Below are 284,361 nucleotides of genomic sequence, written 5' to 3' on the forward strand. Positions count from 1 at the left end.
TAATTATTACTCTCAAGTAATTTATGAAAATTATTTATTATAATACATGTTATTACATATATTCTTGATAATACTCTCTGGAAAGATTTCAGGAACTGAAGAATATTCTCATCAAGGAGAATATTCAAGAATATTCTCTGGAAGGACTATTATTAGTAACTTCAGAATAATTCTTATTATTTTCTATAAGGATATTTTCCCCAGTGATTTATGAAAGTAGTTCTTCCAGAGAATATTCTCAAGGATATTATATGTAACTATTATAAATAACAGGAGAATATTCTCATCAAGAACTTATAGTATTCTGAAGTTATTTATAATAGTAGTCCTAGCAGAGAATTTTCTCCTGGATGAGAATATTCTCCGAAAGATTATTCTTTCTCTCACTCTTTTGGTCGCCCACAGACATGGTCGCATCTTACCACCACGCCACTCGAGCGCTGATGCTTACTGACCTGGTTCCTTGCTATCTAAGTCACTTTCTTGGTCACTCACATGCTTGCAAACTGTCTAGGTCACCAACTAGCCTGGTCCCCCATTCTCTACACCACTCTTTTTGTTGCTCACTGACCTTCCTTGCTCTTTAATTAATTTGGTCACTCCCTGACGTTTTTCCTTGCTCTCTAGTTCATATTTTCGGGGACTAATGTGATTGCAAAAGCTCTGGGTTGCTCACTGTAACTGTAAAACCAGTCGAGGCCCAGGCTCTGTCCCTTGAGGGATATAAGCCTTTTACCCCGAGGTGTTGGACCACGCTGGAAGGTTGCTCACTGACCCAGTCCCTTTAGGCCACTCACATGCTTCCGCACTCTCTATGTCACTTCTTTCTTTGCTTACTGACCTACTTCACCAAACTCCAACGCTGTATTACAATTTACTGCCATAAATAAGTTGGGTTGGAAATGATGGCGCTGTCTATCGGTGATAGCTTCAAGTTCGTTAGGGGAAATATCTGTCCTCCCTTGGGTTTGAACCTGGGACAGTGACAGCAACCTTCACGGTGGTAGACGAGCATCTTACCACCACGCCACTCGGGCGCTGACCTGGTCCTTTTGCAAACACTCTCAAGTCACTATTTCTCACACCTGGTTTCTTGCTATCTAAGTCGCTCTATTGGGTCGCTCACATGCTTGCAAACTGTCTAGGTCATCAACTGATCTTGTCCCTCATTCTCTAGGCAGAAGCAGGGCCGTCTTAAGAGCATCATGGGCCCCCGGGCCAAATAATTTTTCTGAGACCCTACGAGGCAAATTCTTGAAGATCTCATTTTTTGGAGGCCTCTTTCCTCTTGAGGCCCCCGGGCCGTGCCCGGGTGGGCCCATGCCTTAAGACGGCACTGGGCAGAAGCGAATTTATGCCGCCTATGGGCTGTAAAACTTTTGTGTGTGTGTGCCTCCTTTCTCCCATTCTATTCATTACGTTGACCGCTCATACCAAACGGATTTCAGGGCATTCTTGGGACGTGGGACCCAAGCTGCCGTATGAAGCACCGCTCTACTAGAGGAGCCAAATTGAAAGGACTAAACAAACTTTGTCGGCCGAAAAAGAACGTGGTCGGGGGGTACCTAAAATAGGTCCCGCGCAGGGTAAGGATTTTTTTTTCTCGAGCCGCCCCTGCTCAATTTCACCGACCCTCGCAATTTTCCGCCTTGGGATAAGACCTCTGTAAATACGCTTCTGCCTGTGAGTGCTAGGGATGAGGTAACACCCCTGGCTGTAGCGCCTTTTAGTTTGTTTGCTTGATAAATTTCATGTTCGATCGACCGCAAAAGAGAGCGATTGGTCAGGTCAGTGAATGACCAAATGAGTGACTTAGAGGATGAGGTCAGTGTGCGAGACCGAAAAAAAGTTACCTAGAAATCAAGGGACGAAATTAGTGAGTGCGCAAAAGAATGACCTAGAAAGCGAGGGACAAAATCAGTGCATGGTCAAAAGAAAGAAAAAGGATGAGGGACCAGGTCAGTGCGCAACCCAAAAAATGACGTAGAGATCGTGAGACTAGGTCAGTGAGCGAGCAAAAAGTGACCAATGCAAACATGTGACAAAAAGAATCACTTGGAGGGAGACACAGGTGTATTCACAGAAGCTGGTGGGGGGGGGGGGGAATAGAGGCGCCATATCCTACGGCGGCAAATCGGAGGAATGAATGGCCAAAAATATATAGTTTATATTTATACAATATAGTTTATATATTCCATATTCATGTTTAATTGACCCTACATATTCGGACAGGGTATCGAGAGAGACAGGGTTGTCCAGTTCAATATGAAGCTATTGAGAGAGAGGCTACCTCAAATGAAAATGCGGAGCTCTCGCAGTAATGGTTTAATACAAATGAAAGAGACAAGGAGAATAAAGACGGCGTCAGACGTCTAAAGTCGGTCCGATGAGGACGGCGATCGCTTCGTTGATCTGGTTCAAGATGGAGTCGGACAGCGCCACCCAACGCGCATTTTCCTCCATGAACTCCTGCAGGTTTTCCTCGACGTTATACTGGAAGTGCCAGATCTCAGCCTCGATCCACGCCTGGTCCGTGTTCAGGGCGTCGTCCACGTACCCCTTGTGGATCCTGGAACACCGGAAGTCCTCGTAGTCCAGGGAGAAGGCCGTTTCCTCGTCCGAGGACGGGGAGGCTTCTTCGGCGACGTCCGTCTCCCCCTCTTCGGATTCGACGGCAGAGCACGCCTTGAGGAAATTGATCAGGTCTGACGTCGAATACCAGGCCAGTCTCTGGACGTCGGACGGCCCCCTCTTGAAGAACCTCTGGACGGCCTCGCACTTACCCTTGGTGTTCACGAAGCCCCCGGGTAGAGAGCGGACCGGAACACCCACGGTCGTGGTGTCGTCCACTACTACGAGCTCGGGCTGTCCACCAGCATGCTTCCTGGTTATCAGCACGAAGATTTTGTGGTTCGGTCCCCACCTGGGCAGGTGCCCCTTTCCCGTCAGTCCCGTCCTTCCGGCCGGGTTCAACGGGAAACCGTCAGACGACATCTTGTACCTGACATTACGGTTGCCCTTCTCGTCCAGCATCCACGACTTCCGGTTGATGAACACCCCCGCCGCGCTTTCTACGGCTTCGTTCCACTCGAAGATCGGTCTGGGATCGTATTTGGCCTCCGCGTACTTCTCCAGCCACAGGTGCAGGTCCTCGTCCACGAACGGCTGCAGGTCGTTGACGAACTTCTCCTTGGGTGCGGTGTACGTCAGCGGGTCGTAGACAATGAACGGCACGTCCCAGCTCACCATGTTGTCCGGAACCGGGAACCTCGGTATCTTGGTGTAGGGGTAAGGTGTCCGACGGGACAGCCTGCAGCTGGCGACGAGTGGTGGCAGCGACGGGGACCGGTACTTGAACGCGTCTAGCTGCTTGTGCGTGTAATTCAGCTCTAACTGCAGTTCGGTGATGTGGCTCAAAAGGTCGTTGATGACGTTCCATTGCACCGACAGGATCTCCCCTATGAATTCGACTTCCTCCATCTCCTTGGCGAGCTCCATCTTCTCGCGGTGCTGCTCGTTGTCCAAGGTGGAGTAGCACTCGTTGCTGAGGCTGGACCAGAAGTGCGGACTTTCCTCCCGCAGGGTGACGTGAGGCTCGAACTCTTTGTACCTGTGCTTCGAGTGCCTGCGATCCCCAAACCTTGCGACGTCCAACAAGTATCTCCAAGTGGAGTTCGCGTAACTCAGGACCGTTATGGGAGCCGGAAGCAGGGTTCCCGTGAAGTCCATCACGACGTTGTACCTCTGGCACTTCCACACGTAGATGGCCTCGTCCTTCAGCTTGTTCTGGCTCTGGCTGAACAGCGCGAACAGGAAAGCCATCAGGACCATCCTCAGCAGCATTAGGTACTGCACGATGATGACGTAGGGCCATATCCCCTGTGTCGGGCACTGCGGTCTCAGGTATGTCCCCGCTCGGCACCTGTCGGGGTCGTAGCGCCTGTCGATGTACCTGACGCACGTCAGGTTGATCCTGCCGAAGTCCTTGTCGTCGAGCTTGAACACGTACATCCACATCTTCTTCAGTATGCTGTGGAAGAGCTTCCTAGACATCGGGAAATCCGGGTAGAGCAGGGCGTGTATCACGATCCCGTTGCTGATCATGAACAGCAGCGCCATCTGCAGGAAGTTGACGAAGTCGACCCCGATCATGCGTTTGAGGCGAATGAGCAGCGGTCCGAGCTCCGAGGACAGCGGCAGGCTTATGAATATTATCCTGTAGTAGAAATACAGGGCCGCCATCGCCAGGTTGATTTTGGACTTGTAGGGCGCGAACATGTCGGAGAACAGGACGCGGCCGCACAGGTGCACGGCCAGGAAACATGAGATGAGCGCTATCTCGACGCACCTGCCGGTGACGGACCGGCTGGGGTTCGACCTCCTCAGGTGGACCACGTTGTGGACGTAGCTGACGAGCATCAGTCCCGTCCACACGCCAACGACGGTGTCGACCGTCCAGTTGCCGCACATCGGCCACACCGTCGCCAAGCTCAGCAGCGACAGGTAGGCCATGTAGAACACCTGGAAGAGCCAGAACTTCGTGATGGGGGCCGTCCACAGGTAATATATCTTCGTGCGCAGGGGCGGGTGAACGCGCGTCATGCGCATCGCTTCGTACATGGCGTTCTCGCCATGCTGCTGCTGCTGTTGTTCCTCTTGCTGGTGAGTGGCGCGGCTTGTCTCGCTGCCGTCGTCTGTGCCGTCGCTGTCTTCGTCGTGCTGACAAGAGGTGACGTCACGGCCCAAGTTGCCTAAGTGCTTGTCGCGGAACCTATCGTAGGGCACGTAGAACTTCACCCAGTAGTACATGGGCAGGACGAAGAAAGCCGACAGCAGGATTTTCAGCCATTTCGGGGGCGAGAGCGCCCTCTTCCTAATCCGGATGTGACCCATGAACATGATGTCGAGCCAGCGTTGGAAGCACTGGTGGGCGAGCAGTGAGCCGTTCTGGGTCTGCCCGACGATGGCCATGAGTGTCTTGAAGCCCCATATCGGGTTCTTTTCCTGCACGATACTGAAGGCCTTGCCGGCGTGGCGCTGGTAGCAAAGGTCCAGGATCCCCCTGGCCATCTCTGAGTATTCCCTGCTCTTACGCTTGATCTCGAGTTGGAGACTTGAGTCGCTCACCGCGTGTTTGAACCTGTTCAGCACCGCGGATATCAGGACGGCGAGGTGTATCGGTTGCTCGGACTGTCGCCAGAGGGCCTTGACGATGTTCATCCTGTAAGACAGCAGGGCCCATATGACCAAGGCTATTATGGCCCTCTGGTCGGCTTCGTACGCCTGGAAAGCGTCCAGCTTCTCGATCTTCCTGTCCAGGATCGACGTGGTGATCAGGAAAGGTACTCCCGTCAGGTTACGGACGAAGTCGGCGATCTTGCCGTCAATGAACCCGACGGTGATGTCGGCGTTATGGTCGAGGATCTGCGCACACACGACGTTGCGGAAGAAGTCCTCGTTGTTGGATTTCTGGAACAGTTCCAATAGGTTCTTGGATGTGACGTACCTGTCGAGGTTGAAGCCCTGGCGTATGAAGAGATCGACGAAGCCCTCCCTGTCGAACTTCGTCAGCTCCCTCGTGAACAGATACTGGTCTATCTGGAACTCGGAGCCGCGTCCCTTTGCGAAGATCTCCTCGCGTGCCACGTTCGGACTGTTCCAGTCCATCGCCAAGTACAGGTCCTTCTTGAATTGGCTCGGCTGCATTTTCTCGGCCTTGCGCTTTTTGAAAATTGCCCTGAGCAGGTGCTCGGGCAGGTCCTCGAGCTTGCACTCGAACCTGTTGTTGCTGAGGACCGTGAGGAACGTGCAGTCGTTGTAGTTGACGAACCTCACGCACTGGAGAAGTTTCTCGTAGAAGTTCGTCAGCGACTGTCGGGTCTTGCGCAGGTTCGGGAAAACTTCCGACGCCTTTTGGAAGATGTGCGGCTTGATGATCTTCTCCGCGTATTCCGCGAAGTTCGAACCTTCGGGCATCCACTCGACCTCCTTGCACATGTCCGCGATGAGATCAGCCAGTCCCCCGCTACCCTTTATTACGACGACCGGACGTCCCTGCTTGAGGTGGTCCAGGACGAAATCGATAGCTTCGTCCTTTCCCTGGATCACGATGGCTATCACGGGCACGTCCGTCATTCTGACCCCCTCGGTCGGGCCTGCCACCAGTCGGTGCTCACCGAAACGGGACATCTGATCGGCAATCTTCCCCAGGAGTCCGTGAACGGCGAATTTCGAGTCCTCTTTGACGATGATGAAATGCGAGTGATTGGCGTTGAGGTCATACTTGTCCTTGGTCGGGTTGTGGCGACCGTTCGCCAGAGGGATCACGTCGTCACTTTGCGTGATGTGATTCGCGTATGTCAGTGAATCGTAGCTGCAGACGCCTATCAGCGCGACTTCGGACCGGGTGGACTTGCGGAGGTTGCTCCCGACGCTGTAGGCGACGTAGATCCGCTCCATGATCTCCGAGTTGTAGGCCTGTCCTATCTCCTTGCTAATACCGACGTTGAGCCCATCCGTGAATATCCAAACGTCCGTCGTGTTGAAGGACTTTACGAGTCCTGCGAGGAACGTGTCCACGGCGGCCCTGTCTTTCCAGGCCATGCTCGGGCTGGGGTCCGAGATCACCATGATTCCTATGCGCGGGTTCTGCAGCTCCCACCACATCTTCATGTACTGCATGAGCTCCCTGCCGCTGCACTTGTTGTTCGTCATCATGAACGGAATCGTTTTCTTGACGCTGCTGGTAGAGAACAGCAACTCGCCGACGACTGGTTGCTCCACGCCGGGGTCGACGCTGAAACACTGGCTGCAGCGCGGGGTTTCTTTGGATTTCTTCATCGCAGAATACCCCACAAGACGAGGTGATAACACTAAATTGGCATTGTTCTCCTTGAGAGATAAGCACTAATTTGTGTTCAAAAATATCCGACGTTGACAATAACGAATGAACTTCTATTAAGAATTAATTGAGACGAAAAGCTCTTTGTAACGGCTATTTCCGTCAGAAAAGGAATAGTGCTGGTAAATGATAAATTCAGCCTTTACTTGGACTTGTTTGATCGGAAACAGTCGACGACACTTGGGAGATACCGCTAGTACGATGATGGATGTATCAAATTGTTCGAAAATATGCCAATAATTCATCAAGTAACCAAATTAAAATGCAATAGGTCTTAGGTATCATTGATGTGAAACTATGCTACAAAGGTCGACAAGTGTAAACTGAATCGGTGAAACCTTGACGGAACATCGTATGAAAATTATGGAAATAGTCATTATTTATCATGTCATCTTTTGCCTGTAAAAAGCCATTAACGTATTTCTCTGTAAATCTTGTCAAATTAATGACACACTTGGCAAGTCTGGCGGCAGCTCCTATGATTTGGCAATGAAATAACGCCAAAAGAAGTGCGAAAATTCCGCGAGAATCGTGGAGATTGTTGTGGAAGATTTCTTTTTCCTATATAGTAAGTTCCGCCAGTGCACAACTATGAGTGTTGTTTTCTTGAAGACGAGATCTCTTGTGTGTGTATATGTATGTTAGAAAAGTCGCTCCCCGTTTTTAGGGTTTCGTCAAAATCTCTGCTTGTAAATACGTGTAAATAGCTTTTCTGTGAAATAAATCTGTATTATCCTATGAACTGCTTCGCGCTTTGCCATCTCGAGTGATTGCGAGAGACATTAGGGGCCGTTCAAGTATTACGTCAGCAAATTTTTTGCCATTTTTGACCCCCCCCCCCTCCTTTGTCAGTGAAACTCTGACCTCCTTGTTAGGGGCCGTTCCAGTATCACGTAAGCAAATTTTTAGCCATTTTTGACTCTTCCCCCCCCCCTTGTCAGCAAAATTTTGTCATCAGCTCTGCCCCTCTGAATCCTAACTCATATTTTCATAAGGGGTGGTTGATGACGTAAGCATTATCCAAACCCTTCCCTCCTTGTCATCAAAAGTCAGCAAATCGGAAACGGTTTGACCACCGTTGAACAATGTTCAGAAAAGCTAAGACGCTCATCAATGAGAATTCCCAAATCGGTCACCCTAGCTGCATCCGGGATAGTGACACCATTCAACTCGTAAGAGAACCGTGGGTTGTTCGATCCAAAATGAGCGACCATGCACTTGTCAACGCTAAACTTCATGCTCCATTGATTTGCTCATCTTCCAATCCTGTTTAAGTTGGGATGGAGCAACTCCCTATCGCTTTGATCACCCGACTAGCCCCATTAGCTTCGTCATCTGAGAATTTGCTAGCAATCCCATGAATACCCTGATCGATTTAATCGATAAAACGTGAGAAAGTATGGGGCTAAGGACACTTCCTTGAGGAACTCCACTTGTGACGCCTGTCCAACCAGAAAATTCCTCGTATAAATTCCTCCATAACTCGTTGTGACCTATCTCTTAACTACGATTCTATCCAACTCAGCAAGTTGCCCCTAATCCCAATCTCGTGTAAACATGTTGGACCCGACGAATGCCGTCTGGAAATCAAGGTAAACAACATCTACATTTTTGCCCTTACCCAAAGCCTTGGTCACGTGATCATAGAAGCAAAGGAGGTTAGTTACACATGCTTTCCAGTTTTATATTTTCTGAATGTTCTTTTCAAGATAAAGGTTACACACATTGATCCACGCGCGTGAACCATCGGATCATTACGGATCACTTGAGTGATGCGTACACAGTTCCAGAGCACTTAAGCTGCCCGGACACACTGAACCCATGCTGATTATTCGACAACACATTATTCCAAACAAGAATATTATTCATCTCGCATATATTTTTCGTTGGAAACGTTTTGTTTTTAATTCATTGCAATTTGAAGTGACGCTTCATTCTCCATGATTGACGTCTTTTCTATGATTTTCCCACGAGTTGGCGACTTCGCTTATTTTTTGCATCATTTTTGGCGACAATTGGGAATGTCCCGTACTTTTCCGTATTTCAAAGCTCAATTTCCCGTTAGCAAGCTTCCAATCCCTTGGGAAGGCACCCTCAACGACACTACTCTTGTAAATCTGTGCGACTGGCCCCAACAATTCATTAGCACATTCTATGATCATGGGATATATACAGTATATCGTCTGGTGCTTTGCTGGCACATACATTTTTTAGGAGATTTAGGACTTCCACTTGAATTTCGTTGAGGATTTTATCATTCTCATGCAATAACAGTACATTTAATATCGTATTCTGTATTAAAAACCGACGCGAAAAAGTCATTGAAAGCACTACACATACGTACATTTCTCTCTACCCTAGACCCTCCTATCGAGAGGAAGGGTCAACTGTCCCCTTACATCCATCATTGACGTATCTAAAAAATGATTTTGGATCAGAGCCCCAATGTTATCTGCCAACCTAGATTCAACTTCCTTTTTACTATCCCTTATGGCCGCCTTTTTTCAGTAAACAATGGCAGGTCACTTCGTCCAGTTTTATATTTTCTGAATGTTCTTTTCAAGATAAAGGTTACACACGCTATCCGCGCGCGTGAATCATCGGATCATTACGGATCACTTGAGTGATGCGTACACAGTTCCAGAGCACTTAAGCTGCCCGGACACACTGCCCAGATCACTTGGATCCGCGAAACATTTAGAGGTCACTAAAGTGGCTCTTTAGGGGACTTATCAGTAGGGAGGTTGTTAGTTCAGGTGCCCCAAACTATCCAAAGGGTTTTCTTGTTTTTGGCGCATTAAGTAAGATCCACATTAAGAATATTTCATAATGGTTGGTTGATGACGTAAGCATCATCCAAATCCCCTTCGTCATCAAAAGTCAGAAAATCGGAAACACTTCCCCCCCCCCCATCGATGCTGAAGTAATACTTTAATGACCCCCTTAACCGCAACAATGTAAAATTGAAATTTTAGAAAAAGCTATTTATACAAATCAAATAATATTCGGCTGTTTGGTTCAACGTACCCCACTCGAAATCATCTGTATTCGCCAGAAAAGTTTCGAAATGAAAATAATAGAATATGGAAATTACAGAATTTTTTGCTTATCGTCACTTTGCAATGAAAACCTCGTACATCAAAAGTTCAAAAATTTACTAGGAGAGCGAAAACCGGATGGGACGTCCCATTGAATAACACACAAAAGGGGTTAATTTTTTCTTATAGAGAGCAGATCGTTGCTGATTTTTTTTTCTCTTCAAAATCTATAATTGGTGAGAGAAGATTAATGGAAGAGGTTTTCATCATAAGGTGACATTATCTTCTTACAAGGAAAGGGTCCCAAGGTGACGTCATTAATTCTGAACAATTGTGTTCTGTTTTATGTGAAACTTAAAAAATTATCCAATAATTAGTTTTTATAAATTCTGTTAGACATTTTTTTAATTCTATTTTTTGGCCTATGATTAACCACTTTACGATCAGAGACGTAATATCGCTTCCAAACACCAGTGGGATAAATTCAAACAATTTCTGTTTTCTTTCCTCTCTCCTCATCATTACGAAGCTTTGTTGCAACCCTATATTTTTTTTCCACTTGGTTTTTTGTATACCATGATGGTGATTTTTTCTCCCATATAATGTATCTTTCTTATAAGAGTGAAAGAGAATAGGGTGAGTGTGAAAAGAAACAAATTTTGTACCTACATTCTTATGTAAACTTATGTATTATACTATTATTTTTTTCTTTTCCTTTTTCTAATGTGCGGTTAGAACAAGGTTATCATATTATCACAGATTCGTCAAATATCGAGCATCCGAATTCCTTGCCAATCGCTTATGAGAGAAGGGCTTAATATATAGTTGGTTTTGGCTTTTTTTTTTAATCCACTTAAAAACTAAGCTAAAAATCAATGCTATTTTTTAACATTTTTCAAAATTCGAGAGAAAATGAACTGTTTCAATTCTTCCCTTATTGATTTCAGCCCAAACAATATTACATGTTTTTTTAGCACTTGATACTTTTTTTTAAAACATTTTTCCTGTTTAACGACAGTATCAAATTCAAGAACAGCATGCTAATAACATGAGATACAAATGTAAACAACCTGTAAAGTATTTCAGTAGAAAAGAAACTTTTGGAACACGAATTCCACATGAAAAATAAAGCGGAAGCTAAAAAATGAGGTATTGAAATGTATGATTCATATTTTTGAAATAAGTTAAAAATTTAATTCATTTCAATAACATTCCTGAAAAATCAGTCAATATGTTTAAATTTTTTCATTTTGAACCATCCAAAGAGGCTTTGCCACACCTTCGGTTAAGCATCACTGCTATAGTGTGCAAAGACAAAGTGAAAATAAAATTTTTTATAGATATCGTCAAAAAGTGCAAGAGGAGTAGCTAATGATAATTTTATGATTTTTACAGCTTCAATAATTACATTCTGCCGTTAATTTTTTTCGTTTTTATATGTTTCTAGATGAGAAGCATGTGCTTAAATTTTTTTATAATTTTTAAAATATTAAAAATTGCGCTTACAATGTTTCGGCGAGAAATCCGGATGATCTCTATTTGACGAATGGCCGAAAAATATAGTAGCCTCGTTCTAACCTAACCGCATGTTAGAGAAAGGTAAAGGAGTTGAAAGGGAAAAAAACAAATGAAACGAAAATTGTATAATATACATAAGTGCCGATAAGATAAGAGACTGTAGTTATACGAACTGGATTTCTCTTTTCCCTCTCACCCAAACAGCTCTCTTTTGCTCTTATGTGTACGTAGTAGAAGGATACATCATGTGTGGGAAAAAGTCACCAATAATTGTATAGAAATAAAAGGAAGGTAGAAAAGAACAACTTCGTGGGGTTACAACAATGCCTTACGGTGTTGAGAAGAGAGGAAAGAAAACAGAGCACTTGTTTGACTTTATTCTAAAGACGTTTGGATGCAAAATTAAGTCCATGATCATAAAGTGGTTAGGGAACGACACCTTTTAACCCTTTCCTCATTAGACGATTGAATTTCTAGAAAAAGTTATTCATCCGAATCGAATTATCTTCGGCAGTTTGATTTGACAAAGGGCACTCTACAGATCTCACTCAAAGTTATTCATATCCGCCAGAAAATTTAAAAACAATTGCTAGAATGTTGGAAATTTTCCAAAATTATGCTTATCTCATTCAACCTGAAACGTTTGAACTTGTATGAAAAGATATTCATCCGAATCGAATTATTTCTGGCAGTTTCATTCGACACCCACCTACATGAATTCAAGGCCGCAGCAAGATGTTGGGTCAACCAGGGCAAGTGCACATTTTGGCACACCCTTGTAATGTTGAAGGAAATTTTGAATGATAGAATTTGCACTTCCTCTGGTTCGGAGCACCACATGCACTTGCCCCCCCCCCCAGTTGCGGCCCTGATTGCAGGAAGGGCACATTTAGTGTTGTGAAATTGTAATTTACTATTTACAATTGCTAATATACAGGATGTCCTTTAAGTGCTAGCACAGCCTTTATTTCATCAACTGTCCATCGTAAAGGCATGATTCCGGTTTAAAAAATGCTCACACAACAGGCATTCAAAAATTACCCTTTAGCAGGTCATAGTGACGAACTCACATCAAGAGGTCCCGAGTTCGCCCCCCACCAGCACCACACTGGTGATCAGCTGAAGTTGGTTTCAATTGGTTCCCAATTTCGAGGTGCAAATGCGAGCTGATCTACCTGTTAAAAAGTCAAAGGTAAAAGTAAAATGGTTTTACCCGCATTTAACACTGTTCTCTCCCAAATATTTTCTGTTTTTCGAATATCTCTGCATTTAGAAATACAGATTTTTTCCCCTAGCATCAAGAGAGACAAGGCAACAACTTTCTAAGTTAGAGCACAGGGTGACCGCATAAAAATTTAGATTGCTTAATTTGATACACACTTACTTTCAAACAGAGCACAACTCAGGTCTATTGCCATCTATGGGCAGTTTAATACCTAGTGAGTTGTGCCGGAGGTGTAAGTGTGTAGCGGGCTCACCCGAGTCAAACAGCCAGAGACGACACAAAAGTGGCCCAGCACCGGGGCTGGCCACAAATAAACAGCAGGTTCATCTGAGCCAACTAACCAAAGACACAGAGAAGCAACGCTGCACTCCGTGGACACATATGTCGCGTGAGCGGCCACAAAGATGTGTAAATAAGTGATACTTGCACATATCATCAATTAATAAAGCATCCAGGCAATTTTGCGTGTCGGGTCTTGGGGGGGGGGTGTGGTTGGGGGCCCTCTTGGCCACTGCTCGGGTTTGTGGGCCCCTACCGGGGAGGGGGCTGCCGCCGCCATCTTTTTGGAAGGAGGAAAACCCTGAAGACCAGGCTTCGTGCTTGAAGCTAGAGTCTTAGACAAGAGGGTCGGGGTGTCGGGAGGGGGCACCCCTGATTCTTCTCAGCACAACCCAACCCACACGGGTAAAAGGCTTATATCCCAGGAGGGACAGAGCCTGGGTCGCGTCTGGTTTGACGGAGGTGTAAGTGTGTGTGTACCTAACAGTCTGAGTGTGCATCTAGTGTTTGATTTTTCAGTGCTGTCATCTATATTTCAGAAGTGCAGTGCAATGATTGATTATTTGTATAGTAAGCCTGTTGCTCTGTGGCGAGACTTTTTAACAGGGAGATCAGCTCACGTTCAGGCCTCAAAGTTGGTAGCCATAGGAAACCAACTTCAGCTGACTGCCAGTGGCGCTCGAATCTGGGACCTCGCGATGTGAGTCTGTCAATGGGACCACTCGCCCACCACAGCGGCTAATTTGTTACACACTGCATTTTCACTCTCAAAACTAGCACAGGGTAAATTTTGAACACCTGTTGAGCATTTTTTAAATTGGAATCCTACCTCTATGACTGGCAATTGATGAGATAAAGGCCATGCTAGGACATCCGTTACACAAATTATAAAAAAACCACACATTTTGGATTTCATGGAGGGGCAGCTTGGAAATGAACCATCACTACAGGGACTCTGTGGTGCCTTGACCTTAACTAAAAGGGGGGTCTACTACATCAGAAAGGTTGGAAAACACTGCTGTACAGTACAAATACACACATTTTCAAAACGAACAAAAAAACGTAGGCATCGTTCTTACAAGAATTATTTAAACTTCTTTTACTGTTAATTGATAAATTATTGCACAAATGTAAAAAAAAAGGGGTAATATTGTAATTCATAAATGTATTATTGTTGTCAAACTGAGATGGATAGTCGAGAGCCTACTGTATATTGCATTTGATTTGTTACTCAAGAGATCAGGTTGATATTTTTTATGCATTTAACCCCTCACGCCTTTATGAATCCCACGAATTTCTTCAGCCATGGTAACAATAATTATAATTCCAGAGATATGGGTATAGACACATTTATTATATAAGTAACAAGAGATTCTTACAAAAAATGAATAGGAAAATTTTAACGAATGCAAAAATCATGGTCATAAATTTTTTTCCTGATATTGATGTCATAAAAAAACAAAATGAGTTGCCGATCAAGAAGACTTTGTCCATTTAAAATTTCCTCTTAGCCATGTTGATACGCTGCTGCTAGTAAATCCAGCCATTGCTATTGGGTGAGAAAACTTTTTATATGTGTTGTATTTTAGCTCATTCACCCACAAAATTTTGTACAGTATAATGCTCCTATGTTATCTTTGTTTCAGTGTGTTTTTTCGGTTGAGGAAAAATAAAGAAATCACATAATGAGGGTTATCTCACCAACGGCAAGAGCACATTAATGCCATACAAAATGCTTAACAAGATAGGGCACATACTGATTAGCATTGGTAGCAGTGAATCAATAGTGAAATGTGACTATTTGGAATGGTCTAAGGAAAGGGTGGACAACTTCTCACTGTTCAAGGGCGAACATAATGGTCAACTGCAGTGTCGCGGGCCACACCAGGGACAACACTTTTGTATATGAGCCGCACCAGTAAAATTACCCAAAAAACTCAGATTTGGGTCCACCATAAATTAATATGGTGAAAAATGGGCAATTTGGTCATTAAAATTTTCACTTTTTATAAACTGATATTGTTTTTTTTTTTATTCCCAGCTAGTGTATAAAGATGCAATGCATCAAAAATTACTGTTTTGTTTGCGAATTAGTCTATTCAATTACATCCAGTTTTGAATTTTACAGAAAAAAATTTTTGTACATTTTTTTGCAATTATTTTTATCCTGATTTGGCAACTGGTGAGGTCACACGGGGTTCAACAGATGCTTAAGGAATTGATTCACGCACTGATAGACTTTGAAAGGAGTTTTATTATTGGGATGAAAAGTGTGCCAAAAGCCAGTTGTGTAGATAATATTAACTATCATGAGTAAGCCAGTGATGGTATCAGGATAAGATATACTAGCTACAAATGAACCAGGCAGACTACCTATAGATGTGGGAAGATGCACACAGGCACCATTACCTGGTACTCTTGTAATAATATACATGTGTACTATTCTTATTACTTGAGTTATTTTCTTGGAATAGCACATCAATATTTTGATTTTAAACGTGGAATGCCACCAACCTGCCATGCTGAAATTTAGAGATGACTGTTTCTCTGTTTTCAACGTAAAAAACTGTCTGGGTGAGGAACTCTCTTGTTCAACGGCACATATGAGACATTTTTTTGCCCTTTGTGTCTGCATAGCATAGTCGATTGTCATCCGCTTCGAAAAAGTTTTGTCACGGTGAGCAGAACACAAAATATCCATTCAGCTACAAAAAGGCAACTTGCCCAATGAGATGTTGGAAAGAAATGGGGGTAAAAATACACATAACAAACTTTAAGAGCAACACTAGTGTATGAAAAGGTAGTGTGATGAGAGCATATCTAATTACTATCGTCACTAGAAGTAATGAATGTTAATCAGGTCTGCTTTGGAAAATAATGGCTTAAATAATGATGAGAAAATAAAATTGAATACACAGTAACTTTACCTAATTGCTGGCCAACCCTGGTCTAACGTTTTATAACTGGTATGCAACATATTGTGTTTCCCATGATGTCGATCCTCGAATTTACATGTGAGAGAGAGAGGTTACATGATCAGCATAACAATGGTCATGAGAAATATTTGGATCAGCAATAGGATAGCATTTGTTAATAGTGGTGTCATTTCATAACGAAATAACAAAAATCACCAGATATTTTCATCAACTGGGGTGAAATGAAATCAACGGTGGTAGAGATTCAGGAACAAAAACAATTTAACAAATTAAAAAAAATCTAATACTGTATATATCAATACTGCATGACATAAGAAACAAAACAAAAGCATGCACATAACAAGTCGGAAACAAGATTCAAGTCTTTCAGACTGTGCCGTTGTAACAAATGCAATGAGTGAGAATTCATTTTAAGTATTAATAGAAAGCCAAATTTTTCAATTAAACTTCACATATACATTTTTCTTGTTAAATACAAAAATTCATTGAAAAAAAATCATGAAGGAATTAAAAAAAATTCCGGCACCTCAGATTATTTGTAACTTTTGGGAGCCTACTATAATCACAGGTTTGTCAGTGCTGCCTTAAGTAATAAATTATCAGTTGAAATAACTTGCATTCAGAACATTATGTTACTAAATTGTTTTGTCGAGAAAATGCCTCAATACTTTCAGACCTAAGTATTCATTTTTTGAAATGTTTTTATGCATTTTTGATACTCAAAAAATTCATTAAAAACATAAATTTCACTTTGTTCAAATGTTGTCAGCCAAGATGATGGGGGGGGGTGGGGGGGTTATATTCATTTTCGCATATAATTTTTCAGAATTTTATTAAATTTTATGAAATCACGTTTTTCTTCCCAGAGGCACTTTTTCTTGGGAAGCCATCTAAAAAAATGCTTAAAAATTCAACATTAACCAGTCACCTGGCCAATTAATTTCTTTTTGTGCTACCTGCAGTGTTCTTTTTTATGAAGATGCGCACATTTCCCCCCCCCCTTTTTTTGGAAGTTTGGGCTATCAGGATAATAAAATAGAAGGGTGCAAGTGGCAGCAGCTGTATTATAAATTATTCCATCATATCCATGTGAGAAAAACCAAAAATTAGCATGAGATTATATGCCGTCACAAGCACCGTCTTTACATATGGCTACGACAGCATCAGGTGACTGGTTAAGTGTCGCCCTCCCCAAAAGTTCATTTATTCACCATATTTCCAACTCAAAACTGATATAATCTATCAAGTCAGAACTTAACTCCTTGACGTAAAAAATAAGTAATAATAATTCCACAGTGAGAAAAGACAACCTACACATTTTACACATTTGTGGCAACAGGGTCTGAAAGGGTTGAGACAAGAGAAATTGTTCAAGTCATACTGAAGACCGTTCTCACACTCACGTCATTGATTAGAAACCCATTTGGATATGGATGATCCCGCTAAACCCTGAGAAAGTATAAAGCATAAGCAATATAACATTGCGAGAACATCCCAGAGCTATCCTTAGAACATATATTGACACCATTTAAATCCTAACTTTTGGGTACATAACAATAACCAGTAAATACATAAAATCGAACAAAAACATGTATCAAAAATAGCTATATCTTTCGGCACTGGTGAGAACATGGAAGACAACTTCTATCAATACGGGACAACAAGAGTATATGCATATAAAACGAAATTTACAATTTGAAAGATAACACACCTTGCAATGATAACATTAAAAAAAACAAGCTTAAAAAATCGGAATGAGCAGAATTTGTACACAACAAAGCAGAGAGTTATTTCTCCATCATGTGATATTCTCTCAGTCGAGCTAAAACTTTTAACATAATGGACGGATTGTTTATTTCACTTGTAAGCAAACAAGCTAACAAAAAAAATTCACGAACAACAATACATCAGGTGGGTTGAATAATGCTGTATAAAAATACTGTCGATTTACATTCATAAGATGCACTCGATCAAACACTCAACGAACGTCATTACGGCGGACCATCTTCTAACTTACGCCAAACAACCTGGAAACAGATGAAAAAAACAATTTTTTCACACCTTCGAAGAAAAATCAGACAAAGTAACCAAATCAGAATCTCCATTCCTTAATGTGAATATGAATCTACAGGGTTCATACAAAATTTTCAAAATGAAAAGTAAGGAGTTTTTAAGGACTTTTTAAGGAGTTTCAAGCAGTTTTTAAGGAGTCATGGCAAACTTTATAACTTACAAGTTTTACAGCAAAAAAGGGGCGGGGCACATATGCAAATTTATTTTTAATTTGCAAACAAACTTTCCCTCTTCTCAAAAATATAGATGTAGAAGTGGTTCAAAAATTACAAGTTTTGATTTGTTACCCAGCATCATAAGAATTCATAAAATAATCAATCCACATACATGCTTTCTATCGTCACCAAAGTGTTCTAAAACCTTCAAGTATTAGTCAAAAATATAACTCATGACAGCATCACATAAATTCTAAAAATTCTAAAAGTGATATTCATTCCCCCTCCTATTATTCAAAATAAAAACCACAGCCGACAAATATTTTTCTTACAAAATTATTTATATTTGCAGCAACTCTAGGCACACACAGAATTCCAGACCATTTAAGCGATCCCTTGAGTGACATGTGACAAAGTTTTAGAGCATTGGTCCTGCCACCAGTGCGGTTCTACATCACTCAAGTTATCCGCGGCACATTCCCAGATTACTTAAGTGATCTGCGGCATAATCACGGATCACTTATATGACGCGCGGCACAGCTCCAGAGCATTTGGATCCGCTAAGTATTTGAAGATCACTAGAGTGGCTCTGTAGGGGACTCAATAGGGAGAATGTTAGTTCAGGTGCCCACAAACTAGTGAAAAGTTTTACTCGTTTTTCGCGTACCGAGTAAGACGCCATTAAGAATATTTCATATTTTTTATAAAGGGTGGTTGATGACGTAAGAATCATCCCCCCCCCCTCCACGTCATCAAGTCAGCAAATCGAAAATCCCACATCCATGCTGACATAATACTTAAATGACCCCTAACATAAAGATACCCGAAAGTTATTTTCTGAAGGTTAAAAAACGTGGGTTCAGCTATAGCGGCTGATCGGCTCGTCCTCCCCCCCCCCCCTCCTGTAAAACCAGACGTGGCTCGGGCTGTCACTTTTAAAAGCCGGGTTTTACTAACAGGTTTTCTATGCCGCGCGCAACGTGAATCACCCAGCGCGACACGCCGTCTATTCCTCAATATGAAAAGCAGTACGACTGTTTTCCGACAGAGCGCAATACGCCTGACGACAGCGCTTTACGTCGGGCGTGATTGGCAGACTGCTTCTGGAGGAGTTAAGTGTCGTGTGCCGCGCGTTTCAGCGATCTTCCCTTTAAACCGGAGCATGCAGCCGATAGAGCAGATGACGCCAGGGTCATATACTATATAGCCGTCCTGAGCCGATGCGCCACGCTTGGAAAACGCAAATGCATAACGTCATTATGTAACTCATTTCTGCCGACACGAAATGATCCAGTTAGGTTCACGCGGCGCAAAAAGCCTACTCCTAGGAAAACCTGGCTTCAGGGATGAACGCTCGTTACGGGATCCCAGGAGAGATAAACCCATTGTCTCTCTCATGGAATCTCTTGTGTGTGGATAGAGCCTGTTCCTCTTTTTTTTTTGCCTTTTTATTTACGGCAACCAATCCGCGAAACAGATTCGCTTTCCCCACTGGACTTCAGTTTTTAGCACTTTAAGGCGTGGCGGCGAAAAGATACGCTTGTCGTCGTCCCTTACTCCAGTGGAACTGAAATTTTTTTCCTCTCTTCTTTTTCAGTAGCGAGTTGTAATGTGAATAAAACACATAAAAAAAACTGCGGAAAGCAGTGACATTTTGCGGTTTCTCGGAATTTTCATGGTGAGATATTGGCTGTAAGCAAATGGGAAGGAGGGATAAAATAGGAATAGTAGGAGAGAATTAAAACACATAAGTAAAAACTTTCTCACCACTGGGCATGGGGGAATTTTCGGCTACTGGTTCAGTGGAGTGATGTCGTTGTACGGACCATCGATTTCCAACGCTGACCAGTTTGCGACATAGGCAGGAAAACACGTCAAAACTAGCGATTCGGTAAAAAATCATATTTTTAGAAGCAAAAGCGTATAATGGTATTAATTTACTAAATACGACAAAATCGTAACGGTTGGCAGGTATGCACAACCATTGGATGTTCCAATCCCATCCCCTGCTTTCACATTTCCTATTACAAGGGGAGAGAGCATTTTTTTCCCCTCCTTTCTTCCTCTTTATATTCCGGGGAAGCTTCCTCTTATTTTTCTAGGCAATGCTATTCATCACCATGGGGAAGGCCTATTCTAAGAAAGATCATCCCTTCAGAGAAAAAAAAGACTTTTTCAGGCGTGGCTGCAAAAAGTAAGGAGTTATAAGGGCCCTTCCAGAGGGAAATGAAAAGTTAGGAGTTTTTAAGGAGTTCGTAAGGATGTGCGAACCCTGATCTAAGTAAATGTACTCACATTACACATTTCTCTGACAAGAGCTTTTTCACCCTCTGCCATTTCTTCAGATTCTACATCACTTTCAGCTGATTTTTCTATCTGCTCATGGACCTGAAGAACCTGCGGAGAAGAAAATCATTGCATTGAACACTTGTGACTTTTAGTGCTTTATAAATTACAATAGACGAGAAAGCAATATACCCATAAAGCGGTGTTTCTCCAAAGTATGCATTGCAACTCTTAGGGATGTCATGGCAAGCTAAAAATACTGATGTGTGCCTATTTGTCATGACTGCCATTTTCTCCATTGAAATATTTGAACTTTTGCAGTTACACAGACTCTTTTCTTTTTTTTGCTTTCATTATTAGGCAATCATATGTAGCTTACCACTTCTTCATGTGCATGATTAAAACTGGTGCACCACAACTTGGTTTATACTGAATGGCGTTCAGACATTAAAGCATAGGTATAAATATCATTCCATTCCCATGGTTCAGCTAACCAATCAAATTAGAGTTTTTTTTGTAACATAGAAGTATCTCTTAGTTACACTCAATTTTTTTTTTGTGGCTTTTCGTGTGTAGGGTTCATGTATCAGGTAGTTAGTTCCCTGGGGTGTTCATGATTCTTGAGCAAGGGACCCCTTTAAAATCATAATTAAAATATAGCTCAAAAGGCAATTTGGGCTGACCATTGGCCACAAGGAAGATGGTGATGACCAGCCTTTGGGAAGTCTATTTTGTGCGTGCAGTGCTTTGAAGTATTTAATTGTGTATGTGATTTTTTTTTTAAATTTTAATTTAAAATAATTCATGATTAAGCCTCATGGCATATTATCATTTTTTCAAAAGGCTCAAGAATCGTGAGCACTGAGGGAACTGGGAAAGCGAATCCTACCCACGAAAAGAAAAAAAAAATGTAACTAAGAGATACTTCTACCTTACAAAAAAAAAATCTCTAACCTGATAAGTTAATTGAGCCATGAGAATGGAATGGAACAGTGACACCTAAGTTTTTGTCTGGGCACCATTCAGTATAAACCAAGTCGTAGCACACCAGCTTTAATCATGTACATGAAAAAGTGGTAAGCAACAGATGATTGCCAAGTAGTAAAAGCAAAAAAGGAAAGAAAACTGTCTATATAACTGCATCTTTCAGTTAGATATTCATTGGAATATAGACTGGGTCACTGTTCGGTTAGAGTGTTTATATGACTGCAAAAGTTCCAATACTACAATGGGGAAAATGGCGATCATGACATAATATCTTGAATATCTGTTTAAAATGTTTAATTATGTTAGATTAATGATCTTTAACACATTTTTAAATACTTAAGATTTGATTAAAAGTTTTACGCGGCACAATGTTAATGTTTCAGTTTTTTAATTCAGTATATATGCTTTTTATTTTAATAAAAATTATTTTAAAAATTTATTAAAAAAATTTTATTTAAATTAATAAATATGTCGTGATCTGGCCTCATGACACATTCAATATTTTGAACTGGTTCTTTTCTGGAATATTCTAGGGAGCCATGGATAAGCAGTGATCAAAGCATTGCATGAATGTGGATAATGTTTTACCCCAAACTTTTCTTAAATTTTTGAATTCAAATATCTCAGTGAATATTGCACTTAGAACTGTGGATTTTCTTTTTTGCCTTGGAAGACAGAGGCCACACAACTTCTTAACTTGGTTTTTGAGCATGGGGTGTCCGTAAAAAAAGTTAATTTTTTAAAATTTTAATACAGTAAAACCCCCTCTTAACAGACACCCCTCAGATGCAGTCATCCCTCTTTTACAGCCAAATTATAATTTCCCCTATATAATATTATTATGCATTTATATCCCTGATTAACGGTTATCCCAGTTTTATGGACAATTTTTTTTGTCTCACTGGTGTCAGCACAAGAAAGGTTTTACTGTATAACTACATTCAACCTGTGTGTAATACCCTGTATTAACTTTATGCAACTAGGGTCACTGATTTGGGAATTCTCATTGATGAGCAGCTTAGGTTTTGTGAACATTTTTTAGCGGTGGTAAAAAAAGCAAACAGAATGCTTGCTTTCATTTTTTAAAAGTCTCTTCGTGTTCTCTTAAAGTCACTCTTCTGAGGCTTAGTTCGTCCTGGATTGGAGTAGAGTATGCTGTAAGGTTTTGGAGACCATACCTACAGAAGGAACATAGACATGGTTGAAGGCATGCAGAGAAGTGCTACGGGTGTTCTTGTTGGCACATAGGGCTCGAGTTATGAAGACAGGCTTCATTTTTTGAAGACATTTACATTGGATGAATGCAGGTGTCAGAGAAATACAATTGAAGTGTTCAAAATTTACAACAGGATGGATAGGATAGACCATGAATTATTGATACACCATCAATCAACTGCTTTTACAGGGGGACATCAGTATCGATTGGTAAGGGACAATTCTAGGTTATGGTGTCGCAGGAAATTTTTCTCTAACAGAGTTGTTAATAAATGGAATAGCTTACTCCCGGAGGTGGTAAATTCTAACACAATTGACATGTTTGAAAAGAAATACAAACATGTTGGGGTAAATCGAGAAGCTATTCATACTTAGAATAAGCCAAACATAAGTATTCTTTATGGGCATTGTATAATATTTCATTTGTTTGTAATTGCATTTTTAATTGGGTTGCTGTATTTTTGAAATATATGACATCCATAGTTATTATGGGCATCTTTTCCTCAACCACCTCTTGGGCATTTTGTGGCCTTATATTTGTATACAACCCCTTGCCATATGAATGACATATATGACATATCTGAGGTCTACATGTTATTTGTACACTTTTTCTAATTGGGAGTATGCCACTAGGATCACTGATCAATTTGCGGTATGTTATACACCATGTATATGTATGTAAAATTTGAGTATCAAAGATAGAAAACTCCTGAAACCAACTTCAGCCAACCACCACTGTGCTGCCAACAGAATTCTAAAATGGATCCTGGATGAAAGAATAGCACAACTCCCACACGACTGTACAGGGTATTCTTCAGCTGCTGTGGTGGTCTAGTGGTCATAGTGATGGACTTGTGTCGCGAGGTCCCGGGTTCGAACCCCACCGTCATCACAGTGGTGGTCAGCTGAAGTTGGTTTTCTGTGGTTCCCAACTTTAAGGCATGAATACGAGCCGATCTCCCCTTTAAAAAGTCTCGCCACAGAGAGTAACAGACCTACAAACAGTACAAATGTAATTCAATCATAACACATCATTCACTTCACTTCTGAAATACAGATGACAGCACTGAAAAATCAAACACAACACTACATGCGCACTCAGACTGTTAGGTACACACACAGCTACACTTCCGGCACAACTCACTAGGTAGTAAATCACCCATAGATGGTGATAGACCTGAGTTGTGCTCGGTATGAATGAAAGAAAGAAAGGGTATTCTTCAAGGCTGGAGTATATGAGATTGCTCACAATTTTATCAAACTAAAAACTATCTAAATAAAAGACACTTCTTATTTTCGAAATGATGACCCTGCGGTCTCTTCCAAAATGCTTAATTTCTGTATCATCAGAATGGCACAGCTGTCAACCTTGAAGAAAAATCATACACAAACAAGTATAAAAGGGATTTTTTTTCCCCTTCAGAAAAATGTAACACTACCCAACCGACGCAGAACAGCAAGTTAAATTCCCAGACATTACTACACTCAAATCAAGATTGTAGTACTTATTGCACACAAAAAATTCCCATCAGGCCCAAAATACAGGAAAGATTTAATGAATACATGCTCAGCCCATGGCCTGAAGGCAAACGTGACTCTCAGAGTCATCTGATGTGGATAAAAAAAAAAAGCCAAACCACTCAAGTAGCCCATGCAAAAGACTATCAGATCACTTATGGTAAGTGGCCCATAGCACTTCTCCGGATAACTTCAGTGGCTCACGGTATATTTGCAGATCATTTCAGCTGTCAATGGCACATAACCAGATCTCTCAAGTGAGCCAAAGCACATTTTCAAATCACTTGAGTGACGCATGACACAACTCTAGTTCGTTGAAGTGGTTTGTGGTACATTTGCAGATTACTGGAGTGTCTGAATGAACGCCAGAACTCTGCTAATGGACTTATCCCATTGCTGAGATTCCTTCCAGCACAGCTTCATGGCAGAGTCCATTATTGGAGTGTCCTATGGTATGCTTCCAGATCACTTCAGTGACAAGTAGCAACTTTATAGACCATTTAAGTGACCCAAAGCATATTTACAGATCACTAATTGCTCGGAGCACATTTCCAGATAACTCAAGTGGTCTGCAACACCTTTCCAAACCAATGAAGTGGCCAGCACTCTCATAAAAGTTGAGCACCCTTGATTTAAAGGGACTTATGGTCATCATGCATGATGTTATAAAGTCTATCTCGCTGATTCAAATGTCAAAAAGCCAAATTGAGGCTCACTGTTTGATGAATTTTATGTTTTTCTTTGCTGAAATAAAACACTTCTTCGTGATTTAGCACAATCTGAATTACAATTCACTTTAAGAATGTCCCATCATTTTGGGAAGGGGGGACATGGGCAACAGACTTTTTTCCCAGGTAAATTATTCTTTGTGAATCACTCTATTAATAATTACAATAATTTTATTCTTTCCTAAATGTAGAAAATTCTTAAATCCCAGACAAAATTCCGGAGATAAAAGAATCTTCCGGGAGATGGAGTAGAAGTTCCATAGATATCCAGAAAATCAGGTAAACTTGGCAGCTATGAAATGGCATATGAACTTAACTATCGAGCATAACATACCTTCATGGCATGGACGACAGCTTCAGGTTTCGGAACTTCGCTGCTTCCCTGGAAATGAAAAGAAAAATCACGTTCCCTCTCAAATGAGCCAAAATAAAACTAATACATTACATTCACAAATTGAAGTTCCACTACTCAAATAGTGTGAATCAGGTTTGTTTACCTGCAAATTTCTGTTTTCTCTCATATGAGGTGGTGACGGCCACATGTTGTGTTTTGCAAACATGCTATGGGTCTTGTCATTCTTTGCCTGGATGGAAATGAAGAAAAAAAAAAATCAGAACACTGAGAGATATTATTCACATTTATAATATTTTACATTCATCAAGATTTTCAAATCTGCAAAAGAAGAAATTGAATCTGACGGCATTGCTAGTCCTAGCAAACATTAATAGCTTTATGTTTCATCAAAAAAATTACACTTTTTAAATAAGTGTGATGGCACCTATAACCTCATTGGAGAGAATCTGATACATGCAGTGAAGCCCCCATCCCCAACCCTTAAATTGCTCTTGCCTATAAATATCATCTATCATCAGAAAGAGATTGAGTAGGCTGCAATAGCCTACTACTAGATTGCTTTCTAATGATTCACAATTCAATGGGGAAAAAAAAGGAATTTTTTCTTATGCATACAGAAAGGCATAATTAAGACTATTTGATAAGCCAAAGGGTTAATGGTCACCCCACATATGCAGCACCCCTTCCCCAATGTTTCATACTATCCATCCATGTTATTTTTCCTCCAATAACACAAGACCATTAGATCCAATGTAACGTCCGAAATCAGCTGTGTTATGATTCTTTTTGCAAAGAAGTGAACAAAATCTGTGTTCTTCGTTTGCTAAAATCATATTTGATCTTGATTCACGGAAAATTCACTGCCAACAATTCATTACCACTCAATTCTCCCTAATAGGAAAATTCAGAGCTGGGAAAATTCATAGCTAAACAATTCGTCACCAGTGAGTGAGAGACAGAGTGATTCAGCAAGTGAATTATTATGTGAGCGAGTGAGTGACCATGTAAGTTGGCGAATGAGCTAGCCAAAAAGAGTTAATGAGTGTGTGAGATTATATGAATGGTCGACTAAGTGAGCAGGTGAATGACCGTATAAGTGACTGAGCAAGTGATACTATGAATAACTGAATGAGTGGCTATATAATCAAGTGATTATATAAGTAATAGTGATTAAGTGGATTGGGCAAATGACCACATAAGTGATCATTTAATTATGATAATTGGATGAGTGAATAAGCAAGCAAGTAATTCTGTTGGTGATTGGCCCCAAAGCAGAATAGGCCGAAACCTATGATGTACGTCACCAAACAATCAATGCTGCTGCAGAACAATCTGGAAAAATTTTAAGAAAAGGGTAGAAAACACTAACAGGACTCCCACTCAAAAAATGAGAAAAAGTAGGAAAACGCAGGACTAAAAAGTAGGATGGGGAAGGGTAACCCCCTTAGACAACATAATCATAGCATAATGGAAAAAAATACCTAAAAAAAATTTTTTTTTTGCAAAAAAAAAAATTAATTTTGAATTAACTTTTTTTCCCTAGCACTATTTCAGTCAAGCCAAAACAAAATGACAAATGGCTTGGTTACAAAACCAATTTTTGGCCAAAACAGTGCACTAGCAACCACAGATAATTCTTTGCTGTCTCTCCTCATATATATTATATTCTTTTTTGGAGTCTTCCAAAGTGAAGAGCTTATCAACTCTCTTCGACAAGGCACAGCAAATTTCGAAGACATAGGTTTTTTAAGAATGATGCACCTTCGAGACTACTTTCAAAAGCACAATGCAAAATGTGTAAATTACAAGATCCGACGTAAATAAGGCAAGGTGAACCAGATAGTTTTACTGCATTGTTCATCATTTTTCAATTTTACTGCTTTGTTCACATTTTACTGTTCAATGCCAGTGTAATCATTTTTGACAAATGAAGCACTTCCATTTCTAGCTCTTTGCTGAGCATTGTAAATATTGTTTATGTCTCTTCATGCCTTAAAAATACAGAAGACAACTGAATGCTATAGGATAGCATCAGAATCACCAAACCTAGAATACGCCTATGTATCCAACTGCTTTGAAATGCAAACTGTTGCTTCACCTATTTGCACCATAATTTTGAATGATGAAAGTTACTGTCCAAGACCATGAAGTAATAAATACAAAATCATTTTTCCATCCAGACAGAAGTTTTTAATGACTACTATAGTTGTTGAACCCTCAAACTAATCAAATGAAAAATTAATCAATCAAATGGTCCACATACACTCCCCTCCCCCCTCCTCCAAATTACCTTAAAAATGATACAATTTCTGCTTTGGCAGAATCATTAATTGCATTCTCCAACATTAGTAGTATTTGGCAATACAGTCGGCCCCCCGTATTCGCGGTTTTTTTTTTTCTTTATTGGAAAATTTTTTTGACAACACTCAGCAATCGTTGTTCACGTGTTTTGTTTACAAAATTTGAGTTGTGTTTGTTTAGGATGGCTCATTCTTCTAAATGCTATTGATAATGCTTTGAAGAGGTAAATAAAAGTGAAAACTTGACAAGAAAAATTGGATATATTGACTATGCTTGGCGAAGTCAATACCTGCTGTGGTCCTCCATTACGGAATAAACGAATCTACGGTGAGATATATCAGGAAAAAGGAATCTGAAATTCATAGCCGTAGCTGCACCCGTGGCAGTCAAAACTTTACAGCGCCTATGAGATCCATGTGTTTTACGTACAGAGAATGTTCTTTTTTTGGGTACAAGACTGACACAAAAATGTATTCCAATTGATTGTAATATTATAACAGAAAAGGGGAAACATTTTATTTTTCCATAAGGAATGGGCTGGTGAAACGTCTATTTCATCAGAATTTTATGCAAGTAAAAGTTGTTTCATCGGTTTAAGAGACAATTCGGATTGCGCAATGTAAAAAGCACTGGCGATCAAGCCTCTACCAATCAGGAGGCAGCTAGAAAATTTCCAAAGACTTTGTAGAAAATTATTGAAGAGAGAGGTTATGCACAACAGCAGGTGTTTAACGCTGACGAAACTACACTATTTTGGAAGAAAATGCAGCGAAGAAGTTAAGCAAGAGAAAAAAAGCGAGCTCTTGATTTTAAGGCAAGTAGAGATAGACTTACTATGTTGTTTTGCGCAAATGCGAATGGGTACATGATAAAGCCCACCATCATTTTCAAATCTTCGAATCCGCGAGCATTAAAGGGCAGGATAAGCCAAAGCTCCCAGTATTTTGGACGAACAATGGATTATGAAAACACTTTTCCTCGATTGGTTTAAACGGTTTTTCGTTCCAGAAGTCAGGTAGTACAGTAACTTGATAGTGAATACATGCTATTATAAAATAACTCAAAGTTCTTTTAATATTGGGTTGACCGAGGAAGAGTTAATGCAATTGACTGGTCCTGAAACTGAAGCAGCACCAGATGAAGAAGATTGAGATAAAGAAGTAGAAGTTCATCACAAGTAACATAGAGGAAGGGAATCGCAAGCTCAAATCAGCAATAGACTATTTTCATAACATAGATCCCTCTATTTTACGTTCTTCACATGTAGAAAAATTGGTAGAGGAAGCCTTGTCAACATACTCCAACATATTTGATGATATGAAGAAGAAGACACGGCAAACATAAAAATCACAACATTCTTTCAGAAAACATCGCCAACAACCGCTGCACCCTCTTTTACTTTCCCTTCTACCTCTGCGTCACCCTGCTCTTTCTCATAGTGTTCAATAAACAAGATATACAATAAAAAAAACCTATGGTTTCTGTTATTCGCAGATTTCCGTATTCGCGGTCACTCCCGGAACGTAATCCCCATGAATACGGGGGGCTGACTGTATATAAATAGTTTCCTGCTCAATTAAAATCAATTACACAAATTTTGTCGATAGGATTTGGTAAAAAAGTAGGAAAAGTAGGACAAAAACTAGAAAGTAGGACAAAACCGAGAAAGTAGGACAAAAGTAGGACATTTTACCAAAAAGTAGGAAAAGTAGGACGAGTGGGAGCCCTGCACTAATATGGGAACTTTCACCAAAGAACACTTCCAGTCAGCAGAGGGCTTGCTGCAGAACAATCCAAAACATTCTGCTTTGGGGTGAGTTACCAACTGAGTGAGCAATTGCATGGGTAAGTGAGTGGTTGAATGACCAAGTGGATGAGTGATTGAGCTTGAGCTAGTCAGTGACCATATGAGTGACCAAGTGAATTGTTGACGACAGAGTGAGTGAATGACTGCATGAGTAACTCACTCACTCACCAACTCTCTGACTAACTTCATCACTTGCTCACTCATTCATTATGTCATTTTGTGTGTGAATTTTCCCAGCAGTGAATTGTTGAATTTTCTGACAGTGAATAGTTGGCAATGAAATTCCTGCACATGCTTGACGTTTAATAAAGGAGATTTTGACACATAAGTGTGTACAAGCAATTAACTATTGCAATTTTTTTTATTATTTTATACCTGATGCATTTTCACTGCAACTGCTTACATTAAAACAAAATAAATAATAAAATTTTTAATTTAGACAAAATGAAAAATTTGTCCAAATACAGAATTCTTTTAAGACGTTAATTTTTTCTAAACTTTCGCTACAACACTTATAAAATATTTGATATAACCTTTGAGTATAATGTCTGTTTTCTGTGGAGAATGATCGGGGTCATTATAATGAACATTGACTGCATAAAGAAAATTTGATATTTCTACTGTTAAGCAAATGAAATATTACGCTGGAAAGAAAGAAATCGCTGACCGAGTCTGAAAGAAAGATTAAAATTAATCTCCCGTTTAAAAATGAAATGTGCAATGGGTCAATAAGTTGAATAAAATTCGACAAAAGACTCACCCCATCTCTAATACTCTGTTTCTCATCCTCCAGATCCTGAATCCTTTGCTCCAAGCTTCTAATATACTGCAAGACTTGAGCTGAAAACACAGAAAACATTCCATTAAATTAATGTGAATTCCAGAATCTATACCATGTCCAGATACAGGTTTTGTGGATGAAAACGATAAGAAAGAAGAGAAAGTCTTTAGAGAAATGCTATAATTTTATTTTTTTTTACATCAGCATTCAAACGTTCCATTGCAACCAGCGGATGAGTACTGTAGAGCCAGACATGGCTCAGGCTCTGTCCCCCCCCCATGGGGGGATATAAACACTTTACCCTGAGAGGTTTGGCCACACTGGAAAGAAAAAGTGATGCCAACAGCACACTGTGTTCCCAGGTGGTCACCTTCCCAAGTACTAACCGTGCCGATGCTGCTTAACTTCGGTGATCGGACGAGAACCAGTGTTTTTAGCATGGTATGGCCATTGCAGATAAGTACTGGAACAAATCCTTCAAAACAGAAACGAAAAACTTATGGAATGAATGGCTTCGAGATGAACAAGAATTCACAAAATTAGGGAACACAGACATAGTGCATTATATATGCCATGATTGCATAGTGGAAGAGAACATTGAATGGAATAATATTTCAGGTGAGTTCATGAAAGACTTATTTATTGGATGTGGCTACACAAAGGAAGGACTAGGGAGATGCCACATCAGATTAGATTTGGTCTAGAACTATACCAAGTACGATTAATCTTGATCGATGGACTAAGAACAAGAAAGTGATGTAGAAAATCGATCAGTTGAATATGAGAATGTTTTATCTTTTTCAAATCAGGATATATTGAATTTCATTTTGCAAGGAATATTTTCCCACAGACATGTGACATTAAAAGTGAAGTGAAACCTTACTACAACGATACTCATTACAACGAAAAATCCCTCTAAAATGATATTTTTCAAATCTTGTTTCCAATTTTTTATAGTCCAATGTTAAACTTCTCTCTATACAATGATATCCTTTACTACGATAAATCAATCTATAACAATAATTTCTTAGGATTTTTAGCGAAACCGCTACAATAATATTTTTTATATTTCACTCGAAATCACCTTCAATATATTTTTTAATTCCTCGCCAGTGTTTGTTATTCTGAGGGGTGTTCAATAAAATTGGTATTTTGCATAATCTACCTTTTGAAAGTGTTAATGAAGTTGCAGGGAAGCTACTTTCCGTGTAGTATACAAGAGTGTTGTGCGGGAAATAACTTTACAGGGTGAAACAACTAACTGAATTTTATTCATCAACTAATAGACATAGAATTTTTCGCTGCAAATGACTATTTATACTGTAAATGCATTTTATGTTGGTACTAACAATGCCAATTCAGAAGAGATGCCAACAAGAGCATGAATTTGGTGGCGACTGATGATAATGCAACCTCTCGATAGAAAGATAATCCCTCAACACAGGGTTTTCCAACAACTTCTCGCGGAACCAGTGATAGTTATAAGGCTTTTTCATGGCACCCTTGATGATAATGAGGCTGTTCTGTGGAAGCTCAAACACATTTTTGAATATTTATCTAAAAAAATGTCTCTGTTGCCGTCTCAACAGCCTCATAGCTCCAGGACAAAATGAAGGAGGGCTTAGGCACCATTGCTTAATGTACATATCTATTGCCATTGCACCAGATCTTATCATGAAAGTCCTTATGCGAATGAGTTCACAATGCTGTGCCCGGGTGGGACTCATGAGTTATGATGGCCTGGGTGTCCCATTAAATACACGTGAATTTGCAATTTAAGAATCTTCATTTCTAGGGGATGAAAAAATTAAAAAAAACCACTTTTACTTTACTTTTTCTAAGCTGTTCAGTCATCCATATGTGGTCACGACACTTACCGTATATTCTCGTGTGTAAGCCAAGTTTTTTTGTGGAAAAATTCGTTCCCCAAGTGGGGGAGGGGGGGGGGGTCGGCTTATACTCGGGTCAGTTTTTGATGAGAAAATATGACAGCAGCAATTAGTAATTTTTGTAGCAGTGTTCGAGAAACCCGCATTATTGGTATGGGATATGTTCAATCCCCACAGAACCAATAATGTCAAAGCCGAGGCAAAGAAATCGAAAACATCATTGGTTGGTGGTGGCGGCTAACGTTGATTGTACAGCCTTTAGATGTCAGCATCAACAAGCCTCTCAAAGACTATTTGAGGAATTTGTGGATCGAATGGATGAGTTCTGATGATAAAGAAACTACAAAAAAAGTGGTGCCTTGAAGAAACTTGATATTGGCCTAGTGTGCCAATGGGTACATGAGGCGTGGAATTCTGTTTACGCTGATCCTTCAAAAAGTGTTGCATCAGCAATGCGATGGACGGAACTGAAGATATCCTCTTTGAAAGTGACAATAGCGATAAAAGCCCAGATGAAGATAAAAACGAAAATGTTGTACCCTCTATGATGATCTGATGGAATACTATGAGCTTGGAGATTCAGAAGAAACGGATTAAAAAGTTTGAATCACTTTCTATTGCAAATTTCCGTAAGCTATTCATTTTGCATGAAAATATAAGAATTTTTTTCTCTGAAATGCAAGGATTTTTTTGGGGTCAGCTTATACACAGGTTTTCAATTTATTGTGGTTTTGGTGGTCCTGAAGTGGGGGGGGGGGGTCGGCTTATATACAAGTATATATGGTATCTTGTTAAAATTCAGAATAAAGAACAGCTTTGCAAGTATTAGTGACAAGAAAGTTTTCCTCTTTGAAAGCTTTCCGTATTAAAGGATTTTTAAGGGTTCCATGGTGTTTGATTATGCGGAGCCCCCAAAAAAGCTGTCACAGAATCCCAGGGTTCTGCAAAACTCCAGTTGGAGACCCATGCCCTACAGCAATATTTTTTTTTGGTATGCAGAGTATCGTTATATTGAAGTTTCACTGTATATGAACAAGGAATTATGCATATTAGTGTATTTTTTTAATATATTTTTTGATGTGATCACAATGGAAACGTTTTTGTAACTATGTTTTGATGTCTCATATTAGTGATACCACCATTTTCGTTGATGATCCATCCGAAAACAATCTGTGAAATCCTAAACCGACGAAAGCCGAGGCAATTATTTCCTTATGAATCAATGTAAATCCAATGAATTCATTCTAGACACTCCAAAATAATACCAAAAACATATTTTATAGAGAATGAATATTATGTTTAATACTAAAAACAATAAGAAATTGGTATAAAATAAATATAAAAGACTAATGTGAAGAAACATTTTTATACCCTTCTGAAGACTTCTTTGCGCATGAAAGACTGCGAGGAGAAGAAGGAGTGAGAGGTGCAGATATTATCATTTGGAAGGGGAATCCCCCTCCTTAGGACCTTAGATATCAAGGTATTATCTGGGGTCACTTCCCTTTTGGTCTTTTGTCACTAGGACCAGCTTTAGAGTCAACAGACCCATGTCTCACAAGAAAGTTGCCCCAAGAGAGGTCCAGAACTTGTCATAGATGGTGACTTATTGTACATGGGGCCGATTTCAGCAATCTTAATGACGTGCTCATATTTCTCAATGAATTCCTTCTTCAACTCTATCATGTTCCTGGCCTTCTTCATCGAAGGGCTGCTGGCTCTGGAAACTTTCTTCGGCCCCATGAAATTGTTTGGCTAGACGTACGGGGTGATGCTCACACAATGAGAAACAATGCCACATTGTGCAGGAGACGAAAATTAGCAGAGAGATCACTTGGGCACGCTGACGAAATGTGGGGCAACCAAAGAAAACGAGACAAAAAATTTATGAAAACCAAAACCAAAGATAACCGAAGTCAACCAAAACCAAGGTGTTACTGTACAAATAATCTGTTTCTATTTTTTGAAAAATCATGTTCTTTCAAGGAATAAAAATAATATATGCATCTCAACTTTCTGACGAAGTCGTGTGAACAAAGTTATTCCAATTTAATCATTGAAAAATATAAATTTCTCAATCAGTAACCTCGCTTAACCTTGTTTTTTCTGACATGCTGGAAATAACCAACTGATTGGAATTGAAAAACTGCTGTCCCTCTTTTGAGCATACTGGAGTTTTTGAGCATACTGGATTATGAGTAGGATAACACTATATTTTTGGTGAATTTTTTTCAATCATGACCTAAGTTTTAGACATTTACTCATTCCTCACAGAAGATTATAAAAGAGCACATGATGGACAGTCACGCTACTTTATTCATAACGATTAGCAAAAAAAAAAATTCAACTAACCGTTAATGACAGATCTATGGCGGTTCATTGCATCATCGAGGCTTTGGGAAATTCTATGAGATGAAAAGATGGAATTTCTCATCGGAGGAGTCAACATGGTCAGTTCTTCATTGTTTGTGGAAGAACTGCTTCCATCACCATCATCTCTTCTCACGCTTAATAGACCTCCACAGGTATTACAGACTCCTCTCAAACGTTCGTCATCCAAGTACAAACAGAGCTCCTATATAGGTCATGAAGAAAAACATTAAAGTCTGCTTTGATCATTACATGATTTTGGGGTCATTTACCATTTTCACGCCATTCAAGTATTACGTCAGCAGATTTTTAGCCATTCTTGATCCCCTTCCGGTCAACAAAATTTTATCAATTCTGTCCCCTACCCTTCAATGCATATTGGGATCAGAGATGTACAAGGGGGGGGGGGGGGGACTGCTATGCACCCCAGACTATCAAAAATTGATTTTGTTTATGCAAAAAATATTTTAAGAAAATACCCTTATATGTCAATAATACCTTTATATTATCAATGCTATTTGAAGGCTAAGAACTCAAACATTTTCTTTAAGAAATTCATTGTGACCCACCCTCTAAGCCATATATGCTAAGCCCATGGTCTGCATGATGTGTCCCACCAACTCAAATCTAATTTTGTAAAAATAAACTAAGCATTTACAGGTAAACATTACATAACATTTGCAGATCGCAATGGCCCATGGCGCAATTCCAGAGTATTTAAGTGGTCTGTAGCAAATTTTCAGATCACTTAAGTAGGCCTGTGGTACATTCACAGATAACTCAAGTGACCTGTAACACATTTATAGATCACTTGATTGATCCACGGCATAGTTCCAGATCGCTTAAGCGGTCCGTGACACATTTAGCGGCCCCCCCTTAAGTGGCATGCACAATTTTAGAGCACTTGAGTGGCCTGCAGTGCAGTTCTACATCACTCAAGTTACCCACGGTACATTACCTGATTACTTAAGTGATCTGTGGCATAATTATGTATCACTTGAGTGATGTGAGGCACAGTTCCAGAGCATTCCAGAGCCCACAACAAATTTCTAGAGCACTTAAGTGGTTTGTAACCCATTTCTAGAACACTTGAGCGGCCCAGACACATTTTCAAATCACTTGAAAGATCCATGGAACATTTAGAGATCACTAATGGGGCTCTATAGAGGACTTATCAATAGGAAGATTATTAGTTCAGATAACCACAAACCAGGGAAAAGTTTTTTTTGGCATAACAAGTAAGATGCCATTAACAATATTTCATATTTTTATAAAGGGTGGTTGATGATGTAAGCATCATTCAACACCCCCTCCCCCGTCATCAAACTCGAAAATCCCTCCCCATAGATGCTGACGTAGTACTTAAATGACCCCTTTGGCAATAAAAGTTGTGACAAAACCCTATAAACGATATACTGTAAAACCTCGATAAGTCGTCACCTCAAGTTATCGAAAAATTATGACGGCTTAAGCGGAGTTAAGTCCGGAGTTGCTTCTTGTGACAGAGCTTGGGTGTCTCGCAGTTTGTCCAGTTTCTATAATGGAGCCCAGGCAAAAATGAGATCTAGCCTGAACAGTCCCGAACGTTCCAAAATGAACTTCCCCAGCGTAATTTCCGTTACTTAAATTTTCTTAAACTGTTTCGTTTGGGTATATAGAATTTTATGGTGACTTTTAAGCATATGGCAATGCTGTTAACGAGCTCTTTTTTAATGGGAGCCATAAAAATAGTCTGCTCCTCTTTCTCAAACTTTTTCATAGTGACGAGTTGACCGAAATTAGCGACGAGTAAATGAGGGTTTAATAACATTGTGGTCTATGAGAGTTGGAAGGGTCTGAAGAAAAATTATGACTTAACGAGATTTTACTGTATATTAAATTTTAATTAGAAGATGAAAACAATAAGCTCTTTCATAACTCTTTTCATTTTCAACATTGGTCATGGATGTCTTGGAGTGTTTTCAAATTGTTCTAGAATCCACTTTGCTTCATGTTTTTATGGTTTTTTTTGGGGGGAACCTAATTCATCAGGAGGGAACCTTGCTACACACAGAGAGGTGTTATTCCTGCTAAGAACCCATCCACTGAAGCATTTGCTATGTGTTATTCAAAGTCAGTCATTGGTTGTGGTACTATTATCTTGTAATATATATCAAAATATGATTGAAAATGTCTAAGATCGAAATATTATAAATCATTTCAAAAATTCAAACTATACAGTTATTTGAAATAACTGTTTTAGAAGTGAAGTACTGAAAACATTTTCCCTCCAACTTTTCAACAAACTCTGAATTGCTTGATTTAACAAATTTTTTCCGAAATTCTGATGAAAATACAGCTCAAACCTCTATTCAAAGAATAAAAATCCTCAATGTAACAAATTATTTTCTACAGGGTGCACCAATATAAATGAGCTTAATTTAAATCATGATTAAAATCACAATTTAAATAATTTGATTTAAATCACAAAATTCAAATTTTGCTTTTTCTTTACATAACTTCAATAATATTGAAGTAAAAGTAACCTGGTATGGTAAGCATGTTCCTGATATGTGGTAACGTTCTTGATTAAAAGAAGTGTAGAAGATCTTAGGGGGGTAAATATAGATTTGAACTGGATTTTGTGGATGAAAAAAATTGAAGAAAAATATAGGGAATTGAACCTAGCCCTTATCTAAACTGCATTATTTTCAATGCATCACATTGTGGCACTAGGGTTTCTCGATTAAAAATCAGGGAGATACTTTTTGTATAAAGATGAATTCTATACCCTAATTGCTGATTCAAAATAATAATAGATGTTGTACCAACATAAATATCATTGGACTTTTGACGTTACGTATTAAAATTTTGAGTTTTCTCGTTTTTTTACAAAAACTCATTAAATCTGTGAACGAATAATAATGTGTAAACTATTACGCAACATTTCATGAAAGTCCGAAACACATCCACCAATTGCACAAGAAACAAACTTGTCAACAGAATTTGTTTTATTTAGTTCATTCAGAATGGCCGTTTGGTTGTATATCAAGTGATTTGAGATGTCTGCACCATATTTGTGATACTGAGTTGCTACCACTCATTCACTTTAACAGGGGACTCATGATCAACAAAAAAAATTTTTATTCCATGAAGTTAATTTGATATCATTGACCTTTCATGTTACGTAAACACAGATTTTTTGTGTTCGTATTTTTTGCTTGTAGTTCATTTGTAATTTATTCATTAATGCTTAATTAAATTTGAGCAATTAAGAGAAAAAAGCAGTTAGGTGATATGGAAATATGCATTCTTAGTGATTATATATAACAAGATTTGTTTTAATTAATAAGCAGTCAGTTAGTTTTAATAAAAAAAATAAAATTTTGATTTGATCATGATTTTTTGATACCCTCCCTGATTTTCTAACTATCCCAATTTTTTTTTCTCATTTGTTGTCACCCAAAACTACAATCCGAGAAGATTTGACTTCCCAGGATTTGAACTCCAGCTCATCTCCAGAAACAAGCAAAGAAAGGAAGAGCAGGACTCTGTTCCTTTTTGAGTGGAGGCGGCAATAAAGCCATTTTAGAGTGTACGTAGGAAAGTTTCAGTGCCCAATAAGTGCACATCAATGCCATAAAACAATGTGCTGTTTTGCATGTTTAGATTTCAGTAAAGAGAATTAGTTATACCATAATAAAGAAGTTATTTCAAGAGAGAGTGTGCTCTATCTTGATGAGCAAAGAATGGTGGGTCATCTGAAGAAAAAGAGTTGTTTGATTAGTTCTTGTAAAATGTCAATTTCGACAGAATTTGATTTTAAAAAAATGTTCGATGTACTAAACAAACTTCTATAAAGCAATTTTTTATGAATCCTGAAACTTTAAAATTCTTTAGTTTATATATAGATATTTTAAATTTTTGTCAGAAATAAGTTGCAATAGCAACCCAGAAGTAAGTATCTTTTAAAATTAGCCGTTTTGAGTGTATTTATGGTGCTGATTAATTTTACAGATTTAACGAAGAAAATGGTAAATTTCTTATGATTCGTTAAATCGGGGTTCGACTGTATATTATATAATTCAGTGGTTCTCAATCTTTGGAAAACTGCGGCACAGTTTATTATTTTTTTTCAGAGGAAGTCCCGGTCATTCACACTACTAATGCAAAATAAATGGGCAAAAATGAAACCGAGATCTACTCACAGCCCACTTTGACTGATGCTTTATTATTAAGAAGGCAAGGTGGTTGAAAAACACTGATATAGATAATACATACATACACTCACATATATATATAAGTAATGATGAAATTGTAATGTTACCTTCAGCTCAAGATTGTCTCTTATCAGTTCCTGCTGCTTGTTTTCCAGTTCTTGGAGCTTATTTTGATAGGCAGACACCTCTTGTCTCATCACACTAGCCGTGTAACGACCGAATCTCTGCCATTCTCGAGCCAGCTTTCTACCTTTCTGGCGGTCGTCGTCAAGGAAACAGCATAAGTCCCTCAGCTCCTGATTGTCATCTTGGAAGCGCTGGTTGACGTCTTTTAAATTCCGAATCTCATGCAGATGGACCTGAAGCATTCGTGTAAAGTGTTCCAATCAAATGAAAAATGCACACAAAGAAATAGCTGGGTTCTATTTAGGTTTTTGCACAAGTAAAATCTGGTAAATACTACTATATGAAGGTTTTAACAACTGGTTGATGAGGATATAAATTTTTTGTGGCATCCCACAGAAGGCCTCGGACATTAAATGTACCTCAATTCTTGAGTCTAAAATAATTAAATGCTGCTCCAATCTTTTGGAACTTTACATTTTTGCCTCAGATATCAACCGTTGTCATAGAATTGGCTCTAAAAGAATCCCCAGTCCCAGACTTTCAATAATTAAATTTAATAAATTCAAAAGTAAAACTGAAGTTCTTAAAAACACATTCAAATTAAAAACATTAGTATTTCAATAGCAGAGGACTTTTCACCTGAGACACGCATGCTTCTTGGGAAATTTGAGAGGGGCTTCCCAAAATTTTGCAACTCAGAATTGAAAGTTACTCTTTTACAACTTTGCCCTAGTTCAATAACATCAAATACATTTGAGATCCCAGCATTGATGACATTATCCCCTTTTTCCGACACCCCTTCCAGTATTATCCCTCCCTCTGACCAACCTCTGTCTTCGACCATTCCCCCTTTTGTCCTCACCTCATGCCCCTCCTTAATTTCCCATTTACCACTCCAGAATTGGAACTGTTAATACAAGAAGCATAATCAATAAAATCTTTTCCTTTGGATCCATCCTGCTGGTTCATAATCCCAATTTCCTAGCGGTTACAGAAACATGGTTGCATAGTATATAATATCAGCTACTCCGAATTTCTGTCACCAAATTTCTCGCTGCCTTTCATAACGATAGAAATACCCGTGGAGGAGGCGTTGCCATTGTTTTTAACAGTTCTATTCCCCCTAATTGAAATTCATCTTGAATCAAATATTCAAATTGTCTGTGCCGAATGGCATCATCCCAGCTGCACTCCCATTGCAATTTTTTCCCTTTACATACCCCTGCCTCGGACCCTCTCTACTTCATCGAACTTGAAATAATTTTGGACTGATTTCATAATTCACACCTTCTAATTATAGCTGGCAATTGGATGAAACAGTACCCAATTGCCCGGGGAGGAGGGGGAGAAGTTGTAAAAATTTTGTATGTTTTTTTTTCTTTCCTTTTTTTTTTTTTTACAAAATAAAGTGTTCCAGACTGCTGTGAAGCTGTGCTGGAAGAGATCTCGGCAACGGGATAGTCCAGTGGTAAAGTTCTGGCGTTCATTCATTCATTCAGCTGGTAATAGGAATTTACCCAGCATAGGCTGACATAATATGCAATCCCTCTTGGGAAACCATTGTAGTAACAATAGAGTTCTTGACATCTTCAAATTTAACCTCGTCCAAACTGTCATGGAACCTACTAGAATACCCAATCCCTCAATCTCTACTTTAGAACTAATAGTGGCTTCCAATAAAATCCTGGTTTCTCATTTTTCTGTTTTTGATGGCTATTCCAAGCACAAAATTCCCTTTTTAGATTTCTTCCTTCATCATAACATCCCTTCCTTTAAACTTGCCAAAAAACTCAATAAGGCCAACTACCGTCTCATGCAAAATAACCTTTGTACTCATTTTCCTGACTTCATCTCCTCTTCCAACGATATTCAATGTCTCTGGAGTAAATTCAAAGCTCCTATCGAAAAATGCAAAGCCACTGTTCCAAATGCTCCTCATCCAAAAGTCTCTTAAACCCTTGGATCAACCACGACATTATTCATCACTATTCATTATTTCACGAAAAGAAAAATTTGGCGTGATGTCTCCAACCTCAAATTCAATGACTATCCTTTGGTCTCAGAAACCAAATCTGTCTCCACTCGTAACCTCAAAGACCTAATTTTTCACCATAAATCCCATTGCTTGTCCAACTCATTGCCTACCTATCTTAAAAGCAAATCCCTCAAGATACTTGAATTTCCTCCACCCCAAATCAGCCAGCACCTTCTTGCTCAAACCTTCCCCCTCGAACCTAACATCTTCCCTTCATATTGCCTCCGAATTTAACCAGGCCTTCTCTTCTGTTTTCTCCTTTGATCTCTCTTCCCCCCCCCCCAATACTTCTTTTCTGATTCACTTCACAACACTCCAGTTCCATCTCTTTCTAAAGCTGGTCTCCTGAATCTTCTAAAAAAATTAAAACCCCACTCTACTGGCCCCAATGGGATCCCAAATCATATCCTGAAATCCTGCACAGATGAAATTTCTATCTCCTCATTATTTTCAACGTCTCACTGAACACATCTAACTTAAACTCTGACTGGAAAATTAATAAGATAATTCCCATCCATAAAACAGGTTCAGTGTCCCACCCTCTTAATTTTAGAGGGTGGGATACTGATTTACCTGTTGCAATCATCTCCTCTTTGAACACATAGTTCCCAAGGAAATCCGCACCCACCTCGATTCAATTAACTTTTTTTCTCTTAACCAACATGGATATAGATCGTCGTTATCTGTATCTATCCACTTAACACTTTTCATACATAACTTAACATACACCATTGATAAAGACCTTCAATCCGATATCATTTTCCTAGATTTTTCTAAAGCATTTGACAGGGTGTCTCATAATAAACTTCTACTAAAACTTTCAAACCTCGGTTCAAATGTTCAACTGCTTAAATGGGTGGAGGCCTTCCTCATTAACCGCAGCCAGTTTGCCTCATTCAAGGGCCAGAACTCACCACTTCTTCATGTCAAGTTTGGCACACCCCAGGGTTCAGTCCTCTTGCCATTACTATTTTTTATTTATATAAATGATCTACCCGACTCCATAAACTGCCATATCAGACTCTTCGCTGATGATTGTTTCATTTACAAATCACAGTGTCCAATTTTTCTGACCAAGAATCTCTCCAACGTGACCTTAACATAATTTCCGAATGGTGCTCAACCTGGGAATTGCAACTCAACCTGGGAATTGCAACTCAACCTCCTCAAAACAGTTTTTATGAAAGTTACCCGTAAAAAAGAATTCCCCACGATTTCCCTTAATCGATAAACAATTCTTTGATCTCCGAGGTTTCCCATTATAAACACCTGGGCGTTATAATATCTTCTGATCTCCGCTGGAATCTTCATGATCATATTTTTAATAAATGTCTCCAAAAATTCTTTTTTCTTCATCGTAACCTGAAATACTCCAACCGTCATGTCCGTTGCCTGTGCTACCAGACATATATCCTCCCTGCTCTCTCCTATGCCTGTGAAGCCTGGGAGTCCCATACCCAAACCAACATAGACAAATTAGAATCTATCCTAAATAAGTCCATTCACTTCATTTTTAACTGTTGGTCTTCATCTGTCTCCATATCAGAGATCAAACGCCAACTAAATATCCAATCGCTTTCCTCTCTTAGACTTATCTCTAGTTTAACTTTCCTTCTTAAAATCCTCCATGGGTTTTTAATATCGACACTTCTAACATTCTAATTAAACCCTCACATTTCTCTGTTAGACTCACCCATTCCCAAAAATTACAGCCCATCTTGGCTTCTTCAAATTGTCACAAATTTAGCTTCTTCCCAAGAAATATTATCGACTGGAACAACCTACCACCAAATATTGTAGATTGTACTACGATTTCCGAATTTTCCTGTTCCATCAATCATAATTTTCATCATACATAACTTTCGCATCCTCTTGTTTTTGGCCTCGATCAAACAATATTGAATAAATAAATTCAGGAAAGAAAATTCAATTGTCTTTATGGGGAATCAAACCCACATCCTCTCACATGCCAGGTGAGAGGGCTACACCTCCACACTATAGAAGCAGCAAACTTCAATCCTTAGAGCTTGTATGCACTGAACAGCACCATAGATGGACAGTCAGACCTAACTCAGCCAACATGTGAGCTGTTGGTCTTCTCATCAGGCATGTGAGAGGAGGTGGGTTTGCTTTCCTGTAGAGGCAGTTGAATTTTTTTCCTGAATTAATCTTCACATCAGGCAGTTCTTAAAACCTTTGTATCAATAGCAGAGAGAGAGAGTGATGTCATCTTCAAATAAATATTATTAGCCTCAATCAATCACAATTCAAAAAGTTAATTCTAATAATTATCTAATAATTATTAATATTAAAAATTTAATTAATGAACTAATAATTATAATTTCACTATGCATACATATATAATCAGGGATGGCTTGAGAAATATTTTTTATCCATGCTGAACCTATTTATGGTGCCCTGACTACGGTTTTTTAGTAAAAAAAAAACTTTTATTCATCTGTCCAACTTGGATTTGGCATCCCACCTAGAGCGCTGCCCAATCTGGCTGCACAAGTAGCACGGACCAAGAGCCGCCCCGGCATATATATACAAATCTTAATCACAAACACATCAAATTACCTGCATCCGCTGATTGAACTCTTTAATCAGATTACCGTGACTCATCATGAGTTTTATGTTTTCCGACTCTGCTTTGCGCAATTTACGCACAAGTTCCTGAGGGCTCAGGCAAAGCAGTTCCTCATCTGCTGGTCTTGTGTTTGGCGGAGGTGGGGATGACGATGCCATAGTGTGTTCTGGGTATTTCCATCATGTTATTGCCACAATTCATTGAATGCACATGATCTAAAAATATATATATAATTATGATAAATCACTTGCTTCAAAAAGAAAAATCTTAAAAATAATTATGAGTAAAATTTGAGGCAAATTGGTCATAAAACCGGTAAAGATAACAGGGCTTGGCAAATCAGGGAAATATTTAGGCGCCAAGCATCCCCCCCCCCCAGACAAAATTGATCCAAAAAATATATATTCTTTGACTTCTATGGGACCCCCCTTTCCCCTACTAGCAGACAGGCTAACATAATTTCAGAAAATTTTGTGATCCTGAGACTTCAATTCAGTTACAAACATAAAAAAAGACAAATTAGGTGGCAATCTCAATTTTTCAGTTGCCATGGTAACGCGGTGTCTGGAATTTGTCCAGCCCTGAAAACATGTGTATATATATATTATTTGCTTGTATTGCTCATTAACACCTGGGAGTATGGAGTCTTGATAGGTCTGAAGCCAATGTTTCAATGTTTTGCATCTGCGTAGAGAAGAACTACTGAAAGCCTTATGGTACAGGCTAGCCAAGTTTTATATCCACATGTAAGCATTCAGTACACTTTTAAGCATTTCACAGTAGCAATACTGACAACAGAATTACTTTTGAAAAAACCATCACAACAAGACCTTCAAATCTTACAAGTTCGGAACACTTTTTGAATTTTCACGCAATCATCATCTGTTTTTCAAGCTATACAAATACAAATATACAAATACAAATACAACGCCACAACAGGCAAAATGCCCAACGAGGTGGCTGATAAAAAGATGCCCATAAAAATATGGATGTCATATGTTTCAAAAATACAGCAACCCCATTAAGATAAGCTAGATTAATTTATATCTGCCTTGAAATCATTTTCCAGATGTACTTTTATTTTTCTTCAAGAAAAGCTTTGGGTCATTTCATATGAAATAAAAGATTAGGCTAAGAAAAAAAAAAAAAAAAAAAAGGACAGCTTAAACATAGGCGGAGATAGACTTGGAAGTCTACAGGGGGAGGGGGGACATGATGACGATTGCTACTACTACTCAACTGTACATGCGCCTCGTACACATTCCTTCAAGGAATTTCTAATGAATTGGTACATGCTCGAATGTGTGTGTACGTTGTTGTGAATGTAACCTAACGCATGCAGTTGTATACAGTCAAACCTCGTTAGTGCGTCACCCGGTTAACACGTCACTCCGCTTACCGGGTCACTTTACGGAAGTCCCAATTGTCCTCGGGTAGGAATTGGCACAGCCATGGCTTACTCTGTTTAACGAGTCACTCCGCTTACTAAGTCATATTTTTGCTCTCCCAAGAGTGACTCATTAACGAGGTTTGACTGTATATGTTGTGAATCTAACGTAAAGTTTGTTTTTGGGTAATGCTTATTATGTGTAGTGCTGCCATCTGCCATCAAGTTTTCTAACTATGGCTGAAGTGTAATGATTGAATAATTGTACGTTGGAGGCCTGCTGCTCTCTGTGGCGCGACTTTTTAACAATTTGCTCTTCAAAGTTGGGAATCACAGAAAACAGACTTCAACTGACCACCACTGCGGCGACGGTAGGGTTTGAACCCAATGATGATTGCTGGGGGCATGATGATGTCAATTCATATATACGCATATACATTAGATCAGTTGGCTTCACCTTTGATGCTGGGTATACTAGTATCTCCTCCTGTGAGCATAAACTTGAATGTTTTTAATGCACATGTTCTTCCAGTGCAAGACTCTTAGCACCTAACAGAACTGTGGTCTGGATATCCTACATAATCACATTCATTAACAGAAATGAGATTACCCATAGGTTTCCACATAAAATCATTCAATTTGTTCCAGGTAAGTCCCAAAATTTGAAGTCGAGTTTCTTGAAACATTAAGAAACACTGCAAAAAATACAAGAACTGGCCAAATGCTGAAATAAACAGCTTCACAATTGAATGAAGGAGAATTTCAAAGCAGATTAAATAATGAATACATACTTTTATCTTGTGCTAATGGTAGGGTTGCCAGACATCTTCCTTTTTTGATGTCATTTCAAGCATCCTCCTACATTTCAGAAAACTTGCCTTTTTATTCTCTTTTTCAGGTTTCGGAATTAGGCCTATTTTTTTTTTTTTTTCTCAAAGAAATTTTTTTTTCACTCTGAAACACTTTTATCTCTTGTTTTTACACACATTTTGACCAATCTCTGTCAAAACTCCCAGAATACAAGAACCCAAGTTGCCTCCAAGCAGGGCAGGTGCTACAGAGATGCCATTCACGCGCTACCTGGGATTTCAGAAAAACATGCATAAAAATTTGGTTCATGCGTCCGGGACGTGTTCCCTCCTAGTTACAAGAAGAAAAAGGAAAAAAACTCAAACTTTCCCCCCCCCTCTTTCTTTCTTTTTCCCTTCTTTCCACAGTTCATAAAGATCACGCGACCTTGAAAAAGTGATTATACTACTTTGTATACTGTACTGTATTGATCCACAAAGCTGGGATGGAAGAGATCTCGGCAACAGGATAAGTCTAGTGGCAAAGTTCTGACGTTCATTGCACCAGAAATTACTGTACTTTTTTTTTTAGCTATTTGCCAGCATTCAATTGGATTTTGAAGGGGCAGAAGCAGGCTCATCATTTGCGGGGGGGGTGCACCATTGCCCCCCCGGCTTTTGAAAATAAACTCAAATGGTATACGGGTCATTCTGTGTCAAGTCAACACAGTGATTTTACTCCCCTTCTCAGATTTTGATGAAACTTGGCACAGAGGTAGCGTACATGTAGATAAAGAAAACTACCCAATTTCATTAAAATATGTCAACCCATTTTGAAAATATGGCGATGTGAAGTTGTCAAAATTCACTAAAAAACACCCCACGGCCATAATTTCAAATTGCTGTAGCAACTCCCCTAATTAAGCTAAAATGATGGGACAGGTGTCATTTTGCAGCATTTTTTATGGGCTTCCCTATGATATACAACATAATATGGGTTTGAGATAAAATGTTTTTTTTTAATTAAAATTAAAATTTTGAATTTATGAAAAAGCGCATCTTCAAAATTTTTCAAAAAATTATATTCAACACTTCACATTGTTGTTAACTAATTCCCTAAGTATGAAAGTGGGACTGTCATGGGTTTACTACTTTATAAAATTTCAAAAATACATATTTCACTAAAAAAATTGACATTTTTGTAAAATTTATAGATTTAAGTGGAAATATACATAACTTACACATAAATAAATCTTTAGTCTTTATTCTTAATATATCTATGTACACATTGAAATTTACTCTTAACACATACATTCAAATGTCACTTGCCAAACCTGATACAAACAGTATATTTTTTAAGATTTACACTGTCTTTTTGAACGCTTCATTTGTTTTTACAGTATCATCCCCAGGAATTTGATATATTCTTCCTGTTGGTGTTACTGGGTTTACTTTACAAAGAACATCATTTACAGATACCCATAGAATATCAGGTTTTGTAGGAATTGAAAAATTGTGGGCTGATTGCAATATTGAACGTGGATTGGATTTGAATGAGGCAAACATTCAAGAACTAATGGAAGAACATGTCAGAGCTGACCACAGATGAACTAATGAATCTTCCTTGCGTGCATCAACACAGGAGCTTATGGCACAATCCTGTTTGAGGAAGACAAAGAAAGAATTTAGGAGAAATCTCCTTTTATCAACGCTCTGAAAAGCCAATGATGTTTTTTCCATTGTGATGAATAAAATTGAATTGAATCCCTTGGTTCAAATGAGATTATAAAAATGTACAAAATGTGAGAGAAGCCGAACAAAATTTTTTAGAAAAGAACCACCTAAATTTAACTGTAGGAGTGTGAGAGATGAATCTATCCAACAACAATGCAATTTCAAATTTACATGATATCCTCAAAAACAAGATATCTCATATAAATAAAAGCATCTCATTGCATTGGTTCCTTTTTTGAAGCCACACAAAAAAAAGGTATCAGTGAGCCCATAAATCATCTTAAACAACTGTCCTCTTCTCTTTCTCTCGTCAATTACTGTAGGTAAATTTGTATAATTACATTATATGGTGTTATTGTATAATACTATTATTGTGTTGTGTTATTTTTGAAATGCTGTTATCATTTTTATGTAAATGAATAATTTTATAACAAATCATCCAAGTTTACATTATTTCTTATGGGGCAAGTTTGATTTGATATAAAAGCATGCGTGTATGTGTTCACCACTTAGGCTCCAAAACCAAAGTTACACTCTACTCTCTATGATTTGTTTGTGATAGATACAATTTTGAATTGAAAATATTGTACTTTGACACAATTCATCAGAAATGACTTGATTAATTTTTTAACAATATGCATTTTATCAAAAACATCCCTCAAATAAAGGCGTTAAGATGAATTTCGAAGAGCAGACAAACATTTTCACAGACTTAAAATTGTAGAAAACTGCACAAAACAAATGCGATTTATCAGATAATTTTCAATTAAGATTGTTACAACATACAGTGCATAGTGACATGTCATTCAAGATTGCAAACAAACGTGACTAACATTAACATCACATTTCCCTACCAATTGTATTATGATGACTTCCCAACTCCAACTACAGCATACAAATCAGAGAAGAGGAGGAAAAAGGAGGGATAACCTAATGGACAGACACTCGTCGCATTACACGGCAACACGCGATCATTCAAAAAATCCAATAACAAAAATAAAAAAAAGGTCAATGTCTACACACACATGGAAACACACACAACACCAACAGGTTGTAGTAAAATCGGGGATTGACAGATAGAAGCAGCCAATAGCGTCTCGAGACAGCCATACTGATCGCTCTATCCTTCTCTACCGAGTTCGCAGGGAAAAAAATCTTCCGCGCGCGCGATTCGTTCTCCAATACCTCCTGTTGTTGATTAAAATTCGACAATGAAGGGGCAGTCAACCCTCGATTTACGAACTCAATTCATTCCCGAAGTCCATTCGTAAACAGAATTTTACGCAAACCGAAATAATTTTTCCCGTAGGAATCAATGTAATACGAATTAATCCGTTCCGTTAAACAACACCTTCTATAGCTAAAGATGGCGCTGCCTAAAGTCGATCTGTCGCAAATTACTCAATTTGCAAGTCAAATGCAAAAACTTTCGCGTCAATCGGTTAATTTGTTCTTTTAAAATAAAAGAAAGAAGTCATGTACATATAAATGTATGAACAAGGAAAAAACACTTTTAATAAGAAAGCGATTTTTTCAGATGGCAGTTTTTGAGTTCATCTACTGCACCGAAAGTTCTGGAAGTTTATAGAAATATTTATTCGACATGTGTTAGTAAAATGAACCTCGAACTTGGATATCTAACTATTCGTTAGTTTCATTAATTTTTAAAGTTTGAAAAAATATATATTAATTTAAAAATATGAATTCAACATTTTTTTTAAATACTTCCCACTGATAAATTGCTTTTCCTATTATAAAAAAAAAAATCAGAGATTCATTTTATACTAACACAATGTTGGGTGAACATTTCTGCAAAATTTCAGAATTTTTCAAAGCTGCATTAAGAAGAGCGGCTTTGGAATTTTTAGAGTAGTAGTTTTATGATGTTTTTTTTATCTTAAGGATGAACTCCAAATTTGGAGTTTGTCAGATTGCAGTTTAAACTGCAATCTGAAAAAATCGAGTTTGAATTGTTTTTCTTTGTATACATTTGCACCATTGAGAAGAAATTTTCTCCTCTAAGGGCGATATTCACCGACATGGTTTAAGCTAAGACGCCTTCATATACGTATTAAGTAGTTCTAGTTTAAGCTATAGCCACAATTTTTTGATGAGAGATCGACACGGATTGGTTAAATTCAGGGTTTTAACCAATCGATGTTGATCTCTTATCCAAAAATTGTAACTACAGGTTTAAACCATGTCGGTGAATACGACCCTAAGATTTACACCAGGCCTGTTTCCAGAAATTTCGTTCGGGGGGGGGGGGCAAAGCAAAGTGATAGAACAATAGATTTGGCCTTCTTTTTCGGTCATTTTCTCATATTTCAGGTGGGGTGGCGAGCCCCATGGCCCCCACAAGGCTCCAGCCCTGGGGCCCGGGAGGATTTTGATCATTTTTTTTTGTTTTTTTCAAGCTATAAATTCATCATAAAGGGGGCCCCGTGAAAGTCTGGTCGGGGGGCCCGTAAAACATCCCAGCCAAGGGGCCCTGCTTCAGGATGTGGGGGCCATGGGGAGCCCCTCGCTTCATCCTTGATTTACACAATAATTAATTCATTCTTTTATTTTAAGAAAACAAATTAATCGATTTACACGAAATTTTTTTGCACTCATTCGCAATCAAATGAAACGTGGTTATTTTTTAAAGCCAATTTTTGAAAAACTGACTCCGGGGACTGCGAGGCAAAAAAAAATGGTGAAAGAATCCGTGAGTGCCACTGAGTGCAGACAAAGCCCCCCCCCCCCAGTGAAAAATATGCGATTTATTACAATTTTTTCCCCAAAATTAAAAAAATAAGACAAAACAAATTTTTTATCACCCACAGTAATAAAAAAAAAATTGTCAATAATTTCATCTGGATACCTACTTTTAGATGAGAGAGAATGAATGTCAAGGCCGTCTAAAGATCAGAGAATTTTTTTTACGACTTATACATATTTTATCACGTTTTATCGGCATTCAAATCTTAACAACGAAAAAGTGCGTTTCAGGGTAAGTGTTTTTTTTGCTGCAAAACGGAATTGTATTTGAAAATTAACGCTTCTTCTCTTTTTTAACATTTTTATCCGAAAAATTGTGACTGAAAAGGTAAATGGAAACATCTTATTATCGGTCGCAACAGGTCTATGTGAAAAAAGAAAAACAAAATTTAATGATTACTAATTTTGAATAATAATAATAAAAGGGGAGTTGATTGGAGAGAGGGAGTGCACATGCAAGCTTTTCCAGGGAGATAATTTAATAACCTGTAAAAAGTACCATATTAAATATATACAGGGTGTCCACAAAGGATTGCAGCGGTTTTCATGATTTTATTGTTGGCAGTAGAGTCTAGAATGTTCAAGGTTCAGGTTAATTCAAGGATAGAGCTGCCAATTTTTGAATTTTATTTCCCCAAGAACCCACTTTTTTTCTCCAGAACACAATATGATCATTTTGTCATTAATATGCTTTTAGAATTGAGTACTAAAACTGATTGTAAAATCAAATAATTGAGTCATATGATCAAATTTAATCACATTTTGAATCGGTGATATATATATATATCACCGGGAATATAATATATATATATATATAATATATATAATATCTTATATCTCAGGGAAATTGCACAGTGCAAGCAAAACTTAGTAGTATCTATGGATAGGTTTTCAGACAAAAGGAATGGTACCTCATTCATGTGAATACCATCTTTGAGATTGAGTGCAAAGATGAGTTTTGCAGTATTATCATGAAAACAGATCATATTTTAAATGCTTGATATTTAAGACAAATACATGCAGTTAAAATTTGCAATCAATGAATATAGACCTTGTTAAGGCAAAAAACCCACAGTATGTAATTCATGTGAATGCACCTGAGTTAAGGTACCAGATTTGTTATGCTACATCATGATCCGAGGCACACGAAAAGGGGCGGGGGATCCTGAAGCCGCCCAAAAATTGCTTCAGTGAAAAACTTGAAATATAGAAAGAAAATAGCATTTAATGCAAAATTAACCAATTTCTGTTAATTTAAATGCTTTTTGAAGGGTGGCAACTCAAAATTTCTTGGAATGAGAATTTTTGTGCTCCTTCCAAAGGTTGATCCAGCATATGTTCCTGATCATGATGGTCCATCAAAATACATATTTAAAAAAAAAAGACATATTCATGCCTCTACGTGTTATGCCTAAGGTCTAAGGATACTCGAGCTCCCCCCCCCCCTCCTCCCTTCAAATAAATTTTCAGAAGGAGCACAGCACCCTCCCCCAATAATTCATTCATATAAAATATAAAACACCCTTTTCCCTGTGTATACTCTTGAGAAGATGGCTGATAATTGGTGTAGGCCTCCCTAATGTGCCTGTGTCTACGACACAGTATACCTCTGTCATATACCAGGGCTTGACAAATCCCCAGCACTAGGTTGTTATGGCGACTAAAACATTTATATTGGCACCTAAAATTTCCTATGTGGCATTAGGAAATTAAAGTTTGAGAACAACAGAAGTGGTTTGAAATTTATGTCAGTCTGTCTACCAACATAAATGAGTTCAAGTCTTACAAGAGTAAAAAAAATTGGACCGTGGTTATTAAAAATAAATATGCTTGGCTCCTAAGAAATTCAGCTGGCGCCCAAGTTTTTTTACAATTTGTCAAGCCCTGCCATATGTAATCATTACTTGCATCATAAAAAACATTTACAAGTTGTCAGATAGCGTGCAGTACCACAATCTTGTTTATTTCTTATCTCTCCAATGATATTCCAGCACACAAAATCAATGGCAAGACCTCTAAACATGACTTTTTTTTAATTCTTACCAAAAACACAACAGAAAAGCGGACAAACAGAATTTAACTTGTAAATACCCACAGTGCACAGTAGAACACACAAATCATGCGTTTCCAATCAGAGTGATCAGTTGATTTACATTCACATTGAAATGCTTAATTTTCTGATGGGTAAGAATGCTCACATATCATAACATCTATATCAAAATCAAAGGATATTAAGAGTGGGTACCATTACTAAACACATCTTCTTAGTCTTTCAAAATGTCTTCATCCTAATCGCAGAACCTGAATAAGAAAAAAAAAATTATCAGACTTAAAAAAACCACATCTTTTGCAATTACGGAGTCGATTAACATGTCCTAATTAGTCAAACTCAGTCATAACTACTAGGGTTGGTCATTTTGAGATAAGGCCATAGCTGGTGGGGGAATGAGGGGGTTCCCCCAGATTCTTCCTCCTACATTACTTACTGATTCTGTGATATACATATGGTAGTTTGTTAACTGAAGAATTTCACTGAAAGGAACAACTATTTTTTTAAAAATAATATTAACTGCATCAATTGGTATTCCGATTATATTAAATGTTATTTGATTATTTAGTTTGAAAATCTTGATTATGTAGTGCATATCGAAATACCAATTTGTGAAAAATCCCTTATCATCAAGGTACTTTCAGCCAGTAACTTAAATTACAGCTCCTGATATCACATACATCTTTCTAAACTTTCACGACATCCAACTGGAATTTTTATATAAGTTCCATTTTATATCTGGTAACCAAATTATGAAAAATTTAAATATATATATTTCCTGCATATGCAAAATTAAAAGTTATTTACTAAAAATATTTATATCCCATCAAATAAGAAATTATCAAGTTCTTAAATTTCTACACATCGTGTCTCATGTATAGTCCCAGATTTCTGTGAATTTCATAAAAATTTGATGTAAACTCTGCTTGTTATAAACAAAAAACATACGATGAAAATTGGAATTTTTAGAGAAAACATCTAATTTCTTTGTGAATATATGTGCTATTCTCACCAAAATGCACACAAGTATTACACAAAGTTGGTACAATATTTTGTGAACGTTACAAATCATTTGCAGTTTTTTATCATACAGGGGTGATCAAAAACCTTTTTTCTTATTTAATATTTTGTCAGTCCTCTAAATACACTCGTGACTAAATTTTCGCTGGAGATTGTAAGTGCAAACAGGGTTTATGTGACTGTTCCCTGTATTTCTCTAGAAATTCAACTTGAAACTCCAAAAAGGACAGACCTTTGGCAATATAATGTACTTAATTTGTATTCAGTGTCTAAACCGAATAATCAAGGTTCTACTTCATATTCATATGAAACAATGCTTTGTTTCAATACCAGAAGCTTTTCAGCAGTATTCATTGTACGTTATCATGTATCAAGATTTGTTTTTCATTTCTTCATTTCATTTTCAGGAATAATGGCATATGTTGTTTCCAGACGACCTGGGCAGAAGCGCAATCTGCCGTACCTTCCCATGGAGCTTGAGATCCAAAGTACAAAGCAGAAGGTAGTTTTCGATTGGTTTAAGGATTCTGAATTTGATGCAGTGTATTCCATGATGAAACATGCTGTGGACGAAGGCCAAACATATCCCCAGTCGGAGATGGAAGAAACCCACTTCAAGGACTACTACCTCTCACACGATGCTTTTGTACTACGAAGTGATGATGGCAAGGATGTTCTTGGATCATTTTATGTGAAGCCAAACTTCCCTGGTAGATCTTCTCACATCTGTAATGCTGGATTTTTAGTCAACGTTAAGTACAGGAAACAAGGCATAGGTGAGTTACTCTTCAAAAAATACCTTCGTGTAGCAAAGGATCTGGGTTACGAAGGAAGTTTTTTCAACCTGGTATATGCATCCAACACTGGGTCACTCAAGATTTGCCGACGGCTTGGTTTCACGGAAGTTGGAATCGTGCCAAATGCTGGAAAATTAAAAGGGATCGGCACTGTTGATGCTGTGCAATTTTATTACGACTTAACTACTTTGAATGAGAGGGGAGAGCCCGCTTGGGGCTGGCCTTCATAAATCATACTTAGCGAGAGAAGTACATATATAAATATACCTACATATTTTTTCAGGCAAAACTTTGCAATATACAATAAAACAACTTTTATACTTTATTTCATGGTTGTCAGTTTTTGTTACTTTACTAGTTATATTTCCATCATGTACCTTAGGCTAACAGCATCATGTTGGCCCCTCAGGCAAAATTATGTTCTACCTGGCTAGAAGTACCTGCATATCAATATTGACATATTTATTCTAGGGAATAATAGTTTCCCCCCCCCCTCCGTACATGGCCCAGGGCCATGTGTTAAGACAGCCTGTGCATGTACCATAAAAATTCATCGTGAGGATACTTGGACTTAAAATTTTATATACTCAAAGGTAGTGTTCTTCAACCACCGATCTGCAGAAACATTTTGCCCAATTCATCTAGCTCAGTGGTTCACCTTTTTTTAGGCCATTTCCCCCTGCCAGGACCATAACTAGAATTTTTGTCATTAGGGTTACCGCTCCCCCCAGTGAAAATTCATAGTTCCATGACCGTTTTTTTCTGTTATGTAAAAACTTCTTTGCTTTATATATTTTATCCTTAAATTTTCCAATCCTGCCCCACTTCCATTTCTTAAAATTCTTGTTAATGAAAAAGTAGTCCTATTCACATTTGTGTGAGGCAACCAAAAAGTTATTCTTAATTAAAACCAGCAGTTCCTAACCACCATGGGGGGGGGGGGGGCATGATAATGTTGATTCATATATACACATTAGATCAGACGACTCTAACTTTGACGCTGCCCCCCCCCCCATATCTCAGAACATGCTAACCACGGGTCCTTGGAGAGACTCCAGGAGCTCTATGAGCCTGGATGAAATAACAATTGCTTTTATATTGCTACATACCGAATATTATATTGTAAAGGGATTTATGGTTTAGATATTTCTTCTTTTTATTGACACAGCGGGTCCGTGCACTTCATTTAATTGGCACAAATTGCCCAAACACGAAACGTTAAGCACTCTTGGTTAAACCACTTCCAAAGAAAACACTGAGGGAAAAATTAAAAGAAAGAAGTCATCAAAAGCAATTGTTTAAAAGTGTAAATTTGAACTGATATAAATATGGTATGGATTTTGCAAAGTTCCAAGTCCTAACAAAAAAAACTCAAATTGCCCCCTTCTGGGGACATGGGCCCCACATTGGGAATCATCGCTCTAGCTGCTACAATAATTTTAGATTTAATACATAAAATACTGCCTCAACATTGCTTTTTATTTGTCTTGGCTGTTGTAAAGTCTACCAATTATTTGTTACATTTCTGCTAGTCAGTGAAATTATTATAAAATTGTTCAACTAACTTATTTTCACCGGTACCCAGATGTGAAAAGGTTGAAGAACACTGCTATAAGGAAAGAAAAATATTTGTTACCACTATAGAGTAGCACACTAGCCCGGATTGTAAGGGGGCGGTGGTTTGATTCCCTGCAGAGGCAGAAGAATTTGCTTACAAAAATTCAACTCTGTAAAAGCCAGTTGTCTAAACCCTTCATAAGTGAAGATAGGCTTGAAGGTCTGGGGGAACATGATGATGTCAATATGTAAGTGTAATAAATCTGGTTATTATGCGATTATTTTGGTAAGTTTGATAAATTTGTGAACTTTTGTCACTCTACATCAGTTATTATGTATAATTCCCCATCTCGTATTGTACGTATATTGGTAAGTATGATAAATCGTCAATGAAATGACTAAATTTTATTGGACAGCGCTTCTCAAAATTTTATTACCCACGGCTCCTTTGTGCTTGTCAAAGTTCATCCGCAGCTCCGCAGAACAGTCTAGTATAGTGGTTCTTAACCAGTGCTCCGTGTGCATCTCGCACGGCTCTGCTGCCGCTCGAGGAAAATGAGTTAGTTAATTTGATGAATAAAAATAAAACCTGCAGGGGGCTTCGCCATAGAAATTATATACAAAATGGGCTCCTCGAGTCAGAATGAGTTCAGAACAGCTTGGTCTCTCTACTAGATATCCTGCATCTACATAACCTCTTCACTTCACATATGTGGACCCACAGGTTTTAAATGGTTTTTATGATTCATTTTCAAGATCTGAGGTACACAAATGTGTACCTAACTCAAATGGTCCTAGTGAAGATATTAACAGAAATTAATAAATCAAATTTTTAAAAAACGAAATTTCTTTTTGAAGGACATTTTGACATTCAATAAACACAAATCAATCAAAAAAAATATCTTTAAGCCTGAGCCACGTTTGGCTCAGGAGTGAAGAGAATAAAAGAACTACTTTTCAAAGCACTGAGAACAAGAACACATCAATATCGCCAGCACGACGCAACACACACTTTGAGAACCACTGTGGTTGGTGGGTAATGTGTATTTGCACATACTGATGAATGTGAATAAAGCCAACTTTACAAGACTTATAAAAATTCAAATTTTCTAACTTCTTCACACTTATTTTGAATTTTTATGGCAAAATAGGTGGAGTATAGGCATCATTGATACGTTTTTAAATTAATCGCCTGCGTTTACACACCCCCATGCTATTTTTTTTCCAAACATTTCTACGTTTTTTGAATTCAAATATCTCAAGGAATATTGCACTTGGAAAAGTGAAATTTTTTTTTTACTTCAGGAGAGACAGGGTAACAACTTTCTCACTAGTTTTCTATTTCAATAACTATACAACCCCTTGCAACATGAACGATGCATCTGAATTCTACACGTCATTTTGATACTTTTTCTAATTGGAAGTATGCTTCTAGGATCAACGGTCTGCCAGTAAAATGCGGAGCGTGCTGGTAGCTATGCACCCGGTAGATTGTGTCACCCGCACGAATCTTTGATGTTGGGGGGGGGGGGACACACAATAAACCCCTTCCCCCCCAGTGCCGTCTTAAGGCATGGGCCGGCCCGGGGGACTCAAGAGAAAAGGGGGCCCTCACAAAAGTGGGATCTGGTTGAGATTTTCGAAAATTTGCCTGGTAGGACCTCAGAAAAATCATTTCACCCGGGGGCCCATGATGCTCTTAAGACGGCCCTGCATATAGGAGGAATCTGTAATTCTGGGATTTCATAAATAATGGATCCACACTGATAATTTGTGCTTAACGATCACGTATACATTTATCGCTAATAACAATCATTTTCATAATGATACGATGGTCATAAAAAAATTACGGTTTCATCATCGAGGTGTATGGATAACTTCTCACTTCATCTCATTAACGGTGATATTTTCTTTCGAAAGTATCGAAATTAGCTTCTGCGGATTGTAGGCATGCATTTTTATTCAGTGTCTGAATAAATGTACCCCCATTGGTATTTGCGGTCTCTCCCCATCATGTCTCTTCACCGCTGAGGAGCTGATTTTCGTATCGGAATAAAATATAAATTGTACGTGTTAAATAAACGTTTTAAAAGTTCCTGAAAGTGAAAAAAAATTGAAAGAAAAATACTGACGAAGCACTTCATTGCTGCGGTTCTCCGTTATTACGGTATCAATGAATCTACAATCACACATTATCAAAAGAAAAAGAACTTGAAATTCTATCGGCCATTGCTGAAGCTACGCCTGCTACCATATCATGTCTCATTTGGAAAGTGCTGCATTTAGATGCCTAAGAAACATAACGTGATTGTGTTATTCACGGATTTTCTGTATTCGTGGTGACCCCCCTCCACTTCCGGAACGTAAACCCCGCGAATACCGAGGGACGACTGAATTAAAAAAAAACCACAGGCGTACGTATATCAGTATATTTTGGGCGGAGGGGGTTAAAGTCAAAGTGGTGTATTAGTCTTGGAATTTTCGAAAATGTTACTCAAGTCCAGAAATGTAATCTAGAAGTGCTAAACTATTGAAAGAAAAAAATGAGCTAAAGTCTCAGCTTCAAAATAGTTCACCTCTAGATTGTGAAATAAAATTTTATTTGGCTCTATGAGGACACAATTCTAGAAAAAATCTTTTCCCCAAAATGAGGATTACCCCCCCCCCCCCTTATAAACAATATTAGTATGAATTAAACTTACAAATAAAGAGTAAGCAAGCTCTATAACGGAATTCAGTAGATTGGCCCCCGTTTCATTCACGTCTGAAGAGACTTGCACGAATAATGTCTGTTTTTAGACCGTTGATACGGTAATCGGAGGGATTTACTGCTTTTCAACTTAAAACTTTTTCTTCAGATTTGGTTTTACTCTCATTTCATCGATAATTTGTTTTTCTTTCTCTCAAATCTAAAACTTTCAACTTCCATTTGAGGATTTCTGAAAAAAAAAATTACGCAAACGGTTTGTTATGACGTTTGAACACTGCATTCATTTTCGCAACTGAGCGAGAGCGAACTGTAGATATTAACGAAGGAAGGTGTGTGTGTGTGTGTGTGTGGGGGGGGGGGAGGAGGAAAAAATTTATGCATTGTGTACGCCACACCTATAATTCCCCACTGTGAGGATATATGCAATTTTTAAAAAATTCATCTCGCACCCGAAAACTCAAACTCTTCCAGTTGAGGAAAATTTTTAACACTAAAATAACATTGGAGGTTCCGAGGCCGAGAGGATCTCTACCCATGAAACCTTTTTTGTTCAAAACATCGGAAACAAGGCCACAACCAGAGGGGTATAGAGGCTCTTTCTTTCAAACAGAACACGGCCCAAGCCAAAGCTGTATTAAGAAAAAATCTCTTTAATACAAGCTTTGGCCCACGCTCTATCGGCTTTAGCCATTGCCCCTGTGATGGGGCGGAACAGTGTCGGAGAAAACTTTATTATACACAATCAAACAGACAGAATCTAATAAACAATAGATTAATAACAAATAGACAATCTCATACACACAAAATATTACAGCAGGAAAAAATGAATAAATACAAAATCACAAAAACGATGCAAACACACCAAAACAATGAAGAACGCAAAAACAAAAACAGAAGAAAAATATAAAAGCAATGCAAAATAAATAAATAAATATATATATAGAGAGAGATTAAATGCTTAAAACATCTAGAATAAATTGATAAAACACAAAGTAAAAAAATAATACAATATACAGGGTGATTCAGAAAAGATGGGAAAAAAACTTTAAGAGGTGACAGTACACACCAATACAAGCAATTGTCATCAAAGAATGCATGGTCTAACATGAAACGCAAACGCGTGTTTCGAAACGGCCGCTCCGCAAACGTTAAAACGGCATTCTTGTTGACATTTATCAGGAGAAAAAGAGCAATATGCATGCAAATGTAACCTGAGAAGAAGAAACCGTATGCAAATCTGCGTCAGAGTGAATAAAAAGCGCGGACACCAGACCTGTGAAGTTATTCCAGCGTGCAACCGTTTTAACAGTTGTAACGTACGGGATAATGACACACTTTAGTGATATTGAAAAAGCAGACATGCAGAGACAGCACGAATGTACGGGTGATTCAGAAAAACTTTAACACGTCGTAGTACACACATCCGTTACAACTGTTAGAACGCGGTTGTGCGCTGGAATAACTTCACAGGTCTGGCGCCTTTTCTTCACTGTGACGCAGATTTGCATACGGTTTGTTCTTCTTCCCCAGGTTATATTTGCATGCATGTGGTTATATTTGCATTCCCGACAAATGTCAACAGGAATGCCGTTTTAACGTTTGCGAAGAGGCCGTTTCGAAACGCGCTAGTCTATTTGCGTTTCATGTTAGACCATGCATTCTTTGATGAGATGACAATTGTTTCTATTGGTGTGTACTATTCTCCTATTAAAGTTTTCCCCATCTTTTTTGAATCACCCTGTATAACCAACAAAAAACAGTAACGTAACAATTGAAAATGAACTGAATCATAGCATAACCATTCCGAAAGATTACCAACGAATAAGGCACCCCCCTAAAATCAGAGAAAATATCGCATACACACCACGTTTTTTGTTGTTGTTTTTCCCATAATAAGCATACACACGAGAATCAGATGTCAGCTGTTAATATTCATATTGAAACACACTCGTGATATCGTTCAATGTGCAATTTCCATTATAAATATAGTTACACGAAATTTTTTTATCTCTCGTCCAATGACATCTGATGACCGCTGCCATCGTTGTTTGGAGGGTGACACCATTGTTCGTACTCGTGATTGGCTATAATTGAGGAAGATTTACAAAAAAAAAAAAAGCAAGGATAGAAATAATTGAATAAAGAAAACGTCAGCTGATATGAAAAAAAAAAAAAAAAAAACGCCGCTGTGATTGCAACGGACGGCACAACCCTCTACTCAACTCAATCTCGTGTTTGATCCAGATAACACGGAGATAAATCTTTACCGATCACTACCATATAAATGAGACCGTTTTGTGACCGAGATCCCAGATTCATTCTTTGTCTGACATTTGGTGTAAAAAAAATTATATACATATATATTAGAAGATGGTGAAGCTGCTGTTATTGTTCGCGGCTCTGAGCTCGCTTTTCGCTGGAGCTCTGCTCTTCCCGAGCATAGAAAATCTTCAGCAGCAAGCAGGAAATGCCAATTTATGGGCGGTTCTCGTGGCTGGTTCCAATACTTGGGACAACTACAGGCACCAGGTAAGACCACTTTCGATAAGAGGTTTTTATATCTTATATCATTCTATTTTATAAATAGAAGCAGACGTATAGGAAGGGGGGTGGGAACACTTAGGAATCAATCCCATGCTCCCCAAAAAAGGGAAGTCAAAAATTAAAGAATGTTTGAAAGTAGTACATAGTATTGGAAGGAAATACTTCGAAATTCGTCTTGATCGATTTTATTTCATTTTAAGGAGCTACTTTTTTTGGAGGCTAGAAGCTCAAAATTGGCTTTGCTTAATTTTGTCTGAAAGAGTGAAAAATTCCCTGTACTTACTCCCTTTGCCCATATACCAGTCCGAGATCTTTCGCAAAGAACGGTCCTGAATATGCCCCTGAGAATCTCTCCCAAAATAATTTACAATCATTTCACATTCAAAAGATTTCGCCATGATTATGGACATGAAGTATTTAAAATGGAAGCGTCAATACACCTTTCGAAATGTCGAGGTTAACATAAGACACCTAAATAAACATTTTTGGTCATGGAATGTGCGGTTGAATCGCAATAGCGGTAGAGGGTGTTTTTAAAGATTGCTGAACAGCACTTCACCAAAAACAAATATATTTTTTTGACGTATTTGCTGCGATATGTTCTATATCAATTATTTGAGGGTAAAGGGGATTGTAATGTCGTAGGCTTCCTCGTGGTGCAATCTGAATAACGCAAAATGTACTACAAGTCATACCTCTTGTCACAGCAACGATCCAGAGAGGGGCGATTACTCCTCTTAAGAGCTTAATAATATGGAAAAAAAATTGCCGTGCCCCGTATTTTACGAAGCAATAAAACGATCCGAGGACGATGTCGCTCTCCGCTAACCATAATTTAAAAAACCTTTGAAAATAAAACGAAACTACACAATAAATCGCCTTTTAACACATTTTTTTTTGGATTGGTGCCTGGCTTGTCATTATTTGGTTCAGCATGATCTTGTAGTTCACGCACAAATAAAAACGAAACTCTGGTTTAAAAAAAAAAAAAATTGGTTTGATTGGAGTTTGGTTTTTATTCGTGCGCGGACCGTCAAGGTTTGCTGGGCCAAACGATGACAAGCGGCATAATGTCTTGTGGCAGATTTTGCGAAACCCAGGTTGCACCATGAGGAAGACTACCACATTACATTACACACCCCCCCCCCCTCGCACCCTCGAGTCGTTGATAGCATATATCGCGGCATACGTCGGAAAATATATTTTCTTTTGGTGAAATGTTGTGCACTCCCCCCACTAAAAACACCCTTAACCGCCTTTGCTATTGCGATTTGACCGCACATTCTATGCTCAAAAATGCTTGGTTAGGTGCCTTTTCCCATGAATTTAGAAACACCCTGCATATTCTATAGAATAAAAATTCATTATTAGTACATTCAGCTCGGAATTTTCGCTTGTTCTTGCTAATGAGGAACATTTTAGGATTCATGTTATAGTATATTTGAGCATTAGAAACTGAAAACTGTTGATATAACCACATAAGCGGATACAGACTTTCGAATGCGGGGGGGGGGGGATAACGATTATCTGCCACTTTCACGTCTAATATAGAAGACAGGTGGAAGCATTCCTCGAAAACGAAATACGCATAACTTTTACGACATAAATACATTAGGATCACTCATTAATGCAGCACACACAAAACCCTTCCCGATACGCGCCAATTCGTTAGAGGTTCCCAAGAGCGTTGCTTACAAGGTACATGTACGGTTTGGTAGCAGTAGTATGCCTGAGAATAGTGCCTGTTTCTCGCATGGGCAAACGGGGCACGTGCTCCGGGCTCCGAAATTGGCTGCTTTCTGTATTATAGGCACAGGCCCATACTCTTCCCTACATACACCTGTGTCTCAAAGAGTAATATGTATAAGATGATGCTGGAGAAACAATTGCTTCGCCGTGTATAATAAAAAAATGGGCCGTTTTAATTTTTTGGGGGTATTTTTTATGTGCCCGCGTCGGGCATATGTTTGACAAAAATGCATGCCCGGTAAGGATTTTTGCATGACCCGGGCATGTCGAGTAATATATGTGTCCAGCCCTTGTACGTACGGTTAGTAATAGTTGTCATGAGGGCTCGATTGCCGCATGGGAAAGGGCACCAAAAATTGATAATATGAATTCACTGACAAACTAAAGATCTCTGACTTTAGTTGAAGATCACCTTCAATTTCTGCCTTGCCACAAAGTCTGGATCTGGTAATAAAATGATGTTATGGGCGGTTCAATTTCGTTGGCCAACAGTAATTTTTTTTTTTCTCAATTAGGCTGACGTGTGCCATGCGTATCAGGTTCTGCACAACCACGGAATACCCGACGAACGCATCATCGTTCTGATGACGGACGATCTGGCCAATAACTCCGAGTAAGTCCATAAAAAAAATTACAGCTTATTATTTATTGAGACCGTCTCAACGAACATTAGTGCAAACGAACTTGTAGTAGGAGAACACACGATCAGTATATGTTTCACTTCTGTTTTCCAGGAATCCGACTCCGGGAATCATTATCAACCATCCCAAGGGAAGCGATGTGTATCATGGAGTACCACATGATTACACACAAGAAGTGAGTCACGTTTGAAATTTAAATTCCCCTCAATTATATACAGACAGAAATTGATTTTATGAGCCATTAAAATACCAATTTCTAATCACAGAATTCTTCATTTATTCTGTATAGAATGTTACACCAGAAAATTTCATGGCCGTCCTGAGAGGTGACGCCAAAGCTATGAAGAACATCGGGAGTGGAAAAGTTCTGAAGAGGTAATGTCAGTCGCGATTTTCTTCCACGTTATGAACAATTTCTCTCAATATCAAAGGTTTTGCATCTTGGCGACAGTTTCGTTCAAAAGCAGAAATTTCAATAACTGTATATGATTTGATCAGAAGCGTATTTACAAGAGACGGGCGACTAAGAGGGGCTATAGCCCACGGCTAAGAGTTCGGAGGGGGCTCATGGTGGTCGAGTGGTAGTAGTGACGGACTCGCATCGCGGGGTGGTGGTCGTTTTGTGATTCCCAACTTCGAGGCGCGAATGCGAGCCGATATCCCCATTAAAAAGTTTCACCACCGACAGCAACAGGCCTACAAATAGTACAAATATTCAATCCTAACACTTCACTTCTGAAATATAGATGGCAGCACTGAAAAATTAGACAACACTAAATATGCACTGTTTGGTACACACACTTACACTTCCGGCTTAACTCACTAGGTAGTAAATTGCCCATGGCGATAGACCTGAGTTGTGCTAGGTTTGAAAAGAAAGAAAAAGAAAGTTCGGAGGGGGGGGGGCGGCAAATTTGAGAAATAACTAGTCAGGAAAATGAAGCAGAACGGGAGAAAGGCAGCAAAACCGTAAGCCTGCCTCTGTCTTCAGAGCAAAGGACGAAGTCAGTAAGTGTAAAAAGGAGTCACCTAGAGTTTGCAAGCATATAAGTGACCAAAATAGAGTGCAAGCATGTGGATAACAATAAGAGTGGGCAAGACAAAAATCGACAAGATCGGCAAGCTACCGAAAGAGTGTTAAAACATGAGTGATCAAATCAGTGAACAAGCATTTGAATGACCGTGAGAGTGACCTAGAAAGATAGAGGGACAAAGTTGGTGAATAACCAAAATAGTGAGCAAGCACATGAGTGACCAAGGCAGTGTGCAAGAATATCAATGACTAAAAGAGTGACCTAAACAGTAAGAACCAATTGAGTAAGTGACCAAAAGAATGATCTAAATAGAGAGTGTGTAAGCATTGGAGTGACCAAAATAGTGGCCTCTAGAAAGCATGCAAGTGAGTGACGAAAACAGTGTGAATAAATGTGGATGGCAGGCTCAGGGTGACAAGTTCAGAGGTGGGACAAATTTGAGGAATGAGTTTTCAAAAAAATTAGCCTGGAAGGGTGGCAAAATTTGCATAGCCCACAGGCAGCAAAACTATAAATGTGTCTCCAAATTTAATACGACGACTGAAAAAAAAGTAAATACATCACCAGTCGAGATACAGTTGACAAAAAATAAGAGGGCTCGAGCTCTGAGCAAGGTCATCTTAAGAGCATCATGGGCCCCTGGGCCAAGTGATTTTTCTAAGGCCCTCTCTGGCGAATTCTAGGAAATTATAAACCGGTTCTCATTTTTGTGAGTCCCTCTTCTCTTGAGGCTCAGGTGGGCTAATGCGTTAAGACGACACTGGCTTCAAGACGTTGGACGGAAGTGTAAAATAAATCACACATGAATAACAGAGTCTGAGAAATTGCTCTTGTAACACACACATATCAGTACATTTTTGTTATTAGTAATGCACTTTTGTTTGTTTGAAATGTTATACAATGAAACATGTCTCCTTTGATTCCTCTTCAGTGGACCAAATGACCACGTCTTTGTGTACTTTGCTGACCATGGAGCACCGGGTTTGATAGCTTTCCCTGAATCCGTAAGTACATGTTGAAATTGTAATTATAAATTTTGAAAAAAAACATGAACACTGATTTCCTAAAAAATATTCTATGCTCAATGCTTTCAGTCTTATTATGTAAAAGTTGAAGGGAGGGGTAATAGTTCTTACGAAAAAAATAACCCAGAAAGTAACAGTATAGTCACGTATCAAAAGGATTGGCGAGGAAGATAAAATCAGCTTGGCTAAACTATTCGATTCACTATCAAAGAGTCAAGACCATGACTAATGAAGAGTTGGACTGTGCCAAAAAGAATAACACATGAAGAGCAAACCATGGGATGTCAGACCATTAAAGAAGATAGAGAAATGCAAAACAAATCATGTCACACAAATTATTTTTGTCGCACCATGGTCATCTTTATGCGCATAAGGGATAGTTACACAGGTTAACAACCAATTTTGAATGGGGAGCAGCCCCTCCATGCTATTCCATTGATGGAATGGAGTCTGTACTACCAAGAAAGATAAAAATTTAATAGGTTGACAGTAATATGCAATTCAATAAATTATACTGTTAGCACACAAATTTCGATACTTTGATTTTTCTCCTTCAAATTGAATTCTAGGTGAATCAATGTTATTTTATTTTTAATATACACTGAAGAGCCAAAAAAACTTTTCCACCTGCCTAATATCGTGTAGGGCCCCGTGAGCACGCAGAAGTGCTGCAACACGACGTGGCATGGACTCGACTAATGTCTGAAGTAGTTCTGGAGGTAATTGACACCATGAATACTGCAGGGCTGTCCATAAATCCGTAGGAGTAATAGGGGGTGGAGATCTCTTCTGAACAGCATGTTGCAAGGCATCCCAGATATGTTCAATAATGTTCATGTTTGGGGATTTACGTATTTACGTGGCCAGCGGGAGTATCTAAAGTCAGAGGAGTGTTCCTGGAGCCACTTTGTAGCAATTCTGGACGTGTGGGGTGTCGCATTGTCCTGCTGAAATTGTCCAAGTCCGTCGGAATGCACAATGGAAATGAATGGGTGCAGGTGATCAGACGGGATGCTTACGTACCTGTCACCTGTCAGAGTCATATCTAGACGTATCAGGGGCCCCATATCACGCCAACTGCACACGCTCCATACCATCACAGAGCCTCCACCAGCTTGAACAGTCCCTTGTTGACATGTAGGGTCCATGGATTCATGAGGTTGTCTCCATACCCGTACACATCCATCAGCTCGAAGCAATTAGAACCGAGACTCGCCAGACCAGGCAACGTGTTTCCAGTGCTCAACAGTCCGATGTCGGTGTTGTCGGGCCCAGGCGAGGCGTAAAGCTTTGTGTCGTGCAGTCATCAAGGGTACACGAGTGGGCCTTCGGCTCCGAAAGCCCATATCGATGATGTTTCGTTGAATGGTTCGCATGCTGACACTTGTTGATGGCCCAGCATTGAAATCTGCAGCAATTTGCGGAAGGGTTGCACGTCTGTCACGGTTAATGATTCTCGTCGGTCGTCGTTGGTCCTGTTCTCGCATGATCTTTTTCCGGCCGCAGCGATGTCGTAGATTTAATTTTTTACCGGATTCCCGATATACTCGTGAAATGGTCGTACGTGAAAATCCAAATTTCATCGCTACCTCGGAGATGATATGTCCCATCCCTCGAGCGACGACTATAACACCACGTTCAAACTCACTTAAATCTCGATAACCTGCCATTGTAGCAGCAGTATCCGATCTAACAAATATGCCAGACACTTGTTGTGTTATGTAGGCGTTGCCGACCGCAGCGCCGTACTCTGATTGGTTCCATATCTCTTTATTTGCATATTGTACTACTTGCATACTATATACGCATGGCTGTACCAGTTTTTTTGGCTCTTCAGTTTATAATGTCACAATAATTTGATCCAAGTTAGGTAATTAATTATGCTTTGTGACAATTTATTAATGATGCTGTTTTTTTTTTCCTGCAGGAACTCACGGCCACACAATTGAACAAAACTATCTTTTACATGCACCAGCATAAAATGTTTAAAAAGGTAAGAAAATTAGATTGTCATTGGTTATCAATGTGTGTTTTTCTTTAACATTATTCAATGTTGTATTGTATTCAGGTACTCATTAATTGAAACAGAAACTAATTTATGTCATTATTTATTTCCATTAGGTAGTTTTTTGCATAATATCAAACAATATTTATGACTCATTCAACCGCATTTTTTTGTACAGGCCTAGAGCCAACCATATTGTATAAATAAATAAATAGTTTAATTTCTACATTCATGGCATTTCAGATGGTGATTTATATTGAAGCATGCGAATCTGGCTCAATGTTTCAACATATTCTGCCAAACAATATAAATGGTGAGTTGAAAACAAGTGTGCTCATAGCTATATAGCTTCTTACTCTAACTTGATTTGTTACAATGCACGAAGCAGTTAACATAAATATTTGCATGAAGATTTCTAAAAATCATTAAATATAGGAGTGTTATATCAGGGTTCAACTGAAAATACACAGGAACTTGTGAAATTTGTTAAATCCTTAGAATTAGCTAAATCAGAGTCCATTATATCAGGGTCAGACTGTGATAGAGATGAAGTATATCCCCCGTCGTAGAACAGAAGCCCTCTCTCATGGGGAAAGAATGACAAGGATCATAAGTACAGTCATCTAAATAATAAATCTTGCCACAGTGATGTGCCAAATTTTTTTTTTTCTGATTTATCATATTTATCTATACTAAATGGTGATTATGTATTATTACTGTTAAATGTGATAAATTTGAAATATACAAAAGAAAGTTATCAAACTTGGCAAAAATGGTTGGTGATTATGCATAACCACAGGATGTGTCACATTTACTGTAACATATACATTAGATCTACCTTGTACTAGTTCAACTTTAAGTTCGGAAATATTGGTATGCTACTTTCAGAATTTAACCAGCACACTGTGCTATATATTACATCAAGTATCTTCAAGCCGTTGCTCGTGAGTACCACTGCACCCAGAGTGCTTGATGCTCACAACCGATTTTGTGCTCGCGAACACTTGATCAACATTCCAATTTCTACCTTGCACAAACTGCTTTCTAGAATTGAAATCATCCTGATTTCATACATTCATGTCGAAATTACCAAAAAGGGTGCTCTTCTTTTGATGATGGATACAGACAGTGCTCACAACTAAAAAAAAGGTTGAAGACCTCTGTATTACATAGTGCAAGAAAGACTCTGGAGCCATAATTATTAATTGAAAATAAAGTTAGGCATTACCCAAGTAAAACTGTATTATACAGTGTACATTAAAATTCATTGCTCTACTATTCCAACTCATGTAAATAGCAGTATTACTTTTCACGAAACATAAAATTTCGCATAAACGGTGAGAACAAAGTTTCAATGTGTTATGTTTCTACCTCCAAAGCAGAATGTTTTGCATTGTTATACAATGAGACCCTCAGCTGACTAAAAATGTTCTGTGGTAAAAATTCTCATAAGTGTTTTCTACACTGTTTTTGATTTTCTCAAAACTCCTCCTGAGACTGTTCTATAGCAGCACTGATTGTTCTCCAACATACATTGCTGTTTTCAGCATTCGGATTTGGGGGTTGAACCTCCTTAATCCTGACATCTCCTGTAGGAGACACAGGGCCCGAGTGGCGCAATGGTAAGATGCTCGTTTTCCACTATGACAGTTACCATCAAGGTCCATGGGTTCGAATCTGGGCATAGAACGTCAGAAGCAAGTTCTTTACCTACTGAGCCTGGGAGGCAACCATCTATGAATGGAACCTTCATTTCCTACCCAACTCCACTGGTTAAAAATTGTTTTTTGTGCTGTAAAGTAGTGTAGGAGACACTAAAGCAAAGGTGGGCAACCTTTTTCCAAGCCATGCCACAACCAAGATTATTTTCGATGTGCATGGCACTCTACGAATTCCAACGTGCAGACCATACATCCCGTTTTTACAGGACATGAGTATTTTTTCAATTCCTGCAAAATGTTGTTTGGTTGTCTTCTTATTTTAATAAAAAATATCTAGTTTCCCACTCTTGAGTTCTGAATTGTTTGTAATTTTGAGTCATAAATTTGATTATTGCAATGCAGATTGCATATACATTTGACGTTTTTTTCTTTGCCGATAGTCAATTTCTCTTCCCACGTGCTCGTATAGGAGGGAATATCTGGTTCTTTGTTTCCCGCCATTTTGGTGTTTCCCCCGCTTCTTCGAAATAATTTCGTGGGTTTTTTGGGTGTTAGTGTGCGTGAACAGTGCATACTCTTCCCAGGGTATTCACAGTATAGTTTTTGTTTTTTCATTTGGACCTAATTGTTTTAGTGTTAGCGAATAGATAGTTAGCTAATACTAATAAGTATAAATTGCATTTTGTATGTTAATACTTTTTAGGGGGGTGTTGTATTCTTTTTATATATTCTGTATATATTTTTTCTTCACGATTAAGTGTTGAGCATTTTATTTTACTTAATTTTTTTCGTACAATCTTTTACCTATATTTTGCATTGTAACATATTTTAGGTTATTTTAATTTCCTGATAACGTTTCTCATTCTCTTTTTTTTTAGTGTTATATCATCTAGTTTTTAGCAATAGTGTGAGTATGCCTTGACCTCAATTAGTACTGTGTAGGGCTTGCGACCGGAGGTTTCTCTGATCTAGGGGGATAGTAGCTGATAGTTTCAAGTGTAAGAGGTGTTTGGATAGGGCAAGGTTGGAACTCAAGGTCGAAGTGTTACAGGGGGAGAGTTAGGGTTTTAGGCCCCCCCCCCGGGTATAACAGAGCCACCTGTAGTCGAGCAACAGCAATCTCCACGAACAACAACATTTTAGAGGGTGAATGGGTGGTCGGGGATAGTGATATGGGTTTAATTATCTGGGATTTTATGGTTAAGAAATTGGGAAAAAGGGGTGTGTAGGGATTTTTGGGGTTTCAAGACCTGTTGTCTTTCTGGAGGAGGGAGAGATTGGCAACATTCAAGATGTTTTTCTTCGACAAAAGCTTCTTGGGCGGGTAATCATCTGGGTGGGAACAAATCAGATAGGAGTGAATATTAGTGAGTCTCTGCCAGAGTACCGGGACTTGCTATTATCCGCTCAAGAGAGGGGGGTGGGGTTTCCGTGGCCATGATTCCAGTACTGTCAAGGAGTAGTAGGGGTTATAGGAGTAGGATCCACTACTTTAACTTGGGCCTGAAGGACATTTGCTCCTTACTTGAAGTCACGTTCCTTGAACTTTTCTCATTCACCAATAAGTGGCTCTATTGGGATGGGATTCATCTGAATAGAAGGGGTCCGGGAGGTTTACGATAGGCTTAGGCTCTTTCTTACACATCTCAGGATACAATACTTTTTAAGAAATAGATCGGATAAAAAAAAGGGGTGGAGTGTTGATATAACGTGCAGAAAAGTGATATTGAAACTATATGGGTTGAGCTTGAAAACAGAAGATGTAATACTTATTATTGTTGGGGTTTGCTACAATCCACAGAATAGGCATCCAAAGTACATCGCTAAACTTCATGATGAAATTTCCTACATGTGTAAGAGGGTTGTCATACTAGGGGATTTCAATTACCCAGGTATCGATTGGGAGAACCTTTCAGCTAGAGATAGACTTTCTTAAGTTGGTGCTCGATAATTTTGTGTATCAGCATGTATCATAGGGGTACTGCTATTTTGGATTCAGTTCTCACTAGTTCCGAGGATCTTGTGTTGAACATGTTTTGGTGGGGGAAAATTTTTCTCTGTAGCTTTTCTCGAGCAAGGCTGATAACAAAAGAATGGTTGTTTGTTGTTGTTTTCTCTTACAAGTTGAATGGTGTCACAATCACAGATGAAACTGGAGTCACCAATTTGGAAATTCTCATTGATGAGCGGCTTAGGTGTTTTGAACATTGTTCAGTGGTGGTAAAAAAAAGCAAGTAGAATGCTCATTTCATTTTCAAAAAGGTCTCTTTGAATTCTCCTAAAGCCATTCTTCTGCTTTTCTGAGGTTTACTTTGTCCTGGACTAGAGTATGCTGCAAGGTTTTGGGAGACCATACCTACAGAGGGACGCAGACTTGGCTGAAGGGGTACAAAGAAGAGCTAAGCGTGTCATTGTTGACACATGGGGCTTGAGTTATGAAGAGAGATTTCAACTTTTTAAGATGTTTACATTGGAAGAATGCAGGTGTTGGGGAGATATGATTGAAGTGTTGGAAATTTTCAATGTGATGGATAAAATGGACCATGAGTTATTAATACACTGTCAATCAACTGATTCTAAATACAAATACGACGCCACAACAGGCAAAATGCCTAACGAGGTGGCTGATAAAAAGATGCCCATATGTCATGTATTTCAAAAATACAGCAACCCAATTAAAAATGCAATTAACACAAATTATAAACAATATATACACATGATAAAATATTATGCAACACCCATAAAGAATACTTATGGTTGTCTTATTCTAAGAATGGATAGCTTCTCAATTTACCCCAACATGTTTATCGTATTTCTTTTTAAACGTGTCAATTCTGTTACAATTTACTACCTCCGGGGGGTAAGCTATTCCATTTATTAACAACCCTATTAGAGAAAAAGATTCCCTGCGACACCATAACCTTATATTGTCACTCACCAATCGATACTGGTGTCCCCTTGTAAAAGCAGTCGATTGGCGGTGTACAAAAAGTTCATGGTCCATCCTATCCATCCTATTGAAAATTTTGAACACTTCGATCATATCTCCTCGGTACCTGCGTTGATCTAATGTAAACATATTCAAAAAATTACGTCTCTCTTCATAACTCAAGCCCTGTGTGCCAATAAGGACACGCGTAGCTCTTCTCTGCACCCCTTCAACCAAGTCTATGTCCCTCTGTAGGTATGGTCTCCAAAACCTTACAGCATACTCCAGTCCAGGACGAACTAAGCCTCGAAAAAGCGGAAGAATGACTTTAGAACGCGAAGAGACCTTTTTGAAAATGAGACCAAGCACTTTATTCGATTTTTTGACCACTGCTGAACAATGTCCAGAAAACCTAAGTCGCTCGTCAATGAAAATTCCCAAATCGGTGACCCTAGTTGCATCCGGGATAGTGACACCATTCAACTCGTAAGAGAACCGTGGGTTGTTCGAACCAAAATGAACGACCATGCACTTATCAACGCTAAACGTCATGTTCCATTCATTTGCCCATGCTGCAATCCTGTTTAAGTTGGTCTCGAGCAACTCTCTATCGCTTTCATTCCCGATTACCCCCATTAGCTTCACATCATCTGCGAATTTGCTAGTAATCCCATCGATACCCTGATCGAGTTTATCGATAAAAAGTGAAAAAAGTATGGGGCCAAGGACACTTCCCTGAGGAACTCCACTTGTGACGTCTGTCCAACCAGAGAATTCCCCGTTCACCATAACTCGTTGCGACCTATCTCTTAACCACGATTCTATCCAATTCAGCAAGTTGCCCCCCCAATTCCAATCTCGCGTAAACGCTTCAAGAGTTTGTCATGTTGGACCTGATCGAATGCCTTCTGGAAATCAAGGTAAACAACGTCTACATTTTTGCTCTTACCCAAAGCCTTAGTCACGTGATCATAGAAGCAAAGGAGGTTAGTTACACACGACTTCCCCTCCCCTTCCTCAACCCATGCTGATTATCTGACAATACATTATTCTCGTCTATCCACTTCACAAACTGCCTTTTGATGACAATTTCCAAAATTTTTGAGAGGGAGCTCGTCAAACTCACTGGACGATAAATTTGACACCGCTTCTCTACTACCCTTCTTAAATATCGGAACAACGTTAGCAAATTTCCAATCTCTTGGGACGATACCCTCAGCAACACTACTCCTGTATATCTGTGCGACTGGCCCCAACAATTCATTAGCACATTCCCTGAGGACCCTGGGATAGATATCATCTGGTCCTGGTGCTTTGCTTGCACATACATTTCTTAGAAGATTTAGGACCTCCACGTCTTCTACTTGAATATCGTTGAGGGTTTTATTACCCCATGCAACACCCGTATATCGAATATCATTATCTCCATTAAAAACTGACGCTAAAAAGTCATTGAAAGCACTACCCCCCCCCCCACATACCTACAATGCTCTCTACCCTAGAGCCTCCTATCGAGAGGGGGCCAACTGTCCCCTTACATCCATTATTGACGTATCGAAAAAATGATTTTGGGTCAGAGCCAATGTTATCTGCCAACCTAGATTCAACTTCCTTTTTACTATCCCTTATCACTTTCTTCAACAGTATTCTTTTATAGTATATTATAGTCCTATCAGTAAACAATGATAAGTCACCTCGCCCACTTTCATACTCTCTGAATGCTCTTTTCTTTTCAAGATAAAGGTTCCGCACACTATCCATGAACCATAGAGGGTGCGATGTACAAACACGCTTTTTTCGAACAAATGGTATGACGTCATGCAAAACAGAGGACAGATTCGTACTAAATTGTTCCCATTGACTTACCACCCCTACTGATTCCAACCGGTCTTTGAAAACTTTCGCTAACCTTCTTCTCAAAACATCAAAGTTAGTTCTCTGAAAACAAGGAACCAGTCTTTTGTCATCAACCTTACCCGAGGAAAAGTTACAGTGAAATCTGACGATACGATGATCACTGGAAGAAAACTCTTCCCCCACCGAAACATGTTCAACTAGATCCTCAGAACTAGTAAGAACTAAATCCAAAATAGCAGTACCCCTAGTGGCTTCTGATACATGCTGATACAAAAAATTTTCAAGCACCAACTTAAGAAAGTCTCTTTCATACTGATTTCCAGATGAAAGGTTCTCCCAATCAATACCTGGGTAATTGAAATCCCCTAGTATGAGAACCCTCTTTCACTTACACATGTAGGAAATTTCATCATGCAATTTGGCGATGTAGTTTTGATCCCTATTCGGTGGATTGTAACAAACCCCAACAATAAGTTTATGACGTCTTTTGTTCTCAAGTTCAACCCATATGGTTTCAATATCACTTCTCTGCACGTTACACTCTCTAGCCTACAAACAGGATTTCACGTATATCAACACTCCACCTCCTTTCCTATCAGATCTATTTCTCAAAAAAGTATCGTATCCTGAGATGTGTAAGAAAGATTTATCCCCATCGTTTGTCCAAGATTCTGTAATGGCTATAAGATCCAAGCCCTCCACAACTATCATAGTTTCTAAAAAATCTTTCTTCTACAAGAAAACATCAGTATCGATTGGTAGGAAACAATGCTAGGTTGTGGTGTCGCAGGGAATTTTTCTCTAATCAGGTTGTTAATAAATGAAATAGCTTACCCCTGGGGGTAGTAAATTCTAACAAAATTAACAAGTTTAAAAAGAAAATTACCACAGTGTGCCATTTGTGGCATTCGTGCAACGGATGATCCACCCTGCACTAGAGGCTCATTTGCATGTGTAAGATTGCACAAGTTGCTTTGGTGATTATTACCTGCATGGCAACTTTTACCTGTAAGGAAAAAAAAAAGGAGATGAACGGAGATCCCTCAAAAGAAGCCCATCTTTTTTTGGAGGAATGGTGGGTTACTCTGACCTTTTCTAACATAATCCTTTGGGCAGTGGAAACTACCATTAGCTCCTTTGACAGCCACCTTGAGCCAACCACCTCTGTTCAACCCAAGTGGGGACTTCCAGAAAGAGGGGATACAAACATAAACTAAACACCATGTAAATGGGTAGTAGTGAAAATCCTTGTTACTGATAACTTCCTGGAATATTTTATTCCCGTTGTAAACGGAGCTTAGGTAGCACTCCAAAAATTCTACAAGGTTAAATGAAATGTTCATAGAGACCTCAAAATCAGTTCTAGATGTTATAAACATTTAGTAAATTATTCATACTCATCTTTCTATGAAAACTAATTTTATGCAGTACTACAGTAAAAAATGAACATGGAAAAACGTAAAATTCAAAGTTTCCTTCAGGACTAAAGAGGTTAGAGACAGCCTATTGAGTACAAGAACATCTCTTAGTTCATGGCACTGGTTCAATCATTTTGGATGTCATAAAATCAAGTCTGGAAAGCTTTAGGACATTCCTATCAGTTATTTCCTGAACCTTCGTTTTGGCGTTCTGCATAAAAAAGGAATTTTATTTTGTTTGCTTATTGTAGAGAGAACAGATACATAGTAAGTTCTTTGTGTAAAACAACCAACCTTCATGTCTGCATTTAATTTATGCCGGGATCAGAATTGTAAATTTTAGCATGAAAAACTGACTCACTCTCTCTTTGCAATCACACAACATGAACACAAACCGCACTTTTCTGTTTTTACTTCAACGACACATATTGTGTGACAAAACAAAATGTGAACCGAATTACTCAAAAAATAAAACAAATTAATTTTTAAGGTTTTGATGCACAGAGAATATTTAACAAACCTTAATTGCACCATTTTTATTCCTTTAGTCTTTGCAACAACAGCTGCAAATGCAGTAGAGTCATCATATGCTTGTTACTTTGATGATGATCGAAGCACTTACCTTGGGGATGTTTACAGTGTGAACTGGTTAGAAGATTCAGACAAGGTAAAATCAATGTTTTTGATAACATGAAAATTTGAACTTTGAGATTTGTTATTCTTTCAGAAAAAAAAAAAACTTGATGGACAACGAGAATGCTAATTTAAAAACTTTAGGTTCAATATTTTGCTCAAGATCATTGACTATTTTTTTAAATTCAGAATTTCTTTAAATGACATAAAAAAAATTGAATGCAAAAAGATTTGACATTGGTCTGTGTGCAAAAAAAGCTGTAAAACTAATTCAATCATCTGATGAACAAAGAAAAAGACCAACAGAATTTGTGTACTAACAATATACTCAATTATGACTTTAATTTTTAGGAGAATCTCGCAAATGAAACTCTATCAAAGCAGTATAAAATAGTGAAGAAGGAAACAACAACAAGCCATGTTAAAGAATATGGTGATCGGGTAAGCAATAGAAATTCATATTTTCATTCACGTTATGAATTGTATATTAAAATGTGTAAAAATGAATTGAAAAATTAAAAAGCTCAAGAAAACTGAAATTTTTCATTATTTGCTCAACTATACTTGTACGTACAAACTTCGTAATATAGTTGTGGACATGTCACTAACACATTAAAATACATAAATTGAAAATTTGAAAGAAAAATTTGAAGCAAAATTATGCTGTTCTGTATTCAACACTGAATCATTCAGACATCTTCAAATAATTAATCAACCACAGAAAATTTAACTTTTAGCAAACAATTCTAAACAACAGTTAAGCTGACTGTTGGTTGTGTTAGAACATATGAGTACCAATTTTGAAAAAACAATATTTCGTAATAATACAAGAAAAGATTATTATGCCACACACACAAAATGGACTTGAAAGGTTGGTCATCCCCATGCTTCTTTGAGGCCAGGGGTCAGGCCGAAACAGCAACTTTTAACTACATTTTTATTAGTAAGGGTATCCTTTCCTCAAAATCACAAGCTTCTAAAAAACTAGCTAATACACGAAACGGCTGCAACAAGAGTGAATTAAAGTGACTGAAATACTTCTCTGTTACAAAAAAGTCCTAATCTTATTGGTTAATCAAACCGTGGAAATGTTACTAATTGCATCATGTCTTAATAAAGGGTACCTTCCAGCATAAGCCAAGTTGCGGCGCAGCAGTATCTATCATGTGTATGAAAAAGTGGAAGCTTCAGCACAGTAAAATCGAGGAAAAAGTTTTTCTCTCCTGTTCAAAATGAGAAATATGTGCCTATGCAATTACAAAAGTTTAAATATCTTAATGGAGAAAATAGTGATGACAACATCATCAGCTGTGATATGAATCTGTTTTTTTCTTTTTTTTTGTATGTCCTGGCACTACCAAATTAACTTACTTTTATAATTAAGCAAAGTCTCTTTCAGTATTTTGTTGATCACTCTATAATCTCAAGATCAAAGATCGAAAATTTCATGAAATAGAAAGTTTTTACTGAATAAAAAGTCTGTTTCACACACCGTTTTTCTTCTTTCAGTCCATTGGTAAAATGCATGTGAGTGAATTCCAAGGAAGAAAAGAAGCGAAGCCCATAGTTCTTCCAAAAGTAGAGGTATATTTTTGTTTTATATAGTTCTCATAATCCTTTGCCTAATATAATCATTTATTTTCTGTATATTCTCTATTATTGTTCTATATTTCATGACTGATTATCATAGCATCCCCCCCACCAACTTTCTGTCAAGAAAATGTATGCGAATGGGTGTAATCTGCCATGTAAATAACTAAAGAAGTATGGTGGATGTAGTTAGATAGCAAAAGAATATTTCACTTATCTCTTTTCCTTTACTTCTAAATGTCAATTAAAATTACACTTTTTGAGACTTTTTGTTGGGATCTATCATCAATTTATACACTGTACAAGGTGGGGGGGGGGGGGGTTGTTGGGGGAAAAAACAGCAAAGGGGTTAATCAAGAGAAGCAGTATTAATCATAAGCAAATTAAAATTGGAATTATTCAATGAAATACATTTTTAAACCATACAGAGTTCTCAAATGAATAGCCAATCAGGTAAAAAAAGAATTCTTTCCGTATCTAATTGTCAGTGGTGTGCCAAAATTCGAAGCTTTTCACTAAACTTTCAAAAAAATGCACCATGCATCTAATAAAAGTCTAATTTAAAACTATATATATATATATTTTTAAATCAAGTAAAACAATTGCACTTTCAGCATCAAGGTGTACGTAACAGGGATGTTTATCTGGAAATTGTACACCAGAAACTCAAGAAGGCAGTTACAGACAGCGAAAAATCCAAACTACAAGCAAAACTAGCTGACATGCTGAAAGTAAATACATATATTTCTGCTAATCACAAAAGCATATTACACGTTTTTCCAATAAAACATGTAAACATTTCTATCTATCTCTCTCTGTCTGAACAGAATACATTAAAAAATATAACAAATGTATTTTCAGAAACGTCACTTCCTCTCTGAGATTGTACACGACATTGTGCACACAGCATTGAAGAATGAGCATCTCCATCCTTCAGAAGTACTGGAAAAACGACATGCGCTGAAAAATTTTGAATGTTATGACAAAGTGAGAGAATACTTCCAACAGAAATGTTTCAGCCTTGCAAGAGTGAGTATAATCTGCCGAAAATTTCTTAAGCTCTCTATAGTGACAATGCAATATAAAACAACCAAAATTAATTTCGAAAAATGTAAACCTAAATCCATTACAGATATTTTTGGCACAGTTAAACAGTTTTATTTCTATTCATAAACTAAAACCAGAGATAAACTGGCATGTTTCAGCGTCAGATATAATGTGAATTTGGGCTCCGACATAATTTTTTTTCAAATAGCATTGATCATCACATATTCCCAAGAGATCTTTACGATCTCTGTCCAGGGAATTTGTTAGTGTGTTAGTAGACATCCATGCCCGAACCGGGATTCGAACCCAGACCTGCACAGTCAGAAGCTAGCTCCCTAACCACTAGACTGCCATGCGGCAATTGAACAATAATGTTTGAAAAACAATACTGTACACTCCCTTATCTTCTTACATAATTTATTTTTGCTCTGGCTATGGGCTACTAGATCAGTGGTTCCCAACCTCTCCCCAAAGATAATGTGATGGATCATTCAAGGATGCACATAAAATTATCAGCAATGACCAGAAAAATGAGAAATTTGGAAAAAGTGCAAGACATTATACATGGAACAAAATACCACCAGGAGGGGATATACAAGCCTTCTACACATTTCCGGGGTTACACACACGCCTTCTGCATAACCCTAAGAGTAAGCAAACCTTATTTGAGCTCAGCAAGTCTCCTGCATATGTCTAGAACAGGGGTCCTTCACCTAATGCGGCCCACGGACCCCTTGTATCAATAAATCAAAAACCAAAATGACCCTTTTTCAAAATATTACTCGGCAAGTAATGTAAAAATGAGTAAATTGTTCTTTCAATCAGGTTCACAACCCCCCCCCCCCCCAAAAAAAAAAATCCTTCCATGGACCCCAGGTAAAGAGCCTCTGTTTCAGAAGTAAAGAGAACCTCCTACATATCTGAAGGAGTATGCATGCCCAAGGTATGAAAAAATAATGATTAAAAAAAAAAAAGTAATCAGATTTTTTTATTTTAATTAACTGATGGCTTATTAATTAAAAAAAATATTGTTAATCATTAAGACTGCATATTTTTTCACCTAATCCCTCAAACTTCATTTAGTATTAGTAAATAAACTAACAAAAAATAGTATACATTTATGAGCAAACTACAAGCAAGAAATATGAACACAAAAAATCTATGCTTATGCAGCATGAAAGGTCATTGAGTCCGAATTCTATGTACAATCAAAGTATCATTCGGCATCAATTAAATGAAAAACATATTCTATGGACAGACAGACAGACATGACCGCTGACCACCCAGAGAGACCATCTTGGGATGGTTTGCACTCTTTCTGAAAGGGATGGATGGTCTCGGAGAGTATTCTATTGACAGGATTGTTTCTTGCCTGACTGACATATGCATTTATTATGATGTGTTTCGGATTTGCTTGATGTGTTGCTTAATAATTTAAACATTCTTATTCTTTCACAGATTTGGTAAAAAAAAACAAACTAGCATTACATTTTTACATTTTTGCAAAAAAAAGTTCTGCAAAAGCATTGCTTTTACATTTTTTGTATTAAATTTCAAGTCTAACAGTATTTATATTGGTACCACATATGCAGTCGAATCCAGTTTTAAAGAATGCAATTATAGCGAAAATCTTGTTTTAACAAACACTTTTCTAATCCCCCAGAGAAGTTTATGTGGGGACATTTTTAAATAACCTGTAATTACTTTACAACGAAATTTGTTATAACGAAGTGATTTCTACGGTCTCTTGTAGTTTCGTTATAACGGGATTCAACTGTATTATTATTTTAAATCATTAATTAGGGCAAAGAATTTAAGGCTTTACACAAAAACTAAATCTGTTTTTTTTTTTATCAGGGGAACCCTACTGCCCCATTGTGATGCATTGCAAAAATTTAGTATGATTATATCTAAGTTTAGCTCCCTGCCTTCCTGCAATATTTTCCATGCAAAAAATCTAGAAATAGGAAAGCTATCTTTCTGTGCTGCATCTAGGGATTAGGTTCAAGTCTACATTTACCAGATCTTCTATATTTCTTTTAATGAAGATCTTTACCAAATTTCAATAACATGCATATAATGCTAGATTACTTTTACTTCAATGTCACTGAAGTTAATACAAAGAAAAAACGAAATGTAATTTTTTTTGATTTAAATCAATGATTTAAAAAAAAAAAAAAAGTGATTTTAATCACAATTTAAATCAAGCTGATTCAAATCAGTGTACCCTGTGCATGCTTTCTACAAATTTATAAGAGTAAGCAAGCTTCTCACATATTTTAAGTGGTAAGCAGGCCTCCCACATATTATGTCACCGACCCGTTTCTGGGACGGATGGACTTGAAGCTTCAAAGGTTGCAAATCTATGCATTAAATCAATTTTTTTAAAAACACTTGTGCATTCGCATAGAATATTCTCAAAGATCCACTAAGAACAAAAAACTTCAAGATTTTCTTATCGCATTGAATTTATGCATGACACTAGCTATACATTTTAGTAAATGTATTCATTATAGTAATGTGATGCATATTTCTTTTTTACACAGAATCATTATGCTCTTGACTTCTTATATGTGCTGGTCAACTTCTGTGAGCATGGCATCAGCGTTGAAACACAAAAACAAGCTATGAATGAAATTTGCTCTTATACACCAGTGGAAGGCATATTTTGAATATAAGAACATATTAACTTTCTTTACTGTGTTTTAGAAAGAAATTTGTGTATCATACTGCCATAAATTTAATAACTCACACATTTTAAAATGCAATATTTTATCTGTGTATCATATCCACAAAAGATGTACAGAAACATATTAAACGATTGTTGGTTTTTTGAAATTAATGTCTCACATGTGTTATTTTCCATCATTATTAGGTATAGTTAAGCACAGCCAATGTTATCCTCTTCACACCCGAGCCAAAATTGACTATCAATAGAACATTTTTTAATTAATTTGTGTTTATTGTATGTCAAAATGCGCTTTAGAAAAAATTAATTAATTTGGGTCGATATCTTTACTAGGACCATTTGAGTTAGGTACCTCAGGTCTTAACTTGGAAAAAGAATCAGTAAAAATCATTAAAAATGAGGTTCATCTGTACCTTGGAGCAGAAGTTATTTATGGGCATACAGTAACACCTAAAAGCTATGCGATAAGTGGGACGAAAATAACAGCTTGATTCTAGGTACAATTTTGAGCATAAATAATGTATTCCACCACATGAGCCAGCATACCATAAAACATGAGGGACACCAGCTTTTTGAATGTTAGGGCCTGGCCAGTTCCTGACATGTCAGGAAAAGTGAGCTTTGGTAAGGATGTCAATATGCAATCAGCCAACTCAATAGATTTTTAGAATGAAGATATTTAAGAATTTTCCGGACTTGGTGACTCAAATTCCCGGCATGCTAGTAGTCTTTCTTGCTTCATGCCAGCTAATGCAGGGGAATACTGTGCATATAAATATTAGTTCATTGGTGGGGGGGGGGATACCTGCAAAAATTACAATAAAAACTATATTTGTCCCATCAACGCATTATGTGAGAGAGAAAAAAAATTATTCCCATATTGATGACTTCATAGAATTCAATTTGCTGGTCATTTTGTTTCGAACTGTCTAGACAAGGCCATGATACCCATGATCTCATATTTCAATGACTTCTTTTTTTAATTTGTTGCCTTTGCCATTCTTATTAACCCCATATAAAATTATATTAATACACCTTTGAAGCATTTAAAGAAAAAAATTTTAACATTCCTGTCCTTTTTAAATAAATTTTATTTTTTGAGGTTCACCATTTGAGCTGCGTTGTTCAAGAGAATAAATCATAACTTTGTTGATTTCAACAGTTACGATTGATTATGAAAGTGCAACTATCACTAAAACGTTAAAAATTAACAAAAAAAAGAGGGAAAAACCACATACCTAATGTCATAACATGGCCATTTTCCCAACTATATGTTCACATCTTGAACAAAGCTGCTGTTTTTTATGAGACGTACTTCGCCGACATCGTGGGCAGATCTCTCTTGAAGATGCCTTCAATAACAGGGTATAGTTTTCTGGAGTGCTTCCTGTATAAAAGGAAAAACCCTTCAGCTGAAGTTGGTATAAATATAGATGCATTTAAACTTTGGTATCTTGAAAAGTTTATGTAAGTATCTGCACAATACTTCTATACATAAACATGAAAATTGAAGCCTTTGCAACTTTTGTAATTGAAGACAGATGGTCCAACTTTTCAAACATGAAACATATATAACTCTGATACCATTAATACATTAGTTCCAAGAGAAATGTTTACAAGGTGCACGTACAGTAGGGTAGAGTGAAAAAAAATGTTTTCTTGAAATTCATAATGCCAAGTCATTATACAGTTTCAAACTGGCTGCCCCTATGGTGGTCAATGGACTCACGTCGCGGAGACCTGGGTTTGAACCCCGCTATTGCCACAATGGTGGTTGGCTGAAATTGGTTTTTTGTGGTTTCCAACTTTTCAGGAGCAAACGCGGGCTGATCTCTTGTTAAAAGTCTTGCCACAGAGAGCAACAGGCCTACAATGATACAATTAATCAATCATTACACCTCAGTCACAATTAGAAAAATTGATGGTAGCACTACACATAACAAGCATTACGTTAGGTTCACAACACGTACATACAAATTCCAACATGTATCATTTTGTTAGAAGTTACGCAGCGGAATATGAATGAGGTGCATGTGTGGTTTAGTAGTAGTAGTTTCAAACTGGCTAGAACTAATTGTCTCCAAATTTCAGACCAAAATATTGTCATCTCGAGGTTCCACATCTCAAGTTAAAATTTATTAAACGGTCTCCTACCCTTTAACGAGGTTAAGGAAGGAAATACCATTAAAAATATTATTTAATCATTGATTTATTTCAAATTTGGTACACATGTTTTTGATTGTATATGCCAACCTGTCATTGCAAAATGTTACATATCTCTAACACTTAGTTTTTTGCAAATTTAAAAAAAATGCATATTTAACACTTTGTGCGCATGATAAAATAGCATGACATTAATGTAATTGAATAAAATTTGATTAAAAATAAAGAAAGCTGTTAAATTTATGCAATGATGAAGTTTGAGATTTTATCGACTCAATTTTATCTAAAATATAATTTTAAATTTTAAAGTAAAAAAATACATATATAATGAGACAAGGAATTCTACCTCTCCTTTTCCCCTTGTGTGGGCGTACACTTTTTCTTTTCCTCCCCACGACCCATCTCTCCCTTCATCCAATCAGGGATAATAAAACTTGTTTGTACCTACCCCCCTCACTCCTACTACCTGTCCCCGATTTCCCATCCTCAGACACACTTCATTATGATGCAGCTGTGATAAGAAGCATATGGGAGCGTTTCTCCATATATAACAACATGTATCAATATATATATATATCTCAACTCATTCAAAAATCTTATAAAAATAAATCTTTAATCCTACTAACCTTCAATAGTAATATCATTACTTACATATGTACATATATATTATTAAAATACAAGTCTTTATGAATGGATCTCAAATATTTTATGAACTGAATAATTTTCTTAATATAATCATTTTTTATTTAATTACATTGATGTCACAAGTCTAAAGCTGTAGTAAATCATATTGTTCTGTCTCGTCAGAACCTAATTCTGCTGCCATGGGACATGCGACTAAAGATTCTGAGTTTAGTGCAGATATTATGAGAAGCATCACCAAATTTGTTACACACAATTAACATGTTTAAAAAGAGAAATACCATAAACATATTGGGATAAATTGAGCAGCTATCCATACTACGAATAAGAACAATAATTTTTTTATGGGTAGTGTATTATAGTTCATCATGTATATTTGTTGTTTGTAATTGCATTTTTAATTGGGTTGCTGTATTATGTTATTCGTATTTGTTATGAGCATCTTTTTTGAGCCCCCTAATTACGCATTTTGACTGTTGTAGCCTTGTATTTGTATTGAGAAGAAAAATGGCATAGTTAGACATGTTGAAATCTTAGTTGCAGTGCAATCAAAAAATATGTGCGCCAAATTTTAAATAAATCAATGGTTAAATAATATTTTTAATGATATTTCCTACTAGATCACAGTTTTCCACCTTGTTAAAAGGTAAGAAAATCTAAAATATTCACTTGAAGAGTGGAATTTCAAGATGGCAATATTTTGGGCTGAAATTTGGAGACAATTAGTTCTAGCCAGTTAGGCACCATTTAATGACTCAGGCAATATGAATTTAATGACTTTTTTTTTTGCTGCCCCACCCCCCCCAAATACAGTTCAGTCGTAGTGTTTCTGGAAATTTATATTAAGGCAGGTCCATACTGAGTTCTGGTCCTGCCAAACCAAACTAAAATCTGTTTGGAAGAATCGCTCCACAGAAATGAGCCAATTTCATTGTGTCTTGAGCAATTGAATTGTGTCTGAGCAATATATTGCATATGTACACAATTTGCTATCAAAATCATCCACACTATGCTAAGCTATTCCTCTGAACCTTTTTTGTTTGGTTTAGCACAGTTTCCCTCTTTACATTGAGTTATCAGAAATTTCAGTTATTTTGAGTATTTGGTACAAATACAAGGCCACAACTGACAAAATGTCCAACAAGGTGGCTGAGAAAAAGATGCCCATAATAAGTATGGATGTCATATATTACTAAAATACAGTAACCCAATTAAAAATGCAATCAAAAAAATTATAAACAATATATATCTAGAGAGATATAGATGGCTTTTTTTCTCAGTCAGGGATATCAAGAAAACATAATATCCGGAAAATAACTGTTTCCTTAATATATATCTACATGATAAAAAATTATACAATGTCTATAATGTATATTTATGGTTGTCTTATTCTAAGTATGGATAGCTTCTCGATTTACCCCAACATGTTTATCGTATCTCTTTTTAAACGTGTCAAAGTTTGTTACGTGTACAAAGTTTGTTATTTATTATTGAAATGCAGTCAAACTTGAATTTCTAAATTACCAGCCAATGAAGCATCTATAGTGTCACATATAACATCCTCATTACATTGCTTGAAAACTTCTGCACAACTATCACCATAAAAAACTCTGGAAACTTGAAATATTTCACATAAATTCCCTGAGGAAGAGTCCTCGTCTGATTGTAAAACCTAAAATGTGCGAATGGAAAAAATTAGCTTTAACAGAATATCTCATTACACGGTAAAGGACTATCAAACTAAATGAGTTTACACACACTTCAGAAATTTGGTTTTCCAATTCATAATAAACTTTCACAAGCCCACAAATGACTAAAATACATGAAAATTACATTATGTAAGATTAAAACAATCTTGAAAAACCGAAAAATAAACTCAAAACATCATAACGTATAAATTTCTAAAGCAGATAACATAAACCTTTATGATGACATGTAAAAATATATGGTTCTATATTAATGATTTCCCCATTTTAATAGTTGTAATTACTCTAACAGGCATTATCATTAAAAATGGATCAGTATCATGGTATTGATCAACTTGCAAACAGTATCCACACTCCGAATATTATGCACATCTAAAAAAATGCCAGCCATGCAGTTTCTTGCAAAGATAATCAATATTATTCTTTAAAACTATGAAAATTGGTTTTACTTCATCTGCATTTTTCCCTTCTAATACATGATGCACGAATGCTATTTTACATTGTTTAACTTCTACACAACATTGATAATAATAGATTTAACTCGATTAAGAGAATATTGAGAAGTAACTCAAATGTACACAATCACAATTTTTTCAAAAATACTAACATACTGACGCCTTTATATCAAAACATGTCTCAAAAGCGAGCTTAATTAAAGCAACTAGTTCAATCACAAGTGTGTGTGTGTGCAAGAACTGTATATATCTGATAAATATAAAATATGAGTTACTTATCAGAATATCTTTTAAATCTTTTTTTAAATTTGAATATATGTTTCAAAGATAATGATGTCAGATTTAATTTAATACAGTATTAAGAGCAGCAGACTTAACGTTTTCATAAGCTTGTAGCACTTACTTAAGTAATTTTTTTTTTGCTGTTTTGTGTTTTTCAAAAACAAACCAGAAAAAAAAAAAATTGAAAAAAGTACGCTAATAACAATAACTGTCATAAAACTACCAAACAACGATCAACTGATATTAAGCAAATACAAGGAAACAGTGATTTCTATGGCAGTTGGACACAACCTTGAAAAAATTTTACCCTCATTTCAAGCTCTCAAATATACTGTATTTTGATGTTTTATCCAACATTGACAATTTTTTAGAGAAATATGGTAGAAGAAAATTAGAAAAGTTTAGTTACAATAACTTGGGTTGTAGACTCTTCAATGCAACATAATTTTCCCAAAGGCACACAATTAGACCTACAACATTTGAAAATTCACTCATGACACCAAAAGCATAACTTAGCATGTCAAATTGTCGAATTTGTAAGAAGGCAGCACTACTTGTACACATAACAATCATTCCTAACAAACTTCAAACCTTAACAATAAAATGAAACAAACTTCGCATAAGGGGTTCACCACATATAATTACAAATATAAATGCAAGGCCTATTTTTCCCTTCTAATACATGATGCACGAATGCTATTGTACATTGTTTAACCTCTACACAACATTGATAATAATAGATTGAACTCGATTAAAAGAATATTGAGAAGTAACTCAAATGTACACAATCACAATATTTTTTCAAAAAACAGGCAAAAAGCCCAACGAGGTGGCTAAGAAAAAGATGCCCATAACAAATATGGATGTCATATAATACTAAAATACAGCAACCCAATTAAAAACTAAAAAAAAAACTATAAACAAAATATATACATGATAAAATATTATACAATGCCCATAAAATGGTTGTCTTATTCTAAGTATGGATGACTCCTTGATTTACCTCAACATGTTTATCGTATTTCTTTTTAAACGTCTCAATTGTGTTAGAATTTACTACCCTCGGGAGTAAGCTATTCCATTTATTAACAACCCTATTGGAGAAAAATTTCCTGAGACACCATAACCTACAATTGTCCCTTATCAAACGATACTGTTGTTCTATTGTAAAAGCAGTTGATTGACATTGAATTAATAAATCATGGTCCATCCTATTAATACCATTGAAAATTTTGAACATTTACACTATATCTATATTATGAAGAGAGATTTATAAAAGTCTCGCTTCATAACTCAAGCCACGTGTGCAACCAAGTCTATGTCCCTCCGTAGGTATGGTAGCCAAAACCTTATAGCATACTCCAGTCCAGGACAAACTAAGCCTTGGAAAAGCTGAAGAATGACTTTAGGAGAAAGAGAAGACACCATTTTGAAAATAAAACAGAGCATTATATCCAATTTATTTTTAACCCCGGTGAACAATGTTCAGAAAACCTAAAATGCTCGTCAATGAGAATTTCTAAATCAGTGACCTCAGTAGCATCTGGAATTGTGACACCATTCAACTCGTAAGAGAAACGAGTGCATCGGCACATGAATAAAGTTAAGTTAGTCTGGAGCAACTCCCTATCGCTTTGATTCCCGACTACCCCCATTAGCTTCACAACGTCTGTGAATTTGCTAACAGCCCCATTGATATCCTGATTGAGTTCATTGATAAACAGTGAAAAAGTATGGCCAAGGACACTTCCTTGAGGAACTCCACTAGTGACGCCTGTCCAATCAAAGAATTTTCTGTTTACCATAACCTGTTGTGACCTATCTCTCAACTACGATTCTATCCAATTCAGCAAGTTGCCCCCAATCCCAATCTTGTGCAAACGCTTCAAGAGTTTGTCATGTTGGACCCGATCGAATGCCTTCTGGAAATCAAGGTAAACAACGTCTACATTTTTGCTCTCACCCAAAGCCTTAGTCACATGATCATAGAAGCAAAGGAGATTAGTTACACATGACTTCCCCTTCCTCAACCCATGCTGATTATCCGACAATACATTATTCTCGTCTTCCACTTCACAAACTGCCTTTTGATGATAATTTCCAAAATTTTTGAGAGGGAGCTCGTCTACTACCCTTCTTAAATATTGGAACAATGTTAGCAAGTTTCCAATCTCTTGGGACGATACCCTCAGCAACACTACTCCTGTACATCTGTGCGACTGGCCCCAACAATTCATTAGCACATTCCCTGAGGACCCTGGGATAGATATCATCTGGTCCTGGTGCTTTGCTTGCACATACATTTCTTAGAAGATTTAGGACCTCCACGTCTTCCACTTGAATATCGTTGAGAGGATTTTATAACTCCAAGCAACACCTGTACATTGAATATTGTATTCTCTATTGAAAACCGACACGAAAAAGTCATTGAAAGCACTACACATACCTACAATGCTCTCTACCCTAGATCCTCCTGTCGAGAGGGAGCCAACTGCTCCTTGACATCCATTATTGTTGTACCTGAAAAATTATTTTGGGCCAGAGCCAATGTTAGCTGCCAACCTAGATTCAACTTCCTTTTTACTATCTCTTATCGCTTTCTTCAATGCTCTTCTTTTATCAGTAAACAATGAGAGATCACCTCGTCCACTTTTGTACTCTCTGAATGCTCTTTTCTTTTCAAGATAAAGGTTATGCATGCTATCAGTGAACCATATGGGGCATCATGTACAAACACCTTTTTTCAAACAAGGGGAATGATGGCATGCAAAAAAAGAGACCAGCTTCGTACTAAATTCTTCCCACTGACTTACCACACCAACTGATTCCAACCGGTCTCTTTGGAAACTTCCGGTAACCTTTCTCTCAAAACATCAAAGTTAGTTTCCGAAAACAAGGTACCAGTCTTTTGCTATCAACCTTACTGGAAATATGTTCAACAAGATCCTTGGAACCAGTGAGAACTGGATCCAAAATAGCACTGTCCCTAGTGGTTTCTGATACATGCTGATACAAAAAATTATCGAGCACCAACTTAAGAAAGTCTCTTTCATATCCCCATTCTATCAATCTATACCCAGGTAATTAAAATCCTCCAGTATGACAACCCACTTACTCTTACACATGTAGGAAATTTCATCATGAAGTTTAGCGATGTACTTTGGATGCCTATTCGGTGGATTGTAGCACACCCAACAATAAATTTATGACGTCTTTTGTTTCCATGCTCAACCCATATAGTTTCAACATCACTTCTCTGCACGCTACACTCTCTAGCCTTCAAACATGATTTCACATATATCAACACTGCACCCCCCTTTCCTATCCGATCTATTTCTTATAAAAGTATCGTATCCTGAGATTTGCAAGAAGATTCATCTCCATGGTTTGCGCAAGATTCTGTAACAGCTATAAGATCCAGGCCCTCCACAGCTATCATAGTTTCTAAAAGATCTTTCTTATTATTCAAGCTCCTGGCATTTATTAGCACACATTTTAATTTGTCCTGTGATTTAGTGTCAATCGAAAAGCCATCCAAGTCAGAGGTGGGTAATTCCCTGTCAATACAGTTATTATTATTAACTAACCCACATTCCCATCTACGTGGTCGGGGAGCAAAAAACCTGACCTAAGCCTATTGTAAACCTCCCAGATCCCCTCCTATTCATATTAATCCCATCCCAACGAAGCCACCCATTGGTAAATGTGGAAAGCTCCAAGAACGTGACCCCAAGTGAGGAGCAAATGTCCTTCAGGCCTATATTGAATTGGTGGATCCTACTCCTATGTCCCCCACTACCCCTTGGCAGCACTGGAATCACTGCCACATATCCCCCCCTAGTGGATAATATTAAGTCCCGGTACTCTGACAGAAACTCACTAATATCCACTCCTATTAGTGAATCTGTTTTAGTGTAAAGGGACTTATCTATTATCCACTCCATATATATACACGGACATTCCAACAATATATACTCATTCGTTAGAAATTTCATAGAGAAATATGACAAGGTTCATGTGCAGTTTAAAAGTAGTAGTCCCAAAGAGCTGGAGTTAGTTTTCATTTTTTGGCTTAAAATGTAATTTTTTGGAAAATTAACCAATTCTTTGGGAATTTCAAATATAAGCACATATTTTAGATAGAGCCAGCTTTGATTCCCATATATAGAAATCAATAACTGATAAGTAAGCAACAACCGTAAAGTTGTCATAAAAATGTTGAAGTTTATTCCAACATTTAGTAATCCTCAAAATTTAAATGTGGGAACATCACAGTAAAATTAAAAACTCAGTTACACACATCAAGTGTGTACATATTACTTGTAAATGTTGCAAAGTCTTGTTGGTGCCAGAAATAAATAAATCACAATTCGTAAATTTCTTCTCTTTTTTCAATAAAGTACTTCTAAGCTGAAGGGCCCAGAGAACAGCTTCAGGACATGCCGCGCTCGATAAGAATTGTTCGAAGATCCAACAATCTTTCCTGAAAACGCCAATATGACCTGAATGTATAAGAACCAATACATATAGAGGGAAATAATAGGTCAAAGGAAAAATCATGAGCTAAAACTCACGTTTCACAACAAAGTATTTCCATATCAAAGAAAATCATAGGCATAAATGAGATTAAATACAGCTTGAAAACCTGATAAAAAAAATTGGATGAAATTGTATGGATTTTCAGGAGTGTGAAAAACATGTTCAAAATTTAAAAAAAAATCTTAGTCATATATGAAAACCATGGATATTTTATGAACATTTATCAAGACACATGTTAGTTTGGGGAAAAGAAAAAAAATATTGAATTTGATTAAACACAAAGATGCACAATGAGATCAGCACACGCATAAAAAGGAAATGCAGATCATCTGTATAAACAGTGCATAATATAACTCCTGAAGGGTTATAAGTGCTGAAAACTGCATATTTCTACAAAAATTTTAAATGTTTTTGCTAATATTGTACTACATTGGCTTCCAAAATTTAAGTACATGATGGTTTATGTAAACATAATGTCACCACTTTAATTATGTCCCTTTAGTCCACAGTCAGTGGAACCCAAACATGTGGTACTTAGGTGTACAGTTCCTTCACGTGGAGTCTTTAATGCTCAGTACTGGTCAATATTGTCGTACCAAGTAACGTTGCAACAATGGATGTAACCATTGTGGAGGTTGCTTGTCGATAGAGTATGGCTACTACAGCAAATATACAGGTTATGGAAACAATTCCAAACAAGTCAACCACTTTTTGGAGAACTTTGCCTGGTTGACCAGGGGCAGCTCTTAGGCTGTGCAACCAATGTGGCTGCACAGTGAGCCGCTCTAGAAGAGAAGCTAAAAAAAGCTTTGTAGATCCACAAAGAGCAGGGGATGCCAAAATATATCTTGCATAGGTAGAGATTTTTTCTTGAGCCACTTTTGTAGTCAATCAAGGGTTTCCATCCCACTCTGATAATCAGTACATTGTTATAATAGCCAAGGGGAATTGACAACCGTGACCTCTACAACTGTTACATCCATGGTTGCAGAGTGACTTGGAAAGTCAATATCTACCAGTACCATGTGCTGAAGGCTGTACATTAAGGGACTGTACACAATAGTACAACAGGTTTGTGTTCCACTAACCGTCCGATCCAGAGGGACACGATTAAAGTGGTGCTATTATGTTATATAAGCCATTGTGTGTGTGTATTTTGTGGTTTGTGTGTCTTCAATGTCTTTCAAAAACATTAAATCTATTTCAGGACAAGAAAAAGTAATACCCATAAGTGAAATACTGAACATCACTGAAAAATCAGACACAACACTATATATGCACTCAGACTGTTAGGTACGTACACTCACACTTGCAGCACAACACACTTGGCAGTAAATTACCCATGGCGATAGACTGGAGTTGTGCTCAGTATAAAAGGAAAGAAAAAGTACTCATAGGCATACACAGGATTTTCTCAGGGGGATGGGGATATGTTTTTCCTGAAAAATAACACTATAATCTCGGCTCAAGGGAGGGGGTTATAACCTAAGGGGTTAGCTGGTACCCCTGTGTACGACAATGGCAGTACTTATTCGTTGCAGTGCAGAACCAATTTTGAATTGCAAGGACAATATTTTCTACATAAGTCTTCCCGGACAATTCATGCATGCACATATACAGGGAAATAGATGGCCAAATTGCAAAGCACCACTGTATTTACTAGACTTCTTGTGTGTGTGGTTATCAGGTTATATTAATTTTTTCCCCACTAAAATTTTATTTTGATTATTTCTTTTTCTCACGTAATATGGGGAAAAACTATGTAAAAGAGTAACTTCAAATTTTTTTGGAAATATATATACATATTATTAATTTATTTTATTACTCACTTTCTTTTTCATTTGAATGGTAGCTATATGCTTCTTCTGCCAGGTGAGGTACGATAGGCGCCAGAGATTTAATTACAGTATCAAGCAGAATGTGAATGGTTGCTTGACATGAACGTCTTGATAGAGAGTATTTGCTTTCACAGTACAACCTGGAGGGAAAAGAAATTTTTTATAATAGTATCCATACTTTTTGGTGTGTTAAAACCATTTTTCATTAATCAAATTGCAACAATGAATGTATTGACTCTATCATTAACTATAGCAAAACTGCTCCAACAGGCATTTGATTGACATGAAAACATTTCTTTTACTTTTACAACAGGAAAGAAGAAAACTATGTACAACATAGTATTTGTCAAATAATGTTTCTATAAACTTGCCTGTCTTTGATCAGCTGACAATAAAATGCTGAAACTTCATTCGTGAAAAAATTTATCAGTTCTCTAACGACATTCTTGAACTGCATCTCATTGTAATCTTCCTGTATCTATGATTTAAATGAAGAATAGTACTTTATGTGAATGTACATATAACATAACATTGATTATCTTTATCATGAGGAATAACTATGTGATAAAAATGAGTGGATATGGTAAAAGAAAAAATCAACTATCTTGAGTTCTAACATATTGGTAACCTGGTGGTATGTTGCTTTAATTAATCAGCCAAATGAGTGTATATTAACAACACAAATTTCTCTATCTCAACATTGCAGTAGTGAACTTATACACTGCTTTCACAGTGGATACTTATACAATCATTATGATGTAATATATCTAAATAAAGTAAAGAGAGTATCTGTATGAGTGTATAACATTTTCTGAAATTTAAAAGCAAAAATTTAACATTATCATAAAAAAAAGTGTGCATGACAGAATTTATTAACCTGAAATTTAACTAAACGATTACATCAAAATGAGATACAGAAAAACTTTGAATTACGAGTATCTGATTTTACAAGTGTTTTGCAAGACAAGCAAAAACTTAACAGGTATAGACTTGATAAAACAGCAATGTTTCACAATACAAACAAAAATGTTGAAAGTTTAAGCTAATTTTGAATCGATAAACTAGAGATTTCTCACAATATGAGTATTTACTTGAGTCCAATGCACGTTAATAGCAGAACACCAGACTCCTAGATGAAGAGGACTAGTCTAAAAGAGGCTTTACGTATTAGCATTGTCTGTCGAGCCTTGCAGGACCATATATGAAAGGCTAATTTTCAAAAGAAATCTTATTCAATACATATTAATAGAAAACTGTCAATAGTTTGGGGCTCCATTGGCTTTATTTGTTAAGATTTCACTTACTACAGGAGTGGTATTCTTAGTAAAAGTCCATGAAAGACTTTCAAAGTCTTTCTCACTCTTAAGTTGTGAATTAATGGAAGCAGGGACTTGAAAGTGAAGCCCTGCTTCTTTTGTATCATTTCAAAAATCCACGTGGCTTCAACACACAAAAAAAACAAATACAATATAAAACAAATAAATCTGTACTTTATCTTTAAAAAGAATCATGGTTGGCATGAGTGAGATGGTCGTGGAAAAAATTATTTAAGTTATTCTTTCTTATGGGAAAGTTTGATTTGATACACAAGTATTTTGGATTAAGAGCACGTTTGTAGAACAAACTGTGCTAGTATACCGAAGTTCCAATGCATTACTTATGGATAGAGTATACATGTCACTGAAGTACTGCTAACTATGTTTTTAAGAGTGGATAAATTTCAAGTACATGGATAAATAAAAGAGTGGGAAAAGAACTAGTTCAAAGAATTTCAATGCATACTTTATGAAAAAAATTTCTGGTCAAATAGAGCATGTATTGATCCAGGGGCTTCATTTCATCGTATTTCAAACCATCTATTTCATAGTTGAACTCGTGCAAACTTCCCAGCAGAAATTTCAGAACATTACGCACCTTCCATTAAGAAAATAGAAAAGGAATAATGAGTGATGCTGAAATGAATTGATCATATGTAAGAAAGCATGTTTGATACCCATAGAGAAAAATTAACAAAAAAAAAAAAAAATTAATTAATAGAACCTTTGGTGTGCCATCATTTTTTTCCAAAATACTAAAGAAACAATAAAGGAATTATGTTCTCGAATTTTATGCAGTAGAAATCAGTGACTACACTTTTCAACATTTCCTTAAACTCATCTAAAAATAAAATCATAACATGATTCCATTAACTTAAGGGGTGTGAAAATGGTCCTGATTTATAAATAGATATCTGTTCATAGATCAGAACCATTTTCCCACTCCCATAATTTCAGGTCAACCAGTTCTTCATTCTGCAATATCTTTGAGCACATAGCAGCAAAGGAAATTCAGTACCCCATCCAGGCTCTATGAATTTATTTCTTTCCTTATCAACGTGACTTTAGAACAACCGGAAGCAGTCATTTTAACTACTACTACACTGTACAAGCACCTCGTAAAGGTTTCTTCTGGGGAATTTCTAACCAATTGGTGTATGTTGGAATGTGTCGTGTATGTGCGTTTATCTTGTATAGCCTGAAAAAGTCCATGATGTCAGAGTTTTTAAAATTGGCTATATCCAACGGCATCTAGCCCGGACAACCAGATAAATTAAACGCTGTTGCCAGAACATCCAGTGTTCAATTATACATATGTGCACAAGTCAATCCTCCAATCGTAGTCATCATTTCCAGATTGGAACCTTGAATTGAATATGAACTTCACTGTCAGAAGCAGCTCTCTTCTCGACATTTCTCTAATTACTCTTACAAGCACTGCATGAAGAATCATCTTGTTCCTGTGAACCCATTTTTACTGTAAATTTACTTCGTCATGTGATAACAAAACAGCTCTCACGTTATTGAAATTTTGTGACTTTTTCCATCTTGTTGAGGCATTTGAACTTTTATAATACAAATTTTCTAAGCTTCTCAGTTGAGTAGTAAAATCAAGTTCTACCCAAAATGACATATTCTATAAATTTTACATTCAAGGGAATATTCTTATTATCAGAGAATATTCTCCTCCCATCTCTAGTTTTAAATTTAGCTTCTTTTTTTCCTCTAACAATAACCAATTGGAATAACCTCCCACTCATTATTATCGAAAGCCTAGTGGTCACTCATGCAACTCACAACGCAGAACAACACTTATACAAATACTGATCCCTGCATTCTCTTGTATAGATTGTTCAAACAAAACAAATTTTAAATTCACGTCAACCAACCGCTTTGACAAGGGTAAACCAGTATTGTTTAGTAAGGGACAATTCCAGATTATGGTGTCGAAATTTTTTCACAAAAAAATGAATATTTTCACATGGATACTTTTTCGACTTTGTTATAAGTGGGGGTCTGACTGTATAAGCTATTTTTGTGGCAATCTTAGAGGAGGAAAAAATATAGACAATATGCAGTAGAATATCATTCACCCTAAGAAATTCAGATATTTATAAATATATAATTTGCGCGTTATATGCAAGAAATTAGAATAAATGAAATTTGCTAGAAATATTTTAGAAATTTTTATTAATAAACTTGATAACATCATCAAAACAAATGCGCACCTTAAGAATGTTCTGGGCACATTCCTCCAGAGTATTAATTTTAACCGGAATGTTTTCATGCGTACATGCATGACCTGCTATCCACCATCGCAGCACATCGATGCCCAAAGCAGGAATCTTCTTCTCCTTGGAAATGAAAGAAAGAAAACTTTATCTTTCTGACATAAATTAGTTAAAATTTTCGTATATAATAATTAATTTTCGTATGTTTACAGTATGAATGAAATGAAATACTTTTTTATTGGTCTTGTGTGCATGTCCTTATTCCAGGAAAAATTTATATTAGCATTAAAAAGAAATGCCCCAAAGAAAATTAAGAAATAGCACATGAATTTAAAATTGACTTATGAAATTTTTATTCCAATTTTGCATTTCCTTAATATTGGTAGCTTAAAACAGTTAATCTCTGAAATCACTCTACTAATCAATATGATATTAAAGTTATAAATTATATTTCATATATAGCGAAAAAGCCTGCTAAAAAATTTTGTCTAAAAAAAGGATAAAGGCTTTGACAATCTGAATTTCAAAAATATGTTACAAAAATTTATTGCATATGTCAGAAACAGTGCGAGTGTGTGTGACCCAATCACTGAAAGAAAGCTACCAGTAACACGTGTAAATTATCTTACACTGATTTCATATTTTGAAGAGCAAAACCTCTTCAAAATGTTTAAAAAATTCAAATTTGATTTGAAAGAATAAACATTTTGTTTGAAAATAGAAACTGGTATTTTTCCCAGTTAGAGATTAAAAAAAAAAAATAATGACAGAAAAAAAGTTTACTTTTATGAATATTTATATAAATTAAATTGCTGATCTGTTAAGATGTTTATGTGGCCAGAATAATTATACAACGCAGTGGAAGTTTTGTTAGAGCTGTTTATCTCAACAGCTTCCCATTATTACCTGTTGTCCTTCAATGATATCAGTTGGTGAGACAACATTTCCTTTAGATTTAGACATCTTTTTGCCATCAGCATCAGTTGTAAAACCATGAAGAAAAAGCTTCCTGAAAAATTACAATTTATGATTTCCATCATTTAATTGGTCTTTTACAATTTTTTTTTAATTTTTAATATCAAAAAAGGAAAAGACTGTTAGATAGTGAAAATAAGTAATGCAGTCGATGCTTGTTATAACATCCCCATGTTATTGTGACAATTTCATTACAATGGTCAGTAGAATGAGTTCCAAATGCTTTCTCATAGTGACTATTATATATATTTTCCTTTCCATATATCGTCCATTTTCGACAGGGCAATGGGGGTCATTATAATGAGCATTTACTGTATATTTTAATTATAAGAAGCTAATCTACACTTAAAACACTCAACCCAGATAAAAAAATTCTGGTTTAAAAATAGATAGCAAGTGAAGATTTTATTTTTTACATCTTTTTTAAAGAAAGAATGAATTGTATAAAATGTATAAAAATCAAAATTTCTGCAATTAGAGAGAGTCTACGAAGCATAACTGGATGAGGATCCTCACTGAAGAAGTTGAGACCCTCCATTCTGTGACTAACAATAAAAATGAGCATGACAAATGATCAGATAACTGTGACAACTCTTGTCCTATCAAAGCATTCTAGATTCATGGATGATAATAATGAGACATCAGTCAACATCCAAAGGGACCAAGCAATAATAATAATAAAAAAACAAACATGAGTACATGCTTTGATCCTTAGTCACTGATCGAAAAATCTTAAATTTGTAGCTATCGAAAATTCTCCTAATTCAGTGTTCATAAACACAATTCAGGTACCTGCTGATGATGGCAGCCACCAGCATTGGGATGACATTAAGAAGAAAATGATAAACAACAGCATGTTGCCTCGAGGAAACTCTTCTTTCAGTTGATGGGGAAACCATGGAAAAATTACCAATTACAGTTGACATTTAAAAAAAAAATCGGGCTATAGAGAATCTGGTTCCTTCAGATTTCCAGCACTGACTTCAAGAGTGCACTTTCAAATTTGTTGTTGGCATGTTCCTTCATTCAGTTGAACCAAAATTCTGCAGAAATATTTTATTTAGTTGAACATTAAAATTTCAGTTTCTTTTCTACTTAGTGTTTGCTTTTATTTCTTTGAAGGACTGTAGGTAGACATTTTCAGTTAAATATTACAGGGTATGGCCTTGAAGTGGCAACAAACTCAAAGGGGCGATATTAGGCATCAAGAGGAACAAAAAATTCCATAGAACATGGTATCCATGTTTAGTCTGTGAAAATTGCAAAAATACTTATGAAGGGTGTGATGTCAAGGGACAAATAAAACAATAATAAGTAGAAAAAACATTTATTTGACAGCATGATTACAACACATATCTTGTGGTGTACAAAATAAAAAGTACAATAAGTACAAAAACCATTTGCTTGACAGCATGATTACAATATAGCCTGTGCAGCACAGTTAAATGCCAGAAAGTAGACAAAGAAAAATGATTACAGGAGTTGTTCAAAGTTGCTGCCGCGAAGGTCATTGCACAGCTGACAGTGATGGAGTAATGATTGTTGGACGTGCTTAAAATTATCGGGTGTGCCGACAGCCTGTTCCTGTAATCTCAACGTCTATTTTTGTAATTTTCACTGACTAAACGTGGTTTGCGATAGCATGCTCTATGGCAATTTCTGTTCCTCTTGATGCCTAATATCCCCCCGCTGAGTTTGTTGCCACTTCAAGGCAATACCCTGTATACAGCAAGTAGACATAAATATCCAAGCAATTCTGCACTCCTCAGGTCAAGAGTTTGTCCAAATTTTTGAATGTTAACTGTACTTTACGCTGGATCTAAATGAAAAGACATTTAAATCAATTGAATGAACAAGCACAGCTCTCCACCACATTCAGCTTCATCACAATGGTCAAGGAAAAAACCCTACGTTCTTTTATGTATCTCAAATATGTTAATAGATTAAGGTACCAAAACAAATCTAAAACTAATTGTTTATTGAAGTCATAAATATATATACACGAGGCACAGTTCAAAATTAAGGACCTATTATGTATAAAAAGTGATTGGCTATACTGATTGGTTTGCACGTGCGTAGTAGTGTAAAACTGGTGTGTTGGGAATGTAATCGCCATATTGCCATCAGTTGATTGTCATCTGCCTTCGAAAGACAGTGTGTTAAAATGAGTAAAAAGTATGAAAATGTAAATAGTAAAAAGTAAGTAAAAATAAAGTAAAATAGTGAAAGTATGAAAAAAGAAAGTGTTAAAATGAGTGCGGCAATAACAAATCCTGCCAGTTGTGAAATTTGATCAGTAATTAGATTTCTAAATGCAAGAGGGAGGGCATAATGCTGATGCAATTCACCGTCAATTGTGTGAAACATAGGGCCTACACCAATGAGTGAAGGAAAAGCGAGGTAATGGTGTCTGTTCAAATGTAAACGATGAGCAGAAATGGCATACTTAGTGTCTGGAATGGCGATATCGTTGAGCGTGTGAAAGTGAAAGAAAATCATCACTTTACGATAAACAATTATTTTCTACCATTTACAGCAGTTTCTAGTAGAATGCTGTTGAGAATCGTGACTATAACTCTAAGCTATAGATCGAAAAGCATGCATGATGGGTATCAAAAAAGCTCACAAAGATCAAAAAATGGCATGTGCTTTTCTCCGCTGTTTTGAACATATTTCTTTCCATGTTTCGTCACTAGTGATGAAACGTGGACTTCATACGTTAAGAGATAAAACAACAATCCATGTAGTAAACCAAAAAGAATTCAAACAAATACGGTCTCAAAGAAAAATCTCATGGAAACTGTATTCAGGAACCAGGAGCGATCTAAAGGCAGTGCGACCGGTGCAATTGCACCATCACACTTCTGTTTTTGAAACTAAAGTAAAACTTACGAAAGTTTGAGGTGCAAAATATGTATTGCTTTATTCCATTGGGATCGTTGTCCCCATAATATGCTTCACGACATCGTTTTGCACCTTGGTAAGGTACTAGATGGAAGAGCGATGATACATCCCACCAAATAGATTTATTAAATAGTGGCAGTTTATTAAAACATGTAATTTTTCCACTATGTTATATATTATTTGGGAATACGAATCATTGTGTGAATTCTAGCTGCCTGTAAGGTAGGCTTATGTATCACGATTTGAGGCACAGTGGAAAACATTTGAAAAACGTATTGGATACTAAACATATTGGAGCACATTTGGATTGGCACACACCGCGAAACAAGAAAAAAAGAACTTCGGGAACTAGAGTGATTTTTATGACCATGTTTTAGGGAAAGAGAGAAATGTGAGATTTTTTTTCCAGGAGCAAATTGAGTGGTCTTTTGTTGCCATTAAAAGGAAATGTAGAAAGAACAGTTGGAAGCTACGATTAGCTGAGCTTTTCATAACCATAGATTGAAATCTTTTTTCAGAATAGTTCGCTCTGTACAAGTGTAGAAGTCGCCCTGCTTTGGGGGGGCAGCTGCAAATCCATTTCGAATAAGAGAAATTTCGGATATGTATCTTCGTATATTTGAAATGCGGTTTTTGAAGCTAATGAAATATAGAATTAAATGCATCCCTTACGGTAAATGCGTTGAATCGGTAAAGCATATCGGTAATGCATAATCACCAATCATCTCGATTAGTGTTTGACAAATTTCGCAACATTTATCACTTTTACTGGTGATTATGCATAATCATCAGTAATCCTTTTAGACTGTGTATGTATAAACGTGCGAGTTGCTTCTTTTCACTTTTAATTTTTTATCGTCATTGATTTTCAGGTCAAACTTCAAGAATTGTGCCTTATCGTTGAAATTAAAGTTAAAAAGAATTTAATTGAAGTTAAAAAGAAAAAAATCTACAGACAGAAAAAACAGCCCCTTCCCAGTGCCGTCTTAAGGCATGGGCCCACTGTCTCAAGAGTAGAGGGGCTTCACGAAAATGATATATATATCTAGTTAAAATTTTCTAGACTTTACTAGGAAGGGCCTCAGAAAAACCACTTGGCCCATGATGCTCTTAAGACGAACCTGCCTCTTTTCCAAGGCCGTGGCATGCTTTCTCTGGGACAGTCTTTTCTTGGGGTCTCCTTGAAATGGTTATGCTTAGAAAAAGGAGGTATTACAAGTGCGCCCCCCCCCATTCGGCTCGGCGCACCGCCCAAGTTGCCTCAGGATAGTTACGGGCCTGCCCAAGCTGAAGGGCCGGGTGCTTTAGCTGGTGTTTGCCTGCCCCTTCCATTTCTCAGTACTGGGTCTGAAAGGGATAATTTCAAATGAAGTTTATGAGTTTTATAAAGAAATATGGAAGAAATTGTACGGAAATATCATTTTAATTTAACCATTTTTATTATCAGCTTAGAGCCCTTACGTGATGCGTGCACTACACGAATTTTACCATAAAATTTAATTAAAATAAGTATGAAGATAGATCCATTGTGATCAGTACTTGCGTAAATGTGTGTGATGTTTTGCTCTTTTTTGTTTTTAAATCTCTTAATTAAATCAAACAAGTTGGGTTTTTATGCTTGTTTACAAGTTAAATAGCAGTATCCCATTCTAGGAAGAAAGCTTTTCCGACTTCTTTGTCCCTTAATATCCAAGAGGTGGCGGGGGCAATGGGGGACTATCACCACACCAAGAGTCTGATAATATGGTAGAATGAATTTGTCCGGTATTTTACATGACAGTAATGACTAGCAAAAATTGCCTCCTCCGACACATAACTCTGGATTCGCGCCTGGGGGGAAGGGGGGCGGGAATGCTGACTACTGTTTTTGCACTGGGCGCCACTAGGTCCAAGCTGGCCCTGTCAGGAACCATAAAGGTGTGCCTTTGATTGATTTTATGGAACCTGGAACAACCATCGCATCACAAGCCCAGTGTGGAAAAACTTTATAAACTGTGCCATGCCATTCAAAACAGACAGGGAATGATGAACTCAGGAATTGTTATCTTTCAAGAAAATGCATGTCCGCTCATGGCTGGAAACAATTCAAAAATTTAAATGGGTGATTTTTTATCATTCCCCCCTATAGTCCCTTCCTCGCACCTAGATGTCTCTTACGACATCTCAGAAACTTGCATCTACACATTTTGAGGAAAGTGAGAAGCTGAAAAATCTCAGTGCAAAACTGGCTAAAATCCCAAGCAGCAGAATTTTATGCAAAAGGTTTGAAGAAGCTTGTTTCACGATATAAGAAGTGTTTGGAATGACATGGTGATTATGAAGAAAAATAAAGTAAACATCTTAACTTTTGAAACCATTAATACATTTGTAATTTTCTTAATTTTTTTATTTTAATTGATTGATCTGCAGATAATTCTATACATAATCAGTCCTTAGTTTTGAACCGCATCTCACATATGCATCCATTCATTCATGTCATACCTGTAAGGAGGTAAATTTCTTGTAGCAATACTGGTTAATAAGGAAGAATGAAACCAGCCCCTTATTTGATCAACACCTTCGATACAAACATCGGCCACTTTGGAATCTGTAATTTACATATTTGATATGAAAAACATAATTATATGAGTGGCAGAAAAAGCTACATAGATTTCAAAAAATTTCAGCAAAGTCATAAGTTTTATGAAGTGTCATGCTGATGATTCCTCTGCAACAATATTTTTCATTTGATAGCAGAAAATCAAAATTTCACTGCAATATATTCTATCTAATGTATGTATTATATTATGCCTATATAGAAGTATGAAGTCTTACTAGGTAGAATATTCCAGCTTATACCACTGTCAAACCATATGTCAAAAATATCATTCCCTTTCACATAGTCACCATCTGGAAGACCAAACTGAAAATAAAATATTTGTGATTTTTTTTCTAATTCAGAGCTTTTTCACATACTGCATTTAAATTTAACTAGTTTTGAATGGCATCACAAACATAAAATATCTTGGAGTGATATAATAATGAATAAATATAAAGATAAATGTTTTTTAATTTTTATCATAATATTCTTGGTTACTGTGCAGAATATTATTCAGATATCATAAGAAATAAATCAATTTTATTATTTTTATTGCACAATACGTGCAGTGCACGCATCATGTATGGGAAAAAATAATTAGAAAGGTTATAAATGTTTACATATTTATCAGACTTTATTTGGAAATTATGCGTTATCATCGTTAAGAGTAATAAATGTAGTAAAATTTAATGATTCTTTATCAAGACGATCGATGATTATGCATTACCACCAGTGTATAATTTTTACACACAGTAACACATAGGAACCAATTACAACCAAAGCCGAACATCATATAAATGTGAAAGTCTACTGAATATCGAACCTTCCCAATAGCGGACACTCCCCATTAGCAGACAAAAGCTTTGGTCCCACGGGTATCCGTTATCGAGAGGTTTTACTGCATCTCCTAAATCATATGGTTTCGGAGCTGTATCGCTAGTTCTTTAACAATATATTGTTCACATTTATTGTCAAGAATCGTAAGTAAAAGAGCCAATTAAAGCTCATATGTTGAGAAAAAAAAACTCGTCAATTAAATAAAGTAATTGTCAATACCTTTTACTAGAACAGCAAGCTATGTTCGTAAAAAGTGATTATAATGGACAATAATCATTTGTTCCGAGAATGAAAATAATACAGTATGTGCAGTGAAGTTTATGTAGATGAATAAATATATAAACTTTCCAATATGCACTAATTGGTTAGAAATTCCTCAGAGGAATGTTTATAAGGTGCATATGCAGTTTAATAGCAGCCATAGCAGCCAATAAAAAGACTAAAAAGAGATCAAGATGCTAATTTAGCAACCAAAAAAGTATAAGTTATCTGAAGCTAAGATTATACAGACAATTGAATATTTCAAAAAGTTTTAATATGAATTCTTTTTTGAAATGAATCAAAACTCCTTAATTGGCACTCTATATATATAAAATTATCTTGTACAGAGAAATCATCCAACAATGGCCACTAACAGGACCAAAAAAATGTGGCTGTTACTGGGAGGTTGCTGTTGTAAAAGGTTTAGTATTTGTGAGGAAAGAAAATTACAAATATCCATAAAATGCCACCCAACATTTATTTTGCATTGCATAGTGGGCATCAATTTTGCCTGAAAAATCTTGCGCACCCATTAGCAATTGCTTGTGAAACCCCGGGGCTGCAGACCGCATTAAGACAATCACAGATGCAGGAAAGGTACCAAATCAGTGGTAAAGGGGAAAAATAATTGCAATATAAAATGTGTTGTTAGTGAAATTCAAACTATGAATATATTACTGTAGATGAAATGATTCTCTGAGAAAACTGTATTTTTTTATGCTTCATCTTCCGGGGAGTTTTCATGATCATTTTTGCTGATGTGATTTACACACCAGGGAAGTGGCAAAACGATTTTTCGCACAAGTGAAAATGTTGTCTTGAGCTGCTCCTGTGATACAGGGAATCCATAAATATTTTTATGGAAGAGTAGATCAACTTTGAACAAGATTTTCGAAGTTTCGTATTTTTTGTGTATTCGCCTTATTCGTTGGTGACTTCTTCACATATTTTTATACGTGTAAGGTTCAAGGAAGAAAAACTCCTTTAAAGCAAATATTGAGGGCTATTTTTCTTATATGATCATCATTCTTCTTTTATTTTCATGCCCAAAAAGTGGCTGTTATTCAGAAATCCTAGTTCAGAGATTAACCTTAATGGGATTCTTTTTGTTCCAAGAAAATGTGGCTATTGTTCAGAAATTACTGTTGTTCGGAGGTGACCATTATAGGAGGTTTCACTGTACTAATTTTTTATTGATATAATTTCTTCAAAAGACTAAATGCTAGTTTGAATCATGATCATCCATAATTTTTGTCACACAGTCATTTTCTGCACACAAGGGCTAACTAGACTGGGACCTAAAGTTTATTACAGAGTTTGAACAGCAGTGATCTGCATATTTTTCTTCTTTCATAAACAGTGATGCCTCTGCTTACAAATTTTTGACCTACGAATGTTTTTTCAGATGTTTTACTGCTTCAATTAAAAAACATTTCAGCTGATATGAATGCAAGCGCTAACATAAACAGCTGCGACATGAGCTAAATTTTAGTGCCAATCAAAATGAATACAATGATTAACCATCACTTCAGCCAGATTAATTTATCTCAACCTCAGAATTGCTTTCCAGATACATCTTTTTTTCCCAGAATTTTGAACCCATTTCATGTAAAATGAATGATTAAGCTAAGAGAAAATACATTAAAAGAAAAGAAAAAAAAAAAACCTTAAATTTGAATGGTAATGTAAGACTCTTGATACCAAAGTGAACAGTCTGAACATTCTAGGAACTTGACTTTTCAATCTACATGTGTGTGTGAGAAAAATGAGCTGACTATATCACATATCCCTTAACCTACTTTTTGTTTCACTACAGCTTACTAACTCGACTGCATAGCATACATAGTGAAATTAAAAAGATGTTCAGTTTTCATCTTCCTTTAAATCCTCTTTCATCCAATAGTAAAATTGTTTATCTTTGTTCAGTAGCCTTTGTACAGTTTCTATTTTTTTACAGTGCTTTTCTTAGTGTTTTATGAAAATTATGTTGAAATTTTAGACAGTTCCAAGACAAAATTAAATGATTTTCAATAGAAACCTACAGAAAATCACATTTCAACTAATGAATCATGGAAAGAATTATCTTTGTTAGACAAGGTATCACTGTATCTGGCCACAGGATTGGTAAGGAGGTGGATGTGTCTGGTTATATTATCGTCATTTCTGTTTTACCTTCATGTCAGGAAAGAATCTGATAAGGACAAATGGGGTTTTATTAAACTCGGGATATATCTGAGCATCCTTTGGTACAGTAGGTGAGTATTGATGATATAACAAAATTAGATTGTTGTACTAGTATTAATGATTAGAAATGTAATTTTTTTTTTTAAGTAATTGAGATTTAACCCTTTTTAAATAACTAAACATTCGTCTAATAGACTACTAACTAAATTAGTTACTGAGTAACACTGATTCAAGTTTAGTTATCTGTAATCCAAGATTAATGAATTGCACTAATTAATGAGAAGGGAATATTAAGAATTTCAACATTCTAATATACCTGGGTCAGAGGTATATGGGTCCAATACACATACTGCAAAAAAAAATCTTAAAAAATATGTATGGGTTCAACAAAGATTGATACTCACTGCTAATAGCATACTAATAGCCAAAAAATAAATGAATAAAATAAAATTAACACATACTTGTTTCTGCAAGTTTCTTGACATGATTTCATTTTCTTCTAATTCAAACCAAAAGTTTGTTCCCTTTGTTTCAATGAGTTGGGAAAAATGATCAATCATTTGTCTGTAAAAAACATTCGCACCAAGTTAGAATAATGTTAAACCATAGACCTAGATATCACACTGGACATTTTCAATTGAAGCATTAAATTTTTGCATTTATCTAATCCTTGTACTAACAGTCATACACCCATAGCACTCTCATGGCAGTGATAATTGTTGAAATAGTCAAGTGAAGCATACACTAATGATATTACACAGACCTAGAAAAATTAACTCTGTCTTGGGTTTACATTCTATTAGTTAAAAAATTTCCAGGGGAATTTTTAACCCTGAAATTCCTAGTGTGCAAAGGGCCCTTTAAGCATTCATTACTGCAGCCAGTTTGAAGATAAAAATTCAGAATCACTTTTGCCTATAAAAGGTGAGGTAATTTTTTTTTCCATTTTATATTTTGAATTTGCTGGTATATGTCCCAGTTAACATCAACAACTCTTTGTTTGTTGCTTAATATATGTGACTGTGATTTCGCTAGTTTGTTAAAATGTTTTGTTTGTATTCTTTTTTTATTTTGCCATGAAGTTTGCTATGCAAATTTTTTTTTGTTACTATAAAGTTTGGATCGCAAATAAGGTGGTAATATATAGTAAAACCTGCCCAAGTTGGATACTTGTTCCATCACAATCTATTCAAGATATAGAGGTACAAAGAAATACTTTAGGGCATCATTAAAAGGCTTTAACTAGTAGAATATGGCAAAAACTAATTACACTTACAAGCATTAACCTTTTCAATAGGTGTTAGAAAATAATTGTGCACAAAATATCTCTTTAATTAACAACAATATCTTACAATTAAGTTTAAATGCAGTAATTAAATATGTAGATTAAATTAATCAGCCCCTGATTAATCTCTAACTGGGAAAAATACCAGTTTCTATTTTCAAACAAAATGTTTATTCTTTCAAATCAAATTTGAATTTTTTAAACATTTTGAAGAGGTTTTGCTCTTCAAAATATGAAATCAGTGTAAGATAATTTACACGTGTTACTGGTAGCTTTCTTTCAGTGATTGGGTCACACACACTCGCACTGTTTCTGACATATGCAATAAATTTTTGTAACATATTTTTGAAATTCAGATTGTCAAAGCCTTTATCCTTTTCTTAGACAAAATTTTTTAGCAGGCTTTTTCGCTATATATGAAATATAATTTATAACTTTAATATCATATTGATTAGTAGAGTGATTTCAGAGATTAACTGTTTTAAGCTACCAATATTAAGGAAATGCAAAATTGGAATAAAAATTTCATAAGTCAATTTTAAATTCATGTGCTATTTCTTAATTTTCTTTGGGGCATTTCTTTTTAATGCTAATATAAATTTTTCCTGGAATAAGGACATGCACACAAGACCAATAAAAAAGTATTTCATTTCATTCATACTGTAAACATACGAAAATTAATTATTATATACGAAAATTTTAACTAATTTATGTCAGAAAGATAAAGTTTTCTTTCTTTCATTTCCAAGGAGAAGAAGATTCCTGCTTTGGGCATCGATGTGCTGCGATGGTGGATAGCAGGTCATGCATGTACGCATGAAAACATTCCGGTTAAAATTAATACTCTGGAGGAATGTGCCCAGAACATTCTTAAGGTGCGCATTTGTTTTGATGATGTTATCAAGTTTATTAATAAAAATTTCTAAAATATTTCTAGCAAATTTCATTTATTCTAATTTCTTGCATATAACGCGCAAATTATATATTTATAAATATCTGAATTTCTTAGGGTGAATGATATTCTACTGCATATTGTCTATATTTTTTCCTCCTCTAAGATTGCCACAAAAATAGCTTATACAGTCAGACCCCCACTTATAACAAAGTCGAAAAAGTATCCATGTGAAAATATTCATTTTTTTGTCACGTATTCAACACTTGAGCAGATAATCACCAGACAATGAGCTGCACCTATCCAAGGTAAGAGCCCAGAGGGTGTCCAATGTCCAAGATATAGAGCAGCGTTTTTCAACCTATGGTCTGCGAATCAGAAGTGGTCTGCGAGGATGGCATAAGTGGTCCACAGGCTGACTTGATAAAATTATTCACAATAATATGTTGTAATTGTTACTAGTAATATCCATATAAAATTATACCTTGGCGCCATATATCGAGGAGAGAATACAGGAAATTGTAATCTTAAATACCAGCTATCACTAAATTTTGAAAAAGATTTGTGATTTATTGCTTCAAATGCAATTTGCTAATTACTGCTAAAATTGCTAAAGGGTGTGGAAATAAAGGGCTGCTACAAATCGCAGTTTTAAAAAATGTACAGTATTCTTAGAAAAAAATATCAAATAATGACCATCTTTCATTCAGAAAAATACAGTAAACATGGATCTCAAATAATAATCCATGAAATACTGGACATCGCCAATTGCCATCAAAAAACATTGCCAGTAGTAGTACAATAGTAGAATCACCAATTGTAATTAAAATTCTTGAAAAAAACATTAAACTTGACATGTGAGATAAATATTTAGAATATTTTGTCATAATTATTGTAATATAATTTATATTATGAAAACACTGGGGAGTGGGGTATTATGGCTTTAGTAATTATTACAAATTCATATAAACATCGTTGAAAAAAATGGGGCAAATGTGTAAAAGAAGTCAGAAAAACAAAAATTACAGGTATGTCCTGTAATACAGGACACAAGTAGCCCGTCAAATTGTTTTAGAAATTTTACTGGTCCTCGTTTTCAGAAAGGTTGAGAAATACTGATATTAATTATTATTATAAATACTGATATTAATTATTATTATAAATACTGATATAAGGCATTATAGCTGGCTCCATTCAAAACGGTCTAATATGAGGTGGTGTCCAAAGTGACAGGTTATACTGTATATATATATATTTGGATTGTAATATTACTTCAATACATTTATTTTTATATTTAATTTTTGAGGCTCAGTATGTCCTATTTAAGGCCTTGAATAAGCAGCACAATTCATAAGATATATTTTATGTATCATATCAATTTTTAATGATTTTTCCAGCTTTCTATATCTGTCTGTAACTAAAAAAAAAAATTATCAGCTAAAAGCTCCTGAAAAAAGAATCTCGCATTTGAGGGGTTTTGTTCTAAGTAAGCATTGCATATCTTTAAGTATAAAATTAAATTTCTTTTAGAATGTAACATGTATTCTACAAACTAATATTTAATAGAAAATAGTAGCTAAATGCTGAAAAGCAATTTTGAATAGTTTAAATGCAATTTAATTTGTATATATTGGAATGTTATACGACAATGTTTGTAGTAGATTTCTTAATTAATATAATTAATTTGCCACATCAGCATAAACGTTACAAGTCTCAAAAGTTGCATTTTTAAAAATGAAAGTGCCATAATGGATAGGTCAAAAAATGTGGTAGTTTACAGAATTCAAAAAATTTGACATACTCACGAAAAATATTTTGAACATTAAAAACATGGAAAATTATCTCAAAACAAAATTAATACTCAAGCTGTAACACTTGCATGAACAAAAAGTTTAAATATAGTGAAACGCCTGTCATAAAATAGAGTGAAATTATGCCACTAGGGGTGAGAATGTGCCCGTCTTAGATTCAGCAAATAAATGCCCCTTAGTGGCTTTTCATTGAAGCCATTAGTCTTCCCAATTAGTAAGAGGTAGTGGTATGTTGGTAAAACTAATAGCTTTAATAGCAAGCCACTTCAGGGCAATTATTTGCTGAACCCCAGGTGGCATAATCTCACCCCATTTTACAGTACATAACAATACTCAAGAGACTGGAGAAACCTATCGTTATAAAAGAGTTATCATTATAGGTGGAATACATTAACACAATGGAAAAAGCATCTAGACCAGAGAGTAATATTGTTAAAGTAGGGGTACCAACCAAATATTTTAGGAGCCAAGTGTGCCTGAACTAGTTAAATTAACACACACAGATTGTTTTAGATACCAATAACAATTTTTTAGTTGATTTGTCAAGCCCTGATATGAATATGCAATTTTTGTTGGAGAGTATCATTATATAGGATTGTCACTATACTATTAAAAAAAGAATTTGTTTTAAAATAAACATTTAAACCCTGTTTTCTGCACAGAAAATAAAGTTTATCCCTTTCTTTCAAGCAGAAATAAGAATGATTGCATAACTCAAACTACAGTAAATAACAATAAAAATACAACTAAAATAAAATCTTCTGTTTCACCAACTTGTTAACAACAGGAGTCTTGGCTTTGCCATGATAGAACACTGGTATAGGCACACCCCAAGCTCGCTGTCTGGATATACACCACTGTGGAGATCGCTCAAGCTGCGACAAAAGCTGATGCTTCAAGATGGTTGGAATAACCTTTACATCATCCAGAGATCTCTGAAAAAATAAATTCAATCACATAAAGGAGAAGAATAAGGACATTATATATGTTATAAGAAAAATAATTTAAAACTTCAAGGCCAAATTGAAAAATATAATTGGTACTTACAATTGCAGTTGGTAGAAAATTCCCTACAAATATTTACTGTAGTATTTTCAAGTTATAGAATATTATTTGAAAGTCTTAATTAAGGGGTCTCGTACCTTTAAACATGATTAAAAACAATGCTCTAGTAAAAATATCATTAAAAATACTAGTTAACCATCGATTTGTTTCAAATTTTTTATGTATATTTTCGATTGTATATGCTATCATAAAATTCACACATTTTTAATACTTATTTTTTAAAAACAGCTTGTGTGCATGATAAATAGCATGACATCAATGTTATTGAATAAAAATCAATCCAAAATAAAGGAAACTGTTCTGTTCTTGAAATGAAGCAAAAGATTGAAATTTCATTCGTTTAATCTTATTTAAAATTAAATTTTAAATTTAAAAAACAAAAAACTTTATATTTATAACTTAATTTCAGAAAAATTGAGTCCATGAAATCTCATTCTTTGCTTCATTTCGTGAAATGCATCCTTTTCTTTAATTTGAATCAATTTTTATTCAATTACATTGATGTCATGCTATTTTATCATGCGTGCAAGCTATTTCTAATGCATCTTTTTGAAAATTTGCAAAAAAGGTATTAGGTATTAGATATGTGTAAATTTTTATGCTGGGATGAGGCAGCATATACAATCAAAAATATGTGTAAAAAATTTGAAATAAATCAATGGTTAATTAATATTTTTAATATTACTACTAGGGCATAGCTTTCACCATGTAAAAAGGTACAATACCCCTTAAATGACATTACTTACAATGGCTGTATCTCTCAATGCTTGAACATTAATGAACCATTGAAGGCTACTGCGTATGATAACTGGTTTATTGCTTCGCCAATCATAAGGGTAGCTGTGCCTGTAATCATGTTGATACGTTATATAATTTTTCATAAGATGAAGGATTTCCTCTGTGCCTGAACCAAGAACATGTTTACCAGCCAGCGATTTTCCAGCTTCATGTGTGTAACAACCGGTTTCATCAACAATGCATGGCTAAAACGAAATGACCAGGGTCAAAATAAATATATAAAAATAATTCATAAAGTTTGTTAACTTTTGTTCATTATCAGAAGATGCAAATACAGTGGGTACCCCTAATTATCTGAGCTAATATGAACCAGGTCTACCTCGGATAACCAAAACACCCTATAATACTGACTTTATCGAATATTGAGGTTAAATAAAATAAAAACATGAATGATGAAAATTCTGTGTTTGCATAAAGATTATTTCAAAATACTACACAATTAATCAAAAATATCAAATAAATACAGTATTAAATTACATTAAATAAAGAATGGGGGAGGGGGGGGTATACTTACAATTAGAAAAATATTTTGAGTATTACAGTATGCAATTTGAAAATGATGCCTTTAAATAACATAAAGCTCTTGCTACAAGCTGAGGTTGTAGTTGAATCAATTTTTTTAGAAACTATGATAGTTGTGGTGGGCCTGGATCTTATATCCATTACATAATATTGGGCAAACGATATGGGGAATCTTTCTTACACATTTCAGTCATGGGTTAAGCTTGAAAACAAAAGACGTCAAACTTATTGTTGGGGTTTGTTACAATCCACTGAATAGGGATCCAAACTACACTGCCAAATTTCATGATGAAATTTCCTACATGTGTAAGCATAAGAAGGTTGGCATATTCTGGGATTTCAATTACCCGGGTATAGATTGGGAGAATCTTTCAGTTAGAGATCAATATGAAAGACTTTCTTAAGTTGGTGCTCGATAATTTTTCATACTGGCATGTATCAGAAGCCACTAGGGGTACTGCTATTTTGGATATGGTTCTCACTAGTTCCGATGATCTTGTTGAACATGTTTCGGTGGGGGACGAGTTTTCTTCCAGTGAATTCAATTAAATTTCTTCCAGTAGTTCAAAACTACTTTTCTTGTTCCAACACTTCCAAAAACAGTTTCTCTTCTACTGTGGCCAAGGAAACTCAAAAGGCTGGACAGTTCAGATAAAAGCTGTTTACAGGCCTGGATTCAGGGGACGGGGGAATAATCACTCCTTCTAAGAGCCCAATAACAAGAGAAAAAATTTGTGTCTCATAAAATACAGCACTATCCAATGATGCTACGCAATAAGTGGCTCCTCCCAACACATTTCCCAGGATCCAGGCCTGGCTGTACCTTCTGGATGCTTTATAGCATAGATTCCAAACCTTTTTTGCCCCATCGCCCCCTTCTTCAGAAATATTTTTCTCCATTGCCCCCAATCTAACCCATAGAATCCTATGTTATACTCGTAGCTTCTACCGCCCCCAGGGGGCATTAACACCCACGTTGGGATCACTGCTTTATAGTCTCACAAAAATTAGTCTTGGTTTAGATTTAAGAAAAAGAACACAGAAATAATGGGGGGGGGGGCAGGGAGAGGGGTTAAAATAAATGGTTTTTCCCCTGTCTTACCCCCCTCCCCAGTTCAAGAATGGTTTTGCTAATAAAGCCTTGTTGTAACAAAATTTTCAAGTTTTATTCGAGCTGTTTTCTGTAATGCTCAGCTGACAAAGATTAAGAAAGAGAAACAATTACTCTTTCAGCAAAAAACTTCCTTTGTTTTGTTTGTAGACTGATCTTGAATGACTGAACAGCAACAGGAAAATAATATGCATTTCTCTCATACTCATACTAACCTTCAAGATCAAAATAATCCTTATTCCTCAGACAATAGTCATTATTCCTGGTATAATGAGCAATTCTATTTTTGACACAAATTAATTTCATGCATGTTGTAATTATCTGACTCTTCATATCTTCCATTCTAGATTTGGTATAATCTCAAAATACCGCACAAACTTTATGACTAATATCCAATACGATTTATGAAAAATGAATGCAAATATGAAAAAAAAGAAACTCACAGAAAGAGGTATGTTATGCTCCTTAGAAGCAGCATAATCTTCTAATCCATGATTCGGAGCCATATGTACCAGTCCAGTACCTTTAGCCATTGTCACATGGTTGCCATGTAAGAACGGTAATTCACTGCTTCCATACAGAGGATGAGTATAGGTAGCTTCTGACAGTACCAAGCCTGAAGATAAATAAGGACTTGTATAAAAATTATTTCTCCAGTTCTTTCTACTTGAAGAGGAAAAAACAATTATTCAGCTGAATGAAAAAAAAATCTTTTTTTTGTCTCTCAAGTATTGATAAACAATAGAACTTCATATGCAATCCTTCCAAATAGAATAGGTGGTTAAATCAGTTTCCAAATGTATTTGCCCTACTACCTCCCTTCCCCAGAAAGAAATATTTCCAAGTGCCAACCTTAAAGCAAACCAATGATTCATTGTGTCTATAGTTCTTACTGCCACTCTGGTTCATTCCACTGTCTTTTTCTCACACATGGGCCTTGCCGCACTTTGGAAAACACTACTATAACACCATATCGCTACCTTCTAATGAAAACCTTGTACATTAATTTTTTTCGAAAATGACTTTTTAACAGTTTTAGATTGAGAATATATTTAACCTCTTATAACTTTTGAAAAAAATAATCAGAAACGATCTGCTCTCTATAGAGAAAAAAAAAAAAAAAAAAAGAGTCCCTTTCGTGTGTTATCTAATGGGACATCCCATCCTCTTTTTTGCTCTTTGGAAAACGGGTCAAAATATAATATACCCCTGATATTGGAAGAAGAGTATGAATTTTCACAATTTGCAAAAATCATTGCCAATAGCAACTGCTGAACTAAAACGATGATTTTCAACATTAAAATATTGATTAAGCTCACTGCGCAAACTATTTACGTAAATGTTGCATTGATACAGCATTATTAGTTTTATACTGCATAGACATACAGATGATGCGAAAAATAATTTGAAAACAAAAATAAAAGTTTTTAGTGCAGAATACTTTACTAATTGCAAATAGTACATATACTTGACTACATATAGACTTCAATAGATGGCAGTATATTTTTGAAAATCTGCACCCCCAAAAATATAGGACCAAGAGCTGCACTGATATTGCATTATTTTTTATGAGGAGTCTTCTAAAGTCCAGACTACAATTCTTTTCCTTGATGTACAGCGAATTACGAGAAGGCATGTAAGTTTTTTAAGAGTGGCACTCCTTTGAGACAACTTCGAGAAGAACAGTGCAAAATATGAAATTACAAAATCCAATGTAAGATAATAAATCCAATTAAATAAGTCAAGCTGAACTGGATGGTTTTACTGCACTGCCCATCCTTTTCTTAAAGGAATTTGATTACGTTTTACTGTTCAATGCCAGCATCATAGTTTTTTTGACTAATGAAACACCTTCATTTCTAGCTCTTTGCAGAGCTTTGTAAACCTTGTTTATGCCTCTGCACATGTCCTAAAAATACAGAAAACAATTGAATGCTATTGGGTAGCATCAGAATCACCCAAGAATAGGCTGATGTATCCAACTGCTTTGTTATGCAAATTGTTGTTTCACCTGTATACAAAATGCACGCCATAACTTTGAATGATGAATGATAGTTACTGTACAATGAATAATAAGTAGTGAATGTAAAATTATTTCTTCCATCCAATCAGAAGTTCTCAATGACTACTCTACTTTTTGTACCTTCAAACTAAGCAAAAGAAAAATTAATAAACCAAATGGTCCATGTGCACCCCCAAATAATCTGAAAAATGATGCAATTTCTACTTTGGCAGAATTATTAATTGCAATCTACTACATTTGTATTATTTGGCAATATATTGACGATTCCCTTTTTATTTAAAAAAAAGTTTCACAAATTTTGTTGACAGGATTTGGTAAGAAAAAGCAAGGCAAAACCTAGCAAGTAGGACATTTTACCAAAAAAAAAGTAGGAAAAGTAAAACATTTTACCAAAAAAGTAAAAAAAAGTAGAACAGGTGGGAGCTCTGCAAATTTCGCAATAGCATGAAAACATATGAAAGTGAAGACAAAAAAGAAAGATATTTGATAGTCACATTAGAGCAGTTATTTATACCATGATGAAGACAGGGGGGAAAACTACAACTGTAGCTTATCTCTAATAGAATGCTCTCGATCCTATGACATGTCTTGGGTGCACAAATTTATATGAATGTATTTATCAAATTGAGTATTAAATATATTTTGTAATTACCATCAAAGTCTGTCAAAACAGTGAGATCTCCATGTAAGTTCTTAAACACATCTGTTAATTCACTAGAGACAATATACAGTTCAGTCTTGTTAGGTGACTCCAGGATAGAATACCTAAATGTATTTTATCAGAAGTAATAATTATAACTTCATATAAAAATGGAGATGACTTGAAAGAAAAGTAAAATTCAAATAAAAAATATAGATTATGCACATTAGTCAATCAAAGGAGGCACAAAGAAATAATAAATACCTCTTGTTTTTAGCGTAGCAAATACCTTGATTAGCTGGAAGTGTCCAAGGTGTTGTGGTCCATATCACTGCATACAAAGGTAGGTTTGATGCTGGAATAAATTATATACATCAAAATCTTGATGAAATCTAGGTAAAAATTACTGTAATATTGAAACCAGCAAAAAAGAAACATTGTTGAATTTGGCGATAATTTCTACATAACTAAGGAAAGAAATGTCAATACAGTTTCAGACAGATGAGTCATGTGATAAAGCTTCTACTGTATGTTCAATTAGACCAGGGGTCTTCACCCTGTGGACCTCAGAGTGGCAGACCATTTTTAAAAAATAGCTACTTTGCATAGAGAAATTAAAAAAAATTTTTTTTTTAGAGCTCTGGCCACCAGACTCTGTACTGCTGTATTTAGAAACTATAGCCACCTGGCAGTCAAGTGGTTAGGGAACTAGCTTCTCACTGTGTAGGTCTGGGTTCGGATCCCGGTTCGGGCATGGATGTCTACTAACCTAATACTAACAAATTCCCTGGACGGATCATGCTGATCCCTTGGAAATACGTGAAGATCACATTAAAAAAAAAAAGAAGAAAGAAACTCTCTCTCTGTGAGATATTTTCCAGATTCAAAAGTGTTGCACATTCGGTACATTAAAAAGGCAGAAATAGCAAATTCAGGGGAGCATGAGTCAAAACAGTTTTTGAAGCCCATGATTTCTTAGGGGCCGAATTCAAGTATTACCATTTTTGATCACCTTCCCCCCCCCCCCCCCGTCAGCAAAATTTTGTCAGCACTGCCCCCTACCTCTTAACACATATTTCTGGGATCAGAAATGTACACAGAATGGGAGGGGGGAAGGATTGGGGGTCGCTTTGGTGATTATTACCTCCATGGCAACTTTTTTTCTCATGGGGGGGGGGGGGAAAGGAGGGACAAACATCCGTCTAAAGAGTCCCATCTTTGTTGCAGAATAATGGCAGGTGACTCCAACCTCCTCTCCCATAATCCTTTGTGTCGCAAAAGCTACTGTAAGCTCCTTTGCCAGCTATCTTGAACCAACCACTTCTGTTCAATCTATGTAACCAGTGACAACTTCTGGAAACAAGAAGGGGAATACCGGCATAAACTAAACGCCATGTAAACAGGGGTTGCAGCGAAAATCCCTATTAACCAGTCAACTGTCCAATTAATTTCTCCGAGCGTTACCCGCAGTGTCCACTTCTTTTTGAAGATGCGCTTGCTTTTTCCCTTTTCTTGGAAGTTTGAAATATTAAAATATTTTTTTATAGCATGTTACGCATATATATTGTTGTAATTGTGTTAATTGCATTTTTAATTGGGTTGCTGTATTTTTGAAACATATGACAACCATATTTTTATGGGCATCTTTTTATCAGCCACCTCGTTGGGCATTTTGCCTGTTGTGGTGTTGTATTTGTATGTTTTTTTATAGCTCGAATGTGTCGAGACATGATATGACACCCAGGGCTCCCACTCAAAAAATGAGAAAAAGTAGGAAAACGCAGGACTAAAAAGTAGGATGAGGGAGGGTAACCCCCTTAGACAACATAATCATAGCATAATGGAAAAAAATACCTAAAAAAATTTTTTTTTAAATAATTTAAAAAAAAAATTTTAATTTCGCATTAACTTTTTTTTCCCCTAGCACTATTTCAGTCAAGCCAAAACTAAATGACAAATGACGGTTACAAAACCAACTTTTGGCCAAAACTGCACTAGCAACCACAGATAATTCTTTGCTCTCTCTCCTCACATATATCACATTCTTTTTTGGAGTCTTCCAAAGTGAGGAGCTTGTCAACTCTCTTCGATAAGGCACAGCAAATTTCGAAGACATAAGTTTTTTAAGAATGATGCACTTTCGAGACCACTTTCGAAAGCACAATGTGTGAATTACAAGATCCAATGTAAATAAGGCAAGGTGAACCAGATAGTTTTACTGCGTTGTTCAGCATTTTTAAATTTTGCTGTTTTGTTTACATTTTATTGTTCAATGCCAGTGTAATCATTTTTGACAAATGAAGCACTTCCATTTCTAGCTCTTTGCTGAGCATTGTAAATATTGGTTATGCCTCGTAAATATTGTTTATACAGAAGACAACTGAAAGATATATATGGTAGCATCAGAATCACCAAACCTAGAATATGCCTATGTATCCAACTGCTTTGAAATGCAAACTGTTGTTTCACCTATTTGCATTGCATGCAAATAGGTGAATTCAATCATGCAATCATTAATTGCATTCTCCAAAATTTGTAATATTTGGCAATATATAAATAGTTTCCTGCTCAATTAAAATCAATTACACAAATTTTGTCGATAGGATTTGGTAAAAAAGTAGGACAAAAACTAGAAAGTAGGACAAAACCGAGAAAGTAAGACAAAAGTAGGACATTTTACCAAAAAGTAGGACGAGTGGGAGCCCTGGACACCCCAAAAGTGGGCAGGGGTGGTAATAATGTTCTGTGACTAAAAGAAATGCTGTTGATGGATTTATGTGGAACCATAGCAGTTGAACCTTTGCTAAAAGATATATGAGTAATAAAACAGATGCATCTTCGTAAGGGAATCGGAAAAAAAAAATCGCAATAATAATCTCAGACCTGGAAATATAATTGTTCAACTCCATCTAGTGATGTGATAATAAAGTAGAAGGATGGCTGTACAGAGATGGCAGCACATGTATGGCAAATTATTTCATCATATCTGTGAAAAAAGCAGAAAAGTCTTCGTGTCGGCAAATGGCGTCGTAGGCAACACCATTACATATATCAGCGACGGCAAATGCGATCTTAACCACTTGACTGGTGAAAAAGACCGAAAAAAGTCTGCGTGTCGGCAAATGCTGTCGTAGGCACCAACATTACGTATGGCAGCGACGGCAAATGCCGTCGTAACCACTTGACTGGTTAAGGGTAACTTCCCGGGATATTTTATTCCACATGTAAACGGGGCTAAAGTGTGCATGGTAGCTCTTAGAGGCGTGGCCTACCCATGTCAGAGGTAAGCTTTCGATATCTTTTACGATAGAAATAATTCTTTATTTGACTATTTTGGGGAACCTGAATGAACGTTGACTGAAGCAAGGAAGCTTTGAGGGTGATAGAAACCTAAAGAACCACTGCTGTATAAATGGCCAGTCTAACTGTTATAGACAATTTAATGGTCCCTGAGGTTTACAAAAACTGAGATACGCTGTCATAATTGAAACTGATTATGCTAATCCCTCTTTATCGAAGCGATTCTGCGAATGAACAGAACCAGAGTTATTTGCAGTTGAAGATCATCAACTTGCTATAGATCACACCACTTTACTGCATACCAACTGCGGTCACATATCGTCATATGACAATTTCCAACCAGTGGAGTTGAGTGGGAAATGAAGGCTATATCTATCAGTGATCACCCAGGTTCGTTAGGTAAAGAACTTTTTTCTGATGTTCTTGGCCCGGATTCAAACCAGTGGACCTTGACGGTAACCTTCATATTGGAAGACAAGAATCTTACTACTGCCACTTGGGCGTCAAAGATGCCCATAGAGCTTCTCTCGGAATAATACAGTAGAATATCTTCATAATCTGATTTTGTTTTTGATAGAGAATTTTTGATCTTATGGAAGTTAATCCTATAACATAGTTCCCAAACTTTTTGTTCCATCGCCCCTTTCTTCAGGAATTCTTTTCACTCATCGTCCCCCCAACTCAAGTGAACTCCACAGAATTCTATGTTATGTCTGTAGCTTCTATCGCTCACTCTGGACCATTCCATCACCCACCAGGGGACAATATTGCCCCACTTTGGAAAACACTGTCCTATAAAAAAATTCCATTCTTTGCCGAAAACTTTGTTATATATGATATTCATAAATATGGCAATTGGTTATAAACAATATTTTTTAACAATATTTAAATATTGCAAGTTAACTGAGATGGAAAAAAAATGTGTCACAACAATGATTCGTAATATCCGATTTCGTTACAAGTGGGGCTCAACTGTATATCATAGATAGTAATGGAAGTCAAACAGATGTTACATTCCCATGGCGACACTATTACTAATTATAGTAACAAATCTTACAAAAAAGCAAAAATACAAAGATGAAAATAGATAAAAGTTGGAATTTTTCCAACTATATTGACCATTAAATACAAGGGGTTGACACTAGAACTGTGCTAAAATAATTAAAAATATTTAAAAACTCATGCGAATAACGAAATACATACTTAATTTAGACTTTATGGCATCAGGACAACAGACAATAGGAAACTTGACGTAGACAGATGGACTGGAACAAAATAAAATTAGTTCTTTACTTCTGATTCGATAAAAAAAATATCATGGATATAATAAGATGAATGATGGACAATTCATAATTCATTTCTTTCATTCCAGAACACACCAGATATGGCATAAACAATTCTGCAATAATTAAAATGTCTGTGATAATCAAAGTATTCAAAATCTTAACACAACATTCATACAGAGAATTGAATGTACAGTAGGACTACAATATCTTATGAGTTGGGTTGGAAAGGTGGGTGATCTTTTTTTCTAAAAAAACTAAACAAAACTGAGGATGAGAAAAATAAGCTTGTAAGGTTAGACAAACATGTTAGTCCTGCTGCTTGCAGGTATCATGGTGCTCACTGAAGCATTTAAGAGTGCTTAATAATAGAAGTCATTTAAAGACCATTTTTCAAAGCACTGCTAACCTATGTAAAGTAATCTTTGGAATGTTGCAAGCTAAAATCAGATTACGGTGTATTTCATCTAACTTTATATTTTTTAATAGTTAAAAAAGCAGGTATTTTTTTCCATGAGAATTATACCAATTATTTGAAATAACTTTTGTGCAAAGAAAATTTTCTTTAGCACACAGCCCAAAATTCTGAGTTAGGTTCAGTCTGCATTAGCTTAGATAATCAGGTTCTGAAGCAGGGTTCTTGTGTTTCAGAATTTTTCAAATGTCAAAACTACAGAATCTTTGTTTTGAACCCACTTAATTCAAGTGTTTGCCAATAAGCTAAAATTTTATGGTAATCTAGTTTACTTATTCTTGTGGGATTATCCCAAAGCCTATAGGCCTACAGTGAAACCTTGCTTAAAAGATTTTCAATATATAACAATAAATCCCTCCACAATGATATTTTTTCAAGTCTTGTCACTGTCAAAACTCTAATGTAAAACTGCAGCCTCTCAATATAACGATAATCCTTTCATGATAGTGTTTCATAACGGAGGTGCGGAAGAACATTTTTAGGGGGGTGCAAGATTGAAAAAAAATTACATATGACTGATTATTCAGAAAATTGGAATGATTATAAAAATTGAATTTTTGAATTCTTAAACAAATATGAATCAAATGGATATTTTGACACCTCATCTTTTGGCTTTCACTTGCAGAAATGTCACATATAATTTTGCTTTCTAAAAGTTTCTCTTTCGATTAGCGATTGTACTTTTTTTCCATTTTAATTGAGGAAAAATACCATTAATACCTAAAATATTTCATGATTTGTTTACAATAAATGTAATACGAGATAAATTAAAAATAACATGATATAGAAACCATGTATGCTATTAGCATGCTGCACTTATATTTGTTACCACAGTGAGCATGATAAACATTTATATATTGTTGTTCTAGCTGGAATCTATAAGTAAAGGGAACTATTCATTGAGTCATTTTTTTGCAAATTTAAAAAAATGTTAAGCAATTAGTTTAGTTTAATTAATTAGATAATTTTAGTTTATTTAATTAATTAGTTTAATTAATTTAAAGAAAAAAGGCCAAAATTAACTGTAGGATGAACTGTAGGTGAGAAAAGAAAATTTAATAACTAAAAGGGTCTATATAGAAATTAATTATTGAAAAAACTAAATTTTCTAAGATAAAAAATATATTATCCAAGGATGGTAAGTCAAATTGCACTGGGGGGAAGGGTGCAGAATGGAAAAGGGTTAAGAACCACAGTTCCACAATATTTTTTCTTGGTCAACAGAGTATAATTATATAAAGGTTTCACTGTACATAAAAATCATCCAAAAACACTCTAAGAGTTGTAGGATGCAATAATGGATAATATATATATATATATATATATATATATAGTTTTTTTCTTATAAAATATACAATTTTAATAAAGCATAGCATAAATACTGAAGGGAAACCTACGGAAGGATTTGACATTCTGATTCAGAATGATTGACCTTCCTAAATTTCTTCAACTGCTTGTATATGTGCTTTGATATAAACCATCTGCTGTACTCTTTTTACAACAGATAAGTGTTTAAAAAAGTTTATTACATCATATATGTAATGTTGATTTTTGTTATTATTAAATTATCTAGATAATCAGTAAGATACTCTTATTGTGCATAACATTGAAATATATCTAGCGATCAAAATACTAAATTATAGAACTAAAATGTCATTTAACTTGGCAATGCTAGCTTGTACATGAAGCTTAAGAAACTCCTGTAGTCAAACTTAGTTATTCTTACTTCTGCACTACGATATGGTATATTTACTAGCATTTATAATGGAATGGTTTTCCAATTGAAGAGAGAGAGCTGTATTTAATTTTAAATATGCAAAACAAATGCTTTGAGTATCAAGTCCTGTTGGCTCTGCTTTGGTTGAAAATACTCTTTAAAACTCTGTGAATTTATACACCCTGAGCTCTAAGAAATTTTTAGATGAAAATAAATGATTTTAATTAGTGTATTAACACAGATGCTGCTCGAGAACTTTCAATATGGAATAAAATTTTGGGTAGATCAGAAAATTTAAAATATCAAAATATATTCTCAGTAATAATTCCGAATATAAAACCCTTTAACATGTTCACTGCTAATGACGCCATGGTGGCGTCATGTACAAAAGTAGTTTTAATCTTGAAAAAAATGCACTCCGTGGACTTGACAAGCAATTTAGGCCCCTGCAGTGAACGTGTTAATCTACATAAAAGTATGTGTTTTTTTATTTAACATATCCATCAGGTTAAAAACTATTTGACAACATTGACAGTAAGTTTTTTACTGTTTTAAATAACTAAGTTTTCATCATGTTATATACCTATTGTGTTCAAAACATTTTCAAAAAGCATTCATTTAGATTTTGGACGGTTTTCGACAGTTTAAAGCTGTTTTTGACACTTGTCAAACACCTGTTATGTCAAAAACCAAACCCTGGTTCATAATAAAGTTTCAATTACCTCAATAGTTTTATGAACTGTCGGAATTAAGAAGTTAAAGTAATCTCGATAATTTAAGGTGAATGGGGCCAAGGCCAACTTATATATATACTATTGAAAAGGTGGATTAAAATAAAAACAATAGAAAATGTGCTAAGACACCAGCTTCACCTGAAAAAAAATAAAACTGTATTGCAAAAAAAAAAAAAAAAATACATAGAGGATGTGAGTGGATACATACATGTATCATATATACACTGCCTAAAATAAATACATTAACTAAAAATTCTGCATACCTTGTGTGTTCTAAATTATACTCCAACTCGGCTTCAGCTAGTGAAGTTCTGGAAGAATTATTTCAAGAATTAGTAAATACAAGCCCTATAAATATGCAACACAAAATATATACTGATATTTTTATTCGAAATCTCATGCTGGTCTCATGTTAACCCTTACAATGTCAATCCCTAGATATCTCGCCAAACTCGATTTTCGGTCATCCCAAAATATCTCAGGTTTTTAAAACGCTTTTATTTCAGTATTGATGAGAGCCTAAATGAAAGTTGTTTTTACAATCAAACATGTCCCCCTCTTTGCAATTGATCAACTGCCAGTGGCAGAGCCAGCTTTTATTCCCAGTTAAATAGCAGAAGGAGAGAGAGAAAGACTGTTTCCCCCCCCCCCTTCTTTCAGCACAGCTAAGAAATATAGGTTTAGTATATATAAATAATACAAAATGTTTCCCCTTCCAAAAAAAAGTATTTCTCTTTCTAGAAAGCCACACACTTCATGGCAGGTGTCTTTGTATAATAGTGAGGGAAATAAAAGCAATGAACAGAGTCAATTTTCTTGTTTTCATGTTGAGGATGGGGAGCAGCATTCATCAGCTTGCAATAGGAATAAAAAATTTTGAAAATAAATGGCGATTGTGCTAGAAAGTTTAGTGATTTCCAATGTGGCAGCTATGATTCTTAGAATCAAAGTTATGTTCACTTTAGTGTGGCGTTTTTACATACAAGTAATATGCGAATAAAGACTTTAAACATGTTTTACGAGAATGCTATTTTTGACATTTTACCTGACTTTGTGACTGGATTTGTAAAAATTGATACATTGCATCCTTACGAAATATTAATGAGATATTTTTCTATTTATTGTTGAGGTTATGAACCAAAATCTAAGGTCTATCACATACATTTTTTGAATTACAGTGTTTTATAGACAAAATGTAGGATGAAATTTCAAAAAATTCACACGTACTTAAACATATTTTGGTGTAACTTATGAACATATCATGCAATCCTTTAAATTTTGGTTCATAACCTGCAACATTACTAGCTAAATGCACTGTGAAAATCACAAAGCATTTCATTAATAAAAGTTTTTGCAATCGTGTTTCGAATATCACATGAATTTTGCCTAAAATTTGACATAAAAATGACTTTTTCATAGAAAATATAATAGATAGACCAAAATTTGTCACTGTTTTCACCATTTCGAGACACTTTCTATCAAAAAAATGTATTTAAAGTTCACTCCAGATCCATTTTAAAGAAAAGTGACAAGAAAGGTAGTCAGATACCTTAAATCTTTTTCTTCTTTTGTTTTTGGTATTTTTCTCAACTTACAGTGAAACTTGAATGATACTCAAAGGAATGGAGAAACGTATTATAAAATATATATTGTACAAGATGGAATATATAGTAACACTACAAAAAGTACATGAGAATTGTGAGTAATACCTTTATGTAGGCGATTATAGTGGCAGAGGATAGGCTATTATTACATATGATTTTTACCATATCACAATTTCTTTATTGTATCATATCAGAAATATTCAGATTTTTTTAATATACATTCTTATCAAACAAAAACAACTTTTTCTGCAAACGATATGAGTGTCCTTCACAAATAATATCACAAAAGCAGAAATATTTATTATTTCCAACTCATTTTAAAAATGAAAATACTAATCAAAGTAAAATGCACACATACCTGTTTGAAGGTGACCAGAACACTGGTTTATAATCTTGAAAAATGAGGTTCTGAAAAATTTTAAATAATCAATGAAAGGAATTAACAGAAATTTTAACCATTAACAAGCAACTTTAGCATTAAATTAATCTTGAATCCAAGCAAATTTGTCAATATTAACATTTTCAAAATATCAATAGTTTAGAAGAAAGTTTATAAAAATTGAGATTCGCAGAAAACTAAAAAATTTTGAAATAGCCACCTTTTCATATAATGAATAAAATAATTGCAGCTGGGCCATGACATACTCTTTGCTGGACGTCATGTAGATATTGTCCCAATCGGCCATTAAACCCCATTTTTTAAATGAGTCTAGTTGAATTTTCTTTGCATTTTCAGCAAATTCATGAGCTAAAAAAAAGTTGCAAGTACATAAGTTATGAAATTTTTATTTTAAACATTTTTAACTACATTCTGATGTATCTACCTTGCTCAGTAACATTTACTTTTTTTACTATTGAAATAAACTAGATTACTAAGCAATATTTGACAATATTTTCAGAGGACATTTTGGCTTGTATGCTGTGTGCAATATCCACTAAAAAGATACCTTTTCTGCACACTTCTGCTTTTCCAAAATTGGTGGAGATGGCATCATCACCTCTAACAACCTTGAGCTCGATTGGTAAACCATGGCAATCCCAACCAGGAATGAAAGTGACCTGAGCTCCATCTAATAGTTTGCTTCGAATAGTGATATCTTTTAAAACCTGTCAAAAGAAGAAAAAAACATATATACAAAACAAGCATCAAATGGGTGGCATATGCTCAATCTCACACACACACACACTATCACATTTTTATCTTTTTTTTAAAACTTAATCTGCCAACGTACTGGTCTAGTTTTTGCCTCTTACATAGCTTGCATAAGTTATACAGTAATACCCTGACTTACACTACCTGAGTAGCACAATTTCGGAATTACACGATTTTCTATGAAAAATTCACATTTCTGAAGTTCAAGCATAATCACTGGAATACTGTTGAGAGATCACTAAAGTGGTAATCAAGTAAAGAATTGTTTTATTAAATCAGAACATTATATGAAATGAAATTACACTAATTTTTGAGAGGATTTGAAAAAAAAAATTATGGAAATTCGGCCGGGATTTAGAAGTAGAATCACAATTCTTGTTTGATATCTGCCATTTTTTAAAAGAAGGTCACAATGTCATACCTGAAGTCCACCCCCAAATTAAAGAATAATCAGTTTAATGTGATGCTCTTTGATGACAATGCATCTGCAAGTTTAAATTAATTCTAAATCATTGCTGATAGTTGCTTTCTTGCCTCCAAACACAAGCAGTTCATTTCTTTTGATGATGGGGGCAAAGCATTATGTTTACTGAAACATTCAAAGCGTTTAATACATGACTTTCATTTGCACAGATTTTAATGGAATGAAGTCTTTTTAATAGACCAGATTGAGGTCAAAATTGAGGTAGAAAAGCTTACAAGGAGAAGGGTCCAAGGTGACATCTTCAAAAAATTTTGAAAAAATTACCACTGATTCTACTCGTATAAATATTAACAAAAATATTTAAAAAAATCTGGTGGTATTATTTATGGGTCACTCAAAAATTTTTTAAATAATTATATTTTGAACATTAATAGAGGCTAAGAATGAATTTAAAATCCCCCAACCCTAGAGTGACGGCATTCAAACAATACATGATCAGGTACAGAACAGGGAAAAAAATAGACATTAATTTCTAAAACAAAGCTGGAGGAAAGAACAGAAAAGAAAGTGAAAACAAGTTTTTATAGATATCACCAATAAGTGTAAGAGGCAATGAGTAGCTGACTGTTGCCATTTTAAATAATTTTCTGCAGCTTTAATAATTGCATTCCAACATTAATTTCTTTGTTTTTATGTGTTTCTAGGCAAGATGAATGTACTTATATTTTTTTCGTAATTTTCTGAGCACGACACCTTGGAGACCCTTTCCTTGTTAGTCACTGTTGTTCGCGTTGATTTGTATGGCACAAGGCACACCAGCTAGTCAGACAAATTTAAACATTGCATCATACAGATAAATGTGAACAAAAATTAATAAGCTTGTATAAAGCTGTTTTGTCGTACCTAACCAGCCTTATGAAGCCCCCATAGAAGAGTACAATAGCATAAGTCATATAAAAAAGAAAAAGACTGGTATTCTTCCTGAAATTTGATCTAAATTAACTAATATTTATGTGTTTCCAGGTTACGAAAAAATAATGGATTTTTTCATTTAAATCAGATTTTTTAAAAATTTAAATTAACTCACTGCTTATTAATTAAAACAAATCTTGTTAATTATTGAGAATGCATATTTCCATATCACCTACCTGCTTTTTTTTTCACCTAATCTTTCAAATTTAATTCAACATCAATGAATAAACTACAAACGAACTGCAAGCAAAAAAATCTGAACACCAAAAATCTGTGTTTATGTAACACGAAAAGTCGTTGAGCCCTAATTTATTTCATAGATTAACTTTTTTTATAGAGAAAAGTGCTTTTATTCATGAGGTCCCCCCCCCCCCTATTAAAGTGAATGCCTGCTGGCAGTATTACACGTATGGTGCAGATATCTCAATTCACTCGATACACAACCAAAGGGCCATTCAGCATCAATTCATTAAAACAAATTCTATTGACAAGATTATTTCTAGATGGATGCATTTATTATAATGTGTTTTTAACTTGCATAATGTTGCTTGACAATTTGTATTCTTTCACAGATTTAAGGAGTTTTGGTGAAAAAAACGAGAAAACTCAAAATTTAATTACAAAAAGTTAAAAAGTCTAAAGCCCACCGATATTTATGTTGGTACAACATCTATTATATTATTTTGAATCGTCAAATAGGGCATAGAGTTCAAGGCTTTATATAAAAAAATAATTCCTGTTTTTCAATCGGGGGAACACTAAACATTTTCAATGCATTACAATATGTAATACATTGAAAAAATGCTTAGTGCAGTTTAGCTAAGTGCTTAGTTCAACTCCCAAATATTTTCTGCAATTTTTTCCATGCACAAAATCTAGAAATAGTGCAGTTTTCTCTCTCTGCACTGTATCTAGAGATTAAGTTCAAGTCTATATTTTTACCCCAAAGATCTTCTATATTTCTTTAAAATCACAACGTTAACACATTAATAACATACACACCATATCAGGTTACTTTTGCTTCAATATCATTGAAGAACAATTTATGCAAAGAAAAAACAAAATTTAAATTCTTGATTTAAATCAATGATTTAAAAAAAAAAATCAAGGGTATTACTGTGTTACCATATTTTCCTACGTATAATCCACAGATTTTTATGTTAAAAAACATAGAAATTTCTTAGTGTAGGTTGTCTAACATTATGTCATATCCAGAGTTCTAGTTTTTTGGAGCAGAAATATTTACAAAATCAAATTTGCAAAAAATAATTTTTTTTCGATTTATAAATGACATACTGATGAGAGTATAGAATTTGACATTTCATTTACAAAAACATATAACTGTCCATTCCATGAAATTTCTTTACTGGTGAATGAAATGCAGATTACAAACAGCTGCGGACAAAATTTTCTCTCTGAGTAACGAAATTCGCATTTGCCAATTATATGCAGGAAATTACCATAGGCCTAGTAAAGAAGAAACACATAATCTAATCCATTTCCAACCATCCAAAAAACATGCATTCGTTAAAATGGAATTTACACATGTACAAATAATGAAAATTTAATGTAAATAAAATAAAAATAATTACCTTGTTCACCGCATGACCAATGTGAACATCTCCATTTGCATAAGGTGGGCCATCGTGCAACACAAATTTGTCACCTTTCTTGTGTTCTAGCTGCCATTTACACAGGGAATCAAATTGTGCTTTCTGAAATAATAAAGACAATGTAATACTAAGAGAAACGTTTTTCCATCAGTTGAATTTCATTTGATTTAAACATCTAAGATATGGCATATTCACATGAATAGGGTACCCTTTGATTTTTTTGTTCTGAAAAAAATGCATTTGCATAATATCACTAATATCAACCAGAACTGATAACACATTTCCTACAATATACGTATTTTGAGTATGACCTGTTTTAACGATGTTATGGTACAGTTGGCCTGAAACTTGAATTCCCAATTTCAAAGATATGTCACAGTAAAAGCCTAAAACAATGTTATCAAGTGAACGTTAGGCCCTGTCATCATGTGGATCTCATCTTTTCTTATTTCTTTCTTTTGATGTTTTCATCCCAGATTAGCACATGAAAAATGAATGTTTATGTGAAATACTTCGGAATAGCTATAGTATAATCCCTTATTCCTTTGCCGATTTCCTTTCCAGCCCGTTGGCGCTTTTCTTCCTGGTTGGTGATGATCGGACCACATTTTGTTTCTTTTCCTACTGGCGATTATTAGTTGAATCTTGTTGTAATGAATACCGTTATAACGAAAATATTGTTTTGACAAATACTTTCCAATCCCCCAGATAAGTTTACACAGGAACAAGGCAAAAACCTAGATTTCCTTTATAACAAAATTTTGTTATAACGAAGTGATTTCTCTGGTCTCTTGGAGTTTGTTATAGCAGGATTCAACTGTATTTCCTTCCTCTTGTGGGTTACTGTCGTTTTTCTAATGTTGTTCGATGTTAAATGGCACCATCCCCCATAGAGGGCACTGGTTACAATACGCTTTTATATTACTTCAGTGTTTGAGTGATTTGAAACAATTGAAACTTTTTAAGTTTTTCCTTGTACAGTATATATATAAGGCCTATACTGTTTTCCACTATGCAGAATGTGGGGAATGTTGCTTTCAATTTTTCTTGTTGGATTATTTGGATATCATTATCTCTCAGGTTGTATCTTTATATACAAATATTAAGAGGGCTACAGCGCCATCTATTGATAACATTTCGAGATATTTTTTTATTTCGTTGTCAGACAAACTCCCATTCCTTCACGTATGTTTAGGTCATCCTGACAAGTGGTTCAGTGTTTCGAAATCAGGACTTTAATTACAATCATCCTGTATTTATACTGTTATATTTTTCCTGATGTTTAGTCTAGAAAGTGATATTTTTACTATCATTGGTTTGCATGTTTTGTATATGCAGGCGATTATTTTTTTTTTCGACACCCATAGCATCAGTTACAGCCTTGGCGACTTGCCGTCAGACGTTTTTGGTGCCGAAAGAAAAAAAATATCCAACTGCTGATTATACTATGGCTGTACATATACACTGAAGAGCCAGAAAAAAACTGGTGAACCTGCCTAATATCGTGTAGGGCCCCCGCGAGCCTGCAGAAGTGCCGCAACACGACGTGGCATGGACTAGACTAATGTCTGAAGTAGTGCTGGAGGTAATTGACACCATGAATCCTGCAGGGCTGTCCATAAATCCGTAGGAGTAAGAGGGGGTGGAGATCTCTTCTGAACAGCACGTTGCAAGGCATCCCAGATATGTTCAATAATGTTCATGCCTGGGAATTTCGGTGGTCAGCAGAAGTGTCTAAAGTCAGAAGAGTGTTCCTGGAGCCACTTTGTAGCAATTCTGGACGTGTGGGGTGTTGCATTGTCCTGCTGAAATTGTCCAAGTCCGTCGGAATGCACAATGGACATGAATGGGTGCACGTGATCAGACAGGATGCTTACGTACCTGTCACCTGTCAGAGTCGTATCTAGACGTATCAGGGGTCCCATATCACGCCAACTGCACACGCCCCATACCATGACAGATCCTCCACCAGCTTGAACAGTCCCCTGTTGACATGTAGGGTCCATGGATTCATGAGGTTGTCTCCATACCCGTACACGTCCATCAGCTCGAAGCAATTGGAACTGAGACTTGTCAGACCAGGCAACGTGTTTCCAGTCCTCAACAGTCCAATGTTGGCCCAGGCGAGGCGTAAAGCTTTGTGTCATGCAGTCATCAAGGGTACATGAGTGGGCTCCGAAAGCCCATATCGATGATGTTTCGTTGAATGGTTCGCACGCTGACACTTGTTGATGGCCCAGTATTGAAATCTGCAACAATTTGCAGAAAGGTTGCACGTCTGTCACGTTTAATGATTCTCGTCAATCGTCGTTGGCCCCGTTCTTGCATGATCTTTTTCCGGGGAACAGCTTTGGTATAAGGGACACGCCAAATTGGCGACTTTTTTTCCGGCGATAAGTTGCCATCGTTGGCGCGTTCTGGTTTGTTGTTGTTCTGCTGGGTTGTCGTTGTTCCAGAATGTTCGTAGAATTCTGCCAGTCGGTGGCGCTGACTGTTGTTTTTCCGTGTTCTTAGCGTCCTAGCGCGTCTTTCAAACGGGTTTTACTGCCATTTTCAAACTGGTTTTCTCTTTTTCTCATTCTATCCTCTCTCTTTTTTTCTTCCAAATGACGTCACTTGATAGCCGCGGCGTTTTGAAAAACCGTTGGGATAGTTCTTCATATTTTCTCTTCCTTCCGTATATATGATGTAGTGTGTGTGTCGGATTAATTGGAATTATTTTGGACATCTTTTCCCTCAGGTTGTACCTTTAATATTTTCCAATATTTATTCTTTTCTACATGCAGGATGCCCGTGCATCCTTTTTATTTTATTTAATTATTTTATACCGTTGATTATTTATAAGAACCCGGATTCTCGGAAAGAGAGTCCGGGTTTTAATTTATAATAAATAGAATATTTTTATTTATACAACATGCAGGACCGTTGATTATTTATAAGAACCCGGATTCTCGGAAAGAGAGTCCGGGTTTTAATTTATAATACATAGAATATTTTTATTTATACAGCAGGACCGTTATTTATTCACAACGGTCCGGGTTTTATTTAAACCCCGATTTCATTTTTTTTTAATCCAGTTTTATTTTTTAAATACTCCACAGCTTATTTTTGTTTATGCCATTTGTTTTTACTGTTTTCTATGCTGGCGACTTTTTTTTTCTGGCGCACGTAGTGTCTGGCGGCTTTTTCTCGGGCCGTCTGACATATTTGGCGCCGGGAAAAAAAAGTCGCCGAAAATCGCCAACCTGTCCCTTATACCAAAGCTGTTCCAAATCCAAATTTCATCGATACCTCGGAGATGCTATATCCCATCTCTTGCGCACCTGACTATAACCCCACGTTCAAACTCACTTAAATCTCGATAACCTGTCATTGTAGCAGCAGTAACCGATCTAACACCTATGCCAGACACTTGTTGTGTTATATAGGCGTTGCCGACCGCAGCGCCGTACTCTGATTGGTTCCCATATCTCTTTATTTGCATACGCATGCCTGTACCAGTTTTTTTGGCTCTTCAGTTTATATACGAAATGCTTCAAACATATTTCCTACAAAAAATTAACAACCACACAAAAAAGTGAATCATTCAGTAATGACACCCACTTCATCTATGAAATATCACTGAGCAATAACAATTTATAAATGCTGGGCTCTCCATTGGATGAAATTAGGAGCCTAAACTGCAACATTATTGTCAATGTATATTTTATAACTTAATTGCAAATTCAAATGTTTATTTACGTATTTAATGTCTGTGTTGAAATAATTTACCTTTTCTATTTCTCGGTCCCTTTGTATCCTCTTCGCTGAACTCACTCTATGAGGGAAATCTGTTTTGGGAAGGAACACCGTGTTTTTGTACGAGATGCTCGAAGCGAAACAACAACACGAATAATACAAGTAACTCGATAAAACTTTGCGGCAATTTGAATTAGCGGTAACATTGCAGAAAGGAAACATGTTTACATCGTGGTGTTGCCATCTGTGTCGTAGTAGTATTGATAAATGGCAAGTAATTCTATAGGGGATGGTCATAGTAGCCAAAAGCCCTGTATAATTAGTATTTTAAGTAATTCTATGCCAAGTAAAAACTTCCAAGACTAATAAAATTTTTCTTGAAAACGTGGCAATTTTTGTATAAATTAAAACCAGGCAAAGTTTCTTCTTCAAAGTTCTAAAGCGGTGTTTGCAATAACTAGTCGAATGGAGTTAAATTTAGATTCAAAATTTACGGATGTTTTTTTTTTCTCTTCAAACTTCTAAGAAAAGTGTTTGTTAAAACGAGATTTTCGCTGCAACGGTATTCGTTAAAACGGGATTTGACTGTAATATTTTCAAAAAAAAAAAAACAAGGGGAAAATAAATACTCTATAGATTTTTTCTTATTACTTTTATATATTCCGTCCGCATAATTCCATAACTACTCCGAAAAGAAGGGGGGAGAACACCACCTCTTTTTCTTTCGCTATTAAACTTTAAATAAAAGCTGACTCCGCCCACTGGTAGTTGATCGACAACTTGGGCAGATGGGAAACATGTTTGACTGTATTGCCGAAATAAGAGGGTTTTAAGGAGCCGAGACATTTCGTGATTGCCGAAATAAAGTGCGTCAATACGAAATATCTCGTTATTGACACTTCAAGGGATAACGATTACGACAAGATATCTCATCCAAACACAAATGGAAGAAATTCAATCCAGCTCTCCCTATTTGTTTACTTATCATCGCGAAGTTTCATTGTAACCCTTTGAACAGAAGTTTTTCTTCCTAAGTATTTCTCCGTCCCCACAACATGTAATATCATTCTGGTTTATATTTATGAGAGCAAGAAAGAAATGTAGGGTGCGAAAGTTAAATCTACTGCACTATAATTTTTTCCCTTTCCATTTTTAATATGCAAACGAGTTTTTTGAGTTTTATCGCGATACCTCAAACACAGATCATTCAAATTTGTTGCCCAGAACCTGTACGTGAAGGGGGTTACATATAATCTGCACCTCTTTTATAAATATTTGCAATTTATATTTGAATACATTATATTCGGTAATATATAAAGATATAAACATATATTTCGGTGAGCTAACGTTAATATAGAATTTTATTTCTTTTGTTTAAGCCAACCATCTGGACAAACGGCTGACAACACTCAAAACTGAATTATAAGTTGAAAACTAAAAAAAAAAATTTTTAAACCGATGATATAAAAATGATTCTTGTTCATTTTGTTCATAACTTTTGATGCACGAAAGTTTAACAATGCTCATAAAGAATATATATATATATTTTTGAAATTAATTTTTCGACTCTCTAGCTGAAATCAATGCTCAGCCAGAATAGAACAATTTTACTTATATATATGGTATTTTAAAAGAATTTATTTTTCGTAAGCAGTTCCAGGGCCTAAGCCTCTTCCCCCCCCCCCCAATTATAAATTAAAAATCTTGCATTTGTGTATTAATAAAAACCAGAGCTGTAGCCAAAGAAATTTTGTTCAGAATGTGACAAGTATTTTTTTTAGAGGGAATAGTACAATGGACTAGCGACTCCAGTATAACGTTGTTAATCGTTTTCTTATACTCAGGATCTTTTTTTTCAAGTATTTTATTTTTTTTACATTTGGGTCACATTAGCACGCTACTGATATGATTCTGTCTGCACGTGAGGAAACTTGGAGAAAAATAGAGCAATGAGAGAGAGGAAAGCAACAATGGGACGTTGGGGAGGGGGGTCAGTACCCAGACTCTGGGTTTTTACTCTTTTTCCATTCAAAATTACTGTGAGGGCTCCAGGCAACACAGTAATTTTTTATTTCAAGTTGTGGCACTGAAAAAAGCTAACCCTCTTTCAAAAAAAAACAAAAAAAAAACACAAAAATTATATTTAAATATTTATACTTAGTTTAGTAGAATATGCCATAGTCAGATGACAATAATATGATTTTCCTTGTCTTCCATCACTTCTTGTGCCCTATCTTTCTGCCACGGTCAACCACAATCAATGGAAGAACCTATCAGAAATTCAGAGCTTATTCTGAATGGAAGGCTAGGCTTGAGTAGTAATCACTAGACTGCCAAGCAATCACAGGACAGATCAAACATAATTTAACTTTCCGAGTTGGTTATACATGTGCATTAGAATGAAAGGAAGAAAAAAGAAAGTCAAAATGTTTTTTTATCTTGGTTCCAAATACGTTGCAGGAATGCCTCAACAGCAGCATGGCCCTCCGGCAAAGTACACTCGTGTCCATAAATTAAGGATAATTCCAGCTCCGGCAAATAAAGGTTCAGAAACAAAACAAACGTTACTTATTCATAAAGCCCATTTATTAAACAAAAGATGAAGAACATAAACGATGGTGTATGTACGATACCATTCATAAAAACTACGATTTTTGCTCCCTGGAGCAATTGTAAAAATATCTCCTTTACAAAAACTTACTATTACATGGTTGGTATGATGGTTAATACATTGTATGTCTCCCATGCGATGAAATACAGTCCGTACAACGCCTAGGCATGCTGAGTATCAAATTATCGATCTGATCTTGGGGAAGATCACTCCACTCAGCAAGCAATGCTCTCCGAAGTTCCGGTACACATGTAGGAGGTGGTTGACGGGCTGCAACTCGTCGGTCAAGCATGCCCCACTCATGCTGTATCGGATTCAAGTCAGGTGAGAATGCTGGCCATTCCATACGGGTTATATCCTCAGATTCAAGGCATTCGTTTACGATATTTGCTCAGTGAGAACGGGCGTTGTCATCCATAAACACAAATTCTGCGCCCATGGCACCCCTACACAAACGTACATGTTGTTCCAGAATGATGTCCCGATAAATTTGGGCTTTCATGGTTCCGGTTTGAACATGCAGATCTGTTCTGGAACCCAGTATAATTCCACCCTAAACGAGCAATGCTGCACCACCGTAACGGTGTCGTTCAATGATGTTGTCTTGGTGGTAACGGGTACCTGGCGTTCTCCATATGAAAGTCCGATGTGAATCAGACTGCAAGCTAAACCTGGACTCGTCGGAAAACATCACACAAGCCCACTGTGACGATGTCCACATTGCATGTTCTCTACTCCAGGCTAATCACTGCCGACAGTGAGTTGCTGTGAGCGAACACATCTGACAGGTCTGCGAGCATATAGACCAATACCTCGCAAACGTCTGTACACAGTTTGCCTTGAAACTGGTACCCGTGGCTGCAGATAGCTGATGAGACAGGTCGGATGCTGTGCTCCGTCTGCTTCTTTTGGCAGTTACTGCCAAATACCGGTCTTCATTCGGCGTTGTAACTCGGGGGGGACCTGTACTGTAACGTCTACTGACATTTCCGTTATCTTGGAGTCGTTGTCAAAGCCTAGAGATGACACTTTGGGCAATTCCAAGTTCCTCGGATACTTCCATCTGAGTACGCCCACATTCCAGGCGGTCGATAATTCTACCACGTAAAAAATCATCCACATCCGTCCTCTGTATCATAACTATTCGCTTATGGCACTGAGCGCCTTACAGAACTCTTGTGAACAATTTCACTTCTTTGCCACCATTCCTTATATACCCCCCTCTTACACTCTCGTCATTGTGACGTACTATCGGCATCATCTGGTGGCTTCCTGAAATTTGCATATCATTCTTGCAGATGTGTGTGATAATTCTACAGGTGAAATTTTTACTTTAGATTTCGATTTCCGTGTGATTCTGAATTACCCTTAATTTATGGACATGAGTGTAAAATACCTGTCTATCTATTTATCGTTACCATGAGATTCCCCTGTGTCATCCCCCAGGCCACGATGACCCATGCATTAAGACAGCTCTGAATGTGTTTAGATTCTGAATTAACAGAGCCCGATATCTGAAAATAAAAACTAGTTGTTTGATTGTTTCATTCAATGCTAAGACAATCATTTTTACTACCTTTTTTAGTGTTTATCAGCATCACCTTTTTCGTTGTACTTTCTAAAAAATTACTGCTTTTGTGTTTTGCATGATTCATGCATTTTCAGTCAAATTCTTACAACAGAAAATATGCAGTGGTACCTTGAGTAATTTAAATTAGGGGCATAAAATTCTTGCTATAATTGCCAGCAAACATTCAATTTAAAATCCACAAGCATATAAGACAAAGCTTATAGGATACATAAATGACAGTTTGGCTACTTTGACTAATTCAGATGTATACTATTATGCTAGTGATTTCTATACAAGTATTAATACTGATGGATGAAATTGATAAAAAGCTGGCTTTGAGTCAATACAAGTTTACGAAATCAATAAAATTTAAAAGTTGAGGCATCACTGTATGTGGAAAGAATGACCATGAAGAGAACTTTCACTATACTGCATTATACACGATTATTCTTTACAGAATTACTGGATTGAGTTTTGGATTTTATTGATGCAAGGATCTATGAGGTCATGCTGCACCATTTTTTTTACAGAACATACATATATCAATAATTTGATTTTTGGAACAAACTATCAAATTGAACATTTTGATGAAGCTCAAAGCAAAAAAAAAGTAATGATTCTTTCATCATATTGAATACTAGTTTTGTTTTTTCTTCCAATAGGTTATTGTATATCATTAGAATTTTGGGCCAAAAGGCAGTATTGTCTTAAAGCATGGGCTCTAGAAGGCCTCACGGTTATCAGATTTGGTACCGATTTTTGAGAGTAAGTATATAAACTGGTAGGCTGGTGATCTTAGCCCAATAGAGGACCTCAAATGTCTCTTGCCCATGGGTCCATGATGCTCTTGAGATAGCCTTGCCAGCTGGTCTCAAAAATGTGTTGAAAAAGTCAGAAGTTGCTCCTGCTACTTCTTAGAAAATAAAAATGTGTGTCTGCAAGGTAATAAACTTATATAATATTGGCATTCAAAGAAATGGAACCAAAAAGAAAGTATATTTTAAATGCACGCATCTATTTTTAATCACATTTTTTTCACCAGCACACGACCCAAAAATTTTTCGCTAATATTGAAATTAACCATACATCAATTGCCAGCCATACAAAAATAGCATATACATTAATAATTAAAAACAGAAAAATAAGCTGTAAAATTTCATACTCGTTCATACACACACAGTGACAATACTACACAAACATAAAACTTCATTTTATACACCCAATAATAATAATGAAGAACATAGAAATTGAGAAGGGGGAAAAAATGCACGAAGATTCACATTATTAAATAATAAAGAAAAAAACAGCGCTTTGTACTTTTTTTCCCATAATGCACCTCAAAGAAAGAGAGATAGGGGGAAAACAAAATCGCCCAGTTTTAACAGCTAATGTTTTTCTCAACAACAACTCGACATTAAAAACTTTTTTCTTCTCATAGTCAACAAATTCAACTTTTCAATATAATATTTTTTCTGGCAGTCAATTACATTAAATTCAAACAATTTACAACTAACAGTGTAGAAACATGCAACATTACACCAACACGTTTTTAAAAAAAAATAACAGTAAATAGTATTTTTTTTCCCCTCATATGAGAATTCATATATTAATGCGATTTATGGCTGGAACTGCTTTGCAAATGGCTTGAAGTACTTGTTTCTTCTTGCTGTTCAATCTAAGAAAACAAAACAAAATGAATGAAAATTAGGTTTCCCTTTTACAAGGCTTCTTATTATAGAAATTTTTAATTACTGGACCACAGGCAAGATTGCAGTACTGTATCTTATGATCAGGTTTTTTTGAGGCAGTAATTTAATGAATTTTTAGATTAAAGGACTGTCATGTGTTTAGCACTAGAATGACGAATGTGGTCAAAGTGACCACAAAGCTACTTTGACATGCAATTACACTCAAGAAGTTAATTTCAGGTTATTGAAATTTCATGAATTTTCTCATCTTCTTGAGACTTTCCCAGAATAAAAATGTTTAAAATTTTTTGTGCTAAGTTGCAAAATGAAGTTCTACCTAAAATGACGGTAGAAGTCATTTTGTACTGATATGATTACAAAAACAATCCTGAAATGGACTGTTTTATTATGTGAACATAAATATAGGAAGAATAAATATTTTATCATATTGTTTGCCAGTTTTTCAGTACATATTCTGCCCCATTCAAAGCTGCAACCATGAAAAAGCTCGTTGATATATTGTCACCTTATAATCAAAACTGTATACATCAATTTTTTTCCGAAAATGACTTTTGACAGTTTTTGATTGAGAACATCAGATCTCACCTATTACAACTTTTGAAAAAAAAAAAAAAATCAGCAATGATCTGCTCTCTATAGAGAAAAGAAATATGAATTCCCTTTTGTGTGTTATTCAATGGAATGCCCCATCCTTTTCTTGCTCTTCCTGTAAAGTGAAAATTTTTTGATGTACAAGGTTTTCGTTATAAGGTGACAATAAGTTGTTCATCAGTATGGTATTTCTATGAACTTTGTTGTTTTTATTGTATTTGTATACACATGCTTGAAGTAAATATGACAGATCCTCGAATTTTTGTGTTATGTAAGTATTGTGTTGTGGTGTACCTGCTCTATGTGGAGAGACTTATTCAAATGGGAGACTTTTTTGATCATGGGGGTGGGGGAAGGTGTTTCATTACTGCAACCTATAGTATACAGCACATATTTGATGAAATATATTATGTCAGTCAATTACTCACATTTCGAGGGGAGAATAAATCCATCCATTTAGTTATAGCTCACAAAGTAAAATACATGAAAACTTGATGTAATTACTCAGTGAAACAAAAAAACATCGTTATAGAGGGATTGTCATTTTATAAAGAGGCAGCAGCTTAATATTAGACTATAGGCATTTCCAAACAAGACTAAAAATATTGTCGCAGAGGGGATTTATCATTATATCAAGTATTGTTATAACGAGGTTTCACTGTACATCAAAAAATGTGATGCATGTCGCAGAACAATCAGTACTGCTACAGAACAATCTGAAGAATTTCAAGAAAAGAAAAAACATTTCTGTATAGAAAATGTTAGATTTTTTGCTGTAGAACATTTTAGTCAACTAAGGGCTCATGGCAAAAGGTTCTATTTTGGCGAAAAATGCTTATAGGTTACCCACAGACACATCATTTTAACTAGTTAAAACTGTTATCACACAGATGTATCAGTGGATATTCAATGTTGCTAACGTTTCAATAAGATGTTTGCTAACTTAGCCAAATGCCCACCTTTTATTATAAAATACTCTCACTCTATATTTTTATAATTGTAAAAACTGTTATAGAGCAAAAAAAAAACAGCAAAGAAAAAAAAATCTATGATAATACATAGAGATACAATAAAATCAATATGATCATACCTGCAATGCAAATTCCCTAACATATCATAAAACATTTTTGGAAATATTAATAGGCACATATTTCATAATAAGAGGCTAGAAGTGACTTTATTAATGTTTAAAGAGTTTCTAAACCAACATTGTGTATGAACATAATAAAACATAGCATGTCACCTTTTCAGTTAGAATTATTTTTTTTTAAATCACAAAGCGAAAGGGGGAAAAAAACTAGAAACAGAACTCACTTCATTCTCACTCTCGCTATCAGAGTCAGATGGCGTCTCCCATCTCTCTGTTGTATTTTGTCTGAGGAAATCGAAGATGCTAAATTGCGTTTGCTGACGATTAGTTTTATACAAAGTCCATGCCACTTGGATCGGAGTATGGCCGGCATAGTTCTTCACACTGACGTTGGCAAGGCATTTAGAAACGAGGATTTTGACTAGCTCCAAATTCATATTCTCCACCGCATAGTGCAAAGCCGTTTTGCCACTTTTCCCTTCCTGCCACAGAAAAAAATAATTTTGGAAATTTCAGAATGACATGTGGCATATAGTGATGAGACATTTTTTCTAAAAAGCAAAAAGAGAGACCCGTGCCAAAAAAACGAGACATAAACTATCAAAATGGCACACTAAGAGCATGTTCAAGACTGAACAAGCATACCTTGTCATTCACATCAGCACCATGATCATACAAGCATTCTAGAACCTTTTTGAAGCCTCCCATTGCAGCCAAATGAATACTCGTTTGACCTGTGACAATGATACATAATAATTAATACAGAAACTGAAAAACTACGGGAAAAGTTGAAAATTTGATATGAATAGAATCCAAATTCAAAGGAATACACACCATCATAGTTCTTCATGTTTATCAGATGAGAGAGGTCATTGTATTCCAAGTACAAGTCATACAAACAATGGCAATCCCGAATCTCTTCAGCGGTCAAAGGCTCTAAGATGGATCGAACACAATCTAAATCTCCGTTTCTAGACGAAATATGGAGCGATGTATTCCCGTGGTGGTCTTGGATGTCCAAAGTAGCTCCGGCAGCAACTAGCCTCCTCACTATATGTGATTTGCCCATTAATGTGCTCAAATGTAGAGGAGTCTAAAAAAATTTAAACATAGTCAAATTTTAAGTATTTTAAAAAACATGTTTATCCTTTCTTAAAAACATGTTTTTCCCCCCTAAACACAAATAAACATGAAAACACAAAAACACATTAAAAACAAATATACTTTAATTTAACTGCCCGATGCCAGGTGCATATGCGGGATCAATTTGGGGGTGGGAGCACAAGGAATCTCTTCCATGAAATTTTGTTACTAGCCTTCATAAAGTATTTAAATTAACAGAAATTGATCGAAATACTACTACATACAATACTATAGCTGCCAACTATGGAGAATAAGAATTAGAGAGGTTTTCCCGCTGATCCAAATTCTTTAATATATATATATTAAAAAATTTGGAAAGTAAACTTTGTTCATAAACATCACATTTTTGCAAAGAGGAATAAATCCCTATAAAAGTTTGCTAAAATTAAGGATAAATTCCCCTATATTTTTTTCCCAAAAAACTCCTTTTATATATATATATATATATAAAAGGAGTTTAAAAAAACCCAAAAAAGTTACCCAAAAAAGTCCTTTTATATATATATATATATATATATAAAAGGAGTTTTTGGGAAAAAAATATAGGGGAATTTATCATTAATTTTGGCAAAATTTTATAGGGATTTATTTCTCTTTGCAAAAATGTGATGTTTATGCAACCGAATACCTCGGGTCACCAATCATCACCAACCAGTAGGTCAAGTTTTTGCTGTACCTTCATTACTATTCCCAAATAAAATCCCACAATGAAAAAAAAATCATCTGGCTTGAAACTGGACATATGGTTAAAGCAGCTACAGGTCATCTCGCTAATTTTGGGTATCAAAAGGCCAAATTGATGCAGGCTGAGTGCGAATTTTGTCTTCCCCCCCCCCTAATTTTTTTTTGTGTGATTTGATGCAGTAGAGGAAATTTACATCGTGCTTGTGACATCATTTTAAGGATTAAAAATGAAAGAAAGCATCTTTTCGATGTAAATTTTTTTGGAATAAGTTTTTTCTTCCAAAAAAGTAGGATTTTTTTTTTTTTTTTTACAATCGTGGTTGAGATTCAGGAGACACAAGAATTTTTTGGGACTATGAGTTACATGTTTTTACCAACTAATCTTCTGGCCCAAAACAATATAATACTGCTTTAAATGTCTTTCTCATTGACGAATCATTTTTCATGTCCATACAGGTTTGTAAAAAAAAGCACCAACTGCTAAGGTAGTTTCGTTCAATATGTTTTGATTTCTTTACATTTTTTTTTACTGTATGTGGTGGAACGAGCCCCCTATGCACTCTCATAGAGTTTCACTAAATGAATGCTTGTGACAATTTGTGCTTCTACGTTTGCTACCACTATTCTGATGTGTTGACTTCTGAACAGGAAAAATGCAGCCAAGTCTTACTTAGCCAGTGTGCTCTAGGTAGAATTACCAGGTGTCATTTTCAGTGTCATTTTAAGTGTTCAGTACTTTTCACAGGTTTTGGAAATTGTTTTTCCTGCTTCTTTCTAGAAGAAAATTTTAAAAATTGCTTTCCGCTAGAAAGAAGCACATCGAAAATAAATAAACACCCCAAAGGAGAGCTTACAGCATTAAGGCTATGAAAGCTTTCAGAAATGCCAAAAAAATATAACAGAAGACAATGTTATGGGCTATGGAACTAACTATATGAGACAAATAAAAAAAAGGGTGAAGGGAATGAATGCTCTAAATGGAATCATATGATTACACTTGTTGTTCCCATAAGAATAACTATCCAAACTCCTTCTTGAAAAAAAATAGATTAGAAATTTTTCTTTCCTGATCAAGGTACAATATAGTGATTTCGTCCTTTAAGAGGCACATTATGTCTGGATATATCATTGGTGAGTTTTAATACTGTGTGTGTTTGGTGTCACGAATGTTCAGCGGGTGCTTCTCTCTAACTTCCAATTTTGGCAGTTAGAAATCAGAAATGTGTGTTGTAGGTCTGCCACAACGAAACAGCAGCAAAATTTGTTTAAAAGGGATAGCCTGCATGTATATAATGATTAAGATTCATTAAACAAAGAATGATAAAAGAAAAACAGCAAAAAACCAATACCTGGCACAAATCATTGCATATATCTAAGAAATCCGGATGAGGTGCATGCCGTATCAATGGGAAGATGACATCCGATCTTGCTTCAATAACAGCAAGATGAAGTATCCTGTCGAAAATGACATAAACAAACATTAACATGTGTTAGCACATAAAATAAAATGAAAATTTTCAAACAACACATAAATATCACATCTTATTTCACAGAGAAAGCTTTCAATATGCAATATAATAAAGTCATACTCATCATATGAAACAAAAAGGTAGCAAGGCAATGTACAGTAGTCTTGATTTTGACGCATAGGACTAAGTTCTGCCGTCCTCCCATTCTAGTCTAATTTTCTTGACTGCGTATTTCTCACATTTGCCGCCCTGAGCTATAGCCAACTTATGCCCCCCCCCCCCCTTGCCTTCTGTTAATCACTTTTTTGGTCATTCAGTATTGGTCTGGTCCCTCACTCTCTAAGTCACTCTTTTGGTGACCCTTATACTCACACACTCTCAGGATAATTCTTTTGGTCATTTGCATGCTAGCACATGCTCTATAGAGGTCGCTCTTTTAATTATTCACCAACCTAGTCTTCTTTTGATCACACTCATGCTCTCATACCCTCTAGGTCAGTTTTTGATTGCTCCTCACTGACCTGCTACCTAGCTCTCTAGGTGGTCACTCATATGCTTGAAAACTCTTTAGATCGCTTACTGACCTGGTCTCTTGCTCTCTAGGTCATTCTTTTGTTCACACATATGCTTGCTAAATCACTTGTTTGGTCTCCTACTGACCTAGTCTTTCACCACTCTACGCAGATGCGGAGTCCGGCCCATATTAACCATTATGCTTAGCACACATGTACTTAGAGCATCACAAAACTAGCAAACTGTATTTATCTGAATTTGGGGGGGGGGGGGGGGAGCACCAACATCACTCAAATGCTTTTGGCTTCCAAATATCTGGCCCTATATGCGGTGTTATGATTTTACCACCTGTGCATAACACAAATTCTGTCACCCTTCTAGCAGGGTTGGCAGGTTTTTGACACATGGCAGTTTTTGACAGTTTAAAATGTCAAATCAAAATCCTCAAATATTGCTTTTCGATATAAAAATTCCCATTGGAAATGCACACGTTAATTGCATGTAATGTTTAAAGTGACTATGTTATACAAAGAATAAATATTTAATATGATTCTAAAACAATTTTCTATTCTTGACAAAATTATTTTGGACAATATATGTTTTATTTTCTTATAAAATTTGAATAAAGCATAACATGAACATTGAAGGCAAAACTGTGGAACGATTTGACATTCTTTGATTCAAGATGATTCTTGACCTTCCAAAATTTCTTCAACTGCTTATATATGTGTGCATTGATATAAACTGTCTGCTGTACTCTTTTTACAACAGATAAGTGTTTAAAAAAGTTTATTACATCATTTATATAATGTTTATTTGTTATTATTAAATTATTCGGATAACCACTGATACTTTAAACGATACTCTTATTGTGCATAACATTGAAATATATCTAGCGATCAAAATACTAAATTGTAGGACTAAAATGTCATTTAATTTGGCAATGCTAGCTTGATATGGTACATTTACTAGCATTTATAATGTAATGGTTTTCCAATTGAAGCTGTATTTAAACGTGCAAAAAAAATGCTTTGGGTATCAAGTCTTGTCATCTCTGCTTTGGTTGAAAATACTCTTTAAAGCTCTGTAAATTTATACACCCTGATCTAAGAAATTTTTAGGTGAAAATAAATGAGTTTAATTAGTGCATTAACAGATGCTGCGTGAGAATTTTTATATGGAATAAAATTTTGGGCAGATCACAAAATTTAAAATATCAAAATAGATATTTTTCCTCAGTAATTACCATTCTGAATGTAAAACCCTTTAACCTAAATAAAAGTAAGTGTTTTGTTACTTAACATATCTTTCAAGTTAACAAAAACTATTTGACAATAAAATTTTGATAGTTTCAATACCGAGTTAGTTTCTGGGGTCAAAAACCTAACCCTGATGCCCTATCATACATATTTTGAATAAGCAGCTCGAATCCACTTAACAAATTGAACACAGGTAACGAGTAGCTTAGATAAATAAACCATAAAATTATATTTTATATGTTCTAGGCTCTTATGTTGAAGAATTCGAAATTGCAAATTATAATTAATATTTTTTTAATTATTGTAATAAATTAATGTTTAAAAATAAAACATTGTATAATATGCAAAAAAGTAAGTTTTTCATCATGTTGTAACCTATTGTGTTCAAAATATTATCAAAAGGCATTCATTTAGGTTTTTTATGGTTTTCGACAGGTTAAACCTGTTTTTGATGCTTGTCATGTCGTTTTTTGACGTCAAAAACCCAACCCTACCTTTTAGCTTTCTTGACCACTCATTCCTCAAATTTGCAGACCGTTTGAACTTGCTGCTCTGTGATACATAGCCCCCCCCCCCCACTTCTCCTCCCCATAAATATGCCTCTGATGCCAATATACTCTATCTTCTAATCAAACCATTCACCAAATTTTATATAGAATAAAAACACTTACGTATCGCCATCCTTATCTTGGCTGTAGATGTCTTGCCACAAGAGCGTTGAATCACTTTTCTGCGCTTCAGCAACCACAGGAGATTTCTTGCCTTTTAAATCATCATCCTTTTTGACGCAGATATCACTTTCAGATGACAGAGGAGAAAAAACATCCGAACCCAAACCGCTGTCGAATACCATACTGTGCTCTTTCCTCAAACTTTTGTGCGCCTCAGATGAAAAGTCGTGCGAATGTTTGCTCGTTGAAATTTTACCAGAGTCTATGTCGCCGGATTTATATCCCATGTCTGTCCCGGAATCGAAACCTATTGAACTGTCTGAGGATTTTCTATCTTCTAAACCTTTGAAACCTCTTTTCTGCTTCAGGTCAAGATCTTGGGAAAACTTCTTGGTAGACTTTGAAAGATCCATTGCTACTGTGATAATTCAACCTTCTTAATGCTGTAATTCGGTCTTTCCTCTGAATAAAAGAAACAAATAAAAAATTAATAATGGAATAATCAGGAAGAAGCTTTATGAAGCTTGAATGTAAATGCATTATACCAGTTTAGCATATTGCGGAGCCTAACGTTCAAGAACATAGATAGCAAAGAGTCAAGGATTATCTGAGAATTGATTTAAAAAGGGAATAAAAGAGCTGAACAACCAAAATTTGACTGAAATGAAAAGTATTTATTTGTTCTTGAAATGTTATTTTCATATTGTATTAGACTAATTTTGTTCTGCAAAATTCGTTAATACAGGGTGTTTATAGTTAAATTTGGTGTGTTCTCTACAGCTTTAACTACCAATCATAAAGCTATTTTATTTGGGATCATTCAAGTATTACCTCAATATCAAAGGGGAGTTTCGGATTTGCTGACAAGGAAGGGGGGGGGGGTGGGGTTTGAAGGTTTCTTATGTCATCAACCACCTTTTTTGAAGATATGAAATATTCTAAGCTGCTGACAAGGGGAGGGTCAGTGTTTTGCTGATGGGGGTGGGGGGTCAAAAATGGCTAAAAAATCTGCTGACTTGAATGGCCCCTTTGGAATATGTATACATCAAAACATTGGAAATATCTGGATCAAGAGACAGGAAAGAAACAGAGCAAAAACATCTCAGTAGCAACAGTTGCCATTAGAGGATGTTTCCCATAAGTGCAATGTTTTTTGCACATGTGACCAAACTACTAAAGCTTCACACCAGGATAATTACCTAACAAGTGGTTAAGGCTGTAACACTTTGATTACACACTCTTTAGGCTTATATTGAAACTTTTAAGAAACAGTAGACCATAATCCAGCATTTTTATAGACTGCCAGACATGGGCGGAGATACGGGAGGGGGGACATTGCCCCCTCAGCATCAAAGGTGGAGTCGACTGATTTAATGTATATAAGAATTGACATCATCATCGTTTGCCCCCCAGCAATAATGACCGTGCCCCCCCCCCCAGACCTCCAAGTCTATCTCCGCCTATGCTGCCAGACTTTTATGTGAGGGGGAGGGGTCATGGCTGAAACACGTGCTAACCTACACACAGAATTTTCACAACACTAGTTGAGAAGGGGTTGGCAATTTAGGAAAATATTTGGGTAGGATGCAGTTTAGGCACAAGCAAAATTTTATAGGCACCAAGCATGCTCTCCCCCCAACAACATTGATTAAAAATAGTGCATTCTTTGACTTTTACGTGCCAAAAAGGGATTATACAATAGCTGTTCCCCTTAGGGACTACTTTAACATAATTTCAGAAAATTTTGTGGTCTTGAGACTGATTCAGTTATCAAACATAAAAAAAATATTAGGTGTCAATTTTTTAAAATCAAAATGCCAATCTGCAATTTGTTCCTGCCTTGCAGTTAAAGGCTGATATCAGTGCACAAAACTTCATTGAAAAGCAGAGATACTAGGGCTGTAACGTGCCTTTTAGAGACCCCTGAAGTCCAGACAAGACCCGGACTCTGTCCCTTGAGGGATATAAGCCATTTACCGTATTGGGTTGGGTCCCGCTGGAGAGATTCTAGAGGCCCCCCCTAAATAAAATGAGAAAAAATTCTGCAATATAAATGTACATTATTTGTGAGGTCCCCTTCTGCTTGGAGTTTTGGTTGCCCCAGCCTAGTTACAGCCCTGATCGATACTTTCTACTAATATGAATAGTTGAAGCATAAAAGTGGTAAAGTACGTGCCAAAAGGAAAAATATTGGGAAAACGAAAAAAAAAAACCCCTGAAGCACTTTTCACATTGACAACATTATTGCATCACTTTAACGTAAAAATTCATTTTTTGACAGCATTTCGATCACTATTCCGACATTGCTTTTACAAGGGGACACCAGTATCGATTGGTAAGGGACAATTCGAGGTTATGGTGTCACATGGAATTTTTCTCTAATAGGGTTGTTAATAAATGGAATAGCTTACCCCCGGAGGTAGTAAATTGTAACACAATTGACACATTTAAAAATAAATACGATAAACATGTTGGGGTAAATCGAGAAGCTATCCATACTTAGAATAAGACAACCATAAATACATTATGGGCATTGTATAGTATTTTATAAATGTGTATATATTGTTTATAATTTTTTGATTGGTTTTTAATTGCTGTATTTTTGACATCCATATTTGTTATGGGCATCTTTTTCTCAGCTACCTTGTCGGGCATTTTGCCTGTTGTGACGCTGTATTTGTATAATACAAAAATTATAAGGCAAGTACCCAAAATAATATTAAATACACAAAACTTCACTGAAATGCTGTCGATACTTTCTACTAATGCTAATAATTATTCTCAGGAATCAATTCGACTAAAAAAAAGGTATATCTTTAATTGTTTATAATCATCAAAATTGTTTCCGAGATACAGCACCAGCCAAGTATTTTCTTTGTTTAAAACTCATTAAGTAACACTTCATTTCAAATAAAAATTCAATTATTAAATAAATCTAGAATAGCTTTTTATAAGAAAATTGTACTTTACATAGTTTGAAACCGATTTAAATGTGAGTAGAGTGAAGAGTTTATAAAAAATTGTTATAATAGATTCAAAAAAGAAAGTGATGAGAGAGAGATGTTAACAACCCTTTAAGGTCAAAACCATTTCACACACATAAAAAACAAAATATGCATTTAAATGTACTTACAAAATCAAGCATCCATTGTTTATTTACTTTTAATGTATTCAGTGAATTTCTAAAATAATTAATTAAAAGCTCTGAATTTATTATGTAAAAGGAATTGAGATCTTTCAGTGGGATCAGCCCGCGAATAAAGACCAGGAAATGTACAAATAACTGAACTGCGGCGTGATAAGAATTGGGAAAAACCCAAAACAATCGCAATCTCTTCTTCTTCTTCTTCTTCTTCAATTATACAGGGCTTTATGCCTTCGGGCCATCCCCTGTTAGAGAAAGAAACTTCCACAAGAGCATAGAATATGTTATAAAAATGTACTAACGAAAGAGCTTTCAACAATCACAGAACACATAGAAATTTCAGCAATTTCCATTCTTCCTTCTTCTTCAGAAGGGTATGAAAAAAAGAAAAAAAAAAAAAACACAAACCAGACGAAACAAACGCAGATGGAGATGTTATATGAGATGGAGAAGAAGTCTTCAGGCTTAGGGGACGATGCTAAGCCGCTTTAAAATGATATGATGACATGGAGTCCCTGGATGAGTGTGTGGTAACAAAAAATGAAACCAAACAACCAAGGTAGAAAAGGACAAAAAACCAAACGAGAGAAAGAAAGAGGGGGAGAGAAAAAAAACAAGAAATAAAAACTCAAGAAAATCGTTGACTAAGGGTAACAAACCTCTCAAAGCAACAGATAATGTTCTCAGGTCTGCCTGAACAGAACTCGGACCAACACCTAACTGGTGGAGAAAGAGAATTAAAAGTTGAGAACCGAACCTGGGAGAACCTAATACAAGAAAACAAAAAGTGAGAGGAAGTTTCAGGAATCTTGCATTGTAGACAGAGAGGGTTAGCCATTTTCTTAATACGATGTAGGTATTCGTTCAAGGGAGCTCTATTGCAAATAAGTTTGTAAAATAAACATTCCAACCTTCTATTCGAAAACAAAGGGGAGAAGTTCTGGCAGCAGTTATAGAAGGAGCTAAACTCAGGAATAGATAAGAAAAGAGCATTGCGAATATTTTCCTTGAAGTGGCGATAGTAAAGAGAACGAATGTCCTCTACATAAAGGCTAGAAGGTAGAAGATCAACAGTAGTAGAAGCTACAGTACGAACATGATTGTCAATAGTTTCATTAATGGCAATGCCCGAATGACTTGGGACCCAGATTAGTGATATGCTGTTAACCAAAGAACTAGTATGAACCAGTTGAGCATACAGTAGGTGAGTCACCGTAGATGAATGAATAGAGAAATTGTCGAGAGCCATGATGACTGATTTGGAATCCGTAAATATGAATATTGAAGAATTAGACGATTGAATGAAGGATCTAAGACCTAAAGTAATAGCAAGGGCCTCCGCAGTGAAAACTGAGGAGTCTTTATTAATGAACCAAGACTTGATAACTTTTGTAACCAAACAGAAAGCTCCACAAACCACTTGAGATGATTTAGACGCATCCGTAGCAATTACATGAGCATTCAGCGGCAGAGACTCAATGTACTCTTGGAATATTGTTTGATAAGGGATGGTAGACTTAGTTTTTTGAAAGTTAAGACCCTCCGATATGAAATAGATATTTGAGGGTATCCACGGCCAAAAAGAATAAATTGGACGCAGCATGGACCTGTGGGAAAAACCAATGGTATTATTGAACTGTGATATTTTCCTAGCCAAAGATGGCGAGAGGCGACAAAAACCCGAATCTATATGGTTAGAGTGACCCTGCGTGGGAGAGGCTGTGGCAGAAATACAAGATAACCCAATCCTGAAGAGAATGGAATCCTGAAAGGAGGGTAGGGCGAGAATGGTTCTGAGTTTATCTATGCGAGTTGACGTAGGGAGGCCTAAGATAGATCTCATCGAGGAGTTATAGATTGTGTTTATCTTGGTGAGAGAAGATTTGGCTGCATTAAACCAGGCCACAGCTCCGTAACCAATGGTACCTCCAATGATGCTCATTAGCACAGGTTTGAGGAACTTGCAAGGAATATTTCTTGATGAGTGAGAGATGGAGCGACAAATGTTTAAATATAGAGTGCCCTTAGAACGCAGAGATGATAATTGTTTTTTCCAGGTGAGAGTACAATCCAGATGAACACCCAGAACTTTCAAGTACGGATCAAACGGAATGGATTCGCCATTAATGTTGAAAGAAGGAAAGTATGGAGGTCGTCTCCGTGAAAAAATAGAAAAACGAGATTTGGATAGAGAGATGCACAATCCACTATTTTCAGCCCATCTGAGAATGTTAGGCAAGGTGTTCATCAATCTGAACTCAGCATACTTCCCATCTAACGCATTCATCTGAAGGAAAATATCATCAGCATACATAAAAAACTTAATGTCAGAATTAATATATGAGGTTATATCTAATGTGAACAGGGTGAAAAGTACTGGGGAGAGGGTAGAACCCTGTAAAAGACCGCAGTTGGGAGCAAAGGCACCAGATATGGAACCCCTCCAATGAATGACATGTTTACGGTTCGAGAGATAATTAAAGAGCCAAGTTAAAAATTTACCATGAAAGCCCAAGCGGGCTAATTTGGCAATGAGCAAATCATGCCTCACAGAATCATAAGCAGCTCTCAAATCTAGAGCAATAATGTAGCTAGTATAGCCCCTTTGGAGGGCATATGAAATAGAGGACACCATATCTCTCATGCAAATCTCAGCACCAGTTTTTGGTCGAAAACCATAAAAATTTTTTGGAAAGAGCTCAAATCGTAATGCAATCCAGGTGATCCTAAAAAGAATGATTCTCTCAAAGATTTTGCTAATAGTGTTTATAAGGGTCAGAGGACGAAAGTTCTTCGGATCAGTAGTTGGTTTTCCTGACTTTGGAATAAAAATAATACGTCCTTCTTTAAAAGACGGCGGCACCAGCGATGAAGACCAAAGGGTATTAAAAGCATTCAGAAATTCAATCCCCTTATTTGGAAGGAGTTTGTACACCTTCAATGGAACACCATCTGGACCAGGGGTAGTTGAACGACCAGAACAAATGGCTCTACGAATTTCCGTGGGAGTGAACGGTGCATCCATCTGAGCCTGGAACTCACGAGGAGGACCATAAAAAGTAACGGTTTGAGATCGGCCAGGTGAAGAGAAGTGGTAAAATTTTAAAAGTTGGATCTGTACGAGAGGCTCGACATAACTATTATTAGCAATCTTGAAAATATGCCGGGAATCATCCCAAGTTTTCGCCACGATATAACGGTGTCTACGCAAGACAGAAAAGAGAACTGAGGGCTGAGTAAAAGGATGAAGTTCTTGAGCCAGAGTCTTCAATCGTAGAATGCGAAGGTGGCGACGAAAAACCGAAGCTAATTTTTTATATTTAATCCAGTTGGCCTGAGAGGGCACACGGCGAAATAAGCGGAAAGCCCGTTTTTTTTCGATAAGAGCAATACGCCCTTCTTTATCCAACTTAAGCCAAGGTTGTTTCTTCCGGTACACAGAGTACCTAGCTGAGTTAACAATGGAAACAACATGATTGTAGATACTGTCGAAATCGTTAGTAGCGGGGATGACAGAGAGACCTGCCATTACTGCTGACCATTTAATGTAACGGAATTCCTGAGATATGAATTGTTTATTCAAAGAGACGGAAATTTTAATTGGCAAATGATCACTATTGAATAAGGATTCACAGGGAGTCCAGATAATATATCTATAAAGACCTGGACTACAGAAACATAAGTCGATATAAGATTGTGAGTCCTTGCTATAAAAGGTGGGGCAAAATGGAGGAACTAGACAAAGGTTATGATTAAGATACCAATTAAATAACATAGTACCTGCAGGAGATACAATATGTCCTCCCCAGTTTGGATGATGACTGTTGGAATCTCCGATTATGATGAAATTCCCAGAGATGTATGAGAAAATATTGTCAATAGCAGCGATATTGAAAACACCTGGAGGACGATAAAAATTTACAACATACATAGAAAAATTATTTAGAAAAACTTGAACAATCATAATTTCAAAAAAGGGGTCCGAAATTTTCCATATCAAAGATGAGGAAAGAGATGAATTTACCGCGGTCACTAAACCACCACCTGGGAGAAGTCGATCATTTCTAAAAATCTGAAAACCAGCAAGAAAAAAATGGTCCTTCGGTTCCAGAAAAGTCTCCTGTAAACATAACATATCATAGTTTAAACAAAAATTTCTGATAAAGGTTGACTTGGACTTGATGCCTCGGACATTCCATTGAAGAACTCTAAAATTCATATTATTCATAGTATTTTTTTTTTTTGGAAAGGATTAACTAGAAAAATATATTGAACTGAAGAGAGGGAAAAAGCATCAAATTCACAGAAAAAAAAAAACAAAAAAAACAACACTTATTTTTGGGAGAGAAAAAGGAAATATCAAGCGAGAAAAACACAATAGGAAAGGGAGGGGAAAAAAAATCAAACGAAGCTCGATTTGATCACAAAAATAAGAATACTGAACTCTTGTCAGCTCTAAATGAGGTAAAGAAAAACCATTATCAAACTCGATAACAGAGAGAAAGGAAAAAAGATCAAAACGAGGAACAAACTTTAAACGAGAGGGGAAAAAAAAGGGGGGGGGAGACAAAAATGAAATTAAGTGAAAAACTAGGTTCCAACATTTGAGGCCAAGTCATTTTTCAGTCTCTTAGCTAATCGTCTTTGTTTAACCCTTTCCGCAGGAGAAGTATAGAATTTATTCGATTCAGGATCTTGAGAAAAGTCACTATCATCATTATGCTCAGGGGGCAAAGGTTGATTGAAGATAGCAGTCGAAGGACCAGAAGTGTCCATATTTACATTCGAATTAAGTGGCGGTATTATATTCACCTTATGTACAGCTAGGTTAACCGAATTGACTATTTCGGGAATAAGCGCTCTAATAGAGTCATTCAGCGATTCCTGAAGACTTATTTTCAGATCTTTAAGTACAATTTCTTTGATGGCAGATACTTCCGCTTGGACCAGGGAACTGATCTCAGCCTTGAGAGCACTGAAGTCAGATGACATGGAAATGCTGGTCCGAGCAGCATATGAAGAGGAATTCATTTTACATCTTTCTCGAGCGATGTTTATTGGAACATGATGTTCGGCTTTATAGTGATATGCTTTTGACTCCAAGACATAAGCAGGGCACTGACGATCAGAGGCAAGATGAGTGGAAGCCTTACAGTTAATGCAGGAGATAGGGTTTTGGCAGGTTTCATGGTTATGATTTTGGCCGCATCGTTTGCAGATCTGAGATGATACTCTACAAAACTTTGAGCGGTGAAAGTAGCTCCAGCAGCGAAGGCATTGATTAGGACGCTCAATAAATTTACGTGGTCGAAATATCAAGAACCATAACTTTATTTCCAGCGGAATGTTCCTACCAAGAATCGTTACCAGAACAGTTTGTAAAGGAATTCTTTCTTTTATAAATCTTCGAATACCGATGACCTGTAACCCCTCCGATTGCAGTTCTTCCGCAATTTCCACTACTGCAATATCACACGGAATATTTAGCAAAAATTTGGAGGTAATCGAATCCTTCAAAAGGACCGATTTAACGGGAATGTTCAAAATCATATCTATTTTTTTTATCTCTTTCGCAGTGTGAATATTTTCCGTAGAGATTAACAGCTCACTTGAGCGTGTGAATCGAATCTCCGAGATGTGTTTAGGAACAGAGATTTTTGAGCAGATATCCTTTTTCAGGCACAAAGGCCTGGATCTGGGAATAATTTCTGCACCCGAAAACTTGAAAGTTAGCAAAATGCGAGGGGACTCACCAAAACCGTCCAAGATGTCTTCATCAGATAATAAAGTATTCCAATTATGACTTGTAGACGAGACTTTGTCTGCACTGCCCGCTGGCTGTGTATCTATTTCAACAGCCATAGCTGCACATTTGAAGGAGTCAAACTAGACCCCGGAAACGGGCAGAGCCCTAACCAAGAGCCTTGATCCTTCACTTCAGGAAATTAAATAAAATTACTCCTACGAATATAATAAATAAAGAAAACTGTACTTAAAGAGGGAAACACTAGTAAAAAATTAAATAAAGGGTAAGGCACAAACGCAGAGCGAGAGGGGCGTAACACCAACCACGCAGCGCGACGGCATTCCTCAATCTCCCTTTTCGAAACAAAGCACTGGCCAATCGCAATCTCCATTAATTCAGTTCCCTTGCGCACAGCGAAGGGTAGAGTTGTTTTCTTCAAACAAAACCGGAATTCGTGGAAAGTCTACGGGCTTCGCTACGCGCGTCATCATGCAGGTGTCCCGTTCGTCGTCTGAAATCGGTGTGTATATTTTCACTTTGAGGGGTGGGGAAGAGTTTCACTTTCAGTTTTTTTGATGAAAAATTTCCGAGAGTGTGACTTTTCTTAAAATTATTTAACCCGTTTTTTCAGTCTTCTTCCCCCTTTGGTGGGTTTTTTTTAAATGCTATTCTGAATGGATTTTCTTTTTTATGTCTCTCATCAAGAGACAAGAGAAGTTTTGTGCTCATGAGAAGTTTGCGCTTCTCGAATGACTCGAATGCGTCTTTGAATGACTCGCTGCTTCGCGGTCGTGTGGGCATCGCCATGGAATCGCATCGCGAGGATACAGGTTCGACCCCCCCCCCTTACGGACACTGTGGCGTTTCATGGTAGTCTGCTGAGTTGGTTTTATGTGGTTTCCCTAAGTTCGATGCGCTAAATGCGAGCCGATTTTCCATTAGAAAATCTCCACAGACAGAGCAATCAAGCTTACAACATTCAAAAAATTCACGCATGACACAAGCAAAAAACAAACAGTCAATCTCTCTGCTTCCGAATTCGAAAGACAGATGCAAGGGAGAATTCCACCGAAACAAACTTTACGTTAGGCTCATAAACATCACATAAACATGATATTTGTCTCCTGTCCTCAAGCATGGCTGCAACCCTGGGGGCCCGGGACGATTCTCATTATTATTATTTTTTTTTCACACCATAAATTAATCATAAAAGGTCCCATGAAAGTCTGGTCTGGGGAGCCCGCAAGAGATCCCAGCCTAGGGCCCTGCTCCAGGATTTGGGGGGGGGCATGCCCTTAGGGACGAAAGTATGGAAGGGCAGAGGAGTCTGGACCACGAAGGGCGCTGGGTTCATTCTTTTTTTCTGTTCAAAATTAGGAGGAGGGGGGGGGGGTTGCTAAAACTGATACTGGCCGCGATGAGATTCTCTGCCCATACTTGGGCACCGTTTTACTAACAACTACTAAACCGCACATTCTTCTCGTTAATATTTTTCTGACGAACTTTTTACGAATTAGTATGTGTCAGAATGTGCCATGTATATGTTGTGAACCTAACGTAAAGTTAGTTTCTGAGTTATTATGTGTTCAAATCGTGCTACTATCTGTCTTCCGAATTTGGAAGCAACAACGTGGTGGTTATTTTGCCTCCCTACTTAGCTGGAAAATGACCAAATTTTTATCTATTTACACACTATCGAAAACCACAGCACAAGATCTCATTGCCATGGAGGCCCCCCCCCGTCCTTATGCACCTGATCCTCCCCCTCCCGGGTGGTCACGGGTAGGCTCACTCATTTAGACGGTTCTGAGCAATGACTCCCCCCCCCCCCTTAACCCGTTGCCCGCTAGTCTCATGACTCCCGCAGGAACGATAACAAGTTTCTATGCAACATACAATTGTGTTTCAGTTAATGAAATAGCCTTTTTTGATATTTAGCTTTGACATTAGCGCCCAAAGAAGTTTCTCGCGGTTGCATACACCTACTGGAAATTAAAAAAATGCAGCACCTTGAACCAGAGACGGATTTAACGGTGGGAGCACCGGGTGCGCCCGGGGCACCGAAAAACCAAAACTCCACACTTTTTTATAATTTAAGGGGCCTCAATATTTTCTTCTGTGCCCGAAGCCTCGACCGACTTTAATCCGCCTCTGTCTTGAACGCATTGTGCTATATGTTTGAAATTTTTACTAGAGATAGCAAATATGCAGATGAGAAAAAATTATCACAAAAATCGAAAAGAAATATGCACTGTTTCATATTTTCAGAAGGCTCATTACATAACAAATGAACCGAAAAAATTGAAAGTCAGTTTTGCATGTGATTCGGATTGTGCTCGGATTTTCTTCAAATTCAATACACGTACAGCTGTCGAGGTATCAAAATACCCAAATTTTCAACGACCTGCTCCACGTATTTGTGGAGTTTACGTGAATTTAAATTCAAAAAGGAAATCAGTGAAAAAAATTTTTTTGTTTTTGTCAACTCTAAATGATTAAATAAAGTTAATTAATGCAGCTTCGCAAATACAAGCAAGTCGTTGAAAATTCGCATATTTTCATATCTTATCGGGACCTGTACATGTACCGAATTTGAAAAAAATCAGAGTCGCTCAACTGACTTGCAATATCTTTGGTCGATTTGTTATAGAATGAGCCCTCTTTAAAACATAAATAAAGCATATTTCCTTTTGATTTTGAGATCATTTCCTCATCTATATGTTTACTATTTCTGGTATTATAGAGTAATAAACTGAATATATGAACACTTGATCACTCTCCAGACACCTCTAAGAAGGTGGGGGGGGGGACATTTTGCAACCACCTTGTACATGCTTGGGACGTGTTCCGAAAAGAAATATAAATATTTCTTGATCGCATCACATGCTGTGTTTTTATATATAACTCTACACGGAACTCCCTCTCTCTCTCTCTTTTACAAGAGCGCACGAAGGGTAGGCTTTTGGAGGGCACACACCGGGTTTCAGGGAGGGGGGGGGGGCAAAAGAAATATTTTCTGGAGAAATATTGAGTTACTAACCTTTAAAAAGCGTTTTAAAATTACAGAAAATGATAAATATAGCACGTCAAGTTATTTTATTTCAGTGTTTTGGTTTTTTTACAAAAGATATTTCTATGCATTTTTGATTTTTTGAGGGGGAAGGCAGGTCCCTCCTATGCTCCCTTCCTGCGTAAACCTCTGGTCTGTCATTACTATTGGTCGTACACTGTTGAAGGACATTTCTAAACCATTGTTAATGCAAATTAAAGTATGATTAATATTCATAAAACAATGTACAGGGCGTTTCATAAATTTGTAAACAGTTTAAAAATTCATGAAAATTGAAGGAATTGGTTTAATTAAATGCAGTTTGTGAAAAACTTCAAAAGTTATTCTCACGAAGGGGGATTTTTTTGTAAAGAAAAAAAAATATATATACATAGTTCAAATTTTTGTCGATAGAGAGGCCAGGTAAACCGGTCCGGCATGAGTGTTATACCTGAACCTCTCTTCTTTGTCTGAAACGTTCGTAAGCTTCAGTCAAGGATTCGTGGCTGAGGTAAAACATAGCCGCTGTGGTGGTCGAGTGGTCATAGTGACGGACTCGCATCACGAGGATCCGGGTTCGAACCCCCACCGTCGCCGTGGTGGTGGTCGGCTGAAGTTGGTTTCCTGTGGTTCCCAACTTCAAGGCGCGACTGCGAGCCGATCTCCCCTTTAAAAAACGTCTCGCCACAGAGAGCAACAGATCTACAAACAGCACAAATGTAATTCAATCATAAAACATCACTCACTTCTCTTCTGAAATATAGATGGCGGCATTGAAAAATCAAACACAACACTACATACGCATTCAGACTGTTAGATACACGCACAGTTCACTAGGTAATAAATCGCCCATAGATGGTGATAGACCTGAGTTGTGCTGGGTTTGAAAGAAAGACAGGTAAAACAACTTCAATAATGGTTCTTTATTCACCAATGTCAGCATCAATCACAAAGAAAATCGTCAGTAACAAGAAAGTTCAGAAATGAGCTGTTACTCACAAACCCTGCATTTTATTGGACTCTGATTTGCATATTTTCCGTTATATTTTGCATCGCCTCTATCGATAAAAATTTGAACTAAAATGTTTTTTCTTTACAAAAAAAAAATCCCCGTCGTGAGAACAACTTCACAAACCACATTTAAATATAACATTTCCTTCATTTTTTTGAATTTTCAAACTATTTATGAATTTATGGGACACCTTCTGCATGTAGACCTATTAATAAAACAAAATCTTTTTGGAAGACGAAAACAAGACCCAAAAAAACTAATCATCGACTCATAAATTTATTTTCCAATTGATAACTGTTCATCGCGTATAAGCGAATCAGATCTAAACTAATGTTTTCAAGAGCAGACGACACTTCCAACCCTCAACAATCTGGCAACAGTGAAAAGTCGTCTGCTTTTTTTTCGGAAGTGATATGAAATGTCTGTGTCTCTGTAATTCGAATTTTTAGAGTAGTGATCGCGATGTGTAAGTGGAAAGTCCCCTGCTACAGTGTAGCGAAGCATAAGTGTGGAATTTTTAGCGAATGGAAACGAGAAACCCATCGAAATTTCGACGTGGATTGTGAAGTCGCCAATATACAAATGACATTTAAAGTTGCTTTGCGATGGTCGAAAAGTTGGACATTTATGCAATGCTCGTCAACCAAGAATCAACATTTCACATCCAGTCTATTCCTAATCTCATTCTCGATGACCGCTGAATAGTCTAGTAGAGATTGCTCTGCAGTACATTGGAACATCCCTCTCACTGTCCATGTTTATCAGTTTATTGCCCTGCGCGATTATCATCTGTTTAACCCTCTTAAAGAAGCTCTGAGAGGAGAATATTTTCAGCTGATGAAGTAAAGGGCGCTGTGAACAATCGAACTTCTTTCCAGGATTAAAGAGCAAAAGAATTTTAATATGTGGAAAAAATCAACATAGATGCATAATTGACAGTTATCATGAAAAGGCTGAGTAAGTTCTTCTTTCTTTGGATACCTTAATTTCTCGAACGCATCATAGAAATTTATACTCACCTTTTAATTTATATGTGTGTGCTCTGACCTCATATTTATTAATGATTTACATAAAATATATGGTTGAAGTTATATATATTCATAGAAGCAATGACCTAGAGCAGTGTTTCTCAAAGTGTGCGTCGAGACCCCTAGGGGCATTGCGGCGAGCTGAAGATATTGATTTGTGTGCCTATTTATGCTTTGAAGTGGTTCTTTTATCAGTGAAACTATTTGATAAACTATTCTGGGGAACACCCATTGATTGGACAAGGGAGCCGCTGGTGACAAAAGTTTGAGAACCATTGCCTAGAGGGAAAAGACATGTATAATTTTTCTTGAGTGTGGTGAGCACAAATGCCCAAATTTATTATAAAAAATAGCCACTTGATACAAAATATGATGTCACCGTACAGTGTCTATATAACACTGTAAGGACTTGTTAGTCCTTCCCGCCCAAAACGTAAGTTAGTGTCGGGAGCCATGATGCCTGCGGACACCGGTCTGGAGATGACTGCATGGACTATGTTTCAATTCTTTCATTCACTATTATTTATTCGATTCTTCAGATTGATTCGATGGTAAGGCAGCCTTTACTTGATGCAGGGCCAGGCATGATGAATGGACATCAGGTCCACCTGATTCCCCAGGTTGCTTTATTTACAACGAAAAAGTGAGAATTATTCATCTCGCAAAGAGCCCTCAGCGCTGAAGTGACAAAAGTCATGGGGTACTTCTTGATATCTTGTGTGGGACCTCCTTTTACCCGGCGAAGTTCAGCAATATTGAGGTATCCCATGACTTTTGGTAGTTCAGTTGTATTTGCAGACTTCTTTCATTCTTTTCTATCTATTATGTTTAAAATGCGTGTAATTGAGCAGAAATCATTTTCAGAACGAGACGGCGTAAATGCAATGTGTGACGTAATTTGATGGTATTATTGTGCTGTATATTGCATAACACGTTATAATATTGTAGAAACTACTTGCGTTTAGCATTAGGAGGGTGCCAAATTTATGCGTGCCTGCCTAGGAAGGCTTCAACACAGAAAGATTCTGCTTAGGGTTTCATCATTTTCGAAGATTCTTTCATCAATACGCGTCGGTTAGTCAGTGGAAGTTACATCGGAAATGCCATTGGACAATTCACGGAAAGTCATGCTTCCAAAATCATTTCACGGTTATGAACTGAGATATTATACTTATTACTCCGATGACCGAGACGAGGAAGATTCCTCATTAGCATAATTATAAGTCTCGCTTCCTTTGAACTGTCGTGAATGAGGAGAAGTTAAAAAAAAAAACCCGCAGTATTATATTAAGGGATAGGATAAAAAGACAAGAAAAACAAAGTAAACCATCCTTAGTTAATTAGAGCTGGATTTCACGCGGTAAACTTTTAAAAGGAAACTTTTTGAGGGAATTTCCTTGCAATATTCATCTTTATTGTATGCTTTTATTTTCTTCTGATCCAAATTTTCCCAGCGGATGATGATCGATGTCTACGCAAATGAATGTGTTTTTAACATCATATACTTCACAAAAAGAAAAAGTAATTTTGTATAATTTGTCTTTTCTCAGAATTGATGTCATATAATTATAAAGCGGAATTTGTTTTTCTTTGATGAATGTTTTACAGTTAACGGGGAAAAAAAGGTAGCTGCGGAAGATGGAGCGTATTCGCTGTTGTTTCTATTGAACAATATAATTACAATTTATCTTTATATACTGTGATTGTCGAAAGGAACTGTTGAATATTGTGGTTTTCAAAGTGTGCGTCATGGTCTGTCTACAATGAGCATCACAGGATATTTGAAACATTTTCTGAGGCCATGATTTCGTATTACGGACTCCAGTTTGAAATGAGACGTAAATCTGTCATGACATCCCGAGGTATTGCAGCACCAGAGATGTGGACACGAGGAAAACATTGGTAGTCCCGTATAGAAGGAAAGGAGGAATATATAAGGAATTCAAGGGTGCATTCCGTGGAGGAGATGCACTACATTTTATTGTGAATTTTACAGAAGGTAAGAGGACTCACGTACCCCAAGGACTAAGTTCCGGCAGCAATGCCCATCATACAATATTTAGAAACTCATTAATGAATTATAGAAATTTGTCTTGGTGGAGGATTATACAATTGAAGTAGGGTAAATTTTAAGCAATCTTAATCAAGTTTGTCATTATTGACTTAAACGGGAAAGTGGGGAGGGTGAGTTTGAACCCCACTACCTTCCTGGAGAAAATCCTGCGTACGCATTACTTGCCACGGTAGTGTACAGTATTTTGATGTGTTCGATATCGTCATTTCTCTGTAGGCGTCATTCCCCTGTGAATAGATTGAGGAGATTGGTAGTAGCAGTTATGACTCACAGTAGTGGTTTCCACTCTTTACATGACTGGTGTCGCAAATTTCGAAATTAAAATACAATTTTTTATCGTTCTATACTTCCAAATTTCAGTGGCTTTCAATGTGCATAAGTATATGCTGTCATCTAGCTTCTGAATAACCACTGCTGAATATTATGTTTAAATGATTGTGATTTTTGAACTTCGTTGGTCCAGTGTCGTCTCATCGCATGGGAACACTCTTAACGCACCGAGTGCACAGGAGTTTTATGATGAGATCTGGTACTAGGGCCTGTCTCGTATAAGCAAACGGGACACGTGCCCAGGGCGTACAAATTCTCAGGACCCCGAAATTGGCTGTGTTTTGTATTACTGGCACGAGATTCTCCTACCTCTGAATCTAAGAACAATTTATATAAGAAGCACCAAAAATTCATGCTTGCCCAGGGCCGGAACTTAGGAGAAACAGGTCCTGCTGGTACTATGATTTGCAAGAGTAAAGATGGGAATACGTTGTCGTGCACTTCAGCAAAGTGGGGTGGCCCTGAAACATAACTTTGCCAGGCGGCTCTTGTTTTCAAGACAGTCCTACATGGGTCTGCTACGTGCTGTGGTACACATTTTTCTAACACATATAAACTGATTCTTCTTCACTTTCTAAAAATTGGGAATTCAAGGGAAAACCAACTTGCGCTCTGCTCTCAATTGTATCGAAACCCGGCTGTGCGTGCGGCATGTGAAGCGATCCCATCTACTTTTAGCCGCACAGAAATCGAGTACGCTACATCTCGAAATTGTCACAAATGGCATTATAAATTTATTTGAATTCACTTCGGGAATATCAATAAGACCGTGTTATGAATATAAAGAAAAGAACTACAAAACAATAACAAAGAAAATAATGCACTACATCATGATGGTTATTTACAACTCCGAAGAACGAAAAAAGAAAATAATTTTTAATGATACCACGTAACTGTACATTCGATGACTTGATAAGCCAGCATAATTTGCATAAACAAAATTTATTTCTGGTATAATACTTAAAATAAAAAACAGATGGAAAATAAAAACAAAATACAATTTTTTGTACATTTTGGAACCAATTTGATAATTTTTTTAAAACACACAAACAAAAAATATACAAACCTTACAACAATTTGAACTTAGACATCTTCAGAAGACCTTTTGAATAACATCTTTCGAAAAGATAATCCTTCTGAGATTATATTGACTTGTTATCTTAACTATCTTGTCTAAGAAAAATGCGTAAGATCCATTACTTATCTTTGGTGATTAGCAAGAAAAATTAGACTCGAGGAAAACCTTAGTCGAACACAAGAATCACCTTCGGCGAAAACAGAAACTTGGTTGAGACTTAAGACTCATCTTAGGCGAAGAACAAAAACAGTGAAAACTGGAGACCTTTCTTGATAAACAGCCGGGAAAATAATGGGGACACGAGACTAATTTGATGGAGAAAAGAAAAATGGGAAGAGATGAAGTACAGAATGTGTCACAGACTTCATAGACTCGAGGATTATCTTTGATGGTGAATAATGAAGAATCAAGTTGAATCTTTGGTGAAGCACATACGGAGACAGTTGGTACTATAAGTACATCTTTGGTGAAAAGAGGAAAAATAGTGGAAACTCAAAAATAACGTTCGGCGAATAATACATAATTAGCAGGACAGCGAACCGATTAAAATTTTTAACTAGTTGTTCAAAATTTTTCATTCCATTAATAGAATTTTAATCGAATATTTTCAAATGAAAATCATTCATGGCAACCTATTGGAATTATTGGTAACTGTATAATGTGAATTGATGCGATAAAAATATATTCTATTCATTTCACGTATCTATCGACTGAATGGATCTAAACAAATATAGATTGAAAAATGAAGGCCGTCCGTTTGAAGCCACAGTAGACTCTCAATAATCCGGCACATACCAGACAAGGGTGTGCATGATTACCGATGTCGCCGGAAGACTCTGGAAGTTAGTTGAAAAATCCCATTGAAATCTCAAATGCATAGCTTTGCACATGTGCAAAGGGTTCTTTGAACGTTCATCACTCAGTCTGAGGATAAAAATTCAGAATCGCATTTGCATGTAAGATGACGCCATATCCTCCGCATTTTATATTTTAAATATTCTGGTAGATGTCCCAATTAATGACAACTTTTTGTTTTTTTTGCAGAGCATGTGTGGCTGTGATTTCGTTAATTTGTTGAAATGTTTTGTTTGCATTTATTTATCATTATTATTTTTTTCATCTTGAAGTATGCAATCCGAATTTTTTTCTTGCTATAGTTTGAATCACAAAGAAAGTAGTTATATAACTGGAAATCAATATTAATTCAATACATTTATTTTATATGCGATTTTTGAGGCTTTGCAAGTCTTCAATAAGCAGAGCTGGTTCTGGACATTTTCAAGTGTAAACGAATGATATTTTAGTGATAAAGAATCGCCCTTCCTTTCAGTTGGCTCCCAAAAAAAATCAGCCCCTTTTAGTTGGCGTCTTCTGCGGCTGCGTAGCTCACAGGATTCAAGATCCGACCTATCAATAAGGTACAATGTATAAGCAGTACAATTCGAAATAGATTCTTTAAAATTATTTTTCCGGCTTCCTATACGTGCCATTAACTATGAAAAAAAATATCTGGAAAAAAAAAGAAGATTTAAGGTTTAAGGGTTAAATAGTATAAACTTCTGTGCACAGACACTCAGTGATATGTTTTCCTCTTCTATTCTCGAAGGAAACCCGCATGAAAACACCGGATCTTGTCCTTTTTTCCTTTTTTTTTAAAAAAAAAATCAGTTATTTTAGATTAGTCACTGATTTCGAAACTGTTTTCGGTTTTAATACCTCTTCTCTTCTTAAAACTGCTCTCAAATGGCAGTGGTGGAGTAGAGCAACTGATGTATGTTCTCGAATATGAAAGTGTTACTTACAGTGGAGACCTTTGGCCTTGTCTTCCAAAACTTCCATAAAACTCAATTTGAAACTGAAACTATCATTAGCTTTCGTTGAATCGACTTGCATTCCCCATGTTTTTGAAGTGGAAAAATTTGATCAAAATATTGATTCAAATATTTTTAAATATGGTAATTTATCCGAAATTTTATGCATAGAAGCATATAAATTAAGACATCTAATCGGTTTAGTCAAATAAATCAAGTTAAATTATAAACTTTTAATTTTTTATCGAATTTATTGGATGGATCGAGTCGATTAACTCAACAAAAATTTTTAACTGCGATTAACAATTGATCGAGTAATTGAACCAGCCCAAATAATTAGTGAAAAGAATTGAGACGTCTTTTTTTTAAAGACAGCAGAAAATAGTCAAAACTAGACTTACATATCTTTGGTGTGAAAGGTTTATGAGACTTAGTAAATCAATACATAACTGTGAATTGATAAACCAGTTATTTTCTTGAAAAAAAATTAATTAACACACCGATGCAGAAATCGATCGAGAGTAAAAAACATGAAGGAAAATCGGTTCGTATATGTCATACTGAAAAAAAAATGCTAGTTGTTTTAGTTTCAAAAGATTGCAAGATCAATAAAGTAGTATACATTTTTTTATGGATAACATGGGAAAAAATGATGATTATGACGAGAAATAGAAGAAAAGCTGGAAACGCCTAACTTTTTATCTTTTGCTCCCAACACAAGATGGAGTTGATGTCTACTTTCGCTTTTCTTTTCTTGTGTATTTCTTATTATTATTATGTCTCTCTCCCTCTCGAAGGGGAGAAATGTGTAATAGTGTATGTAACAACCCTCCAGTGGGAGGTTGTCTTATGTTAGTCCCCTGCGTGTTATTGCGCGCATTATTGAATCACCCTTCTCACAGAATTAAAATTTGTTGAGTTTAAAAACACAGGTGTGTGTTTGAGTTCATGGTAGTGACCATGGCCGTTGGTCCGTCGAGCCGGAGCACCAGTGAACCTATAGATTGATATTTGATTAGTGAATCGAGCATCAGTGAACCTATAGATTGATAGTTGATTAGTGAATTAGCTCAACTTTGGATACTTTGGATACTCAACTTTTCTACTCAAGAAACTGTAAGTAGAATTTCACCAAATTCATATTTCGATTCGCACGATGGCGAATTTAACTGTGTTGAGTCGACGTAAGGGCAACGTCAAGGCCCAAATCACCAGACTTGATAAATTCTTGTCAGATAATGAAAGTGCTAGTGAGGCAGTAATTAAATGCAGAAAAGAAACATTAAACACGACAAAAAACAATTTTGAAGAGTTGAAATTGAAATATTATGAAGTGTTAAAAGATGATGAGTTCGAAGTTCTAAATTTAGAGCTCTGTGAAATTGAAGAAAAATTAGAGGACATTGAAATCCGTTTGAGTTTGTTGAGTTTCGTTCCCAGTAAAATCGAAACTAATACTTCTAAGCAAAACGTAAAACTGCCAGAAATTCCCCTGCCACAATTTAGTGGTAAATATGAAGAGTGGACCTTGTTCAAAAATCAATTCGATTCTCTGATCACCGAAAATATTAACCTTTCCGATGTACAAAAACTGTATTATTTACAAGCTGCCTTGAAAGGTGAAGCTAGACAAGTTCAAAGCATTGAAGACACCTTTGATTCATTATTCTCTGCACTAGAGAAACGGTTTGAAAACAAACGTTTGATTGTTGATACGCATATCAATGCCTTAATTTTAATCCCTAAAATCACCCAAGAGTCGGCTAAAGATTTGAGAGCCTTGCTAGACAACGTTCTAAAACACATGAGAGCATTAAACATTGCAAATCTTAAGACAGATGCTCTGAGTGAAGTAATATTATCCAATTTAATTCTCAGAAAATTGGACAGAGAAACAAGAAAACAATTTGAAATGACCCTAGAATCTACAGAAATTCCTAGTTGGGACAGTTTGATTTCATTTTTGGAAAGCAGATGTCAATTTTTGGAAGGTATCACGCGAACCATTCCCGTCCGTGAGCCTCGCAATTCACCTATAAATAAATCGAGGACCTTTGCTGTAAAATCCTCTAACTACGGGAAATCATGTCCTGTATGCAAATTAGAACACTCCATATATAATTGTTCTGAGTTTCATAAGCTAAGCACAAATGAGAGGCAAAATATAGTGAAAAAGAAACACCTGTGTTTCAATTGTTTAAATGACTCCCATACAGTAAATGAATGTATGTCCAAGGGCTGTAACATCTGTGGTTACAAACATCACACCCTCCTTCACAGAGTTAAAAGAAATGACTTGTTAGAAGACAAAACAAAAAAAGAAGGAAAGTCGCCTCCGCAAGCATCAAACGTACTCCCGCTTGCTGATAAACAATCCGATGAGATGGGGGAAGTCAGTCACACATCGACCCTCATAAACAGCACTCCTCGACAAGTGACGAATAACTACGTTCTTCTGGCTACAGCAGTGGTATACGTGAGGGATTCACGAGGTTGTTTACAACCATGTAGAGCGCTGTTGGATAGTGCATCGCAGTCAAGCTTTGTCACTACCGAATGCGCAAAGAGACTTGGGCTGAAAAGAAATAAAACTTTCGTCTCTGTGTCTGGGTTGAGCGGCTTACCAGTAAACATAAACCAGAAACTGCATGTGGTAATTTCATCTTCAGATGACAAGTTTAGGCGCTCATTGGAGTTGCTAATAGTTCCGAAAGTGATGGGTTTCAGTCCTTCCAGATATATCAACAAATCTGAAGTTTCCCCTCCAGAGAATATACGGCTAGCAGATCCCGACTTTAATGTTCCGAATAGAATCGACATTTTATTGGGTGCCGAAATATTCTTTGAGATTTTATGCGAACATCGGATTACCACATCTAAAATATCGTTGCAAGAAACTGTTTTTGGTTGGATAGTTTGCGGTGCGGTGCAAAACCAAACCGAAAGTAATGTGCGATATTGTCACTTATCAAATGAATTAGAACATTTAGATAACACCTTGAAAAGATTCTGGGACTTAGAATCCGTAAACGAAAACAAGCTTATTGAAAGTACTGAGGCATTTCTTTGTGAAAAGCATTTTTGTGAGACTCATTCCAGAAATGAGGCAGGTAGATATGTAGTGCAACTACCTCTTAAATCAGATCAAACACATTTGGGAGATTCTTTGGCTATGGCTAGTAGAAGATTGAACGCAACGTGCAAACGACTAGACAAGGATGAAGATATGAAAAAGCTTTACGTGTCCTTCATGAAGGAGTATGAGGGTTTGGGACACATGGAAGAACTCACCTCTGTTGCAGTTCATCACAACACCTACTATACTTCACACCTCATGAATGGTGGAACCATTCAACAGGATTTATTCCCAATTATGATAAGATTTCGTCAACATAGATATGCTTTCACCGCCGACATTGTAAAAATGTATAGGCAAATTCTGGTTGAATCCAGCCATTGTTATTTGCAGAGAATCGTGTGGAAAGAAAATCTGAACGATCCTGTTAAGGTGTTTAGATTATTGACTGTCACCTACGGTACAGCTTGCGCTCCGTATTTAGCTACACGTGTGCTGAAACAACTTGCGCTAGACGAACAATCTCGATTTCCTTATGCGTCCAAGATTGCACTCTCGGACTTTTATGTGGATGACATCTTGTCTGGTGCACATGAACTACATGACGCTCTAGAGCTTCAGCGTCAATTGATACAGATGCTCCAAACTTGTGGAATGACACTTCACAAGTGGTGTTCCAATTCGACACTGCTAAACGCAGTCAACCATGGCGAGAATGGATACAGTTTTGATGCCAAGGACAATGTCACTGTGAAAACGTTGGGCTTGGCTTGGAATCCCCAAAAGGACTATTTCACGTTCAAGGTAAGCTCAAACCTATCTTCCGATTACACCAAACGCACCGTTCTCTCGGATATAGCGAGACCGTTTGACCCATTGGGATTGCTAGGGCCTATCATAGTTAAGGCAAAAATATTCATGCAGCGTTTGTGGCTGTTGAAATTGGACTGGAATAATACGCTTCCAAAAAAGGAAGCAACCGAATGGTGCAAGTTTATTACTGCCCTGCATGTTGTTAATGATGTATGCATTGATCGTTATTGCTTATCTGGTGAAGGTCGATCAATTGAAATACATGGATTCGCCGATGCTTCTTCTGAGGCTTATGGCGCAGCAGTTTACGTGCGGTGTCTTTCTGAAAATGTGTACAATGTCAAGCTTTTATGTAGTAAGTCAAAAGTGGCTCCACTCAAGGTGACTACTATACCTCGTTTGGAATTGTGTGCAGCAGTGCTGCTGTCCAAATTGATCAGTAAAGTCGTGGAATCTCTAAGATTAGACCTTAAGAAAATTATTTTGTGGTCAGATTCAAAAATTGTTCTGACATGGATAAACACCTCACCTCATTTGTTGAAAACTTTTGTAGCCAATAGAGTGGCAGTTATTCAGGAAATAACTAGTATGTATAAGTGGTACCACGTTAGATCCGAAGACAATCCAGCAGATCTGGTGTCACGTGGCTTGTCTCCTGACAAATTAATTCACAATGAATTGTGGTGGAGCGGTCCTGATTATTTGAGATCAGAACTTAGTTTTGATTTAGATCCACCTACGTTGGCAGCAGAGGATGAGACATTTGCGAGTGAATTCCAGAAATCCGTTGAACATTCATTGGTAGCAAGTGTTGATGATGTTATAACACCCATAATAACGAAAGCCAGCAGATACACAGCCATCATTAAAATAGTTGCTTACATGCTTAGATTTTGTTCTAATGCCAGATCTAAGACAGATAAAAAATCAGGTCCACTCACTGCCCAAGAACTTGACGTGGCAAGAATAAAAATAATCCAGATAGTCCAAAGGGAATTCAGTGAGGAATTGAGGAACTTGAAGCAAGGGGCTCAAGTCTTCACTAAAAGCAAATTGAAAAATCTCAATCCCTTCATCGATCAGAAAGGATTGCTTCGCGTTGGTGGTCGCATAAATGAAGCAGACATTTCGTACAATAAAAAACACCAGATAATTCTACCAGCCAAACACCGACTAACGAGACTGATTTTCGAATACTATCACCGTAAACACCTGCATGTAGGTTCTCAAACCTTACTGCATCTCGTTCGCCAAACTTTTTGGGTTGTTGGTGCAAGAAACCTTGCAAGAAAAATAGTTCATGAGTGTGTAACATGCTTCCGTGCACAACCGACCACTCTTGAGCAAATAATGGGCAACTTGCCTAAGGAAAGAGTAAACAGAACTTTTCCATTCAACGTTTGTGGAGTAGATTTTTGTGGCCCATTCTACGTAAAATTCAAGGGTCAGAGAAGGGGTCAATTGCATAAAATATATGTTGCTTTATTCGTGTGTTTCGTGACTAAAGCAATCCACCTAGAATTCGTGTCAGATTTGACAGCAGACGCATTTATTGCATGTCTAAAGAGGTTTTTTGCTAGACGTGGAAAATGCTCATCAATATTCAGCGATAATGGCACTAATTTCGTCGGTGCCAACACAGAGTTGAAACGTCTTCATCAGATGGTTGTGAAACCTGATGAATCTGTGGCTAATTTTTTCGCCTTCGAGGAAATCACATGGAATTTCCTACCTCCAAGAGCTCCAAATTTTGGAGGCTTGTGGGAAACTGGTGTCAAGTCCTTCAAGCACCATTTCAAAAGAACTGTTGGGTCTTCCAAACTCACGTTGGAAGAGTTCCAGACTGTTATGACCCAAATTGAAGGAATTTTGAACTCCAGACCAATTACACCTCTATCACCAGACATCAATGACTTTGAGGTCCTAACACCAGCTCACTTTTTGATTGGACGATCGCTTAACACCGTTGTTGAGCCTGACCTGTGCCACCTTGGTGATAACCGACTATCTCGATGGCAGCTCACAACACGATTCGTTCAGACCATCTGGAAACGTTGGCAGATGGACTACCTAAGTTCGCTCCAGCAACGAAATAAGTGGCACTTCTCAAAATCTAATGTGCAACCAGGTGCCATGGTGATTGTCAAGGAGGATAACGTTCCGCCGTGTAACTGGTTACTTGGAAGAATTGAAGAAATCATTCCAGGTCCAGATCACAAGGTTCGCGTTGTGACTGTTCGAACTAAAAATGGACTAATCAAACGATCCATAGCAAAAATTTGTTTGCTCCCGCTTCAAGAGAAATGAAGTGACTTGGTCTTCGTGTAATTTTTTATCTAGTGTTTGTGTTTATCATATTTAATCGGATATATTTTAGTAATTTCATTTGTGTATTTTAGCTGCATAATTTCATTGCATATGATAATGATGTTTTTTTTTAAGCTTTTCAGAATGGATATTAATTTGAATTGACTGTACATATGTTTGTTGCATTTTTGAATCAATTGCAACGCGTGTTTGATTACAGCAGTTATGTGTTTAGATTTGTTTCAGTTCATTTTGATGCCTAAGATAGGATATGCCTACACAAGTAAGATGCATTTATCTTGCAAATGTATTATTACCATTATAGTTATATGCTCATGATTCTTCATAATTATTTTTTCAATATGTATTGTGTACAAGTTTTGATTTCAAGCATTTTTTAATTTCTTTTGTATTATGTTAAATTGATATTGGTTGTAATTAGCATTACAACGCCGGGCGGGATGGAAACGCCTAACTTTTTATCTTTTGCTCCCAACACAAGATGGAGTTGATGTCTACTTTCGCTTTTCTTTTCTTGTGTATTTCTTATTATTATTATGTCTCTCTCCCTCTCGAAGGGGAGAAATGTGTAATAGTGTATGTAACAACCCTCCAGTGGGAGGTTGTCTTATGTTAGTCCCCTGCGTGTTATTGCGCGCATTATTGAATCACCCTTCTCACAGAATTAAAATTTGTTGAGTTTAAAAACACAGGTGTGTGTTTGAGTTCATGGTAGTGACCAAAAGCAATGATGGTAAGTAATATGATGCTAAGTGGAAAATGTTAGCGATGTGAATCATGGTAAAAAAATGGAGAGAAGGAAGAGAATTTATAAATGATTTAATATATACAGAGTAGTAGCCCTGACCAATTATAACTTTGAAATAAATTATAAGAAAATTGAGGGTGTAATGGAAGATTGGCCGATCCTGTGTGTTGGCTGAATGCACAGTGAAGGGTGTACCAAGAGTTTTTTTATGGGGTTTTAAGTTTAGAAATAACTACAGTAAAACCTCGGTAAGTCGTCACCTCATGTTATCGAAAAATTATGACGGCTTAAGCGGAGTGCCGTCAGTTTTAATGTGCGATCTTGTGAAAATCGTATAAATTTAAATTAATGTGACATTTACTAAAGTATGAATCAAAATAACAATATTAATAAAATTTATAGATTGCAAAAGAAAAAATAATTTTTTACCTTTTTTTATCTCTTATTACTTAACTTATTGTGGTGAAATGTATATACTGGTACACTTTGATTTATACTAGTAATTTTTAATTGAGACTAACAGAGCAACTGTTAGAATAGGTAAGTTTTCTTCACAACAGAACTCTCTATTGCACATTAATTTTACATGTACATCAAATTAAAAAAAAACATTTAGTGTTTTAATTCTTCATCAGTAGTTCATGACACAATTACAAAGTAATCTTGAACACTTTTGACTTGGGGGCCCTGGGCAGGGAAAAGTAAACAGAAGACCTCAACTTGGGAAAGAATGTCAAATTTTTTTCAACAGATATTTTGTTTAAATTCGAGGCCTTAAATTAGTAGGGCCCATACAGAGAAATGAGATCTAGCTTGAACAGTCCCTAACGTTTCAAAAACCTTAGTCGGCAAAAATGAACTTCCCCAGCGTAACTATCATTACTTAAACTGTTTGGGTATATAGGATTTTATGGTGACTTTTCCGCATATGACAATGCTGTTAACAAGCTCTTTTTATATATATAATGGGAGTCATAAAAATAGTCTTTTCTCTTTTTCTCTCTGTCAAACTTTTTCATCCTGACGAGTAAACGAGGGTTTAATAACATTGTTATCTATGGATGCTGGAAGGGCCTGAAGAAAAATGACGACTTGACCGGAGTGACGACTTATTAGGGTGACGACTTAAAGGGGGTTTAATGTATAATGTTCAGTAATAGTGATCACGCCATTAGTGATTCCAAAGATAAAGGAGATATAGATCAATAAAAATAGTTAATATTGATCTGGCGCTTTGTCACGGTCAAGGTCATACTGGAATAACTTCTTTGCATATACTTTGCATTGCACAATAATTCGATGCCTTTTGAAGAAAAATCATGATAATACGAAACTGACGTAAAAATATTACATTTCGATGACGTGACTGTGTTTTATGTTCAAAAATCGATACATAAAACAAAACATTGTTACACAATAGCAATTCCTGTATTTACATCCATATCAGGCACTGTTTGCGACATAAACAGGCGAGTGTTTATCCGATTATGATCGCATCGTCTCTATATCAGTCGATTGCGTGTTGTAATAAAAGAAAAAAATTACACCACAATAAATCATTATGACGAAAAGGAAATAAAACACAAAACGCACGCATCGTGTAATGGTATGTATTAATCATTCACTTCGGATAAAAAAGAGATGACTATATCGGAGAGTGTAAAAAAAAAAGAAAATGGCCGATAATAAATAACAGGCTTGGCTCCACTTCAACAGGCGATGAGATTGCGACTCGCGAAACCTCTCGCCCATTCATCAAAAGCTGCCATGGTGAGAGAAAATGAAAAAAAAAAGCTCGCATTTGTTCGTTTCGGTAAAAACCTCTTTTTATTTTGTTTTTAAACGTAATTACGTTCTGGCTTTCGAGTCACGTCCGTTCGTAGAAGAAGAAGAAGAATAACCGGTGGTGCCCTCGCAATTCCTAGATTCCACATACGCAGCAGCAGCTGCAGAGGAATCAGTCATGGTAGTAACGTTGCGTCGTCTCCGATTCCGTAGACGTTTCCACGCAAACAGGGCCACGATAACAAAAACCAAGGCCATGACAGCGACCACCGACCCGATTATGATGAGGGCACTCGACGTCACGCCGTTCGCGAGGGGGTTTTCCGGCTCTGACGTCACAGATGACACCGCTTTCTCGCCGTCGACGTCACGGGCGACGTCTGACAACCCGCTGCTACCGGTGCTATCCACCGCATACAGCAGCAGAAGAGTCGTTCCCGCGGTGGCTATGATGGTGCTGGGCGTGGAAGTACTGCTGGCACTGGTGATGAATGTCTCGGCTGATGTAATGCCGATGGTGGAATGTTCCGCGGAGGTCGTTTCCGCGAAATTCCCGAAGTCGAACCTTTGATGGTGGTTCCACTGTTTCGAGGGTCGAACCGAATGCGTTTCCGACTTGGTAGGCTGCTGTTGGTTGTGGTCATTCCGAGACGATTCCCATCTTGGGTTGCCGGTTATCTGAGAACGGCCGTAATCTCCGACCCTTGCCCTGACGCTGTCAGATTCTCCTTCGACTATGTCATCGTCGGTGACGGGTGGCATGTAAGGCCTGGGTAGAGGTCGATCTTGGTCCTTGAAACGTCGGCCGAAAGCGCCCGTTCTTCCTTCCTGGAGGTCAAGGAAAGGGTTGAGACCCGTGTCTGGATCCGTGAAGTCACTGATGTGGGCAGAGTCCTTGCTGTTCTGTTGAGCTTTGCCCGTGCGACTCTGTTGGCTCGTTCCAACGTTCGGTATCAAAGATATGTTGACTTGACGGGAGCTCAAAAGCCTGCTACTGACGAGTCCGCTCCTCAGGGTGAGTAATAGCAGAATCAGGTTGTGAGTGGGTTTCACTCGCATGATGGGGCCGCTGAAAAGAAAATAAGAAGCGTGAAACAGAGCGTGAATCATAATCTCAGCATAGGAGAATCAACTCTCAAAGAGTTGAAAATCCACAAAACTGTACCTCATGCACATCAATAGGATGCAATAACAACGTGTATACAGTGGATCCCGCTCATAACGGGAAAACACTTTAAACGGGAAATCTCAATGAAAATTAGTAAGAATTGAAACCACGACAAAATACGTCGTTCCAAGTGGGAACGTTATAAGCGGGATCAGCTGTGATTTTGACCCTATTTCGCGTGTTCATCAGCATTAACATCTTGTAAGTCAAAGGTTCGAACGCATGCAGTTTCTACCTGATAATCTCAATCTGTCAACTTGGTCTTCAAGTTTATTTTTCACACGATCAGAAACATACAAATAAACTAAATACAGGGTAATTCATATAGAACCGGCCCCACAAAAGATACCATACGTATAACATGTGTTTGATATATAACTGCCTTAGGATTGTGTACTGTACGTTCGAGTGCCCTTCACTGTGATTAGAGCAGGTGTTGAAAGTGGGTGCTAATTTCTTGAAGGCACGCAGTCACTCGATAGTCCATATTCTCAATGATGTGTTGCCGTGTAGCTTTGGTGATTGTCCTGATCGCAGCAAGGATGTTATTCTTGAAATTTTGCAACGTGTGAGTGAGAGGTTTGCTTGTGTCACTCTGGTACACATCTATCCTTCGGGAACACTTCGATACCTCTCTGAGATATGAAGCAGGGTGTCTTCGGTCCCTCAATGTGTACACTGTTTTTCAGAAAACTCTCCATAAAAAGAAATCGGGGGGGAGGGGGGCTTATGTGCCCTTGAACTTAAACCGCATGTGCTGTCACCTGTTTGCGCCATTCGCAAATTATTCGACTATTCCACTCTACAAAGCTGAGAGATTAATATGTTAAAATATTTAGCGGTTACGTGCATCAATTATGGAATTATTAGCGAATTCGTTAGGCCGGTTCTATAAGAATTACACTGTACATGAACAGTGTTGTCAGTATCTCAAATTTTTCTGATTTCTTGTCCCGAACTTAATTTTTTTTGGGCCAGATTCAATAAGGGCGGGGGGGGTGTCTCACCTGAATTTCTACAACTACCACCAAGATTCACTTTGCACCGCTTCAAATGATTCTATTATCAGATATTATGGTCAGAGGCACAAGCAGAGCTATCAGCTCCTTGTGCAAACAATCATAGCATTTAAGCAATATCATAGCAACAGTGGCACCTGTTGCAGACCGAGGCAAGCGAATTTTGATAAAATGTCCCGACTCAGGTGATTATTTTGGTAGGTGCTGCCATCTAGCCTTTGAGTTAAGATTCCCCAGAGAAAATCGTGTACTGTATTTCAAAGTTCGTAATCTAGCAATATCTTACCTTAATATTTAATACTAAATTTTTCCATTTAAAATTGTCATTATCTCAAGCAATTTATCACAAAATCTAAATTTTGCAACAAATCTCCAAAACCGGAGGTTACTAACGTTCACCTAAGTACGAGTAACCCTTCATGATTACGAGATTGTTGAGTCTGGAACAAACGTGCCACGAAGCCGTGGTGGAAGAGCAGGGCCGTCTTCACGCAAAGCCCCAGGGGCCTCAAGTGTAGAAGGGTGCTTCATAATAACGATATTTGGTTAAAATTTTCTACAGCAAGCACGTAAGTTGGTAGGCACGCATTTCTAGCCCGGTAGGGGCCAAGGAAAAATGACTTCGTCCAGGGGGAGGAATTATGATGCTCTTAAGAGGGCTCTGTGGAAGAGATCTCGCCCACGGTATGAACCTGGTGGCAGAGTTCTGACGCTCATACTCACGGAAATCGAAACAAACGTGAATATTTATACATTTTTTTTGGATTGAACCACCTAGGAAACATTTTAAGCTATACCGAGAATCGGGGCGAACGCAGGACTTACCTTTTTTTCCGGGGGTGGAGGGAGGGGAGTACACTACTACTACTACTACTTAACGATGGCACTTAAATTCCTCTGCGGAATTTCTAACGAATCAGTACATGACAGACCGTGTGTCGGGTGTGGCCCCCTGACATATTTATGTTGTCAGAGTTGCGTTGTTTCGTGTCCTTGCTGGTGTTGCCACCTGTCTTCCATATTTTGAAGTGAAAATTTTTGTTAATGTTTGTTTTTTTTCATCTTATACATTGTATAAGTATGCGTTATGTTGAAATTCTGTCTGTGCTCTCTGCGGAAAGACCTTTTCTCAGAGGGAGGAGTGCACTAGTGAATTGGAAAGTTTGGGCTGGGCAGAGGGAGTATGTTGTTGAGAAATTTTTCAGTTATTAACGTTCAAAAACATTTAAATTAACAGAAATTACAGTGGATCCCCCGTTTATAACGTTGCTCAAAAAAACCGTCACGGGAAAACGGTGTAAGCAGGAAAACACTTTAAATCGGAAATTTTAAAAGGAATTAGAGTAAAAAATAAATCGAAATAAATCGTACTAAGTGGGAACGTTATAAGCGTAAGCGGAATTAATTGTATAGTTAATATAATGGTAATTTCAGCAAATATTTTCAACTTTTTTATCGTCTTGGGGAGGGGGGGGGGGTTGAAGCATGTAACCCCCCCCCCCCATTGTTCCACTTTGCGTACGTCTTTGTCGAGAAGAAGGTGGGAAACCCTCTTTCATTTAAAAATTACGCCAAAACGCAAAAGTACGATTATGATCATTCATTATAGCAAGGTGGTTTTCAAACTTTTTGGGGTTCCCTTGAGCTTCCCAAATTTATTTGCACTTCCTCTTGTTCTATTTCTATCAAGGTAATGCTTAAAAAAACAATAATCACGCAGTAGTTTCGAAAACTCGGAAGTTCTCGCAATTCACAGTTTGGAAAAACCCTCCATTGTGGAACTAAACATATTACGCTGTGTTTAAAAAGTTTCTTTTCATACTAGCTGACACATTTAACTTGCAGCGTCATCTGTCGTTGCTCATTGTTACTACAAGTTCCTTTCCGAATTCATCATGGTAAAAATCGACATTTTTTTCTTCCTGATTGTATTTATTCTCCAGTTGATTCAACCCAAATCCGGGAGGGTGTAGGGGGATGGGGGGGGGGGGTGCTGAGTGTGGGAGGAAAAAAAAAACCAAGGAAGAAAATAGTGCTTCCTCCTGGCGTTTCTCTGCAGAGTTCCCGTTTTTCCAAGGATTCTCACTAAGAATGCTAACGGGAATTTTAACACATTTCCTGGGATTCCAGAAAGAAAACAAGATAGAACTGGATGATGCACAGATATGTCGGAATCTTGAGATCATTCTGCGCCAAATGTATCATTACAGAACCTTCCGATGACAGGCACCCATGCGACCAAAAATTTTGTCCGCTAGGGGGGAATGTCCGCTAATGGGGAAGTACGATATATAGTGGAATCTCGTTTATACAACTTTCACATTTATACGACGTTTGGCTAGAGTCGCAATTGATTCCTATAAATTTCAATATTAAAATGTATATGTTACTGCGGGTGTAAAAAATATACACCGGTAGTTATGCATAATCACCAATCGTCTCGATAAAGAAAGTTTGATCAAATTTGACTACATTTACATTTACCAGCGATTATGCACACTTCCCAAATAAAATTGGAAGTCTGATGGATGTGGAAAAATTTATAATCTTTTTTTTCTCTTCATTTAACCAATTAATTATTTTTACCCGTACATGGTACGTGCTCTACACATATTTTGCAATAAAAATAAAATAAAATAAGTGTGAAGAAGATAAAAACATTTATAACATCACTAGCTATAGTGCCCGGCGCTGCCCGGGTTTTCTTCAATGAGGCTTTTCGGATCACGTGATATCTCCCTCTTTCTTTGAGGGACATACAAACCGTGTCTAACTTAACCAATATGGTGCCTTCCTGCGCGATTCATGAAAAAAAAACTAATTTAGATTTAAAGAAACGTGGAAATTAATATAGAGGGTGTTTCAAAAGAATCATCCAATTAAAAAAAAATCATAACTATTCAGCTTTTAATCCGTTTTGATCGACTAATGTATAGTTAGAAAGATGGAAATCTCGAATTTCCCGCAGTTGTCGACAGGTAGCGCTAATGCTCTTCCTTCGGTCGCCACTTCAGTGTTTGTTAAGATTGTCTTTTCCCACAGTTAGAAACCGATTCGAATGACTTCATTTTCCAGTATGACGGGGCACCAACACACTGGAGCATGGACGTTCGAGAATTTTTGAACAATCGCATTCCTAAACGATGAATCGGCAGTACGGGACCTGACGATTCAGTTAAACATCACTGGCCTCCAAGATCACCGGACCTCATAGTGTGCGATTTCTTCTTGTCGGGCTTTATAAAAGACTACGCTTATGTGCCTCCCCTTCCAGCTACATTAGCCAAACTGAAGATATGCATAACAGAAGCAGTGGATGCAAACATGAAGGGACGAATTTGACTACCGTATAGACATACGCCGTGAATCCCAAGGTGGACATATTGTGCACCTTTAATTTGGTTAGTAAAAACTTTATGATTAGCCATGTAATATAAAATTAATCTTAAATGTCTATGTTGAATATTTTTCGTAATATACGCATTTCAAATCAAGTGATTCTTTTTGAGACGCCCTGTATTTTTTCCCTTTTTTAAGGGATGCTACGTATTTCGATTCCCCCCCCCCCCACAGTGACCCTCAAGTTATTCATCTCTGCCTGTTTCTGCTTCAAAAAATGCTTAATTAAAGCTGTGGAATTTCCTCGATGTACTTTACGGGCTCATAATTAATTTTAAAACATCATATACAAATACAACGCCACAACAGGCAAAATGCCCAACGAGGTTGTTGAGAAAAAGATGCCCATAAAACTATACCATCCTAAATTATATAAATAAAAAGTTGAAATCAATGTTATTGCATGGATGCCCAACTCAACCAAGTAGGTCGTCCCCTAATTACTTCGTATTTAATTTTCTGGGCTTCGTATATCTTTAAGCGAACTCAATATTTCAAAAATCGAGAATTCAATACAATTTTTAAAAGTATTGATGAGGCGGAAAACCCCACTAAATTTCCGCATTTCTACAGTAAAGTCGGCAATTTCAACACTGATTTCTATGGGGATAATCCTTTGCGTGACTCTCAAATTGATGCTGATTCTGACGTCTACTCAAAAAGCCTCATTACTGGGAGGATTGAAAAAGTGGCAAACCATTATAAAGGCGTAAACTATTATACATATATACTGGCAGCATTGAAGAAGTGACAAACCATTGTAAAGGCATATACACGTCTGAAACGCATTGATATGGAACCACCGTAACCAGAGTAAACGTTCCGAAAGTGATTGTTGAGGCTCAAAAACCATTGTTGCCCCCCGAAAGTTTTTCCGCCCATTTCGGACATTTGTCCTGCTCTGACAAGCTTTTAAAGTAGCCTATCGTTCAAGTCAGGTCCTATTTGGTATATATGCAAAATTTGGCGACGACCGATCTAAAATTGTAGATTTGTATAGAGAACATACAGAGACAAACAGAAAATCAATTTTATATGCATAGATTAAATGTAAATATATAAAATGTTGGTTTTCTTCACACGTATCAATAAACAAAGCCAACATTACTATTCGAATTCACTATCTTGGACCATAGTTACGTTCGGTTAATTAAGTAATTAATTGACGATTTATTATATTTACCAGCATGAACTTGGGATTAAACATAATCTTAGTTGTGTGTGAATCTCATAAATTCTTGGTTTATGACCAAAACTTAATAAATTAAAGTTTGTCTGATTTTACTGTCCGCTAACAAGGAGTGAAATATATTTAAGCTCTATTCCAAGGGACCGGGGATCAGAAAAATGTCCGTTAACCGGGAGTGTCCGTTAGGGGAGGTTCTACTTTATGTAGAAGTAAATAAAAAAAGCAATTGTAATGTTAGGTATAGGGTGTCCCATAAATTCGTAAACAGTTTAAAAATTTATAAAAATTGAAGCAGTTGGTAACATATTTGAATGCGGTTTTCAAAAAAGTTATCCTGACGAAGATTGAGGGGGGAGGGGTTTCACCAGCAACTAAAATAATTTAATTCGGATTTTTGTCGACAGAGGGTGTTGTACGAAAGCAAATCATCAGCTATCAAAACTAAACCTTTCTTCAATCTCTTCTGCATCCGAAACGTTCGTGGCCGAGGTAAAACAACTTCACCAATGGAGCTTTATCCCCCAATGTCACAGTCACTATATGAAAACCTTATGTAAGCGCCAGTAACAGGAAAATTCAGAAATGAGCTATTAATCGCACACCCGACATTTTATAAGGCTCTGACTTGCATATTTACAGTGATATGCTTTCGTGCAGCACCCTCTATTGGCACTTGAAACGAAATTCTTTTCTGTACCTAAAAAATCCTACCCCCGCCCCCCTCGTGAGAATAATTTTTCCGCAAACTGCATTCAAACATATCAATATTCCTTCAATTTTTAAAATTATTTACGGATTTATGGTGGGATACTCTTTACAGCGATGTGCACCCTTTGCTACAGTAAATGCACGCATAATAAATCTAGTATTATGCGTAATTACGGTTATTATGCAGAATCACAAACCATTTTGGTAAGCTTTACGAATATTGCGAATTTATGCATAATCCCCAGGCCGTATCAGTGAACATGATGAAACGTCAATGAAATCACTCAAAATTTACCGGAACTGGGAGTAAAATTCAGTTCAGCTAGGACGATGAGTTCGATCGTTGGTTTTCCTATGATGTCACTTTCTACTATTACTACGTAGGTTTAGACAGCTGGTTGATGCGATGATAAATTCAGGAAGGAAGATTCAACCTGCCTTGCGGGGAATCGAGCCCATGTCCTCACTTGCCGGGTAAGCGCCCTAAACCACTGCAGTACAAAGCCAACGAATCCTCTTTCCTTAGATCTCGTGTGCGCTTAACGGGTCCGTACATGGAGAACCAGGCCATGGACCTGTATGAAAGCTCACAATTACTGACAATCACCATCTGGTGGCAGTGTCAGAAATTGTGAGCTTTGGCCCGAGTTATGTCTGGCTGTCAGCCGCTGTCGAGTGTTCAGAGTTACGGACTCGCATCGCGAGAACCCGGGTTCAAACCCCATCACTGCCACTGTGGTGATCAGCTGAAGTTTGTTTTCTGTGGTTCCCAACTTCAAGGCGCGAACACGAGCCGATCTCCCCGTTAAGAAGTCTCGCCACAGAGAGCAACAGGCCTACAACAGTCCAAATATTCAAACATTACACTTCACTCAGAATATGTAGTATACTACTAAACCAGACAAATGCACCTCTCCCATATTCGTCTGCGGAACTTCTATCGAATTGGTACATGTTGGAATGGGTGTGTACGTATAGTGAACCTTCCGTGAAGTTTGTTTCCGTGTAAAGCTTGTTATGTATGGTACTGCCATCTGCAATCATTTTTTTTTAATGGTGTTTTTTCTCAACGCATAGTGAGTGAAGTATAATGAATGGATAATTATACCGTTGTAGGCCTGTTGCTCTCTGCGGAGAGACCGGCTCGCATCTGTGTCTCGAAGTTGGGAACAGCAGAAAATCAACTTGAACAAGGATCCTCGCGATGCGAGTCAGCCACTACGACCACTCGACCACCACAGCGGCAGAATTTGTAATAGTATAGATATGGCACCATTAAAAATTCATACACAACACTGTATATAAGCTTAGACTGTTAGGTACGCGCACACTTTCCGCACAACACAATCGGTAGTAAATTGCCCACGGCGATAGACCAGAGATGTGTTCGGTTTGAAACGAATAAAGAAAAAAAAACAGATCTGTCTGTCAATGCACGACCTCGTTTGGCGCACTTGAGCTCTAAGAAAAGAGGATTCGTTGGGTTTGTAGTCTAGTGGTCTAGGGCGCTCACCCGGCAAGTGAGGCCAAAGCTCACAATTTCTGACACCACCACCTGATGGCGACTTATCCGAAGATGATGTCACTTTCCGCTATTACTACGAAGGTTTCGACATCTGGCTGATGCAAAGATAAATCCGGAAAGAAAATTTAACTGGCCTTCAGTGCACACGAGCTTTAAGGACAGAGGATTCGTTGGCTTTGTAGTCTAATGGTCTAGGGCGCTCACCCGGCAAATGAGAGAACGTGAGTTCGTTTCCCCGCAAGGCCAGTTTAATTTCCTCTCCTGGATTTACCTTTTCATCAACCAGCTGTCGAAACCTTCAAAGCGGTTTTTTTTGTTAATTCCTACATTTAGTTCATGCATTTGCCTTCACTATAGGAAGGTCGTTGCAGATGCAACTCCACATGAATATGGATCACAGCGAATAATTTAGGCTGATAACAGCGTTAAGTATGCAAATGTTTGTCAACAAGAGAGAGGGGGGAGAAAGAACACCTAACACCTTAGGGGCCATTCAAGTATTACGTAAGCAGATTTTCAGCCATTTTTGAGCCCTCCCCCCGTCAGCAAAATTTCGTCAGCAGCTTAGAATATTTCATATCTTCAAAAAGGGGTGGTTGATGACGTAAGCAACCTTCAAACCCCCCCCCCCTCCCCCTTTCGACGGAAAAAATTTTGATATCATAATGATAACAAAAAAATTTTTTCCCCATGTTATGATATTGGTCCGTCCCTTGTAAACAATACCGAATGATAGCATTATGCGTGACTCTAATAAGCGGCGTCAACTGTGTATTACAGAAAAGGGCGAAGAGGTCACAGCGAAAATAAGTGGTGAGAGAAATTATACAGGGCTAGCAAAAAGTCCGTAGAAACTTTAAAAATTCATAAAAACCAGAAAAATAACCGAAATAAAAAACGGTTTGCAGGGTTAGCATCGCTAAGGTCAGGGGAATTTTTTGACAGGGGGGAAATAACTCAACAAAAGCCGATAGGTGGCGCTGCCGTACACAAGTCAAAGAAAAGTGCAAATGCCTCCAAAACGTTTATTAGAGCAGTATGTGTTCCAAATGACCACCACCACCACAGGGGATAACACATTGTAGGCGAGTCACAAATCCACCAACGGCAGATTGCAGCAGGTCCATATACACGGTTTACAACGGTGAACTGGTTGTGGATTAGGAGTATGCAAGTTCTTATAACCGAATATTTCCACCGAAGTCACTCGTACCAGCACCACCTATCGGTGGTTTTTGAGTTATTTTTTTTCCCTGTCAAAAAGTTTCTACGGACTTTTTGCCCACCCTGTAGTAATAACGGAGAGTGACATCATCTTCGGAAAATCAACGTTATGGATCGAACTCATCATCCTAGCTGATCTCAAGTTTACTCCCAGTTCCGGTAAATTTTGAGTGATTTCATTGACGTTTTATCATGTTCACTAATACGCCCTGGGAATTATGCATAATCACCGGTAAATTCGCACTGTCTGTCAAACGTACCAAAATGGTTTGTGATTCTGCATAAAATAACTGGATTTATCACATTTACTGTAACATAGAATACACATCGCCAGCGTTAGAATTGAAAAATAAAAGTCACTGGTCCGTGGAACCAGTGAATACAAGAACCTACTGGCCCGCTGACGTCATGAGTGGTCCGCTAAACTAAATCTGCTCTAAATAATAATTTATTTTCGCATAAATATATACTACGAGTATTATTAATATATTACAAGTATTATTAATAAATTGCAAGGATTATTGATAATTTGCAAGTACTATTAATATATTACACACCTAAATATGCATTGCATGTAATATATTACTTGTATTATTTAGAACGTAGTTTCCCAAACTTTTTGCTTCATCGCCCCCTTCTTCAGAAATTTCTCTTCTCTCACCACCACCAACTCAAGCGAACCCATAGGATTCTATGTTATACTCATAGCTTCTATCGCCCCCCCCCCGGACCATTTCGTCGCCTACCTGGGGGCGATATTGCCCACTTTGGGAATGTGGTCATTCTAAATCACTGATTTAGAATGTGTGCATTATATACGACGACCAAAGGGTGCGAAAAGCAATAAAAAATCATAATTAGAACTAGTCAATCGTTTGGCGTATCGATGATTCTCCCATAGGAGATTCTTTCACGGTCGATGTATAATCGCGAAGGAGGATGGGGGGGGGGGGGCGAAGGTTTTTGCTCCTGGTCCCGCGGACCACCACAATTTTTCCCTCAGTGGTCCGATTGTTTAATCAGTGGTCTTGGACCAGCGGACCGACCACCAAATGATTTCGGACGCTGATCGCTGTAAAGAGTATTCCGTAAATAATTTTAAAATAGAAGGAATATGGGTATGTTTGAATGCCGTTTGCGGGAAAAAAAATTATTCTCACGAAGGGGGGGGGGGATTTTTTTAGGTACAGAAAAAAATTTCGTTTCAAATGCCAATAGAGGGCGATGCACGAAAGCATATCACCGTAAATATGCAAGTCAGAGCCTTATAAAATGTCGGGTGTATGATTAACAGCTCATTTCTGAAGTTTCCTGTTACTGGCGCTTACATAAGGTTTTCATATAGTGATGGTGACATTTTTGGCTGAAGCTCCATTGGTGAAGTTGTTTTACGTCAGCCACGAATTACAGGCTGAAGCTTTTCGAACATTTCGGACGCAGAAGAGATTGAGGAAAGGTTTAATCATAATTTGCTTTCATGCAATGCCCTCAATCGACAAGAAGTTGAACTAAATTCTTTAAGTTTCAGCAGCCTACCCCCCCCCCCCCCCCGTCTTCGTAAGAATAACTTTTTTGCAAACCGCATTCAAATATATTGCCAATTTGTTGCAATTTTTCATGAACTTTTGAACTATCTACGAATTTATGGGACGGAGCGAATCTCATCCGAAAAGCAAATCTCTCAAAAAAAGCTCTTATCAAATACGAATATTTTATTGCCTAAAAGAATGGTAGAGACCTCTTTAATCTAGACACGTGGGATTCCCGTTATAGCGTGTGAAGGGGAATTTCCTTCGTTATATGCAAATGCATTGTATTTATCTTACTTGACGGATTTTCCATTAAAATGGCGGCAGCAGCGACATTATGGGAATACCAATGAATTTTACTCTCTTTTTTTTAAAAATTTTTCTTCCCCCTCCCCTTTCTGTGTTCACCGACGATTTCGATTAAATATCACGTTTTCGGTGAGAAATAAATAATTTTTTGGTGACACTAAAAAAAAAAACTTACCACACCAGTTACTTTTCTCGTGGAAATGTGGGAATCTTTTCACCAATTTTCAAAAGCTCGCCATCATTTCATCAACCTTTTCCATTGTTCTGTCAAACATAAAAAAAAATAATTAATTATTTTATTTATTGATGTTCAGCGCCAACATTATTCATGTTATTCATTTTTTAAGCGCCAGAATTACACGAGCTTAATACGTACGTATCTTACATCTTGGAAATCAAAATTATTTTACTATTAGCCTCGTATCCCAATTAGAGATACGTATTAAAATAGAGCCAATTTCAGGCTAATGGTGATTTTCCCGCCGAATCGAACAATTGGCGGGAAAATTGAACGTCATTCTTAGGGTATTTGTATTAAAAGATTTCTATAATCTAGTATAGATTAGTATTATTATGCATTAACGGATTTGAATGAAAACAAAGATGTGAACTAACCAACCACGATGATATGAGTGGCGTTTATGAATGCAGGGCAGGCTTGACAAATCAAAAAATATATATATTTCTTAGGAGCCAAGCATGGCATTTTACTCAAGGAAAACGGTCCTAAATAATGGTTTCTTTTGCTTTTCCCGTGTTAAAAGATGTAGCGCAGGGGTCTTAAACCTGCGGACCAAATGTGACCCTCCAAGCTTTATTGCTGTGGCCCTGCGATTATTTTAGAAAACAACTAATTTACATAGAAAAACGCTTTGATTCGAAAAAAATATATTCGTTAAAGAGCCGCGGGGCCACTGAAATCTCTACTGTAGTGAGAGAACTACGAGATACTTCTCTGAGAATCAAACAGTAATTCTGTGCATTTGATACATTAAAAGGGCCGTCGTAACAAATTCAGGGGATCCTCATCCAAAACAGTTTCTGAGACCTATGATTTCATATAGACTACATACGTCGAAAGGCCAAATTCAGCATCCAAATGGTACACATAATTGCAGAATTCACAGAAATGCTAAAAAAACACTTTAAATGAAAAAATAATTTTAGAAATTCATAATTGATGAAAATTTACAATCGATGAAAAAATAGTTACGCAATTACTGATAGAAATAATTATCGATTAAGAATTATTTGAAAATAATTTCAGAATTTTACATTGGACTCTCGATAATCCGGCCCTTCTAGTAATCCGGCGTTTTTTGTTTTTTTAGAAGAGTTTCGTTCGAGCCTAGAAGAGGAAAACGTGTCACTGTATGTCTGTGTAAAGAAGTCCATATTATTTAAATGGGATTGACTCCTGTGATTTTGATATTCCGGCGCACTCTGTTCAGATATGTGCCGGATTAGCGGAGTCTACTGTAATTTCAGAATAGTCAAGAGTAATTTTAGAAATTTCAAAAGTAATAATTAGTGAAAATTTAAAATTAATGAAAAAATAATTTCAGAATTATCGGGACAATTTTCAAATTTAATAAAAGAAATAATTGATGAAAAAGAGTTAATTAATTAATAAATGAAGGAAGTTATTTTGAAGTGAGTAAAAAATCAATTTTAATGAAATAAATAAATTCAGAAATGAAATTTGGAGAACCTTGATTAGTAACCGAGAATACCACGGTATGACGGTGGCCCGCGGGCTTCGTGAAAAGTTTATTTTGGCCCACAATGTCTGAAATGTTGAAGACCTCTGATGTAACGTAATAAGAAATTTTTGTGTCTCCCTTAGGCCAGCATTACATCGTAAAAGTTTTAGAAAAGTTTTTCACATAAAACTTGAGATATGCAACTAATACATCTATCGGTTACATTCGAGTGAATTGTAACCAATAAGGCTTATTGGTTGTTGTTTTTCTCAAGTTTTGTAAAAGATCTTTTATCAAACTTTTATAGTGTAATGCCGGAATTGGAATGCAATTTACAAATTTACTCTCTCCAATTTAAAAAAAAAATTTAGGTGCCCAATGGCGATTTTCTAGTCGCCATTGGGCACCTTAAATTGGGCTTTATCAAATGCTTGACTCTTGCACTACACAGTCGTTACTGGACTTTATACTCAAAGCTCGTATCAGCAGTGAGCTCCAACCATGGAGCCAGATAGCGACAAACAAGTTGCTGGTCACAGTTTTTGACACTATATTTTGACGTGCGTGGCCGCGCAGCCCCTGCGAAAATTTACACAAGCACCCATAAAAAAATAAAGGTTGGGAATCGCTACCAAGCCACACATGCACCTCGTCCATATTCCTCTGCGGAACTTCTAACGAATTGGTACGTGTTGTGAACTTAACGAGAAGTATCTGTCTGTATATGCTTTTTTTAGCGCTGCCATCTATGTTTCGAACTATGAGTTAAGTGTAATGATTGAAGATTTGTACAGTTGTAGACATGTTGCTCTCTGTGGCGAGACTTTCTAACGGGGAGATCGGGGTTTCAATTTCGTACGCTATTGTCACTCAAGGGAATGAGATTAAGGTATCATATATATTGAGCGGTCCTTCTGGCCGATATCGAACTATTTTAGGGCACCTGATATTCGCCACGACATGCCACCTGCCCAGCCAACACCATCTATAGCAGAATTCCTCCGTGCGAAGCTTTGACGTCACTGAAGAAGGCTTTCTGCTATAGATGGCGTTGGCCTAGCTGAGTAGTTAGCATAAAAGTTTTGTGCGTGCAGATTTGAAGCATGATTCTTTCAAAATCGTGTCTCTCTAAACTATAGATCCCAGTTATCAGAAGACAAAGATTCACTATCACTACAGTGGCCAACCTTGCCGTAGTCAGTGAACTACGGAGACATCAAATATGATGCTAATAAGACGGACGTCACCCTACGATCGCCGCTCTTCACCCCTCCCCCCTTCACGTATAGGCTTTTGGCAACAAATTCGTACGATCTATATTTGAAGTATAGCTGGTAAATTTAAAAAAAATAACCGGTTTTTCCTTTTTCGCATGTTAGTATTGTCCCGAACTCTCCCGTCCCACACACACATCTGTTAAACTTCCTAATAATTTTTAATTACCTTTTTGCTTCCATTTGAACCAGATGTGGCTGTTTTTAAAAGCCTTATTTTGTTGTTACCAATAAAACCGCAACTGATCTATTTCGATGAAAGTCGCGGGTTCGAACCCCGTTCGATTCTCTTTTACTTTTTTCCTCCTCCCTTCCGTCTTCGTTTTTTGACGATCTCTCTTTCTCTCTCTTTCATTTTATTTTTCTTCATCGTAAGTTTCTTTTAAACAGGGGAGTACTTACAAAACTGACAGAAAGTGTGAACGATACCTTTTATGAGAGTTTATCAGGCAATCTTTGAGATTATTTTGGTGCAAAAAGAATTATTTTCTTTGAGAAACTAAAATTTCCTTAATTCTTTTTTCCCTCTCAAATTCTTTCTCTCTTTTTTCCAGTTACTATTCCGTGGGTGGCGGGCGCTGACAGTTGTATAACTTTGAATTTTAATAGAAACCGCAATACACTGCGAATAATTCGCGCCTGCATAAAGTTCGGAGGATACGAATTTCGTACGTTAAATAAAAACTTATTCATCATATAATCCGCATATGTAACTATCATTCGCCAGCCATGAAATTTTGGGCAATGAAAGAAGTTTTTGGTCATGTTTCTATAGAGAAATATATATATATGTGTTGATTTCTCCACTGGAATATGAATTTTTTTCGTTTAGATATCATTGATAATTATCCTTACATTTTTTTTTCAAATACATTATATCTCTTTCAACCTCTCAGCGCAGAAAACAGCGAGCGGTGATTATAATGTGCATCAAGAAAAAACTTCGGAGCCTTTTTTAACCTATAAATATTCATTAAAGTCAAGAATTTTTTTCCGTATTCTTAAAAAAACTGTTTCATTTATATATACAAAAGATTTTTCAGTTTCACAGTATCAGAGTTGGCTTCCAAAAGCTCATGCAAATTCCTCTAGTACCGTGGCTCCCAAACTGTGCTGCGCCAAGGATTTCTGGGTGCTTCGCGAAGGGATTGGAAAATAAATTATTTTTCCCAAAGGCAAATCTGGTAAAGTTTTTAAAGGAAAATTACTAGTATACCTAAATGCGATAAATTTCTTCTCCAAAAACCAATATGGATTTCTGCCCGAGTCTAACACCGAAAAAGCTCTAATCTCATTCACTAATTTTACTTATAATAGTGTAGACCAGCGGTTCTCAACCTGTTTTGACTCGCGGAGCCCTTTTCAGTAAATAATTTCTATGGCGGAGCCCTGTTTGACTCGAGGAGCCCTTTTTTGTACATAATTTTTATGGCAGAACCTTGTAGGCCTCTCTTATTCACTTATCTATCAAATATACTGATTCATTTTATTTTCCTCGAGTCGCCGCGGAGCCCCTGGGAGTTGCACACGGAGCACTGGTTGAGAACCGCTGGTGTAGACAATAATAAAGAAACGATTGCAATATTTCTTGACATTTCCAAGACCTTTGATACAGTTAACCATGAAATTTTACTAAACTCTATTTTGATGGCATCAGAGGTCATATATAACCTTTTCAAATCGTACTTGGCAAACCGACATCAATATGTAAAAATAAATGGCTTACTAAGCAACAGTATGTCTATTAAACGTGGAGTTTTCCAGGGATCAATCTTGGGCCCACTGCTGTTCCTCATATATATAAATGATTTATGTGAATTAAAAATAAACGGAAAATTGATAAGTTATGAAGATGACACAGTTCTTCTTTACTCAGACAATAAATCTAAATGACCTGCAAAATATGATCAACGAAGACCTCCTGAAAATTCGGAACTGGTATTCGGCCAATGACATGGAAGTCAACGTTGAGAAAACCAGATATATGCTGTTTAAACTGAAAGAAAAATATAATGATACAGAACATAATCTCTCACTAATACATCACAATAACGACTGTCAAATCTCGAGTAACTGAAATTGTACAAACCTAGAAAAAGTTAATTCCATAAAATACCTAGGACTAAATATCGACTCAAATCTAAAATGGAAAACCCACATAGCAAATGTTTAAAAAAAATTGGTTTTCCCTAAACAAATTTTATCACCTAAAATATAAAGTAAATCATAGATTTCTATTGACACTCTATTACGCATGGATCCAATCGCACATAAGTTATGGCCTTGTAGCATATGGAAGAGATTATTTAATTAACATTAGAGTGAAATAACTCGGACCCAAAACAAATTTATAAAAATTCTTTCAAATCAGACTTAAAGCGTTAACTTGACTCATTTAAACATTTTACCAATCGGATACTTATATTTCTGTGAAGTATGTCTGACTGTTTATAGAAATTTTAACTTGTGTGAAAAACGTACAGTGGTTAATCCAAGGAGACCAAACCAGATATTAGTGAATCCCAAACCTCATAAAAACATTCTATGCAAAAGTTTCATTTACTTAGCCCTAAACAATATAATAGTTTACCCCCTAGTAAATCTACAAAGCATTCAAAATGGGTATACTTTTAAAAAATCTTTGAAAAAGTTCGTACTCTCAATATCTGATGTAGAAAATTGCTACTGAACGAGGGAATTGATTTCACTACCTTGTACGCATATGTACCAGGAAAACTATGTATGATTTTTTCCCCCCTTTCTTTCTTTGCATGCCTATATATTTGATTTCTCTTAAAATAAGCTCCTCGATGATTGAAAATATTTATTTATACACCACGATCTGACACTTCTGTTCGCACTAACATGTATTTACGAAATTTGAATTAATCTTTCCTTTTTTTTCTGTTTTCTTCTTGATTCACTCTACCTTAACATTACGTGTTTCATGTTTGTGTATAATTTGTAATTTTTTGGTTTATTTGCTTTTTTTTTGTTTTTTGAATATTGACATGTCACATTGAATAACTTTTTGTAAACGCCAACATGGTCCATGCGATCCTTGATGTTTCGAACACTTGATGATGTGCAATTATGCCATAAATAAATAAATTAATTAATTAGAAAAAAATATTTAAAAAATTACATTTATACTAGGTTGAAAGTTAGGAGTTGTTTTTTATTTATTTTTGTTTTGTTTTGAATCAACGAAAGGAAATGTTTTTAACATGATAAAATACATTGGAACAAACATCAGATGTTTAGTTTTTGAACTATGCATTTAATCGACCAGTGGGAGAAAAATGTCGAGAGTTATTTCTTCCCGGGCTGAGCTCACGCGTTAAGACGGCTCTGCATCATGCCATCATCGAATCACGATGAACTTGTAGGATTTAAATCTGGCAAACCGGATCATAGTTTTATGCATGAAGGCTCCACCATTTTCAGCCGTATAACAGCCTAGTGTAGTTGATTTTTTTTCTGCCAAATTTTGGAGAAAAAAATTATTACCGCATCGTGACTATATTGATGGGTTGCCATAAGTAACGGGGGACATAATTACCACGAAAAAATACGCCAAGTTGACAATGATCCCGCATCATTGGAGTTGCATTGCACCTGTGGAGTTAGAGCCTACTGGCCTTACACAGGTTTGTATATAATAAATAAATAAATAAAATAAAAAAATCATTTGTTATCGACTTTGGCAAGGGCTCACCGGCCCCGTCGCGAATTGGCCAATTTCGGGCTTTGGCAGTAACATATACACAGTGCCGTCTTAACGCACGGAACTACCTCAAGAGAGGAGCGGCCTCACAAAAATGAGGTATAGTTGAAATTTTCGAGGAGCAGCACAACATGTAAATTTGCCTGGTCGGGCCTCAGCAAAATACCTTGGCCCCGGGGGCTCATGGTGCTCTTAAGACGGCCCTGCATACTGGTTCTGCATATTGGTTCAACTTACCTTCACTTTTTGACGGGGTCCTAGCAACCTGAGCGAAATTTCTAAAATCAAATTTGTTGCTGTGATCGGAAACATACTTACAGGGGAAGGGAGGCTATATACCAGGACGGCAAATTTAAGGAATGAGTGGTAAAGAAAATTGGACTAGAATGGGAGAAGGGCAACAAAATTTGTGTAGTCCACAGGCAGTAAAACCACACAACCACTTCTGTCTAGGGGCTAAGCAGCAGCACTCTAGGAGGTGCTGGGCTAAGTTAGTGGGTAGCCAAAAGGGTCATAGAAAGTTCGCAAGCATGTTAGTGACCAAAAGAAAGACCCAGAGAGCAAGGAACGATGTCAGTGAGCGACCAAAAGAGTGACCAGAGTTTGCAAGTATGTGCGTGACTGGGAGAGTTTGAAAACACATGTGTGAGTGACTAATAGAGTTTGCAAGTATGTTAGTGCCTAAGAGAGTTTTCAAGCATGTAAGTGATCAAAACAGTGTGTAAGCATGTGAATGACCAAAAGAGTGACCTAGATAGCAAGGAACCAGGTCGGTGAGGCACTTACAGAATGAGGGACCGGTTCTATGAACGACCAAAATAGTGATCTATTGAGTGTGCAAGAATGTGAGTGATCAAAATTGTGTTCAAGCATGCGAATGATCAAAAGTGTGACTTAGAGAGCGAGGTAAAATTTAGGTGCAAATTTTACATTTTTTTAGTTGAGGGGACATGAATTTTATGCAACTTAATTATTATTTTACTGCGCTGCCACTAACACACCAGAATTTTTTGACACTTCAATTTTTGAATCAGCAGTAGAGTTTTTATTCTTTTTCGAACCTCTTCGTGAAGCACCCCATACACACATCGAGTGCCGTCTTAACGCATGGGTCCACCCAGGCACGGCCCTGGGGGCTTCAAGTGCAAAAGGGGCCTTGTGATATTGAGATTTGATTTTTGAGGAAAATGTATTAAAACTTATAAGCAGTACTTTCAGCGAATTAGGGGCCCCCCAAAATACCACTTTGCCGGGGTGGGGGGTCATAGTGCTATTAAGACGGCCCTGTCTGTCAACTTTCCGGTGGTTTGTTAGCCTGGGGTTTTTCTCAGCGCGTGAGATTTCACTTTTCGCATTCAATATTTTCCACTGGTGATTTTCTTCCATTACATGATATTTGGGACGTAAAATATATAAAACTATATATGCATTTTAACATTTGACTCTCCCTGATGCTACCCAACATGAAATATACAAACACACAAAGCATTCCCCTTTTTTATACTCACTGGAATTAGGGAAAACTAGAAAGAAGACTACTTACCAGTTAGATGGATATTCTCATGGATTCAGAGTCATTCACGTGCACTCGAAACTCCCATCTCGCGACGAGGAGAAGACGCATGCGACCCAAACAACATAGGAGGAATGATTGGATGGTGGCAGAAACAGAGACACATACACACACAGAAGCCAAAAAGCTGTTCCCTTCTTCGCTTGTAATAAGAAAGAATCTCTCTCCTTTCCTTCTTTAAGCAAAAGAAAAAGAAGAGAGCCAGAGAAACTGTCATTGAGCCAATGAGTGTCTGGAGCTTTTTTTCAGGGTGGGGCCGTGACTTCTGACCCGGGACCACATGGTCTCACAGAAGAAGAATCTGTCAGCCAGCAGCCACACCCCAAAAAATTTCTCGGCTATTGTTTGTAAGGGCTGTATTAAGACGGATTCAAGTCGCGTTAATGAGAAAACTGAGAACTCACTTTCTGTGGATTTTGGTCTCGATAAGAAGAACAAGATGAAAAGACCATTAGTTTCATCTTGAAGAAGATGGAGAAGAAGGGAGAGACGTTTCTTCTTCTTCTTTCCATTTCTTCGCAATTAGAAAAGAAACTTACGACAACTGTGTTTCTTTTTCTTTCCCCCCATTCTGGACAACTGTCTGTCAATCGTTGGTGATGTTTGGCGAGGTCTATATTTCACTATCCTTTATGATGGCTTTGACGAGGGTTGGATCGTTGCGGTCCGTTTCCGTTTAGTGTATAATAAACTGTTGTCATAGCTGGAAAAATAACGCCAATATATATACCCCCGTCGCATCAGCTCTATTTACGCTGTGGTGTTTGTTGGTCTTGTTTATCGCATCATCTGTTGAACACCAATGTCACTACATCCTATGAAATGTAATCAAAACTCTCCCCCATCAATACAGTGGATCCCGCTTATAACGTTTTTCAAAAAAGCGTCACGAAAAAACGTTTTGAGCGGGAAAACGCTTTAAACGGGAAATTTTAATGAGAATTAGAGTTGAGACCACGAAAAGAAGTCGTAATAAGCGGGAAAACGTTCTAAGCGGGAACGTTATAAGCGGGATCCACTGTATTTGCATTGTGTTGTTTGCGCTTGTTGGTACGTTATTACCGTTTTTAAGAGATTTGTTTGACTAGTCATTTTTTTTAATTATGTAACTGGCGCAAAAAACAAGATTAGTAAAAACTGAGCTACGGAACTTTTTATGTAAGCAATAACGGTATACAGCAGTGTTTCTCAAAGTGTGCGCCGCGGCTCCTAGGGAAATAGCAGAGAGCTGGAGATATTCATTTGTGTGCCTGCTTACGCTTTGAAGTGGCAATTTTATGAATGGAAATATCTACTAAACTATTCTGGGATCCGCAGATGAACATTGAATTGGGCATAGGAACCACGGGTAACAAAAGTTTGAGAACCACTGGTGTATGCAATGGTGGTGAGCAATGACACCCACACACATGAATGTTTCTTTGGTTCGAATGCCGATACGTCATTCGTTAGGACAAGTGTCAGACTAATAAATGAGCAAACTCACCATATGCTGCAGAACTATGAGTGGGCACACCCAACATGTTCACTGATAACCTTGTATTGCGATGAACATCAATGGGTCCAAATTAAAGTTTTGATTCCTGTATGCGCAAGTAAGTTAAGGACCTCCAAATTAAAACGTCTAAACCTAACACCTTTGACCTATATTATGGAGCCTAATGCCTGCTTTATGCAGATCCCCTCTTAATCAAAATTATGCGCCATTTCGTAGAGGCCCCATGATGTCATTAGGATGGCCCTGATATGCTTTGAGCATCTCAGGAGAAAAGCTGCACCGTAAAACACAAGTGAATAAAATTATTTTTGGTATTTTGATACCATTTACAATGTTAACTACGGCATCATTAACAATACCAACTCAGCTGTACAAAAGCTCTGCCACACACAAACAGAACAAAAGTAATATGGCCTCTACCCACAAGGAACAGTAAATACGGCCCCATTGAAAGTTCTGGCTTTAAGGATGGGGCAATGGCATGAGCATCTTAATCTGATGATTCTTCAGAAGTGTTGCTAGCGATTACTATACCGCTCTTGTAAAATTTTTGTATCAACCATCTTCAAATTTCAGAAAAAAAACTTATTGGTTTCTTTCCGTGAAACGACAGATTTCAATTATGAATTTACATAAATGGCTTATTTTGTCCATCGATCACAGAAGAGACTTTGCCACGCCTGCATCACGTGATATTTGTTATACTTTTTTGTTATCAACAGCAGCCTTAAAATAACTAATTTTTGTATCAGAGATATCTTCGTTTCCCGCCTCGTGGAAACTGTCAGTATTTTCCAAGAAGGTACGGTCGAATCTCTTCTCCAAAAGGACTAACTAACAAAATGAATCAGATTAAAAGGTTTGAAGGTGACAGGTACAGCCACCGAGTCTCATAATTCTAGGTTTTGCAATCGAGAGCTCTGCATAAAAACAAACAATCGTTAGCACAAAAGAACGGTTGTAAGAATCGAAAACCCGAACAAGAAAGACATCGACATCTTTGTCATTACGTTCTTCCATACACGTAATACGCATAATAAAATGCGTTTATGTCCGCTACAAAAAACCATCAAAGATAACCAGACGCCAACCCTTTCTTCACAGAACACGTGACCTTTCAGCACCAAACCTCTCGTGTTATCATTTTCTTGTCAATGGAATGAGTATCAAGTGGGTAAACCCGTAATCACAACATGCGGAACAAACGAGAACTTGTTTCTGACATTTTATGAACGAGGCGTATTGTATTATTTTATTGTAGACTATGCGAGAATTGTGTGTGTGTGTGTGTGTGTGTGTGTAATCGGAAGTCGTTCCAAGATGGACGACCGTAACCAAACTGATAGCGTAATTGGTTTGCTCATGAAATCACGATTAGGCCAGAGATACACATGCTACTTAGCATAACGAAAGCACGCTATTTTCAAGCAATACAACCAGGGTTGGCAATTTTTTGACGGTTAAAACCGTGGTTTAAACTATCACGTCAAAAACTGTAAAAAAACCTCGAATATTGCTTTTCAATTTTTAAATTCCCATTTGAAATACACATGCTAATCGCATGTAATGTTTAAAGTGACTATGTTCTATAAAGAATAAAATACTTAATATGGTTATAAAATAATTTTCTACTCTTTCTACATAATTATTTTGGACAATACATATTTTTTTCTTGTAAAATATATAAAAATATTAAATAGAGCATAGCATAAACGCTGAAGGAAAAACTTTGTAATGATTTGATATTCTTCAATTCAAGATTTTTTATCTTGTATAGGTATGTGCATAGATATAAAACATCTGCTGTACTTTTTTTTACACTGGTGTAAGAAATTAAGAGAATTTGAAGACTTGGTCGATTATCTCTAGAACTACTGTACCGATTTTAATGAAATTTGATATGTACATACATTGATACAATACAATACAAATAACCATTCAATAATTGTAATACACACGCATGATCGTGTGTAACACTCGTTGGAGTCGGAAGGTATGAAACAGCGGTTGCAGAATAAACAAAAAAATGGGTTGAAAGATGGGTTAATAGGGGGTATGGTCCCCTCTTACAGATATACAGGTCTCGCAGCGTGATTTCATACTTGAAATAAGGCAGTTTATCATTTCCTGTGGCAATTGGTCCCACTCGTTCAGCAACGCTGTTTTCATTCCTTGGATGGTTCCCGGAGGGGGGTTGCAATTGCCCTCCCCAGAGCGTCCCAGACATGCTCTATAGGGTTAAAGTCTGGAGATCTGGCTGGCCAATCCATCCGGCGAATATCCTCACTCTCTAGAAAATCGTCGAGCAAAAGAGCTCTCTGTGGCCTCGCGTTATCGTCCATTAAAATGAACTCGGGGCCAACTGTACCCCTGAAAAGGCGAACATAGGGCTCCAAGACCTCATCCCTATACCTCACACCAGTCACAGTGCCTCTTTCAAAGACATAGAGAGGTGTGCGGATATCCAACATGATGCCTGCCCAGACCATTAAACCTCCTCCGCCATAATGGTCGATTTCGCGGACATTGGAGGGTAGGTAGCGGGTCCCTGGTTCTCTCCATATGAACGTCCAGCGAGAATCGGTGCTTAGGCTGAACCGGGACTCATCAGTGAAGAGAACGGTCGCCTATTGATCCATACTCCAATCTCTATGCTCTCTGCACCATGATAAACGGATTCTCCTGTCCGTAGAAGTGAGCGGTACGCAAACAGCAGGTCTTCTTGCAAACAACCCTCTCTCATGAAGTCTTTTGGAAAGAGTCACCCTTGATACACGGGTTCTTGTAGCTGCATACAAGTCACGAGAGAGCTGAGAAGCTGTAGCACTCCTGTTACGCCTCGCTATAATCGACAAATGGCGATATTCTCTGGCCGTCGTAGCTCTTGGACGACCTTGCCCAGGCTTTCTTCCGATGGATCCGGTATCCTGGAACTGTTTCCATAAGTTACGACGCTGGGCGTTAAATTGAACTCTCTACAAATCTGGACTTGAGATTGGCCTGCTTCTAGCCTCCCCACAATTTGCCACCTCATTCCATCATCTAAACGTTGGTGGCTACTCATTTTTACTGTTACAATTTGAAATTAACCGATTGCTGCAAAATAACACCAAGAAATTCGCCGAGGTGTGCTAGCGAACGAAATGCGTCTTAACTTACGCGCACTTATAAAGCCTGTTTCTCTACTGGCTCCGCCTACACACACGTGTACGCTTGCGTATTTTACACACAAGATTTGCATTTTTGTCTAGAAGCAGTGGTTTTACATTCAGTTCAGTTCTTTTCATGAAATTCGATAAAATATGCAAATTCTTTTAACTTATTTCACCAGTGTATAACAGAGATAGGCGTTTAAAAAGTTCTTTAATGCTATGTATGCGATGTCGATTTCTGTTGATATTAAATTATCTAGTAGATGATCACCGATACTTTAAACAACATTAAAGTATAACATTAGAATATATCTAGCAATCAAATTACTAAATTATAGGACTAAAATGTCCTTCAATTTGGCAGTGTTCGCTTTTATATGTATGCGTAAGAAACTCCCATAATTGTTATTGTAAAAGTAAGAATGACTTAGTATATATGACTATGATATATATTTACTATCATTTATAATTCAATGTTTTTTTCTATTAGAAGCTGTATGTAAACGTGCAAAACAAATTCTTTGGATATCAAGTCCTACCAGCTCTGCTTTGATTGAAAATACTCTTTAAAACTCAGGATTTATACAAATTTAAAGTATAAAAATAGATATTTTTTCTCAGTGATTATAATTCAAAATATCAAACACTTTAATCTATATTAAAGTACAGGGGTTGGACAAAATAATATGGACACCTGTGAAATGAGACAAAATCTTTATTAGTAGGCTGTTGGCCCTCCTTTTGCATTAATTACAGCTTGCATCCGTCGTGGGATGGTCAAATACAAGTCATGCACTATAGTCGCAGGGATACGTAGCCACTCCTCCTGCAAAAAGATCACTAATTCAGAACGTGTCTTTGGAGGTGGAAACCTACTACACAGTTTAGTCTCCAAAATACCCCACAAAGGTTCAATTATATTAAGATCAGGGGACTACTACTACTAATAAACCAGACGTGCACCTTGTCCATATTCCTCTACGGAATCTCTAACGAATTGGTACATGTTGGAATGTGCGTGTACGTGTAGTGAAACCTGGCGTGAAGTTTGTTTCTGTGTAATGCTTGTTATGTGCAGTGCTGCCATCTTCCACGAGTTTTTCTAACTATGAGTGAAGTGTGATGATTGAATGATTTATCGTTGTAGGCCTGTTGAGATCAGGGGACTGAGCCAATACCTTCTAGAGCAGAACAGCTGCTCTAGAAGGTATTGACTGAGCGGGCCACACGAAGTGTTGCAGTTCATAGTGTTCATCAAGCTAGTCTCTGACAATTCCAGCAGTGTGAACGGGCGAATTACACCTTGGAACACAGGTCGAGAATCAGGGAACTAATATTGCATCATTGAATGAAGATGGTCGGCCAGGATACTTACATAAACCGATGCTTCAACCCACCCATCCAGAACAAGTGGGCCGATATCATGGTGAGACATCGCGCCCCACAGCATCACTGATCCCCCTCCATGCTTAACAGTAGAAAAGAGACAGTCAACATCATAAAGCTTTTTTTTTAAAAAATAATATGACCATCGCGTATTCCCAAGAGATCTTTAAGATCTGTCAAGGGAATTTGTTAGTGTGTTAGTAAACATCCATGCCCGAACAGGGATTCGAACCCAGACCTGCACAGTCAGAAGCTAGCTCCCTAACCACTGGACTGCCAGCCGGCTACCTGCTGGCGTTCTCCAAACGTAAACACGTCCGTTAATTTGGAATAATGTGAACGACGATTCGTCTGACCAGATAACATTCTCCCATTGTTGTTGTGTCCAATTCTTATGTTCGTGACACCATGTTCGTCGTTTCAAGGCATTGCATGATGTCACCAATGGTTTTGGAATAGCCACTCTACCGTGTATGTTTGCTGTATGCAGTTCACGGCGGATAGTTTTTGCCGATACACCTTCCTGTAGAAGTGTGTTCATCTCAGATGTTATCTGGGATGCTGTTACCTTGTGCTTTCTGGCCACACAATCCGCTTCAAAACCTTTCTGGGTCTATCAGCCATCTTCGACGTTCGGCCACTGTTATGCTTGGTAGATGATGTCTTTCCCTGTTTGCTATAGGCTGTCATTACCATCGACACAGTACTTCTCCCGACACCAACAAGGGTGGCCGTTTTCATTACTGTGGCTTCGGCAAGACGGGTTCCAACAATCATGCCTTTTCGAAATCTGTGAGGTCAGCCATAACGAAGTTATAACGCCCCAATATACATCGCATCCGAACGCTATCACTGCTATGACTAGACTGATGTGCACATTCTCACCCGCTAAGTGGCACTCTTCCACACTAGAGGGCGGGAGTATACGACAGGTTCCCTCGAGTGTTGTTTTTTTCACAGGTGTTCGTATTATTTTGTCCAACCCCTGAAAGTGTTTTGTTATTCAACATATCTATCAGATTAAAAAAATTATTTGAAATCATTGACCATAAGTTTTTGACTTTTTAATACTGAGTCAATGTTCGAATATGTCCGACCCGTCAAAATTTCTTTTGTTATTTGGTCCGCTTCTAAAAAGTTTGCCTATCACTGTCCTATGGTATGAGAATTTTCGCATAGATGCCATAATCATTATCAGCAATCAGCATCACTTTGAGGGATAGGCACAAGAGGAAATTTAGTGGGTTTTTCCGCTTCTTATCAATAATTTTAAAAAGTGAATTCTTGATTTTGAATGCATTGCGTTTGCTTGGAGATACGAAGCGGAGGAAACTGAATATACGTAAAATAATTAGCAGGACCTACTTTAGAGTTGGATATCCATGCAATAACATTGATTTCAACTTTTTATTTATGTCTTCTCAGGCACGAAAATGAAAATTAATGTCTGCGCATTGTCTTTTAATATTTGACTGCGTCAATTCATATAGTTTAATATTTTTTAAAATCAATAATGACCCATAAATTACATTGAAGAAATTCCGCAGCTTTAATTGAAGCATTTTTTTGAAAATAAAAACAGGCAGATCGATAACTTCAGCTTCAAATAAAAAATCGAAATATTTAAAGGACCCATCACGAAGAAAAAGAATAGATTTATTGCTACATTTCCTTTTGAATGTAGATTTGTTTCTTTTATGAGCTGCCGAGGAAGTCGCCATGTTAGTTACCTTGGATACGGTTTGTATGTCCCTCAAACCCTTTATTGAAAGAGGGAAATATCACGTGATCCAACACACCTTCTCCTCCTTCCCGAGTTGATGGGAAATCAACGCCAATTCCAAAAACCGATGGATGACACATCGAAACCATCATCGAAGTTCCATGATGTCTCATATCCTCAAGCAAATATTATTACGATTTAACCGGAAGACGAATTTATTAAGACAAAGCACACACTTGTTTTTATTTTAAATGTTTATATTTGAAGAAGGGGAAAAAAAACACTCTCTTCCGGGACAGACAACGATGCGCTGGAAAGACAAAGAAAACCGATTCCGATTGCTACTAACTTCCTGTTCCGTTTGGAAGAGATGAAAATTATTGTTTTTTACTTTCCCCCGAAGAAGATATCATTTTGTTTCATTCGATCGGGTCCAACATGGTAAACTTTTGAAGTGTCTACACGAGATTGGAATTGGGGGCAACTTGCTGAATTGGATAGAATCGTGGTTAAGAGATAGGTCGCAACGAGTTATGGTGAACGGGGAATTCTCTGGTTGGACAGACGTCACAAGTGGAGTTCCTCAGGGAAGTGTCCTTGGCCCCATTCTTTTTTCACTTTTTATCGATAAACTCGATCCGGGTATCGATGGGATTACTAGCGAATTCGCAGATAATGTGAAGCTAATGGGGGTAATCGGGAATCAAAACGATAGGGAGTTGCTCCAGACCAACCTAAACAGGATCGCAGCATGGGCAAATGAATGGAGCATGACGTTTAGCTTTGATAAGTGCATGGTCGCTCATTTTGGTTCGAACAATCCACGGACGGTTCTCTTACGAGTTGAATGGTGTCACTATCCCGGATGCAACTAGGGTCACCGATTTGGGAATTCTCATTGACGAGCGGCTTAGGTTTTTTGAACATTGTTCAGCGGTGGTCAAAAAGTGAATAGAATGCTTGGTTTGATTTTCAAAAAGGTTTCTTCGCATTCTCCTAAAATCATTCTTCCGCTTTTTTCGAGGCTTAGTTCGTCCTGGACTGAAGTATGCTGTAAGGTTTTGGAGACCATACCTACAGAGGGACATAGACTTCGTTGAAGGGGTGCAGAGAAGAGGTACATGTGTCCGTATTGGCACGCAGGGATTGAGTTATGAAGAGAGACTTCATTTTTTAAATATGTTTACATTGGATGAATGCAGTTTTCGAGGAGATATGATCGAAGTGTTCAAAACTTTCAATGGGATGGATAGGATGGACCATGAACTTTTAGTACACCGCCAATCGACTGCTTTTACAAGGGGACACCAGTATCGATTGGTGAGGGACAATGCAAGGTTATGGTGTCGCAGGGAATTGTTCTCTGATAGGGTTGTTAATAAATGGAATAGCTTACCCCCGGAGGTAGTAAATTGTAACACAATTGACACGTTTAAAAAGAAATAAGATGAACATGTTGTGGTAAATCGAGAAGCTATCCATTCTTAGAATAAGACAACCATAAGTGTTCTTTATCGGCATTGTAAAATATTTTATCACGTGTATATATTGTTTACAATTTTTGTTGATTGCATTTTTGATTGGGTTGCTGTATTTTTGAAATATATGACATCCATATTTTTATGGGCATCTTTTTATCAGCCACCTCGTTGGGCATTTTGCCTGTTGTGGCGTTGTATTTGTATTACAAAGCCTTCGCGCGAAGCTCGTCCTCCTTGGACGAGAGGTGAACGCCTAGGTAAACAGATAAATCTGAGACTGACTTTTATCAAAGAAAACGAAGAAAATTACTACTTACAGCGTTTCTGATGATAAATAAAAAATACAACATGTATGTTCGGTATTAAGCTACAAGAGTTTTAGAAAGTTTTTTATTAAACTTAAAAAATGCAACCAATAAGCGTGTTGGTTGAATTCGAGCACATGTAACCGAATAGGTTTATTGGTTGTTTTTCAAGTTTCATAAAAGAGCTTTTCTAAAACGTTTATAGTGTGATCCCGGCCTATGCCATACTACGACTTCCCAATGAATGCCGTTGTCATAAGCTGGGGTTACACTATAAAAATTTTGTAAAAGCTTTTGATAAAACTTGAAAAATGCAATCAATAACTGTATCAATTACATTCGAGTGAATGTGACCAATAGGCTTATTAGTTGTTTCTTTTCCAAGTTTTGTAAAAGATCTTTTATCAAACTTTATAGTTTAATCCCGGCCATAAGTAAACAATCGATATAGTTCAACGCTCAGAAATGAATGAAACGATGCATATTTCCAGCGGACATGGACACATCACCTCTCGTTTGGTCCTGAAAATTTAAACCGAACTTCCTGTTTAATTTAAACGACGACACCTAAAAGAAATGTTTTATGAAGCTGAAAATTTTTATCGAGTTTTTTGTGTAACTATCATTTAAAAATGTCTTCAAAAAGATAGTTATTCTACCAAAATATGTCTTAGCGTGTGATTGTATAACAAGCCTTCCCCGAAAATAAGCCCTAATGCATTTTTCGAAGCAAAAATTAATATAACACCGGGTCTTATGTTCGGGGAGAAAACGGTATATCCGATGGCTGCAGGAAAATGGACGACTTCAGTGACGCCAAAGCTTCGCGCGGAGTCTTTCTGCTATAGGTGTTGGTATGAGTGATTGAGTGAGTGTTACCGTATGAGTGACAAAGTGAGTGGGTGAGTGATCGTATGAGTAACCAAGTGAGGGTGAGAGTTACCGACTGAGTGAGCGGAAAACTCTCACCAATTCACTCCCACTATTCACATATACGGTTACTTACCCCCCTCACTCCCTTGGCCCTATCCGGCAGTGCTGTCTTAACACATGGGCCAACCCGGGCACCTCAACAGAAGAGAGGGCCACACAAAAATTAGATCTGGTTGAAATTTTCTAAAATTTACCAGGTAGGGGGCCTCAAAAAACCACTTGGCCCTGGCGCCTATGATGCCCTTAAGACAGCCCTGCTGTCCGGGACGAAATATCGAAGGCGAATTTTCCAGATCCCCATTGAATATACTGTGAGCGACAGCCCTATTTGGTTCGGTAAAGTAATTAGAGTAAAAAATATATAGTAATCATATTAAGGAAGATGACGCTGGGAGAAGCCGCATTTGGGAAAAAAATTCGCCCCCCCCCACATACACACAGCGGGTAATTTTCACGCTACTACTAAACCAGACATACACCTCATCCATATTCCTCTGCGGAACTTGTAATGAATTGGTACATGTTAGAATGTATGTGTGTGCGTGTGGTGAACCTTCCGTGAAGTTTATTTCTGTATAATGTTTATGTATAGTGCCGCCATCTGCCATCAATTTTTCTAATTATGCATGAAGTGTATTGATTGACTAGTAGGCTATACCGTTGTATGCCTGTTGCTCTCTATGGCGAGTAACGGGCAACTCATGCTACAGATCATAGATAGCTGCCCCCATCACTATCATACAGACCTATGAGATGCATTTTGCGTGTGGCTGCTATCAGGATCTTCAATTTGGCGCGAGTGTTGTTATTGCAATATTTGACTACGTACGTGTAATGGAATGTTGTCAGATGTCATTCGCTTTGAAATGAATAACGAGGCCAGTTAGATAATGAACGAGCCATTATTCAATGCTATCTTCCCGCGAACGCATTATTTAAAAAACAAAAAACAAATAAGCGTTTCAATCAAGCAAGTTTCAGTGACGACGCAAGTCTAAAAATCCAGATACACATCAGCAATGAGTTTTCGTAGATCACGTTACTGTCCTCGAATATACTGTAATACACATTTATCCGTATACGATTGAGCCATTTTCGCCATACATCAAAATCAGACACATTGCCTACGTATTAGTCAGTCACTGGTCGCCTCCGCAAATGAAATGCACCGTTAAGACCATCAGATATGAACTAAGAAAAGGAGGAAGGGTAAAAATAAAAGTCCCACGCCCGCAATTTAATACTAGTTATAAAGTAGCTATAAATAGGAATGGTGGCCGTCATCAAAGGGCCGTATTGTGCGTGTATATATATGGTACGAAGCGATAACGCGCGGTTATAGGTTACCACCAATGTTTTCTCCATTACACACATTCACACGTCTCACTGGTGACATTGATATCAGCACATGCGCACTGTCACGGGCTCTGGAAGGGAACAAGAAACCATAAGTTCCTTTTTTTATTGTTATTTTTGGGGCTGTATATGATTTCCGTGAATGGGGTCTTTTCATGAGTAGCAGCATCAGCATCTTAGGCCCGTTATCACAGATCGGCCTTGCTGGATGGCGGCGACTGCGGCCGACGTGAAATACTAGGCAATTCCCGATATTTATGACCCGTGTAGTATTCTTTATTATTATGATTTCTTCATAACGCATGCTTCACTCTCGTCTGCTGCCGCCGTCGATTTACGGTCAAAGGCGTGACGATAAAATCACGCTTAAGCACTCCTTTTTCTTTTATTGGATCCTCTCTTCTCGTAGTTACTCCACAATGGATCCAGATAGAATAGCATTATTTTTCGGCAACTTTATCCGGTTTTTTTTTCTCAGAGAGTTAGCATGTTCTATAAATACTTCTAGAAAAGTTATGGCCATTTTGGTATACAGAGACGCCCCATGAACTTGGTTTTTTTTTTACACTAACTTTTTATTCAAAAGAGAGTATTTGTAAAAAAAAAATTCCATTCATCCAGGATGGAATTTTCCATCCCTTTAATTCAAATGGTGCTTCCTCAGGGTTCATCAAATAATCATGTAATGACCAGTAGCGAATTTACAGGAGGAGGGGGCGCGCTTATCGAGGCGGTTACCCAGGGCGGCAAACTCGAGGAATGAGTGGTCAAGTAAATTAGTAGAATGGGACAAGAGCGACAAAATTTGCATAGCCCCACAGGCGGTAAAACAATAAATCCGCCTTCTGCCCAGAAAGTGAGAAACTCAGGCTGCGTCAGGGGCGTAGCCAGAAATTTCGTTCGGGGGGGGGGGACCAAAGTGACAGAACAATGGATTTGGCCATCTTTTTCCCTTTTTTCGGCCATTTTCTCACATTTCGGGGGGGGGGGGGACCAGACCCCAAGCCCCCCCCCCCTCGCTACGCCCTTGGGCTGCGCTCATAGTAGAGCAAAGAGGTACGAGTTACAAGAATTGCGACATGCATAGGGGTGGAGGAAGAGACGTCCGCATACAGTAAAGGAGGATAGAGAAAATGGCTGGAGAGGTTCTGAAATGTAAGGGTGCGATGATAATGATCCGGCAGGAAGTGATGGTCTGACACCGCAAATGATTAAGATTATCTATCTTATCACCAATCACTCATCATTTGAATGATAAATCTCTAGATACCGGAATATTTTATACTGAACTGAAAAAGTCAATTGTTATACAAAAAAGGTAACAAAAATGACATGAACAATTACAGATCCAATTTTCAATAAATTAAGAGCAATTACAGCAATGATGTTTAAATTGAAGACTATCATCTCGCACCAAAGTTTAAAGGAAGTGTTTTTTGCATGGGTGTTCTCATATATTTTATATGGATTACAAGTTTGGCGGTGGGGGGGGGGGGGAAGCATATAAAAATTCAATTCATACTATAAATCATCTTTATGACTGTTTTCAACTTTCTACAAACCAATAGCTCTTCACATAATAGTATCCTTAATCCAATTTACTATATGTCAACTTTATTTGTATAAAGTTTTACTATTCATGTAATAAGAATCGTGATTGGTGCCCCAGAGTGAATATGCAAAGAAGCACTATGAGTTCACAATATCTATATCATATACCGAACCGTTATTTAAAAAAACAATTTTCAAAAAATCATTGTTTTCTTGCTCTAAGAATACATGGAGAATTCGGTGATGATATTAGACAGCAGCAATCATTGTACATGTTTAAGAAGGCTATAAAAGATTGCAGTAAAAATAACAGATACTGAGCAGTTTGTTTCATTTGATAATTAATGAATTCGTTAAATTGAAGGAGAAAAATGTTTAGTGTAGAAAAATATGTCTGTAATGTATCATATGTAACACATCAGCCTCTAGTATAATATATGAAAGTAATTTATTTGGTGTGACTTGCTTGCAGCTATTGCACCTTTGCATGTTGCCAAGAAATTTTCTATGCAAGTCATTAGTACGACCCATGGAAGGTTATTTATATCCCTTTGCGTCTGTTTTATCTATTGTGCTGTTTGTTCAATTAAAAAAAAAAATCCCAAGGATCAATCAGCAGATAGTGAAAATCAGCAGATCGAGGTGAAAACAAACAGGATTGTTCAACTTCCACACCTCGTTGAGTGGCCTTTTTCTCTTTCACCTCGCTTCTCGAATATGTGCAGTTTAAAACAAAACAACACAATTGTTTTTGTTGCTAGTCTCTATTATGCACTCCTGTATCTCTTGGTTGCTGCACTATGTGCACGGTCTAAATTAGTGAGTGATCTAGATCGGATGCAAGCACAGAGTGACATAGAGAATGCGCGACCAAAAGAGAATCTACAGTAGAGTTCTCTAACCTTTTTGATGTTGCAGACTCCTTGTACAGAAGGTGAGTGCACTGCCGACCACTTGTAGCGGAGGTCAATTTTGAGCAAACCCATACTCCCATGGCCCCCACATCCTACAGCAGGACCCCCCAGACTAATTAATCATTCGCTTTCACGGACCTGACTGCATTTTTCTTCTGAGTGCCAGCTATCTTAGGGGGAACCAGCTACTAGAAGGTTCGGTTAGTCTATCACCCCATACCTAGGTTCGGCGATTGATTTGCACGTCAGAACCACTGCAGTCCTCCAACAGAGTTTCCTCTAGCTTAAACCTGCACAGTCATAGTTCACCATTTTCAGCGGGTTTTTTTCCCATCATAGGGGGTCTCTAGACTGTGATCTCTGGCAAGCCCCTTGGACAGATTTTGCACAGATCCTTCTATAGTGAATTTATCGTGTGTGGGGGGGGGGGGAAGATAAGAATCATCCAGGGCTGCTGGACCCAGGAGGGGGACAATTGCCCACTTTGCCTTCATGGCTCTAAGCATCCCAGGGTTTTGTCAAAAACTTCGTGTTTTACCAACTGTAACCTTTTCTTATGGTCTATCGTTCAGCATTTACTCAAATGTTTCAAGTACAAATACAAAATTAGAGGTCACAACAGGCAAATTACCCAACAAGGTGGCTGAAAAAAATGTTTTGAATGTGAAATTCATATTCAAAACATTTCTAGTTCATCTAAGTACCAAAGCTTGGTCAAAGTTAATATTTTTTTCCAAAAGACCGCTTTTTTGAAACATTACAAAATAAATATTTTTCTGAAACAAAACGAATCAATGTGAAAGATTATTGCAGGCAACAAGTACAATAGAGGACAGTAACTGTTTTGTTAATAAGAAGATATAAACCAAAGACATTAAATCAACTTCAATGATGCAAGAGACAGTTCATTTAGGTGCATCTTGAGTTATATGACACAATCAAAAGCAAGACATCATTACAGTTACTTGATATGGCTGCGCGAAAAATCCAGATATGTCTAAATCCAGATTTATAAACTCAAATCTATTTGCTCATAAGTAGAGCCCTGATTACATGCACTTAAAAAGTGGCGAAATATGCACTTTAATCATAAAATATACACTAAAAAAATCCCAAAAGTCATTAAAAATTCCGAAACATGCATTAAAACTGAAAAAATGTTTGTTTAGACCAGTGATTCCCACTGTGGCCATTGTGTTGTTCCAGGGGGGCGGTAGAAGCTACGGGTATAACATAGGATCCTATGGGTAGATCATCGCATTAGGGCGATGGGAGAAAAACATTTCTGAATAAGGGGGCAATGGGCAAAAAAGATTGGTTTAGACACTAAATACCCTCCTCAGAAAAGCAAACATGTTTTTAAAATATAGCCTATATTTCCTATTTTTCAGTGCACATTCATTTATGAAAAGGAAATCTCATGTAAACGATTTCTACATGTGTTTTTTTTTTTGTTTAGCAAATTCTAGTTACTAGTACTATAGCTGCTCACTAATAGGAAGAAAATTTTGCTCTATCTAGAGAAATGAAGTATACGTGCAACATCAGTAGAAAAAATAGAAAGAGCACCAAAAAGTGGCCAGTTTTTCATTTGAGATTTAAAATTTGACTTCTGGCAAGCACACACAACACCCAACCTTCATTTATGGCCCCGTTGTAGCAAAGATTTGCTGAGAGTCTGCCATACTTCAGCTCTATACATCATCAACTACTATGTATTTAAAATACTGAATTCTCTGCTTATATATTAGATAATTCAATCTCATAATTATAATATTTTAATTTTGATAACATTAGTGCTACATGCTGGTGCTGAAATCGTTCCCAAAAAATATTGGTGAGTTTGTTACCCAAATAATGATGTTCACAACAATTCATATACAATAATTTCCTATTATAGTAATTAAGTACCATATATGCTTGTGTATAAGCCAAGTTTTTTTTGTGGAAAAATTTGTTCGTCAAGTTGGGGGGTCGGCTTATACTCGGGTCAGTTTTTGATTATAAAATATAGACCCCCGCAATCAGTAGTAATTTTTGTAGCAGTGTTCGAGAAACCGACATTATTAGTATGGGATATGTTCAAACCCCACAAAACCGATAATGTCAAAGCAGAGGCAAAGAAATCGAAAACATCATTGGCTTTGATACCAGGTGGGCTAACGTCGATTGTAAAGCCTTGTAACCATCAACAAAACAAGCCTTTCAAAGACTATTTGAGGAATTTGTGGATCAAATGGATGAGTTCTGATGATAAAGAAACTACAAAAAGTGGTGCCTTGAAGAAACCTGACATTGGCCTAGTGTGCCAATGGGTACATGAGGCATGGAATTCCATTTCCGTTGAAATTAGCCTTCAAAAAGTGTTGCATCAGCGATGCGATGCGATGGAATTGAAGATGACATTCTCTTTGAAAGTGACAATGACGATGACAGTCCAGATGAAGATAAAATGAAGATGCAACACCCTATGATGATCTGATCGATTACGATGAGCTGGGAGACTCAGAAGAAACGGATTAAAAAGTTTGAGTCATTTTCTATTGCAAATTTCTGTAAGCTATTCATTTAGCATGAAAATATACGATTTTTTCTCTGAAATGCACAGATTTTTTGGGGTAGACTTATACACAGGTTTTCAATTTATTACGGTTTTGGTGGTCCTGAAGTGAGGGGTTGGCTTATATACGAGTATATACGGTAGTTGGTTTGTCTTAAATTAATTTTAATTAAAGAACTTTTCATTAATTTTCAACCAAATCTCTAGGTTCCTGGCTTGAGTGAAGGTTACAAAAATCTTTAATTATTCATCAGAAAATCCTCTCTAAATGTAGTTAATATTTTTTGTACGATACAAACACTTTCTTACTGATCATTCTTCATGAAAGGGAAAGAAACCAACACGTTATGCATACATTATGAACAATATTCATTCAAAAAGTTATAAAAATGTGATTGTAATTTTGTAAAACTTTGTAAAATTTCTGAAAATTTCCTAATTTTATGCATTTATATGCATTAATACTAAAAAAGGTAAAAATATGCAAGTGCATATGCATGTATGAATTTGCATATAATCTGGACTCTACTCATAAGTTTGTGCACTGAAACCAACCAATCAGCCTATATCAACATAAGAGGTCGTGGTCTTATAACAGTTTTCAAATACTGAAACAAAAAAGAAAAAAAGACGAGCAAAGTGAATACGAAGCAAGCTTAGACTCTGTGTGACATATTAAAATGAATGCTGTCATTGCAAAAGGGATACAAGATTTAAAGACATATAGGCACGATCTTTGTTTCCATATATCATCAAAATAACATCCCTGGGTAGGCAGCAACTACAGTTCAGAAAAATAAAACAGCATCAGCAAGTTGCTTTTACTGACCAAAGATGGAAGCATGATCATTTGTAATGAGTATGCTTTCAGTGGGAGTCTGGATTTAATGAGCCCATCAATCCATTTTCTTTGGTATGATGAAAGTCGTATAGCAATTCTGCCACTTTTAGAGAGTAGGTTTCTTATGGTAGCATGGATTTAACGAGCAATATCTGAGGGAATCCCTGAAAAAAAATTGAATATGGAAATGAGAGGAATTTAAAAGAGTAAATCCAGGAAGAACAGCTGTTTCAGTTTCTTTCACCACATTCATAATATGGAGCTAATGTACTTGAAAAAAAGAATGGCTATCAATCAAATGGTTTAAAAAAGGTTCATCACCCCTTTAGGTCTGTTGTCAATGAGCTGGAATGGTAACACTTTCATCTAGAAGCGAAGAATGAGCATGAAAAATAAGATGAAAAAAAGATAAGAAACCGACCAATAAGAATTTAAAAAAAACAAATCCAGTCCTAGTTTAACTTCCAATACAGACTGTGTGTGAATGTGAGGATCACCAGTGGAATTTTTCCTTTCCTATGTGCTGGTTTCTTTATTTATAGGTAGATGCATGTAGCCTAGGACAGCAAATTTTGAGTAATGAGGGGTCAAGAAAATTAATAAAATGGGAGAAGGTTTATTTTAAAACCACACAAATTCGCTTCTGCTAGAGAAAGTGAAAATAGGTCAGTGAGTGACCAAACTAGTTACTTAAGAGGATTTGCAAGCATGTAGGACACCAAAAGAGCGACCTAGGTAGCATGCAACCAGGTCAGTGAATGACTTTGAGTTGTTATTTGTGTTGTAACTGAAATAATGTGCAAACATGTGAGTGACCAAAACAGTTTATGAGTATATACAGGAAGCATTGCCCTTCCTCCCCCACCAATGTCAAAGGCGGAGTCGATTGATCTATTGTATGTGCCAGGGCTGAAAAAAAATCACAAAAAAATCTAGGCACCAGAAAAAATTTTTAGGTACCAAAAAATTTTTCAACCAAAGAAAAAGTTCCGAAATGTTTTTCTTTTTCTACTTTTTCAGGGCATAGTGACTCTCTTTCATATTGGTGCTAAGAATTCCAAACATTTTGTGCTGCTCTCAGCCTGCAATTGAGTAACTACACTAAGAACACTTTAGGTTCCAATACTAATTTTTCAGTCGCCATGACGACCTAGTGCTTGGGATTTGCCCCAAGCACTAGGATATATGAACTGACATCATCATGATGCCCCCCAGACTAAAGTCTATCTCTGCCTATGCATGTAAGTGACCAAAAGAATGACAGAGAGCATTCGACCAGGTCAGCAAGTGATCAATGGAATGACTTAGAGAGTTTGCAAATATGTGAGTGACCCAAAGAGTGATCTAGAGAGCATTGGACCAAGTCCATGATTGATTGTAAGAGTGACCAGAGCGTGTGTAAGCATGTGTTTGACAAAAAAATAAAAACCCTGAGAGCAAACGTCCAGGTCATTGCGAGACCTACATAGCAATGGACCAAGTCCATGAACGACCAAAAGAGTGACCTAAAGAGTATAGCGTGTGCAAGCATGGGGGAGATCAAAAGAGTGATACAGAGATTGTGTAAGCATAGGATTGATCAAAAGAGTCACTTTGGGAGTATAAGCATAGGAGTTGCTCAGAGAGTAACTTAGAGAGCAACGGAGCAGTCAGTGAACAACCAAAAGATAATTGATCAAAAAGTCAACAAGTAAGTGAGTGACAAAAATTATGAGTGACAAAAAGAGTGACTGACATGATTGTAGCTGAAAATGAGCTCCTGGTTATAAGTGGACCCGATAGTATGCACACACAATACTGTTAAAATTATTCAGATGCTATAAAAAAAGATTTACGATAGTCTGAAACTTACCACTAGACAATGAAGTTCTGACAATAGTTTTTAGCTCAGAACATGAACACAGAAGGTACCTAAACATTTTGAATGATCATATGCTTCTTACAATGAAATCATGTTTTTGACCAGACACTTGTGTTTATTTTTCTTTCAGCGTGACCTTGTCCCTCTCCCATACTTTAAAACGAAACCTATGGAAATCCTGGTTTCAACACCTAAACATAGAAATATTGATTCTTCTTTCTAACTGAGCACATCTCAGGTCTGTCACCATGGGCAAGTTACTACCTAGTGAGTTGTGCCGGAAGTGTGTGTACCTAAGTATGAGAGCATATCTAGTGTTGTTTGATTTTTCAGTGCTGTCATCTGTATGTCAGAAGTGAAGTGTAAAGATTGAAAATTTGTACTATTAGTAGGCCTGTTACTCTCTGTGGTGAAACTTTTTAACAGGGAGATAGGCTTGCATTTGCACCTTGAAGTTGAAAAAAAAACCAGAAAACCAACTTCTACTGACCACTATTGTGGCGGCAGTAGGGTTGGAACCCGGGACCTCATGATACAAGTCTGTCATTATGACCACTCGACCACTACAGCAGCACAAAAATAGATTGGCCAGCTCAAAACTACACTCACAATCAGATTAAACACTAAAGGCAGGGGGTGGATCTCTGGCAAAGTGACTCTTGCAGCTGCACGGCCCAGGATTGCCATGCATGATCACAGGTGCCGCCTTAAGGTGGTCATAGAATCTGAGTTGAAAGGGTGAAAAAAAGCTTTACCACTACTTATACGGTTAGGTCCTGCATGGAAGAGATTTTCTCTCAAGCCATCCATGCTAAGAGTATGAGAAAGAACTTATTGTGCTTAGTTAATTGAAGATTTATAAGTAGAAAGTACTCTAAGGCAGAGTTTTCAATTGAATAATGGCAATGAATCCCAGAGGACAAACATGAAAAATTAAGGTAGAAAAAATACCTAGAAGAATCGAGACAATCATTAAGTCAAATAGTAGCCCAAGTATGTTATCACTATTTTTTTAATTTGGTTTATCTTATGAAATCTCTGTGTTATAATAATTTTGGTAATGTAGTGTATATATTTTGTCATTTAAAAAAAGTCATTCAAAAAAGTTAACTACGTTAAGGAAACAAGTTCTTTTATACAAAACATGATTTATTCCTCCAGACGACTATTCCAACAAACTATTCAACAACATTTATCGGAAGTAAAATAACGAAGGTGTGTTTCGAACTTGTACAAAACTAAAACCGGCGAAACGAGGGCTAATGAAACAACACTATATTGAATTATAATATAATTTTAAATGTAAGCTATTGTCACGACGGAATGGCTCCCATTTTCTTAGCAGCTTCTATCGCATTCTCATTGGTTAGGATCTGGAATTCTTGGAACCTCTGAGATATACGCTGGTTTACTTTCATGTACTTCTCTAAACAGTTTTGAGCACAGCGATCCTGAAATCAGAGCAAGGAGGGGGGAAAACAATAAGTCTCAGAGACATCTAATAATTCATTTTAAGTAGAGTAAAAATTTCATTCCTTTCGTAAAATGAATGAAAGCAAATCACATATTTCATGAAATATATGAACAATTAAGAGATCACATGGTTTACATTCTTTTTTCCAGGCGAAAAATGCAAGGACCTCTGGAGGCAAAATTTAAAAACTAAAGGATGTCCATATTTAGTAGTGGTAACACTTTTTCAGGGAAGAGGGCAGAATTTTGTTATGCAAGGACCCAAGCTAAGCTAACAGAATGTAGAAAAACGCACATCCAGGGTCTGAATTCGAATCCACCCGCGGTTCCCTCTATCCAACAGTATACATCTATAAGGGTGAATCAAATTAAAATGGAACAGTTGTTATAGTTTGATTTATTTTTGTATAAGTATTTAAGTTTTGTAGAAGTATGGCAAAACTTTGTGTGGAAGTAGAGCAGGATATAAGGAAGACAATCTCGACTGCGGAATGGACTTGTCCTAGGTAGTCATGCAGAATCACGTGATATGTGCTGGCAATCAATGACAGTATTGTCCAACAGGGCAGTCAGTTTTTTCATCTGTGTCTGCTGAATGAATCACACGCAAATCTACAAAGTTTGAGTGTACAGTTTTATCAATTCTGTTGATTTCAAAATTTTTGTTACAAATCGAACCATCCAAAACAACAAATTGGCACTTGCTCAACACCCATAAAAAATATAAAAATGAGAGATATAAAATTTATATACATTTGCAAAAATTCCAAAATGCTAATTTTATGACATGAAAGTAACACTGAATAGCAATGACGGTTTACCTCTTTCTCTCGAACATGCCTCACTGTGAAATCATTGATGCAATCATTGAAACACTTCTGAGATACTTTGTTATAAGAGACGAGAAAATCCCTAAACTGAAATAAATCAAATGATTCAGAAAGCAATATATTGATACATGAAAAAAAGACTTCATAACCCAGAACAGTTATTTAACAATTAAAGTAGGGCTCAAATTATCCGAGCTTAAGTGGACTAGACTTACCACTGATAACCAAAAACTCTGACAATACAGAGCTTATTAGTCATTATGGTTGAATGAAATAAAGACAGTACTTAATGGTGGAAAGTATGTCTGCAAAAAGGTTATTTTAAATTACTGTACGATGCAATAGAAATATCAAATGAATACAGTATAAAGATACATGAATTATTGTACTTTAAAAAATTTACAAAACTTTCAAGATCACTGTATTTAAAAAAAAATGTAAAGTAGACCATTCGAGGGACTTGTCATGTCCATCAATGTGAAAAATGATTGCTGGCAAGGTTGCTAAAACATTATAAGTTCTGAATACTGATTTTATAGTCTCCATGGCAACATCTGGCACCTGTGACTATGACTTTATGAATTAATCACATATATAGAAATTCTGGGTGCCAATACCAATTTCTCTCAGTTGCTATGGCAATCCGAGATCTGTCAAACCCTGGGTTAAGGTCATGGCCCCAACCTCAAGGGTGGGTCTGACAGGGCTCCAGCCTCGGGGGCTCAGGACAACTCTCATCATTTTTTTTGTTTCTCACACTATAAATTCGCAATAATGGGAGCCTTTGAGAAATCTGACCAGGGCCAAAGATCCTAGCCTAGGGGTCTTGCTGCAGTATGTGGGGGTGATGGTTGAGGTCAGGATAAGCTGTACGGTTGGACTACAACGACGTGCAGATTCAGGATGATGTGACGGGATCGGCAAGTTATGTAAGTGTATTTTATAGGCAAACAAATTTTCCCATATTATTCTGCTCTCGGGTGGGATGGTCATCCCCATCCGCCCCCTATGGAGCCACACTTGAGTGGAGGCAGACACATGCACCTATGAATGGAGTATACACAGACATTTTCAGCTGCGAATGAAGCAGAAATATTCACCTGCAAATAGAGCAGAGGCAGATACCTTCAGCCGTGAAGGAATGGAGGTAAACATCTTCAGCTTCAAATGGAGCGAAGGTAGACAACTTAAGCTTTCTTTTTTTTCAAGCCGAGCACAACTCAGGTCTATCGCCATGGGCAATTTACTACCGAGTGAGTTGTGCCGGAAGTGTAAGTATGTGTACCTAACAGTCTGAGTGCGTATCTAGTGTTATGTATGATTTTTTTTAGTGCTGCCATCTATATCTCAGAAATGAAGCGAGTGAAGTGTAATGACTGAATATTTATACTGTTTGTAGGACTGTTGCTCTCTGTGGCGAGAATTTTTAACGGGGAGATCGGCTCGCATTTGCGCCTTGTAGTTGGGAACCACAGACAACCAACTTCAGCCGACCACCACTGTGGTGACGGTGGGGCTCGAACCCGGATACCCGCGATGCGAGTCTGTCACTATGACCACTCGACCACCACAGCGGCGAACATTTGTATGTAGCAGTTCCTATATGGACTCTTATATTATGTTCTCATGGAAAAATGACATACGTTCATCAGCATTGAAACTGTAGAGCTTAACACATTGTGGAAGGTAAGCTACTACTACCACTAAACTACACATGCACCTGATCCAGATTTGTCTGCAGAACTTTTGACGAATTGTACATGTTATAATGTGCGTGTACGTGTTGTGAACATGATGTGAAGTTTTTCTGTGTATTGCTTGTTGTGTGTGGTGCTGCCATCTACCACATAGCAAGCAGTACACGAGAACAAACTTCACATCAGGTTCACAACATGTACATGATCACACATGCTCGTGGTAAACATTTCTCAGGGGAATTCCTAACAAACTGGAGCATGATGGAAAGTGATGGTGCAAATGTGTGACCTTAACCTTATACATAATGCCAGAGTTGTGTTTTATGTCAGAGAAGTGCTGCAACCACATTACCTTAAAAAATGAAAGCCTGAATTTCCAATTTCCGTTCATCAATTCTCTTAGTTATCTGAAGAGGAAAAGAGAATTCTAAGAGAGCATCGACAGACCCAAGCTGAAACAAGTCACTGAATGTCTGTCAGGTAAGACTGTTGCAATTCTTTGAATCATTCAACAGAAATTAATTTTTGCCCCACTGTTGATTGTACAGAATCTTTTCAGTGAAGTAAACAGAAAAAAAGTGAGTAAGAATCCATCAATAAAAGCAAATGACTCACACTTTTTACGACACAATTCTTTTTTCCCATTGTCTTTTTCATTTATGAACTAATCGTTCGAGTATGTACGGATTCCTAAAATGAGCATCAACAGGGTGATAAATTAAATATCATTGAAATGACTCACTTGTTGTATTTGCTCAGATTCCGTTACGGCAGCAGCAGATGATGTTGTTGCCATGATGGGATGTATTAAGCTGGGGGGAAAAAAAATCAAATAAATAACACTGAACCCAATAGCAAACGGAAATTAATCAAATAGATTATAGTTTACATTACACATGAAAGACCCTCCCCCCCCGCCCCATTTCAACATTATCATGAGTTGGATCAAGAGACTATTTCTAGATATTATGCCTAAATTAACTTAGGAAAGAAAAGTTTGTTGTCTCCTAAGGTGGTTTGTAATGATGAGTGCCCTTTGCCTGTATTGCAAGAGGGCACGAGTCTGATTCGCGGTGGAGACAACAAACTTTTCTTACTCAAGTTCACCTCGGCATAACATTCAAAAAGTCTTTTAGGCTTTGTCCTAATACAGTTCACTGCATAATGTTATCACATCAGGACTCGAGTGTTTCTGATAATTACAGAATGATAAAAATCCCGTTTACAATTATGGTGACCATACATCTTGTTTGGTCAAATGGGTTTATATAGTAAAGGGATTTTGGTGAAATGGGGCAACTCTGTTAGTTTTTTCCACTATTGGTTGCAAAATGTTCAATCGTTTCATTTTAAAACAGGCCTTATTTTCTCAATTCAGCTGAAATCCTTCATTTTTGTTATTCAGCCATTGTGAGGTCCCAGAATGAAACTGCCTACTGTATATATCGTGAATTACGATATATATATTTTTAAATATACCGTACAATACATTGCATAGATCCCATGAGAAAGTTTCTTAGGAAAAGGAATTTGAAACTGGTCAACTGAAAGAAGCTAACCAAGAACTGAATAAAGGGTTTTTTTCTCGTCATAAATTTGCTTTCGCTATAGGAAGACCTTTGCAAAAGCAGCTCCACTTTCATGGATCGCAGCGAATACTACGAATTGATTCTGGCATGAAGTTTGGACATGTTTGTCAATAAGGAAGGGAGAACACCTTCTCGCCTCCAACATAGTCTTGCAGCATGATAACGGTAACTTACATGGGGAAAAAGTTTGGTTAAACCTTAGCTTCAGAATGCACAAAAAATACCTTTCAACAGAAAATCTTTTTTATAACATTATCAGAAGTTCTGAAAACTATAAAGAATTTTTTTTCCCATATTATGATATTGGTCCGTTCCGTTCTTTGCAAAAGAGATAACAATACTCGAATGAGATATAACATCATCCGTGATTCTAATATAGGGCTTTGACTACACATAATACCAATTTTTGTAAAATTGCCAAAAAATGTCTGTAATCTCACCAACATTTTAGCAGGTTGCCAAAAATGTGATATTGTCACCAGCCATAGGCATCAGACTGAGGCCATTTGAGCCCCAATAAATTTTGTAAGGGGACTGAGCCCCCTCAATAATTTCTGAAAAACAAAAATGCAATGCACCTTCACTGTCCTGCGTACGCGCTTGAGTCCCTTACATACGGAACACCCGGCAACTTTCAGCACCCCCAATGTTTTCTTCATGTCGTCGTCTCTGTTGCCAGCAATGTTTTCACAGTGGAAGCAATGCTATCTTTTATTTCCTTTCCTTGCCTCGTTACTCTTGCTAGGGGTCATTCAAGTATTACGTCATCATCGATGGGGGGGGGGGGGGGTTCCAATTTGCTGACTTTTGATGACAAAGGGGGGAGGGGGGGTTTGGATAATGCTTACATCATCAACCACTCTTTATGAAAATATGAGTTAGGATTCAGAGGGACAGAGCTGATGACAAAATTTTGCTGACAAGGGGGAAGGGGGATCAGCGTTTTGCTGACTTTTGATGACAAGGGGGGGGGGGAAAGGGGGTCAAAAATGGCTGAAAATTTGCTTACATAATACTTGAACGGCCCCCTAGCATGTTGTTTATGTCTCCCGTGTTACTCATTAAACTTGAGCTTTCTTTCATTTCTCCTGTGTTACCAAAGTGAGTGAAATAGGGAATGATGTAAAAATGAAATGCATTGTAATCATGGATTGGTTTGAAGATTAAGTAGGGAACAGTTTAAAATATACGTGGTACACTTAACGCTGCAACTTAGCAAAGTTTAGGTTCACATGTACTCAAGGCCAATGGTTAGAGTCGCACCATCCCTAGAAGGAAGTAGGGTCATAATGTGCTTGCTGCCCCCCCAAGCCAGCCATCATTACAAGATAGAAGTATTATTCAAATGAAAGAGTGAAATCGCTACAACTTAACCCTTTAAGAGGCATTGACAGGATACCTAGCCTCCAAGAAGTCTGAGACCTCTTATTTTTACATTGACAAGCCCAGATGTTTTGTAAAGTTGATTTCTCAATGAATCCCTATTCTCCCCCTTTTCCCTATACCCCTTGATTTGCCCCAAATGAAAATTGGAAGGAAATACTACTTCATTAAAAAAGAAATAGCATTTTACAGGGGGGATTTAGTGATTTCTGCTGTGCGATGGAAAGGGTGCCATGAATGAACGCCAGAACTTTGCCACTGGACTTATCCCGTTGCCCAGATCTCTTCCAGCCCAGTTTCGTGGCAGAGTTTGGAACAAAAACGACCCTGGACAGTTAGGTTGAACCCTGAAAGGTTGCCAGAGATTAACGTTAAATATCAGTGCCCCAGTGACGTGGTGGTATTATGTTCATCTACCACCATGAAGGTTGCTGTCATGGTCTTGGGTTCAAACCCAAAGGGAGGATACAGATAAGATATTTTCCCTAACAAACTTGAGGTGACCACTGATAGACAGCGTTTTCATTTCCAACACATCTTATTAATGATAGTAAATTGCAACATAGCGATATGGCCAGAGTTGGTGTTTGGCGAAGTAGATTATGTTAAGTTCAATTCTGTGATTATCAAGAATGTTTGAAGTTTAGCCGATTATACATTTCTGGATTATTTACTGCGGTGGAGGATAGAAAAAAAAGGGAGGAGACCCTTTCCCCCCCATGTTACACATTGGGTTGCAACCTGATGTCTCGGCACCACTATAGGGTATATAATAGAAATTTGTCTCTTAATTTGATATATTATAACTGACAATATAAAAAAGATGCTGCTATAAATTTGTAAATTTTGTGTTCAGAAAATTTTGGACGCAAATAACATTTTTTTTTCTTTTTTAAAGTTGCCATGGTGATCTTGGCCCATGTATTTGCCATGCTCTGGTCAAAAATGATGCTCAGGGGATCAACAATTTAAATATCATAGTATCAGATCTTGTTAACATAGGGTTCGCTAACAGGGAATGATAAATCTCATGTGCCAGGTCCCCGTAGCGAATAAAAAACGGAGTACAATTCCATTATCGAGGTTGCTGTAGAATTAGCTGTTCATCAGTTGTTGATAGTCTACCTAGGCCGTTTAGCCAGCCTCAAGGCCCTGCTTCAGGATGCGAGACATACTTGAACAGGACAGCAACAAGATGCTTGGTCAGCCGGGGCCAAACACACATTTTGACACATCCTTCTAATGTTGAAGGTGAGATTTACGGGTGAAATTTACACCCCCTGCATCAACTATAGTTTTATCTATTTCTTCTTTTTAAATTTCCTTTCTATCCTGTTGGCACTTTTCTTCCTGGTCGGTCATTTTCTTTCACTTCACGTTTTTTCTTCCCGGTCAGCTATTATAATTTTTTTAAGCTTCTAGGTCACCACGTACTGTTTTATTGTAGGTTAGTCAGAAGGTGCCTAGAGGTCGCTAGTAATAATAGGCTTTTGTATAGAGTGCTGTGTTTTGAATGAATCAAATCGGTTACCATTTTGGAGCTTATTTCTCTCTCTCTCTTAGTTCTTTTAATAAACTGTATCATATATACAGTTTTCTCAGTATGTTGTGTTTAGTTTTTCACATTGAATTATCTCGTTTTTCCTCTAAGGTTGTATATTAATTTATTTTCTGCCTGATTCATTGTCTTTAACAGAGCGGTGGGCCATGATCTGGTTAGAAAGAGGTCCTACATTCATATTTTCAGTTTGTTAATTTTTTGCATACTGACAGTTATAGTTTTAATCACTCAATCATGTTCATATTGAACCCAGAGACCGTTTTTCACCAAACACAGAGAGCCTTTTTTTGCCGTTGACTGTTGCATTATTTAAAACAGCGAGAGTACTGGTTTTTATTTTCAATTTTGTATCTGGTCTAGAATGTTAAACTTCTAATCTCAATCCCTTGCTTAAGATAAGAATGTGTGTTTGTTATCGTTTTGTTTTTTTATAGTCATTTTTTTTTCATTTGCAATAGCATTATATTTTCTTGGCGATTTTATTCTTCAGAAACAAAAACATCCAAACCACGACTCCGTTTCACCCCGGGTGACTTTTTATAATGCTTTCAGATACCAATAACAATTTCCTGGCAAAGATTCTATTCGAGAGATTGCCACCAAAAAGGGTGGTGAATTCCACTAGACCTTGATCGTACGAAATTATCCACGTAGTCGTCCAATCAGAGGAGCTCTCATCTCTATGTTTTGTGGTAACCATGCTGTTGCCAACTTCAGTAACGAAAAAAGGCAATAATAAATAATAAGTTGATCGCCAATAGTGCCAATCAACAATCGCGCCAAAGACTACACCGTGGGCTTGCCAAAGACTATATCGTGTGCTTATCGGTGATTGGTCACCTACCTTCGCAGCATCGAGGGACCAAGGGCTAGTTGAATTCCCACTATATGGTAGGCCTATATCTATCTCTTTATTGCGAAGTTTTGAACTACGCCAAAACAGTGATATGTCGTCAACACTATTCTCTCTGGAGCTAAAACATGGGTTGTTTGGTGTTGTTTCCCCGCAACCCTAGCAAATAGAACCAAATTGGGTATGGCGATAAAAAAAATTGTCGCCAAACAGTACCGTATATTGGGAATTTATCCATTCTACTAGTGATTGGCTCCTAAGAAATTTTATTTTAAAAATTATCAAACCCCTGTTATATTATGAATTATCATAAAATGAAACTAAAGTGAACAGCCAAAATTAATTATTTTTTAAAAATTTGAGGAAACAAATATGATTTCGTGACAAATTTTTTCTCAGCAATTTGATGAATTTAAAAATTACAAATCAAATTTATACCTAGAAAAAGCCGGAAAAAGTTTGACTTCACTATCACTCACACATGGGTTACGATGTAAACAAACCTTTCGTTGCCAATGGCGTAAAAACTAATTTAATGTCATGCCAGCAAGTGAAAGTTCCTGAAGATGGCGCGTACATATGCATTACTAGTTGCATATTGCTAGAGTGACCATACATCCCGTATTTCCCGGGACAGTCCCGGTATTTTCTCTTTTTTTGGCCGTCCCGACTTTTTGGCAAAAGTGTCCCGGTTTTTCCCGTATTTCACACGACACCTACCTGAATTTTTATTCTTTACTGAAGTCGAAGATTGAGATTATTTTTCAACTCATAAATTATTTTATGATAGTTACAACTATATATGGGATATTAATCTCCCACATTTGCTTTGGTAAACGTTTTTTTTTTCGTGGAATACATTTTAATCCACTGCAATTTGCAGTAATGCATCATTTCCCGCCATTGTGAGTTTTCCGTAATTTCAACAATATTTGGCAACTTTGTTTGGTTTTGGCATTGTATTTGGTGATAATTGGCGATGTCCCGTATTTTCCCGTATTTGGAATCCCGATGTCCCGTATTTCTCTCGAGGAAATATGGTCAGCCTACATATTGCACTTATGATTTAATCATTATATCTAATGTGACCATATGACCCGTATTTGTTTTCATTTCTTCATGCAGAAAGTTCCCGAGTGTGAAATCATTTGCTATAACTTTAAAACGAGGGAAATGAAATGCTGTTCGATCTTTTCTCCTTCATTTCTCTTTGTTAGGGACTGGGATCACACTGTAAAAATTTTATTATAGAAATTACTGTATAAAACTTCAAAAATGCAACCACCAATTTTACCGGTTGCATTCGAACAAATGCAACTGATAAGGTTATGTGAAGTTTTATAAAATAATTTTTATAAACATTTTATAGTGTAATTCCAGTCTAAGGCCAGGACTGTACTATAAAAATTTTGTAAAAGCGCTTTTATAAAACTTGAAAATACAACTAATAACCTGATCGGTTGCATTTGCTTGAATGTAACCGATCAGCTTATTCATTGTATTTTTCAAGTTTTATACGAGCATTTTTAAAATACTTTTATAGTTTAATCCCGGCCTAATTCAAGTTGCTAGAAAATCTGATAAAATATCTTTTACAAAATTTTTAAGTTTTGTGAAATCTCTTTTATCAAACTTTTATAGTGTAATACCTGCCATAGGAGAGAAACTAGATGAGAGAGAGAATGTGTGTATGAAATAATCTTGTAATCAGGTTGGAATATCGAAATTGCAACCTAAAACATATTAGAAAAAAGTATCCAAATAACATGTCTATCTCAGATATGTTATTTATTTCACCAGGGCCCCCCATCGAGATACAAAATTTAATTTTTTTATATGTCCCCCTCTCTTCTAATTTCCAATTAGAAAAGTTGTTGCTCTGTTTCTCTCTTCTGATCCCAACAAAAAAACTCAGCGTTTCTAAGTGCGATATTTACTGAGATATTCGAATTCGAATAAACCGAGGAAATTCGAATATCTCAGTGAATATTGCACTTAGAAACGTGAAGTTGTTCTTGTTGGGATTATAAGAGACTGAGCAGCATCTTTCTAATTGGAAGATAGAACACTGGGGACCGTATAAAAATTAAATTTTGTATCGCGATACATATACGGGTCCTGGTGAAATAAATAACATATCTGAGATGGACATGTTATTTGGATACTTTTTCTAATTGAAAATGTGTTTCTATAACCGACGGTTCAAAAAGGGTGTCTAAGGACTTGACTTCACACCCTGTACATATAAGAGTGTTTTCCTTTTTCGGATCGGACGAATATTTTGAGAGTTATAACACTTTTGAATTTTTGTGACGTGTCACTTTTACAACGGTCAGTTACGCGCCAAATAACCAAAGAAAGTAAAATTCTTATCCGAGGATTATGTTGCTCTCCACTACCTATACGAAGGCTTTCACAACAGCTGGCTCATGCGAAGACGAATTTAGAAAAAAAAGCTAACTCAAGTGCCCCTGCAAGGAATCGAACCCATGACCTTTCACTTGCCGGGTGAGCGCCCCAGACCGTTAGACTACAAAGGCAACGGACATCAATCTTTTCTTACAGCTCGTGTGCGCTGAACGAGACCGTACATGGACGGTGGTTGCCTTTGTAGCCTAGTGGTCTAGGACGGTCACCCGCCAAGTGAGAGGACATGGGTTTGGTTTCCCGCAAGGGCAGTTGAATTTTCTTTTTTTCCCCAAATTTATTTTCGCATCAGCAAGCTGTTGAGAATCATCGTAGTAAAAATACAGTCGAATCCCGTTATAACGAACTCCAAGAGACCGGAGAAATCACTTCGTTTAAATGAAATTTCATTATAAAGGAATTCCAGGTTTTTGCATTGTGCCTATGTAAACTTATCTGGCGGATTAGAAAAGTGTTCGTTAAAACGAAATTTTCGCTATATCGGTATTCGTTAAAACGGGATTCGACTGTATTGTCCACCAGAGGGTTGTAGGCTTTTTGAAAATGAACTTACTTACTTACTAACCGAAACGGCAACCCACTTGAAAATTAACGGAAGTATTCAATCCCGTTTGAAGCAAAGTTCGATCGTCTTCTGTTACGATTGGACGAGTGGACCGCATGACTGTCTCGTTTGTGCGGTCAAACCCAAGTCAAGTTCCACCATCGCGCTCTTTTCCCTAGGGGTCATTCAAGTATTACGTCATCATAGATGGGGGGGGGGAAAGGGGGTTTCCGATTTGCTGACTTTTGATGGCAGGGGGGGGGGTTGGATAATGCTTACGTCATCGACCACCCTTTATGAAAATATGAGTTAGGATTCAGAGGGGCAGAGCTGATGACAAAATTTTGCTGACAAGAGGGAGGAGGGGGGTCAGAGTTTTGCTGACAGGGAGGGGGTCAAAAATGGCTAAAAATTTGTTACGTAGTACTTGAAGGGCCCCCTATTACGCGGACAACGCCATCCAGTGGTGGACGCTGTCGCCACAGTACCCATCCCCTAAGTGACGGAGTCACATCGTTGAGTAATTTAGTCTATCCGGAGCTCGGACTATTCTGCCGGAACGGGTACGCTGAGTCGGAGTAGTAGTGGGCGCAAACGACACGTGTCGGGTGGTTGGAATAGTCGTCGTCATCTGCTGTTCTGGTGGTGGAACTTCGATGTCTGGCCCGTCCAAGTACTGGTTGTTGAGGAGATAGGCCGGTTTGATTCGGTCGATCGAGATGACGGATTCCCTGTTCTTGACACGTACACGGAAAAATATTTTTCTGATCGCGACAGTATTTCCAGGTCCCTTCGAAGTGCTGTCGCGATCCGAAAAATCCGGATAGATCCGGTCCGAGCTCCGGATAGATTAAATTACGCAACGATGTGACTCCGTCACTTAGGGGAGAGGTACTGTGGCGACAGCGTCCACCACTGGATGGCGTTGTCCGCGTAATAGGGAAAAGAGTGCGCCTGCGCGATGGTGGAACTTGACTTGGGTTTGACCGCTCAAACGAGACAGTCACGCGGTCCACTCGTTCTTGTAGGTTCTGTTCATTTGTGTTTAATTGCTGAATAAATGTTTAATAATATCTTTGAATTGTGGAAGGAAGTGTTTGTCTTCAACCGCCACATTCCTTCTACAACAAATGTTATGACATGACCCTGTTATTACGCAATAAATTCGCCGATAATATTGACAAACATATCACCAGATTCGTAAAGTGTTAGCTAAATGAGATCGATGCGATCCCGAAATCAAAATTTTTCTGCCAATATGTGGTAATTTGTTCTCCTTCACTTTCAAGTGAAATCTTTTGAGGGGGAATGTGCATACAGAGCATAGTGTCTACTGCGCGATCGTTTTTTACGTTGTCGTTTTAATCAGATTACATGTTGATGAATAAAACAGGGCAATGTTGTTTGAGCCATTTTAAACGGTCATCGAAACTGTTAAGCGTAAAAAGCTTTAATAAAGGATGCAAAAAGGGAAACTTGACGAAAATGGCTGGTGTAAGCAATAAAATAAAAATAACGATTCAATCAGAAACTTTTAATAAACTATACTATTGAGTGAAATTTTCATACCGAATTCTCTACATGTTGCAATAAATATCATTTCCTTGTGACTGAAATATAATTTTATCGCTCGTTAATAAATTTACTTTACCTTTATACAAGACAGAAGATTCTGACGACATGGAAATTTATTCCAGCCTGCATGATTCGTGCAGAACTTGGTAATTTTTTCAGATCAATTTTTGTTCGGGGGCATATTTACAAGGGGTGGTTGGACCTTAAGGGCTGAGTTTTGAAAAATCCCTTTTTAGTGAGTCTCTACATTACAAAATAAAAATACTGACCAAATTTCATATTTGTAGCTTCAACGGTTTAGACTCGACGTTATTTCTATATATAACCTTTGAACCTCCTTAGGGGTCGAATTTCACAAACCCCTTCTTAGTCTTTACGTCATGAAATAAAACTGCTGACCAAATTTCATGTTTACAGCTTCAGCATTTTCAGCTCGGCGATGATGAATCAGTTAGTCAGTCAGTCAGTCGGTGAATCAGTCATCAGGACATGTTATTTTATATGTATAGACTGGCTGTTACCCGTGGATTTGGCTATCTGAAAATGACTCAGTGGTGACCCCCCCACCTACAACATTTGAAATTATCATGATCCCCTTGGGGGTTGAATTTTCTGAAATCCAGTCTTAGCGGGTGTCTATATTATAAAATATAATACTAACCAAATTTCATATTTATAGCTTCAGTGGTTTCAGTTCGGCGCCATGATTGCCACTTATATCCCTCGTGGGGGGGGGGGGGGTCAAATTTCGAAAAACCCTTCATAGAGAGTCTTTACATCATGAAATAAAACTACAGACCAAATTTCATATTTTTCACTTCAGCGGTTTCGGTTCGGCGTGATTTCTCTATATAACCGTTGAACCCCATTATGACTCCCTTAGGGGGGGGATCGAATTTCAAAAAACCCTTTCTTAGTTTGTTTGCACGTCATAAAATAAAACTACTGACCAAATTTTGTGTTTTTAGTTTCAGCGGTTTCGGCTCGGCGATGATGATTCAGTTAGTCAGTCAGTGAATCAGTCAATGAATCAGTCAGGACATGTTATTTTATATGCATAGGTGAAGATGTTTCCTGCAGTGTGTTGCTGATGAAAAGTCCTGTTCATATTTTGACTTCTGGGCGTAATACCCTAGAGAAAAATATTCGAAATCAGATAAAAGTCAGGAAGAAAAAAAAATCTAATTATTAATTCGTTTATCGGGTTTTTATTAATCAATTTTTAATTATTTATGGTAGTTGATAGTATATAATTAGCATATAATTAATATGGTAAATAGTTGTTCATTGATTATTTGTTGGATTATGACCTAACAAATGGATTATCATTAGATTTGTCTTAACCCGAAGACCCTCTAAAAACATCGGTATATTCTGAATACTTCAGGAGATACGAACTTTTGAAGAGTTTCGTCGCGCAACTTTTTGCGAATGATGATTTAAAGGACGTATTCACGTCAAAAAAGACGTGGCATTCTACAGGGTTTGGTTATTCCAAAACCGCGGAAAGGGTTAAATTCCCCGCTTTACGTCAAATTTCCCTTAAAGTTGTGTTTTTGCAGTCGAAACCGGGGTAGGACGTCGAGTTTAATCAATAATCTTTATTCAACACACCACCAGTATTTCGATGGCGACAGACAATAATTTTCCCGAATTTCTATCATGTAGGCGTTAGAACAAATTCGAAGCCAATTATCCCAGTAATTATCTCAAATAATGTGCTAGTAATTATCATTGAGAGACGTAACGAGGAATCTAAAAGACGTATAGGCTCCATATACGCAATTCCTTCATCTCTTAATCCGTACGTGTCTCGAGAAGAGAAGCACCATCTATCCGTACAATTTAATTTTGTCCCTTCTTCACTCGTAAACAAGCACCCTAACGGAAAGGTGCCCTAACGGAATCACCACGTAAAAAAGAAAAGTTCGTTATTATCTTTCACGGAATTTCCCCCCATTTTATCTTCCTTTTTTTTTTTGCTCTACAGTAGATATTCCTCTTGTAGATCACGAGAAACTTGGGGCCCAATCAAACACACGAATTCCCATTGCGAGTACCCCTGGAGTATACGTGGTCCTTCGTTCTTTTTTTTTTTTAGCGTGTCTTTTTAACGAGTCTCTTCTGGGTAACAGGTCACGACTCGATTCCGGTAGTACGTGATCTCGATAGCCTAAATAAACTTTTTACTACCATGTGCCGAGAATATATAGGGTGCAACTAGGCAGGGTCAAGTAGTAGTGGTAGTAGAGTAGTGTAGGGTAAAGACTAAAAGGAAATAATAAAAAAAAAAGGAAGAACGAGAGGGGGGAAAAATTACTATCTTTTGATGATGGTATAGGAAGGAGATGAAGAAAACAACTCAGAGGAACGTTTTTTTTCCTCTCTTTCCTATTTTATTTCTCGAAGACACGCGGCAGCACCCCCCCCCCCCACCCCGAAATGTCACTTCCTCTGCCGCTCACGTTCCACAAAGACGACGATTTTGGCTGCTTTTATTTATTTTTTTTGTTCCTGAAAGCTAATTGGTTATCGGCACACGGTCGGATCAATGACGACTCCTTTTTTTCCTCTTTATCCTCTCCTTTTTCTGTGGAAAAACTGGCTCTTATCCTATTTCTTATTATTGGCTGCTGTGCTTTCATATAGGTATCCGTATGTATACCTCGCGGTAGGTTCCTATGACCGTTCACGTGAAGCGTTTCTATTCTATTGACACTACTACTATATACTGCTTAACCGTACATGCACCTTGTACACATTCCTCTACGGAATTTCTAACGAATTGGTTCATGCCGGAATGTCTGTTCTGAGTGTATGTGCGACCCTAACGTATTGATATTGCCAGAATTGTGTTTGTTTCCTGTTCTTAAGCGTGGTGTTGCCATCTTGTTATTCGATAGAATAGAGATGGGCCTTGCTGAAATAAGTGCGGATCCAGAGGGTAAGGTGGAAGGGGGAGGGGGCAATGGTGGCGATCGTCTTTCTCAAGATACGACTAATATAGAGGAAAATTTATCTGTCCCGCAAAATACGGGAGATTCGATGCACCTACACAATAACGCCTCCCCGACACATCTCTGAATCCGCCTGCCTCCACTTCATTCGCACCTGAAGATGAATACCTCAGCTTCATTCGCTGCTGTGTGTGTATGTGTGTGTGTGTGTGTGAAGATGTTGCTTCCACTCAATTCGCAGCTGAACATGCTTGCTTCCACAGCTAAAGATGTCTGCCTCCGTTCCATTATCAGCTGAAAATATCTACCTCGGCTTCATTCGCACCTGAAGATGTCTGCCTTCGCTTAGGTGGGGTTCCAGAGGAAGGGGGAAGCGATGGAAACTAGCGCACCTCTCCCAAGAGCCAGATAGTATGGTAAAATTTGCCTGTCCTGTAAAATACGGGACAATCAAACTAACTCACTGAATTCGCCCCTCCTGTCACATAGCCATGGATCCGCGCCTGCGCTATAAAAGTTTGTTTCCTGCAGTTCGTGAACTTGCCGCTGTGCAGGCGTGTAAGAATCAAGCAGGACTCTCATCGTGAGGATCTAGGTTAGAATCCTGTAAGCGGCATACTGGTGGTCGGCTGAAGTTGGTTTTCTGCGGTTTTCCAACTTCCAGTCACGAATGCGAGCCAGTCTTCTAATTTGTAGAAGTCTCTCCGCAGAGAGCAGAAAGACCCCCCATCAATACTATACTTGCGAGAATATAGGCATTGGACATTTACACTTCACTTCAAAATATAGAATGCAGATGACAGCATCGGTATAACACAAAACAACCATGACTCAAAAAAAACAACATAAATACTTTAGGGCTACACATATGAACTCAGACGTGACTCGTTCTTCATGCACCAATTCATTAGAAATTCCTCTGAGGTATTTTTACGAGGTGCATGTGATGTAGTAGTAGTAGTACCACAAAACAAGCATAACTCTGACAGCTGAAGAGCCACACATACATCCAGGGTCCGCGTTGCGGCGTATGCCAATTCGTTAAAAATTCCCCCACAGCCTATAGGAATCAGGGGAAGGGACTTTTCCTGCATATTATGCAGTGCTGCAAAAACTATCTCACTATTTCTGCTGTTGCGGATTGGAGCTATTTGGTAAAGTCAAGGGAGGCTGCTAAGTCTATACTTCAGCACCTCACGCAAAGGTGGATGCAGAGGGAGGGAAAAGAGTGCGACCCTCCCTCCCCTCAGTGAACAAATTGTATTATTAGCATAGGTGTTCCTCTGTTCACTAAAAACACCCTCAGCGATTTGCTTCAACCCCCCCCCCCCCAAGGAGCCTGTATCCACTAATGGCGTCACGACACAGTGCGTGAAAAAAAGGAAAGTGAAGTCGTGTCTCTCGTGGTGTATATGGTTAGCGTGGATAAAGGCTCTCACTCTCTGTGCAGAGGAATGTTCACGAGATACATGTAGTAGGTTTTTCAACTTCAAGGTGTAAATGTATGCGAGTCGACTTCTACTGAAGTCCCGTCAAAGCTCTCGTTTGACCTACAACACAAAAATGTATCTACTAACCTGTCCCTAATTGTAGTTTCTCTCAGATAGTTTAGACGAAATGGCAGCACGACGAAATCCCATGACGTTAACACATCCACGTTGGTTTGATTTCACCAATAAATATTAAAATATTCCAACGGTATCTAGAAAAAAAAAAGAACATTATATAAACTGTCCAGATAGTGATAAACCGGGGTTGTGGACGGTTAGGAAAGTCATACACCGTCCGTGTTTTACTGCATTTCTCTGTGAGAGTATGAATAAAGTAGAAACTCCGTTATTCAGAAAGGACTTTGGTTATATCGCGGACCAGGAATTTTCTGATTATGAGGGATCTAGTGCCATTTATATCATAAATGTTTATACCTGAAGAAGTAATATGTCCTTTTGAGAGCACTTTTATTCATATTTTTCTTGAGAAAAAGATAGATACAGTAAAAACCTAGATAAGTCGTCACCTCATGTTGTCGAAAAATTATGACGGCTCAAGCGGAGTGACGACTTAACCGAAGTGCCGTGAGTTTCATTGTGCAATATTGTGAAAAGAAATCGTGTAAATTTAAAGTAATATAACATTTATTAAAATATGAATTAAAATTGCAATATTAATAAAATTTATAAATTGCAAAAGAAAAAATATATAAAAAGTTTTACCTTTTGTGACCTTTTATTATTTGACTTATTGTGGTGATTGTGTGTGGTTGTACTGGTACACTTTGATTTATACTAGTCACTTCTAATTTAGACTAATCAGAATAATTATCTTTTCTTCACAACAAAACTACTGCGCATTAATTTTACATTATACATGAAAAGTTTAAAATTTTAGAGTTTTAATTCTTCATCAGTAGTTCATGATACAGCTACAAGGTAATCCTAGTAAAATTTATCAAGGTAATCTTTCACATACTAACTACAAAGTACCCTTGAACACAGGATCCACTTTTGACATGAGGGAGCCCTGGGTAGGGAAAAGCACACATTAGAAGACCAACTTTTCAAAAAAATGCTAAATTTGAAGCCCTAAATTAGTGGGGGCCTATGCAGAAATCAGTTGTAGCTCGAACAGTCCCCTTGTTTCAAAAACTTTAGTCGGTGAATGGCTTTTCCAGCGTAACTTTCGTTATTTGAACTGTTCCGTTTTGGTACATAAGGCTTTTATGGTGACTTTTAAGCATATACGGCAATTCTGTCAACAAGATCTTTTTTAAAAAAAGGGAGCCATAAAATTAATCTGTTCCTCTCTCTCAAACTTTTTCATAGTGACGAGTTAACAGAAATTAGCGACGAGCAAACGATGGTTTAATAGCATTGTGGTCTGGTCTGCCGCTGTGGTGGTCGAGTGGTCATAGTGACGGACTCGCATCGCGAGGATCCGGGTTCGAGCCCCACCGTCGCCACAGCGGTGGTCGGTTGAAGTTGGTTTTCTGTGGTTCCCAACTTCGAGGCGCAAATGCGAGTCGATCTCCCCGTTAAAAAGTCTCGCCACAGAGAGCAACAGGCCTACAAACAGTACAAATATACAGTCACTACACATCACTCGCTTCGCTTCTGAGATATAGATGGCAGCACTGAAAAATCATACACAACACTAGATACTCACTCAGACGGTTAGGTACACACACTTACAATTCCGGCACAACTCGCTAGGTAGTAAATTGCCTATGGCGATAGACCTGAGTTGTGCTCGGTATAAAAAAAAAAAGGAAAGCATTGTGGTCTGATTGACAATGGTCGATAGACCCTGGGTATGAAATGAAATGAGCATTGCATTGCGGTCTGTGGAAGCTAGACGGGTCTGAAGAAAAACGACGACTTAACCGTAGTGACAACTTATTAGGGTGACGACTTAACGAGGTTTTACTATACATCGATTTCTGTTTTCTAATTTTTTTTAAATAGTAAATAATCTTTTGCACCAGTTATAATTTGCATAACTGATTTTTTCTGGTCCAATATTCAAATGTCTAAAGTTGATAAGAATTTCCCCAGTCTCTTTACCGTTTTTGTCCACTTTATGAACAAATCTCTGCTTTATGTAAATCCATGTAACGAATTTTACGTTATACGTTATCTCCGCGTTTATTGAATACTAGCTGTTAACCGCGGCTTCGCACTCGTGGATTTGGTAATCTGAAAATTGCTCGACGATGATTCACTCCAAGAACATTTGAATCCCTCATGACCCCCTTGGGGGTTGCTGTAGTTCCAGAAATTCCGTCTTGTTGAGTCTTTGTATTACAAAATATAATACTGAACGAATTTCATATTTATAGCTTCCAGCGCTTTGGGCTCAGCGATGATTGTCCCATATAAGTTTTAGCCCCCCCCCCCTTCACCATTCTTGCAGAATAATTTTTAAAAATCCCTCGTTATAGTGAGTTTTTACATTACAAAATAGAACTACGGACAAAATTTCATGTTTATAACTTCAGCCCAGGGCCGTCATTTCAACTTTTTCCTGGGGGGGGGGGGGAGGCAAAGCACACACAAATACAAATACAACGCCACAACAGGCAAAATGCCCAGCGAGGTGGCTGAGAAAAAGATGTCCATAAAAATATGGATGTCATATATTTTAAAAATATAGCAACCCAATTAAAATTGCTATTAACAAAAATTGTAAACAATATATACACATGATAAAATATTATGCAATGCCCAAGAAAGAATACAAGAATACTTATGGTTGTCTTGTTCTAAGTATGGATAGAGCTTCTCGATTTACCCCAAATGATTTACCCCATGGTCGGCTGAAGTTGGTATGGTCGGCTGAAGTTGGTTTTCTGTGGTTCCCAACTTCAAGGCGCAAATGCGAGCCAATCTCCCCGTTTAAAAGTCTTGCCACAGAGAGCAACAGTCCTACAACGGTAAATCATTCAACCATAACACTTCACTCATAGTAAAACTGGGGGCAGATGACAGCACTACACATAACAAGCATTACACAGAAACAAACTTTACGTCAGGTTGCACTACATGTACACGCACATTCCCGCATGTACCGATTCGTTGGGGGGTTCCGCGGGAGGGGGGGGGGGTGCATGTGTGGTGTAGCAGTAGTAGGTAGGGGCTCGGGGATCCATGATGTTCTTAAGTCAGCCACCTCGTTGGGCAATTTGCCTGTTGTGGCGTTGTATTTGTATTTATATTTGTATTATGTTTACGGAAGAATGACTTTAGGAGAACGCGAAGATACTTTTTTGAAAATGAGACCAAGCATTCTATTCGATTTTTTGACAACCGCTGAACAATGTTCAAAAAACCTAAGCCGCTCGTCAATGAGAATTCCCAAATCGGTGTCCCTAGTTGTATCCGGGATAGTGACACCATTCAACTCGTAAGAGAACCGTCAGTGGATTGTTCGAATCAAAATGAGCGACCATGCACTTATCAACGTATAACGTCATGCTCCATTCATTTGCCCATGCTGCGATCCTGTTTAGGTTGGTCTGGAGCAACTCCCTATCGCTTTGATTCCCGATTACCCCCATTAGCTTCACATTATCTGCAAATTCGCTAGTAATCCCACGATCGAGTTTATCAATAAAAAGTGAAAAAAGTATGGGGACCAGGACACTTCCTTGAGGAACTCCATTTGTGACGTCTGTCCAACCAGAGAATTCCCCGTTCACCATAAATCGTTGTGACCTATCTCTTAACCACGATTCTATCCAATTCAGCAAGTTGCCCCCAATTCCAATCTCGCGTAAACGCTTCAAGAGTTTGTCATGTTGGGCCCGATCGAATGCCTTCTGGAAATCAAGGTAAACAATATCTACATTTTTGCCCTTACCCAAAGCCTTGGTCACGTGATCATAGAAGCAAAGGAGGTTAGTTACACATGACTTCCCCTTCCTGAACCCATGCCGATTATCCGACAATACATTATTCTCGTCCATCCACTTCACAAACTGCCTTTTGATGATAATTTCCAAAATTTTCGAGGGGGAACTCATCAAACGCACTGAACGATAATTGGACACCGCTTCTCTACTACCCTTCTTAAATATCGGAACAACGTTAGCAAGTTTCCAATCCCTTTGGACGATACCCTCAGCAACAATACTCCTATATATCTGTGTGATTGGCCCCAACAATTCATTAGCACATTCGCTGAGTATCCTAGGAAATGGGGCATCATATTCATAGAATATCCTATACCTATTGAAAAGAAAAGAATATTTTTTTAAATATAAATTTTAAAAAAAGATACTGGATTTATACTGTATTTAAACCATTTTTAGTGTATTTTCAAAAGTCAGGGGGGTGGGGCAATGGTCCCCCCTGCTCCCCCTAAATGACGGGCCTGCTTCAGCGATTTCGACTCAGTGATCATATAACTTTTGATCCCCCTCATGACCATTTCAGGAGCAGAATTTCAAAAACCTCTTTCTTAAGTAAGTCTTTGCGTCATGACGACCAAATTTCATGAATATAGCTACAGCCGTTTCGGCTCTAGCGAATAATTTCACTAGCACCCACGTGACGCAGTGGAAAGATGCTCGTCTTCCACTGTGAAGGTTACCGTTAAGGTGCACGGGTTCGAATCAGCGAAAGAACCGTCCGAAATGAGTTCTTTACTTACCGAGTCTGGGGCGACCACCTATAGATGGAGCCTTCATTTTCCACCAAACTCCTCTGGTTGGAAATTTTCGTATGGCGACCGGAGTTGGTGTGCGGTTAAAGTAGCAGTTTTGGTTCAGCGATGATGAATCTGTATCTATGCACAGGGTGGGCAAAAAGTCCGTAAAAACTTTAAAAATGAATAAAAACCGGAAAAATAACCGAAATAAAAAAATGTTTGCAGGGTTAGCATCGCTAGAGAGAGAGGTCACTGGAATTTTTTTAAAACCGGAAGAAAAAATAACTCAAAAAACAGTCGATAGATGGTGCTGGTACGAGCGACTTTGGTGGAAATATGCAAATGAGACGGTTATAAGAACTTGCGCTCTTAATCCACAACCAGTTCACCGTTGTAAATCGTGTATGTGAACAAGGATGCTGAGTACGAAGGATAAAGCTTTGTTTTTGAAGTTGTTTTACGTGAACCAGGAATAAGGACCATTGCCTTGCGTAAATTAGAGTTCAGAAGAATGGGAGGACTGGAAAAGAGCCTTTAACAGCGACAGGCCTCATAAAGCTTGTTTAGCGGTTTGAGGAAACTGGAACGCTAGAGCAGTGGTTCTCAACCGGGGGCCATATGGCCCCCTAGTGGTACGGGGATACTTCAAGGGGGGCCATGAAAGAAAATTTAGAAAGGGGCCATAACAGGTGGTTTGGAGGGCTGCAGAGAGCTGAGAAGAAAAATTAAGGTGTGAAGAAATAATGATTTTATATTAGTGATTATATACTTATAGAATCCAACAAAACCACTCACAAAACCAGGACCGTGTTAGGGGCATGGACCCACCTGAACCTCACCGCCTACATTTTGCAGCAGGTTCCCTAGGATGGGATTTTTCACAGACCCCTCCTCTATATTAAATTATAGTGTGAGAAACAAAAAATGATGAAAACCATATCTGACTCTGGGTAAGACAGGGGAGCCACGGGGAAAAAATGTGCTTCAAAGGGGGCCACCGGCAAAAAAAGGTTAAGAAACGCTGCGCTAGAGGATCGCGTAAGAGCCGGACGACCATGTTTAAAGGAAGGCACGTTCACCGCGTGTTGCAGCCGAAATGGAAACGTTAGCGTCCGAATCAGCTGCAGGGACCAGCAGTGCTCGTGAAGCTACCAGACGTTTGAGCTTACCACCATCCTCGATACACAATATTATTCATGGAATCCTTGATCTGTACCATACAGATTGCAGTCGTGCCATGAACTTTTACCAGCGGATACCGTACAGGGGGACGCATTTGTGAGTCGAGCTTTCTCCAAAATTGAACAGAATCCCACCTGGGTCTTTAACATCTTGTAGACACATGAAGCTCATTTTTCGCTTCATGGCGACGTTAATACCCATAACTGTCGCATCTGGGCACCGTCACCAGCACAAAATCGGAAAGTATTCTCGGAAAAAGATGTGGTATTTTACAGAGGGCTGTTTCCACTTTGCTAGTTATAATGCGGATCAGTGAAATGAATAAAACAGCGGAAAGGGTTACAAATTTTTTTTTTACGAATAATTTTCAAAAATATTTGTTTTTATTCTAACGTCACAGGAAAAAAACCCCTCAAGATAATATGTTGCGATTTATAGTCTACATCAGCGTTTTTCAACCTGTGGTCCGCGAAAAGTAGGGGTCCTGCTAGTACTCTTTCTAGGGAATCATTTTTCAACCTTTTTCATTCCGTGACGCACACTTGAACTTACAGTTGAACTTCCACGGCACACTTAAACTAAGATTTTAAAAATTGCACATTTAATTATTAACAGTAAGTATTAATCATGAATTAATTATTATTAATTAATTATTGTCACACAAAGCAATTTATTGCTGTTCATAATGAAAAAATAACCGAAATTCTTATTCGAAGGCCAGCACGCTAACCACTATTTGATATCTGTCTTCTAATGAGTTAAATTAAGATCCTCTCTATGATATCTCTGACTACTTATTTTTGCTGCGACCTCTTTGCCATTTTCTGTAATGCATAGTCGACGCCGCTTATTAGAATCACGGATAATGCTATCATTCGGTATTACTGTCACTTTTACGAGGAGCGGACCAATATCATTATTGGAGATTATTCTGAAGCTAAGGTTTAATCATACTTAATTTCCCCCGTAAGTTATCGCTATCAGGCTGCAAAACTATGTAAGGGGTTAGAAGGTGTTCTTCCCCTCCTCCCTTGTTGACAAATATTTCCATACTTAATGTCGTTATCAGTCTGTAATATTCGCTGAAATCCATATTCATGTGGACTTGCTTCTGCAATGGCCTTCCTATAGTGAAGGCAAATGCATGAACTAAATGTAAGAATTAACAAAAAAAAAGTGCTTTGAAGGTTTCACAGCTGGTTGATGGAAAGGTAAATCCAGGAAAGGAAATTAAACTGGCCTTGCGGGGAAACGAACCCCCGTTCTCTCATTTGCCGGGTGAGCGCCCTAGACCATTAGACTACAAAGCCAACGAATCCTCTGTCCTTAAAGCTCGTGTGCACTGAAGGCCAGTTAAATTTTCTTTCCGGATTTATCTTTGCATCAGCCAGCTGTTGAAACCTTCGTAGTAATCTTCGGATAAGTCGCCATCTGGTGGCAGTGTCAGAAATTGTGAGCTTTCTCCTGAGTTAATTCTGGCTGTCCATCTACGACCCCGTTCAGCGCACACGACCTCTGTGGAAAGAAAAACAATTGTCCCACTTTAGCAATACCCGTTCACCATACGTCACATTCGACCAAACGAACCTATGGTCACAGTACTTGCAAACGTGTCTTTTCGGATAAAGTTATCATTCGGTTATTGTCATCAGTCACCCTGAGTCCCGATATGATCACGTAAAGCTGAGTGGACTATTTTAATTCGCTCACGCTCTCAGGCGTGAAACTAGCGGTTCCCAAACTTTTTGACAAGAGCAGGGGTTCTTAACCTTTTTCAGCCGTGGCCCAAAATCAACAAAAAGATCAGTTTCGTTATCCATGGCACTATTTTTTTTTTCGAAATTGGTAAAACCAGTGATGCAATTAGTGCATTTCCAACAGGAGCGTAAGTGGGTTGGTATGAATCATCAAGAAAGGCTCTCAAGAATCCCTTGCTGTAAGTGTATTCGTGAGACCCATCTCGGAAGCCCCTACGAACCAAGTTTGAATTGGAACTTATACTTCAATAATCCCTGGCCTGGCTGTAAATAGATTTTTACGACCGCGTCTCGGAAGCCCCTGCGAATCAAGTTTGAATCGTGACATACAACTCAAGTTAGTTAATCTGAACGACCCACCTCGGAAGTCCCGGCGACCAAAGTTTGGTTCACGACCCATAGGTGATATCCCTGGACTAGAGGAATCCTTTTAAAGGGGTCACGTAAACTTTAACATGGGGGAAAAGTTAAAATATTATTAAAAATACTATTTAACCATTGATTTATTAGAATTTTTTCACATATTTTTGATTAAATATGCTGTCCTATGCTGGTATAAAATTTTTCATATCTGTAATACTTAATTTTTAAAATTTTTTCGAAAAATACATTAAAAACAGTATGCGCGTATGATAAAATGACATGACATCAATGTAACCACACAATATTGAAATTAAAATGAAGAAAACAGTTCATTACATAAAATGAATTAAAAGATTGAAAAATTGCATTGACTCATTCTTATTTAAAATTTCATTTAAAATTTTGTTTAAAATAATGTTTCTCTTCAACAAATTTGTCTCGTCTGGAACTATTTTCTTTTTCAGGTACTTTTAACGCTTATTTTTGTAGGAAACAGTGCGTATAAAAGTATTTTTCAAATTTTTTTTCCCATTGTCTTTATTATACATTACTCATATTACTCTTATTGTGCTCCAATTTTCGTTTGGACATTCAACTTTGGGCTTGTTTAGGAAAAAAAAATTATTTATAATTTTCTCTGAACTTTTTAGCGCACACCTACGATCCTCTCACGACACACACCCTCTTGAAAAACCCTGGAATGGGGAAGGGGGGGGGGTCTACGAGACCATTATCATGAGCTCTATTTCATAAATGAGACACATTAAGTGCTGTAAAATTGTTGTTGGGGACCCTATTTTGGAGTCCCCTTAGGCATCTTTTTTACTTATTCACTAATTTTACTGAACATTTTACTGGATTGGCTACGGAGCCATCAAGAGGAAATACCTGTATATGTTGGTTGTTAATTAATTGGTTAATATGTTGGTTGTTAAGCATTTGTAAATTATAGAAACGAAACCTCTACATTTTGGGTTTTATGGGGGGTAGGGGAGGGGATCCGCACTGCATTGACATTGACTACAGGCGTCCGTGACATCAAAACCGTTGGGAAAAACACTGGTCCATACTAAGATTTTTTTTCCCCCATGGATTATACGCGCTAAAATACGATAACTAGACAGGATCGCCCTTACTACATAGACACGGGGCCTGGTGCGAAAATAATAGCGAGGGACAGGTGCATCCTAAAAATTTCGGGGCATCAAAACTGTTTAGGCCCCCCCCCCCTCCCTTTGCCACGGGCGAGAGGGGGAGACCAGCATCTATTATTTCAGAATATGCAGGAACGCTGAGAAATATCAACAAAAAATTTTAAACATGCAATCAAATGCAAATTAACACAGAAATTGATGGGAATTTATCACTGGAGGTAATTTTAAACTAATGAGAGAAACAATTCCGAATCTCATGAAAATTTTAGAGTTGAAGAAATTAGAAACTTTGTGACGGTCAGTAGGACCTACATTCACGGAGATGAATGTCGGTTGAGCACCCGAGAAAGTGATCACGGCGTCCAGGCCGTGTTGTTGTTTTGTAGGCGCTATTTCTTCCATATTGTAACTCGTAGTGTATGTAAATAAATTACTTTTTCCAAACAGCGTGTGCCTACAAAATACCAATCGAAAAAAATAATTCTAGCAACACACAGAGTGAGAGATAATTCAGAATTAATGGAAAAATAATTCCAGAATGAAAAAAATTAAGATTTAATGAAATCAATAATTCTGCAATTGATAAAAACTCCGAATCAATTCAAGAAATAATTTAGGAATTTCTGAACGCCTACAATAATTTACCGTGAATGCGGAGCCTCACAAAGTGCGGGGCCCGGTGCAACCGCACCTGTCGCATGCATACCCCTACGGGTACGGGCTCATAATAATGATCTCGTTACGAACTGGTTGAAAACCCTGAAATTCAGGTTTTTAACCAATCAGCAACAACGTCGATTCCGAGAATCGGAAATGAGCGTGCACTATGTTTGTACCATTAGGGCGGCTCTTGTAATTAGATTATTCATTTTAGTACCTCCACGTATAGAAATGCCGCCGATAAAAAATATATTAATTTACAATTATTTTCAGTCTCCAATTTACGAGAAACAGCACAAGTCCTGGAGTTGATCCATCCTTTTTTGTGGGAGTCCGTTTAACCTTTTAAAATAGTAAATTCTGTTATCGTAATACAAATCGCTGACGTGTATCGGTAAATGTTCATCCTGTACAGGGTGATTCAGAAAAGATGGGGAAAAACTTTAAGAGGTGATAGTACACACCAATACAAACAATTTTCATCAAAAAATGCATGGTCTAACACAGTGATCGACAAACTCATTAGTCAACAGAGCCAAATATCAACAGTACAACGACTGAAACTTCTTTTGAGAGCCAAATTTTTCAAACTTAAACTATATAGGTAGGTTCATTGTTATTAACTTGATTAAGCTGGCCTTAATGGCTGGCTGCTAATTTTAGCTGGCTGCTAAAAATGTCCTCGATCTGATTGAGGTACGTTCGCTGAGGTCGATCCCATCCTCACTCGTCTTGTATACTTGTTTCGTCTATCTCCTTTCGTTCATCCTCTCTATATATATCCGAATCATCTGAACATACCTTTCTCAATCCTTGACACTACATCTTCTTTCACTCCACAACGCACCCTAAAATGAACTCTTAATAAACTTTATTTAAAGTTTATTAAGTTATTATTTCACTTGTTGTCTTACGGATATCTGGCTCCCTTCTCTGGGAAATGTGCGGAAAACGGGTTCACTGTAAGATCGTCCGACGAGATGTTAGCCGGAGGACGGACGTCGTCGATGAAAGAAAGCCCAAGGCGTGCCCAAGCCAATCTTGTGGGGCAGAGGCCCCAGGAGCATCGTCTTCGGATGGTTGCCCCTGGTGGATTGCTTCAGCAGCGATGACCGATGTTGGATGCAGATGGAGAGAGGTGGCCGCAGGAGAGTCATGAGAGGTGGTAAGGTGGTGGTCAGGAGCATCGTCTTTAGATGTGTGGCCCCTGGTGGATCGCTTCTAGCAGTGCTGACCGATGTTGGATGGAGATAGGAGGCCTCGGTAGAGTCGTCATGAGAGGTGGTGGTTCAGGAACGTAGTCTTCTACGATCTGTCAGGGCAGTTGACGTTTCTTAGTATGGAAAACTAAGGAACTAAGTGTTTGAGAGGACACTCGTCTTTTGGATGTGTCCAAAAGAACGAGTGTTTTAAGGAACGAAGACTCACTTGGGAGGGGAGGGGAAGGGAGCGAGAACAAAATGGCCAAAATGCGTGTCTAAACATGATTTTTCCAAAACCTGGAATTTTTGTACGCCCGCACGTGGTATTTTGTGGAAGAGCCGCATGTGGCTCGCGAGTCGCGGTTTGCCGACCACTGGTCTAACATGAAACGCAAACGCGCATTTCGAAACGGCCGCTCCGCAAACGTTAAAACAGCATTTCTGTTAAATTTTATCGGGAGAAAAAGAACACCACACATGCATGCAAATGTAATAGCGGACACTCCCCGTTAGAGGACAAAAGTTTTGGTCTCATGGGTTTCCGTTATCGGGAGGTTCTACTGTATATGGAACGACATCGAGCAACGTTAAGTCCCTAATGGTTTCTTCGTTAAAGGGGTTTTTTAGTTGGATATTTTCAAGATGAAAAACGAAACTAAAATATGTAAAAGAAATATACCGCCTAATTTTCTTAATGAGGCCTACTTTAACATATAGGATAGGTAAGTAATCGAAAAGATCATGGCTGAAAAGTTCGTTGAAAACTTTCAAACAATTTATCCGATTGAACACAATCGCATTCTATTATTTTCTCTATAATTAAATTTTTTTGCGATGCTGTATTTCTCAACTTGTTTTGTTCGTAAGTATTTCACCGTGCGAAAGATGGCAGCACCATGATCGTCTCTACGACATACTGTATAATATTTCAAACCCCGTTATAACGAAAATAGTATGTAATTATAAGAGAAGATCCGTTGATAAGGGTATCCCTATTGTAGTGGCTATAAGGGGGGGGGGGGGGTCATTCAAGGATTACGTCAGCATCGAGGAAGTGGGGTTTCACGTTTGCTAACTTAGGATGATAAGGGCGAGGGTGAGAGTTGAATGATGATTACGTCATCAACCACTCTTTATAAAAATATGAAATATTCTTAATGGCTAATGACATATCTTACTTGACAAAAACGAGAAAAACCTTTCGCTAGTTTGTCGGCACACCATGGGTGGAGATAGGGGCGTGGGGGGGGGCATTGCCCCCCAGAGTCAGACGTGGAGTCAACTGATCTAATGTATATATGTATAGATGAATTGACATCATCGTGCCCCCCCCCAGCAATAATGACCTTGCCCCCCCCAGACTTCCAAGTCAATCCCCACCTATGCGGCACACCTGAACTAACATTCTCTCCATTGATAACTACTCTATAGAGCCACTTCAGTGATCTCTAAATGCTCCGCAGATCCCTCAAGTAATCTGGAAATATGCCAGGGGTAACTCAAGTGTTCTAGAAATGTGTTGCGGGCCACTTGAGTGCTCTGGAACTGAGCCACGTGTCTCTCAAGTGATTCCTAATTATGCCGCGGGTAGCTTGAATGATGTAGAACTTCACTGCAAGCCGCTTAAGTGCTCTAAAACTGCGCCACATGTCATTTAAGGGGATCTCTATATGTGCCACGGACGCTTAAGTGTTCTGGAACTATGCCGGTCACTGTGGTGATCTGTAAATGTGCCACCGGCCGCTTAAATACTCTGGAATTTTGCTAACATAACTATATTTACATTGGAAGAGCGTAGTTGTCGGGGGTATATGATTGAAGTACAAACGTTTTTAACAGCTGGCTGAAGCGAAGATATATTTTGAAAAGAGAGAAAAAATACAACTACCCTGCGGGGAATCGAACACACGTCCTTTCACTTTCCGCCCTAGACCACTAGACTAGAGAGGCAACGAATATCTCAATCTTTCCTTGTAGCCCGTGTGCACTGAATGGGACCGTACAAGGACGGTCGGACCTAACTCAGGCCAAAGCTCTCAATTGCTGAAAATGCCACCAGATGGCGACTTATCCGAGGATGATGTCACTCTCCGCTATTTATTACGATGATTTTGTGATTTATAACCTGTGATTTACAATTGTGATTTATTTACACGAATCACCATTTTTCGATTAAAAATTTTATTCTTGTTTACTGGCGAGGTGCGTAATGGCACCTGCCCATGTATGTAATATATCTTTCTCAATATCAATAAATGGTTAGGTTTCCCCGGAGGCACCCGAGTCACCAGGAACAATGTGCTTATATCACTGAGTGTGACAGAGCCTGGGTGTCTCTCGGTTGCTATCACTATCACTCTCCGCTATCCATGCAAACGCTTTTAACAGCTGGCTGAAGGGAAGATGTGTTCTGGAAAGAGAGGGAAAATTCAACATGCAGAGAGTGACATCATCCTCGGATATGATAGAAGTGTTTGAAATTTTCAACACGATGGATAAAACGGACCATAAGTTATTAATACATCGCCAATATAAACTGCTACGACAAGGGAACACCCTGTATCGATTGGCAAGGGACAATTATAGGTTGTGGTGTTACAGGGAGTTTCTTTCTAATAAGGTTGTTAATGAATGGAATAGCTTACCTCTGGGGTTCGTGAATTCCACACACACACACATGGATCACATTGAATAAATAATACGGACCAATTACGGAGTACGGAAATGTTTGGTAATAAGGAGGGAAGGGGGAGAGAACACCTTCTAGCCTGCATTCTACATAATCTCGCAGCCTGGTAACGATAACTAACAGGACAAAAAATGAGTTTGGATAAACCTTGGCTTCAGAATGAGCAAAATAATAATAATACAGTGAAACCTGTCTAAGACGGACAATGTATGAGACGAATGAACGCCAAGGTCTCTACCACCGGACTTATCCCGTTGCCGAGATCTCTTCCAGCCCATCTTCGTGGCACAAAGTGGAACAAAGTGAGAGCACCTAACAGTCCAAGTGTGTAGCTAGTGTTGTGTTAGTCGTTGTGTTATTAGTGTCGTTGTGTCGTTAGTGTTGTGTTATTTCACTTCACTCATAGTTAGAAAAACTGGTGGCAGATGGCAGCACTACACATAACAAGCATTACAGAGAAACAAAAAACTTCACGTCAGGTTTCACTACACGTACACGCACATTCCCGCATGTACGGATTCGTTGGGGGTTCCGCGGGGTGCATGTGTGGTGTAGCAGTAGTAGGTAGGGCCTGCAAAAAATGGCTCGGGGATCCATGATGTTCTTAAGTCAGCCACCTCGTTGGGCAATTTGCCTGTTGTGGCGTTGTATTTGTATTGATATTTCAATGCTGCCATCTATACTTCAAATTGTGAGTGAAGTGTAATGATTGAATATTTGTAACGTTGTAGGCCTGTTGCTCTCTGTGGCGAGACTTTTTAACGGGGAGATCGGCTCGCATTCACGCCTTGAAGTTGGGAACCACAGAAAACCGACTTCAGCCGACCACCACTGTGGCGCCGGTGGAGTTCGAACCCGGATCCTCGCATTGCGAGTCCGTCCCTATGACCACTCGACCACCACAGCGGCACAATGGATGAGACGGAAACGTGTCTTAAACGGAATCAAAATATAGTCTGTTCAATGATTAGTGCTTTTATTTGCACCTTTATGAAACGGAATATTATTTCAGTCCTTTGACGTTCCGTCTCGTACAGGTTTCACTCTAATAATACTTCCGACGGGAGAAAAATTGTTAACATTATCGAAAGTCCCGATAACTATAAGCGAATTTCCTCCCACGTTATGGTAATACTCCGTTCCGGTTTTTGGCAAAGTGATAACAATACCCAAAATCCGTGATTTTAATAAGCGGCATCGACTGTACTGCACTACTAATTTCCTGATATTTCACATTGGAAGAAAATAAAATTGAAGAATTTCGATTTCAAGAAATAAAATTTATTTTCCATGAAACAATGAAACAATCAGCAAATTCATGAATTTCTTTTCCGAGAAATTCAAATTTTGTCTAGAAATCATCATCACCATCATCTAGGAAGGATGATTTTTTTTCTTCTCGATGCAGAGAGAAGATCACGTCCAAGAAATTCATCCATTGCCGAAACCCCCCAATGGCTTGAGATCGTCTAGCATCGTGGAAAGCTTGTTATTGATCTGCAAAAACGGGAAAAACCCTTCTTTCGCCGTCACCACCATCACCGACCAACCAACGTGTTCCCTTCTCGGTACTTACTATCTTCTGTACATCTACAGCTGTTCAACGAATTTTACTAATGAAAGGTCGAGGTTAAGCAATGCGCGTTCACTCACAAAGATGGCGGAAGAAATCTCTATACACGCAGCACCGCTTTTAAATTCGAATCATCCAATTAGAATGTTTCATTTCATTATAACAAATATACAGGGTGTTCTATAAGTGCTAATATAACCTTTTTCTCATCAATTGTCCGTCATAGAAGTATAGTTTCTATTTAAAGAATGCTCGTGCAGTTACTTAAAATGTGAAAATTTATTTTTTGGGGGTGGGGGGGTCGTACACATGCGAAAATCAAGGAGCTAACTTTTTATACAGTCCCCCGTGTGCTCAAAAACCCAATTAGAAAAGTTGTTACCCTGTCTCTCCTGATGTCAAAAAAAAAAATTCCATGTTTCTAAGTGCAATATTCACTAAGATATTCGAATTTTAAAAATGAAAGAAAGTTGGAAGAAAACAGCATTAAATGAGGGGGAAAAACGGTTTTTCAGCATTTAGAGCCGTTCTTTCCCAACTTTCTTACATGTTTCGAATATCTCAGTGAATGTTGCACTTACAAACGTGGATTTTTTTTTAGTTGGCATCAGGAGAAACAGGGCCATAATTTTCGAATTCGGTTCTGGGGCACACGGGGACTTTATGGAAAGTTGATTCCTCCATTTTCTTATGTGGACCACCCCTAAAATAAATTTTCAGATTTTCAAGTAACTGCACGATCATTTGAAAAGTGCATTTTCGAAAGCGAACGGTTACAGAGATATCCGCTGTGCAAACAATTTGGGACAGCCTGTATATATACGTATATAACTGCTGCCTCTTGATACAACGATAATACGAAAGTTTTTAACAGCTGGCTGATGCGAAGATGAATTTAGGAAAGAGAGAAAATTCAGCTGCGCTTGCAGGGAATCAACCCCACGTCCTCTTATTTGCCGGGCGAGCACTAGACTACAAAGTTAACAAATACCGCAATCTTTCCTTAGAGCTCGTGTGCGCTGAACGGGACCGTACATGGACGGTCGGAGCTAGTTCAGGCCAAAGATTACAACTACTGACAACGCCACCAGATGGCGACTTGGCAAGGGCAGTTGAATTTTCTGTTTCCAAAACTTATCTTCGCATCAGCCAGCTGAAGTTAACATTCGTATGGGTAGCGGAGAGTGACATCATCCTCGCATAAGTCACCATCTGGTGGCAGCGTCAGCAATTGTGAGCTCTGGTCTGAATTATGTCCGACCGGCCATGTACGGCCTCTCCCGTTCAGCGCACACGAACTCTAAGGAAAGATTGATGTTCTTTTCCTTTGTAATCTAGGGCGCTCACTCGGCAAGTGAAAGGATGTGGTTTCGATTTCCCGCAAGGGAATTTGAACTTTTTCTCTTCCCCCCCCCCCCTAAATTCATCTTCGCATTAGCGAGCTGTAAAAAATCTTCGTATGGATTGCGGAGAATGCCGATAATGATAATCCCTCTACAACAGTTTTTTTTTTCTATCCGCAGGCTATCGTTATATCGAGATTTCACTGTATCTAGAGCAGTGGTTCTTAATCAGGGTTACACCCTCTTGAGAGTTCTTAGGGAGGTTACAGGGGATGTGACCCCACACAACTTGGATCCGGGCCCTTAGGTTAAAATCTTCCACGGGTTTCTCTATAATGAATTTAAAGTGTTAAGGAAAATTATAATAATAAGATTTGTCCCAGGCCCTGAGGATGGAGCCCTGTCAGCCCTACTCTTGTGGGAGAGAATGTAGAACGATAATTCACCGACTGTGCCATTGAATCCGCAAAAGAAGAGGTTTAAATTGATAAAATTCTATATTATTTCAGAAGAAAAAATTAGAATGAAATTTGAAGGCAATGCAGAATTTACGAAAATTTGAATTAGAATGAAATAATTATTTTTAAAATATTATGAAATTATCAATAATGTTATACATGAAACTAATTTTTTTTTTAATTTGGAGAAAAAAGAAGCTAAAAAAGAAATTTAACGAAATTTCTTAATCATATTAATAAATTTACATAACGAAATTTCTTTACATTTTTAAAACTTTAATATGTATTTTAAACAAACTATATGTTTAAAATACATAATAAAAATAATGCATAAATACATATAACTAATTACATAGATAACAAGACATAATAAAAAAAAATTAAATACATAATATTCTGTATTTTAAACAAAAAATACAGAAATTTTTCCAATGAAATTTATAAGTAAAGAAATTTCAATTGATATTTTGAAAAAATATTAGATGAATAATTTGTCTAATATTTTTAAAAACTATTTTCAAGTTTTCTTGAATTTGAAGTAATTTCATCAAACTTACGCCATACAAAAATTTTTATACATCAGAAAATTTCACGAATATTAGAATTGAAGCAAAATATTTATAGAAAAGAAAGATCTAATGCTTTGATCAAACCGATATAATTTTGGTTTAGCATTTTAAGGGGAAAATGAAATTCTTTTATAGGTTTATTATTAATGAAAATACTCTTAGTAAAGTAAAATAATTGTGTTACTTTTGTGTTTTATATCATTTATAAAAATAAATTATGTATTATTAAATAAATTTTTAAAAAATTTTAGGATCCTCTGAAATAATTTTTGAAGTTAACAAACAATTTTCTAAATAAAAAAATTCCAATTTTTGAGTGAAATGAAAATGCAAATCCGTTATAACTAGAATTTTACTGCATTAAAATTTTTTTCTTAAGTTTAATTATGATTCACAGAACCTAATCAAAATAATGAAAAGACAACTATTTAAAAAAGTTAATTAAAAAGAAATTTTTTGACACACACTCACGCTTGGGCGCACGCACACGCAAACACAAAATTACAACACTTCATGAACAATTAAAGAAATGCATGAACAAGTTTCTCAAATTTAAGTTTATTGCATTTGTTTATTTTTAAAAAATGGGAATTTTTTTTAATTTCATTTAGTAATTGACTATAAGTATAATCGCTTTCAGAGAAATGACTTTTGAAAAATTCAAACTAATTTTTTTCTTCTTGAACATGTTTTTACGATTTTTAGAAAATGATGAATTTGTAGCTTTAGAAAAGTTTTCAGATTGATGTTTTGTCCTTATAAAACGGTTTTTTAATACTGTCTTTTCAAAAAAGTTATAGAACTGGTTTTTTAATCTTTTGTTTAAAAAAGAATATATTACCGTTTTCGTTATAAAATAATAACCTATATTACCTAATTTTTCTTTCTTTGAAGGATTGTGAAAATTTCAATGTATTCATATAATTGAATAATTTAAATAATAATTATATTATAATTTAAATAATAATTATATTATAATTTAAATAATAATTATATTATAATTTAAATAATAATTATATTATAATTTAAATAATAATTATATTATAATTTAAATAATAATTATATTATAATTTAAATAATAATTATATTATAATTTAAATAATAATTATATTATAATTTAAATAATATTATAATCGAACTTTTTTTTTGCATTTTAAATTTCTTCTTCTTTATGAAAGGATTATCTAGAATTATCATTATACCTATTTTTAATACCGTATCTTTTTTGTGAAGAAAATAAATGAGGTTGGTTTAAGAACATATATGAAAAAATAATTGAATAAACATTAATAAAGGTCCCAAAATGATTTTCTTCGTATATTTTGACAAAAATAATCATGAAAACGATGATTCAATTGGAAAAAACTAGAAGCACAAACCACATTTTGCAAAGAAATTTTATTCAAATAAAACTTTATTTTCTTTTTCTTTAGAAAAATTTCTAAATAAATATTCCTCGACTTATTTCATTACTTGAAATAAGTTTTTCTGAAAGAAAATAATTGTAAATTTCTTTAATCAAAGCAATTTAAAATAAATAAATAAATAAAATATAATATTTATTTAAAAAAAAAATACTCAAAAAAACATTTTTCTTTTTTTAAATTTCATCGTGATAAAAATAAAGTTTTCTGCATTTATTTTAACTTCAATACCGTTTTCTGCATTTTTAAAAGTTTATTTGAAAAAATTTAAAAAACGATAAAAAAAACTTGAATTGTTGGAGAAAAACTTTTTGAAAAAATTATTTTAAAAATAAATTTTTTCAAAAAAGGAAAAACCAAAAAAATCTTGTTTATAAAATTTGTTAGTTCGAAATAATCCTAAAAATATAAAAAAATAATGAAATATAGTAAAACCCCTCTTAACGGACGCCCCTCAGAGATGCGGCCAAATAATAATTTCCCCTTGTATAATAAAAGCAATCATTTCTAACCCCTGATTAACGGTCACCCCTCTTTTACGGACGAATTCTTTTGTCCCACCGGTGTCCGCAAAAGAGAGGTTTTACGGTAACAAATTAAGTAACTTTTTTTCCCGTTTTCTTTAATTGCTCAATTTCTCATACAATTTTCTCTGAGGGATTTTAGTTAGAATAAAAGTAAATTTTTTTTTTGAATAAATTTCTCTCTCTTATTTTCGATTGATATGGAAGAAATTTTTCCAAGTTCCTAAGGAAAATTTTGTTAAGAAAAGGACACCGAAGTATCGGTTGATTAGTGGGTGGAGTCTAGAACATTGGCTCTGTGCCAAATTTCGGTCGTGATTCACGTGCAAACGCCCCTGAAACTCTCGTCTCGGTTAATGACACGAAAATTTTATTCAAATGGCTTCCTTCATCCACTATAAATAATCCTCTCGGCATTTTTTCTTCGAAATTTTGTTTGGCTTCCAAATCTGCCATTACGTAAAATAATAATAATGGATATATTCTTCCTAAAACCCATATTCAGAGTAGACACGCTTCACAATCGCACGGCACGTGCCCGTCTTTTTTTTTACAATAGCCGTAATTATAAGCTGTTGTTATAATTGTGACCGCATGTGACGAAAGGTCATTTGGATAAATATTTTTTTCATTCTTCTCTCTCTTTCTAACTGCGTTTTCCGTATTAGTGTAGAACATTTGTGTGCTCGTACGTACGTGATACGCAATTCGTATCACTGATGATATCTTGTTGTCCTCAGGGCCGCACTTATCAGATGCGGGGTCCAGTGCGAAATTAATTTCGATTTAGCCCCGATTTTACTTATTTTGTGGGGGAGGGGAATCGGGCATCTGCAGATTCATAGATTATCACAGAATACACAGGAATGCTGAAAAATATCTACCCATCAATGAAAATTCAGAACTAATGTGAAAAACTCCCAGAATTGATAAAAAATTCCAGAATCAAATCCGTTGAAGCTCAGACACCTTTATTTCCTACGAAAAAAAATGTGTCTGGGTACATATACAGTAAAACCTCTCTTTTGCGGACACCAGCGGGACAAAAAAATTCATCCGTAAAAGAGGGGTGACCGTTAATCAGGAGTTTGAAATGCATACTTTTATTACACAAGGTGAAATTATTATTTGGCCGCAAAAGAGGGGGTGACCGCATCTGAGGTGTGTCTGTTACGAGGGGTTCTACTGTACGGGGTTGCATAGGCAGGGACGTAACTAGAATTTCTGCTGCCAGGGACAAACATTATTTTGCCGAACCCACAACTTCAAAATTCGATAATTTTGTAGCTGTTTCCTTTGTTCCCACCTAAAATTGCCCCCCCCCTCCTAATTTTGCCACCTGGGGCAGTTGCTCCCTCACCCTCTCTTTAGTTATGGCCCTGGCATAAGTAACAGGGCATATAGCATTTTACTGGCAAACCGTTGATCCTAGACGTATACTTCCAATTAGGAAAAGTATCCAAATAACGTGAGGTGCAGTGAAACCCCTCTTAACGGACACCCACCCAGACTTGGTCACCCCTCCTTTGAGGCCAAATAATAATTTCCCCTTGTGTAATAAAAGTATGCATTTTAAACCCCTGATTAAAGGTCACCCCCCCCCTCTTTTCCGGACGAATTTTTTTGTCCCGTCGGTGTCCGCAAAAGAGAGTTTTTATTGTATTCAGATACGTCATTCATGCTGCAAGGGGTTGTATAGCTATTAAAATAAAAAGAAGAACCTTTTATACTGTTCCCGTGTGCCCAAAAACACGCAAGTTGTTGCCCTATTTCTCCTGATGCCCACTACGGAAATTCCACGTTTCTGAGTGCAATATTCGCTGAGATATTCGAATTCAAAAACAAAGAAAAGTCGGGGGAAAACAGCATTAAATGTGGGCGAAACGGTTTTCTCACCACATTTAATGATGTTTTTTTTTTCCAAATTTTTCCTCCGTTTTTCGAATTCGAATATCTCAGCGAATATTGCACTTGGAAACGTGGAATTTTCGTACTGGGCATCAGGAGAGACAGGGCAACAACTTTCTAATTGGGGTTTTGGGGCACACGGGGACTATACAAAAAAGTTAATTTTAGAATAGAACTCCTAGAACTCCTTAGAATAGAGATATTAATAATAGAACTCCTTGCAGCATTAATGACATACCTGAAAACCACACGTTATGTGGATACTTTTTTTAATTGGCAGAGCAATATACCCGAAGTACACCGACAGTAAAATGTCACATACTTCCTTTTACCTATGCACCCTGCATGTATATTCTTTTTTCACTTCTATTACCGCAAGTGCGGGGCCCGGTGGGACTGCAGTTGTCTCACACCTCTAAGGACTAAGAATTGTCCTCAATCACGTTGTGTATACGTTGTAGTCTTGATAGCCTTCATCCACATCCTGGAGCTGGACCCCTCCCCCCCCCCCTACAGGCTGGGACCAGACTTTTCACGGTTCTCCTCCACAGTTAACTTATCGCGTGAAGAACAAAGAGAATCGACCCGGGCTAGATGGCTCTAGCTCTGTCAACCCCCAATCTTGAGGTGAACATGATTGGAGATGGTTGATTTAGTGAGATTCTGTGATGTTGGATCCGTGATAAATTCTGGACAAATTTCGGTTTTCGACAAGAGCTGATGCAGGGGTGGGTTGGGAGCGATCGCGCCTCCCAAGAGCCGAATAATATGGAGAAAATATGTCTGTTCCGTAAAATACGGGATGATCCGATGCACCTACACAATAAATATAGCTTCTCCGACGCATCGCCCCGTATCCACCTACCTGCCTCCGCTCCATTCACAGCTGAAGATGTCTACCTCGGCTTCATTCGTAGCTAAAGATGACTGCCACCACTCCACTCGCAGCTAATGATGTCTGCCTTCGCTCTGACGAAGATCCGGGGGTGGTTAGGAACGACCGCTTCTCCTAAGAGCCGAATTGTGTGGGGGAAATTTGCCTGTCCCGTAAAACACGGGACGATCAAACGATTTGACCCTCCCGTCACATCGTCCTGGATCCGTGCCTAGTTTCCAACCATAAATTAATCCCACCATAACGCACAGGCACGCCAGGGTCCCTCGACGCTGTCAAGATGGGGGCCAACGCTTTGAATCATTAACTCGTTTTACAAGAATGCCGGTGCCCACCCACGTCTCAATCGATCGAGTGAAAAAGTAATAGATATCTTCATCTTTCCACACGCCACGGTTGGATGCTGCCATCTCAGCAATTATTGTCTTGGACTATTCCTATTCCGTCCGACGATCCTTCACAAAACTCCCGTTTTAGCAGATTAAATTGTGGTACTGAAAGTGAGAGGCGAAACCGAGCCTCCTTTTCAGTTGTCTCTCTTTTCTCTGCGAGAAGAAGGGGGGGGGGGCGTCGTATATTCATGAGCCCAAGGGTCTTGTCGTGGAGAAGAGAAGAGTTCGGACACACACACAAGACTAAAATGAAATCCAGACACGTTTAGCAGCAAAAAAGGGACGAGATCGGAATTATGATGACGGCGAATAAGAGAGTAGGCAACTCACATCCTCAGTGTTGCCTTTCTCTCTTTTTGCTTATATTATTTATCCTGTTCGTTTGAGGCGCTCTCGTAGTCTCGACACGTGCTGTAGTCAATAGAAATTTGTTCCCTGACGGCCAGCAGAAGGAAGGGTGGTCGGTTGGCACGGACAAGAGAAGAGAATAGTGGCCACGGGTAGGCAGAAGCTTTTTCCCTGTGTCGGTGGTGGAAGCAAAACCTGTTTAGTATTCCCGTGATCTGGGCACGATTTACAGTCTCTCTAATGTCGTCAGGGGCCGTAACTTGAAGGGTGAGAATCGTGCCCCCGCAAGCTGATGAATTTCCAGCCTCTTTGCAGTGTGTGGTAACATCTTCCCCCAAAAACATACGTATATATACAGACAGGGGCAGGCCACAAGTCAACTAACCATGAAACAACCGGAACCCTCTCTCCCTCAGTTGCTAATACACAAACAATCGACGAGGATTATTGTCGGGTGCCCTTTTTACGAGTCGCTTCGGGAAATGAAAGGATTCGCGTTTCTATTTCTTTACTTTTTGGTACCTCTCCCCCCCCCCTTCCCCTCATACTTGATCATCTTATTGGAATGGATGAAGTAAAAACAACATCAATGCTGTCTTCTTTTTTTTACAGTGACGTCTGCTGGGTATTCGCCATTAGACTTCTCTGAGGTCGAAGCTCCAGACGATTTTATCCGTCCGATCACCGAAGGGTCTCCAAGTACTACTGCAGCATCGGGCGCGGTCAGTACTTGGGAGAGCGATCACCTGGGAAAACCATGTGCTGTTGGCTACTTTTCACTCGCCCTGCATACGAGGGGCCCGGGTTCGATTCCCTATAGAGGTAGAGATGAATTTCACAAGATGCGGCCAGTACGGTCACTCGTAAGACGTCTCGACCTCTAACACTGACTTAAACACCCGAGGGGCGTAGCGGTAAGATGTTCACCTACCTTACGTTGGTAGATCATGTCCCGTCATGTCCCAGGTTCAGTAACAGGGGGAAGATAGGTAACAGGATATTTTCCCTGACGAGGTAACAGGATATTTTCCCTGACGAGGTAACAGGATATTTTCCCTAATGAACTTGAGGTGACCACCGATAGATGGCTCCTTCATTTCTAATCCACTCGTCAACGGCAGTGAATTGGGTATAGGGGCCATTCAAGTATTACGTAAGCAGATTTTTAGCCATTTTTGACCCCCCCCCCCCTTGTCAGCAAAATTTCGTCAGCAGCTTAGAATATTTCATATCTTCAAAAAAGGTGGTTGATGACGTAAGCAACCTTCAAACCCGCCTCCCCCTTGTCATCAAATGTCAGCAAATCCGAAACCCCCTCAATGCTGACGTAATACTTGAATGGCCCCATAGCAATATGGCCAGAGTTGTTGTGCAGGTGAAGTAGCCAATTTTAGAAACACGTGACGCATTCCAAAGTCAGGGCGGCTTAAGTGAGGTCATTGGTCATTGATCATTTTTGTCACACCACGGTCATTATCTGCACACGAGGGCTAATTAGACCGGGATCTAAAATTTATTGCCGAATCCGAACGGTAGGCTTGTTTTTTTTATACTCATCAAGGAGTTAGTGCGCTAAACCCTCGATGGGGGGCTCCCTGCGGTAGCAACTTTTTACTTAAGTGAGGTTGCGAGGGGTACGGTGCACCTGGATGGCTGGTTGGAAGGGGGTGACAAATAGGCTTTGTTTAGACACATAAATTTTTAAAACTTTGGAGTTATAGAAATTCACAAGACACTACATGTTGTCACTCTTTTGAACCATGCATTCACAACGAAGCATGGATTCAATGCATGGAAGCAACGGAAGCTTAGCGGAGATACGATACATTCCCCCGCATCTCCGCCCCTCCCCCTCCCGTGTCAACGGCAGAGCCAACTGATCTAACGTACACTCATTGCCATAAAAATTTGCGCACCTAGAAGAAGTCGTCAAAATGAAACCAAATTTTACACATGTAAGTACTACGTTGATATAAGTAAGTGATTAGAAAATCCAAGAAAAAGGATCATTTATTGCAGAAAAAAATACAGATGAACAGAAGTTTTAGTACTCTGTTGGACCCCCTCTAGCGCGAATGCACGATGCGATACGAGCGGGCATTGAGGCATACAAGTTCCGTATGATGTCCTGAGACATCTCGTTCCACAGTTGCTGTAAACGCGCCTCTAGTTCGACCAACCTCGTAGGGTGTCCATCTTGCCGTCCCAAATGATCCCAGATATGCTCGATTGGTGACAAATCTGGGGATAGAGCAGGCCAGGGAAGGGTGGTGATGTGGCGGAGGCAGTCTTGTGACATCCTTGCTGTGTGTGGCCTAGCATTGTCTTGTTGAAAAATGGCTCCTTGGAGCCCTGCCATGAGTGGCAACACATGTGGCTGAAGGATGTTATGGACGTACCGCTGGGCTGTCATTGTGCCATGGATCAATATTAGGGGTGACCGTGTATCGTAAGCAATGGCACCCCATACCATGACACCAGCTGTGGGAGCGGTGTGTCGCTGTAAAGCGAAGGCAGGATTGAAGCGTTCACCACGGGGCCTCCACACACACACGAACACGATTGTCATCACTGCTCAACAAGTTGAATCTCGATACGTCGCTGAAGACGACCTGGTTAAATTCCGTTGCAGTCCAATCCCGTCGTGCTCGACACCACTCCAAACGGAGGCGTTGGTGGGTGGGTGTCATTGGCAGCACACGTAATGGGCGCCGCGATACCAGATGTCCTTCAGCCAGGCGCCTTGCGATGGTTCGGGAAGACACAGGGGCCCGTAGTGAAGCTGCTGCCTGTGTCTGGATAGCGGCCAATGAGGCAGTTGGCTCTACGCGTGCGTTTCGGATGATGTGACGGTCTTCTCGACGACTGGTCTGTCGAGGGCGTCCTGAACCTGGTCGCCGTGTAAATGACGTCTCTTCTGTCCACTGGTCCCAACACCTCCTCACAGTAAAATCAGAACGGCCTAGTTGACGAGCTGACCACCCAGCTTCCATCATCCCGATTATTCTTCCCCTACCGAACTCTGACAACTGCTCATATCGTCTTCAACGGCGGCGTAACGGCATGTCTACCTCAGCATTTCCTTTGCAAACGATTAAATACACTCCAGCAAGCTCTGCTTACCTGTTTTATACTCCAAGGAGAACGAAGTTCAACGCCCTCTAGTGGCATTACGCAATGCGCAATCACGCTGCATTTCTAATCATTTGCATATCTGCCCGACATGCACCTTCAGGCCAACTTTCGTTTCGATCCCACAATTATTTCTTGGTGCGCAAATTTTTATGGCAATGAGTGTATATGCATATATATCAATTGGCATCATCATCATCTTGCCCCTTCCCCCACCTCAGACTTTCAAGTTCATCTCCACCTATGTAAAGAAGTAATTTTGACGATTTGCCTGTTGTGGACTTTGTATGTTGAGAAAACTTAAAGGGACAGACAGGACCTCGGGTCGAAATACAACCTCCAAACTCAAAAAATAGAGAAAAGTTGGGAAAAAGCTAAGTAAAAATGCGGATTTTCTCCCCAACTTATCCTCTTTTTTCAAAAAATCCCCCTTTTTTTAATTCAAATATCTCAGTGAATACTGCACTTGAAAACGTGGATTCTTTTTGGCATCAAGAGAGACAGGACAAAAACTTTCTCATAGGGTTAAAGCACAGAATGTCCATATAAAAAGTTAATTTTTCATTTTAATAACTATACAGTCCCTTGCAACATGAATGATGTATCTGAGTTCTACACATTATTTGGATATTTTTTCTAATTGCAAGTATGCCTCTAGGATAGGGTTACCAGCCGTCCTCGTTTTTGATATAATTTCAAGCGTCCTCCTACGATTCAGAAAATTTTGCCCTTTTGTTCTCCTCTTTTCAGGTTTCCGGAATTATTTTTATTTTTTTCCAGAGAAAAACACACAATCTCTTCATTGACATGAGCGTTTTTGTGGTTTTTTTTTTCTCCATTGACCAATAGCCGTCAAAATTCCCAGAATTCATTCCGTTTTTGTGGGACCAAATTTTAGATTTGGGAAAAATTATTGTTTTGGCTGGTTTTGTTGGTCAGAATAATGGCGCTATCTGTTGTGAAAAAATTGGGAAAAATGATATCACTAAGGGTGCACGCACAGACGTCCCCCTTTCTCAGTTTTCGAATTTGGGTAGTCCTACTCTAGGATCTACGCGTCGATGACTGTTCGCCAGCAAACTGCGGTGCGTGGTGGCACCAAAAGGATGATAGACGAACCCGAGTGGTACAGGAAAAACCCTACCAACCCTGTCCTATTTCGAACCGTTTTCGTGTTACGGGAGATTATTCGATTACAAAAGAAAAATGTGTGAAGTCTGAAAAAAATGCATATTTGCAAAGTTTCTGCAAGACCTGCACGCAAACTAAGCTCATATTTGGAAAGAACAGAAAAAATCCTGTACAGGTGACACCGATTTCATCTGTATTTAACCGCTTCGCTTACAAGGTTTTGGCAAGAAATTCGGATGATGTTTATTTGACGATTGGGCGAAAAAAAATGGTAACCTCGTCCTAACCTAAGTGCACGTTAGAGGAAGGTAAAAGAGTTGAAGGAAAAAAAACGAATGAAAGGAAAACAGTATAATACATAAGTGTAGATGAAAAAGTGTAGTTATGCGAAGTAGATTTCTCTTTTCACCCTCCCCCCAAGCAGTTCTCTTTTGCTCTTATACGTGTATAGCAGAAGGATGCATCATATGTGGGAGAAAAAGCCACTAATAATTATATAGAAATAAAAGGAAGGAAAAAAAACAACTTCGTAGGGTTACAACAAAGCCTTACGGTGTTGAGAAGAGCGGAAAGAAAACAGAGAGCTCGTTTCACGTTATTCTAATGGCGTTTGGACGCAATTTTACGTCCTTGATCGTAAAGTGCTTAATGGCGAGCTAAACGCGCTGAAAGATTGGCGAAGTGAAAAACCGAAGAATCGCCAAAATCTACTAAAATGTCTACTTCGTCATACACTGATTTCGGTGATGTATTGCAAATACAAGGGCAAATTTCTCCTGAACTAGAACACCGGTTAAGTTAAGGGGTTAATAAAGTAGTTAGGACACCAGGTAATGTGGTTAGTGATGGCCTGGAGTGTTGCGTGTGTGCGTGTGTCAGTCCGGTCACTCAGAATCGACATGATGTAGGATGTGGTCTGACAATCCCAGTCCTTCCAAAAAATGGGCGATATCGTTCCTGGGGGGAAGTATACAACACATTGATACAATGCAAAGGCAAGCCGCGAGAGGGCTCCCGCGTAGTGAAAATGGGGAAGACAGTAAAGACGAATAATAATGGATTAGAATCTTTATTATCGAAAACTTTACAACAAATGCTCAAATGAGCTATCACCAGCTGCAATACACACATCGGCGATGAATGACGTGTTCTGCGAAAAGCGACATTTATCCACTCCAGAGAGAAAGCGCCCTCTCACGGCTCGTCGCTTGCTTTCCGACCCCACATTGTACGATGGAAGTTGTTTGTTTTGATCTGAAGTTGTTAGTTTTGCTACTTACAGTCCTGACCATCGGTTTAGTTACACTGTGTATAATCTTGCAGACTCATCGTCATCCAGCTCAGAGCGCCGGAATCAATTGTTTGTTCAGTCAAAGAGATGTCTTAGTGTTAAAGAAAGAACAGGGAACAGCTATTGGTAATGATACTGACGTCACAATTCGTACAAAGATATCGGATAAGCCAGCCTATAGCCACTATAAAGGGCTCCTTATACAGTCGCCTTAAGCCAGCCTAGGGTTTCCAGTAACCCCAGCCAATCGTTATTTCCCATACTGTTTTTTTGAAACGATTAGACGTTACTCTGAACAAAAAACTGGTTTTGCTGCCCCAAGGCCAGAGACACTATAAAAGTTTGATAAAAGATCTTTTACAAAACTTGAAAAAGAAAAACAGCCAATATAAGCCCATTGGTTACTCATTCATTATTTACATTAACTCGAATGTAACCGATACGCTTATTGGTTACATTTTTCAAAAGAACTTTTCTAAAACTTTTATAGTGCAATGCCGACCTAAGATGGGGAGAGGGGTGGGGGGTGGATGAGAGTCTGCCCAGCTCCAAAGGCACCTTAAGTACAGTATGTATGCAAATCACTAGGCAGGAACTTCCAGCTAGGTAGGGGCTGCCAGAGAATCACGTTACCCATGGTGCTGTTATGACATTCCTACCCCCCGGATTTCAATGTTCTAGTTTCTTAAACGACCCCGCGATACGGCAAAGTGGCTTCCATGACAGTCTCACATGCGACATTTTCTTGGTCGTCACATTGAACGTGTCTCTAGTATATCGTTCGAGACGGTGCAACTACAGCATGTATTTCGAAACGCCATCGAATGTTGTTACGCTTAGATCGATGCGTAGAGATAGTTATAGAGCAGTTGCAGCTGAGCAAATAACGCATTAACCGTCTTATAGATTATCGAAATTCGTGAGAAGAAGCTCTTTTATGTGTTCATCTTTTGAGTCGATGCGAATAATCTTTCGTGCGACGAAACTGTTCCGGTGAGGATTTTCTGAACATGTTACGGCTGTTACGGTAAAAACACTGCCATCCTGAACAACCTGTAGTTCTATTCATACATCTTGACATGCAAGGGCGTAGCCAGGGGGGGGGGACTTGGGGGTCTGGTCCCCCCCCCCCGAAATGTGAGAAAATGACCGAAAAAAGGGAAAAAGATGGCCAAATCTATTGTTCTGTCACTTTGGTCCCCCCCCGAAATGAAAGTGGTCCCCCCCCCGAACGAAATTTCTGGCTACGCCCCTGTTGACATGGTGATGACATGGTAACCTCCCGTTATACAGGGTGCCCTGTAAATGGTTATTCAATTATTACGTTAACATCGATACGAGGAGAGGGGGCTCGGGTTTGCTGTTGATTGCGGGGGGAGGGGGGGTTGAATGACGTCATCAACCATCATTTATAAAAAGTATGAAATATTCTTAATGGCATCTTACTCGGAGCTCCAAAAACGAGAAAATCCTTTCGCTAGTTTGCGGGCATATGAACTAACATTCTTCCTATTGATAAGTCCTATACAGAGCCACTTTAGTAATCTATAAATGTTCCGCGGATCCTTCAAGTGATCTGGAAATGTGTCCGGGCAGCTCAAGTGTTATGGAACTGTGCCGCGCGTCACTCAAGTGATCCGTGATTATGCTGCGGATCACTTACATAATCTGAAAATTCGCCACGGGCCGCTTAGTTGCATTTTTACAAAATTTGGTTTTTGGTGGCGGGTCACATCGAATAACCCTAAGGGCCACGAGTTTAGCATATATGGCTTAGGGGCCGTTCAAGTATTATGCCAGCAAATTTTTAGCCATTTTTGACTCCCCCCCCCCCCCTTGTCAGCAAAACTCTGACCCCCGTCAACAAAATTTCGTCAGCACTCCTTCCTACCTCGTAACGCATATTGGTGGAATAAGAAACGTACGCGAGAGCGGGCATAGGGGGCTCGTGTGCGCCCCCCCCCCAGACGAAAAAAATAATTTTTAGTAAGTCGTACAAATGTACTTAGGGGCCGTTCAAGTATTACGTAAGCAAATTTTTAGTCATTTTTGACCCCACCCCCTTGTCAGCAAAATTTCGTCATCAGCTCTGCCCCTCTGAATCCCAACTCATATTTTCATAAAGGGTGCTTGTTGACGTAAGCATTATCCGAACCCCCCCCCCCCCCCCTGTCATCAAAAGTCAGCAAATCGGAAATTGGAGACCCCCCTCCCCCCATCGATGATGACGTAATACTTGAATGACCCCTTATAGTCATGTTATGAATGCAGTTATTGTGTCACTGGTTTCATTAATTTCGAAAAAAAGTCCCATGGGTCGCGGAGCTGATCGTAAAGTTGATTTTGGGTCGCGACTGTAAAAGGTTAAGAACTACTGCTCTAGGGTTTCCACAGAAACACCCCACATCCCTCTACAAAGAGGAGAAGAAGAGGTGGATACAAGGGAGATCTGGTGTCCCGGGTGCTGAACCAGATGGGGCGCTAAATTATACTTTTGAAAAATTACACAGGGTAGGCATAAGACATGCTTGCCCGGCTGAAAGAGTATCTAGTTATTGCTCTGGGTAGATAATCCGGTTTTCTAGCCCCGAACAGCCCGTCCAACTTTCAAGTACCCGGGGGCACACTTGCAATTTTTGTCGCTGACAGCGGACACTATCGTCCAAATTTATGATCAAATGTTTTTTTATCACTATCAAATAGTAGTTGATATTCATCCTCATGTGCCAATGTAAACATGGCATGCATCAGGGACACTAGGACACTAAAGCGCGACCTTGAAATACCAGGATAACCAATGGCAACAAACCGATTCTGACAGGGTGATGAACTGATGACGTTAGCTGGTACCGACTCCATCAACATCACCCATAGAAGAAGGTCTCCGCACGAAGCTTGTGACGACACTCAAGAAAGCCATCTCACCTACAGCCATTGGATATACTACAGAAAAAGCTCAAAGATGGCGCATGCGTCGGCATGCTATATCCGATGGCTATAGGTGAGATTAAGGCGACTGGATAGGTGAGATGGCCTTCAGTGACGTCACGGGCTTCGTGCGGAGGCCTTCTTCTATAGAAAACCGGACACGACTCCATGTTAATATTGCTTAGGAACTTCTAACATATTGGAGTCACGTCAGAAAAACGACTATCCCTCATAAGCCCTGTTCACATGTGTAAGATTGGGGGTCGCTTTGGTGATAATTACCGGCATGGCAACTTTTTTCCCCTCGTAGGCAAAAAAGGTGGGAGAGAAGCTCATCAAAAAAAGCCCATCGTTCTTGGGGTGGATTGGTGGTCAACACCGACCTTTTCTCCCATAATCCTTTGCGCCGCGAAAACTACTGTAAGCTCCTTCGTAAGCCATCTTGAATCAAGCACTTCCGTTCAATCCACGCAACCAGTGACGACTTCCGTCAAGAAGAGGGGGGATTACCTGCATAAACTAAACATCATGTGAATGGTTTGTAGCGAAAATCCGCGTTACCGGGAACTTCCCGGGATGATTTATTGCCCATGTGAACGGGGCTATAGCGACCATCAGCCGCAACAAAAGCGTCCGAGCGGGCACAAGCCAAGCACCCCAACCACCAGCAGGGACGGACAAGTTGCAGGGTCTCGAGACCTCAACCAGCCAGCCTCTCCACAGCATGCAACGATCCCTCCGTCACCATTTATCGCGATACTAAAATTTGCTCAATGAGCAACACAAGTAAGAGAACGGTCCTTCTTCTGTAGGTGGTGTTGCTCCACCTCCTCATGAGACAGCCCTTGTGTTATATGGCCCTGGGGTCACACAGCCCTGAAACCGCCTCTTTGTAGCTAGCCCTTCCCCCCAATGGCCAAGATTCAGACTTCACCAATTCCCTCGGACCTCTTATTTTATTTGTTATGTCAGAAAAAAGGTGCTGACGGACATTATTGAGAGAGAGAGAGAGAGAGAGAGAGAGAGGCAAAGTGAGTGGAGGTGGTGTTGGATCACAAGCCGAGAACATATTTGCAACTCACGTTCCACAAGCCTCGATAAACTTCCGAAAAGAGAGGACAGAAAATAATAACAAAAAAAAGAGGGGGGGGGGGAGCCGAATTACTGAGAAGTAAAAAAAAAAAAAAGCGCACCGAATAACGAAACTGTAATCGAACCCGGGCCTCAGAAGAAATAAGAAAAAACGTTCACACATACAACAACAACAACCGAAAAAAAAGCCTCCCTGTAAAATAAAAGGCAGCCGCCCAAGACGACGTGATCCGAATCAATATGGTCGAATCACGGATCGTTGGGAATAAGGCCTATCAAAATTCGGCGCCGTTGGTCAAAGTTTTTCATCTTTGTATCCCAATTTTTTTTTTATTCTCTCTACGCCAAAGGGCGTGGGGACGAGAACGTGACTCGACTTGACTTCGTATTTTGTTGGGTATTTTTTTCTCCTTTTATTATTATTATTCGGGATACATCGAAAGAAAAGAAAGTATATTTTCTGTATTTTTAAGTTCTTTTTTGTTTTATTTTCTCGCCCGCGTTTGTGTGTCCACGTGTTTTGTTTTTTGTTGAAAGGAGAAAAAAAATCATCATTTAGATTGAGTTCAACACCAACTGTCTTACAGCTTCGTTACTCTCCTCTCTCGTGTGTGTGTGTCTTACCCAGGACTTTAACTGAATTTTCACCGTTTGTTGTTGTGGACGGGAAGAGAAAAGTGTCCGTTGTTTGTTTCTTTTTTTTTTTTGACTAAATGTTTATCTTTTGGAGGAAAGAGTATCACCGCTTTTGTTTCTGTGGATTTATTGAAGACGAGAACGCGTTCACTCGGGACGGATAATTAAGGCTTGGTTTTGAAGGGGATTCCGAACACACTGGTTACATGGACGGAGATGGAGTCAGTCGACTGATCTAATGTATATACAGGGTGATTATAAAAAAACTATCCCGACATATGGGCCCCCTAACTATCATACCATTCACAGAAACTGAATGAAATTTTGGCATAAGGTATTTTGATGTATGCGCTCAAGAATGATATGGAAACCAACAGTGTCACTCTAACAGTTACGGTTACAGTGAGAAAATTTCGGAAATATCAAATGGCAACACCAAGTTTTTTGTATTGGAATGTGATCTCCATTGTGAAAAACCCTAAATAGCGTTCGAGCGGCAACTGTAGCATGAAAATCACCGGCGGTAGATAGGCTAAAAGTGAGGACAACCAATAAGGACAGAGAAGCAGCATAAAATAAAGCATTTTATTGTGTTTCACAAATTTTCCACATGACCTTGTGGAGGACTAATCAGGCTGGGATCTCAGCCGAAGAAACGGTGTGACGAATGAAACGAACTCTGGTGCACGGCAAAGTCCTTTTTACTTTTTCCTTGCCTAGCTCCGGGCATTTTCGTGCTACAGGTGCCATTCCAACGCTATTTAGTGTTTTTCAGTATGGAGATCGCATTCCAATACAAAAAACTTGGTGTTGCCATTTGATATTTTCGAAATTTTCTCACTGTTACCGTAACTGTTAGAGTGACACTGTTGCTTTCCATATCATTCTTGAGCGCATACCTCAAAATACCTTATGCCAAAATTTCATTCAGTTTCTGTGAATGGTACGATAGTTAGGGGCCCATATGTCGGGATAGTTTTTTTATAATCATCCCGTATATATGTATATGTGAATTGACATCATCATCATCGTACCCCCCCCCCAGCAATAATGGCCTTGCCCCTCCCCCCCCCCAGACTTCCAAGTCTATCTCCGCCCATGACTGGTTACATGTTGATTAGTATTGTACTTTATTGAATATGCAGGTTGATTCCTTAAAAAGGATACAGTTTACAGATGCTGTAAAACAGTAGTTAGATGTTGTGGTAGATGCTACTACCACTTAACCGTACATGCACCTCGTATACATTTCTGTACGGAATTTCTAACGAATTGGTGCATGTTGGAATGTGCGTTTACGTGTTGTGGGCCTAATATGAAGTTTGTTTCTTTGTAATGCTTGTCATGCGTAGTGCTGCCATCTGCCATTAATTTTTCTAACTATGAGTGAAGGGCAATGATTGAATAACTGTACCGTAGTAGGCCAGTCGCTCTCTGTGACGAAATTTTTCAACGGGGAAATCGGCTTGCATTCGTGCCTCGAAGTTGTGAACCACAGAAAACCAACTTCAGCCGACCACCACTGTGGTGACGGTGGGATACGAACCCTGTGGTACATGCTATAAAACACTAGTAGATGTAGTAGTTTAGTAGTAGATGGTGTAAAACAGTAGTAGATGTAGAAGGAGATGGTCAGAATTTTGCATTTTTGTGTGCAGCCTAATTTTTGTTTTCATTCTCTCCATGCTAAAGGGCGTGGGGACGAGAATGTGACTCGACTTGACTTCGTGTTTTGTTGGATATTTTATATTTAACGAAAGAAAAAAAAAGACGTTCTGTATCTTATGATCTTTTTTTAATTTCTCGCGTTTGTGTGATCACGTGTTTTGTTTCTGTTGAAAGGAGAAAAATCATCATTTACGTATATTGAATTCAACACACACACACCGCCTGTCTTATAGCTTCGTTACTTTCCTCTTTTTGTGTGTGCGTGCGTCTTACCTGATTTTCCACCATTTGTTGTTGTGATGGACGAGAAAAGTGTCCGTTGTTTCTTTCTGGGTTTTGACAAATATTTATCTTATCACAAAAAATGAGTAACTTTGCCTGGTTTTAATTTATACAAAAATTGCCACGTTTTTAAGACAAATAAATTCAACTGGTCGAATGGTCGACGCGTTTCGGCTCTTCAATGGAGAGCCGTCATCAGGACCTCGTGGTCAGAACTCACACGAATGAAGAGTGATGTTTACGTCTGGTCGTCCGAAGAGTTCGCCTTTGTATTTGCTGCGTCCGAGTGGTCTTTGGATGCGAATTGGGGAGCCATCTGTTGTAAAGTGTTGAAAGTTTTTTCACGACTGAGGTTAATAAAGCCTGTCCAAGCTGACGAAATAGGTGGTGTGTTTCTTCCATCATTAACGAGGAAATTCTGGCATGTTCTGATGAAGTATCCCTCGAGAAAATTCAATTCCGAATTGTGTGTTGCTTTTTTAAAAACAAATGCTTTGTCAAAATCAAAATGATGTGAATGTTGCCAACAGTGTTGGGCAATAGCCGAATTATCCGTCCGTCCCTTCTCAACATGCTTTCGGTGTTCGAGAACTCGAATATTTAGATTTCTTCTAGTTTGGCCAATATATCCATTTTCACAATTCTTGCATGGGATGAAGTAGATACCAGATTCTTTGGAGGGTGAGATAGGATCTTTCAGATGGGAAAAGGTGAGTATATTTGTTGGCTGGAATATTGTATGGAAGTCAAATTTCTTGAAGATAGAAGAGATCATGAAACTTGAAGAAACGAATGGAAGAACAACGGTATTAGAAAACTGTTTTGAGTCAGCTGGGAGCAGGTTCGTGGTGCATGTCTGGGTCATTTTTCTGAGGACCTTGTCGATGATAAAAGGTGAAAAACCCCGATTAGAAGCGATGTCACGAAGGATATTGAGTTCATTCTGGAGGGAGGCTGAATCACTGCAAAGTTTTAGTGCTCGATGAACAAAAGAAGAAAATGCCGAAAGTTTCTGATTGGGAGGATGAAAGGATTTTTGCATGAGGTGGCATGGAGATAGCGAATGGCTTACGGTACACAGATGTATGAAATTCAGTGTCTGTCTTTTTAATGAGCACGTCGAGAAAAGGCAGTATATTATTTTTTTCCATTTCATAGGTGAATTCAATATGTGGGTCAATAGAATTCATAAAATTGAATAACTCAGTGACATTGACATCAGTCTCATCAACTAAAGTGAATGTGTCATCAACATACCTGATCCAAAGTTTGAAGTGGTGGGTTTCCAAAAGTTTTGTTTCGAAAAAATCCATATATATGTCACAGAGGATAGGCGAGAGTGGGTTGCCCATGGCAAGACCCTCTGTTTGGCGGTAAAACTTTCCAAACACTGAAAAATAATTGTGCGATACACAAAGTTGGGTGAGTTGACATATTTCTTCGATTTCAATCGAGGAGAAGTGGAATTCTTGCAGACGTTGTTTCAGGAAAGAAATTGCACCGCTGATGGGAATGTTAGTAAACATGGATTTGATATCGAAGGAAATCATTGTAGCGTTATCTGGTTGAATGCTGCGGATGATGGAAACGAATTCTGAGGAATTCTTTACTGTGAAACGATGTTTTTTGCAGAGAGGGGACAAAAGTTCAACGAGAAATTTAGCAAGTTGATGCGTAGGTGATCCAATGCAAGAAATTATAAGTCTTACTGAAAATGAAGGTTTGTGTATTTTTGGAAGAGCATAAAGTCTCCCGCAGTTTCCGCCGCAAACTGCGGGAGACTTTTTCACCTTTTATCATCGACAAACTTTTTGTCGATGCGGTGAACTTTTAGTACACCGCCAATCGACTGCTTTTACAAGGGGACACCAGTATCGATTGGTGAGGGACAATGCAAGGTTATGGTGTCGCAGGGAATTTTTCTCCAATAGGGTTGTTAATAAATGGAATAGCTTACCCCCGGAGGTAGTAAATTGTAACACAATTGACACGTTTAAAAAGAAATACGATAAACATGTTGGGGTAAATCGAGAAGCTATCCATTCTTAGAATAAGACAACCATAAGTATTCTTTATGGACATTGTATAATATTTTATCATGTGTATATATTGTTTGTAATTTGTGTTAATTGCATTTTTAATTGGGTTGCTGTATTTTTGAAACATATGACAACCATATTTTTATGGGCATCTTTTTATCAGCCACCTCGTTGGGCATTTTGCCTGTTGTGGCGTTGTATTTGTATTGTATTGTATTGTATACAAGGTCCTCAGAAAAATGACCCAGACATGCACCACGAACCTGCTCCCAGCTGACTCAAAAAAGTTTTCTAATACCGTTGTTCTTCCATTCGTTTCTTCAAGTTTCATGATCTCTTCTATCTTCAAGAAATTTGACTTCCATACAATATTCCAGCCAACAAATATACTCACCTTTTCCCATCTGAAAGATCCTATCTCACCCTCCAAAGAATCTGGTATCTACTTCATCCCATGCAAGAATTGTGAAAATGGATATATTGGCCAAACTAGAAGAAATCTAAATATTCGAGTTCTCGAACACCGAAAGCATGTTGAGAAGGGACGGACGGATAATTCGGCTATTGCCCAACACTGTTGGCAACATTCACATCATTTTGATTTTGACAAAGCATTTGTTTTTAAAAAAGCAACACACAATTCGGAATTGAATTTTCTCGAGGGATACTTCATCAGAACATGCCAGAATTTCCTCGTTAATGATGGAAGAAACACACCACCTATTTCGTCAGCTTGGACAGGCTTTATTAACCTCAGTCGTGAAAAAACTTTCAACACTTTACAACAGATGGCTCCCCAATTCGCATCCAAAGACCACTCGGACGCAGCAAATACAAAGGCGAACTCTTCGGACGACCAGACGTAAACATCACTCTTCATTCGTGTGAGTTCTGACCACGAGGTCCTGATGACGGCTCTCCATTGAAGAGCCGAAACGCGTCGACCATTCGACCAGTTGAATTTATTTGTCTTAAAAACGTGGCAATTTTTGTATAAAATATTTATCTTTTGGAGAAAACAGTATCGCCACTTCGTTTCCGTGGATTTCTTGAGACGAGAACGCCATCGCGTTCACACTCGGGATGAATAAATAGGACTTGCTGATAGGTACAACACACTTGCTAAATAGGACTCCTAATAAACCAAGTCCTTTTAAATACGACTTGGATTCGAAGCTGATTCCGAACTCAACATACGCATTAGCCATGGTCAAAACGAGATCTCTTGAACGGATTACTTGTAGATTCGCGAAGAAGTAAACAGTAGTAGATGTACTAGTGGTAGAAGGTGCTGTAAAACAGTCGTATATGAGTAGATGGAAAAGATTTTTTCCCCGTGTTTGTGTCCACGTGTTTTAGTTTTGTTGAAAGAAGAGAAGTGTGTGTGTGTTTTACCCTAGGCTTTAAATATTCATATTCAGCGAAAAGAGCAAGGGATTTGTTTCTGTGTATTCAATGAAGAAGAAAACACCGTCCCGTTCATCCTAGTTTATTCTGTTTGAAAATCGTTTAATTAGACTTGGTTTTGAAGCTGATTCCGAACACAACATCCCCGCATGATCAAAACAGAGATCCGTAGAACCGAAGCTGGGTTACAAGTAGACCCCGAAGGTGGATTTATAGTTTTTCCGCCTGTTGACGGCACAAATTGAGCCACCCTTCCCCCATTCCCGTCTAATTTTCTCACTCACATGTTTACACACGTCTAGGTCATCCTTTTGGTCTCTTACTGACCTAGTCCTTCGCTCTCCAGGTTATTCTTTTGACCATTCACATGCAGTCGAATTCAATTTGCTTCAACAGCTTGCGATCCTCACGTTGATTGAATTCATTTTACTTTGATGGCTGACAACATACGAAATGATTGAATTCAGATTTCTCCAAAAACTTGTAACCTCCAAAGTGAGTGAAATTAAATCAATTAATTAACATCTGCTTTAATGACTTAGACCCTCTAAAGCAGTGGCTCCCAAAGTTTTTGAGGCGCGACCCCTTTTGACAAGAATTTTACCGATGGACCCCTCCCCCCCTCCACATAGCGTGACCATGTGTCCCGGTTTCCAGGATATTTTTGTTCTTTGTGTTAATGAATGTGCTCTAATTTTTGTAATTAATGATTAATTAAATCAAATTGTTTTCGATATTTAGTTGGCAATACCGTTTTATTCTGAAATTTCAAACCACCCAAACGTTTTTTAGCATTGGCTCTCGCGAATAATGTCCTCAACACAGCCGCAAGTTAGGACGGAATGCTTATCTTCGCCATCGTAGTGGTGCAGATTTACCACACGCAGAGCCCACTGCAAAAATATTTTCGGGTTCCATTTGTAGAAAGAATATTTTTTTTTATATTATTTTGATTATTCATAATATTTTCTTGGTAGTGGCACAGCCACTCTCGCTTTATTATACAAAATTATTTTTCAATTACACATAGTAGTGTTTTCTATTATAGCGATTACCCGGTGCATAGAATTTTCTCAAGGGGGGGTTTTCAATTTTTTTTTCTTCTCGGGGAGGGGGGGGGTTTACGTTTTTTCCTGCAAAATAACACTATAATCTCGGCTTGAGGGGGGGGTTAGAACCCCAAAACCCCCCTTTGCTTACGCCAATGACCCGGTGTAGAATATTTTTAATCCCGTTCCTTTCCTTCTTCTCGATATTTTTCAGCCTTCCCAATATTTTCAATGTCTTCACTTCTTCATCAAAAACCACGCAGTAGCGTTATTAATTGTACATCATCTGAAAAAAATGTAGGCATTTTCCATTTACATTCACACACTACTCATACCACATTATATCTTTTTAATTTTTAGAAATATTTTAAAATCGGTTGATTCTTTCAGAGCTCCCTCCCGCCGTATAAATATTAACTGAATCTATTGATTATATTGTACTGTAGAATTTTATAAAACATCATTATATGGTACATGTGAGTAGGAAGTGAGTAGTAGTAGTATATGTCCACCCCTAGAGGGCACTCAAAAATCAATCAAAAATCTCGAAATCAAGCGTTTTTTGCATTTGATTTTCTTATTATTTCATCCAACTCTTCATCAGTTTTCTCTATCAATTCTGTTGGTAATTCAAACTAGTTTTTTAATGAAATTCACATCCAACCCTTTATTCAAGTTAATGCGAATAGGTGAAAACATTCTTTCAAAGCTCGGGCTCTGTAATTTTCTTCATATTCTAATTCTGGAATGACCCTAGAATAGTGGTTGGCAAACTCATTACTCAACAGAGTCAAATATCAACAGTACAACGATTGAAATTTCTTTTGAGAGCCAAATTTTTTTTAAAACTTAAACTATATAGGTAGGTACATTGTTATCAACTTAATTAAGGTACTCCTAAGCTGGCCTTTGCTAAAAACGTCCTCGATCTGATTGAGGTCGACCACTTCCAATTCTCCAATGGGAGATGGTGGATCGCTTCTAGCAGTGTTGACCAATGTTGGATGGAGAAAGGAGGCCGTGGGAGAGCCGTGTACTATGCATGTCTAAAGATGATTTTGCAGAAATTAGGAATATTTGTGCGCCAAAAATTCCAAAATACCAAGCATGTGATATTTTGTGGAAGAGCCACACTCGAGGGGCCAAAGAGCCGCATGTGGCTCGCGAGCCGCGGTTTGCCGACCACTGCCCTAGAAGATTCTAATTGTGGTATATTTTCAATTGCTTTTCTTAATTCCCCTAATGCATTTGTTTTATGTACTTGCTGCTCTTTAATTTTTTCAATAAAGTATTTTTATTTTTTAAATGTTCACATTTTAGTATGTTTTCTCTTTCTAATCCTTCAAACATAGAATAATTTTCTTGTAACCTTGAATATTTAGGTCCATATATATCCTTAGCAAATACATATAAATGATCAAAATTCAAATAGTCATAAATTAAATTCAAGAGTAAATTTGTTTTTCCTGATCCTGAAGCTCCTACAATCAAAAGTCTAAATGGATGTACAGGTAGTAAAGGATTTTGATCTTGAAACTCCTCAGGTTCTGTGTAATTTTTTATCATAATCATTTATTTATAAGCAAATTGTTTTACTTGTAAACGAATTCTTTTACTTGTAAGCAAATTTATCAAGTGAATAAATGATTCAACTACAGAAAGATGGGATTAAAACGTTAAAAAATAAATTAAAGAATGATTTAAAAAATTTAAAATTACAAGCTCAAATGAGAAAGAATAATGAGAAAAAAATTGGAAGAAAAGTTAGGTATTCAAAAAGCTTCTTAAACTGAATTTCATAAACCTGTTATTGAAAAAATTAATGAGCAGGAAGTACATAAAACAAATGCATTAGGGGAATTAAGAAAAGTAATTGAAAATATACCACAATTAGAATCTTCTAGGGTCACTCCAGAATTAGAATATGAAGAAAATTACAGCCCGAGCTTTGAAAGAATGTTTTCACCTATTCACATTAACTTGAATAAAGGGTTGGATGTGAATTTCATTAAAAAACTAGAGTTTGAATTACCAACAGAATTGATAGATAAAACTGACGAAGAGTTGGATGAAATAATAAGAAAATCAAATGCAAAAAACGCTTGATTTTGAGATTTTTGATTGATTTTTGGGTGCCCTCTAGGGAATTGATGTATTTTTACTTGCATTACGAAAAATAAAAATAAATTTCTTATTCGAACGTTTTCATTTTATAGAATCTTTCGCGACCCTCCTGGTTCGTTAACGAAACCTTCCGAGCAGTCACGACCCACACTTTGGGAACCACTACTCTGAAGTATGGTTGCAGAAACTCCGCCCCGTGGGTCAATTTAACCCTCTAGAGACCTTTATCCAGCCCGCAAACTTATTTCTCAGAATATCCCATTACATACGATGACGGATGTTTAATTACATGTGGCATGCATGCGAATAAATGATAACTCTACAGAAAAGACCTCTGCACTAATAAAAATTATTTCAGTGGGTTTTATTCATATGTGGCATTCGGCTCATATACTGCAGGAAAGCATTAGCACAGTATACAAGCAAAAGAAAATTTGTAGACCCATTCTCCAAAGTGACATCTTCAGATGTAGTTCCCAACTCGGTGCCCATGGGTGCCGCTTGTCAAGCTTTTCCTTGGTGCATAGTAAGTTGCCATGTATTTACAGTCGAATCCTGTTATAGCGAACTCCAAGAGACCGGAGAAATCACTTCGTTATAACGAAATTTCGTTATAAAGGAATTTCAGGTTGTTTGCATTGTTCCTATGTAAACTTATTTGAGGGATTAGAAAAGTGTTCGTTAAAACGAGATTTTCGCTATAACGGTATTCGTTAAATCGGGATTCGACTGTATTATTGAGAGTAGGTACCGCGAAACGCTACAGTTAACGAAATAGGTGCTTTGATAATAAATGTGAACATTTGTGCCCGTCGCTGCCACGAAAAACTGCACATGAGTCTCAGACACATGAGGGTTGTGAGCTACAGCTCAAATTAGTTGATCATTTATGAACTCCAAAGCTATTAATCCAGCGTATTTTTCACGGTTTAAAATCCAAAAATTATTTTTTTTCTGAACGATTTGTGACCTTCGGAAGTGCTCCGGTCGAATTAAGGACACATGAACACATCAACCAAGTGCTCATCGGATAAATAAATTTCAGCGTGGGCTCTCACACAGGGTTATTCATCATCATTACCACACCCTAAAACATGCAATGTGTAAGAAGCCGTTGTTTCGAATCAGTTTCTAAATTGTCAAAATAGATTCCCCGGAGACATTCTCTTCTCAGTTTTTGCAACAAGAAACATTTCAAGACAACTCCCAAATGTACGAAGACAAAGAAAAATTTATTATATTAAAAAAAAAAAAACTGAAAACCTTGAACCCTATGACTGCAGTCGCCCACGCAAATACATGTGCAATATGGAGCCCAGAGAAGTGCGTGGATTGAGAAAAAAACATTTCTATAGCGTTGAAAGAACTCAGTGGTAAACATTCGAGACAAACATTTACAAGAGACTGGCGTCAGTCCTGATGTGGGCCTCGTTCCATAACAGCATATGCGTTTTTCACGCCAAGAATTTTCTCTCTTGACTCACTCGCAAGCATATCGCATCGTGTGGAGAACAGCATAAACACATTCCCTTTCAATGTTTCAGGAAAACCGTAGATTTAGTTTGAAAGTTAACGATAAACAACGAAACTCTTTCTGATATCTTCTAGAAATGAAACTAATCAATGCGTTAATTAAACTGGCCTATTTTTTCTGAAGTGACCTCCATATTGTTTTTTTAGGTTGACCCAAAAGTTGTCATTACGGAACAGACGACTTCATTACATGAAATCTAATTCGAATTGAAAATTCAGGACCATAGATTTTCAATTAACCCTCGAGTGCACGGGTTTGGTCTGTGAGACCCATGTACATGTATTTTTCTCATTTACCGACGTGGTAGGAACTATTTTCTTGAGATTTCCGCCTGCAAATGATTAACTAGATTTATTTTATGTTCATTATGCAGCTAAAATGATATGATCATTAATCAGTCAAATTATTATAAACAAACGCTGTATAAATATTTTGTATAAAAATAAATTCAAAGATGGGTGATTCTGTGAGACCCGAACCATGTACTCATAGAACATTTTCTCACCCGTGCACTGGAGGGTTAAATATCATTTTTCGTGGTTCTTATACTCGGTTTATGGATTTGATGGGCAGTCGTGAGCCAGCATTTGCCACAAATGAATTCGATCGATCAGGTGTTCAACTGTCGCAAGCCACAACCATAATCAAATTGATCAGCCTATCACAAAATTGAGTGACGCAAACCGTGATGACAGTTGAATTCATCGAACAATCATAAATTCAAATATTACTAACAACCTCCAAACCAATATTGCCAACAATCAGTCAAATTGTTCCATCTGTCACAAGTCCGAGGGACACCAACCCAGAATCACAGCTGAATTAGTCGAATAATCACAAGTTCAAGTGTCGCTACCAACAATCCCATAGTCAAATCTGTCACAAATCCAAGTGACGCCAAGCCAGCCAGATCATAGCTGAATTAGTCGAACAATCACACACTCGTACGCGCGCGCGTGTTGCTCTAGCAACAATCAAAGTCAAACTGGTCGATCTGTTACAAATCTGAGTGACGCCAACCCAGATCATAACTGAATTAGTCGAATAAGTTCAAGTGTCGCTAGCGATAATCCGTTATTGGGACTCCGAAGATTTCTACACCAATTCCCATGCATAACCACAATGGCAATCATTAAACCAACACTGAAATGAATACCATGATTCGAAAGCGATGTAATCGAAACGGAATGAAAGCGATGCCAGGGCAAAGTCTTGTTTCGTGAATGTATATCATCTATAATCCCCCAGAGTCAAAGCCCTCGAAATCTCCCCTTGCAACACTATCTGGTCACAAAATATACTCCAAGCCAAATTGATGAAATTGATCGTTCTGTAAGGCACTTGCTCTGCCAAGATTTTGAAATAAGAACTATGTAATGTAGGATGATAAAATGTTTCCAGAATTTACTGTCTGTTAGTTCTATATGTCAGATATTATATATATATATATATTGCAAAACATTCTTCAAGTTCTTTTTTTTAGAGCTTAATAAAGTTTGAAATGACCTGCTGATCCATGGGCTGAATATCCATGGGAGCCGTATTTGGTGGCGGAACTTTAATCTGATGAAATATTCTTCTGCCACCAAATTCTGTCAGGGGTGGGGAAGGGGAAACTCTGACTTCCGAAATACTTCGGGATTTCGACCGCTTTGCGTGTTCGTAAGCCAAGACTGGCTCGGAAACCGAATCCTTTTTTGTTGGTCGTAAACCGAAGGTTGGCTAATTTTGGTATAAGAGCAACATCTCATTATCAAATGGCAGTTTTATTATCATAACTTTTACAATTTTTTTAAATCTGCAGTAAACTACTCCAAAACTAAACTTGTAAGCACAAAACCAATAATGCAGAGTTTGCATATAATTTTCCATTTCGTTCTCTTTAAAGTTTAAACCCCTTTTTCTCAGAATTAGGTTTTGTCACTGGTGCTTCAGATAGATCCCTCAATTATAAGTCCCAGTCATCTGTGAAAGCAAAAGATGACCGTGATGCTGCAGTCACGGAAGTGACATGAGTCGAAATGAATTTGAGTAAGTGATTGTAGGAAATCAAACGTCACCAACTCGATTTCCAACATTCGTGTCACAAAAATCGAGTGACAACCAAACCTCTCCTTACGTATGCGTGTGTCTACCCGACTAACCACGTGACCACGCTCGAGTAAGCAACCAACACACGCATCAGGCGCGTCCGACCGTGACCTAAATTTTCAATTATTATTTACCTGTTACCGCACAACATACGATATTATTATTATTATTATTTATTACTACTATTACGAATAATAAAAAATTAAATATAATTATATGCAAATAATACCTGATCCGAATATAAATTGATATTAAAATACAAATTGCGATCTACCGTCGCAAAACACATGAAAATCCAAAGTTTCTTTTTTTGTGTCATTTTTATGTGATTGTCGTCTGATTAACTTTTGATTGTCAACTACTTGTTGTCATTGGTCGACGCGATCGCGTGACGTCATCTTTCGTTACGTCATTATCATGACGACGAACACATCTGTGACGTCTTCCTTTTTTTTCCCTTCTATCAATTGATAAATTTTCATATTTCTAAACCAGAAAGGAAAAAAGTACATTGAACTTGTTTACTTATTCATTTGCTTATTTAAATTTCTAATTATAACCGGATATACCAATTGATTTTTAATAAAGCCAATTAATTCATCAATAAATAAATAAGCATTTCCTGATCATTTGTATTAATGAATGCCGATAACCAATGTAATTGCATTAATCATCATAAATAAAGAAATAAATATCCCTTTTCATTAAGAATGAATTGAAGTTAAGAATTTGCATTAATGACATTAAATTATTTAATTGAAAATGCAGCCGAGGATATGGCATACTATTTTAATCAGTTACAATGAGAACAAGGGCTTCCAAACTTCGATCGTGGGGACCCTGGCCAGGATTTTTCACGGATATTTTCCAGTAAATTTGTAGCGTTAACCCATTCACGACGAGTTTGATTTTATTTAAAAACAAAAAAATAATGAGTGGAACCACTTCCACCATTTATTGACAAAGAAAAAACTTAAAATGGCAAATTCTCTTACCAACCGGCGTTAATGGGTTAATAGAAAAATTGGAGGTAGCCTGTGTCATAGATCCAAGATTGGACGTGAATACCTATCTCTTTGCGCCTTGAATCGTTGGACATTTCTCATAAATGTCTATCAGACGACCCCATTGGTTTCTATTTGCATTGTGAATTTCCCGCGATACAGTGTTAAACAAACTCGTTATGGTAGCGGGCCGCTATACCCGAATAGGTATTTATTTACAAAAGGGAGTGATATCATCGGATTTGCGTTTTCGAAGATCTAACCCGTAGACATCAGAAACACTGATATATTCTGAATACTTCCTGAGATATGAGCGTTTCAATTATTTCGTTACGCAACTTTGAGTATCGCCAGATCGGGTTCTAACTTCACCGTCGCAACATTTGTGGTCGGCTGAAGCTGGTGTTCTGTGGTTCCCCCGACTTCGAGGCGCAAATGCGATCCGATATCCTCGTTAAAAAAGTCTCGCTCATAGAGAGCATCAGTTCTAAAACGATACAGTAATTCAATCATTACGCTTCGTTCATAGTTAGAAACATTTATGGCAGATGGCAGCACTACACACAACAAGTATTACACAGAAACAAAGTTCACGTTCGGTTCATGACACGTACATGTACCACTTCGTTAGAAGTTCCGCAGATGAACATGGACGATGTGCATGTGTGGTTTAGTAGTAGTATTGCCGGATGGTTTAAAAGACGTATTCACGTCAAAATGGTTCGTCTGGGCCCCCATGTCAGCCTGTGGGTCACGATGAGAGTAGTCTGTGACAGAGTCCTTAAAAATTATTTGTCTGACCACCTCTTTTTTCCGGTCGCAGATTCAGAAAAGAAAGAACGGGTCGGCGTTTGGTTCCAGCGAGCCTGGGAGCAAAAAATAGCGTGAACGAAAATAATGAGATTCAGTCCCGTAAAATACGAGACATATGGTCAACGTCCATTAAAAGTTGCCTCCCTCCCCTCTCTGACTTGTCACTTTAGCTCAGAGTTTCTCAAACTTTCAGTTTCGTTCCCACCTCTTCAGAAATTGCTTCTTCTCATCGCCACCAACACCTAGGATCCTATACACATGTGTACAGTAGAGAGTAAAGCAGGCATCTTCAATCCGTTGCTCGAGAGATCCAGGGTGCTCGATACTCGTGTTCGATTTCGCGCTCGCGAGCACTTGATCAACGTTCCAATTAAACACCTTGTGCAAATTGCAATCAAGGATTGAAATCATTCTCACTTCATCCATCCGGGCATCAAACGTGCAGTAAAGGCTGTTCTTTTTGGATGATGGGTACAGGCAGATCTGTAGAGTCTCGATAGCCCGAGGTGGCCTCGAATTACAGAAAACTCGGATTATCCAAAAAAACGAGAGAAAAACACTAGCAATCGGTGGGGGGGGGGGGTCCTTATAGACTTATGCATTCTTTCTTTTTCCTTTCAAACCAAGTGCGAATCAGGTCAATCGTCTTGGGCAATTTACTATCTAGTGAGTTGTGCCAAAAGTGTAAGTGTGTGTATCTAACAATTTTGAGTTTTTTTTTCTGATTTTTTTAGTGCTGCCATCTATATTTCAAAAGTGAAGTTAGTTAATGTAATGATTGAATATTTGTACCGTTTGTAGACCTGTTGCTCTCTGTGGCGACACTTGTTAACGGGAAGATTGGCTCGCATTCGCACCTCGAACTTGGGAATCACAGAGAACCAACTTCAGCCGATCACCACTGTTAGGGTTCGAACCCGGTAGCTGACGATGCGAGTCCGTTACTATGACCATTTTACCACCACAGCGGCCCCCATGCATTCGTTCTATCGTCCATTTTGTTCTTAATTCAGTGGCTTTATATAGTTCCGTGGTTCCCGAACGTTTTCCACCCGGGGCTCCCCAGATTAGTCTAGAAAAGAATTACTTCAAAGCACTTAACAGGCACAAATCACCCACCAGGGGTCTTCAACGCATGAATTGCGCATATCTGTGGTTCGCCGAGCTCTTTGATAACATACGTATTCTACAGCTTAGGGACTCGAAGGCCTGGCTAAAACTGGAAATGTCTTCCGTATTAACGATAGTGACATTCCGTGGACGTTATAGGCAATGTTTATTAACATTATTATCTATGGCAGTGTTTCTCAAAGTGTGAGTAGCGACGACCAGGAGATGGTGATTTGTGTGTGCCTATTTATATGATTTGAAGAGGGGCTTTTATACGTGAAAATATCTACTAAACTAACACTGAGGAGCCGCAGACGAGTCATGAATTGGACAAGGGAGATTGTCAAATTGATTAGTTGACAAAAGTTTGAGAACCACTGATCTATGGGGAATCAGTCCAGACCGCCAATTTTTGACATTATAACCAAGTATCGTTGCAATCCGAGGGCGTTGTAACCGAATTTGATTTATAAATAAGATAGCGATAATTTTATCGATAATAGACGATATAGGATCGATAATAGACGATTTGAGGAGCTTATTTTCAAACAAAAGGGAACATTTCAACTTTTTTTTTCCGAAATGCACTTCTTGAAGGTTTGTGAATCTTCGATAGCTCACAAAAACAGAGGAACCAAGTTAATTGCTAGCAGGAATTTGTGTTAATATTCAGTTTTTGGATCGAGATTTAGCTCACTTCCCATTATGTAAGTCCCGAATCATCTGAACAGAATCAGAGTTTCTCCTCCCCCCCCCCCCCACGGGCACAACAAATTTTTTGAGGGCCCCCCCCCTTCCCAGCTATATATACCTGCTTAGCAATAGGGGCGGGTCGCAAGACATTTATGAGTTATACCTGCCTACCAATTTGCGGCTTACTCTCTCCAAAATTTTAATCAGATCAAATTGTCACTTGAGGCTCTCGAGCCGTGGTATGATAGGACTCGGGCAAAATTCCTTTTCTGAACCCCTCCTCCTCCTCTCCCACCTTAAAATACCTGCTCACTAATTTGCTTACTAAGGGTGTGAACATAGTGCGTGCGTATTTCAGATTTTGGAAACTCGCGTCGTCTCTGATTGGTTAAAAACACGAATTTCAACTTGAAATTCGGGGTTTTTAACCAATCGGAGACGACGCAGATTTCAGAAATCTGAAATACGGACGCACTATGTTCACACCCTTACTCTTGAAAACTGTAAACAGATCTAATTTTCACGAGGCGTCGGGTACTCCCGTTGTAAATGCAGGGTACTCCCAACGAAGTTCCCGTGTACTCAGAGTAGTTTTTCTCAACAACTGCTTATCCGAATGCAGCCAAATTTTCAGGCTATCTCAATGAGACCATAGGAGAGAGATTTCTGAAATAAAAAAAAGTTTAATTTTTAACCACCAGGTGAAAAAGTGGAGCTTTTTATTGAATTTTATTTATTTTTTTATTTTTATTTTATTTTTTTTACCATGTTCCATAAAACGTACATACCAAGTTTCAATCGAATGCGTCCACCAGAAGGGACGCAACACAGATCTGAGTAGTTTTAATATACTGACACTACTCCGACCTACGTAGTGCCCGTTCTGGAGGACATACTCCATTGAAGCTTGGTATATACGCTATATGGTCCATGGGAAAAAGGAAAATTCAATAAAAAAAAGCCCCACTTTTTAACCTGGTGGTTGAAAATTGAACTTTTTTTTAAAATTTATATCATAAATCTCTTTCCTAAGGTCTCATTGAGATATCCTAAAAATCTGAACGTATTCGGATGAATAATTTTTGAGAAAAACTACTCAGAATACGGGAACTTTAATTATAAATAATCACCCTGTATGTTAACCCTACGTTAGAATATGCTTCTAAGTAAGTACGATCGGAATGCAGGTAGGTGTACAAATGGAAGCAGGTGTCTCGTTCAATAAATGTAAAAGTCGACATCTGCAATCGCAGACACCTCTGACACGAACAAGTTATTACGCATTATTTGTGTCTACTCTCTCTCAGGAGACCTTGAGGAAGAGGATCTATCAGGCGCCATTACATGCCGATAGTAGTTTGATGATGTCTAGCAACAAAAATGAAATATCGAAACCACCTCTATTAACGAATCGATTATAGTGAATGATGATTGTTGTCCGCCCGTCTGTCTGTCTGAGCGGATAACGGTGTTTCTTCATCTTCGATTAAATGCTTAATATATGTTGGCGGTCATCAAGCTTGCCGGATGACGATCTTTTCTATGAGTTCCCTGGTCTAGAGAAGGTGAATAGCTCAACCGCAAATTACTGGCGAACCGTTGATCCTAGAGGATGATCCTTTGACCGTTGATCCTTCCGAAGAGAAAAAGTATCCGAATAACGTGTAGAACTCAGAAACGTCATTCATGATTGGGTTCTGCAATTGTTCAAAAAGATAAAATAGAAACTTTTTATATTTGGTCACCTTTGCCCTCAAAAGAAAAACCTAACCAATTAGAAACTTGTTGCCTTGTCTCTCTCCTGAGGCCAACAAAAAATAAATTTAAAAAGCCTACGTTTGTAAGTGCAGCATTCGCAGAGATATTCGAATTAAAAAATCTGAGGAAATTCGGGAAAGAGAAGCATAAACTAAATGATGCAACCATTCTTTACCTGTTTCTCCTGTTGTTCTTTAACAACTTTCGACTCCAATTTTTGAATTCAAACATCTCCGAATATTGCGCTTAGAAACGTGGTATTTTTCTTCTTCTTTTTTTTTTAAAAAGAAACTATAAAGAAGACTGACTGATAGCACAAGAACAGTATAATGCCGTGGAAATCGAACGATTTAAATTGAGGATGAAATCGATTATGAATTTTATCTGATTTACTATTGATTTCAATATGCGATTTAGGACTTTATACCCGAATTAAGATTTAATATGGAATATATAGGATTATATGCTTAATTTCCGATTGTATACGTAGATTGTGATCTCGCAACTGATTTTATACTTAGATTATGATTTTATAGTTGTGTTATGATACAAATACAACGCCACAACAGGCAAATTGCCCAACGAGGTGGCTGACTTAAGAACATCATGGATCCCCGAGCCATTTTTTGGAGGCCCTACCTACTACTGCCACACCACACATGCACCCCGGAACACCCAACGAATCGGTACATGCGGGAATGTGCGTGTACGTGTAGTGAAACCTGACGTGAAGTTTTTTTTTGTTTCTCTGTAATGCTTGTTATGTGTAGTGCTGCCATCTGCCACCAGTTTTTCTAACTATGAGTGAAGTGTTATGGTTGAATGATTTACCGTTGTAGGACTGTTGCTCTCT

General features: G+C 37.7%; 9 protein-coding genes and 1 pseudogene across 15 annotated transcripts; 3 read left to right on the top strand and 7 right to left on the bottom strand.

Moving 5' to 3' along the window:
* Nucleotides 1-2,364: 2,364 nt before the first annotated feature.
* LOC149085722 (protein ced-11-like) lies at nucleotides 2,365-6,840 on the bottom strand. Its single transcript, XM_089232399.1, has one exon. It carries the CDS (start codon nucleotides 6,838-6,840, stop codon nucleotides 2,365-2,367), a length of 4,476 nt encoding a protein of 1,491 aa, XP_089088525.1.
* Nucleotides 6,841-14,294: 7,454 nt separating this feature from the next.
* Ccdc85 (coiled-coil domain-containing protein 85) lies at nucleotides 14,295-48,294 on the bottom strand. Of its 2 annotated transcripts, none has more exons than XM_089232112.1 (9): nucleotides 48,076-48,294; nucleotides 43,303-43,527; nucleotides 38,669-38,920; nucleotides 34,345-34,567; nucleotides 30,083-30,162; nucleotides 25,357-25,443; nucleotides 25,194-25,241; nucleotides 20,421-20,522; nucleotides 14,295-17,924 (listed from the first exon to the last, which is right to left on the bottom strand). In XM_089232112.1, the coding sequence occupies exons 2-9, from the start codon at nucleotides 43,468-43,470 to the stop codon at nucleotides 17,889-17,891; spliced, it is 996 nt and encodes a 331-aa protein (XP_089088238.1). In that variant the 5' UTR covers nucleotides 43,471-43,527; nucleotides 48,076-48,294; the 3' UTR covers nucleotides 14,295-17,888. The 2 variants fall into 2 exon arrangements, with proteins under 2 accessions (XP_089088238.1, XP_089088239.1); XM_089232113.1 differs by lacking the exon at nucleotides 48,076-48,294 and adding an exon at nucleotides 48,008-48,057.
* LOC149085724 (5S ribosomal RNA) lies at nucleotides 30,441-30,558 on the bottom strand (annotated as a pseudogene).
* A 1,678-nt stretch (nucleotides 48,295-49,972) lies between the features above and the next one.
* LOC149085725 (uncharacterized) lies at nucleotides 49,973-54,176 on the top strand. Of its 2 annotated transcripts, none has more exons than XM_089232118.1 (2): nucleotides 49,973-50,216; nucleotides 53,462-54,176. In XM_089232118.1, the coding sequence occupies exon 2, from the start codon at nucleotides 53,467-53,469 to the stop codon at nucleotides 54,079-54,081; it is 615 nt and encodes a 204-aa protein (XP_089088244.1). In that variant the 5' UTR covers nucleotides 49,973-50,216; nucleotides 53,462-53,466; the 3' UTR covers nucleotides 54,082-54,176. The 2 variants fall into 2 exon arrangements, with proteins under 2 accessions (XP_089088244.1, XP_089088245.1); XM_089232119.1 differs by having other exon boundaries at nucleotides 50,207-50,312.
* IleRS-m (Isoleucyl-tRNA synthetase, mitochondrial) lies at nucleotides 52,001-133,256 on the bottom strand. Of its 3 annotated transcripts, none has more exons than XM_089232115.1 (24): nucleotides 133,045-133,256; nucleotides 129,253-129,375; nucleotides 126,059-126,218; nucleotides 125,711-125,859; nucleotides 125,470-125,519; nucleotides 123,771-123,818; nucleotides 120,502-120,563; nucleotides 116,263-116,353; nucleotides 116,011-116,123; nucleotides 113,779-113,951; nucleotides 111,651-111,887; nucleotides 110,614-110,774; nucleotides 106,313-106,415; nucleotides 102,806-102,893; nucleotides 102,473-102,578; nucleotides 97,019-97,121; nucleotides 96,110-96,235; nucleotides 94,348-94,479; nucleotides 92,937-93,043; nucleotides 92,557-92,705; nucleotides 90,509-90,690; nucleotides 85,270-85,417; nucleotides 82,179-82,327; nucleotides 52,001-52,285 (listed from the first exon to the last, which is right to left on the bottom strand). In XM_089232115.1, exons 1-23 carry the CDS (start codon nucleotides 133,231-133,233, stop codon nucleotides 82,185-82,187), a joined length of 2,943 nt encoding a protein of 980 aa, XP_089088241.1. In that variant the 5' UTR covers nucleotides 133,234-133,256; the 3' UTR covers nucleotides 52,001-52,285; nucleotides 82,179-82,184. The 3 variants fall into 3 exon arrangements, 2 of the variants coding, with proteins under 2 accessions (XP_089088241.1, XP_089088242.1); XM_089232116.1 differs by lacking the exon at nucleotides 52,001-52,285 and adding an exon at nucleotides 78,200-78,267; XR_016192681.1 differs by lacking the exons at nucleotides 52,001-52,285; nucleotides 82,179-82,327 and having other exon boundaries at nucleotides 85,290-85,417; nucleotides 90,509-90,671.
* Nucleotides 60,146-81,087, top strand: LOC149085727 (legumain-like). The gene is made up of 13 exons (XM_089232117.1): nucleotides 60,146-60,647; nucleotides 62,927-63,024; nucleotides 63,146-63,227; nucleotides 63,342-63,427; nucleotides 65,018-65,090; nucleotides 67,039-67,104; nucleotides 67,360-67,429; nucleotides 75,530-75,648; nucleotides 75,966-76,055; nucleotides 77,124-77,198; nucleotides 77,819-77,935; nucleotides 78,066-78,233; nucleotides 80,798-81,087. Exons 1-13 carry the CDS (start codon nucleotides 60,489-60,491, stop codon nucleotides 80,921-80,923), a joined length of 1,329 nt encoding a protein of 442 aa, XP_089088243.1. The 5' UTR covers nucleotides 60,146-60,488; the 3' UTR covers nucleotides 80,924-81,087.
* A 4,930-nt stretch (nucleotides 133,257-138,186) lies between the features above and the next one.
* On the bottom strand, nucleotides 138,187-149,656 carry LOC149085728 (NF-kappa-B inhibitor cactus-like). Its single transcript, XM_089232120.1, has 7 exons — nucleotides 149,455-149,656; nucleotides 146,322-146,783; nucleotides 143,759-143,864; nucleotides 141,417-141,675; nucleotides 141,228-141,316; nucleotides 140,807-141,064; nucleotides 138,187-138,867 (listed from the first exon to the last, which is right to left on the bottom strand). The coding sequence occupies exons 2-7, from the start codon at nucleotides 146,732-146,734 to the stop codon at nucleotides 138,799-138,801; spliced, it is 1,194 nt and encodes a 397-aa protein (XP_089088246.1). The 5' UTR covers nucleotides 146,735-146,783; nucleotides 149,455-149,656; the 3' UTR covers nucleotides 138,187-138,798.
* Nucleotides 149,657-167,821: 18,165 nt separating this feature from the next.
* On the top strand, nucleotides 167,822-171,790 carry LOC149085729 (uncharacterized). Its single transcript, XM_089232400.1, has one exon. The coding sequence runs from the start codon at nucleotides 167,822-167,824 to the stop codon at nucleotides 171,788-171,790; it is 3,969 nt and encodes a 1,322-aa protein (XP_089088526.1).
* A 2,103-nt stretch (nucleotides 171,791-173,893) lies between these two features.
* On the bottom strand, nucleotides 173,894-195,377 carry LOC149085730 (uncharacterized). Of its 3 annotated transcripts, XM_089232122.1 has the most exons (5): nucleotides 194,662-195,377; nucleotides 191,286-191,387; nucleotides 190,247-190,351; nucleotides 186,590-186,678; nucleotides 173,894-175,413 (listed from the first exon to the last, which is right to left on the bottom strand). In XM_089232122.1, the coding sequence occupies exon 5, from the start codon at nucleotides 175,401-175,403 to the stop codon at nucleotides 174,408-174,410; it is 996 nt and encodes a 331-aa protein (XP_089088248.1). In that variant the 5' UTR covers nucleotides 175,404-175,413; nucleotides 186,590-186,678; nucleotides 190,247-190,351; nucleotides 191,286-191,387; nucleotides 194,662-195,377; the 3' UTR covers nucleotides 173,894-174,407. The 3 variants fall into 3 exon arrangements, with proteins under 3 accessions (XP_089088248.1, XP_089088249.1, XP_089088247.1); XM_089232123.1 differs by lacking the exon at nucleotides 190,247-190,351; XM_089232121.1 differs by lacking the exons at nucleotides 190,247-190,351; nucleotides 191,286-191,387 and having other exon boundaries at nucleotides 194,662-195,376.
* A 20,009-nt stretch (nucleotides 195,378-215,386) lies between these two features.
* Nucleotides 215,387-224,151, bottom strand: Tim9a (translocase of inner membrane 9). Its single transcript, XM_089232376.1, has 4 exons — nucleotides 224,077-224,151; nucleotides 218,995-219,064; nucleotides 216,547-216,642; nucleotides 215,387-215,703 (listed from the first exon to the last, which is right to left on the bottom strand). Exons 2-4 carry the CDS (start codon nucleotides 219,046-219,048, stop codon nucleotides 215,566-215,568), a joined length of 288 nt encoding a protein of 95 aa, XP_089088502.1. The 5' UTR covers nucleotides 219,049-219,064; nucleotides 224,077-224,151; the 3' UTR covers nucleotides 215,387-215,565.
* Nucleotides 224,152-284,361: the final 60,210 nt, after the last annotated feature.

The sequence above is a fragment of the Pholcus phalangioides genome, unplaced genomic scaffold (assembly GCF_987345545.1).
Source record: "Pholcus phalangioides strain wild (caught in Gottingen) unplaced genomic scaffold, Ppha-v1.0 ptg000005l_1, whole genome shotgun sequence".
NCBI classification, from domain to species: domain Eukaryota; kingdom Metazoa; phylum Arthropoda; class Arachnida; order Araneae; family Pholcidae; genus Pholcus; species Pholcus phalangioides.

Coding starts and splice junctions, on each gene's coding strand:
- LOC149085722 (XM_089232399.1), bottom strand. CDS start 6,840: ATGAAGAAATCCAAAGAAACCCCGCGCTGCAGCCAGTGTTTCAGCGTC.
- Ccdc85 (XM_089232112.1), bottom strand. CDS start 43,470: ATGGCATCGTCATCCCCACCTCCGCCAAACACAAGACCAGCAGATGAG. Junction 25,242..25,356: donor GAGAAAACAGAAATTTGCAG/GTAAACAAACCT, acceptor TTTCATTTCCAG/GGAAGCAGCGAAGTTCCGAA. Junction 20,523..25,193: donor CTGTCGTCCATGCCATGAAG/GTATGTTATGCT, acceptor TCTTCTCCGCAG/GTTCTTCAGGTCCATGAGCA.
- LOC149085725 (XM_089232118.1), top strand. CDS start 53,467: ATGGCATATGTTGTTTCCAGACGACCTGGGCAGAAGCGCAATCTGCCG.
- LOC149085727 (XM_089232117.1), top strand. CDS start 60,489: ATGGTGAAGCTGCTGTTATTGTTCGCGGCTCTGAGCTCGCTTTTCGCT. Junction 60,648..62,926: donor GGGACAACTACAGGCACCAG/GTAAGACCACTT, acceptor TTTCTCAATTAG/GCTGACGTGTGCCATGCGTA. Junction 65,091..67,038: donor TGATAGCTTTCCCTGAATCC/GTAAGTACATGT, acceptor TTTTTCCTGCAG/GAACTCACGGCCACACAATT.
- IleRS-m (XM_089232115.1), bottom strand. CDS start 133,233: ATGTTTCCTTTCTGCAATGTTACCGCTAATTCAAATTGCCGCAAAGTT. Junction 123,819..125,469: donor TTCTGGTCACCTTCAAACAG/GTATGTGTGCAT, acceptor TAATTCTTCCAG/AACTTCACTAGCTGAAGCCG. Junction 110,775..111,650: donor CATTGAGAGATACAGCCATT/GTAAGTAATGTC, acceptor TTATTTTTTCAG/AGATCTCTGGATGATGTAAA.
- LOC149085728 (XM_089232120.1), bottom strand. CDS start 146,734: ATGGATCTTTCAAAGTCTACCAAGAAGTTTTCCCAAGATCTTGACCTG. Junction 141,676..143,758: donor TATGCAATGATTTGTGCCAG/GTATTGGTTTTT, acceptor AAATTTTTTTAG/ACTCCTCTACATTTGAGCAC. Junction 138,868..140,806: donor ATAGCGAGAGTGAGAATGAA/GTGAGTTCTGTT, acceptor TTGTTTTCTTAG/ATTGAACAGCAAGAAGAAAC.
- LOC149085729 (XM_089232400.1), top strand. CDS start 167,822: ATGTCCAAGGGCTGTAACATCTGTGGTTACAAACATCACACCCTCCTT.
- LOC149085730 (XM_089232123.1), bottom strand. CDS start 175,403: ATGCGAGTGAAACCCACTCACAACCTGATTCTGCTATTACTCACCCTG.
- Tim9a (XM_089232376.1), bottom strand. CDS start 219,048: ATGGCAACAACATCATCTGCTGCTGCCGTAACGGAATCTGAGCAAATA. Junction 216,643..218,994: donor AATCTGAGCAAATACAACAA/GTGAGTCATTTC, acceptor GATTTATTTCAG/TTTAGGGATTTTCTCGTCTC. Junction 215,704..216,546: donor GGCATGTTCGAGAGAAAGAG/GTAAACCGTCAT, acceptor CTCTGATTTCAG/GATCGCTGTGCTCAAAACTG.